The sequence below is a fragment of the Pelobates fuscus genome, chromosome 3, assembly GCF_036172605.1.
Source record: "Pelobates fuscus isolate aPelFus1 chromosome 3, aPelFus1.pri, whole genome shotgun sequence".
Taxonomy (NCBI): Eukaryota; Metazoa; Chordata; class Amphibia; order Anura; family Pelobatidae; genus Pelobates; species Pelobates fuscus.
Window position 1 is genome coordinate 73,485,717 of NC_086319.1, and position 288,358 is coordinate 73,774,074.

Below are 288,358 nucleotides of genomic sequence, written 5' to 3' on the forward strand. Positions count from 1 at the left end.
GGTAAGTCTGCGCCAGGAGTGGGAGCCAATGGAGCGTCGGCCCCCTTCGCTGCCGCGGGGGGCAACCCCGGTGAAAGTAGGCGAGATGCTGCCGTGGCTAAAACAGTACGGTAACCGTCAGGACGGCGAATTCTTATGGCAAGGCTTTACGGAGGGTTTTTCAATACCGTTTCAGAGTAGGGATGTGGGGAGGTTATGCAGTAACCTCAAGTCGGTGGGTGAACACCCGGGAGTTGTGCGGGACAAGTTGCTGAAGGAGGTGCAACTGGGTAGGATGGCTGGGCCGTTCGAGGCTCCGCCGTTGCCTGACTTGAGGGTATCCCCGTTAGGGGTAGTCCCCAAGAAGGAGGCGGGTAAGTTTAGGTTGATTCATCATTTATCATTCCCAAAAGGGGCGTCAGTAAATGATGACATCGATGAGGCCCTGTGCTCCGTATCGTATGCATCATTCGACCATGCTGTCGAGTTGGTTCGGAGGGCAGGCCGAGGGGCCTTGATGGCGAAGGTGGATGTGGAGGCAGCATTCCGGCTCCTTCCTATCCACCCAGACTGTCACCATTTGTTAGGGTGCCTTTTCGAGGGTCAGTTTTTCGTGGACCTGTGCCTACCCATGGGTTGCTCCATTTCATGTGCGTATTTCGAAAAGTTTAGCACGTTCTTGGAGTGGGTAGTGCGCAGGGAAACGGGCGGGGGAACGGTGGTCCATTACCTGGACGACTTTCTGTGTGTGGGCCCGGCTGGGTCCGACAGATGTGCCCAAATACTGCGGGTGTTTCAGAGGATAGCTCAACAGTTTGGGATTCCTCTGGCTGAGGACAAGACAGTGGGCCCGACCGAGTGCCTGAGTTTTTTAGGGCTGGAAATCGACTCGGTCGTGGGGGAATGTAGGCTGCCGGAGGAGAAGTTGAGGGTGCTCCGCCAGCAGGTGAACGCGATAAAGGGCGCTAGGAAAGTTACGCTTCGGGGACTGCAGTCCTTGCTCGGCAGCCTTAATTTCGCCTGTAAGGTGATCCCTATGGGTAGAGTTTTTTGTAGACTGCTGGCCAGGGCTACCTGTGGTGTTCGTCTGCCGAGTCATTACATCAGGGTGTCGGTAGGCATGAGAGAGGACTTGGACATATGGGACCGCTTCCTCACCAAGTTTAATGGACGGGTGTTTTTCAGGGATGCGATGAAGGCATCTGGCGACGCCGGGCTGTTTACGGACGCCTCGGGGAGCGTTGGCTTTGGGGCTTACCTTGGGGGCAAGTGGTGTGCCGAGGTTTGGCCTGCGGCTTGGTCCGAGAGCCCCTTGATTCGGAACCTCGCCTTTTTGGAGCTTTTTCCAGTTGTGGTAGCGGTATCACTATGGGGCGAGGAGCTCAGGGACAAGAAAGTTATCTTCCACTCTGATAATATGGCAGTGGTACAGGTAATTAACAGTCTATCGGCTTCGTCCCTGCCAGTGGTTAGGTTGTTGCGGCAGCTAGTGCTCTTGTGTATGTCTTGGAATATTGTCTTCCGGGCACGGCACGTGCCGGGTCTGCTGAATGTGGTCGCTGACGCTCTGTCTCGTTCACAGTGGGTGCGGTTCCGGGAAGCAGCACCGGACGCGCAAGCGACAGGGCAGGCGTGCCCGGAGGAGATGTGGCGGCTCGGGACGTTGTGCTTGGGCGATACATAAGGAGCTCGCTGGCGCCGGGGACTTGGACCGCTTATACAAAGGTTTGGAGTGAATGGGAGGAAATGTTGTCCCAGGCGGGAGCAGGCGATTCTGCAGCCGGTAGGTTGGATACGCTGTTGTGGCTTCTTTGCAGGTTGGTGGCAGGTGGGTCGTCCCCTTCTAGGGTGGAGCGCTACATGTCTGCGTTAGCTTTCCTGTTCAAGTTTAACGGGTGGGAAGACTTGACGAAACATTTCTTGGTGAAGCAAACTTTGAAGGGTTTCAAGAAGGGCAGGAGGTCCGTGGATACGAGGAGGCCAGTGTCCTTTGCCACCCTTCAAGGGTTGGTGGGGTTGTTGAACGAAGTGTGTAGTTCGTCATTTGAGGTAACTTTGTTCTCTGTGGCTTTCGTATGGGCTTTCTTTGGGGCTTTTCGTATTGGCGAATTGGTGAGCGCCAATAGGTCGGGGGCATCGGGCCTCCGGTATGAGGACGTGGTTATCGAACAGGACAAAGTTGTGATTTGGCTCCGGCGGTCGAAGACGGACGTCTTCGGGAAAGGTAAGAAAATTGTCCTGTCCTCGCTGCCAGGGTCCTCGGTGTGCCCGGTAGTGTGTGGGAACGTGTTTTTACAGATTCGCCCGAAGGTTGGTGGTTGCTTCCTGATTCACGAGGATGGGAAAGCGCTGTCGCGCTTTCAGTTCTTGCGAGTCTTCCGCATGGGGTTGACGGGATTGGGCTTGCAGCCCGGACAATTTGGTACGCACTCCTTCCGTATCGGGGCGGCGACTGAGGCGGCGCGTCTCGGACTAGGGGAGGAGCGGATAAAGCAGATTGGGAGATGGGAATCCATCAGGTTCCGGGCATATGTACGGCCGGAAAGGTTGGTGTGAATGGAATGTTGTGGATGTGGGTAAAGGGTGCTCTGCCGGTTAACTGAATTTGTTTCCTTTCAGGCTTGGTCGCTTGGCTGGTGGGTCACTCGTTTGTCTACTGGGCGGAGAAGAGGGCCGCAGTTCGGAGACAAGGCACACAACTGGGTTTTCTTCTGGACACAGTGGACCTTCGGTGGTTTGGTTTTTGGGGTTTCAGCTGGCAGAGCATAAGTGGTGAAATTTTTGGGATGTTGTCAAGGGGGTTTGCCCCGGATATACTTTTGATTCACGGTGGGGGCAATGACTTAGGTTTGGTCCCCCAGAAGGTGTTGGTCAGGAGAATGAAGAGGGACCTGGATAGGGTGAGGGCACTGGTCCCTGGAGTTACAATAGTGTGGTCTGAGATGGTGCCGCGGTTAAACTGGAGGCATGCCAGGGACACGGCGGCTGTGGCACGTTGCCGAGGTAAAGTAAACAAGGCCATGTCTGTCTTTATTAGGAGGATAGGGGGGGTCCCAGTGAGGCACTTTGAATTGGAGGGCGGGTTGCCCGGTTATTTTAGAAGGGATGGTGTGCACCTGTCTGAGGTGGGATGTGATCTCTTAAATCTAGGTTTCCAGGAAGGTATTTCTAAAGCCCTATTTATGTGTGGTGGGGGTCGCTCGAGACATTAAGGGTTCAAGCCTCTTGCTATGGCGGGATAGGGCTTGGGTAATTGGAAGGTAGGAGGAGTAGAAATTGGTTAGGCTGGATTAGACTGGAGTGTGAAATGGTTTGTGGGTTCGAGCTCATCGGTGGCTCCGAACCAGGTGGTGTAGGGGGGTCTCGGTACACCACTACAATTAAAAAAGTGATGGATATGGGGCCTCTTTGATAGGCCATGTGTTATGTGTTATTTGTTATTTATAATGTTATTTATTGTTATTGGGCGGGGTCATTGCCGGGGGTAATTTATGTACGGTGGGGGGTGGAGGTATATTTACTTTTGTGGCAATGACCCCAATTTGTTACCTTGTTTATAATAATAAATAAAGCTGTGGACTTTTATATTCCATCAGAAATACGGTGTCTGTAAGTTATTGGGGGGTTGGGGTAAACAGCGCACCTGCCGAATAATCGACTGTGCGCATGTCATGTAGCCCATGGAACAGCGCAGTCAGGGGAGTGGGCCTTGACAGAGCCAGGAGTAGGCAGGGGAGTAACCAGTTAAAGGGGCGTGGTTAGTGTAAAATGGGGGTTGGACAATAGGAGTATATTAAGTGGCCATTTTATGACTAAGGGACATTTTAACTAAACTGACACTTACCTGGTAATTGTCCCTCCCACCCTCCCTGTTGTTTTGGAGTTCCCGTTTGGTCACAGCGGCGGGATAGGGCTTGGGTAATTGGAAGGTAGGAGGAGTATAAATTGGTTAGGCTGGATTAGACTGGAGTGTGAAATGGTTTGTGGGTTCGAGCTCATCGGTGGCTCCGAACCAGGTGGTGTAGGGGGGTCTCGGTACACCCCTACAGTTAAAAAAGTTATGGATATGGGGCCTCTTTGGTAGGCCATGTGTTATGTGTTATTTGTTATTTATAATGTTATTTATTGTTATTGGGCGGGGTCATTGCCGGGGGTAATTTATGTACGGTGGGGGGTGGAGGTATATTTACTTTTGTGGCAATGACCCCAATTTGTTACCTTGTTTATAATAATAAATAAAGCTGTGGACTTTTATATTCCATCAGAAATACGGTGTCTGTAAGTTATTGGGGGGTTGGGGTAAACAGCGCACCTGCCGAATAATCGACTGTGCGCATGTCATGTGTCCCTCTTTGCCCATTTGAAATGCTGGGAGTTATGTAGTCCATGATCTTTACTCCGCTGCATGCTTATGTGAATGATGGTGGGTCTATTGAAGTCAATTTCCATGTACAGCTAATGTTAGGTAATATATTAAAATCTTATTTCCAATTTAAATGGGAAATTATTATTTTGTAAACTTGACAGAAAATCTAAATTACACAATATCACTGCATCCACAACTTTGAAACTTGCAGGGTTATTCACACCGTCTGAAATTGAAAGTCAATTTTTATATTTAAAGGGCCAATATAGTCACCCAGACCACTTCAGCTCAATGAAGTGGTCTGGGTCCCAGGTCCCCCAGGTTTTAACCCTGCAGCTGTAAACATAGCAGTTTCAGAGAAACTGCTATGTTTACATTGAAGGGTTAATCCAGCATCTAGTGGCTGTCTTCATGACAGCCGATAGAGGCGCTTCCCCGACGCTCAATGCGAAAATCGCATTGAGCACGCAGAACGTCCATAGGAAAGCATTGAGAAATGGTCGTTTTTAATGCGCATGTACATTCAGCTCCACTCGGAGCTGACTACGGAGGAGGGAGAGAGGTCACCAGCGCCGAGGGAGCCCGGCGTTGGTAAGTGACTGAAGGGGTTTTAACCCCCTCAGCCTAGCGGGTGGGGGACCCTGAGGGAGAGGGGGACCTAAGGATTATATAGTGTCAGGAAAACAAGTTTGTTTTCCTGACACTATAGTGATCCTGTAAGGCCAAAATAACTGAATTGGAAGTGTAAGTAGCTTAGAGAATTCTTCCACTTTTGGTTATTTTGGCGTTAGATTTGATATTCACTCTGAATTTTCTTTGACTTTCTAAAAACTCTCACTTTAGTACATTACCCTAAAACAGGGAATTGAGAGCTCATAATCCTACAAACCACTGTTCCTGCACCATATACAGCTGTTCTTGTTATGTCAATAGAGCTGAAATACTGAGTCTTTATCCAAATAGAATAAAACACAACTTGAAATGTTGTGGACTGTCTTCTGTCATCTCATAAAACTTAGAGAAGTTGGGGGGGGGGGGGGGGGGGAGATCACAATTGATATGAAAGAAAGGTAAAAGTAGAACCATAAAGGATTCCAATCCCATGGTACAGATACACGGTAGCCATAGTCATTGTGTCCACAATAACTAGAAAGGAAACCAATGACAATGCTTTCTTAGAACCCCTAGAAGAGCTTGCAGTCGTGGGCGTCCGCATGAGGGGGCAAGAGGGGGCACTTGTCCCCCCTGGATTTTTTAACACGCCCCCTCCACACAGGCAAAGGAGGGAGGTGCTGGGGGCTGCATTTAGGTTGCCAGGGGAATGGGCATCCGCAGGAATTTTTTTTGCAGGGCTGGACTGAGGATACAAAGCAGCCCTAGAAAAAATTGTATGCCTGCCCCATAAGTCATTGTTGCATGTAGTGTGTGTGTGTGTGTGTGTGTGTGTGTGTGTGTGTATGTATATATATATATTGTGGCAAGGTCAGAGAGGCTTTCTATGTGAGTAATAGATTGGAGCGATCTCTATTCCCAGCATGATGGGGTTAATTGGGGGGAGTCACCCCTTGAATGTTATCAACCAGGTGAATGTAATTAACCAGCCCTAGGGTTTTAAAAGGTTAGCCTCTGAAGACATCAGAGAGTCTAACAGCTGGGAGAGGAGGTAGTTAAGCCTGAGACAAAGGTACTGTGTGAAACCTGCTTAAAGTGCTGTATTTCATTTTGTTTAAAACTGGGAACTAGATTAGCTGGCCAGTTGGATAGTTAGTAATACTGTTGTTTAGTAAGTCTCTGTCAGGGTACCTGAGGCCTCTACCTCTAAGGGAGGTAGAGATTTGGTGGTTTGCCCGTCCAGGCGAGCTGTTTCCTTCGTTCCTCGCGGTTCATCCAGTCACTTAAACACCGGCCGCGAGGAATCCACGTCCTTTTCTAGCGGGACGCTCAATACGTGACGTCATGACGCTATCACGAGCGACCTGTCACTCAAGTGTCCGATATCCAATCGGTACTTGTCAGAGGCGTGATTACCATCCAGAGCCAGGGTATTTAAGCTTACTTCTCTCTTCAGCTCATTGCCCTGTCGTGGTTCTAGCTTGTCTAGTCACTCAGTGCTCTGGTATTCTAGTTTTCTCTATTTGGTTTTGACTCGGCTTGTTGTACTACCCTGCTTCTCTGTTCTCCCTTGACCCGGCTTGTCTCTCGCTTATCTGTCTTCCCGTTCCCTCGACCTCGGCTTGTCTCTGACTATTCTCTATTACTCTCGGTACGTTAGTCCGGCCATTCTAAGGCCCGGTATACGTACCTTTCCACTCTTTGTACTCTGCGTGTTGGATCCCTGTCCCGATCCTGACATTACGACAGGGCCAATGGATCCTGCAGGTACAAACAGTCAGCTTGGTTCTTCTGATCCCAGGTTTGACGCCATGGAGCATAGGATGGATCAGATGGCTCTAGCACTACAGGCACTTTTGTCTCGTGCTAGTAACCCACCTGAGGAGACACGTACTCCTTCTATTTCTCCTGCAGTCTCAGGTCTAGAGGTAGCCACTGTAGGTGCTTCTTCCCGTATTACCCCACCAGTACGTTATGGCGGGTCACCGGAGAAGTGCCGTGGTTTTCTGAACCAGATTAGCATCCATTTCGAATTACAACCCCGCTCTTATCCTACAGATAGAGCGAAGGTTGGATTTGTTATTACTTTACTCATTGAGAAAGCTCTGAGATGGGCCAATCCTTTATGGGAGAATGATAATCCACTAGTCTATAATTATAATGCCTTTGTAGCTGCGTTTAGAAGAACTTTTGACCCTCCTGGTAGAAAGGTCAATGCAGCTAGATTACTGTTGCGCCTTAGACAGGACAATCGAACACTTGTGGACTATGCACTAGAGTTCAGGTCCTTGGCGGCAGAAGTTAAGTGGAACGAACAGGCTTATATAGATGTGTTTCTGAATGGGTTATCAGATGTAATTCTTGACGAGGTCGCTACTAGAGAACTCCCTGAGAATTTGGAGGATTTAATTTCTTTTATATCTCGTATTGATGAACGCATAAGAGAGAGGCAGAACACTCGAGATAGGACCCGTAGACCCTCCTTTAAACTAGCGCCTACCTTTCAAAATTCTGAGTTCGAGGACTTACGTATTTCTGAACCTATGCAGATAGGCAGTACTCATCTCACAGAGAGAGAGAGACAGTACAGAAGAAGGGAGGGTTTATGTATGTATTGTGGAGTCAGAGGACATTTACGCCTAAATTGTCCTAATCGTTCGGGAAACGCTCGCACCTAAGTTTCTCTAGAGGACAGGCCTTGGGTGTTTCTACTTTGTCCTCTATTCACAACTACAAAGAGTTCAGGCTTCTGTTACCCGTTTCTTTGAGGTGGGAGAAGGGAGTAGTAAAGACTATGGCACTAATCGATTCTGGAGCTGCTGAGAGCTTTATAGATCAGGGTTTTGTTGCCAAGCATGCTATCCCATCCCAGTTAAAAGAGACACCACTGGCTGTTGAGGCCATCGATGGTAGACCGTTACTTGAGCCTGTTATTTTCCATGAGACCATACCGATTAACTTAACTGTTGGCATCCTACATAAAGAGGATATATCCTTAATGCTCATTTCTTCTCCGTCTATTCCCATAGTCCTGGGGTACTCCTGGTTGAGGAGACACAACCCTATTATTAATTGGGAGTCAGGGGAGATAGTTTCGTGGGGAAAGAATTGTCAAGAAAAATGCTTGCGGAAGGTCTTACCTCTCGGATTAACTAACACATCGACTACCTCTGACAATCCTACAGAGACACAAATTCCGCCTCAGTATCTAGATTTAAAGGCAGTATTTGACAAAAAGAAAGCCGATACCTTACCCCCACACAGGTCCTTTGATTGCAAAATTAACCTACTCCCTGGTACCATGCCTCCCAGAGGTCATGTATACCCATTATCTACGAAAGAGAACTCAGTTCTAGAGGAGTATATTCACGAGAATTTAGACAAGGGATTCATCAGGAGGTCCTCCTCCCCTGCCGGGGCTGGATTTTTTTTTTGTTAAAAAGAAAGATGGTTCTTTGAGACCTTGTATTGATTATCGAGGCTTGAATAAGATAACCATTAAAAATGCCTACCCGATTCCCTTGATCACCGAACTCTTCGATCGTTTGAAGGGCTCTACAATTTTCACCAAGTTAGACCTCAGAGGGGCATATAACTTGGTGAGAATCCAGCAGGGACATGAGTGGATGACGGCATTCAATACTCGCTATGGTCACTATGAATATACGGTTATGCCTTTTGGGTTATGCAATGCACCAGCGGTATTCCAAGATCTGATAAATGAGGTTCTTAGGGAATTCCAGCAAGAGTGCGTCATTGTATACCTAGATGATATACTTATACATTCTAGTGAGATTGAGACTCATCACAAGCAAGTCAGGAGGGTTTTGCACAAGCTTCTTCAGCATGGTTTGTACTGCAAGTTGGAGAAATGTAGCTTTGATCAAACCCAGGTAACCTTTCTCGGCTATGTGATCTCTGGGGAGGGATTTAAGATGGATCCGGATAAACTCCAGTCCATTCTAGAGTGGCCTTTACCCAAAGGTCTTAAAGCCGTACAGAGATTTATTGGTTTTTCCAATTATTATAGGCGCTTTATTAAGGGCTATTCTTCAATTATCGCACCTATCACTAATATGACCAAACAGGGGGCTGATACTAAGAATTGGACTACTGAAGCTCTTCTTGCGTTCAAAACTCTCAAGGAGCTTTTCGCTTCCGCTCCAATTTTAGTTCACCCCGACACTTCCCTGCCTTTTCTGCTTGAGGTAGACGCATCAGAGACTGGTTTAGGTGCTGTCCTATCTCAAAGGTTGGGTGTTGATAAACCATTACATCCATGTGGATTTTTCTCTAAAAAATTGTCCGGTACTGAGAGCAGATATGACATTGGTGACAGAGAATTACTAGCGGTTATTAAAGCTTTGAAAGAGTGGAGACATTTATTGGAAGGTACTTTACATCCTGTTACCATTCTAACAGACCACAAAAATTTGTCTTATATCGGAGAGGCCAAGCGTTTGTCCTCCAGGCAGGCTCGTTGGTCATTGTTTCTTACCCATTTCAATTACGTTCTGACTTACAGACCTGGCTCAAAGAATTCTAAAGCCGATGCGCTATCTCGCCAATTTGAGCCTTCTGCTTCAGTTGAACCACTTGTGTCCTCCATTGTACCCAAATGCAATATTATTGCTAATACCAGTCTTAAAATTCATTCTCCGCTACTTGACCAGATCTTGAAGTCACAACATCTAGCTCCCGGAAACACTCCTGAGGGAAGAAACTTTGTTCCTCCTGAACTTCAACTGGAGCTCTTACAATGTTTTCACGAAAGTAAGATAGCTGGTCATCCTGGTATTCGCAAGACATACTCTCTGATATCCAAGGATTTCTGGTGGCCTTCACTTCGAAAAGATATTGAGGAGTTCGTCGCAGCTTGTGAGACTTGTGCCAAGACTAAACTACCTCATGCTTCTCCATGTGGCCTGTTACACCCTTTGGACGTTCCTGAGAAACCTTGGTCCTGTTTGTCCATAGACTTTATCGTTGATTTACCTGCTTCCAAGAGACAAACTGTTATTCTCACGGTGGTGGATAGATTTACTAAGATGGCTCATTTCGTACCATTACCTAAACTTCCGACTTCTCCTGAATTGGCGGAGATTTTTGCGAGAGAGGTTTTTCGCCTACATGGGATTCCTTCGGAGATTGTTTCTGATAGAGGTTCTCAATTTGTCTCACGTTTCTGGAGATCCTTTTGTTCTCAAATGGGTATCAAATTGAACTTCTCCTCTGCCTATCACCCTCAGTCTAACGGAGCTGCTGAACGTACTAATCAAAAGATCGAACAGTATCTACGTTGCTTTGTTTCCGAACACCAGGACGATTGGGTCGGTCTGATTCCTTGGGCGGAGTTCGCACACAATAACCTTGTTTGTGATTCAACTCGCTCTAGCCCTTTCTTCATGAACTATGGCTTTCATCCTTCGATTTTTCCTTCGGTTTCCTCTTCTCAGGGGATACCGTCGGTTGATGATCATGTCGCCAACCTGAAGAGATTATGGGATCAGACTCGGCAAATTCTATTACATAGTTCTTCGTTGTTCAAGAAACACGCTGACAAGCATAGAAGAGCGGCTCCTGTTTTTGTTCCTGGGGATAGGGTATGGTTGAGTACTAAGAATATTCGCCTAAAAGTCCCATCTATGAAGTTTGCTCCTCGCTACATAGGTCCTTACAGGATTCTCACTCGTATCAACCCGGTTGCGTATCGCCTTGCTCTGCCACCTGCCTTACGCATTCCTAACTCTTTTCATGTCTCCTTGTTGAAACCTCTTATTTGCAACAAATTCTCCTCTAAGGTTTCCTCCCCTCGTCCTGTTCAGGTGGAGGGTCGGGAGGAGTACGAGGTCAGCTCCATCATTGATTCCAGAATTTCAAGGGGAAAATTGCAATATCTGGTCAACTGGAGGGGATATGGTCCTGAGGAGAGGAGTTGGGTACCTCAGGAGGACGTTCATGCGTCTCGCCTTCGCAGAGCATTTCACCTCCGTTTCCCATCTCGCCCCGGTTCCTTACGCCCGGTGGGCGTATCTGAGAGGGGGGGTACTGTCAGGGTACCTGAGGCCTCTACCTCTAAGGGAGGTAGAGATTTGGTGGTTTGCCCGTCCAGGCGAGCTGTTTCCTTCGTTCCTCGCGGTTCATCCAGTCACTTAAACACCGGCCGCGAGGAATCCACGTCCTTTTCTAGCGGGACGCTCAATACGTGACGTCATGACGCTATCACGAGCGACCTGTCACTCAAGTGTCCGATATCCAATCGGTACTTGTCAGAGGCGTGATTACCATCCAGAGCCAGGGTATTTAAGCTTACTTCTCTCTTCAGCTCATTGCCCTGTCGTGGTTCTAGCTTGTCTAGTCACTCAGTGCTCTGGTATTCTAGTTTTCTCTATTTGGTTTTGACTCGGCTTGTTGTACTACCCTGCTTCTCTGTTCTCCCTTGACCCGGCTTGTCTCTCGCTTATCTGTCTTCCCGTTCCCTCGACCTCGGCTTGTCTCTGACTATTCTCTATTACTCTCGGTACGTTAGTCCGGCCATTCTAAGGCCCGGTATACGTACCTTTCCACTCTTTGTACTCTGCGTGTTGGATCCCTGTCCCGATCCTGACAGTCTCCAAGTTGGAGTAGGATTTATTTTCTTTTTGTTTTATTTTGTGGGAGAGCACAACCTTGTATAAATTGTGGAAAGTGACAATAAACTGCAGTACTATTTTATCCTGACTGTTGCACTTGAAGTTTATTGTGAAGAGCCTGGCCATCCTGCCACAATATATATATATATATATATATATATATATATATATATATATATACAAAAACATTTCTTGCACTCCAACTTACTGGTGTTATTGCCCGGTTCTTGTCAGCATTCATAGACCAAAATCGTATAAAGATAGCACTCCCAGGACTCCAAAGTATTCAAGGTAAAATTAAAAATGTAAAATTTAAAGATCGACGTTTCAGTTTGGATCAGGATCCATTCATCAGGATCCTGATGAAAGTTTGGATTACAAACTGAAACGTTGCTCTTTTAATTTTTGAGCAATAAAAGCTGTTTTACCTTGAATACTTTGGAGTCCTGTGAGTGCTATTTTAATACAATGTGTGTGTGTGTGTGTGTGTGTGTGTGTGTGTGTGTGTGTATGTGTATGTATATATATATATATATATTATTGGTATACTTCTTTTTCTAATTCAAAATATTGTTTCTGTCAGTGTAAAAAAAATATTATACAGTAAGCATACTCACACGCTGACACAGAAAATCTCACTGACACAAGCACTCAAGCAGACAGACAATCTCATTGATACACAACTTATTGACATAAAAACACACGATCACTGATACACACAAATAGGCTCACTGACAGACAATATCACTGACACATACAGACAAGCTTACTGATACACACATACAAACATAGTACAAACTTTGACACTCACACAAGGTTACTACAGACAAACTCATTGGTATACAGACACAAACTTACTACAGACAAGCTTACTGTCACACACACACGTTCACTACAGACAAACTCACTGACACACACATGCTCACTACAGACAGGTTTACTGTCACACACATGCTCCCATACAGACAAGCTCACTGACACACACACATGCGCACTACAGAAAAGCTTACTGATAAACACATAGTCACTACAAACTCACTGACACACATGCTCACTACAGACATGCTTACTGACACACACATGCTTACTGCAGAAAAGCTAGCTGACACACAAATGCTCATTATAGACAAACTCACTGACATACACACAAACTCACAACAGACAAGCTCACTGACACACATACTCACTACAGACAAGCTCACTGATACACACAAATGCTCACTACAGACAAGCTCACTGACACACACAAGCTCACTGACACATATACACATGCTCACTACAAACACCCTCATTGACAAACACATGCTCACTGCAGAAAAGCTAGCTGACACACAAGCTCGCTTACACATAAGCCCACTGCCACACACAGAAACTCACAACAGACAAGCTCACTGACACACATACTCACTACAGACAAGCTCACTGATACACACAAATGCTCACTACAGACAAGCTCACTGGCACACACAAGCTCACTGACACATATACACATGCTAACTACAAACACCCTCACTGACAAACACATGCTCACTGCAGAAAAGCTAGCTGACACACAAGCTCGCTTACACATAAGCCCACTGACACACACACATGCTCACTAAAGACAAGCTCGCTGACACACACATGCTCACTACAAACTCACACACACACACACACAAGTTCACTACAGAGAAGCTCACTGACACACACACAAGCTCACTGACACACACACATGCTCACTACAGACAAACTCACTAACACATAAATGCTCACTCACTATCAGGCACACACTCACTATCAGGCACACACACACACAAGCTCACTCACTATCACACACACACGATCACTTTCATGGGCTGAAGCCTACCTGTCACAGAAGGCTATGGGAGACTGAGAACACTGTGAAGCAAAGTCTGTCCTCTTCCTTCTGGCGCGTGGGGGTGGGCGGAGCTTGCAAGGGGCGGTGCTTTAATGTAGGAGAAGGAGCCTGGATTCAGGGGAGGAGCATAAAGGCAAAAATTGCTGGGGACTCAGAAGGGAGTCTCACAGTATTCCCTCCGGCCCCCTGGCAACCTAAATGGGTCCACCAGCACCTCTCTCCTTCTTTCCCTTGGGCTGAGCTGTCACTGTCCCAGGGAAAATTGCCTGTGGGGAGGGGGCATGTTGAAAAATCCATGTGCCCCCCCCCCCCCATGCAGATGCCCATGGCCAGGGACTAGAGGGAGCACTGTGAGGCTCCCTTCAGAATCCCCAGCAATTTGGTGCTTTTATGCTCCACCCTCACATTCAGGCTCTGCCTCCCGCATGGAAGCTCCACCCCATCACAAGTTCCGTTCCCCCTCCACGCGTGGAAGGAAGATGACAGACTTCACCTCCTTGTCTCCCAAAGCCTTCTGTGACAGGTAGGCTTCAGCCCATGACAGTGATTGTGTGTGTGATAGTGAGTGAGCTTGTGTATGTGTGTGTGTGTGCCTGATAGTGAGTGAGCTTGTGTGTGTGTGTATGTGCATGATAGTGAGTGAGCTTGTGTGTGTGTGTGTGTGTGTGTGTGTCTGATAGTGAGTGAGCATGTGTGTGTGTGTGTCAGTGAGTTTGTAGTGAGCATGTGTGTGCCAGCGAGCTTGTCTATAGTGAGCATATGTGTGTGTCAGTGAGCTTGTGTGAGTTTGTAGTGAGCATGTGTGTGTCAGCGATCTTGTCTGTAGTGAGCGTGTGTGTGTGTCAGCGAGCTTGTCTATAGTGAGCATATGTGTGTGTCAGTGAGCTTGTGTGAGTTTGTAGTGAGCATGTGTGTGTGTCAGCGAGTTTGTCTGTAGTGAGCATGTGCGTGTCAGTGAGCCTGTGTGTGTCAGTGAGCTTATGTGTAAGTGAGCTTGTGTATCAGTGAGCTTTTCTGTAGTGAGCTTGTGTGTGTGTGTCAGTGATCTTGTCTGTATGGGAGCATGTGTGTGACAGTATGAGGACTGGAGGTGGTCCCAAGCCCAAGTAAGCTCAGGAGCACCATGAAAAGATTCTATGAGTCTATCCTTAATGGACAATATAAAAAACACCTTTATTATAGTGTATAAATTCCCCAGAAAAATAAAGGAAACTTATAAGTAATACTAACACTTCTAATAAAATATAAATTATAAAAGTGGGGGAGATAGTAACATGCGTTTATGCTTTTAAATTAATCACCAGCACTTAATGTGTGTTCACTAGGTGGGGGGAGATAGATGGGATTAGTAGGAGATTAATGTAAATATCATGTTGGAGCAATCTGTGTTTAACAGTTAGTACGGTTGTGATATCTCTGTTTAGCAACTCTTTAACAGTGTTAGCAGCATGAGTACCCGTGGATATTACAATTGATACTTGTTTTAAGGCTACGCTACAGAACTTTTGGAGCGATCTATCTTTGATAGACAGGACGTCCTAGATATATTTTTTATTAAGCATGCCTTTAGTGTCTATTAGGAAGCAGTAATATACTACATGCTATAAGCATTTTGGGGCAATCAGCCGTCTATAGACAGTACGTCCTAGATACTTTGTTAAAGCTAGTCCTTACTACTTATAGGAAACAGCAATACACTATATAGGACTTGGATGTTTCTGGATAATATAATTGATACTCTGTCTATGACTTCAATGTCCAATTGTATCAATTTCTAATCCTAAACCAGACTAAGTAAACAGCTCAATCTATAAGAGATACTATCTATCATCATTCCATACAGGGTTCTTAGTCTCCTTTATAATCAGAAGGTATTATCTACCTCTTATATAGACTACATGGATTCTTAAAGGAACCGTAGGTTATATGGTTACAAGGATTGAACTGTGTTCTATTTAACTGCTTACTCCTATCTCATATATATATATATATACTACTATCTCCCCCACTTTTATAATTTATATTTTATTAGAAGTGTTAGTATTACTTATAAGTTTCCTTTATTTTTCTGGGGAATTTATACCCTATAATAAAGGTGTTTTTTATTTTGTCCATTAAGGATAGACTCATAGAATCTTTTCATGGTGCTCCTGAGCTTACTTGGGCTTGGGACCACCTCCAGTCCTCATATTTGTTATATACCCAAGGGTTAACCCCTACATAAGATTCTGTGGACACACTATAGATCCCGTTTATCAGGAATCTAACTACTTTATACTTGTGTGTGACAGTAAACTTGTCTGTAGGGAGCATGTGTGTGTCAGTGAGTTTTTCTGTAGTGACCGTTTGTGTGTATGGGACAGTAAGCTTGTCTGTAGTAAGTTTTTGCTTGTATACCAATGAGTTTGTCTGTAGTAACCTTGTGTGCGTGTCAGAGTTTGTGCTACGTTTGTGTGTGTATCGGTAAGCTTGTCTATGTGTGAGTGATATTGTCTGTCAGTGAGCCTATTTGTGTGTATCAGTGAGCTCGTGTTTTTTTTTTTTTAATTCTTTATTTTTGTTGTGCACATATATATCACAGGCAGGTAAGAGGTGCCCCAACAGCAGTCCTCCAACATATCCCACGCTCAACATGCGGGGCACGAGATGAACAGGCACATTTTATAATATAATATTAACCAGTAGAGACAGTCGCTTGTGTAGGTAGCTAGGTAGTTGATTCAAGTTAAATCATTGCGGTGACCATGCTTTTGATATCTAAACGTTAGTCACATCGCTTTAGTGCTGTTAGTGAACAATTCCGTTACCCAACGTATTTTGTATGAGTAGATTAACGCATTATGAGTAGGCATTAAGCATGCATCGATTTAGCAATAGGATACAGTTAGGTATTATGCTTTAAATTACTAAACAATGTTAGTACATACGATATATCATGAAGAAGAAGGAAGAAAAAGAAAATAAACAAAAATAAAATAAAACAACGCTTATTAACTAGTATTTAAACAGGCTAGTGCCATTATTCTTGTCATGGGACTGCTACATGCAATGAGTGTAAGAGCGACACGAAAAGAAAAGTACAAGTGACCAAAGGAACATGAAACTCACATAGAGATAAGAGACGGAGCATACAATAAAATATACAGTAGGTAGTAGAAGAGATGTCTATACATTTCTGTTGGCAAGAATGAACTGTTTCAATACACATAACATAACATTGAGGAAGAGAAGAGTCAGGATAGCGTCCATTATGCATGTAAATTGGGTGAGGTGGACGGCATGTGAGTCCTTGGGGTTGTGGCCTTGTTAACCTATGCCCGCCCGTCGGTATACCAAGCCCCTTGGCCAGGATGATCGCTGTGTACTGCCTCTGGGCACTGAGGGTCGCATGGTAAGGGCTTTCGCCGGAGGGGTTCCCCTTTGTACCTCGGTTGTATGGCGTATTCCGGCGTGATCTTGCCACTGTTGCATCTGCTGGGTCCCCATTTGGGGTTGGTGAGTGGGTTGATGGGGTTGGCAGGTCGTACCTTGGTGCCGCTGTTGTGTTGTCTCAGATACGCCGGGTGGGTGATACGGCCTTACAATTTCGGGGTCTCTGGACGTGGTGTCCTTGTGCCAGATAACTGCTCCGGTGGTGTCTTTGGGGGTGTGCAGCCGCACGTGCCCCTGTGTCGTATTGATGGCGGGTGGGTGCTGGTTCGAGTTGCGCTGGCTCGTATGAGACCGGTCCAACGAGTGCCCCACTGGAGTAGCTTGTGTGTTTATCCCGGGTTTGTGTGACTTTAGGTGGAAGCTTGCGTGCGATAAACCTGGTGCTCCGTCCCTCTTTAAGGCTCGCCGGAACCTACACAGCCGAACAGCAGCTCTGGAGGCTTGAGGAATGCGCCTGTAGTGACTGCGCCTTGCCGCCGGCCGGATCCACGAGGCCACCAATGCTTCAGCCTTGTAGTAGGGTATGCCTCTGCTATGTAGAATGTCCCCAAGTCTTGTGCAGAGCCAGTCAAGGTGTTCTCGCTGAGGAGTGGATAGCTTGGGTTCGGCTACCCCCCGCTGGGGCCCGCGTTGGGCGGCCATCTTAAGAGAGCCTTGAGATTCTGGTGCCTCTGCGTACCGTGGGGCTCGCTTGTCTGCTTTCCGCTTAGACATGGTGGTCCAGCAGGGACCGGGATATCCCCCACCGGTCCATAGGGGGGGGGGGGGTAGGTTGCGGTGATGTCACTTGTGGGCTCCGTCGCTGAGGAGAGCGGCCGTCTCCCCCCGGATCCAGCCCCAGTAGGCCGCAGCTGCATCCCCGTGCTCCCGGCATCGGCAGGCCTCGGGGTAGTGTCCACCTGATCGGTGGTGCATCCCCGGCTTGGGTGGTGCACCTGTAAGGGTCGTTGTGCCATATCTTTGCCGTTTTTCTCCGCTTTTGCGGCCCGTCTAGCAGGAGCTCGTGGCAGATGCGTCCGCTCGGCTTGGCGTCCAGGCTCCGCCCCAGTGAGCTCGTGTTTTTATGTCAATAAGTTTGTGTTTCGATGAGATTGTCTGTTTGCTCTTGTGGGCTTGTGTCAGTGAGATTTTATATATATATACACACACATACTACATGCAACAATGACTTATGGGGAAGGTATACCATTTTTTCCAGGGCTGCTTTGTATCCCCAGTCCAGCCTTGCAAAAAGAGTTCAAGTATTTATGTCATTTCAATTATGCCCTCCCCCCTCCCACCCCACCCTAGAAAAATTCCCTCGGATGCCCATGCTTGTAGTCTTTGGATCAGACACTCTCCAAAGAATATGAAAGCAAATTCTGAATTGAAGGCTACTGGCAATAATATAACTTAAACCAATCTGATTATCATGACCATTAGCAATGAATAACCTTTTAAAAAAAACACCTAATATGGCCAAAAACCTTGCACCGGCCCTGACCATAATTTATGGTTATTATTATAATTTCATTGACATGTTTATAGTTCCTGGAGTCCCCTGCACAATCCCGTTGTTCAGTACCTGTTATCTCCTGCTGGAGAGTATAGCTAACGCAGTTACACTTTGCATTAACCATAATAATCTCATACCAGTGATGGCAACTCAGCTGACTGCTCATCAGAAAGTGTCAAACTGATGGAGGAGATACTATACAGTGAGGCAATGCCAGAAGACTCCAGACACCGTAATCACTTTAGTTAGCTAATGTGACTATGATGCCTAGCATGCTAGAACATCCCTTTAAGTCCATAATTGTTTTAAATAATTGCATTGCTGTATTGCTGTTATTTTGTCTTGACTTTTTTTTCTCATATGTACTTTTATATATATACATATCGTTCAGAGAGTTTATTGATGTCAGCAGCTTTTCACTTTCATAGTGCAGCTTAGATAGGATATCCTGCCATTTAGTTGGCAGGGATTCCTTGTTCGTTGCAATCATACAGTCAGGACTAGCAGAATTTCCTGTGGATGGCCAGTTTCACAGGCTTATGTTTCTACAGGAAAGAGAGGTGGAACAGAAGTATAGAAAACTATTTAAAGAGACCACAAACCCACTGCAAACACAGTGAAATTATAAGCATTTGGGGTCATTTCATGTTACCACAATCCACATGAAACCAGTTTAACACAAGATGAAGGAAAAATCACTTATTTATTGCTTTGCGGTGTCTGTGAGCCTCCTAGGAATTTGTATAGTGGAGTGTCTGGTAAGAAAACCCAAACATATTATACACAGACAAATACATGCACATATATGCACACACACATATACACACACAAACACATACATACACTCAAACACATATTTACACAAACACGTACATATATAAATATTCACACAAAATCTACATACACAAACAACATACACACACTTATATAAACACACACATACACACGCATTTATACAATTACATGGATCATGAAATATGTAAGAAACAAGAGTTTAGAGCATGTTTAACTTTTGATATCTTAAAATGTTATTTTTCTATAGTTGCTGTGTTAGAAGGGCTGGCTATATATGATAAGACTTGTAACAGTAGCAAGTGAATGTTGATAATAATAGCCTTACCTAGCAATACGTGCATTTCTAAGCTATTCACATTATAGAGTTTCGGTTTGGTATTCATCGGCAATGGTTTTGCAAAAGATACAAAATTGTGTACGATACAATGTGGTGCTTGCTTTGATCTGTAAATATCTCCGAAAATATATATATCACTGTTCGGTAAACACTGAGATACGTTGGATTGAAAAACACATTTTCTGTATTTATTATAAAATTATTGAGCTGGCACACTATTACGAAGTAGCAACATTCCAGCTGGGCAAAGTTTGGCTTAAATTTTACCAATTTAGTCTTCAAGTCACCACAATTTACTATTTGGTGCATGAAGGATAGGGTATTCTTTTCAAATTGTTTTGGAAGCTTACAGATTAAATAAATAGTCTGATCAGGATGTACAATTCAAATATGAAATACAATTTTAACCATTTATTAACAATCAACAGACAATTTTCAATTATATTCTTTTATCCTGATATTGAGGGGCTTCTTATGTATTTCTTTAACAGAATTATTCATATGTTTAAATATCTTGTGACTATTTTTGGGGGTTTGTGCAAGTAAAGATGTTAAATATATTTAAATTTCATACAGAGCTATTTAACATAATATCTAGGCCCTAATTTAAATATCCCCGGTGATGATCGAATTCATCGCTAAACTATTTATACATGGTTTAAAGTAAAATATAAAGATATTGTGATGAACTACCAAAATGCAAAATTTAGACCAAAACATTTATACTGGGGAAAAATCCAATATTCAGCTTGCTATTTTGGTGAATAATTTGGTTTTTATTTCACTGTAATTCTCCATTTAGTAACTAAATAATGTAGAGTTTCGCTTTCATTATTCACAATGGGCAGTCCTAAACATTAAAAGGGAGTCTCACATAATATACAGAGCTAGTTTTAAGGACCATTTTTTGTCGGCTACCACAGCAACCATAGTAATGTATATATGTTTGTTTCTAGATTTTACAGATAGATTTAACAAATATAAGGGATACCTACTGGGCCACTTGTAGCTGGCCATTGGTTGGATGATGTTATCCTAGACAAGGAAGTTCTTCAAGTGTCAATTCAGTTGCTTTAACTTGGGTGAGGGGTTGAGACAATTCAACCTACAGAGACATGACCATACCACTTTAACTAATCACCAAATGTGAGGTTAATTATTAAAGCATATTTGTCACAGTTTACAAAAAGCAATAGCTTATTAAAAGTTAAATATTTGTTGTGCTATTTATTTTTAGAAAAGTTTATATGCCCTGCCTGCCCTGGCATGGTATGTAAATTGACCCTGGCAGCGAACATGCGTTCGCACAACATTTTTCTGTAGCTGCCTGAATGCGGATAAGTGCGCCTGAGACTAAGTTGAACTGTGTAGAGGCAACTGTGTTTTTTTACTCACCTTCACTAGTTATTCACAAGGAATGCGGGACTGTTACTTTCAGATAAGTAACAGATTCTTTTAATGTTTCTGCATTTTAAGGTTTTTAGCATCCCTAAGTGAATTTTTAGGCTATGTGTGTGCATTTTGTTGAAGTGCAGATTGATCATATCCTACTAAAATGTTTGCTGATTAAATAGAAGCCATTATATTGCACCTTTTCTCGGACAATGTAAATGTCAGACAGATAGACTAGAGCTATTTCTTAAGAACTTTAATTTTGACAGGGTTTCATATTCGACATGGTTGCACACCGCTGTCACCGCATGAGGATTTTAAACCGAGAAGCACTGGATTGGTGGATTGCAGCAATTGTTTTGCAATATTTTTTTTGTAACTTAAAGTGTTCCTTTAATTTTCAGAAGCAGATTATTGTGAGATTGGTTTTATATCATTATTGCATTTATAGAGAGTTTTATTATTATCATTATTTTTTTAGAGTAAACTGAGGCAAAATTAAAACTTAATTACAAAATTTGGCAAAAAAAACCCACATACGTTGTGACTATAACTAACTTTTTCTTCCAAGTCAGGTATTTAGATTTTTAGGGGTTTAATAGGTGTTTACTGAATAAACTCCTCAGTGATTTATTACTGCAAGTAAATATGGTGGGATTGTGTGTGCATTTGTGTGGGATGTTTGTGGGGTTGTGTGTGGGCTGATTGCAGAATTGTGTATGTGTTTATTGGCTACCTCTGGAGTTATGTGTTTGTTAGTTGTTTGTGGTAATCGTATATGAAATTTCTATAAAATTATATTTATGTATGTAGACTGTTTTGGGTATTGTGTGTGGGCTGGTTATGCTATGAATGTGTGTAAACTGTCTGTAGTCTATGATGTTTAGGGTGTGTATGTGGGTTGATTGCACTATTTGTGTGTGTGGTGGAGGCTGTCATTGGGGTTCTGTGATTATGAGCTATTTGTAGTATAGTTTGTGTTTATGTGGGCTGCCTTTTGTGTTATGTATGTGTGTGAATGCCTGTGATGGTAAATGTTTGTATGTATTGCTTGTAGTTATGGTATGTGTGATGTGGGTTGTATATGGTATTGTGTGGGGGAATGTTTGCAAAGCTGTGTATGTGTGACTGTATGTGGGACAGGTATTTGCAGGGAAGTTGGGGTGATCTTTAATAAAAATGTATTGTCTATATATAGCTTAGTAATGTTATTATAACGTTTTAGCACCCCCCTTTCTTGCCTACCTTTTATTAGGAAGGGGACATTAAAATTAATTAACCCCTGGTGGTCCAGTGTATGGATCCAGCTGTCTGCACCTTGGGTGCAGACCCCTACTGCCTCTGTCACTGTTCTGGCGCTTTTGCAGTGAGACAGAGAGTTGCCATGGTAACCAACGGCAACGCAAAGGCATACTGCACTCCATGTATGGCACATGTGCCATGGGTTACCGACCCTTGCTCTAGCTTATTGGCTATGAATGATGTTTATTTACCTCTTCAATTCTTGATCTCAAAAACTAAACAAGGTGACTTGTAAAAAATATAAAAACTAATTATATTTTCCAACTTGACTGATATAGCCACAATTTCCAATATGGCTCCAACATAATGGTAATTTATAATTTAGGCAGGAACTCTCTAAATCTTATCTGTAGAAAATATAAAATAACTGTAATAATAAGTTATGTTCAACTGCTGTTTATTCAGTAGTAGCCATAAACAAATAGCACATGAAATTAATTAACTTTACTTTACTCATGACTAAGGCTCTAGGCCCAAATGTCATATATTTGTTTTGTGTTATTGTTCCCAGTAAATCCTTTTTGAAGTTTCCATCCCGTTGAACGTGTGGACTTTCTACTTTTAACTATTTGTTTGAAAGCAATGATCCTTCATACCACGGCGTGCTTGGTTGGACTTTGGCTTTGCTATTTCTTATGCCCGAAGGCCACACCATGTTACTACTGAAGTAGTGAAACATTTTCATTGTATTTAATCATAACACTGCAAATTAACCTTGAAAAAAGTAATAATGTCACACGTCTGTGGTCCCCAGTGTTAACCAAAGAAAACCAAGCAGCCTGATAAGGGAAAGACTTAAGAAACCATGTGGAATCCCTTAGATCCCAAATATTGACTACTGGCAGTCGTACCTTTAGCCCATGTGTGAAGAGGTAGAAGGATAGTTTACACTGAATAGGGAATTAGTAAATGGCCTCCATCCTTTCCTCCACCACCTGGCTATTTAATGCAAGCACCATGCTGCTCTCAGCTGTAGCACTGAATAGGTTAATTTTCAGTCCATGTTTGTTGGGTATCCTGAAATTAAATCATATGGCAAGTGGCACCTTATGTATCTTGACATTGTACTACTGAAAAACAGTTAACCTGTTTAGCAAATGCGTAATGACGCTAATCACAGCTGTTAATATAATCATGTGGATCATTTCTTCTCTAATCAGAAACTTTATTTGCTGCAAAATTGTATATTATAAAAAAGATTTGGACAAGTCAACAGAGCAGGAAAAAAGGTGCCTATTTATGTGCTGCAATGCAAAATGTGCTACAATGTTTCCTAAACTAATGGCTATGCCATACCAGGCATGTTTGCAATATCAACTCTGATTTGTCAAAATTAGATATGCACTATATCTGTATAAACTGATCAGACACAACATTAAAACCACCAGCCTAATATCGTGTAGGTCTCCCTCATGTTGGCAAAACAGATCTGATACATCGAAGCATGGACTCCACAAGACCTCTGTTCGTGTCCTGTGGTATTTGGACATTAGCAGCAGATCCTTTATTTCCTGCAAGGTGCGAGGTGGGGAACTCCATCGATCAGATTTGTTGTTCCAGCACATCCCACAAAGGCTCAATCGGATTGAGATCTTGGGAATTTAGAGGCCGAAGTAACACCTTGAACTCTTTATTAAGTCCCTCAAACCTTTCATGATCAAACTTTCCTACTGAAAGAGGCCACTGCCATCAGGGAACTCCATTGCAATGTGTGCATGCTGGGGTGTACATGGTCTGCAACAATCTCTAGGTAGACTGACACCTTTCTGTCATGGTCAGCATTACGTTCTTCAGCAAGTTGACCTACAGTAGCTATTCTGTGTGATGGGACCAAACGGACTAGCCTTCACTCCTCACATGCATCAATGAGTCTTGGGCCCCAATGACCCTGACACTGGTTCACTAGTTGTCCTTCCTTGCGCCACTTTTGATGGATACTAACCACTGCATTCCGGGAACAACCCAGAACACTTGTCATTTTGGAGGCGCTCTGACCCAGTCGTGTAGCCATCATTATTTGGTCTTCGTCACAGTCACTCAGATCTTTTTGCTTTCCCATTTCTGCTGCTTCCAACACATGAAATTCAAGAATTGACTGTTAACTTGCTGCCTATTTTCACTTGACAGGTGGTTTTAATGTTGTGACTGATCAGCAGTAAAAAGAAATTAGACCTCGATTTAATAAGCTTTCCAAATTATTCAATAATATGAGAAAAACTTTTAAAATTATTTTTCTGCAGAAGTCACTGTTGTTAAAGTCTAATGTTTGTAGATACATCATTTGGAATGCTTTTCTATCAGTATTGAATCATTTAGAATGTTTAGTTGAGGCCTTAGTTTTATAATAATGATTGATTGCTTTTTTGCAATCCTGTATTAATGAAAAAAGGGGGAGCAGCAGCAAGAATCGTTTTAAGGGAATTGTTAAAAAAAATAAAAATAAAGGAAAAAGTCAGTGGGCAATTGATGACCCACTTACCCCTTCCACCCAGAGAAGAACACAGCTTTCCTACACATCCAGTCTCAGCATGAGTGACCATAATTCAAATTTGGAGAAACAAAACAGTGCCCTAGCAATAGCAGAAGTCATTTAATTTGAAACAAATGTATTTTTCAAAAAATGAAGAAATGGAATGGGTGAGTGGGTCATCAGTTACCTACTCTCTTTTTCTTCTCATTATTTGAAAATTTCCCTTTTTCAAATTAAATTACACTGCTCTCACTTTTATCGAATGCCTTTCATTGGAGTGGTTGCACCCTGCGTGTCTGAGTGTGTCTTCTGGTGTATTTACTCCTGCTATCTCCCCAGACACAATTTTTAGAAGCTTATAGGGCACCATTTTATTCCACTACAAAGGACAGCCCTTCACGCTACAGCAGCAGCAGGAGCCATTTTAGTTTGAAAAAAATTGGCTTTTTCGAAAACTGAAAGAAAAAAACGAATAGACAACGATCAATGTTCTACTCACCCCTGAGATGAACAAAGCTTTCCTAAGCATCTAGTCTGTACCATGACTGAGATTTTGAAAAACAAAGGTCTGTATCAGTTTATACCAACTCTGTGGAGGTAGAAGATTTAGCCACAATGCAAGACAGGGTGAAAACATAGCAGTGAAATGCATTTTAAAACATTACAACCAACACCACCATTGTCACCACATTTTAAAGTACTTATTTATTTATTTTTTACACACACTGTATATTACTGAGGGAAGAAGCTTGCAATTTGCAAAGCACAAGCAGTGGCACAGAGGCACACTGCAAATGAAATAATCTGTATCTCACTAGAAATAAAAAAAAAAATACCATGTCAGTAAAGCCAGTAAAATAGTTCTAAATCAGAGAATATGAATCAAAGATGGTGTAAGAGGTACTTTGGCAAGAGAGAGAGTAGCAAAGCAAAAGGAATTTATTTCTTTGCTTCCTTCTTTCTCTCTCTCGTGGTAGTGACAATAGATTTTGTGGTGGTGCATAGTAAGAAGAATAGGAATAGTGGGTGAGCTACTTGTGGTCTTGGTTGCAAATGATACTACAAATGTGTCAATTAGACGAGGCAATTCAAAAGCAGATATAGATGGACATAGCCAAGGTGGAAAAGATGCAGAAGCAAAAGAGTGCACACTAGCTGAAAGAAATTCTAATATAATGCTGCCTGTCCTTTCCAGACTCTCCCCTTGTAATTCTTCTTGTTCATAGTTGAGTTCCTCCTGGGCCAAAGATAAAGAAACTATGCCTGCAGTTTCTTCACTAGATTCATTGCCACCACCAAAACTAGATAGGGGAGACATTACTCATTCCATAATATGTCCATTTGGTGCTTTGGAGTTACAAAATTCAGCTCACCCGCCGATCACCCCAAATTCATGCAAATTGCAGTTCCTTTGCAAAGCAATGCACAAGTCTAATATAAAGTAGTATGTATCTACTGATCACACACTTGGCTGGCTGGAGATTGTCCTAAAATGTGTTTCTTTGGTCCTATCATCCTTAAAATTCCACAGATATAGCTATTGTATGTTGTTAATATGAAGGCATCCCATCCCCCAACCTAGACTTTTGGAAAGATTTGTGTCCCTCCACATTACAAAATTGGAATATGCTTTGACCTTTGTACAAAGTGGTCTCTGGTCCTACCACTTATGCACCACATTAACACACATATTTTAAAGCAATATATAGATTTAAAATCTCACATATTGATTCCTTTTTGCTTTGAAAGCGGGAATCATTTTACATGGATTTTTTTTTAAATGTTTCAACTGTTTTGCTTGTTTTGATTTTCTTTTTCTTATTGTCAATTTTTACAGGCTAGTAACAAATGTGATAGAAGCATTTTTCTTTCATCACACACGGAGTGTCGCTCTTGTGCAGTAAACTCTCAAGTAGATTGTAATGAAGGTTTCCTAAAAATCAGCAACGGAAGTGGAATACGCGATTGCAGGTAATTAGACTTTCAAAAACAATCTTAAAGTTACTTTAAACATAGAGATGATTATTATATCTCTGAAATCACAGGCCATCTGTGAATTGTCACAAATTCTAAATTAATTTAACATTTTAGACCAATTTGCTATTGTAGGCTAAAGAGGTAGCATTAATTTTGAATTCCTGAATATTCATTTATAACCCTGAGAAAGTTGAGGATGAATGTAAAAGGGTATTTCTTTGCCAGGAAAAATACTATTGAATAGAAAACAAATAGGGGAGTACATTAAAGACATTATGTCCCAGCAGATGTATTTATTAATTTGTATTTTTTTTCATTGTTTTATTTGCTGGAAATTAAGAGACAGAAAGAAAAGGAAGTTAGGGTTTGTACTTGGCGACTTTTAGGGAAATAGATATATCCTGTTAGTCACGATTCTCTTCCAACAGCGTTGCGTGGTCTGTGCACCTGCCCACTATACAGCGTTTGTTTTTCAATTTCTCTTTTTTGGTGTAAAAATTTACAATTCCCTTGTCATATTGCAATGTAGAAGAAGATCACATGCCCGTTATTGAGGGTTTTGACATGGTATAAACTCTTGTTAATCTCTTATTATGCAGGCTGCATACTACCAACTACTAACATACTACCAACTGTCCATATTTGGGAGGGACAGGCCCTATATTGGGCCCAAATCCCTCTGTCCCTTTTATGTCTTAATGTCCCTCTTTCCTAGGAGCTCCATATTCTTGGTGTGTCTGAGTGTATAACAGAGCTCCACCACAGTAATACTCACAGTAATGTGTCTTTAACCCCTTAAGGACACATGACATGTGTGACATGTCATGATTCCCTTTCATTTCAGAAGTTTGCTCCTTAAGGGGTTAAACAAATGTGTTTAAAATCAGGCTGTGTAGATACACTATACCTGTTCTAAATTACATTTTGGTTACTAAATTGTTATAAGTAAGTGAAATAATATGTCTCCGAACTGCCCACCTAACCACACACACCCCTGAGTTAGCAAAATCCAAGACCCGCAATTAGGACATGGAAATATACGTTATAATGGACAATACACAAATTAAGCAGGGTTATTCACTAAAGGGAATATTGTCAGGAATTCCAAGGGAATTTAAAGTCAATTTCATATATAAGGCCAAAATAGCTCAACTGGAAGCATAACTAGCTTGAAGAATTTTTACAGTTCTGGCCTTGAATTTGAAATTCCCTTTGAATTCCCAATAAATCTCACAGTAGTAAAATACCCTGTTTGTGTTTTAGAGGAGAGGGATCCATGCCAGAATTAACTAAGGTGTCCCTGATATTTTTCTGATTTATTTTGAGTGTGGGAAGGCTCAATCACTTACTAGATTGCTCGGGTTCCAGGGCATTCAGCCACGCTGACCCTACCTTCTGGAACACTTTACTGTGCGCAATCAGAGAGGCACCGTCCTTACAGACTTTTTTTTTTAAAAAAGCTAAAGACCCACCTCTTCCATCAGGCATTCAGTCGACTCAGCTGACCTTCAGAAACTCCTAACTTTTATGTCTTTATGTTTGTATACTTGTAAAGTGCTTTGAGTCTCACAGGGAGAAAAGCACTATAAAAATAGCAAATTATTATTAAAAACTATTATAGACAAGGAGTGCATCCTGTTTTACGGTTTCTTTGAGATTTATGTATGTTTGGAGTCCATGGCAGTTATTCTACATTTTAACTTTTTTCTAGATCGCTTATACCATATAATAATGTACTCACTTTGTGATTCCGTCTAGATACACTCTGGAAATAAGGGACTATGCTATATCTCTCCCTGGTTGCCGACATACATGTATAATGAGAAAAACTCAGGCTCTGTGTTGTCCCGGGTATTGGGGACCAGACTGTATGGGTAAGTTCTACACCCCCCAAACCAGTATTGATTTTACATGAGTGTATTTAATGTCTGGATAAATAAACCTCTAATAAGATAAGTTTACTGTGTCAAGAATGAGTCAATATTGCATGGTCCAAAATATTATATGGTTGTCAAAATGATATTTAGGGATTAGCATAGGATGTTATATAGAGTTTGTTATTTCATGTTCTATGTGAACCACTGTATATTTTAAATCCTCGTGTATATATATATATATATATATAAAAAAAATTATATGTCCGATGCGGTCATGTCAACATGATCACATGGCCCGGAAGGGCCGGATTTGCCAGTGGAGGACTGCTTGGGTTGTCAGGCCTTCTCCTGTTTGGGATCACTGCAGAAGATATGTACGGCGGCTCTCCTGCAGAGTTTGATCGTTAGGGCATACTATGTTGCCCTAACGATGTTAAAGCCCTGCTTTTATAGGTTGGCATAGTAGGCCCTAACGGCTTTAAGGTGTTAAACACGTACAAAACTAAACCCTTGGTTTACAAGGGTATTCCTAATATGTCTCTATGTCTCAGTCTATGTTATCATTATTTAATTTCCTCACTCAGGCATGAGTATACTGACGGAGAATTGAGGATGCCTGAAGTACAGCCTCACATGGATAGAGTTAGGGCTTCTCTTTAGGATACATAGCCTGATTAAAACTTACAAAATCCTCGATGGGAGGCAGGTGGAATAGACTTCATAAAGAGGCTTGTCTTCTGGGCCGATATCGAATTTTATGTATTTAACTCTGATCTCTAGCATTTTGGCTTCTGCGCAAGCCACACAGTTGTATTACTCCTGCTATGCCTATCGTGTACAACAATAGAGAATTTAGATAATGTAGCTATATAAAAACAAAAAATCCTCGATGGGGGGCAAGTTGTATAGAATTTATAAAGTGGCTTTTCATATGGGCTGATGCCAATTATTGTGTTTATAAGACTGCTCTTTTGTATTTTGGCTTCTGCGCAAGCCTTCAAGTTGTATTGTTCTTGCCTTGCCTATCGTGTGCAAAAATAAGGAATTAAAAAAAAAAAAAACGTACAAAAATGGCTGAGAATATAGACACCTCAGTGTGAAATTCAATAATATTTTTATTACATTTTATTAAATTTGACATTATTTAATAAGATTCAAAAATGAAGAAAATTCTTTCCAGACTAAAATACAAAAATGTTATTGTAAAAATATGTCTCACTCTCAGCTCAGTAGTTTTCAGTAATTAATTTCACTTAATCCACACATGTCAAATCATATGTTTGTCTTTAAAATGGCTATACAAGATGACAAAATTGATACATTTCATTGGCTATACATTTTTTCAACTCAATGTTAAATGTAAACATAATCTACACACATTTGACATAATAACAATTAACAGATGGACAAGTCTGATGATCTAAACAATTTAACCACAAAACCTCCTATCCCAGTTATCAATGGACACACACTTCATCTGGCTATCCCCTCCCGGTTACATTCCAGCTACAAGCATAACTAAAAAATAAAAGTAGGACAAACCTAATCAAGTAATATAAATTATATATATATTATACCGACCATGCTAACTCTTGCACCCAGGTGGGCTTACCTTGAGTACTTTTCTTGGCAAGCATTCTCCTATTAGTTTGTCATTCATTCCGTTCACAGGAATACATTCAAACACACTGTCACAACCACAACTGTTCACAGCTGCACTCAGCCCCCCACCCCCAGGTTTCTTCTTTCTAAGCAAAAGTATAGCTGCTGCAAACATCTTCATATTCAAAAAGTCCTTCTTAGAGTTCAAAAATCCAGTGGTCATCATTGAAAAGCATGCATCTTATTTAGTGTTAGCATCTTTGTGACACAGCAATTAATTTGCTTAATGAAATGAAGAATAATTGAGACAAAAAATGGATGACAAATCAGCACAAGAAATTCTCCAGGCACTCAAGGTGTTAAAGCCGCAGGCAGTTTTTAATAGAACAAAAGGAGCAACAACGTTTCGACCTGCTAAGAGTCAAACTTGACAAAGACCTCTTAGCAGGTCAAAACGTTGCTGTCCCTTTTGTTCTACTAAAACTGCCTGCAGCTTTAACACCTTGAGTGCCTGGAGAATTTCTTGTGCTGCTTTGTCGTTGTGGGATTGCTAGTCCTACTCCGGAGCACCGGGTGGCTGCTGGGATTGAGTGCAGCTCCTATCACCATTTTTGCCAAAAAATGATGACAGGCCAACAAGCTCTGTGTGCTCTTTGCGCCAACTAAATGATCACAAACATTTAAGATTTCATAATGATTTGGCACGTAATGTAGGATACTTGTATTTGAATTAAAATTGTGTTTTTCTGTGGACCACATCACAGATGGTCATAATCAAAAGGTCTTATGATCATTGAGAAATTAGGTTTATTACCTTTTACAACTCATACATACAACACACTGGTTTAATACCAGCTAACATCAGCGTCCCATAAAGCAAGATTGGGGGTGGTTAAATGCGGTGGGCTACTGACCTTACTTGTGTAACTGGTGCTGCCTAAAAGGCTAGACCTGACTTGGAAGGGAGTGGACTCACCCAAAAAATATGTACATCAGCCTATCGTGAATGTACACTAGGCTGCCTGCCAATCACCCAGGCCAGCCCATGGAGTGCAGTGGGAGCACGTCTTCTCATGTGCTAGTGCTACGCTTTTTGGGGAACATAGTCAGATGGTGAGCCAAGACCATAAACTAGGGTCTGTCCCACAGAAATCAAGACTGTTGAGAGGAATGGTAATACAGAGTTCATAAAGTAGAACTACTGTAACCCAACATATTTTAACAATTTTTTTATTTTAATCAGTTGTGATTTTCTTTTAATTTACCATTTTAAAATGTATATGTAAGAGAAAGGACGAAGTGTTTTGCTACTTGTAACACTCTCATCATTTACACTGTCTGTCAGTGATCGCCAGCTGGGGTCATCAACCTATATAAACTCAATGCGTATTGCGTTCAAACCAGACAGTAATATTAAGCCCCCTTTATGAGGACTGTTTTGTAAAGCAAATGCTGGCCTGGGAGTTCAGCTAGACACAGGACCTGTCGATACAAAGGCATACAGCCTACAAATTAATCTATCATGTTCCAGCAATGTCAGATGTGCCTTGGTATCATTGTAGCCAACCTGTATCAGCAACATCTTCACACACCACAGGCAACACCATCCCAGCTGTTGGACATTTTGTTCATAAATTACTCTGTTTTGCTTCATACCCCAACCTTTTAGGGAAACACAGATCCCTTTTGGTGAGAAATCTCAAGTATTGTCAGGCTTACACTTACATTCTCTAGGCTCCAACACTGTCTGCCTAAGGACGAAGCAGGGCACCAGTGGGAATGTAGGGCTGATCAGAGCAGGAGGAATCAGATGTCTCACAAGGCGGTATACTTCCCTGGGAGGAGTGGGGTGTCCGACAGATTCCTGGTCATCTCACGGTGACAGGATTCGAAACTGCTCTCAGACATTGGGAAATGTCTTAAAAAGCCAGCTGGATGTGTAGCCTAAACAGGTGCTCACTTCAAATGCACAACATAACCTGAGCAAGTTGCTCAGTCATTCTGTGCTCTCAGTTAGTGTGTTTCCAGTTTAATTATACGCTGTATTCCTGTTATGACCTTTGGCTTTCGTCCCCTGACTGTGTATTTTGGAATTGATCCTGTGTTTATTTGCTTTGGACCAACTGCCTTTTTAGATCTTTGACATCTTGCCTGTTTTCCGTATTTGAACTTGTCACCTGGGCTTTAGACCTTGGAATAGATTTTGCCTTTTGCCTTCAGATCTGCCCCTTATTTCCCACTGTTCCGCATTTAGAGCCCATCTTTACCCATGTGAGAAGTATTGTAGTTGCTTGAGGAGCAGGTTGACAACTGGATCAAAGAGTTGTCCATGTCCACTTTTAGAATGGAGCCAATATAAATCACACATTCTACCCTCTCATCATTACAGCCACAATCATCAGCCATCATGCCACCAAAGCCACCATCGTCTCTGCCACCACTAGCCATTCTGACAGTCCAATGATTCCGTCTTTGCAAGTGCTTTCCATTCTCCTTTGTAGTACACGTGCACAGCAACCTGTTGATACCACTCTAACCACTGTTGAAGCTCTAAGGGATTATGTCCTCTACATCCAGAAAATTCTGCTTGACCACAGGTCTTCATTTGAGATTTGTCTTGTTACCTTCATTTATTTTGTCAATCTTTGTGATCTATATGGATACCTTTGTTATCATGATATGTATATATATTTCTGTGGAGTGTGTTGGATTTTCACAAATAATAATAATATGAGCTATGGATGTTTTGTTAGTGAACACTAATGATGCTGTGATATCTCTAGCTATCAACTAACCTAAATCTTTTTTGACAGGAGACCTCAGGTTCCTTTCAGTACCATTTTTTTTTAGTCTAGAAATACTGATAACTATATTTCAGTTATTATAAATAATATAATGTTCAGCAGCAAATAGCAACAGTGTATATAATGTATTATCCTGTAAATATGATATGCTAGATACATATCTATGTAACGTTTGATGTTTTATTCTGCTATTGGAGTTGTTCATTTAAAGGCACTTATAAAACATTTTTCTTTTTTTGTAGGTGTTTGGCCTGTTTATCTATATGTTCCTTTCTTTGATATGTTTTAATATGCTCTGATATGTGCTTTACGTTTTCAGTGATGCCATTAAGTTAACACATATAGGGTGTTTAGGGATTTAAAGGAAAACTATAGGGTCAGGAACACAAACATGTATTCCTGACCCTATAGTGTTAAAACATCATCTAGCCCCCACCACCCCTCCCCTTCCCTGCACCCTCTCCTTCCCTTGCCTCCCTAAATATATTAAAATCTTATTTGTATTCAAATATGCAGCTACTGCCTCTGCCCCTGATCTGCCTGCTTGGCTGACATCATCAGAAGTGATTCTCTGAGCCAATCACAATACTTTCACATAGGATTGGCTGAGACTGTCAAGGAGGAATATCAGTGGCAGAGCCAGCAAGTATAAAACACTGCCCTGGCCAATCAGTATCTCCTCATAGAGTTGCATTGAATCAATGCATCTCTATGAAGAAACTTCAGTGTCTGCATACAGAGGGTGAAGACACTGAATGGCAGTGTTGCTCACTGTGCAGCACTGCCCTAGGAAGCACCTCTAGCAGTCATCTGAGGAGTGGCCAGTGGAGGTATCCCTAGGCTGTAATGTAAACACTGCGATTTTTCTGAAAATACAGTGTTAGTGCAATAAGCCTGAAGGAAATGGTTCTACTCACCAGAACAAATACAATAAGCTGTAGTTGTTCTGGTGACGATAGTGTCCCTTTAACTGTCTTTCTCTCCTTTACCCCAGGCCAAAGTAGAAGCAAGAGTCACTAAGTAGAGGCTATGTAATGGAAGCCGTTAGCCTCTACATAGCAACTGGCTTTTAGTAGTGGCAGTTTGTAACGCTACTTGTTACATTTTCTAGTCCATAAACATACACTACGCGCTAACCATATCAACAGGCATTTTAGTGAATAGCAACAGGACTGAGAAAAAGTAGACAAAACTACAAAGAGCCAGTATGTGGGAGAAAGATATGTTAGTATAGTGGCCTATAAACTTGTTAAGTTTACATTTTATTACAATTATAACTTCTGCCAACTTAAATTAACCCCTTAAAGACCAAACTTCTGGAATAAAAGGGAATCATGACATGTCACACATGTCCTGTGTCCTTAAGGGGTTAAAGTCGTTCGGAACTCAAAATCATCTAAAAGTTACTGTTGCTGACTAAGTAGTTTAAGACTTCTTGTGATCATAAAGCTATGTATGTTTTGTTTTGCCATCACATCTCTCTCCTTATCTTTAGCGCAAAAGAACGGCTTTATAAACACACTAGTGGAAGTCAGTAACTTCCTGTGTTGGAACAAATTGAATGATTAGAACATGTATGGATCCTGTTTTGGTGATGACAAAGTAGGCTCAACAGTATCATCTGTGCTTCCTCAAAAAGATAGGAAACGTAGCAAGTGAATGCTTTATTGTTGGTGATCACATTTAAGGATGCTGAAATGTAGCAATGAATAGTTAAACATATGTAAATGTACCTGTTACAAAGAAATTGGGGTTTTTGCAGCCCAAATGTAGAATTTACCTACATTGAGCTCATTTGCATATGCCTACCCAGGATCCCTTGCAGTAATGAGAGCACTGTTACAGTGAGATTTCTGTGGGAAAAGCAAGTCTTATGGCTTGACTGGTTTATACATTTGTGTTTAGAAATGTATTAACTATCCACTTACTTCAGGTGGAAGGAGTTTTCATCCACACTTTTTTCCCCCACTACAACTCTATTGGTATGTGTGTGTATATATATATATATATATATATATATATATATATATATATATATATATATATATATATATATATATATATATATATATCTCCTGTCCATAAAAAAATTAATGCAATGTATACATTAAAAACAATAATAACAATAAAATAATCTGAAATATCTCAGTCTCTGTAGGTTTTCCCGCCATTTTGGGGTCATAAAAATATTTTTTCTTTTAATGGGAGATTGTTTAGCTTCTTTTCAGGATAAGCAATAAAGGAAATGTGTCCTTTTTTTGAAATTTTTTTACAACTATTCCTTTCAGATAGAATTGCATGTCCTGTCCCCAAGGGCCGAAAGAACAATGGCTTTCTCCTTTCTCCATTTCTCACATGAAAAAATTTCCATATAAGCACTTTCACGTGAATTGTCAAAACAAATGAAAGAACTGATAGCAGATGAAAAGACCAAGAGGTCAACTCTCTACATGTCAGCACCGTTATTGCTTATTCTCAATATACAAAGCACACGTGGCTATTTTCACTTCTGAGTAACTCAGTAACTTAGAAAAATGTTGCATACAAAATATTAAAACATTTCTGTTAAAAATCTCCTAAAATACTTGCTTCCTCCCAGAATAATTAAATGCATGCATGTTTTCATTTGGGGTATATCTGCTAAACTGGGATTTTTATTTATTTTTTTTGTTTGGAAAGTAGAGTGTAATTTTATGTGCATTTTAAGTGATGTTCCTTTGAGAATTATTTTGTGCAGTATGTGTCGATGTGATTAAAAACCAGCTTCTATACCATGTATGACATGGTCTTATACACATATCTTCAGAGTTCATTATATAAAAGATAAAAACTGAGAACACAAAGAGTAAAATCATAAATACAAATATAACATGCAGCATTTTATATTAACACATTTCTTAGGATTAGACATTGGGCCATTTAGATCTAGCCTATTTACTGGCATAAAAAGTCATTGAGATCAAATGGCCTGCATGACTTTAGTTCTTCTTTTAAAGACTGATTTTCACCATTGGAATATATCATTATAAATGTAGTTTTGTTGGGTCCACAAGTCATTTACTAAAACACTGAGAATATGGCTCAGTAATTTTCGGTACGAGATATGTCAGTGCTTAGTAGCCTACCACGTAAATAAATCACGTTTTTTTGATTCTATATTTGTAGAATGCCCAGGAGGAGCTTCGGCACCTTGCAACAACAGAGGTATATGTTCTGACGGGATGCAGGGCAATGGGACCTGTTCATGTAAGGTAAGAAAAAGCAAAAATCTCCATACATTCTGCCTAACTTCTGTCTAACGTAGAAACTGCAGCTGTAAACCTCCGTCCTAGTTCAGTGTGTGATGTTTGATGAAGGTCTTTTTAATGGTGAAATAATAGCATATTAAAAAATTATAAAATATTGTATTATTTGCCTATTTCTAAATTTTGAGGAGCTTGGTAAAACTAAAATCTGAAGACCTCCTTAAAGGGTTTGGTTGTAATCCAACCTTGTTAATAACATTTGTATAATAACTCGCTGAAGGGGTGAGCCTAATGGGCCAAGACTAATACATTAAATCTGTTTTTTCTTGGTTAGCTTGTATAATACCATCTCTGGTTTGCTTGACCTAGCTTGTTTACTGTGATTATCTGTTAGTGGATACTGTGTTACCTGTTAAATCTGACTATCTAAGGACAGATAGCACGCTAATATATTCTTTATCCTATCATTATACATTGGATTATATTCTGTGAATAAGGTATGCTACATATCATTATAACATGGAATGCTTATACTCGAAAAAGTCAGAAACGTGAAAGCTAACTGGGGAGGGAGAAGAGGAACACCATATATAAGTGGTTGGTGAGATACAGACTAGAACATGGGAAATACCAGGTAGGGTTGAGATATAATTTAAGAGTGCAAAGATGGGAAAAGCTGTTCTTTTTCTGCTTTGGTCTTTTCTGTCTGTAAATTTTCATAATAAAGTTCATCCTAATCTGTAGCTAAAAGTAAATACTAGCAACTTATCTCTGCCACCTCTAAAATGAATCCCATTCCCAAATGATGTAACTGGCATCCATCAATCGCAAGTATGCAGGTATGTGTTAATTGTGGAGGCCTCTGTATTACCTGGGAATAAGGTGATTACATACATACACTGGATTTATAGCACAGGAACGTCAAGAAAACAATAAAAGGATACACTTTTATTCTACGTATATTATAGTAATTTGCAGATAAATAATATTTAATTTGCTATTTTATTTTTACTAACTCTGAGTTAATTGTATATTTTTTAATCTCTTTTTTTCCTAATTTTAGGCAGGATTTGGTGGAACGGCCTGTGAGACATGTGCTGAAGATACATTGTATGGAACAGACTGCAGCTCTGGTACATCATGTATTTTTGTTTTTATTACATGTAGGGCAATGACGTTTGATGGTCTTGTTTTATGAAAAGAAAAGCTGTAGATGCTATTAAATGGGCACTATTAAATATGTACCAGCAATGGCTACACACATAAGAACAGATCTTGCAAAATGCATTGTGTACGGGAATAGTTCCCAAACATTCTGGGTGCCAAAGTTATCAAGGTATACTTGACATATACCAACATCTGTCTACAACATTTATAGCATTCATGACCTATAGGTTGTATCCATTTCATCATTATATAACATACTTAAAGGAACACTATAGTCACCAAATCAACTTTAATAAAAAAAGATTTGGTGTATAGACCATGCTCCTGCAGTCTTACTGCTCAATTCTCTGCCATTTATGAGTCAAATCAGTTTGCTTAGGCAGCCCTAGTCACACCGCCCGGCATGTGCCTTCTTAAACACTTCCTGTAAAGAGTCATATATTATTTAAACTTCCTTTATTGCAAATTCTGTTTAATCTAGAATTTTCTATCTCCTGCTCTGTTAAAAGCTCGCTAGAGCTTCCAGGAGCCTGCTGTGTGTGATTAAAGTTCAAAATACAGAGCAGGAGAAATAAATTAAGAATAGGAAAGTTAATATCTGGTTGAAAATTAACCAATTTTTCTTCATACAGGCTGTGTCAGTCACAACCAGGGGAGGTGTGGCTAGAGCTGTGTAAACAAACAACAAAAGTGGTTCAACTCCTACATTTCAGAGAATTGAGACATGATCTATACACCAAAACTGCTTCATTAAAGGACCACTCCACAACCCAAAAGCACTTCAGCTTGCTGAAGTGCTTTATGGGTGAGGAGTATCCTCATTTAACCCCAGTATATAAAAGTGCTGATTTCTATGAAAAATCTGCACTTTTATCAATTAACCAGGGAACTCCCCCCTGGCTGTCAATCAAACAGCCAGCCAGGGAGGATTCCTTCCTACTTCCGTTAGCTCCTCTGAGCGCGTGCACGTGGGGACCAAGTCAGAGTCTTCTCAATGAGAAGAGAATGAAAGGGGGGCACACAAAGGCGTCAGTCATAAGAGCTGCAGGTTTTGTTAGCTATTTGAAACTATATTCACAATGAATACAAACATGAAAATATTAATTGACAGTATATCTATTAAACTGTGTTTTTTTTGGTGGGGGGTTTGGAAGTGTGCAGTGGTCCTTTAAGCTAAAGTTGTTTTGATGACTACAATGTCCCTTTGAGAAGGCACTGATTTCTATGTAGATGTTATTCCCACTTTCCCCCAGAAACAATGCAAATTCAAATTCGAACATTAGTGAACACTCGGAGGTGCAAATCAAACAGCATATTGTAAATGTAAAAAACAAAAACCTTCTTTTTTGTATTTGATTTCTAATGTGTCACATTACAGAATGCGATTGTCTACATGGAGTCTGCAACAGTGGAATCACGGGGGATGGAATATGCTTGTGCTTGTCAGGATACGGTGGGCTCAGGTGTGATCAGCGTAAGTAAAGATAAATAAATCCACTTTTAGATAATCGTGCAGGAAAAAAGTGATTTAGATGTCAGGTGAAGAGCTGTACTGGAGATGAAAGCTGATATTTAGTGGTGGAATTAGAAACGTATTTCATGGTGGAATGGAAAGCGTTGGTGGAATGGGAAGCTGATATTTAATGGTAAGATAGAAAGCTGTTATTTAGTAGCGAAATGGAAAGCTTTGTTTAGTGGTGTGATGGGTTACTGTCTGTTAGTGAATAGGAAGCTGCTGTTTGTTCATGGGACACTCTTTTCATGGAAGAGATGTAAATGACATTAAATCTAATCCCATTGTTGAAATAAATGCCATATCATTATTGAAAATACTTGTAGCTGCATAGGGCAAGACATGAAGACTGTTATCTGACCGATATGATCTAGTCATTCTAGTGGCTCCAAGGGATTTTATTTACAGTCCTAGAATTGTCAATATTATAGCTCATCAAAGCCTTTACCAACCTTTTCCGACCAGGGAATAAAAGCTATTGAATCTATAAATGTACCCGTTCTTTCCCTTGTTTTCATCGCTTCTTGAGGTGCTGTCTCAGGATTGTTTGGGACATGTGTTACTCATTGAGGCGGTGTTTTGTGGCTGTTTCTGATACGTATGGTTCTATTCCAATTGCAAATCAATTAACCACATACACCTCTGGAATGATGTCACCATAGATAAATCCTGGGGTTTACTCAGTAAACTCCAATTTGTAGCAAATATATCACTGAATGGCAAAATAAATTAGAAAAGATATAGTGACCGCTCTGGTATATTTGAGCCTTGATTTTGCCAATTGGAATTCAGATTACTAAAAATCGAAGCTTAGCGAAGAACCCTCCAAGCTGTGTGAAACGTGACACTGAGGGGGAATACTATCAACATAAAATGGCACACGATCATTGTTTGATGAAAATCCTGAAAATAATCAGTGTACGTATCACTATACTGTCTTTAAACCATGCAAGATTTTAAAGTAACTGGGTTCCAATTACAAGGCCCTTAGTACACTTATGCACACATTTTTTCAGCTGGTACAAACACATCAAATTCCTTTTAATCTATTTAAGAAATAATCCATCCAGCAATTACCTGTGGAGTCTTATTCAATGAATATGTCTCCATAGTCTAGCAGCGCTCATAGTGCCCTGTTGAGGTGAGCGCACAGTGTTGACACCTCCCCCACTAGGTTAACTCAAGGACACCTGGCAATACCTAAAGTTTTTTATCATTGAAGTTAATTGAATTCAAAGTAGAATCTGAGTCCACTCAGCTATCACTCATGATGCTCGTGAATATTGAGCATATTAGAATGTAAGTTCTAGAATGTAAGCTAGTTTGAGCAGGGTCCTTAACATCGTCTGTCCCGGTGTGTCCAACATGCCTTGTTGCAAATACTTGTCTGTTACTCAACCTATGAATTTGTTGGCACTTTAAAATAATAATAATCATACTCAATTCATAGTATATGATGAACAAGTGTTGCTTGGGTTAAGTGGAGTGTAATCGTGGAATAGGTTTTCAGTATGATTGTGTTGTGGTTATGGTTATCATATTATAATGAGCGAGATATGGCTATAATCTTTGTTTAAGTTCATTTTTTAATGTACCCACAGCTTTACCAGAATGTAAAGCACTGAAATGCTCAGAAAATTACAGGTGTGTGTCCGACGGCTCAGGTGTGCTTGTTTGCAAGTGCCTGCCAAATTATCAGGAAATTGGAGCAAAATGCCAACGTAAGTGTCATAGTCCTGTTTGTTAATTCTTTTGGAGTTTTTAGTTTTTCCATCACCATTGTGGCAATATTCTACACCTTTATTAGTTATATTGGATAGGCACCTCGTTTCAACTAATAAATGTATCATGCACAACAATACATACATATATACAGTGTGTACATTACATATCATCCTATTACCATAGTAACACTAACCTAAATAATAATCTTATAACATTACGATCTATCTATAGCTACTATAAATAAATTAGGTTAGCACCCTAAATTTTTGGCAATTCAATCATTTATGTGAATCACAAATGCACCCCTCACCACATGTGAAATTTGACAAAAATATGAATAATATAGTTGAAAGTGACCTAAACCAGTGCAACATGTAATGGAGCATTTTATACTTTAGAAGATAACTAAACACTCACCCATCAACATATAAAAAGATGTTCTCAAAAACCTAAAAAAGAAGAAAAAGACAAAACCTAGTGTAATATAGAACCATAGTGTGATTCCATAACATTATACTCAGGTGTGCTTGTCTGCACGTTCTCAGTATTCTCTTGCGCCCTGTATTTTGCTCTCCACAAGTTTAAAGGGTAATCCAGACATGGACCCCTTGCTCACGGTGCCTAGAGAGTTATCAGCTATGCCTCACTGATGATGCCTAACAAGGCTGAAACGGTCGTCTGGGGTTGCTGTGTCTCTCGTGCAGAGGGAACTTGCTGGAATTTCGGATCTGGACTGCCCATAAGGGTGGGTCCAGTCTGATATGTTTCAGAGATGTTCTCTCTGTAATGGCACAAGATAAGCTAAAACCAGCTTGAGATCTGAGCGGGGACCCACCGAAGGGCAGGCTATATTAGCTGCTGCCCATTCTCAGTATTCTCTTGCACCCTGTTTTTTGCTCTCCATAAAATTATACTGTTTTACTGTATTACACTAGATTTACTCTTTTTTCACTTTCAACTATATTGTCTTACACTTGATTAGTGGTGTGTTGTTTTGGGAAGGAAAACCGAATTTATTAGTGTTCCTTCAAAAATATGAATTGCGGGATGACTAATATTCAATCATGCAATTCACAAATGGTTGTTTCAGACACTTAACGACAAGGGTGCCCAGGTTCCCCTACATCCCTCAATCAGTAAGTGGAAGGCGAGGGGTTAATCATCAGAGTGGGTGATCTACACATCAAATGGATTTATCTTTTAATAATACTTATATAGCACAGTAGTTTTGTTACGCAGATTAAATTCTATACTAAAACTTATATATTTACTTATTCTTCTTAAATTCTAGCGATTAATCCCTGTTTGAAAAAGGTTTGCGATGCAGCTGCTGATTGCACTTACATTGGACCAAATAAACACAAGTGTACATGCAAGGAAGGATACAAAGGTGATGGCAAAGTGTGTTTACCAGTTGACCCCTGCCAGACAAACTTTGGGAACTGTCCTACAGCGTCTTCTGTCTGCAAGTATGATGGACCTGGAAAGGTGGGTTGAAATCTTCTTAGGGCCTTTAGTAAGGATGTATATATAATGTGTCTATCAACAAATTGATTTTATGAAATAACAAACTTAATAATGAAAAAAATACAACTTAGCTTATCTTTGCCCCTCTGGAGTTTTAAATGTTGCCTTGAGTAGGAACTCAATAGGAACCAAGATATGTTGGACAATATCTCAGTATTCTCAGGATGACTTTTTCTGGACCATATTATCATACCCTGGCACCATCCATACTTAGATATGGAGTTACTCAGGGAAAACACTTTTCATATTATTTAATATTTTTGGATAAACTTTTTAAATGAGTTTGAATAATATTTCAATATTTAGATTTTTATTTTTTTTTTAGTATTGATATATTTTTTGATATATGATATATTTTTTTATATTTTAATATTTTGAAAAAACAATCTGTTTAAAAGTGTATCCAAAAATATTAAAGCATTTAAAATGCTTATTCAACATTTTGAATCAAGGCCATAGAGATAATGCTTTCTCAAGTTACACCAGTGGGTGGCACTCTAAGTCTAAAAGAAATTCACATCACTTTTTAAGCACCAGAGGTTAGCCTATTCTGTTCATATTATTATTAATATATTTAAACAAAACATTTTTTAAAAAAAAGTTAAATAGTTTTCGTAAAAAAAATAAAAAAAATAGAAAATGTAAATATACAAATTTCATAAATAAATAACCAGTCCACATACTACAGAACAGCAGAGGAAGAAAAAAACTGATGAAAATGACATATATATATATATATATATAGCCATTTTCATCAGTTTTATAAATGTGTAGCCATTATCATTCAGGGCAGTATAAATGTGTAGATATTAATGTGAAATTTGAATGTGTAATCCCTGTTAACAAAAATAAAATTTGTCTTAAACCGAATGTAAGTCCAGAGCTGCACAATTACAATCATGATAATTTATATAACATCAGCATAAATTGTAAAATTAATTATGATATTACCAGACTAGGAAGGAGAGGATTGAACAAAATTAAGTGAATACATCTCACTGTAATATGAACTGGTAACTAGAAAGTCATTACGTATATATAGATCTAGATTCCATGGCAGGAAGTCCTCCTCACCCTCCCCCCAATTATTCTAGAGGTGTAGATACAGTTAAGAAGTTGTAATATTAAAAATATCTAGAAAAATCTCTAAGAAAATAATTGTAGTGTAAACAGGTAAACTTAAATAAAAAAAGACACCAAAAAGAATAAACTATTATTTTTAAGTACTGTCTACCGTAAAGTTGCCAATTATTAGACTTTCTATTGACAGTATAGAACATTTTTGTCTTGGAAAAAAACAGAAAAAAAATCTTCAAGAAAGCAATGTTTCCAGTTTGGATACCTTGGCCTAGAATTTTAAATGCAATTTAAATTCATACAATTCACACTTTAGTGAGTAAATCTTAAAGTGTAAACCAGTAGTTATGCTGGTCAGCTTGTAGCTTAACTCCTTCACTACATGAATTGTGCATAAACTATTTTAACAATTGAAATGACAATTATTTATTGCAAACAATTTCCATTTGCAATTGCTGCCTTGACTGCAGAGCCAGTGCTACCATGACAGGTGTATAGTCGCCATTTGGGCTGTCGGAATCCAGGACAACCAAACCCATATCCTAACCCAATAACACGCAGACACTAAGGAATATGGGAAAATTTGTCCACAGCTTTATTAACCAATAATAATAATAATAATAATAATAATAATAATAATAACGATAGTAATAAATTAACAAGTAAAACATGGGTCATTGCCCCCATACTCCGCCCTCGCATCCTGTTCCTTCTGCTACCATACAAAAGGCAATGACCCCCAATATAAATAACACATATACATACACCAACATTATTCCAATCCACCAAATGTAAAAGTGCCAACCATCCATTAACCACGGCAGGGGTATACCCGGACACCCCTGCCCCACCAGGTTCTGAGCCACCGACAGGACTCGAAACCTATCAACCACCGATGACCACAACTTGTTTGTTCCACCTCACGTTCATCCTGGGGAGCCTATTTCCTCTCCTTCAGCTCCCCGTCCCGCCACAAGCTCAGACCTTGACCCCTTAAGCTGTCTGAGCTCCGCCACCCCGAAGAAACAGCGCCATCTGAATACCATCCTGCCAACCCAAGTTGAGCAGATCCAGACCCACATCCGAGAGATGAACACCATCCGCGCGGTAGTATCCTGGCAACCCTTCCTCCAACTCATGGTGCCTCACTACCACACCCCCCACCTTCCTGACAAAGCTTGCCATCAAGCTGTTCACCTTCTTCCTGCATTTGTCGACAGCCACTGGATCCCGTGCGTGCCGCCATCGGCGCCGAGGGACAATTTCCGACCAAACTAACATAACACCCGGAAGCAGATCCCTCAACTTGTTAATGTCCTGCTTCATCCACTTCACCAGCCGGCGTTGTGGCGTAAGACCCAGGTCATTACCCCCCACATGCAGGACCAGCAGGTCCGGCGTGTGCCCACCCGCCAGCATCCCAAACAGCGCCCCACAAATCTCCCCCCAGCAAATCCCCCGATACCCAAACCATCGAACCGCCAACTGGCCCCTCGGAAAACCCAGCTGCTGGCCTTGTGCTCGAGCTGCGGCCCTCCTCTCGGCCCAGAAGACAAAGGAATGGCCCACGATCCATGCAACACGCCCTGGGGAGGAGAAAACAAACGGTGAGGGAATTCCGAGAGAGACCCCCACCCCAACCCAAAACATTACAGTGTTCCTTTGTATTATTTTTTATTTTTTTTAATTATTTTCCCCAGCTTCATTAATCCAATAAACCCAACCGTACATAGGAACGGAATCTCACCGATTCCCATCTCCCTATCCGCTTCACGACCTCATCCCCCAGTCCCAACCGTGCGGCCTCCGTGGCCGCCCCAATACGAAATGAGTGCGTACCAAAACGTTCAGCCCGAAGCCCCAACTTATCCAGACCTAACCGAAAAACCTTCGTAAACTGGAACCGAGAAAGGGACGATCCGTCAGCATGTACCAGCAAGGAACCCCTTACCGCCGGCCTACGTGCTAGGTACTCCGCCGTAGCGGCCAATGGGCACAATGCCGATCCCGGCAAGGCCCATAGTGTTACGTCCTGGCCCACGCCGCGGACATCCGTTTTGGATCTGCCAAGGTGCACCACCACCTTCCTATCCAAAATACGAACCCCCGAAACTTGCAGGCCCCCCTGCACCACCTTATTAGCACTCACCAACTCTCCAATGCGGAACGCCCCAAAAAACGCCGTTTTGAACAGAGAGACCTCAAACCCATCGAAACAGACCTCGGGCAACAGACCCACCAAATCCCCCAATACCCTAACCGACACCGGGCGCCTGGTATCCGGCGACCTGCGTCCCTTGCGATAACCTTTCAAGGCTTGCCTGATAACGAAGGTCTTGGTAAAATCCTCCTTCCCTCGCCACCTAAACCAAAATGCCATCGCCGCCATGGACCTGTCAACCACGGCAGGGGACGCCCCTTTTGCCAGCAACTGACAGGTGTACCACAGGAAAGCATCCCGCAGCGCATCCCCGTTATCTACGGCCAACCCGTCCAGCGACCGTTCCCAAGAGTCCCAAACCTTACTGTATGAGGCCCAGGTGGCCGGCGCCAGAGAAGCCTTCACAAGTCCTCCAAGCAGGATGCTCCCAGCTGCCATTTCTCGTCCGGGCAAGCCTGCCCTTCCTTCGATGCCCCCGGCGCCACCAGCCAAAATCGGGACCACTGAAAATGAGACAGAGCATCAGCCACCTCGTTCAAATACCCAGGAACATGGCGCGCGCGAAAGACAACATTCCGAGACATACACAGCAATACAAAATGCCTAAGCAGCTTAACCACCGGCTTCGAAGCCGCGGACTGACGATTTACTGCGTGTACCACCGCCATGTTGTCCGAGAAAAAGACCACCTTCCGATCGCGCAACCCGTCGCCCCACAGCGCCATTGCGACGACCAACGGGAACAATTCAAGGAAGGCCAGGTTGCGCATAAGTGGGCTCGACCCCCAAGACTCCGGCCAAGACCCGCCGAAATGTGCCCCAAAGCCCACACTGCCCGATGCATCTGTGAACAGCTCCAGCTCAGCTACCGACTGTCCCGCCTGCTGGAAGAACACCGTCCCATTAAAATCCTGCAAGAAGGCATCCCAGATGCCCAAGTCCGCCCTCATGGCCGCCGACACCCGGATGAAGTGGTGCGTGGACCGAACCCCCGCGGTAGCAGCCGACAAGCTGCGACTGAAGACCCTCCCCATTGGTATGACCCGGCATGCAAAATTCAGCATCCGAATCAAAGACTGCAGTTGCCGCAGGGTAACCTTGTGCGCCCCAGCCACAGCAGCCACCGCCCATCTGAACATATCCAACTTATCCCGAGGCAGCCGGCATTCGCCCAGCACCGAGTCGACCTCCAGTCCCAGGAAACTCAGGCACGTCGCCGGGCCCTCCGTTTTATCCGCCGCCAGCGGAACCCCGAAGTGGCCCGCCACCCACTCAATCGTCCGCAGCAGGCGCAGGCATTCCAAGGAATCAGCCGGCCCCACACACAGGAAATCATCCAAGTAGTGAACGACGGAACGGTTCCCCGCCTCCTCCCGTACCACCCATTCGAGAAAAGTGCTACATTTCTCAAAATAGGAGCACGAAATGGAACAGCCCATGGGTAGGCACAAGTCCACGAAGTAGGCCCCCTCGAGAAAACAACCCAGTAGGTGATGACAGTCCGGGTGGACCGGCAGCAGCCGAAACGCCGCCTCAATGTCCACTTTAGCCATCAGAGCCCCACGCCCGGCCCGCTTGACCAACTCGACCGCCCGGTCGAATGATGCATACGAAACCGAGCATAAGTCCCTACTAATACCATCATTCACCGACTCCCCTTTCGGGTATGAGAGATGGTGAATGAGTCTGAACTTCCCCGGCTCTTTCTTGGGAACCACCCCGAGGAGGGAAACCCGTAGGCCCTCAATCGGAGGTACCGCGAATGGGCCCGCCATGCGGCCCAGCCCGACCTCCTTGCCCAGCTTTTCCCTCACCACGTCTGGGAAGTCAGCAACAGACTTCAGGTTGCGCAGCCTCCCCGACCCCCCCCCCCGCTCCTGGAACGGAATAAAAAACCCGCTCGCAAAACCCGCCCGGAGCACAGCGGCATCAGCCCTGTTACCGTAGCGGCTTAGCCACGGTTCCATCGCGCCTAGCCTCACCGGGGTTAGGCCCCAAGGAAGCGGAAGTGCCCCCTCCCCCAGTTGCGACAGCTGCTCCGGCGTTTCCAGACTTACCCTTCTTGAAGCAGCGGTTGAGCCCATGAGCACCCCCACAGCCGGAGCACTCGTGCTTGAATCGACAGGTGGCCCCCCATTTGCACTGGCCCTCATTATAGAGCCAGCATAAGCCCTTTTGTAAGGCGGCCGACGAGGCGGACTGCCCCCTTGCGCCGGTCGAGTGTTGAAAGGGCTGCGCCTTCTGCGCCATCATTAGCTTCATCCAGAGAGGCAGGTCCATCTGATCCCACCTCATACCTGGATTAGCCGACAGCCATTGCCTAAACTGCTCATCATACCGCCACCAAGCCAACCCCCCATAGGTACGGTATGCCTCCCAAATGCTGTCCAAATAGCAAAACAGAGACGAGCATAACCCCGGCGATTTTTCGCCGAGCACGCTGGCCAGCACGCAAAAGGCCCTCAACCAGTTCCCAAAGGATTTCGGAATCTTGCGATACCGCTTCCTTTTCTCTTCCTCCTCCTTCTTCTCATCCTTTTTATCCTCCTCCTTGAGGTCAATAAAATCCTCCAAGGGGAGAAGGGAAAAAATCTTGCAAAACTCACCCTTCCAGATCTTCTCCTTCACGTCCTGTTTCAGGTGAACCCCCAGCGGGCCCGCGAAAGAGACATACGCGTGCTGCCTAGCCGCGTCGGGAATACCCCCTGTCAACTCGCCCGCTCACTCCCAGCCTCCCCTACCTCCTGCGTCACCACCGTGTCCCCGCCCGAATTAGGCCCTGCAGAAATCCCGACCCGAGAACCCGTAGCCCCAGCCCCTGGGGCCCACACCTGACCAATGCCGCCCCCTATGTCACCCCCCGCCCCCAATGAGTGGAGTAGTGCTTGAAGTGTGGTAACTAAAGCGCTGGAGTGTAATGACCCACTGGACTCACCGGCCAAGCCCCCCGACACCTGAGCGGTAGGGGCTGCATCGTCGATCGGCCGACGTCCAGGAAGAGATACTTCCGCCACAGTCTCGCCAACCGGGGAGCCAACCCGGTGTCTCGCCTGCGAGGAGAGAGAACGGCTCCGAGATCTGGAAAAAGGAGAAGAAGTCCTGGGTAGGGTGTAACGAGCATCAACTCCCCTCCCGTCACGACCTTGGGAGCGCCTGCCCCTAACCAAAGCCTCCCGCTGAGCGCTGCGTACCGTGGCATAAGGGAACCCCTGGGACTACGACTCCTTCCGTCCCTACCCGGGGACCGCCCCCGCCGACCACACCTGGGGGCTGCCTCCCCATCATCTGCTGAGCTGCCGGAGGGGGAGCGATGCCATCTGGACCTACCCCTTTTTCCTTTGGGCCCTGAGGATCTGACCGGCGAGGGGCTGCCACTACTACCCCCGGAACCCGAACCCCCCCTAAGGCCGCAGCCCCCCAACCGCCCACCCCCCTCGGAAGAACCCAGCCCCCCACCTACCCCGACCCCCTGCCTAGCCGCTCCCCGAACCCCTATCTCAGCACTAACCGCCTCAGCCCCCCTATCCCTCCCTCCATGCCTATCCGACCCAGACTGCCCAGGCCTACCCTCACCACCCCTAGAGGACCCACTCACTATCCCAGCAGAACCCACTAACCCCCCACCAGCCCTAGCCCCCACTTCTCCTAAGCCACACTTTCTCTTAAGAGCCCCTTAGCCCCCCCTTTCTACTAAGTCCTGGGCGCCCCCCACTGGTATACTCCTGACCCCCCCCTAACAGAGCTCCCCCCAGTGTCCTTCCCACCAAGAGGGCCCCGGCCGGAGCCCCCTGCACTTGCCTGCTGCCTCAGGGGCCGGCCATGCGTCCTCCTGGATCCGGTCCCGTCATCCTCGAGCTCCGACGGGGTGGAGGCCCTCCCGGACCGCACCTCCGTGGTCCCCGGCCTTCCAGCGACATCCTTCCGCCGCCGAGCACTCATCCGAGGCTCCGGCCGCTCGCGGGGAGGCGGAGCCTCGACCACGCGGCTACCGGGCCTGCTGCCGCCCGCAGCGGAACCGCCACTGCCACCAGGGATGTCTTCACCGGGCCCCACGCCCGGGCTTAGCCTCCTCGGGGGCCTCCTGGCCCGGACCGGTCTGCCACCGCCGCCGTCCCGTTCCGCCGCCTCCGCCACGGCAGGGCCCAGCTGGGCACGCAGCCAGTCTGCTCCCTGATGCCTTGCCGCCGACCTGATCCCCTCCAGCAAATGCTCCACGTTGTCCATCGTACCTGCAGAGGAGACAAAAAGGAAAATCCCACCAAGCCAAATCTGTGCACACAGGGGTGAATACAAACTCAACCAGGTAGAAAGTTAGAATGACTCACCTAAAATGGCTGCCTATTTAAATAGTCAAACCTACTTACCCATAACTCCAATCCTTGCTTACTTCCTCCTAAGCCCGCCTCCTAACCCCTGTCAAGGCCTTTTTCCGCTTAGCTGCGCTCTAGCTACATGGGGCTACATTATAACGATGGCTCTGTTGAACCTCCCAGCAGCTGGACGGGCCAGTGGAGAGATCTATAGATCTATCTGTCCGGGACTGACAGCTTCTTGTCAGACCATGTAGAGGAGACAGAAGATCCTCCACTATGGCCACTCGGCCAAACTGCATGAAGGTACAAAGAGACACACAGTGGGCTTGGGGGACAAAGGGATACACAGAGGGCTTGAAGTGGGGTAAAGACACACACAGAGAGGCTGAGGGAGACACAGAGGCACACAGAGGGGCTGGGGGGGAAATAGACACACAGATGGACTGAGAGGACTGAGGGAGACAAAGAGACACACAGAGGGGCTGGGAGGATAAAGAGACACGCAGATGGACTGAAAGGACAAAGAGACATGCAGATTGCTGGGGGTGCAAAGAGACACACAAGGGGCTGGGAGGAACAAGAGACCTGCAGAAGGACTGGAATGGGGGCAAAGAAAATACAATGGAGCTGAGGAGCTGCTCGCTGAGAACACTGAGCAGCTTCCTATCAGACTGTGCAGAGGAAACAGAAGATCCTCCACTACGATCCACTCGGCCTCACTTCATGAAGATTTAAAGAGCCACACAGAGGGCTCGGGGGACACAGGGGCAAATAGACACACAAAGGGGCTGAGGGGGACAAAGAGATACACAGAGGGACTGGGAGGACAAAGAGACATACAGAAGGACTGGAGGGACAAAGAGACATACAATGGGGCAGGGGGACAAAGATACATACAGTGGGACTATGGGGGATAAATATACATAGAGGGCCTGGGGGGGGGGCAAAGAAGCACACAGAGGGGCTGGGGACAAAGAGACACACAGAGGGGCTGTGGGGGATACAGATACATATTGGGGCTGGGGCCCATAGAGATATACAGAGGGGCTGTTGAGACAAAGAGACACACATGTGGGCTGTAGGAGAGGGGGGCATAGTGGTTTCAAATCATATGCTTTTGTACAAATCTGTTTATGAAAATCAAAGTTGGAATTTTTTTGGGGTGGTGGAAGGTGTTGGAGGAGGGGTGCAAGTAGCTTGTCTTGCCAAGGGCACAAAATAGTCTAGCTTCGGCCCTGCCTCTAATGATGAGCTTTCTGCAAGATGTGCACACAAATAAATAAATACTATTTCTGTAAATGTATGTTATTTAAATTTTTTATAGAAACCCGGAGAGCAATCTATACCCGAAACTAATGTTCTGTCTAATGTCAGCTAGCTCTGCATTCCAAGACAGTAAAGAGGTTAAATGTAAATCTCTCACTGAGTAAGGTATTTGTGTGTAATGCGATCTCTTGCTTGGGAACTGCCTGCACTTTGTACCTGACCTTTTCTAAAGTCTCAATGACTGTTTGAAATTTGTAAAAAAAAAAAAAAAAATGGGAAGAGTGTAAAACTTTGCAGGTTATTGAATACAACCCTTGATGGAGAGTGACCGTGAATAAGGACAATATGAAATGGAATGCATCAACTACATTAAACAACTCTACAAAGCACGGCGTTAAAATGGATTTATACAAGGACAGGCTGTTTTGTATTATATTTGCTTTGATCTGTTTTCACTCCAAGCATGTTAAGGGAGATCTGCATTTTATCTCTTCAAAGATACACTTTGTACAAATGTCAAGTTCTGATCTTCATTTTAAGCTTTTAACCCCTTAAGGACAATGATTCCCTTTTATTCCAGAAGTTTGGTCCTTAAGGGGTTATGCAATAATACGTTTACCTTGACTTTCTTATTTTACATGTGCTAAAAATGTTCCCCTGTGTTTGCCATCACTGGTTTCAAAGTTAATCTCAACCATTTTCCAGAAGGTATCCAGGTTCCAGGCAATGTCTTACCCTTGGCAATGTATGAAATAAAAGTTTTTGCGTTATTGTGAATAATGTCCTGTGTCTACTGACGGCTTTTGTTCAAAGTGCAAAATAGGTCATCCAATGACAGCAAAATGTATGTTTTTAGCTAGGTCTCTATCTGTGTCAAGAGATGTAATAATCTATGATTTATGGAATGCCACTGCTGAGGTTCTGTGTTTATTCAAGGTAATTATTGTTAGCTTGCAAGTAGTGTGGGTAACTCTAGTGTGGCATTCCATATCCAGACCCCCAGATGTTGCTGAACTACAGTTCCCAAGATTTCTGACCTATTGCTTCCAAAGAATTCTGGGAGCTGTAGGCCATCAACGTCTGGAGAGCCAGTGTTTGAGATCCTTGGTCTAGTGACATAGATGCGTAAAGAGCAATCATTCAGAATGTTGACAATCAATGCATGACTTTCTTACTATAAGGATAAAGAGTTTAATTTTAAATTTAAATGGTGCCTATCCTCAAAAATAATTTTCTCTGTGCTGCCCACATCACTCTCATCTTCTCATGAAATTACCAGTGAGTGAGAGTGATCAGACGTATGAGTAACCTCGACGTATGAGGAAATGGACGAGTTTCCATAATGTTTTGACCAGCCAAAGTCTAATTTATTTACTTTAGTAATATTAAATGGCAAAGTGTGGACAGTACATCGAATCGCTCTATTCATCTGAGAGTTTTACAATACTCAATTTTTTTTGCATTCTTTATTGCAATTATATAATTTTAAATTATACATAAAAGGTCAAGGCAAGAGCTATCTTAGATTTGTAGTCCAGTATTTAATATTGTGTAATTACAAACATTGGAATCAATAGGAAGTATTATGGTGTAGCAGTTTCATGTAGATGAACTAATACTGATTAATTTTACTTTTTCTTTTACAGTCTCACTGTGAATGTAAGTCAGGGTACAAGAACTTTCAAGATGGCAAAGGTTGCGAACTGGTCGATGTATGTGCAACCAAGAACCCATGCAGCAAAAATGCTAATTGCACCACTGTTGCCCCAGGCAAAACAGAGTAAGCATTAGACAATAAAAGATTCTGAATAAATGATCACATGCTCTGAGATAGTCTCTCTTAATAACTTCTTCCATGGGGATTCGTACCTGTCTGCATAGGTTATAATACATCTCATCTAATGTCCTATAGCAAGACAAAGATATGTTTGGGTTCATTATGTGTGTCAAAATCATCTTCTTCTGGCTTTTAGATTAATATTCACTCAAGATGAATGTTAACAGAGTATATGGCATAGATAAAGATTACAAATATCTACTTTGGTGAGGTCTTGATACATTATTTATGTAATAAAACATGTAGATTGTGCATGCACTGCCAGGTGAAGTTAAGCAAACCCTAGGGCCAACACATTTAGGGCACTTCTCAATGAGCTTACATGCTAGACGGAGTGGTGTATAGTGAAACAAAAAGTAAGGGTAGGGTAGAAAAGTAGGTTGCTAGGCTAGTATTCACTGAGGGGTTAGTGTTTTGTTTTGATGACAGTTGTAGGAGAGGAATCAAGGTGCGGGGAGGGAAAGTTGCTAACAGTTTAATTGATATGCTTTCCTGAAGAAGTGAGTTTTCAAAGATTTTTTGAAGGAGTGGAGACTGGGTCAAGGTCTAACAAAGAGGGGAAGGGCGTTTTATAGGAACGGTGCAGCCCTAGAGAAGTCAGAAGGCGAGCATCAGAGGTGGGAGTACGAACAGAGGTTAGAAGTAGGTCTTTGGCAGAGGGGCCTAGATGGGACATATTTGTGTATTAGTGAGGATATGTAGGTTGGAGCAGCATTGTGTAGAGATTTGTAAGCAAGTATCAGGATCTTAAATTAAGCCCTATATCTTACAGGAAGCCAATGTAGGGACTGACGGAGTGGGGGCGGGGGAGACGTGGGAGGTGCGGGCAGACAGGAAGACAAGTCTCACTGATGCATTCATTATAGTCTGTAACGGGGCAAGTTGGGATCACGTAAGACCACTGAGAAGCGGATATCAGTAGTCAAGGCGAGAGAGGACAGCGGCATAGACAAGGACAGGAGTTAAATAGGGGCGGATGGAGTTAATGAAGTTAATGAAGTTATAGATCATACCCCAGCAGTCCCACTGCTCAATTCACTGCCATTTAGAGTGAGTGACTGAATTAGCAGGTTTACAGAGTAAAAATTATTATTATTGTTTTAAAAACTGAATATCAATACGCATTATTAACTGTAAGTACCCTTTTAATTCATTGCACTGACATTATTCCATGTTACTGGCTTAAATTAGACAGTATTAATGGACACTGATGGTGTTTCTATTTTGCAGGTGTACATGCAAGAAAGGTTATATTGGGGATGGGATTTCATGCTTTGGAAACATATTGGATCGGATGAAGCAGTTGAATGAAAACATAGGGCAATGGAGAGGCAAGCTCTCCACTGCAATATCCTTGTTTGGTAAGCTTTAAATCACACGGTTTCATTGTATTTGGTGATTAAATAACCTGGAATATAGCCTGCAGTTTTAATTTTGCTTTATGTTATGAACACTCCTAGCACCATGGGGGTCTGAGGGGGCTAGATGGTGTTTTTAACACCAAAGGGTCAGGAATATATGTTTGTGTCCCTGGCCCTAGAGTGTTCCTTTAAATCTCAATGTTACATTTGGGACATTTGGTACAAGTTGATATCTCCAAGCCAGATCTTACAATTAAACAGATACTATAGTGCAAAGAATACAAGTCTAGAATACAAGTATAGTTCCCTCTTCCCCCATCCCTCCCTTGTGCCTACCCCCAGCATGTAATGGGTTAGCAAACCTTTTCTATACTCACCCAATTCCAGTCCCTATCTCCCTTGGCGCTGGATCGGCGCTCCACTTCCTCCTACGTCATCTGACTGGGAGCTAATTCTCATGTGCAAACGCATTAGGCCCTCCCCATAGGAAAGCATTGACTCAGCTGGGGATTTCACTTACATTGGATGTCCTCATGTAGAGTGTGAGGACATCCAGTGTCAGTTAGTTGACCAAAAGTAGCCTGGCAAGCAGGAAGTGCCTGTAGTGGCTGTCTGATTGACAACCACTAGAGGCAGCCTTAGTCCTGCAATGTAATTATTGCAGTTTCTTAAAAACTACAATGATTTACATTGCAGTACTAAGTGGGACTGGAATATTGCATGCAGACCACTTCAATGAACTGAAGTGGTCTGAGTGCCCCTTAAAACCTTAGTTTTATATTTCACTGCATGGCATAATGCTTCTACAGAAGAATCTCATTTATTTTAAAATATATTCATTTTTTTTTTGTCTTTTGCTGAGCTTCTCTTGGTCCAAAATAATTCACAATTCTATCAGTATGCACAAATCACAAAACATATACAAAGCAACATGAATGACTTTATATTAATTATTATTATTATTTATAATTATTAATTATGCTAATTTCTACTGTTATACAAACTTTCTGGAATACGAATCATAGTTACATTTTATATATTATCCAGATTAGGGTGACATGTTTACATAAATGGATAGCAACAGTCTATAAAAGTCTATAAAAGTTAGTAACGAAAATAAAGATTTACAGGAGCTAATTTCTAAATTAACCTGTTTTCTCATTTGTTTTATGTAAAGAGGTATATTCGTGGCCACTGTCTTCAATGGGACCATTTACGGTATTGGTACCTATAAACAAAGGAATGAAAGGGAAAGATGTAAGTTTTTTGTTTTAACTTTTGGTATTTCATATAAGTAATTTAATTATATCTAGTTTTAAGTCATTGTGAAATGTACATGGAATCAAACCCACTACAACAAAGGGAATACAAAAGCAAAAAAGCTAATTTTTAAGTGGGTTTTGTAGATTACAAATGTTCTTTTTTTTTTTTAACTGTTTTCATGTGATCATGGACTGACTGTTATATTCACAGATAATGCCAGTTATGATACTTGTTTATAGGTCAGAATCTGTTTTGTTTCTTACTGTATATTATTTTCTCTTAAAACATATATTGATTTAATAAATAAATAGATTTATATATATATATAATAGATCTTGATAAAGACCCTATGGGGTCGAAACGTTGATGTGAGTTATTAACACTTGATTAAATACCATTTTGAAAATCCAAGGGATAGCTCCTGATTGACTACATTTAAATATTATTTATTTTACTGTTTTTTTTAAAAAAATTTAATCATATTTTTTTTTATTTAAAGTGAATGTGTATCATAGATAGGATATATTTATTGCATTTATTATATTAGTAATCAAATGTGAAAATGAGTGGAGAGGATTAATTATTTGGGGGAATAGACAACACAGCATGAACATACTTTAAAATTTTTAAGAGTTGTGGATACAAGGAATGAGTGTGCCCTACCAGTGGAATAGCATGTATCCAAGCTGCGTGGGGTGGTATATGGTTGATGTATTCTGTACAATAGAGGGTCATTCAGGCTCTATCTCATTTTATTACATGGATGTAGCATCAGGCAGTTGACCCAAATCCCTTTTCGAAAGGAAGTCAAACCATGCATGTCAAGTGGACATATACTATATTGCTCTATGATGTTAATAAGGAAGACCATCCATCACTTTCATCTCTTTGATTTTGACCAGCCTCTGCTGTTTGTTGATGATCTTGACTTGGTCCACTTGGATGGTGTAAGGGACTTGGCTACATTGAGAAAATATTTAACAAAATATTTATTGTACCTGACTGTGTGAGCGTTAGCATTATTGGATTATTTTTAACCCCCCCAAAAAAATATTTCAGCAACTTGACAGTCAATAATGTTTTACCTTTTGCATTCAAATGAGACATCCTACTTACACTTCTGGTTTGGTACACTTCGAAATGGAGAATATTTGTATTTTTGTTAATTATATCATTATTGTATTCTCTTGTAATTAGTATAATTTTATTTTAGGTAAAGAACATTTTAGCAAATAAGGAGAATGCCCTATACTTTATAAAACTTCACATGATTGCAGGACAAATGACTACTGATGTGCTCAATAACACCAATTTAATTTACACTTTAACCGGGAAATCTGGAGAGATAACAACTGGAAATGAGGTGAGAATATTTATATTTATAATTAAAGGTTGTGTCTAGGTAGTAAATGAAACAGTGATCCCAGTTTAGAGTTGTGTAGAACAAAATCAGTAGGCTTTCCATATAACTGTTAAGATGTACATGGTTTTCATTCATCCACTGGGACCGCGAGTGGCAAAGGGATTTCAAATTTCAGGCCAAAATACAGAAGTTGGAAAAAAATGGCCAAGTTGGACGATTTTATTTCCCAGTTTAGCAACTCCTTGACCAAATTTTGCAAACCTTTGTTGGAAAGGTTTTTTTGTTAAAACCAATTTTGCTGGAGGGTCTACCTTCTCCAAAATAAATCATATTTTGGTGGATAGTACAGGAAAATATGTTAATTCCCAGTAATTAGTGTAGGATCTTTTGGCTACCTGCTGAAATGTGTTTGCAAATAGGCCAAGTAAGCAACTGTCTAATATACCTACCTACCTATCTACCTACCGTGACAACAAATGTGACTTTTTCATTTTTAGATATATTTTTATGTATTTGATATACATTTTTTTGTTTTACTTCATTTTTTTTGTATTTATGAAGAAGGGAAGAGATAAATGTATATAAAGAGGCATCTATGAATTCTGTGTCTATAGGTACCTGAGCTATAAATCTATTCCTGTCTTGACGTGACAGATCACTGCTCCTTCATCTCAGTAAACACTAGTGATGACTAGTGTTATAGAAAATAGTTAAAACACACCCCTGCAGTATAAACTGAGAGTCATTATTACCCCATCATGTTCTGTGCAGGCATGTGTGCACTCCGGAATGCAAAGATACATATTATTCAATATCATTCCTTTCTAAAAGAACATTCTCAGCACAATAACAACTTCAGCTCTTCAAAGTTGTTATGGTGGAAGGAGTGTCGAGGCACAGTCTTACCTTCAGGGTCCAGGGAATAATTCATTTAACAATGGTTTAACCCCTGAGCTGGGGCTCAGGTTCCCAACACGGCTGTACCCCGTCATTCTTTTCTTTTTGCCTCCGCAGCAGGAAGAAGGTTTAGCCAGGCCGTAGATGATAGGCCGATAGCCTATCTCAATGACAAACATTTTGTTATCTTATAAAATGTAACTACAGTTCATTACATAGAAAAATTAACATGATGTTTTTGGAAATAGGAATTTAGGATAAGGATTCATGGAAGCAAAAAGACAGGGAAAGTAATAGAAGAAAACATTATTGCTTCAAACGGGATTTTGCATATTATTGATAAAGCCATGGATTTTGTGGAACCTACTCTGGAGAGCAACAAAAAAGTAAGACTTCTGGAAATATTCAATTGTTGCATCTAAAATTGTCATCTGTCTGTGCTATATAAAGTCAGATGTGTTTTAAAAAGAACAGGAACTCAAATTATTTATAAAAAATTTAGCTTTATTGTTTACTTTTCAGGAATCAATCATGGAGATTTTACAGGAAAATGGCAGATACAATCTCTTTCATACACTTTTAGAGGTAGGTTATTGCAAGTCAGATAGTGATCTATTGCCTCTATTGCCCTTATATGATAATATGACTTCTAAAATGTATTTATTTTTTAGAAATCAAATTTGGGATCAAGCTTAGAAAAAGACGGGTCTTACACTGTCTTCGTTCCCAATAATGCAGCACTGCAAGCAATGGGAAATGGGACGCTGGACTATCTGCTCTCTAAGGAGGTAAGAATAATACATATATTTTAATAGCTTTTTTTGTTTTAGATCTTTCAAAAAATTGATTTAAATAAACATTTATTTTGATAAAATGTGGGTGTTCATGAATGCAGGCAAATGGTTTACAACACAAGATTAAAAAAGGAAATTATTTAGTTTTGTTCCAATAAGTTGAGTTAATAGCTCTATTATTAAATTCTTTTGGGGATACAAAGTTTGTGCATAAAATTTATTTTAAACTATGTCAGTGCATAAAAGTCCAGCTGCAGAATCACGTGAGTTACATGTTTGATTTCCAGCAAAGGACAACATTTTCATTCTCAAGAGGTTGGTGAAATGAGTACCATTAGCTTGGATTGTAACATCTGGGACCCAAATTAGTGAAACATGTAAATGTACATCTCCTGGTCAAATAATGTGTTCTAATAATGATAATTAATACTGGACGCATAGCTATCACGTAAATAGCTATGCGTCCAGTAAATAACCCGGGAGGCGTGGCCGAGCTGCCGATCGTAATGGCGGCATAATCCGGAGTATCAATCCCACTGTACCCCCAGCACCTCAGAAAGCATCCGAAGCCCATCGGGGTCGCGCCAGGCTCCCATAAGTGCCTCCATGCGGCAGTATTTAGCAACGCCAGCGGACTTAGCCTCCCACCCGCCTCACAGACCGCATGGCATGGGTGGAAACTGATCATGACAATCTGGTGACAGCTCAAGAGGCCACGACTGCCACACTAGACTGCCAGACCTCACAGCTACAACAGATGGCCTTGCACCTGGAAGATCTGGATAACAGAGGCCGCCACCAAAGCTTCCACTTGCGCAGCCTGCCAGAGCAGGAAGACTCTCAAGACCACCTTCGTAAATCTGCTGTCAGTCTAGTTATACCCTGAAAGAGGAAATTTTACAAGCAGCGCGAGAGACTGGGGATATTCATCAACATACTGTCACGGTTCTCACCGTGCCTTACAGGGCTACACTTTCATGTTTGTTTAACAAGTATTTGTTTTGTTTACTGTCTTGTGGAGATAGCTACATTTAGTAAAAACTGCATGGAAAGTAATCGCTGTTTCTTTATTTAGGGCTCACGGAAACTTTTGGAACTTGTCCGATACCATATTGTCTCTCCTGCAGAGGTATGTTTAGAACCTGATTATTGAATCAGCACATATGTCGAGCTTTAATTTTTGTATTAAATTATCCTTTTATTAAGGTTGCAGTTGAAAATACAACACTTATCTATGGAGCACATGACAGAAGAAGTGTTCTTTCGATATAACAACAGCTTGTAAAGTGTACATTGAGGGTTTTAGAAGTTACAATATGCCAGTGACAAATCACTATACAGTTTGGGTAGGGTAGGAAAGTATAGACATTGAATAGGAGTTTTACTTTTTTTCCCAACTATATTAGACAAACCACCTTGAAGTGGTGTGTAAAGAGACGGTCAGGATATGGAGATTGAGTCTCAAGTGTGTGTCCAGTAGGATGCAATTGGCGTAAGTGATATGAAAACAATACATATCAAAAACGAGAAAATATGTTATAGCTTTTATATACTCTGCCCTGGCTAGTAAATAAATCAACCAAAAAAATCGGTAGAAGTAGACAGAGAAGACTATGTATATGGAACTCATTTTGAGGCAAATTTAGAAAAGTGGAGCAGTAGTTGTGGAAACTGGGGCAATATTCATGTAATTGCTGCAAAATTCTGCCCCAGAAACCTATTTTTATAAATGGATCAAGGGATGTATATGTGAGAAAACATTAGTTAGGTTCATGACAGGGGCTCGAGCTTTTGATATTTTATGAACCATGTAGGAATATTTGAAGACAAAGCAATACAAAAATCCAAGCAATTGTATTTCCATGACACTTAGGAGCAGCCTCTTACCCACATGTTTTTTTTTAATTCTTCATTTTAACTGATATCCTTTGTTTTATCGAATATTTATTAGTGTTTGTTTATTTGCTTTTTTTACATTTTGTTCATCACATTTGTGTTTGACAACTTATTTATATGTTAGATTTTATAATTAGTATATTATTTTATTAACATGTTCATGTACTGTTTGCCATTCCCCCTTTTCCATACTAGATTAAAAAAAAATAATGCAAATTATGTTACCTTTTCTTTTTGGAAAATGTATTTTAAAAATGTAAACAAGAATTAAGACATATTAATTGAATGTGTATTTTCTCAAAACTTCACCTACCTAAAATGATCTTGAAGGAAAATCTTATCATATTTTTTTGTTGAACTCATCATCAACTTAGATCATGGAATGATATGGTTTGATGTCAAATGAAACTGAACTATCTAATATGTTCGTTATGACATCACATGCTTGTTTTGTTTACCTTTAAACTAGCATGATGCATATCAGATTGTAATCACTTTACCTTTCAATTCGCTCAATCTAAGGCTTTGCTTATCAGAGCCAATTATTATAAGAGAGGTTTATATCATCTGGGTAGAGCAGTGGTAATATCACTGTTTTAGAAATAGAAAACACAAATCCCAGTCAGACCACCTTATCAGAAAGAGTTCTTGGCAAAGCACCTAACAATACCTATCTGCCTGTAAATCCTTGTAGATTGTTAGATCGTTTGAGCAGAGTCTTCTTCATCTTCAAGTGTACCCTTTCCATCACTGTAAAGCCCTACATACTATATTGATTCTAGGTAAATAATAATAACAATAACACACAACAATTCATAAACTGTTCCTGGCTAGACAAACTTCAGGGGTTCTCAACCTTGTCCTCAGGACCCCCTACCAGTCCAGGGTTTAGGGATTACCTGGGTGTGTCTAAGGTGTTTTTTTCCCCTTTTTTCTAAACACCTTAGACACACCCAGGTAATCCCCAAATCCTGGACTGGTAGGGGGTCCTGAGGACTGGGTTGAGAACCCCTGCTTTAAATGATCTGAAGACTTATGAGGTTCATAATTTTGGATACCACTGACTTGTCAGAAAAAAAAATTATGGCAGAACTATCAAATGTGATAACAAAACAAGTCAGTGGCCCATGATGGCCATTTTATATCTAGCAAAATTATGCTTTAAACTAATGGGTGGAGGATAATAGAACTTTGCAAATGAGCATATGTAGTTGTATATCAGACGGTCCTTTTTCATAATCTTCCTACTAAACTTGCATTATTTACAATAGAATTATTTCTGTTCCTCTAGCTGGATGTCGCAAACATCATCTCAGCTAATAACATCATGAGTATGGCTAACCAGCTGATCCAGTTTAATACCACCAATAAAGTAAGTGCCAATTCTACGCAGATTTTCAAAGTTATGTTTTATGATAGAAGTACCAAAAGGTATAAAACGGTATAACAGGTAGAGCAACCGTAATATATTTGAATGCAGAATGGTTTGTCTAAATAGGCAGCCAATATCAAGGAGCTACTGTGAACATGTAAATTTGGTAACAGTCTCTGGTTGTCAATGCCATTGATTTAGAAGCTAATATTTTGACTTGTTATTAATTCCTTATATTCTAAAAAGGGGCAGATCTTAGTGAATGGAGAAGAGGTTGAAGAAGCAGATGTTGCAGCAAAAAACGGACGCATTTACACTTTGGATGGAGTACTTATTCCACCATCAATATTACCTATTCTGCCACATCGATGTGATGACGTCAGATATGAATTGCAACATGTAGGTTAAAATTACCTTTTATGTAAAATATACATTTTAATATATCAGTATGTAAAAGTTAAAATGTCAGAAAACTATCAATAATTTCTATAAATAACTTTTTTTTCCTCTGACTTTAATCGGTCCCATGTTTTCAATACGTTTCCAATACAATTCGCAAGCATACCGGGAGACTAATTTAGGCATTTAGGATTTAATATTGTTAAGCTCTTCAAATGCTGTTTTTCAACATGTAAAAAAATTTTTTTAAATCATATATTTAAAAAAATCTAAATATCCAAAATATTTTTCAAAACATTAAATCATTTTAAAGGTATATCAAACATATTTAATAATTTGGACAGCTTAAATCTAGGCTATAATCAGCTCCTTTTAGAGATGTTCTTGAAATAATGTATACTCTGGTGTTTTGGAGACTATTACCTGTCAATACTGTAGATAATCCTGATAAGCCCACTACAGCCTTGATTTAATAAGCTTTCCAAATGATTCAATTAGGCTAGAAAAATGTCCAAATGCTCTTTTTTTAGAATAATCCAAATCCCCCTAAATGATAATGGTGACTTCTGTACATAAATCATTTGGAAACTTTTCTAATACTATTGAACTATTTGAAAAGCTTTTTAAATCGAGGCCTATGTACACCCCATAAATCCCAGACACCAATTACTCATACTGTTGGCAGACTTTGAATACAAATAAATATATATATAGATCTATAAATTTTCTCTCCCCTCCTGGGTGGTATATATGCTTCTCATTCACGGATCCTCTACCAGAGGCCTGGGAGTCTGACGGTTCTGAGCAGCATCTTAGCTGTTCCTCTTCTTACGTACTCCTGTTCCTAGAACTGCACTCTTCTGGAGGTAGAGGACATCCATCCCCCATCAATTGTTTTCTTTTTCCATTCCTATGCTTCTTTTCCATTCTACCTTCTCTCCTCAATTCATCTATCTTTCTCACTGTTAATACATCTGCATTATTTGGAGAAAATGGATGCTTCACTATGCTGGTATGCAAGGATTAATCTTTAATCTTCATTTTATCTTTGTCCACCTGTAAGTTATTGATGTGTAACAGCCCGATAACAATTATGTATACTAAATATGCCCTGTGTAATCCACATCTGTTTTTCTTGAATTCATTTTTTTTTTTTTTTTTACTCGACTCATATGTTTGTGCTGTTTAAGGGAACACTCTGTACACCATAACTACTTTGCTAAAATGAAGTTGCTATGGTGCCAGGAGATCCCTGGCGCTTGCTCACCTTAAGGGGTTAAACCGTTCTCTACCGGTTTAACCCCAATGTGTGTGTTCCAGCTCCGAATCTTTCTGCCTCTTAGTCCTTCCAATTTGCTCTGGAATCCTACAGCCTCTTACAGAATTCTTACAGAATCGGGCAGTGGTGCTGTCTATTGACTGAGAGTTATCAGCTGACGCTCTCACCCAATCAGTGACTCCCCATTCATACAACTGGCCTGACAAAAGCTATGTTTCCTTTTAAGGCACGTTTCTGAATAGGGAGTCACTGGTTCAAAGATAAGCATTATTGATATCTAGGGAGTCAATAATGTACACCTCAACATTATTAAACATACTGGCATAGATTTGCTACTAATGAAAATCTAATTCTGTTTTCTATTAACAGGGATCCTGTATTTCGTGTACAATGATGGTTTACAGTAGATGTCCAGAAGGATCAAAGCGTCTGGTAAAATAATATTTTCCTTAATTTTAACACTTCTTAAAGGAACATTGAAGCACCATAATCACTTCTTCTCAATGATTTTTTGGACCTTACTTGGAATTAATTTGTTTAAATTGTTTTTCTTATGATTTTAGGATATTTTTTCCAGGCGATGTTTCCAAAGAACCAGTATCATGGGTAGCGACTATCCAGTGCTCGGTTGTTCTAGGTACTGCAATGTAACAGTTAAGGTAAGCAAATCCATTACAACCTGCTGGTTGTAAGCCCAAATTGAGGTTTTTTTTTTAATCTTTCCCAAAAAATCAATACCTTTTTTGAAAACAATTTAAAAGAGAGAGAGAGAGAGGATGAGAAGAGGAAAACTCTGGAAGAAGATAAGTTTGGTATGACAGAACTGTTTTAAGCAAAGATTAATTGTGTACGCTAAACAACATAAATACTACAGCTTATTACAGTACGAGTCTATGGATTTGTCCCCTCGTTTTCAATATAAAAAAAAAAAAATTCTCCCCGGCATATATGGCTTACCTTCTCTGCAGTCACATCGATAACACAAACATTACACTTGTCAAGTGCTAGACTTGCATTGGGACTTCAGATCCCGTATACACTAAAAGACACGCTTGCTTATTGGCATGTCTGCATCAGAGGGTGAAGTTTGACCTTTTAAAAGTGGTTGTTGTTTCCCGAATTCATATATCTATAATTTTATATTTTTGAACATGCTGTGATCTCTTGATAGATCAGGGGTTGAGGACATTTCAGGAAATATTACTTTATAGAGAGGGTAGTGGATGCATGGAATAGCCTTTCAGCTGAAGTGGTAGATGTTAAAACAGTGAGGGAGTTTAAGCATGCGTGGGATAGGCATAATGCTATCCTAACTATAAGATAAGGCCAGGGACTAATGAAAGTATTTAGAAAATTGGGCAGACTAGGTGGGCCGAATGGTTCTTATCTGCCGTCAGATTTTATGGAGTAAAATAGGCAGATCCAAGCAATTCAAGGAGCAGATTCAAATACTAGGCATGAAGTCTAGTGCCAAGCCATCTTTAAACTACACCATCCCCCACTGACTATGGGTGTAACCTACCTATTGCTTTGAACACAGAGAATGAATGGGCCCTGACTTGTCACATGTGTTGCAGGTACCCAAATGTTGCAAAGGTTTCTACAGCCCAGACTGCAATCTGTGCCCAGGGGGCTATTCAAATCCTTGCTCAGGAAATGGAGAGGTAGGTTCATACTCAGAAATTAGTGTCAATTTTCATCTGTTCAATTTGAAAGCTATTGTTGTGTAGCTGTAGGGCATATTTAAAATAATAGATGTGTCTTTCTGGTTACATTTACATATTGCATAGTTTCCCATATATACCATCATTTGGTGGCTGACGTAACCCAACAATCATCAAACACTTACATTCTGAATGAGTTTTGAACTGCCGTCAGAAAAAAATAGCACATAAGTTGTCTATATTTTACTTTCTACTCTTCAAAGTAAGATAAGGTTTTACATTCTTTTCTTAGGGGGGGATGACGAAGATTGAGGCTAGTTCTGGGACGGCTAGTTCTGGGAGCCTTGTTCTGTTTAATATTTGGGTGACAAAATCATTTTAAACCAAATGTCTTAAACAATTTTGATAAACCGCTATTTTGATCCTTTAATATAAAATTAAAAATCATATATATAGTTACTAATTTCACTAAATTCCCTATGTATTATTATATATATATATATATATATATATATATATATATATATACCATATACATGTGAAATCCAAGGATAATGCAATCCATAGTAAGCATAAATCCTATACAGACTCAATACCTCCCATATAGTCTTCAAAATATCTATCTCAGCATGGAATGTGCATTCTATTCAGTATTATCTCATCAATATAAAGCCCAGCTGTCGCTAAATCACTAGGACATTCCGTAGACTGTAGTCGGCCTTTAAGTAGTTAATAAATATCTCTGCATTGTTAACATACTATATATACTTACATGTTGCAGTGTATGGATGGCATGAAGGGAAATGGCACTTGTGTATGTGATGCAGGTTATACTGGAACAGAATGTCAGCGTTGCTCAGATGACAGAAAATATGGAATTCGATGTGACAAACGTAAGTAACGAACCCAAATTGTTACCAGTTAAATTTATATTGGCAATCATTTAAAGGAACACTATAGCATTCGTAAAACAGACATTAATTCATAATGCTATAGTTTTAATCTAACTATTTAGGTGTCCTGTGAAGGATTATTTAAGGTGAGATTTACTTACCTTTACTCAGGAAAACAACCGTTAGAAATTTATTTAACCCAGCATTAGGGTTAAAACTAAAGGGACAATGCACCCAGACCATTACATTGAGATGAAGGGAATTGGGTGACTTAAAGCAGCACTGTCTCCGTCTGGGGCATTTTTCCGAATTTGCAAAGACCCCCGACTGAAATCGCCACTGGGGGTCCGGTGGCCGGGGGGGGCAGATAAAGGTGAGATTTACTTACCTGATCCTGTCCCTCATGGGCGCCACCATCTCCTCCATCTGTTCCTGCTTCCTCCACATGCGCGAGATTACAGCATTGAGGTCTATGGAGGATCCCACGAGACTGCAGGATCCTCCAAAGACAGAGCCAATTACCTGCAGCGATCACTTCTGACGTCACCAGTCCCCAATTTATCTCTGTATACCTCTTAACTAGGTTGGAATTTCACTGAAATTCCAGCACAGTCAAAATGAGTATTTTATAAAGATTCTATTTAGATTCATGTAGATTCTATCTTTATGAAATACTCACTTTTTCAGGGGTAGGTATGGGAGGGGCTGGGGGGAAAAGGGGGGTTGAAAGTGCCGCTTTAAGTGGTCCTTTAAATATAGATATACATGTTTAAAGGAGCAGTAAAAATAAAATGGCCACTGCTTCTTAATGCTTTCTGTTGTTTGGAAAAACTGTATCTATTTAATATGAAAAACACAAAACGGCAAGTTTTCAGTTGTATGGGATTAAAATGCTTCCACGTAATGAGCCCCTCTTGACACTCACAAAATAATAAACAGCAGGGCCCAACAGCAAGAACAAAATGGACAACTACGATCTTCAATATGTATTAGATATAAAGTGAACAGTGCAAAAAAAATTGAAAAAAATGCGCAGCTAACTAAACTTCAATGCATTTTGTGCTTCCTGCACTCTTTTAGCATGATATATACACACCCGTAAAAACATGTGATAGGAATAGATTGAAATGTAAAATATGTTGCAATAGTGATTTTCAAGCATAATGTACTGATATATAAAGGTTGTCATGGTGCTGTTACAAAAAAAGCATTCATATACAAGAAAACATAAATGGTATTATTTAAGTAGCAGTATAATTTGAACTTCTATTTTGCAATGATATACGAAATTTCAAACATAGAAAATAATATAAGAGTAACAATTAAAAATGTAACCTCAAGAGTTTTCTATAAATCCCCATGATCTGCAAAACCTTGGAGTGAGACTGCTCCAAAACCTAGCTCACCCAATCCTGATCACTAAATGCGAGCTGAGCATTTTCCATAATGTCCTGCCGGAAACTGAACCTAAGGGACCACTATAGGCACCCAGACCACTTCAGCTTAATGAAAAGGTCTGGGTGCCAGGTCCAGCTAGGTTTAACCCTTTTTGCTGTAAACATAGCAGTTTCAGAGAAACTGCTATGTTTACCTATGGGTTAATCCAGCCTCTACTGGCTGTCTCATTAACAGCCGCTAGAGGCGCTCACAGTGAGAAGATGCCAGCTCCCATTGGAAAGCATTGAGAATGCTTTCCTATGGACTGGCTGAATGCGCGCGCGGCTCTTGCCGTGCATGCGCATTCAGCATGGGACGTCAGAAGAGGGAGGAGAGTCACAGCACCGAGGGAGCCCGGCGCTGGAAAAAAGGTAAGGGATTAACCCCCTTCCTCCCTCTTCAGCGCCACGGGAGTGGGACCCTGGGGGTGGGGGCACCCTCAGGGCACTATAATGCCAGGAAAACGAGTATGTTTACCTGGCACTATTGTGGTCCTTTAATATTTTTGCACAATCTTTTAAAATTATATTTTAATATTTGTATAAATATATTGACATGGTTAACTATTTTTATACATGGTACTTTTTTGATATTTGAATATTTTGAAAAAATAATATTAAATGTTTACCCAAAAGTATTAAATCATTTAAAAAAAAAAGCTTATCCAAAAATGTTAAAATCGAGGCCTTAATTTGGAACTGCTCAGCGAAGCTTAGACTTTTTGATCATTATTTAATTAAGTGATTACTCTAAGCCAGGCTTCCCCAAACTCCGGCCCTCCTGAACTACAACTCCCATAATTCTCAGCCTATCTATTTCATTCATAGAATCATGGGAATTGTAGTTCAGCAACATGCTCTAAGCAGTAGTGAGCTACTCCAATTACAGTTTTTTTTTTTTTTGCCAGAATTGAAAGTTTTCTGTCTGTCTGTCTATCTATATGCATTGTGGTCTTTTATCGATATTAAGAAAGAATCTGTCCTTTGAATCTAGAGTGCCTCTGTATCCATGGGAGATGTAATAATCACATACACAGTGATGGTAGTTGTCTTCCTGGCTCCTGTTTGCCTGGATACGTCGGAAAGTTTTGTGACCAGCATACAACTCCATGTGGCCCTCAATTTACATTCTGCCATGCACATGCAGACTGTGTGTTCAATGACGGGATACCAAGGTATTCTTGTCAAATATTTGTTATTGTTTTATAAAACATGTTAAAGGGGATACCAAAGTTTTCTGTTAGAAAAAAATAGAAAGAGTCTCTATACCAGGGTTTTTGGATAAGTAACAATGAAATTGCATAATTTTATTTCAAAATAGCCAAATGAAAAAAAAAAAAAATTCCACACAATCTATAAAAATCCACACAATCTATAAAAACAATGAATGAAAACTAATAAAAAATTAAAAAGATACTTTTATTTAAGCTTGGCATTTTCTAATGAGACCATTAAGTGACTCACCTTCATGGGTTTTAGTTCCGTCCTACGCAGTATTATTTTTGTATAGCATACATAGAGGGTAATCGTAGGCCAAGTTTATTATGCATAAGTGCAAGTTAGCAGAACTGAGCTCATTATTATGTCCATGATAGAAGGAAAAAACTAGTTAACTAGTTAATAGTGATAATTAATAGGGATATTCACTATGTGAGGTTGTTTTATTAACTGTATAAGCACTTTACTCACCAATGATATGTCGAAAAGGAGTATTAAAGTCATCTCTTTGTACATTGTTTGCTTAAACTAAAAATAAAAGTGCAAAAATAAACAAAACAAACTCTGCACCCAAATAAATAAAAACATAAAACAATGTCAATTTTAGGTGAATGTGAACCCTATTAATTTGTATCTTGTTTCAGCTGTGTTTGCAAAGTTGGCTATGAGGGAGACGGCACCTACTGCAAAGAAGTAAATCCCTGCTTTGCTACAGGTGTGCAGGTGTGCAATATTAATGTAAGTGTTACATGCTATGGGAATATTACCGTCATATAGAAATATCTGTTTGCCTTGCTTGAAATGGATTTGATTGACAGATACTTATACGATTGCTTTAGTTTAGTTCTAGAAATTATGATATAGCAATGAGCAGCTGCAATAATTGTGATTTGTGGTTATTTCAAACCAAAGTTAAAAGGAAAGAAATGCTGACATTTATCTAGGATTTATATCTAGTTCCACAAATGAACTACTTAAAAGGATACTATAGTCACCAGAACAACTGCAGCTTAATGTAAGGGCATTTTTGTGCTAAAATATTTGACTTCTTTAATACACGGTCTTTTACACTAATCCTATTGTCATGGCTATAGCAATAATCACAGGTATAAAATTATCACAGGTTCAGAATCCAAATATTAAAGGGAGTGCATTATGGGTGAGGATTACTCCATTTAAAAGGCACTGTATAAAAGTGCTAATTTCTATGTGAATTTGACACTTTAATAATTAACTATTAATGCGAATCAAACAGGCGGGGCGGGGGGGGAGGGTCTTCCTGTTTTAATTGGCTATCCTGAACTCTGATCAGATTCTGCAGCTTTTGCAAGCTTTTGCAAGATCTTTTAAGATGTACCCCCAATGAATACACACATGAAAAATACATACATGTAGTCACTGCAGATATACCTACTAAAAAGTGATTTGTACTTTTACCCATTAAAGTTGGATTAAGGAATACATTATATTTAACAGTTTAGAGCTACGGTTAAAAATAATATTTCAGGTTAATTTAGAGCTAGACCTATTTAACCCCTTAAGGACATATGACATGTGTGACATGTCATGATTCCCTTTTATTCCAGAAGTTTGGTCCTTAAGGGGTTAAGTACCTAATATAAGACTTTGAGATTAAAGTTGTGTTAGATTTAGATACACCATAACCTTGCTACTATTCTTAGAACTTAAACTGTAAGTGTCATTGCTGTACTAGTCTCTAACACTACATTTAGCAATAGGACAGAACAATAAGGAAAACACATTTGAATATTTCAATTTTCGTCCACAAAAATGTTACGTACACCAATAATGAATGCACATTTATGACAGGGTTCTAGATCCCAGTGAGATGCAATCTCAGACTGGAGTTATTTTAATGTCATTGAATGGTATTAAAACTAAACTTATTACACATGTGTGCATTTATAGAAATTTACATTTTCTGTGAAAAAAATGTCACTTCAGTAAAAATGTAACGTGGGGCCTCCATTCAGAATTTACCATAAAGAAACCTAAAGAACACAGCTTACAGTTAACAGTCTCAAAGGTTAAGAGTCCCTCTGGTGTCTAATGTTTTAACTTCCACTGACTTTGTTATATTAATGCAGGCTGAATGCTTCCACCTTGGTCAAGGAAAGCACAAGTGTGTCTGCCGTCCCGGGTGGACAGGAGACGGACAAGACTGCTCAGCTATCAATAATTGTCTTCAGAGCAATGGAGGTTGTCATGCCAATGCTACCTGTGAATATATTGGTCCTGGTCAGGTAAATAACTGAATGTGTGTACTTTCCAACTCATGAGCTTTTGATAAACTTGAAGGAACGCTTAGTTGATGATGATTGCCTCTGTATCCCTTAGTCTTTCAAACCAATTCACTGGTCAATGTTTGGAATGTTAATTTGCCAGAATAGAGTGAGTCAGTGTGAGGGCTACCAGGTGGCTACGACTAGTAGAGTGCTTGATGATCTCTGACACAGAGGAGGATAGTATAAGGGCAGGTGTACGTACACAGCAATGGGGTTGGCCATGGGAATGGTGGAGGCTGGAGGCATGAAGATGGGAAGAAGGTACCAGAGGTATAATGGATGGAAGAGTAAAGCCTGACTCAAAACAATTCGCTAAAATTATCAATCTTCTATTATGGAGTTGGTGTGTTCTATTAATTTCGCTACATCCTTTAGAGCCTCTAAATTTGAACAAACCACTTAGTTTGTTTTAACTTAACCATATCAATGCTGTAAATGAAAGCCAGATACAATGGCTCTCCATCACAAATGGTACAAAACGGGCCCCACTTTCAGAAAGTTAGTAATTCTGGAACAGTAGTAATAGACAACCTTTTGTCTCACATGTAGCCTATGCTTTCTTGTGATCATTTCTTTAAAGTGTTTTCGTTAATGAACTGTTTGTGAACTGCTTGTGTTTTTACATATAGTATTGTTAATCTTTGTAAAACTGCATTGTTTGTTTTATAGAGTGACTGTGAGTGTAACACAGGTTTCAGAGGGAATGGTATTGAATGTGAGCAAGTAAATGCATGTCTAGAGGACACAAAGTGCCATCCCTTGGTAAGTATCTGTGTTATGATATTTACAGTGAATGAACTGTACAACATGAAAGTATACATTAAAAACCAAAGAAAAAAGCTACTTGCGCACTATCCCAAATCCCTATGCACATTTAAATAACCAGAGTTTTTTTAGTATCACTCCAATGGCCATTTGAGTGTAAGCTCACCTGCAACGTCAAACCTCTTAAATGAGTCCTACACTAACAATTCACATTGCTTCTTTCATTAAAAGTATACATGCCTTTTCAATGAGCACTTCCAAAATTACAAATCTGCTCAGAAGCTTATATACTCATCTTGTAATAGGAAAATTGTAGGGCTTGTATGGTGGTAACATAACCTCAATGTTAGGGTCTACATTATACGTCATGAAAGAATTATACTTTCTATATTTGTTCGTGGTGTATCTGTGTAAATATACTTTTAAATTTAAACTCTGAAATAGTTTTAACAAACATTTTATCATTATTTAAAAAAAAAAAATTGTAAAATGAGCAGAATGTTTTTTGTTTGGTTTCAATTAAACTTTTCTATTATTTTCGGCTCCAGGCAACTTGTCAAAAAATGCCCTTAGGATTCTGGGAGTGCGTTTGTAGAGATCCCTATGAAGGCGATGGTACTGTTTGCTTCGGGAATGTAGCAAATGTAAGTTTTAAACTCATAATCTGTTTCATAGCTTTTCTAATTAGCTACAGTCCCATGTATTATGTACAGTAGTATGTACAAGAAACTATTGTTAAATCTCATTTTATTTGCAAATATGTAATCTTTGTATTGGGCTGTATAGTTTTGTAATGCAAGTAAAATACTTGCCTTTCATTCTTGAAATGATAGTAAGGTGTCCAGAAAAGACTATAATGTGATAAAGTGTCACAAGTTTCACAATTCCTTTATTATATACCCTATTGAGGTTCCAGTCCTATCCTCAAGAACTTGTGGTAAAAGAATACAATCGAACTTGATATAGTTTCTTTTTTTTTTTATTTCTTCACCAGGTAATTTCATCGCTTGGAGAAGCATCTGAGTTTTGGAAATGGTTTGAAGTGAGTAAAATCAGATTAAATGGTTATATACTTTTGTAAGGAAAATAATTCTAATTATAATAAAAAAAAACGTGTTGTGTGACAGATTTTAAAATGGATAAAAACCCCTTATAAATAAAAACTCCTTATAAATTACAATGATTTTAGTAAGAACTTCATAACACATAGACTGCTAGACAGTATGGGAATAATTACAAAACATATTAAAATGAATCTTGACAATGTGCTAGATTTTGCAGAAAATACAACAGATTTAAGAGAACGCTAACATTATAGATACACTAAGGTATTGATAACCATGGTCGACACAGATTTTTAGAAAAACAGATTTGTAGAAAAATTAAAAGCATAAATCTTGAAACTACTAAATTTCATGACATAAGATTACTTCCCCCCAGCACTGACACAGAGGAAAACAGAGGGGGGCGCTGGGAAAAAGTGGTGTGAGGGAGGGTGACTTGTTACAGTGTTTTTATAATGACACTTATTTATTATTCCTGCACTGTGCATGAATCATTTTTAAAATGTGCCTTATTAAAAAAAAAAATATATATATATATATTTCTATGACATCCACACTTTGGGGTACGCAGGCGATTTAAAAACATCCTACTAATTTCCAAGTGGCAATACCCATTTAATTATTTAACAAAAGCAGACGCAGGCCTCCTCACAAGCAGACTGAGGGAGGTGAATGTGACAGGTGTAAGAATCAAAGAATGATCTCACTGGTATACATACACTGACACACTGGTGTGGGTCCTCCCTGGGGCCTAGTATGGGCTTGCTTCTGGTTCCTTCTCACTGCTCCCTCACGTGCCCTTTAGTGATTCAGGGGCCGGAGTGATGTCATATTCCGGCTCCCAGCATCACCACAGAGGGCACACGAGGGAGCCATGATTAAGTGCAGGAGCATCAGCACTCTCTCGCGGCCCAGGCTCAGTGCTCCACTAGACGCACTGTATTTCGCAGAGTAGGCATCTGCCGTTCAGGCAAGCGGGTGCCTACTTTGCCTTAGCGAACAGCCAGCCACCTCTTAAGGGGCCTTAAGCCAGCCAGATCATGGACCTCTTTGAGAGGCAGAACACAGAGGGCATGGTCGCACTTGGGCCTCAGTAACCCCTGTAGGTCCGCCACTGGCTGCGCCCTAGGCGGCTACCTTGTTTGCCTAGCTGTAGCAACAGCCCGGTTTATAACATTAGCGTTCTTGGTGCCTTTTAGATTGTTAGGCCCAACAAAGATATTAAAGCTGAAGTTAAATTCACCTCCCACCCAGCAGCTTCCCCCGCTTGCCATAAATCCTTCATCTGAGATCATCTGGACAAATTACCTCAACCTATCAAATGCTTCTCAATAGAGCATAGAAACATTGTAGGCTATACTGTGCTACAGTGGCTTTGGTGCTTAAGTGTCTTCCTTAAATGTTTCAAATACATCAAATATATTGAAAATAGATACAAATTCTGGGGAACATCAGTTACATTACACACAGTCCTTCAATGTGTTTTGTGTCTATTATTGCATGTTATTTGGAGTTTCCTGGGACACTCACACCATCTAATATTTATGTAATGTTTTCATACGAAGTGTTTTATCTCTGGTTATAAGTCTTTGCTTATCCTGTAGTGGCAGAGATATGCCTGTTAGTAAACAGCCATGACAACAGTCCTCAATAAATGGTCCACAATAGAACACTGCAGTTTCACCCTTCTAGACCAAATACCAAAAAGGAACTCATAATGTCCTCAATCCCAAAAAACATCCAAACAAGAGGAGTTAGGCTGCAAATCTGGAGCGTAGTGGCATTCAGCTGTTCTTGATTGCTGGTGTGGGCTGGAAGCGCCTGGCTTTGGTGGAATGTGAAGTTGATATTTTGAGAGCATTGTGCCAGTATTAAGAGCACATTGTCCAGCTTGTTTCCTACAGGAAGGGATGTGTGTGTTTTTATATAGATGAAGAGAGAGATCGTGCTCTCAAGAATGGATTGCACCTCCTAGAGTAAAACAAATGGGTAATGCTAATGTTCCCAAACTAATCAAAAGCCACAGTATTGTACATCGTTTGACTGTCAGCATTCTTTCCTTTACAGGATCCTTCTATATTGTCATTGATAACCCAGACTCCAAATATCACTGTGCTTGTACCTTCCCAGCAAGCTTTTAGCAATATGAACCAGCATGACAAAACCTACTGGATGAATAAAGGATCTGTGGCGGCTTTGTTGAAGTACGCAGAATAATCAGTAAAATACATATATGTTAAATATAGTAAACAGCATAAACATTGTTTCAAGTGACTGCTTCTCTTTAACATAGTGTAGTCTTTTGAAGTAATATCCTCTTCAAATGTTTACCTTAATTTTATATATTTTCTTTGCTAACATATCAGAATAGGTTTGTGAAGACCATGTCCAAATTATCCTCTACAGTGGAACCTCAGAACTCGAACGTAATCCGTTCCAGAAGGCTGTTCGAGTTCCGATTTGTTCGAGAACCGAATCAACATTTCCCATAAGAATTAATGTAAATTGAATTAATCCATTGCAGACCCCACAAAATTACAGCATTTTAACACAAATTTTACAGTTTAAAAATAGCTTACATGCATAAAATCATATAGGAAAAAGATAATGTACACAGTGTACAGTAAATTAAATGAAAATGTAACTTTACTTTAGCTGTAATTATGTTGATGTTGATGGCGTAAGTGGAAAGGAGAAGATAAATTATTGTTTGGATGGGGTAGGTAACTGTTCTTCTGGAATTTAAATGTGTCTAAAGTGTGTCTAATTGAGCATGTTTGTGGAATGATTTGTTCGGGTACCAAGGATTGTTCGCGTACCGAGACAATTTTTACTCAAAATTTGTGTTCGACTTCTGAATTGTTCGAGAAAGGGACCGTTCGAGTTCTGAAGTTTCACTGTATTTAGTAGCAGTGAAGCATTAATGTGCTCTGGCAACCATATCAAAATGGCAGACATCTGTATTGTGTTGCTTATGTCTTATAGCAAAAGGCAAAGTATTCAGAAAGCAAATACTCAAAACATTTAAAGAAATGTTACAAGCAGGGCTACTAAAGTGTCAATTATCTGGAACTCAAATTGAATCACAGTAGACCAAAATAAGCATACAAAATTAGGCCCTGTATTCAAACTCCCACAACTCCTAGCCAGCGACAATCAATAGTTACAGTATACATCAGCCCAAATACATAGAAAAAAAAAGCAGCCAGCGCACTATTCCAAAAAGTAGACTAAAATAGTCAAATTGGAAAGACTGAACAAGTTAGCTATGTTTTTAGTTTGGCTGCTTTAGCCTTGATTCTGAAATTCTGTTTGAATTCACTTCTAATTCCTGGCAATACACACATTAGTGAATAATCCTGAGAGTTTGTCACACACACAAAAACACAGTTTTACATTTTACAAGGCTATTTTTAAATCAGGAGTCTTGGCAAGCTAAATGGGGATTCAGTTACACCATAAGTTCATCACTACTCCACAGAACCCCAATATCGGTGGGTACTACACTAATATTTATTGTTTAAACTGCTTCCAAAGTCTCCCTGAAATGTATGCTTTCCTGTGGTCACCTCCAAAGATTTTTTTTGTGTAACATTGTAACTGATGTTTAATTAATAAAATTTCATGTAAAATAATAACCAAAATGTAGATTACAGATAAATGTTAACTAATAATGCCCACGATTTAACATTTTTACATAAGCTTTTAATATTGAATATTTTGAAAAAATTTGTAATATTTTTTATTTTTTTTTTATATGTTGATATATTTTTATGTATGGTGTATTTTCAGCATTTTTAATATTTTGAAAAAAAATAATTGAAAATGTATCAAAAAATTTAGATATATTGAAAAGCTTATCCCAAAAAATATTTTTTTTCAATATTTTTCCAGCAGACTACTGACAAACCATAAAAGGTCAATACAAATTAACATTTCCCTATTATCTATTCAGAGTACTATAATTTCAATATATCTTTCAGGACAGCAAGAAAAAAAAAAGATGGAAGTGTCAATAATACAGATTTAAAATTTTAACTGTTGTTAAAATTATACAAAAACATTTAAATCGAGGCCAATGTTATATATTTCAATAATAATTTTCAATCTGAGTTTTCTTTCCAAATGAATAAATGGCCCAGTAAAGGTGTACATTTTATAATTATTGCAACAATAAATAAAACAGTGAACTTAATGTTGAATGAAAAAAAAAACATTTAAAACAATATAGACAAGGTCTATATTAAAATATTAGTTTAAAAAATATATAAAATTGATTATAATTTTCTTCTAGACTGTGTTGACCTTATATTGCGGTTTTGATTGTATGCAAAAAAGTAATCTAAAAGAAACCTTATGTTATAACAGTATATTAATTATTCATCTTCAGGTATCATATATTAAACAGAATCTACAAGGTTGATGATCTAAAGAACTTGTCGTCATCGGACATGCTGGCAACCTCCCTTAGCAATAATTTTCTGAAATTATCAAAAGAAAATGGGGTAATTTATATTCTCTAACTGTATATTTTATCAGTCTTGTTTGACATGTTTTGATATATGTAAATGTATCTCAGTGGTATAATTCCCAATTGCCCTGCTGTATGCAATACGGAAGTCAGCCCATTAAAATTCTTGGTACATAAAGAATTAATTTTTGGTCAGATCTTGAAACACATTGCCTTTCAGCTATTTTTTTGACCATGGAAATATAATACCCACATCAAGCCAGGTCCAATTGAATATCTTAATGAAATTAATCCAAAAGAAACAACACAATCCTGGCTAGTAGTCCCAGAATACCATATTGCTTATTTAAGGAATCTTTATTTTTATTTTTCTAGAACGTTACTGTTGGAGGGGCTAACTTGCTTGTTGGTGATGTGGCCGCGACAAACGGAGTTGTTCATCTTATTGACAAGGTAAACGTCTCCCTTAATGTCCCACTTTAATTCACCAATTTGGAGAATGGATTTCAGCACCAAGGGCTCAACTAAAATATTATTTGTCAACGCCTTGTAAATACCTCTTGCATTTAAAGAGTTATGACAGCAGAGTTCTCTGCTATATTTTATTGTAACACTTAAAAATGTAACGAGAATATTGTATTCACTCACATTGTCATTGTTGTCAAAGCTTTATGTGCATTGCACTGTAATGCTTTGCTAGGCCGGTATGCTGGGGGGGAGGAGGGGGGTGGGGGTGATAAAGGGACCTAGGAGACTAAAAAGTATATTTATTTATAGCAGTAGAGTGTTCTTCTAACCATAAATATGTAAGTGTTTTTCTTATTTATCTGTATCAGTTTACATACATTAGTAGCCAAATCATTAATTACATTATTCACTCACCGTTACTGTTGGTGACAATTATTTCCTATGTAGTTACCTAGCAAGTAGTTTCAATGTTAGTTTGGTTGTCACCTACCTCCCGATATTGATAAATATGTATTTGGGATAGGAGGGGTGTCTTGTCAAAGGAGGGGAACCAGTCACGTAGGCAGGCATTCAGGTCTAAATACCAGGGAATACGATCAATGAATACAGGGAGATGCTTTGGTTTGGTTTTGTAAATCTGCTAGAACACAAGATTCTGAATCCTGAGTCTCTAATTTTTTTAGGGAGTAAATTTAAGACGAATTTCACTTGTCTTCTTTCTTTGTTTTTATTTTTATAATGTAATAACTGCACCTATTTCATTAAAAGTAGTTGCCTAATGCTTCATTGATGCAAGTTGTGCATCTTCAATAAACATCGACTGGCAGATCAATTTTATTGATCAGTTACAGAACTCTATAACAGACTGAAAGAACACAGGCTTAAATGTTCATTATATTAACTTGCTTTTTGACTAATACTAGGATAATTATTTAGATAATAGTGAATGATGATAGTTCAAACAAATGATCATGCAGAATTTAGACCAAATTGAAACAAACATGTAAAAAAGAAAACAAAATAATAATTTTCAGCGAGTAATGACATTTCAGCTATGGATATGCGAGTATAAACATGAAAACAAAAACACTATATCAATGATGTGTCAGACACAATAAATGTACGTACAGGGCATAAAACTAATACATTTTATTTACAATATGTAGTAAATGCTATTTATCATTTTTCAGGTATTGACACCTGACATACTTTTGGTTACATCAATGCCTGACCTTATGGCCAGATTAGACCAAATGCCTGATTATTCAATCTTCCGTGGATATATTATTGTAAGTACTTATCTTTGTGCATGTTTACATCTACCCAGATCCCCTATTCTTTCTGAAAAAATTCTAAACTATTGACCCTATGTGTGTCCCCTTTATTTGCGGTGTAAAAAAAATACGCAATAATAATTCTAAATAATTTTTCACAGCAATACAAGCTTGCAGAGCGAATCGAAGCTTACGATTCCTACACTATATTTGCACCCAGTAATGATGCTATCAACAGTTACATTCAGAAGAAACAGCCGGCAACATTGGTATGTAATTTAAATTGTAACCATTAAAAACACGTGATGTAAATCATTCAATTTATCCTTAGAGCTGGATAATTCTATGTTTATTTTGGAGTTCATTTGTTCCCATGTGATCGGCACAACATTTATGTTCACAAGATACATTATTGCCCCTGCCAAAGTATGGTCTGAGCATTGGCAATATCACAAACTCCAACATATCATTGCAGGTATGCTCAATCCTCATCTACTATAGTGTGCAATACTCAAACAGGCCATTCAATGCTTCTCATCGAGTGGCCTTGGGAGTCAAGGTGCATGCACGGCACTTGCTCAGATGGCAATGTTTCTCATCTCAGAGAAGCATTGAACCCAGTGCTTCTGTATGAGAATGCATCACTTTACCTTACATGATTGTTGTCTGGGTGATAACTGGGAAGTTTTTCTCTTGAAATATGCATTTTTATAAAGTAACATTGTAGGAGAACTTTGTTAAACTCTAAAGTATTTGAGCAAGCTATACAATTCCAGATCTACCTTCAAGCCTAAAGGATCGTTAAGATGTGTGTCTGGTATATATCGATCTTGATTTAAAACCCAATCCTGCCCCTCCAGTTCTTATTTTTTGCAAGTTGTATACCCTGAAATTTTAAGACACTAAGGTTTCATTACGGATCTCTACACAGTGTTCATATTGAATTTAAAATTATACTGTCTGAATTTAAGACAATACCCCCATGTTCCGTAAACCTTTCGAAAGTCATTATGTTGTTACTGATATTGTCATTCATATCTTATTAGTTCACAGCTTATAGGCTAGATCCCATTCCTAGAATGGCATGTGATAAAAGCTATGGCTGGCTTGTAAATGTTCTCCAGTAGCTCCATTCATGCATTTCATGAATATAACTATAGATGCAACCATAATATGTAACTTGTCACCAGCTCATTCACTGGCTACGAAGGAGCTTGTTAGTGGATCAAAGGATGCACACCAAAATATATTTCTTATGATGCTATCAGTGTATTTTTAAAGTCATGTTTTTGTAACATATCTCTTCCTCTGAAAGAATGTGGTTAGGTGGAACACCAACGCTGACTTCTTGGTTTAAGAAATATGTAAAAAATGTGTGTGTCCCAACAGTCGATGAGTATGTGTTTTCTTTTAATTATACCTTTTAGCAAATCAAAATGGTAAAGCCGTCTGTTGGCAATAGAAGTTTGGGAACAAGTATTGTAAATATGGACAGTCACAGTAAGATGAATGTTCTAAATAATGAATTGGGGCATTATTAAAATGAAATGGCTTAATCTATTACTTGTCACTTTAGGATGAAGATGCAATACTATATCATGTTATATTAGGAGAGCAACTCATGAAGAATGATCTCAAGAACGGCATGCATCGAGAAACTATGCTGGGATTCTCTTTCCAAATTGGTTTCTTCATTCACGATGGACAGGTATGGACACAAATATGTATTGTTACTGTGTTTTTCTCTAACCACGGCAAATTCAAGTATTTCTATTAAGAGACTTAATGAACTTACAGTTTCGTACAGTTGAAAATTTGTTTCTTAATGGTTAGATAGTATTCCTCCTGAGCTGGTTTGTAAATTAGACTATCACTGATATGAAATGTATCCAAGTGTACGTTTGTGTCATAGCCATCTTGTAATAATAGATCATGTTTATTATGGTGAACATGTGACTTGGAAGCCATCACTCGCATTCAGAAATCTGTGAAGTGGTTCTCAGTGCCTGACCATGTTGTAGCAATCATTCTTAGAGATTGAGACCTGGGTAAATGGTGTTTTTTAAAGGTCACGGTTGGCAGTTTTATCAGCAAATATCAAGCAGTTCAGATGCAATAACAGGCAATATACAAGTAGGAATTACACTCGGGAATAAAAAAATGTGAGGAATGGGGAGAAATCCCGATATGGAAATTTTATTTCTATTTCTTTATGCCGATTGGCAGAGGCGTTGCTCGAAGTCCTAAATGACAGGGGCCGGATTGGATGGTGACCTAAATGAGGTCCTGAAAAGCCCTGGGTCTAATATTGGCACTATTCAATTGTTAGCCCCTGTGAGTCCCCTGTAAAAATGAAAGAGAAATTACATATCCAGTTGCATAATTTTTTTTTTTTTTTAGCATTCTTTATTTAGATTGTGCAAGATAGAACAAGCAGGCTTGAGATGACACAACAGCATATACAAGCGTTTTTCAAACATACAAGTGGGGACATTGCCATATCACTTGAAAACCATGCACATTTTTACATTAATAAGAAAAACAAAAGTGAATACTGCAGAGAATACGTCCTTAATAAAGATGGTTACAAAATTAGACTAATTGGTTCAGTAAGAATAGCCACCTGTCCTGTTCGAGTGATTTAGTAACTCTAGTGAAATAAATAAAAATAGGAACATAACCAAAAAATGGTACTATAAAAATGCATGTCGCTGAATGGTGAGCTGCGAGCCCTGTCATACAGAAGTGCTAGTGAGCTGCGAGCCCTGTCGCACAGAAGTGCTAATAACAGCTAATGTACAGAGCCTTATTCCCTGCGCACCGCTCCCAAGACACATAATTCACCCAATTCCCATAATTACCGTGAGTGGCCCAGAGGCACACTGAGTCCCAGTCTTGCAGTACTGGCCACTTCAGGCCCCTGAGAAAGCCCACACACGGCCCATCGATCCAGTCTCTTCCGGTGCCGCAATTCAAGTCCCGGGTAGGGCTTGTCTCAGTTACAAATTTTGAGAGTTTCTTCAGAGGAACAAACATAAAAATTGAGTTTAAAGTTTAGCACACAGAGCTCACTCCATATGCAGCCAGCCAGCATGGCAGTTGCATAATTTGTGTCAGTGCCATTATAGGTGTATTGCTCTGGGTGCAGGGTTTTAATGCAGTGGGCAGGGGTTAATATACACTGCCTGGCCAAAAAAAATAGTTACTGCATGGGCAATTATCTTTCAGCTGGCAACAAGTTATTTAACCCCAACTGATGCAATGAGTGGCTTCTCATTTCTAAAACAACCGTGTCGAAAGACACATCCCATGGTCGTGGAAAAGATGTTAGTCTGCATCAAGCAGAGAAAACATCTAAGGAGATTGCAGAAACGACTAAAATTGGGTTAAGAACTGTCCAACGCATTATTAAAAACTGGAATGATAGTGGGGAACTTTTTGTTTGGCCAGGCAGTGTATATAGTTTGGGGTTAATACAGCAGGTGTGGCATGTTTTAATATAGGATTGTGTAATATTCTGATTTCCAAGGTTTGGTTTTACAATGTGATTTCTAGAACCCATTGAGGTTAATGATTTGACTGTTTGTTGCTACCATAAACACTGAAGAAACAATTCATTTTTAGGTCTATGTCAATGGTGCTCCAGTCAATTATACCAATGCTGCAACCAACAAGGGTGTTATTCATGGATTGGGAAAGGTTTTGGAAATTCAGAAGAACCGATGTGATACTAACGAAACCACTACTTTATTAGTAAGCTCCTTTTGATTGTCTATTTGTTTAAAACATCTTTGAAAATCTAGTGATAATTGATCTTAATATAGCATAATTGCTACTCTTATCTCCAATAATTTGTATACTGTCTGTGCTGGAGTTTTTTTTTTTTTGTCTGCTTTTTTTGAAGAACCACTTAATATAACTACTTAAATATAAAAAAGGGTTACTCCAGCCACCAGGACTATTCAGGTCATACTGAGATACTTGCACTTTGTGCTGGGTGCTCTTTAAACCCTCAGCACATGTAACTTTGCATCCCAAAACTCTTTCAAGTTCCAATTATGTGTAAAATATACATCTGTTGTCTGTAATCAGCAAGCCTCCAAGTCTGTTTTTAGCAATTACTTTTATTTCAAATAAAGAGCCATTCCACACTGCTTCCTTCCACTCCCCTCTCCAGCTTAGAGTGCTCACATGTGCACCAAGCTGGTGAAAATGTTCCAATCAAATGCTTCTCATAGAGAAGCATTTGATTGCACTGCAGATGGCGTGGTGGACTCCAGATGGGGAGTGAAAACGAGGGAGCTGGCTTCACCCAACAATGGATTTCAGGAAACTTTTCTACCTTTCTCATAGGGTTTTCTAAATTAAATAAGGTAGGACGACATATTCAGTAGTGCCCAATAATAAAGAGAAAATGTACTGATGAGAAACGTGTTGTAATAATCACTCCAGTATTATAGGGACTTTCTAAACTTCATAGCCACTACAATGCAGTTAAGCATACAAAGCTTAACCCATTTGCAGCCAACTTAGAGTTTGGTATATTTGTAAATGCACCTAATAATACACCGGTCAATTTATACTCGGACATCATCTACCAAATGTGTTAATGTTTATAAATTCATTAAGAAAATACAAAGCAGGCATAACGGCTGAATATAAGTTCCTAATTTTGTTTTTTGGGCCCGATTACCTTACAGGATTGCCCAGTTAGAATGCATATTCAAAAATAGGTCCAACGTTGTTGCATTGGTATTTCATATGCCCTTACCATAAGAAAAGTAGAGTGTATAGTACAATCTGAAAGATCAATTTATCTCGTTAAAGGTTACTACTATACCTCATGTATAGCATAAACCTGCCCTATGACTGATCATTTCCAATAACTTACCATAATATGCTTTTGTTTATTAAGGGAAAGTGCGCTGAGTGTGGATCTGAGCCAATTTGTCCTCCAAACACACAGCCTGAAGTAAGTCTAAAGTTCTTCTTAACATTTCTTTTGATCTTCCTACTTGTTTTCTTTATTTTACAATTTATTATTTGTTTAGTATTTTATTTTTTATTACCTCTTGAATGACTGAGGAATAAATAAACAGAATGGACAGGTCTAGGGAAAAAATAATGTGAATCGCTGCCCAAAGTTTAATAAACACTTAATGGAAGTGGAGTGTGAAGGATTGGTCGTTAGAGTGGAGAAGATCCACTGAAGTGAGGAACTCATTCTTGTGACAACTGACAACCGCCAACACTACAGGGATGCGTGGTTACATTGGACACGCTGGCTCTCTGAGCGGTCTGCGGCCTCTGGGGGGAGCAGGCAACGTGGGACATTGACTCCTCCTTCCTCTTACTGTCTCTACATTGCCTTCACCTAGGACCTGGGCTCTCCCCTCCCTACCCTTCCTCACATTCCCTTTACTGTCCTCCCACCCTCTCCTACCTGTTTTTTGTGGGGTTTCTTTTCCATTTCTCTTCTCTTTATTTTTATCTAAGTGGCTCTATCCAGCTGCTCACTCTGATTACGTTTCGAGCCCTGGCACTAATAGCACTATGTGGCCAACTGTAATCTATGCTCCATGAAGGTCCTTGTTCTCGGACCACATTTTCGGCTAAATCTGTTTTAGTTTATGTTAATCTTGTCTTGTTGACTAGTCAAGATGACCTCACATTTATGTACATGTATTTTGGCCAAATGATTTCAGAACTGCACAGTTTATTTCTTTGTCTATTTCTGTACCACCATGTCATTTCTATAAAGGCTAAATGATAAAAAAAAAAAAAGTAAGAAACTATATGAATAAGGATTTTACCATGATGCATCCCTGCAGTTACACCTATGTTACTTTGTTTTACAGCCTACTACAAAAAAGGCCTGCATATACACAAAATACATTTTAACGAAGAGATACATCCATGTTGGCTGCCAAATGAAATGCTCTAGCACTGTTATTGTAAGTATATCTTCAACTTACATTCAAAAACATGTTCATGTTAAGTGACGTGTTCTGCATGGTCTGCATTTTACTGTGTATAAGACCCCCACAGGAAATCGACTATAACAACTACGGGTTATTTACTAAAGACTGGAATTTGTCCAGATGGACAAAATCCGATAAAAATGACTGAATTGCAACCACAATGGAAACTCTTATACTTACTTAAGCCAAATACGGTAAAAATTAAATCTCCCCAAGCGAACCTGCAGCAATTGTCCAGATGCATTCAGTGTCTGGATTAACACTAATGCTTTTGCATCCATAACCTGTAAAAAGTATAGAATTTGGAGGGGCGGGGCCTAACCAACCTAACCAGGCCGACGCCTGTGTTTCATGAGAGCCCCTCACATAATCCGAGTAATCCAAACTTTTCAAACAAAGTGGCATCCCACAGACCTACCCACACAACTACTAACCTGACTGTTGGGGAGCCCTATGATGCAATTCTGGAGCTACACTTTCTAGCCTGTGGCCTAACATAGATACTGACGCCTACTCACCTGGCATGCACCACAGGGGGAGGCGGGGGGGGCGGGGGGGGGTGAAGAAACAGTTAATCTCCCAGCCTAGAACTACAGGAGTGAAGAAACTGTCCAGTCCCCTCCCTCCTGGACTGGTGGGGGATATACCGGTCCCCACTGGAGGGAAAAGCCATCAAGCACTCCTCGCACTACCGTGACAGCCTGCCTGGCTGCAGCAGTCCCCCGTGGCATGGGTAAAATAGCCGACGCTCAGGCAGATTCATTTGTGACACAATGGGAGTCTAAGTTCCTTGCTGCTTTCGACGAGATCTGCACAATTTTCTGACACCGGGTTGAATCCCGTACAAGACTGCCGCAATCACATACACCTCATGAAATACAGGTGCTCACAGCAAATGACCACCAGCCTGTCTCACCTTTGAACCGGAGACCAGTTTGGCGCAAAACACCCACTTACCAGCATCTCTTGCAGCACAAATGAGCTACGCTGTGGTCCAGACCGCTTGCCCTTCTTCTGGGCCGGATCCCCATCTGTTGAACTGCCGTCCACGCACCCAGGGAGACAACCGGATTCCAGAGAACCCAGGAGTTCACGATCCTGAACCTTGACGCAGGCAGCTCGGCTCTAACATGAACCGCCACCCTCCTGGACGGTCCAAATTGGGACACTCCTCTGCAAAATTCCCACACCCTCTGTGGGTCCTCAACCACTGTAAGCAGACCCAACATTTTGGAGGTTCTGAGACCAAACCCTGGACAAATTTTAGGAAGGAACTTGTGGCTCCAGCACATTGGACCGTTCAGCAGCCCAGGGTTGGGGGGTACTGAGGTACGGGACTTTGGGCTATACTGGAGTCGGGGCAGCAAACATGAATTGTAAGGCATAGGCTAATTCACCTGTCTACTCAGTAACACCTTCCATGACTCGGTTAAAGGGACTCTCCAGGGAGCCCCTGTTTACTCACCTGGTTCCAGCGCCGGGAGCCTCGTGAAGCCGCGCCCCCTATTTCGTCAAAATGACGAAATAGGCGGGCGCGAGCAGGGAGCAATCAGACGCTTCCATTTGGAAGCGTTATTGCTCCCTTGTGCGCATGCGCGGCTTAGCCACACATGCGCACAGACTTCAGAGGGCGGCATTCATGCCGCCCTCTGAAGTCCTCAGCGCACTACCGCGCATGCGCGCGGTGTGAGCGGCCACGAGCTGAGCTGACTGACAGCTCAGCTCGCGGTCTTTGCCCGCCCCCTCCTCTGCTGACAGGCTGGAGAGAGAAGGTGCGCACACAGTGCCTTCTCTCTCCAGCACACGTCAGACGTATTTTCAAACGTCTGACGTGTACAGGGCCTTTTTAGGGCCCTGCATGATAGGAAGTGCCTCTAGTGGCTGTCTGAGTGACGGCCACTGGAGGTATTCCTATCAATCAATGTAAACACTGTATTTTCTCTGAAAATACAGTGTTTACATGAGAAAGGCTGCAGGGAGCTATAGATCTCACCTGAACAAATACATTAAGCTGTAGTTGTTCAGGTGACTATAGTGTCCCTTTAAGCCTCTCTGCTGTACTATTTTAGGACAGTTTTCTCCTCTGTGATACACAATCCTGCGGCTAACACCCGGTGGTAATCAAACTTGTTCTTATCTTATGATTTTATTTAGCTTGATTCTCATTATCTAGTTATTTACTTTGACTAAGCTTATTGATTTCAATCAATATCAGTGCCTACGAAATGTAATTGCTATAAGATACCTTTTTCACTATCATCCCTGTATAGTTTTCATCATTGTTTTTCCTGTTATATACAAAAAAGTGCTGTATTGCTGACATTTTATGACAATCTTGCTCTCAACCTCATTGTATTTTTTTAACTTAAAAATGTCATTGTAAGCTTGTTAACTAACCTATGCACTGCAAAAATAAAGAATTATAAAAATGAAAAAAAAAGTATAGAATATGGAAAATTCACATTGCATCCGTTTTAATAAAATTTGGAGTTGAATGCATCCAGCAGGATGTATGTTCGCACATTATCGTTCACATGCTTTCATGCAAGCAAAAACACATTTTAAGTTCTGAGAATCATTTTAAATAGCGGCAATGCGAGGGTTAATTATATGGCGACTGTCCTGCGCTTGCTTGCAAGACTCCATATTAAAAAAAAAAAAGTTAAATAAATAAGGTTTAAATCCTCCCTATGCCCCCACCTGCCATACACTGAGTGGGGGCATATTTAAAACCCATTGATGCCCAGCTGCTAAAGATGGTTCACCCCCCTGTCCCTCCATAGGCATTGGTGGATGCTAAATGATAAAATAAAGGGGCTGGTGTCCCCCCAATTGGTGATTGATAGGGAGCCCTAATAATAATATTCAGGGGGAGCACATAATGTTATCCATCTGGCATTCACTTATTTAACTTTTGCCTGCTGGGATTTTTATTTTAAATCTGGGCCTGCGTTTGAAGCATTAAGTCAGAATTTCAGCTGTCCAGTAGAGTTTGGTGTGGCTGAAATCCAGACCAAAATTGGGCCCATTCAGGGTCCGAACTGCAAAATCTTGACATTGTTAAATGGCCCATACAGCAGCGAATGATTTTCCCCATTTGGTACGAGGCCATTCGTGCTCTAGTGAATAATCCTATTAGAATAAAGAGACGGATGAGCATTCCTATAACAATTATTCATTGTTTGTTTGATCATGGCATTAGCAATACAAAAGAAACAGAGCACAAAAATATAGGGTGTATGTATTTTTTATTACAATTATTTATATAGAGCCAGTATATTCCACAGCGCTGTACACTAGGAAACCAGGACAAAGATTTAATTCTAGCATAACCTGTATGACATACAGGAACAGTAGGTTAAAGGGCCCTGCCCAAAAGAGCTGACAATCTAAAGGAATGAATGAGAAATACAGAAAGGGAAGTGAGGGATTTAAGTGATCTGAATTAGCTAAATATGAGAGAGCTGATTGGGGGTGGGGAGCAGTAGGTGGGAGACGGTAGAGGAAGATTGTAAGAGATGAGTAATTTAGAGGAGAGCGAATAGTCTTCTATTAAATAGGTGTGTTTTTAGGGAGCTTTTGTAAAAGCAGAGACTGGGAGAGTTGTGTGTTCCATGTGAGGTCATTCAATAAAGAAGGCTTAGCCCTGGGGAAGTCCTGCAGGCAAAAGAAACAAATATATAAAAATAAGTATTATTACAATAAAAGTATAAATTAGTACCGATCTCTTGCTGTCTTCATATCAATATATAAATATTGTGTTGTTACTATAAATTATTATTCACTTTGTCTCCATATCTGCATTTAAATGTTTTTCATTGTACTTATAGACTAGAGAGTGTTGCTCAGGATTTTTTGGAGCTGAATGCTTACCTTGTCCTGCAATAGCTGGGAACGCATGTTTCGGCAATGGCATTTGTATGGATGGTATCAATGGAACTGGGAAATGCCAATGTGAAGATGGATATAATGGAACAGCTTGTGAAAACTGCATAAAGGGAAAATACGGGTCTCGCTGTGATCAAGGTACACAATATTTATCACTAGCCACTTTATGCTCGTCAACTTATGACTGGTTCTCGTAAGCATTTCATTATATGTTATATTCTCTGTTATTTCTGCTGTTGTGTGTGTGGTTTCATATTTAGTGATTATTCTTTTCTTTTCTTATTTTCAATGTATATATTCCGATGGAAAACAATAGTGAAAAAGGTTGCGCCACAAAATACAAATTTAAGTAATGGAAAAGTAGTAGTTAAAAAGTCTATTAATAAAAGATAGCAAAGTCCAAGTAAAAGCAGTCCAAATGGTTAATCCTTACGTATGATCTTGAGATCTTCAAGTGTGATAACGTATCCACTTATATGAAAAATAAAAGACAGAGACAAATAATAGTGCAGTATGTATGGCTCAAAAATGGGCATAGAAAGTAATAATGGTGGAGAACTCACATTTCCAAGAGCTTATAATCCAGCTCTGGGGTAAAGCGCGTACAGCGGTATAATCCCCGCTTGTGGGATATGTTGTGGGTATCTCTCAGTTTCTGATGTCCAATTCTCAAATAAAGAAAGAAAGCAGCCAATAGTGCTCACCGTATAACAATGTCGGTATAGGTGAAAAATAAAACGTACTTTCAAATAGAGAGCAGACCGACTGCTCTATGATGTCAGCATAGGTGGATTGATCCCCACCTAGGATTTCTTTAAATACAGGAACCTTCCAGGCAGATATTAAAACCAATAAAAAGATAAAAAAATAAAAGTAGTAATAAAAGGCCAGGATAGAATATGAGTAAAATAATATGTATATATGTGTATCTAAAAAAGGTAATTGGCACAAATAAATGACCAAAATACTTTAATATTTAAAATACACAAAAGTTTCCATAACGCGTTTCGTCAACAGACTTTATCAAATGGAATTACAAACACTACCTGGCACATGGTATTATATAAGAACATAGGTGATTTGAATTTTGGCGCCAAAATTGGTGCCAGCCAATGAAAATCAGTTAAAACTAAATTAAATAACACAAGTTTAAAACACAAATGTAATACTTTAGCTAGATTCTTTATAGTAGCCCAACCTATTTGGGCTTTGAATTTAATGAAAACGAGCGTGGGAAAGTATAAAATTTAGTGTTTAAAATATGCCACGTGACTTGCGTCACTTCCGCATTTCGGGAGTTAGACTGCACAGCATCTTGGGAAATGTAGTGAAAAATGGCCGCGAAAAGCGGCCGTTTTGATTAAAACAATAGAAATGTAATATTGTTAAAAAAACCTGATAAAACCATCTTGGGAGATAAAAAAGGGAATATATAAGAAACCATATTAAAAGTGGCAGCTATGAATTCGATATTATATATAAATAAAAACACATTGGATAATAACACAGAAGAGAAGTAATTAAAGGGGTAGCAACCTAATTTAAACAACTAAGAAACATAATAAATAATAAAAGAATCATTCTAAAGACTAAAAGAGTTTTATACAATTATAAGGCAGATTATTTATATACATATACAAGGCAGATTCATATAAAGGTATAATGTATATAATTATAAAAAATTGTGCAAATCAAAGTCTGCATTAAGACTCTATCAGCTGTTCTACTGCCATATGCAACAGGTAGTCTTCTGGAGGACAGTTTCTCTTCCACCCAGGGGCGGACTGACCACTCGGGCACATCGGTCATGGACCGAGGGCCCGAGACAGTCAGGGGCCCGGCCGCACAGCCATGCTCCAGCTGGAGAAATCAGAGATCTCTCCAACTGGAACAGCAAAAAATAAATAAATAATCATTTCCTTTAATAGGTTGCTGGGGCCCCTGATGCAGCGCAGGGCCCCAGCAACCTACCGCTCTGTAAATCCCCTCACCCTCACATGAGATCTGGCAGCTTCACCTCCTCTCTGCCAGGTCTCCTTCTCCCTGTCCCACGCGGCGCTCTGTGTGATGGGAGAGGCGGAGTCAGGAAGTTACCTCACTTCCTGTACTCTCCTCTCACACAGAGCCCGATCAGCAGGGAAAGGATCAGCAGCCTGGGAGAACAGAGGGAGCAGAGAGACAGTTAGGCAACCCCCCACTGTGTCACTACTCCACCCCCACTGTCACCCCCTCCCTCTGTCACTGTCACCCCCTCCCTCTGTCACTGTCACCCCCTCCCTCTGTCACCGTCACACCTTCCCACTGTCACCCCATCCCTCTGTCACTGTCACCCACTCCCTCTGTCACTGTCACCCCTTCCCACTGTCACCCCCTCCCTCTGTCACTGTCACCCCCTCCCTCTGTCACTGGCACCCCCCTCCCTCTGTCACTGTCACCCTTTCCCACTGTCACTGTCACCCCCTTGTCACTGTCACCCCCTTCCCACTGCCACTGTCACCCCCTCCCTCTGTCACTGTCACCCCCTTCCCACTGTCACTGTCACCCCCTTCCCACTGTCACTGTCACCCCCTTCCCATTGTCACTGTCACCCCCTCCCTCTGTCACTGTCACCCCCTCCCTTTGCCACTGTCACCCCCTGTCACTGTCACCCCTTCCCACTGTCACTGTCACCCCCTTCCCACTGTCACTGTCACCCCCTTCCCACTGTCACTGTCACCCCCTCCCTCTGTCACTGTCACCCTCTGTCACTGTCACTAGTCACCCCCTCCCTCTGTCACTGTCACCCCCTCCCTCTGTCACTAGTCACCCCCCTCCCTCTGTCACTGTCAACCCCACTGTGTCACTACTCACCCTCCCTCTGTCACTGTCACCCTCCTCCCTCTGTCACTAGTCACCCCCTCCTCTGTCACTGTCACCCCCTCCCTCTGTCACTGTCACCCCCCTCCCTCTGTCACTGTCACCCTCTCCCTCTGTCACTGTCACCCCTTCCCACTGTCACTGTCACCCCTTCCCACTGTCACTGTCACCCCCTTCCCACTGTCACTGTCACCCCCTCCCTCTGTCACTGTCACCCCCTCCTTCTGTCACTGTCACCCCTTCCCACTGTCACCCCTTCCCTCTGTCACTGTCACCCCCTCCCTCTGTCACTGTCACCCCCTCCCTCTGTCACTGTCACCCCCTCCCTCTGTCACTGTCACCCCCTCCCTCTGTCACTAGTCACCCCCTTCCCTCTGTCACCCCCTCTCTCTGTCACTGTCACCCCCCACTGTGTCACTACTCATCCTCACTCTGTCACTGTCACCCCCCTCCCTCTGTCACTGTCACCCTCTGTCACTGTCACCCCCTTCCCTCTGTCATCCCCCTCTCTCTGTCACTGTCACCCCCCACTGTGTCACTACTCATCCTCACTCTGTCACTGTCACCCCCTCCCTCTGTCACTGTCACCCCCTCCCTCTGTCACTAGTCACCCCCCTCCCTCTGTCACTAGTCACCCCCCTCCCTCTGTCACTTGTCACCCCCTCCCTCTGTCACTGTCACCCCCCACTGTGTCACTACTCACCCTCCCTCTGTCACTGTCACCCCCCTCCCTCTGTCACTAGTCACCCCCTCCCTCTGTCACTAGTCACCCCCTCTCTCTGTCACTAGTAACCCCCTCTCTCCCTCACTCTGTCCTTAGTCACCCCCTCCCTCCGTCACTAGTCACCCCATCCCTCCCTCTGTCACTAGTCACCCCATCCCTCCCTTACTCTGTCACTAGTCACCCCCTCCCACCCTTACTCTGTCACTAGTCACTCCCCTCCCTCCCTCTGTCACTAGTCACCCCTTCCTCACTCTGTCACTAGTGACACAGTGACAGAGGGATGGGGTGACTAGTGACAGAGGGAGGGAGGGGGTGACTAGGGACAGAGGGAGGGAGTGACTAGTGACAGTCACCCCCTCCCTCCCTCACTCTGTCACTAGTCACCCACTCCCTCACTCTGTCACTAGTCACCCCTCCCTCACTCTGTCACTAGTCACCCCATCCCTCCCTCTGTCACTGGTCACCCCATGCCTCCCTCTGTCACTGTGTCACCCTCTCCCTCACTCTGTCACTAGTCACCCCTTCCCTCCCTTACTCTGTCACTAGTCACCCCCTCAATCACTGTCACTAGTCACCCCTTCCCTCCCATACTCTGTCACAAGTCACCCCCTCCCTCCCTTACTCTGTCACTGGTGGTCACCCCCTCTCTCACTCTGTCACTAATCACCCCCTCACTCTAGTGACAGAGTGAGTGAGGGGATGACTGGTGACAGAGGGAGGGAGGGAGGGGGTGACTAGTGACAGAGTAAGGGAGGGAGGGGGTGACTAGGGACAGAGTAAGGGAGGAAGGGGGTGACTAGGGACAGGGGGAGGGAGGGGGTGACTAGTGACAGTTTACTATCTCTGGTTTGTTTTCATCTACACTCACCTCATATCATAAATATATCTACAGTCGTGGGTGTGAATGTGTACTTGTTTATTTATACATATGTATTTTACTTTTTATTGCCCTGCATGCTAAAGCCAGATGTTCCCAGCCCCAGTCAACATTGTTGGCTTGTTAACTTAAATGTTATTCACCTATCTGCTTATCTCTAAAGACTTTCTCTGTTATTTCTGCATCCCCTTATTTTGATACCCACCCAGATGTCGTTTGACCAATCCTTACCTCCTCTGTGCATCTCCATTCCATAGCTTTATTGCAGCCCTTTTTTACCCTATCAGCTCTGTTTTCCATAGTGTGAGTTAAAAGTTCCCTGCTGGAAACCAGAACAGTTCTCAGTTGCCCACCCACCCCACCTCACACCACCCCAAGCTCTTTATTCCATTTATAGATATAATCTCACATACAATTTTAGATAATTAGAAATGACAGCTACAAACACTACCTGCATTCAGAACACTCCTACACTTCCTTAACCCCTAACACTCAGTCCTCATTCTCCTTAATTCTGCCCACTCTGCTCAAAGTACTTACTCATCTGAGCAATGCTCTATCTTCTCCTCTTATCCATTTCTCTCCTCTCCCTCAGCATCTCCTTTCACCCACTTCCCTTAACAACACAATGACATTAATCCATCTCTGCTACATCCCCCCTTCTCCCATCTCATGCCCTGCACTAGATTCTCTAATATTTCTCTCCTACTCCCATTCACGCCTCCTGTCACTATCTCTCCTCCTACTTCTAGCAGTTGGTGACGTGTCTCCCAACCCGGGGCCCGTCACCTCGTCTGCTCACACTAAAACAACTAGAAACCACACAAACCTCATCCAAATACCCTGCAACATTCAGTGTGCACTCTGGAATGCCTGTTCCATCTGTAGCAATATTAAATCAACAGCCATACACGACCTCTTCATCTCTAATTCCCTCACACTATCCCCCCCCCCCGGTCATCCTAGGCTATTCATTGAACACCTTTCTTCCTGGCTACCCCACTTTCTGTCCTGCAGCACTCCTTCCCTCATACTTGGAGACTTTAACATCCCAATCAACAACCTCAACTGCCCTGATGCATCCCGTCTGCTCTCTGTAACTTCCTCCTTCGGCCTCACACAGTGGTTTACTTTAGAAACTCATACAGCAGGAAACACTCTTGACCTCATATTCACCAAATATCTTTACCACCTCTAATCTCTCCATTGTTCCATTTCCTTTATCTGACCACCATCTTCTGAACTTTGAAATCGACATATCCCGTACCCAGATCTCACCACCTTTAACTCTCCAGTCTCGCAGAAACTTTCACAGCTTTGATCTCCAGCATTTTCCCACCAAACTCCAAACTCTCCTTTTACCCATATCAAATCTCACTTCTCCTAACTCTGCAACCTCACTCTACAACTCCACTCTCTCCTCTCAACTAGACATCATGGCACCTCTTATATGTAAACGCAGCAAGTGTTCCCTACAATAACCCTGGCACACCACGCTGACCCGGTATCTATAAAAATGTTCTGGAACTACTGAACGCTGTTGGAGAAAGTCTCACTCTGCACCTGACTTCATCCACTATAAATTTATGCTGCGCTCCTATACTCTGGCTCTTTCCTCTGCAAAAGTAAATTACTTCAACACCCTCATAAGCACACTGTCCCGCCAACCCAAATGCCTATTTTACACTTTTAATGCTCTCCTTTGCCCTGTTGCTCCCCCTCCTCTTACCACCCTGTCCTCCTCAAACTTTGCAACTCACTTCACTGAGAAGATTTCTACAATCAGAGAAGAGAACTCTAATCTCTCTCCCTCTCCTTCCATACATAACCCAGCCCCACTCACTCCACTGTTCTATGCTCATTCGCACCTACTACAACAGAAGAGGTTTCCGCTTTGCTCCGGTCCTCCCGCCCCACCACTTGTTCCCTCGATCCTATTCCCTCATATCTCATCCGCACTCTGTCTCCCTCACTTGCTCTTCCTCTCACTGTCACCCTGTTTTCAATCTTTCCCTTTCCTCTGGTACATTTCCTTCATCCTTAAAGCATGCAACCATAAAGCCAGTTCTGAAACCTCGACCCCAAGTCCCCATCCAACTGTCTGTAAGGAAACCAAGTGTATTTAAACCTCCTTCTGTAGTTTCCTCCCAAACCGCCAGAGCCTAGTATATATGCTCTCCGTTCGGTAGTTGAAATAGACGAAATACATACGAAATACAAATAGCTTTAGATCGGTTCAGGGGTTCTCAAAAACTATGGAAGTCCTCTGTGACCGGTTCACCGTGGGTGTGCTGCCCAAAATAGTTCCACAAGTTTGGGTGGTTTTGCCAGTCACTTCAGAAAAGGGAGAAAAACAAATAAAAGTACCGAATGGATTCCCCTGGCTCCTAGCAGCGATTATTCCCCTCATTCGTATGCACAACCGTACCGAATAGCGCTCTTCTAGCTAATTGGTACATATAGATCCAGTGTTCGTGTGTTTGAGACCGGTGTTCGGGAAGTCGAGTGTCCATTTTTAGTTCCAGACACTCGACGACCAAGTCCCGCTGCCTTTGTTCGTCTGAAAAAAAGATGGCCACGGTTTTCTCAGCCACGTGGCATTCGGTAGTACGAACGCTGGCCGCACACATAGAGGATTTAATTGACGCCGGCTTTGAAGTTAAATGAGCCAGGGGGTGGTCTTTGCTCGGTAGTTCCATCTACCGAAGGGAAAAACGAAGAAATTACGAATAAAAGGGTAATTTCTTCACACTGTCCTATATCGTTACTGCTCCAAGATCCTTGAGAGAGTTGTGTATGCGAGATTGACAACACTTATTCAGGAAAGCATATAATTTAAAGCGGATTTTCATTCCCCCCTAACCCCAATACTGCCTCTCCTGCAACTGTCAAAAATAACCTACTAAGTTCCCAGTGAATACTTTTCTAGCAACCTATTTCATTACCCCTACTTATAACCTTTGTGTCACTATATCCCACTCCCTCTAGCATGTAAGCTCATTAAGCAAGGCCCTGAACCCCCGGTTCTTTTGCATCCATTTGTCTGGTTACAATTACGTGTCTGTTAGTCCACCCATTGTACAGTGCTGCAGAATTTTGCTGGCGCTATATAAATAAAAAAATAATAATAACACCGTTAGAAAGTAGAACAATATTGAGATCAGTTACAAAGAGATTAACAAACCACCACCAGTACATATAGCATCTGTGAAAAACATATTTATATTTCTAACACTATAGTGCTACATTTATTTATTTATTACTGGTATTTATAAAGCGCCAACAGATTCCGCAGCGCTGTTCAATAAGTGGAGGACATAAAATATACAAATACAAAAAGGCAGAAAGGGCCCTGCTCGTAAGCAGAGATCTAGCCATTTAAACTCTTTTATACAAAGTGCTTAGCTAGATTGCCCGTGAGCTTACAATGTAAAGGATACCATGGGGATTTGAAATGATCTCTCGCTATGCAGATTCTGAATCTGCCAAATTCGTAAAAATTGCAAACATGTGAAAAATATATTGCGCACCATTTGATACGTCAGAATTGATCCATTTATTGACCTTATTGTAACCTAGTACATTGTATCTTAATTACATTAAAACATTCTGAAACTAATAATAAACCTCAACAAAAACTTTAAAAACCTATGCTTTATATGATATATTTATGATATATTTTTTGTACTGTATATTTGTTTACTTGATAATGGATCAAGTACCAACTTGAACATACATATGACTATGTTTTTTTATGTTTTGTGGGCCAATTAATTATATTTACATTTTTACTTTATTTTAATTATTTTTAGATTTTTTTCCCCATAAAATCTATATATACAGTGCAGCCTCCATCTTTATATTGTATGTAGTCTTTCCCTAATCAATTATTTTCCCTCATCAATTATCTTTCCCTAATCAATAATTTTTTTTTTATTCCCTAATATATTATCCTTTTAGAAAATCAAGAAATGGTCTAGATAATAATTAATCTTAATTTAACAGATCTTTGTTTCATATGTATTTGTTTAATGTATTTTTTATGTGTAGAATGTTCCTGTGTCAATGGAATATGTAATGACGGGCTCGGTGGCGATGGGACTTGTCAATGCGATGTTGGTTGGAGGGGTGTTAATTGTGACATTCGTAAGTCTTTTATTCTCTTCCTTCATGAATTAAACATGTCTAACCTTCAAAAAAGTCAAGTTAAGAAGTTTGTTTTTTTCCATTTTAAATATTATAGTTCAGCGAGTGAACAAACATAGCTTTTAATAAACAACCTAAAATTCAAACATGAGCAAACTCCACTGCAATTTACTTTTTGAAGAAAATTATTCTAATCTGTAGCATAGAGCACATTTTAGTCTCATCTACAATTTAGGGGTAAAGTTTTAGAAAATGACATAGGATAAAGCTGTAATGTTCTTGTTTCTGTATTATATATTATCAAAACTATAGCAGAAAGTAAGATTATACTGGCAGTTATACTTGTTTTTTTGTTTTTGTTTTTTAATACCTTGTTTGACTTTTATATTCACAATGGCTCATTTGTGTTAACGTGTCTCTGTTTTGATGCCTATTGCTTAGTATGTGTACACTGTTTTAAGATAGACCAGCAGAGGTTATATTTGTGATAGCAACAGAACGCTGTGTTCTACCGTTTTAATATGAGGTTATGTACCCAGTGTTCAGTACATCATTCACATCAGTGATTCCATTTACTTTTATTTTACAGAAATCAAGGACGATAAATGCAGTAAAAGCTGCCATACCAGCGCTAAGTAAGTGTTATGTGACATGCCAGTATACAATATACTCTTTCATTTTTATTTATCTGGATCTGAATCACTATAGGAGAGTAATAATTGATTTTGGGCTAGAGATTGCCTCCTAGGACCTCTAATCAGAAAAGGGCCAGCAGAGGTTATCCCGTATAATATCGGCCTCAATTTACTTTTTTTAAATGATTTTTCAAATGATTAAATATTTTTGGATAAACTTTTAAAACAAAGATTTTTTTTTTTCAAATTAATAAAATATCAAAACAAAAAACATATATCTATGTATCAAAATATTAAAATATTTTTCATATTAAATCATTTTAAAAGTTTGTAAAAAAAAAAAAAAATTAAATCACTTGAAAAGCTTATCCAAACATCTTAAATCTAGGCCGTAGTTGGATGCTTTTATTCGGTTCTTGTTTTCCATCTTTGAAAAGACTATCCCTAGTAAGATGGTATCATTGGATGTGACAATATGATAAAAAAAAAAAAAAAATACAAAAATAGTAATGAAACACAATCAGTGTGCTCTCCTCATGTGGACTATATTGTAGCATTAAAGGAACATGTGTTCCTGACCCTATAGTGTTAACACCACCATCCAGCCCCCCTGGACCCCTCATGCCTCCATAAACAGGGGCGTACCTAGAGCATTTGGCACCAGGGGCGGGTCCTATTTTTGCCCCCCCCTCAACTTTAAATGTAAAAAACAACCAAAAACGTTTTTTATGTATTTAGCACTGAGCAGTGTTTGTGTGTGAATGTATGCATGTTTTTGTATGGAGTATGTGTGAGTGAATGTAGGGGTGTGTTTGTATGTAGTGTTGGTGTTTGAATGCAAGCATGCATTTGTGTGTTGTGTGGTATTTGAATTCAGTGATGTGGTTATATATAATGGTGGGGTTTGTATGTAGTGTTGACGTTGAAATGCATGAGTGTATTTGTGTGTAGTGTTGGCGAGATTTTGAGATGTCTGCACATATACACATACATGGACATACACACATGCAGATACATATACACACACGCAGAAACACTGTGCTCTGCATGCTGGCATCTTACAACACATTTGCATATAATTCACATTAGCCACCCAGATTTCTTGTTGTGGGCTGGCTGACACCACTAAACTTCGATCTTTGTTTAGCAGATAACTTCCCTATTTGCTATCCTTGTGTGAGCTTGCCATATTTAAGGACACCATATAAACAGCACCCTCATTTGGTATCTTTAAATATGGAAATCTCGCATACGGGCCCCAATTCAGGGAATTATCTACTAAACAGCTAAAGGATCAACATTAAAAAAGCCCTTTTCTTATTTTCAGTTGTTTAGTAGATAAATTCCTTATTTGTTATCCTTATATTAGATTGCAATATTTAAGGACACCAAATAAGGGAGCTATCTACTAAGAACATACACAGAGATACACACAATCACAGATATACACACACAATCACAGACCCACACACATACAATCACAGACACACAATCACATACACACACAAACACAAACATTACATACACACATGTAATAAATACGAGATCCTCCAGCCTCCCTACCTTGCTCTAGAAGGGCTGAAGTGGATCCTTAGTCCCTGGTGGTCAGTGGTTGCTGCTGGGATCTCTGTGCTCTTCCTGCACAGGCCCCTTGCACGTCCTGTAATGACGCCGAGGCCACGATGACACCAAATCCCGGGTGCCGTCTCACTGCAGGGCGAACACCGACAGTCAGATGCACACAGTCCCACACACAGTCACTCACACACAGTTACAGGCAGACAGTCAAACATGCAGTCACAGGCAGATAGTCACTCACACACGCATGCAATCACAGGCACATAGTCACACAGGCAAACAGTCACACATACACACACAGTCACAGACAGTCACACACACACAATCCCAGGCAGACATTCACACACACACACAATCCCAGGCAGACAGTCACACATACACACAGTCACAGACAGTCACACACAATTACAGGCAGACAGTCACACACACACACACAAACACCATCACAGGCAGTCAGTCTTACACACACACACACACAGGCAGACAATCACACATACACACACACACACACAATCACAGGCAGACAGTCACACACACACACACCATCACAGGCAGACGGTCACACACACACAGACACACACAGGCAGACAGTCGCACACACAGTCACAGACAGTCACCAAATAAGGGAGCTATCTACTAAACACATACACAGAGATACACACAATCACACACATAATCACAGATATGCACAAACACAATCATAGGCAGGCAGTCACACAGTCACACATACACACACACACACACACACAATCACAGACAGCCACACACACACGCACACACACGCAGAGTGACTCAGACAATCACAGGCAGACAGTCACACATACACACACACACAGTCACACACACACACACACAAAGTCACTCAGACAATCACAGGCAGACAGTCACTCACACAGTCACAGATAGTCACACACACAGTCAAAGACAGTCACAATCACAGTTACACACAGCACACTCTCTCTCACTTACAGTAAGCTTGGGCTGGAGGAGGAGTGGATTCAGTCCCTCCTGTGCTGTAGTTGGGGAAGCAGGGACTTCCATAAATATAGCAAAATCTTACTGTATTCAAGTCTGAAGCTGTAACTCTGCATGCTGTTTGCCTCAACAACAAAACAAAACAAGCAGTCTGCTGACATCATCAGAAGTGGTAGCCTGATCCAATCACAATGCTTCCCCATAGGATTGGCTGAGACTGACAAAGAGGCAGATCAGGGGCAGAGCCAGCATGATTCAAACACAGCCCTGGCCAATCAGCATCTCCTCATAGAGATGAATTGAATCAATGAATCTCTACGAGGAAAGTTCAGTGTCTGCCTGCAGAGGGAGGAGACACTGAATGTTTGGATGCATTTTAGGCAGCCATGATCCAGGAAGGATTTCTAACAGCCATCTGAGGAGTGGCCAGTGAAGTTATCACTAGGCTGTAATGTAAACACTGCATTTTCTCTGAAAAGACCGTGTTTACAGCAAAATGCCTGAAGGTAATGATTCTACTCACCAGAAAAAAATCCATAAGCTGTAGTTGTTCTGCTGACTATAGTGTCCCTTTAAGAAAAACAGACCAAGTTTATGCACCTTGTGTCTGTGCAGCAGAAATAACAAAAATAGAAAAGTCTAAATACGCATAAGGACTGCATAGAAAACAGATTACAGACCCCTATTCACAGTTAAAATACACATAAACAATGTTATTAAGGGCCACAATTCAATTATTAGTGGGTTAGCCATTAAGGTACTAATACATGTCTCCAAGAAAAAGGCAAAGATTTTCTGATTAACACTAATCATGATGATGAGAACCGCAGCACCATGTAGTGACCCCAGGAGCTGATAGCCCAAGCGAGACACTGGTGTCCACGTTTGCAGAAGACACGCTAGCCTTGCGGCTGCAGGGTCCCCTGTAGGACTATTAATATTGCAAGTTACCTTGCAGGGGCAGTGGAATCACAGAGGATAAGAAAGTTCCCAATACTGTTCCTTTTTTAAGCTTTGACATACCATGTGTTCTATCACGGTTCCGACTTCATACTTAACATCCGATTTAGGGTTTTGGCCTTTAAATGTTTGACTTATCTAGTTAATAGATTGCCTTTCTTGTAAGCCCTTATGTGATAATTCTGTGAATCTCATTTTAATTTCTTGTGATTTTTCCTATGTTCCATATGGTACAACAAAACCTTGTGGTACTAACCACAACAAAATAAAAACTGTCAAAAGATAAAATGCAGCACCTACTAAATAAATAAAACAAGAAAGAAAAAGAAAAAAAAATCAATAATAAAATGTAAAAAATAAAGAAGAAATAAATGTAGAAATAATAAAAAAAAACAAGTAACAATAAAAATGGAAATAAATAAAACTACGGTAATATATAAAATATATTAATACGGTAATTAAAAAAAAAAAAAAAAACTACTGGTGACACATTTTTCACCAACTAAAAGTCTGTAGAATAACATGAAGGAAAGATCAACCTTACATGAAAGGCACAACATCATACCGACAAATCAGGATTCCTACTTTAATATTGTTGCAGAGTGGAACAACATTATAATATCAAACCCCAATATTAGCTAAGTTTTAACTAGCTACTAAATCACCTTCATTCGAGAAGCCATATGGCAACGTCTTTACTAAATCCTGCACCTTTAATCCTCTATTGTTTATTTTTGTATTATATATTTGTATCTACAGTATTATAAATATATGTGGCTCAGACACACTATATAACATTATATAAATGTAACTTTATAGTTTTAAGCTCCAGTTTGACAGCCCTTGTTTAGGGTATCTATCTCCACCCATCTCTTTTGCTACCTAGAAAAGGAGAAAACTACAGATGCCCAGGAAGGCCATGTTTTTAAAAAATAAAAATAAAATTCTGGCTTGTTATCTTGAGATATGGCTTGTAACCAGCTCAATATATCCAATATCTGAAATGCACTCTGGTAACCTTAGGACATTACTGCAAGGACGCAATGTCTTTAATAAAAGTACACCAACATTCAATGATAATCATGCACCACCATTTTTGGAGTAAGAGCTAAATATTTTATATTTATTCTGGAGTAATGTAGCAAATAAATATATTGATTTTATTATTACATAAGGCAAAGAGTTCTCTTATAATTCGCTGGGTTACTTATTTAACTAAACAAGTTTATTTGAGATCAAATTTTTTTTCAGCGTCTTCCAAATATTCATGGATTATATAATTTAGTGATTTGTTGCACTTTAAAGCAGATCTATAATTTCGGAAGACTATACTCAGTACAACACTGAGGTCTGTGGTGGATCCTGCAAGACCCTCCATAGACAAAGTGTGAATCCCACAGCCGTCATTTTTTTATGGCTGCTGGGAATGGACAAAAGGTGACATAGGTGCTCGAACTTTGTCAACCTTAGGCTTTATCATAAAAATTTCCAACGCAGTACTTATCAGTATTTCGTAAAGATTACATTTTTTTCAAACACTGAAAAGTGACAGATCTGCTTTAATCCAGAATTAAAGAAAACAAAAAGTATATATTTTCGGGAATTATCCTAGCATTTGTACACTACAGTCGCTTTCTATTCTGTTTTCCTAGCTGTCTCGTTAAGACTGATGGAACGCCATACTGTCAATGTGCTGCTGGCTTCAAAGGAAATGGCACATTCTGCTCTGGTAAGTAACTAATCCCATGTTTATTTAATAACTAGAATGGATAAATATAAAGAAAACTTTGTAGTTTGCACATCGAGATAAAACATATCAACTAAGAACTTCTTAACGTAAAGAAATAATGTATTTTAAGAAAAAGCAGAAAACAGGTTGTCCTGTAATAAAGTAATATTTTATTAATGCAGTTTATTTTTGTTAAAATATGTTAAACACCATGTCTGCTTTATAGATATTATACTGCTGATTTTTATTAATCTGAACCAGGGGTAAAACTGTGGCACAACCAGTTGGCCATCAGGAAACAGTGAAGCCTCAATTTATCATCTGAATTCAATGTTAACATTCCCTTCTGAACATATGAAAAAATAACTCTTACATTATTTTCAGCTGTTGATGCCTGTGAGACGAGCAATGGTGGTTGCTCTGTGAATGCAGAATGTCGAAAAACCAAACCAGGGAGCAGAATATGTGTTTGTAACCAAGGCTACACCGGAGATGGAATAGTGTGTCTTGGTATGTATCCTAACTTTTCAGTTATAGAAAGTTGCATCGCCTGTTGCAAAATCAGGTCAGGCTTACTTTCAATCTAAAGATTGAAGATAAACTACATTTCACATGTACATTTTCTTCAACATAAAATAGCAAAATATAGGATTAACACTCTGCATGTGTAGATTTCCAGACAACACACAAGATCACTGATGACCTTGAACATCATCGACTGAAAAATATAGTTCACTTGACAAGGCTGGCCATTATTCTACTTGACCAATCTTGTATATGACTTGGGGTTTACATGAAAACGTAATTAGTAGTCAGTCGCTGTTTAGTAAAGTACAATGTTTGCATTGTTTATTAACCGCTTAAAGGGACACTATAGTCCTGGCCAATCAGCGTCTCCTCATGGAGATGAATTGAATCAAAGAATCTCTATGAGGAAAGTTCAGTGTCTGCATGCAGAGGGAGGAGATGCTGAATCACAGGATGCTGTGCACAGTGCTACCCTGTGCTCTGCTGACAGCAGATCTGAGTGGATGGAGTCATATTATGCCTCCATCAAGTCAGAAGTCCCTCTGGTTCACTCTGAGTGACTGCAACTGGAGGTGTTCCTAGCTTTCAATGTAAACACTGTATTTTCTCAGAAAATACAGTGTTTACATGAGAACGGCTGCAGGGAGCTATAGTTCTCACCTGAACAACCTCATTAAGCTGAAGTTGTTCAGGTGACTATAGTGTCCCTTTAAAGATGGAGCAAATTATTCACATTATGAACCAAAATACAACCTTGAATTTGAGCTATAGGTATGTTCCACTGTAATTTAAGAGTTTCTCTTCAAGTGCCCCCAGATATATTTTATATCGTAAGAAAGGACTTTCATTAATTATCCTAAATGTATATCTAACAAAACATTACGTGTGAATAAAATGTTAAAAATGGGAAATAAATTGGAAACAAAAATAATTCTGTTTCATATTTTTGCTTATAAATATTTCTATACAACCAGTTAAACTCAAAATAGATTAATATATTAGTCCTGATTGTTAAATGCTGAATATGTTTTGGATCTAAATTATTTTTTGATAATTAACATTAACCCTATACCAACCCCCACTTTAATGCTATACCAACCATATCCCTTTCCCAGTGCTTACACTAACTAACCGTATGCCTGTCATAATCTTACCATTAACTTACCTACGCTATTTCTAACCCTAAAACAGTATTAACCCATACCCAGCATTAAAACTTACCTTACCCTAACCCTGGAACCCTAAGCACAAGAAACAGCCCCTGCTGACTAACAAGAGCCCCATCGATACCTGGGACTACCTGGCGTGAGCAAAGGGGATTAACCCCGCTCACACCAAATCTGCAAAACGTGTCATTACATCTTAAGGGCATTAAAGATTATTATATTTAGGTCGTAATGACATGTTCTAACATCATTAAGGGGTTAAAGATGTGCACGGAAAGAATTTAAATTCCTTCTGAAAAATTATTCTGTTTATGAACATCCGAAATGTTTTCACATATATTCAGTTCATTATTATAATTATCAGCATTTATATAGTGCCAACTTATGCCGCAACACTTTACAGTGATATAAAGGGGGACATTTTACAATAAATGAGACAATTACAAAATGTTATAGGAACAATAGGTTGGTGAAGACCCTGCTCAAGTGACCTTACAAAACTTAATCTGAAATTCATTAGTTAATTTGTTCAACGAATTTCGTTCAACCCTTTTTCTCTATGGAAATAAATGAATCTTGTTTGGAAAATGAAAGAAAAATATTACTTTTAAAGAAGACATGCTATCCAATTGCATGCAAACACTCACAGCCAAAGAAAATAAGAAGTATTTGAATATTTGCTGCTGCGCTAATACGAATGAACAAATGGCATTGAAATAAATGAATTAAATGACCTATATGTTAATTTGGTAATTTGTTCATATGGCCATTCATCATTTGTTTTCAGACAAAATTAACAAAAAACAAAATGTTGTTAATTTTGCCATTCATTTAAAAACTAATGCACATGTGTATTGTTTATGTGCATGCCAGTAATTCGGAACACTGCTCTAAATTTGTTTATATTTTTTTCTCCAGAAATCAACCCCTGCATCACAAATAATGGTGGATGCGCCAAGTTTGCTGAATGCACAAAAACTGGGCCAAACCAGGTAAAAAAAATACTTACAAATATATAGAATTATTAGTACGCACAACATTCTAATGGATCTGGGAAAACAGTAGCATTTCTATTATTTAAACAGTAAAGATCATACGAAATAATGGAAAATATAGAAGAAATTTCCAATTTCTATAAAGATATCTGTCAGTTATTTTTTTTTTTTCATTCTTCATTTCGTCTTGGGCAGTAGGTAATGCAAAACCGATAGACAGCTAACATAAGCACAGAATACATCAACATGGTATAAAGTACTGAATCACTAAAATAAAAATTGTTGTTTACTGTAAAAAACAAAGCCTATGGTGGTGGTTGAAAATTAACAATGTTTATGTCATAAGAGCATGAGCATCGGCCTGTTGTAGGTCTAGGTGGTATAGGTTAGACTGGATCATAATCCATTGGTAGGTAGAGACTGGGTGTAACCAGAGATCCCACTGTCATAACCATCCTTTTTAAGGGGGACATCAGACTCACTGGGTTGAATAAGCATGGACCAGGTGAATTTAGTACAAAATGCATCAAAAGTGTATCTAACTTATTAAAGGCATAGTAATGTTTCTTGACACGGAAGCATTTTGTGATGTGTGCTATCTCAGATTTTGTAAAAGATAAGTCTCCCCCCATGTGTCTCATTTCCTCCAACCGAGCTCCTCCATGTGTCTCATTCTTTCCCTCCCCCCCCCCAATCACCTTCAGATGTCTCTACCCTCCCAACCTCCTACTTGTGTCCTTTTCACCCATAGGCCCCTTCATGTGTCCCATCCCCCTCAAGCGAGCCCCTCTGTGTGTCACATCCCCCCCAGCCCATCAATGTGTCTCATTTACTCCCCGAAAGCCCCCTCATGTGTCCCATTTCCCCCCAGCCCCTCCATGTGTCTCATTCCCTCCCTTCCATTCCATGTGTCTCATTCCTCCCAGCCCCTCCATGCATCCCATTCCTCCATAAGCCCTACATGTGTCTCATTCCCTCCCCCTATCCCCTCCAGGAGTCTCAATCACCCCAAGCCCCTCCTTGGGTCCCATCCCCCCCTAGCACCTTCATGTGCCCCATCCCCCAAGCCCATCCACGTTTCTCACTCCCACCAAGCAAGCACCTCTGTGTGTCCCATACCCTGTCCCTCAGCATCCTGCATGTGTCTTTACCACCCCTCCCCCTGTACCTGGTCACTGCCGCTGCGCCACCGATCAGACAGGAAGTGCTCTCTCAGTGGCGACCCCTGCAATGGTAGTTACGATACTGCATGTATATTTTGATGAAGAAAGGGGGATCATTGAAGTAGGTTGAACAACATTATGTCCAGGCAAAAGGGATGGTTACATATTATCACAAGGCTTTGCAGACAAACGTGACCAAAATAATTTGTCTTGTAATAAATGCCTGGAGTGTCTTCATCATCTATGTCTGGCATCCACATTCCTCCCTGTGAGAAAGGAAACTGTCTTTTATTATGTTTTTATACTTTTTTTTTTACAATTTTTTAAAATACTTTTTTTCCCTTTTTATGGAATAATTGTTAATTGCTTCAAATTGTATTTTTTTTTGCCTTCTATTGGATCAATAGCATTAAAAGATGTGTTTTAAAAGTTGAACTCAATTGACTCAACCTAAATTACTAGGTCTGTAGATCTGTAATAATAACTCAGCTCCTTACAGGAACATTTATATAATTAAACTGTGATTAATAATAAAAATAAAAAAGTAATTTGGGAGGTTTTAACACCAGAAAGACTAACTTATATATTATTATAATGAAAACAGTTATTAAAATGTAATTTTGTAGGCATGTGCATGGGGAAAATTTTCGGTTCGGTTCGGCATTCCGAAATTCGGGATTTTCGTAATTCAGGACTTCGGCAATTCGGCACTTCTGAACTTCGAAACTTCTGAACTTCGACACTTAGACACTTCGGAAATTCGGCAACTTCGGAACTTCGGCACTTCGGAACTTCGGCAACTTCGGAACTTCGGCAACTTCGGAACTTCGGCAACTTCGGCACTTCGACATTTCGGGACTTCGGGACTTCTATTGCAGCCGCTTAGTAGATAACTCTCTAATTCCCATGGTATTAGGGAGTTATCTACCAAAAGGCTGAAAGACCTAAATTGGTCTTTCAGACAAATTTACTAATACTAAGTAAAAATGACTTAGTATTAGTACATTTTGCCCCTACTCGCTATGCTGAGCGGTGGGTGGGGGCCCTAAATACTAATAAGGGGGGGAACCTAATTTCCTCCCCCCTGGCCCCCACCCCTGAGCGGCAGGGGGGTCCCTAAATACCAATAGGGGGGACCTATTGTCCTTCCCCCGCCCCCACCCCTGACGGCGGGTGGGGGCCCTAAACAAAATGTGTCCCCCCCAGGTGACTAGGGGTCCCCAAACCCCTAGTCACCCCCTTCCCCCCCAAAAAAAATTAACCCCCTACCTACCTCCCTTACCCTAAACATAATGAGGGGGGGGACCTTTAACTAAGAACCTTTAAAAAAAAATACTTACCATTCGATGCTTTCTTCTAAAATCTTCTTTTTTCAGCCCCTAAAAAGGCCAAATAAAAAACCATAGTAACCGACGCAAAAAAAAACAAGCGCAAAAACATAAAAACATCTTCACCCATGGAGAGCTCCGCGCAGACTGAGCTCTGCAGGGCGGGGGAAGGCTTATAAAGGGTTTAAGCCATCCAATCAGAGTGCTCTGACAGGTAAATGAAGAGACTGACAGGTAACACCAATCAGAGTGCTCTGTGTCATTTTACACAGCATGGGAAAGTTCTTTGGAATGGGGGAGGGGGTGACTAGGGGTTTGGAGACCCCTAGTCACCTGGGAGGGGGGGTTAATATTTTTTTAGGGCCCCCACCCGCCGCTCAGGGGTGGGGGCCGGGGGGAGGACAATAGGTCCCCCTATTGGTATTTAGGGCCCCCACACGCCGCTCAGGGGTGTGGGCCAATGGGGGAAGATATTAGGTTCCCCCCTTATTATTATTTAGGGCACCCACCGCTCAGGGGTGGGGGCCAGGGGGGAGGACATTAGGTCCCCCCCTTATTTTACTGTAGGGCCCCCACCCACCGCTCAGGGGTGGGGGCCAGGGGGGAGGACATTAGGTCCCCCCCTTATTAGTATTCAGGGCCTCCACCCACCAATTCATATTCGGACCGAAACGAGTTGCACATATCTATCATTTTGGAAATATTATGAACACTGCTAGGTGAATACATGTTTTGGAGTTTAGTTTATTTTCTGCTGATCCGTTGTGCGGTTAGCAAATTGGCTTTGTTTATATATTTTATGTTATTAACTCATTAATGGCATTCTAGATCTAAATATATACCGTGACCTTTTTCCTCCTCAGGCTACCTGTAACTGCTTGCCGAAATACTCTGGAGATGGTAAAAAGTGCTCTCCTATTAACCCATGTATAACCGTAAGTAATTATTTTTTTTAAAGTAAAAGATTACGAGAGTGATAGTTTATCCATTGACAACAGTTGAACTTTAAAGTAAAGCAACCCCTGCTGTGCGGAAGTTTATCAGATATATTCAGCACCGCTATGTCCATGAATCCTACTTATTTTGTATGTTCTTTATGTTTTGTTATTTTTACTTTCTCTCAAATATTTTAATGTACAATCTACAACATTCATTAAATGGATTTTTTTAAGTTTTATTTTATTTATTTTTTATGATATACTGTACATATATATGTATATACTTAAGAAATAGTTATTATTGTTTTTATATGTTTTAGCATAGTTTACATAACAACTGCATTTATTCTGATTTGCCAGAAAAATGGTGGCTGCAGTGAATTTGCGAAATGTTCCGCTACTGGGCCAGGAGAAAGAAATTGTACTTGCAAAACCAATTACATGGGGGACGGTGTGACCTGCAGAGGAAATATATATGAGGTAAAAAGAGTAATTTTCTCTTTGAACATTTGTATTTTGTTTTATAACTTACCATGACAGTGATGTAAAAATACTGTAATGTTTTTATTGGCGATTTCAAGGCTTGGTCTTTAAAGTGACTTAAAGAGCAGATTCATTTGCCTTAATTTAACCTCTAAGGCATGAGATTCTGCTGTCATCTCATCTTCTCCAGAAAAGGACACAGTTTTCCTCAAAATAATAGGGAACATTTGAAATAGACCCCCTAAATGGTTGTTTTAGTGAAACGGAGCCTTGTGTTGTATACAAGCAGTAGTAGTGACACCTCACATTGACCGTAAAACCGGGCAAAAGTAGTTGATGTGTTTAAAAAAAAAAGAAGAAAAAAAGTACACGTCGTAAAAATAAACTTTGTTACATTTTTTTAATTTTTTTTAGATTTAAGAGTTCTAGCCGTAGCGGACACAGTTACACCTATCTTTAACATTTAATAAAGAAGCTATATCTAAAAAAAAAACTCACTATTTTGCCAAATCACTGACTTTATTAGAATCTCTGGAGCTGAACTCAGCAGATTCCATTGAACTTTACAATGGAATGTTCAAACAGGACCCAATCAAAATCCCCACTGGTTAGATCTGAATCCACATTAATAAAGGGGAATTGGAATAGGACCACCACAGTCCACAGGACTGAGAAAGGACTATCGCAAAAAGATGGAAGGCGCACAGTTTAAATAATAACCCATGAAGTATTAACTAATAAGCCAAGAAGTATTAAATAATAAGCCATAAAAAATTAAATAATTAATAACCCATGAAGTATTACATAACAAGAATGTTGCCTATCTTTCTTTAATGAAGATCAATTACTTTTTTAGTCTAATAAGTAAAATTCAACTGTGTGGTGTATACACCCACTCCAGTCAAATGGTGGAGCACTGTAAACTAGCAGTTTCCAATATATCTTGTTTTTTTTTTTGTTTTTTTTTAAAGACGCTTAAATATGTGCCTTTTCACGATTTCTTTTGGTTTATCGATAGAAACTTATTCTACCTAAGTTTCTATCCATAAACCAAAATAAATCATAAAAAGGCATGCATCAGTGGAAACTTTGATTCAGTGGTGTAACAACACAATTTTGTAAGCAGGAGAATGTCTACTGCCACTTAAGAAACACAGATCTAACGAAACTGCCAAGAGAAAGGCACATATTTTGAATATACCTCTGGCATGCTTTTGGGGCACTTGCTGAGACAATATGTTGACTAAAAATCACCATGTAATTTATAATAATAAGAAGCACTATATTTATATTTATTAATTATCATTAATTATACTTAAGATGTTTTCTTCCATTTATTCTTTTCTTTCATTTTCAGGAGCTCAAAAAGTACCCACAAATGTCTGAATTTTACTCCATGCTACAGGTAAATTAGATCATTCTAAAAATTGTTATACCTAGAATTATTGTATATTTTATATTATATTGTTTTCCGGGAAACTCATACTGCATAAATACTGATTCTACACATTCATAAATAATATCTACAAATTAAAGCTATAAAAACTTGATTAAAGCTAAATATTTTAGTAGAAACGGCCTGGACTAATCATTATAGGATCAAAAATTATAATTAGTAATTATAAAAAAAAAAACAGAGTGAGGAAGACAGAATGATCTATAAGATTAGGCAGAAAGAGGCTAAGCAAGTTATAAGATCTTCCAAATCACACACAGAAGAGAAAATAGCACAGTCCGTAAAAAAGGGGGACAAAACTCTTTTTAGATACATAAATGAGAAAAGAAAAGTAAAACAAGGATTAGTTAGATTAAAAACAAAAGAAGGAAGGTATGTAGATGAGGATAAAGGTCTAGCTGACTGCCTCAATGAATATTTTTGTTCGGTATTTACAGATGAAAATGAAGGAAAGGGACCTCAGTTAAGAAAAAGGATAAATGAGTCATTTATTACACGTGAGTTTACAGAGGAAGAGGTTCTATTTCAACTGTCAAAAGTAAAGACAAATAAGTCAATGGGACCTGATGGAATACACCCAAAGCTATTAAAAGAGCTTAGTGGTGTACTAGCAAAACCATTAACAGATTTATTTAACCAATCATTGTTAACAGGAGTAGTCCCAGAAGATTGGAAGTTAGCGAATGTTGTGCCCATTCACAAGAAAGGTAATAGGGAGTAGTGATGTCGCGAACATAAAATTTTCGGTTTGCAAACGCGAACTTCCTCAAACGTTCGCGAACCGGGCGAACCGCCATTGACTTCAATGGGCAGGCGAATTTTAAAACCCACAGGGACTCTTTCTGGCCACAATAGTGATGGAAAAGTTGTTTCGAGGGGACTAACACCTGGACTGTGGCATGCCGGAGGGGGATCCATGGCAAAACTCCCATGGAAAATTACACAGTTTATGCAGAGTCTGGTTTTAATCCATAAAGGACATAAATCACCTAACATTCCTAAATCACAATGGATATGGATTGACACCTGACATATGACATATTGACAGAGCAGAATAGGGACTGTTCCCCCTACATAGGGTCACTTGGCAGATATGGATTGACACCTGTCCTCAGAGACCCTGATACACACTGACACAGAGCAGAATAGGGACTGTTCCCCTTACATAGGGTCACTTGGCAGATATGGGTCGACACCTGTCCTCAGGGACCCTGATACACACTGACACAGAGCAGAATAGGGAATGTTCCCCCTACATAGGGTCACTTGGCAGATATGGATTGACACCTGTCCTCAGGGACCCTGATACACACTGACACAGAGCAGAATAGGGACTGTTCCCCCTACATAGGGTCACTTGGCAGATATGTATTGACACCTGTCCTCAGGGACCCTGATACACACTGACACAGAGCAGAATAGGGACTGTTCCCCCTACATGGGGTAACTTGGCAGATATGGATTGACACCTGTCCTCAGGGACCCTGATACACACTGACACAGAGCAGAATAGGGACTGTTCCACCTACATAGGGTCACTTGTCAGATATGGATTGACACCTATCCTAAGGATCCCTGATACACACTGACACAGAGCAGAATAGGGACTGTTCCCCCTACATAGGGTCACTTGGCAGATATGGCTTGACACCTGTCCTCAGGGACCCTGATACACACTGACACAGAGCAGAATAGGGACTGTTCCCCCTACATAGGGTCACTTGGCAGATATGGAATGACACCTGTCCTCAGGGACCCTGATACACACTGACACAGAGCAGAATAGGGACTGTTCCCTCTACATAGGGTCACTTGGCAGATATGGATTGACACCTGTCCTCAGGGACCCTGATACACACTGACACAGAGCAGAATAGGGACTGTTCCTCCTACATATGGTCACTTGGCAGATATGGATTGACACCTGTCCTCAGAGACACTGATACACACTGACACAGAGCAGAATATGGACTGTTCCCCCTACATAGGGTCACTTGGCAGATATGGATTGACACCAGTCCTCAGGGACCCTGATACACACTGACACAGAGCAGAATATGGACTGTTCCCCCTACATAGGGTCACTTGGCAGATATGTATTGACACCTGTCCTCAGGGACCCTGATACACACTGACACAGAGCAGAATAGGGACTGTTCCACCTACATAGGGTCACTTGTCAGATATGGATTGACACCTATCCTAAGGATCCCTGATACACACTGACACAGAGCAGAATAGGGACTGTTCCCCCTACATAGGGTCACTTGGCAGATATGGCTTGACACCTGTCCTCAGGGACCCTGATACACACTGACACAGAGCAGAATAGGGACTGTTCCCCCTACATAGGGTCACTTGGCAGATATGGAATGACACCTGTCCTCAGGGACCCTGATACACACTGACACAGAGCAGAATAGGGACTGTTCCCCCTACATAGGGTCACTTGGCAGATATGGATTGACACCTGTCCTCAGGGACCCTGATACACACTGACACAGAGCAGAATAGGGACTGTTCCTCCTACATATGGTCACTTGGCAGATATGGATTGACACCTGTCCTCAGAGACACTGATACACACTGACACAGAGCAGAATATGGACTGTTCCCCCTACATAGGGTCACTTGGCAGATATGGATTGACACCAGTCCTCAGGGACCCTGATACACACTGACACAGAGCAGAATAGGGACTGTTCCTCCTACATAGGGTCACTTGGCAGATATGGATTGACACCTGTCCTCAGAGACCCTGATACACACTGACACAGAGCAGAATAGGGACTGTTCCCCCTACATAGGGTCACTTGGCAGATATGGATTGACACCTGTCCTCAGGGACCCTGATACACACAGACACAGAGCAGAATAGGGACTGTTCCTCCTACATAGGGTCACCATTTTTAGCCCAAGGCAGCTCATCTCATCAGGCCTTTTTTAGTCGAATGTATCGCCCACTGTCAGTCCCTTCGGGATCCATCCCTCATTCATCTTAATAAAGGTGAGGTAATCTAGACTTTTTTGACCTAGGCGACTTCTCTTCTCAGTGACAATACCTCCTGCTGCACTGAAGGTCCTTTCTGACAGAACACTTGAAGCGTTGCAGGCCGGAAGTTCTATCGCAAATTGGGATAGCTCAGGCCACAGGTCAAGCCTGCACACCCAGTAGTGAAGGGTCTATATCTGCAGCTAAGGCGAGGTAGTCTGCTACCTGTCGGTCGAGTCGTTCTCTGAGGGTGGATCCCGAAGGGCTGTGGCGATGCGTAGGACTTAAAAAGCTCCGCATGTCCTCCATCAACAACACGTCTTTAAAGCGTCCTGTCCTTTCCGGCGTGGTCGTGGGAGGAGGATGATTACTTCCGGTCATACAAATATTCATTAACGGCTTCTTCTTGTTGGAGCAGGCGGTCGAACATTAGGAGTGTTGAATTCCAACGTGTCGGGCTGTCGCAAATCAAGCGCCTCACTGGCATGTTGTTTCGCCGCTGGATATCTGCAAAGTGCGCCATGGCCGTGTAGGAACGCCTGAAATGGTCCACACCTTCCTGGCCTGCTTCAGGACGACCTGTAAGCCTGTGTACTTATGCACAAAGCGTTGTACGATCAGATTACACACATGTGCCATGTACGGCACATGTGTCAACTTGCCCAACTTCAATGCCGCCAACATATTTGTTCCGTTGTCACAAACCACTTTGCCGATATCCAGTTGCTGCGGAGTCAGCCACTTTTCCACCTGTGCGTTCAGGGTGGACAGGAGTGCTTTTCTGGTGTGACTCTCTGCTTTCAAGCAAGTCAAACCCAAGACGGCATGACACTGCCGTATCCGGGATGTGGAATAGTACCTGGGGGGGGGGTGCCGTTGATGTGGAGCAAGACGCAGCAGCAGAAGAGGACTCAGCCGAGGAGGTTATGGAAGAGGAGGGAGTAGGAGGAGTAGAGGAGGTGGCAGCAGGCCTGCCTGCAAGTCGTGGCGGTGTCACCAACTCCTCTGCAGAGCCACGCATTCCATGCTTGTCAGCCGTCAGCAGGTTTACCCAATGCGCAGTGTAGGTGATATACCTGCCCTGACCATGCTTTGCAGACCAGGTATCAGTGGTCAGATGGACCCTTGCCCCAATACTGTGTGCCAGACATGCCATTACTTCCTTTTGCACAATCGAGTACAGGTTGGGGATTGCCTTTTGTGCAAAGAAATTTCGTCCGGGTACCTTCCACTGCGGTATCCCAATAGCCACAAATTTTTTGAACGCCTCAGACTCCTCCAGCTTGTATGGTAAAAGCTGGCGGGCTAATAGTTCAGACAAGCCAGCTGTCAGACGCTGGGCAAGGGGGTGACTTTCTGACATTGGCTTCTTACGCTCAAACATGTCCTTGACAGACACCTGACTGTGGGCAAATGAGCGGGAACTGCTCAAGGCGAGAGACAGAGTGGCGGATGGTTGAGAGGGGGCAAGGAGGACAGCAGTGGTTAACGTGGCTGAAGATGCTGGACCAGGAGGAGGATGGCGGCTTTGAGTTTGTGTGCTGCTTGTACTCATATGTTGATCCCATAGGCGTTTGTGATGTGCGATCATGTGCCTACGCAAAGCAGTTGTACCTAGGTGGGTGTTGGACTTCCCACGACTCAGTTTCTTTTGGCACAGGTTGCAAATGGCATCGCTGTTGTCAGAGGCAGACACACAAAAAAAATGCCAAACTGCTGAGCTCTGCAATGACGGCATTCTGGTGGTGGACACAGCATGCGTTGATTGGCGTGCTGTCGGGCTGACCCCGGGTGCCGATGCATGCTGTCTGACTGTGCTACTAGCTCCTTGCGACGACCTCCCACTGCTTCCAACTCGTCTCCTCCTCCTCCTCTCTGTCTCCCCATCTGAACTTTCGCCCTGTTCTTCTTCTTGCCGAGCAGGCACCCACGTGACATCCATGGACGCATCGTCATCATCAACCGCTTCACTTGTATCTGACAACTCAGCAAAGGAAGCAGCAGCGGGTACAACATCATCATCATCACACCGTACGTCCATGTGTGTAATGCTGCCTGCCTGAGACATATCCCTGTTATCTAAATCCTCTGGCAATAATGGTTGCGCATCACTCATTTCTTCAAACGGATGTGTAAATAACACCTCTGACATACCAAGTGAAGCGGCTGTGGTGCTAGTGTTGGTGGTGGCGGCAGGCGGGTGAGTGGTATCTTGAGAGGTGCCCGAAGCTAAGCTGGAGGAGGATGGTGCGTCAAGGTTCCGAGCGGAAGCTGTAGAAGATTGGGTGTCCTGTGTTAGCCAGTCAACTATGTCCTCAGAACTTTTCAAGTTCAGGGTACGTGGCCTCTGAAAACTGGGCATTATTCTAGGGCAAAAGGGAATCACAGCACCACGACCACGATGGCCCCTGCGGGGTGGCCTGCTTCTGACTGTCATTTTTTTGGGGATTAGTGGTACTATGCGTGCAAGCTACTGTGAGACTAGATATGAGTGGCACTGTGCAGTGGCAGAGGTTGGCAGAGTACACGCTGTTGGCCTGACACACAGACGCTTGCAGACAACTAACTGCTATTTAATCTATAACAGTGAAAAAAGGTTTTGGGTTTTAAATGCACGCTATTGTGACACCAGATATTAGTGGCAATGTGCACTGGCAGAGGTTGGCAGAGTACACGCTGTAAGCCTGACACACCGCTTGAAGACAAGTAACTGCTATTCAATCTATAACAGTGAAAAAAGTTTTTTGTTTTTAAATGCACGCTATTGTGACACCAGCAGGCCCGGACTGGCCATCGGGCAAACCGGGCAAATGCCCGGTGGGCCGCGATGGCCACGGGCCGGGGAGATCCAGCCGGTCTATGCAGGGCCGGCGCTATCCGAGCGCCGGCCCCGCTGTGTTGCATTAAGGGCCGGTGGGGAGATCAAAGATCTCCCTCACCGGCCCACATGCAAACAAACGCGGCCGCCGGCGGGGGAGAGAGGGAGGGAGCCAGCCTGCCTGGAGGAGGACCCGGCGGAGCTCTAACTTGCAGCTCCGCCGGGTTTCTCTCGCGAGATCCGGTCCGTTGCCATGGCAACCGGCCCGGTCTCGCGAGAGTGAACTCTAGCCCCAAAGGGCTAGAGTTCACTTACCACGAGGACCACCAGGGATGGATGTCAGCAGCCCCCCCTCCCCTCCAGGCTATAGGTAAGAAATTAAGAGGGGGGGAGGGGAGGGGGGGTATAATGTCTATTTAAAAAAAAAAAATGTATTATTAAAAAAAAACAAAAATATTGGCATTTACCTGCCTCCCCTTACTACTGGAGGGGTTAAAATATATGTTTATTATTATCATTGTATGAGGGTGATGTGTGTTAGGGTATTATTTAGGGTACACCACCCTCATACATCACCCTAACACACATCACCATCATACATCACCATCATACATCACCCTAACACACACCACCCTCATACAGCATCCTAACACACACCACCCTCATACAGCATCCTAACACACATCACCCTCATACATCACCCTAACACACATCACCCTCATACATCACCCTAACACACACCACCCTCATACAGCATCCTAGCACACATCACCCTAACACACATCACGCTCATACAGCATCCTAACACACATCACCATCATACATCACCATCATACATCACCCTAACACACACCACCCTCATACAGCATCCTAACACACACCACCCTCATACAGCATCCTAACACACATCACCCTCATACATCACCCTAACACACACCACCCTCATACAGCATCCTAACACACATCACCCTCATACAGCATCCTAACACACATCACTCTCATACATCACCCTAACACACATCACCCTCATACAGCATCCTAACACACATCACATCACCCTAACACACTTCACCCTCATACAGCACCCTAACACACATCACCCTCATACAGCACCCTAACACACATCACCCTCATACAGCACCCTAACACACACACAGCGCCCTCACAAATCACGCTAACACACACAGCGCCCTAACACACACAGCGCCCTAACACACACAGCGCCCTAACACACTCAGCGCCCTAACACACTCAGCGCCCTAACACACTCAGCGCCCTAACACACTCAGCGCCCTAACACACTCAGCGCCCTAACACACTCAGCGCCCTAACACACTCAGCGCCCTAACACACTCAGCACCCTAACACACTCAGCACCCTAACACACTCAGCACCCTAACACACACACACCACCCTAACACAGCGCTCCAACACACAGCACCCTCACTCACACACACAGAACCTTCACACAGCACCCTAAAACAGACACACACACATCACCCTCGCACAGCACCCTAACACACACACACACATCACCCTCACACAGCATCCTAGCACACACACACACACACTGCACACCTCACACACACAGCAGCCCCCAAACACGCTGCACCACTCACACACACACACAATACTACACACCAAACATATATGTATATATACTACAGAACCCCTCACACACATACTGCACCCCTAAACACATTAAATTCCAGCCAAACAATAGATTCCTACCCAACTCTGGATATCTACAGATATACACACACTAAATCTCTATATACACTCTGAATCCTCTATACACGCACACACACACTCACTAGATCTCCTATACACACTCCTGAGTCCTTCAAACACACACTAGATCCCCTACACACAGACGCTGCACCACCTACACACACACTCTGGATCCCCTATGCACACACTAGATTCCATGTAAGCAAACACATAGCGTCTCCATAAATGGGATACAGTGAGTATCCCAATTATGGAAACCCCTGAGACAAGTTTCAAGCAAACAATGCAAGCATGTTATTAAATTTGCTTGCACTGTGCAGAACAAATACAGGGCCTTTTTCTCATGCCCTGGAAGAGCATTGAACCAACATGCTCACTTTGAGATGGGGCGTGCTTGTCATTGGGGATGACAAAACACACCCTATCTGGCCCCGCCCCCTTTTCAGTGGGCCGCTGTGAACAAAAAATGCCCGGGCTGAATTTTTTTCCCAGTCCGGCCCTGGACACCAGATATGAGTGGTGGCACTGGGCAAGTGGGCACAGTATCCACTGTGAGCCTAACACACAGACGCTTGCAGACAACTAACTGCTATTCCATCTATTACAGGGAAAAATAAGTTTGTGTTTTTTTTTTTTTAATTCTTTATTTTTCATCTTGACAGAGTCAGCAATAACAACAGTGGCTGCTTGACTTGTGCAAAAGTCAGAAGTAGTGCAATATAATACAACACATTAAGAAGGAGAGTGTATAGTGCCTTTAAACATATACTCAGTTTACAGAAGTAGGAATCACTTAGCTGATCGTCAAGGGTTTTTAAAAAAAGAAAAAATTACATTGTTACGCCATCAGATGTGTGTTGCAGTTTGCATTTATATATTCACAGAATCTTCAATCAGCCCCCACCAGAGGGGTGGGTTATCCGTTGTTGCGAAGAGGCACCAGCAGATACCTCATATATCCTTTACCAGCGTCTTACTGTGTCAGACATCTTACCATATCAGCCAGTCCTGTCAACTGGACTGGGCTAGTAAAAACAAATAAAAAGAAAAAAGAAGACAAGATAGAGAAGAGTACAGAAGAAGAGAGGAGGAAGGGTTGGGTAGTTCGGTAGTTATCAAGAGAGGGCGTCAAGCACCAGATAGTGCCAAGAAGGGGGGGGGGGAGGGAACCACAAGGCGGGGTAAACCACTTCAGCCCTACCCCATGTCGCTGCTGTCCCATGGTTCCCATATTTTTGGGAATTTTTTAAGTGAACCTTTTACTTTGGCCATCAATTTGTCCATTAAATGGATTTCTCTAATTCTCGCTATTACCTCAGGTACCCTTGGGATGTCTTGTTGCAGCCACACGGCCGCCACTGCCTTCCTAGCTGCTAAGGTGACTTTGTGAATGAGTTTTTGTTCTGCCCGTGTCCAGCCCTCAACCGTGCGATTGAGCAGATAGACCCAGGGATCTATTTCTAAGGTCCTGGAGAGTATTTTCCCTATCAGTTGTTTAATTGCTGTCCAGAAGCGGACCATTTTTGGGCACTCCCACCACATATGTAGATAGGTGCCTCTCTCACCGCATCCCCTCCAACATGTGTCATTAGTGGTTTTGTGCATTCTGAATAATTTCACTGGTGTCGTGTACCATCGGAACATCGTCTTAATGGATTGCTCCTGTAAGGTTACGCAAACTGATGTGGTGTTACTCGCCTCCCAGATCTCCTGCCATTCAATGCCCTCTAGTACCTCACCTAAGTCCTGTTCCCATTGGTCAGCATACCCTAGTCGTCCCCAATCCCCATTTTCAGAGCAAAGGTGGGCGTATAGTGCCGTTATCATCCCCTTAGGCACGGCCTCCGCTAGGCATTGCCGTTCAAAGAACGTTTTTTTGCCGCAGTGCCGCTCTTTGTATATGAGGCTGTTTTGCAAAATCCTTCAGTTGGATAAAGCGAAAGAAATCCGCTGGTGTTAAGTGCCTCCCCTGTGCAAGGTCTTCAAAGCTAATGAATTCAGCGCCCTGGTATAAATGGCATATTCTTTGAATACCTGTCTGTTCTATATTTCTAAAATTCCTGGGGGCCATTCCTGGGGGAAAGGGAAGTTTGGGGTTTTTTAAATGCACGCTATTGTGCCACCAGATATGAGTGGCACTGTGCACACTGGCAGAGTACACGCTGTTGGCCTGACACACAGACGCTTGCAGACAACTAACTGCTAATTAATCTATTACAGTGAAAAAAAAATGTTTTTGTTTTTAAATGCAAGCTATTGTGACACCAGATATGAGTGGTGGCACTGGGCAAGTGGGCACAGTATCCACTGTGAGCCTGACACACAGACGCTTGCAGACAACTAACTGCTATTCAATCTATTACAGTAAAAAAAAAATGTGTGGGTTTTTAAATGCACGCTATTGTGCCACCAGATATGAGTGGCACTGTGCACACTGGCAGAGTACACGCTGTTGGCCTGACACACAGACGCTTGCAGACAACTAACTGCTAATTAATCTATTACAGTGAAAAAAATGTTTTTGTTTTTAAATGCAAGCTATTGTGACACCAGATATGAGTGGTGGCACTGGGCAAGTGGGCACAGTATCCACTGTGAGCCTGACACACAGACGCTTGCAGACAACTAACTGCTAATTAATCTATTACAGTGAAAAAAATGTTTTTGTTTTTAAATGCAAGCCATTGTGACACCAGATATGAGTGGTGGCACTGGGCAAGTGGGCACAGTATCCACTGTGAGCCTGACACAGAAGCTGGCAGGCAGGCAGGCAACTGCAATTAGATTACACACAAAAAAAAGCAGACTGATGTTCTAGCCCTAAAAAGGGCTTTTTGGGGTGCTGTCCTTACAGCAGAGATCAGATGAGTCCTTCAGGACTGTAGTGGACACTGAATACACTAGCCTAGCTATACATTTCCCTATCAAATGAGCAGCAGCTACACTTTCCCTCCTCTATCTAAGAATGCAGCTTCAGAATGAATCTAAAATGGATGCTGTACAGGAGGTGGGAGGGTCTGCTGCTGATTGGCTTGAATGTGTCTGCTGACTGTGAGGCACAGGGTCAAAGTTTAGTCAATGATGATGAATAGGGGGCGGATCGAACCGCGCATGTGTTCGCCCGCCGTGGCGAACGCGAACACGCTATGTTCGCCAGGAACTATTCGCCAGGGAACAGTTCGGTGCATCACTAATAGGAAGGAGTCTGGCAACTATAGGCCAGTAAGCCTTACTTCAGTAGTGGGGAAAGTGATGGAAACCATGTTAAAGGATAGGATTGTTGAACATCTAAAAACGCATGGATTTCAAGATCAGAGACAACATGGGTTTACTTCAGGTAGATCATGCCAAACTAATCTTATTGATTTTTTTGATTGGGTAACTAAAATTATAGATCAGAGTGGTGCAGTAGACATTGCTTACCTAGATTTCAGTAAGACTTTTGACACTGTTGCACATAGAAGGCTTATCAATAAACTGCAATCTTTTAGTTTGGATTCCAATATTGTTGAATGGGTAAGGCAGTGGCTGAGTGACAGGCAACAGAGGCTTGTAGTCAATGGAGTATATTCAAAGCTTAGGCTTGTCACCAGTGGGGTACCTCAGGGATCTGTACTTGGACCCATTCTCTTTAATATTTTTATCAGTGATATTGCAGAAGGTCTTGATGGTAAGGTATGTCTTTTTGCTGATGATACTAAGATATGTAACAGGGTTGATGTTCAAGGAGGGATAAGCCAAATGATTTAGGTAAACTAGAAAAAATGGTCAGAGTTGTGGCAACTGACATTTAAAGTGGATAAGTGCAAGATGGACGTAAAAACCCAAGGGCAGAGTACAGAATATTTGATAGAGTCCTAACCTCAACATCTGAGGAAAGGGATTTAGGGGTGATTATTTCTGATGACTTAAAGGTAGGCAGACAATGTAATAGAGCTGCAGGAAATGCTAGCAGAATGCTTGGTTGTATAGGGAGAGGTATTCGCAGTAGAAAGAGGGAAGTGCTCATGCCATTTTACAGAACACTGGTGAGACCTCACTTGGAGTTCTGTACACAGTACTGGAGACCATATCTTCAGAAGGATATTGATACCTTAGAGAGAGAGTTCAGAGAAGGGCTACTAAACTGGTTCATGGATTGCAGGATAAAACTTACCAGGAAAGGTTAAAGGATCTTAACATGTATAGCTTGGAGGGAAGACGAGACAGGGGGGATATGATAGAAACATTTAAATACATAAAGGGAATCAACACAGTAAAGGAGGAGACTATATTTAAAAGAAGAAAAACTACCACAACAAGAGGACATAGTCTTAAATTAGAGGGACAAAGGTTTAAAAATAATATCAGGAAGTATTACTTTACTGAGAGGGTAGTGGATGCATGGAATAGCCTTCCAGCTGAAGTGGTAGATGTTAACACAGTAAAGGAGTTTAAGCATGCGTGGGATAGGCATAAGGCTATCTTAACTATAAGATAAGGCCAGGGACTAATGAAAGTATTTAGAAAATTGGGCAGACTAGATGGGCCAAATGGATCTTATCTGCCGTCACTTTTATGTTTCTATGTTTCTATGTTAAAAAGCATAACAGAGGGAAAAAAATGATATGACCTTGAACATCACATTTAGTCAAAGATCTAAATTTTCCTTTGGACTCTGTGGAACCACAACCTCAGAGAAAAGTATATGAACCGAAAAAAACAATACATTTAGCCCGATGGCTTCCGATGCTCTGCTACACTGCCGGGCGCCACGTGGGAAGTGATCGAGGCATCGCTGCAATACCCGTAGAGCAGCTGGAAGCGATCACTTCCAGCACTCATATTTGCGCCTTAAGGACCTTTTTTTGTCAGACGTACCTAGTACGTTCGTGGTCCTTAAGGGGTTAAAATATCAAAAAAATATATCAGAAAATAGTAACATATTAAAATATTTTTCAAAAATTAAATGATTTCAAAAGTTTACGCAGAAATATTACATTGTTTGAAAAGCATATTTAAAAATATTGAATCAAGTCTATCCAGATAAACAAAAATAAAAACACTCTTAGTTTAGGAATACGTACCCTACCTTTTAAATAGAACAGACATTTAAAAAAACAAAAAAACTTTATATTTCGTTTTCATTTGCAGTCAAGCAGTCTCAATGAACTCTCGGGATCTGGCCCATTCACCGTCTTTGCTCCTACCAGTGATGCTTTTAAAAGAGAGCCACGGGTAAGCTGTCAATTAATACCTGTATTAATAATTGTTTTATTTCTCTGTGGTGAGCGCTGTCGTGGCATGCTTTTTCATAGCCATTTAGTATTTAGTCTGATTCAAACTATGCAGGGGACATTATGAAATGCAGGGAAATTCTAACATACAGTCACACAACTTCATCTCTTACAAGGTCCCTCAATAAATAACTCCTCATGCTGTGCCCCTACCAGTTCATTGTCCTCTCAAGCCACACATTATTTAAATGATCTTCTTTTACAGACCAAAGAATGGATTGATAATGGAATTATGGACCAAGTACTCTTATATCACATTGTGCATTGCGCCCAGGTCCCTCGAGAGGATCTAACATCATTGTCAAAAGTAACATCCCTCCAGGGAGAAAGTTTAAAAATTGCTTCAACAAAGGTAATAACAGAATGAATGCATTGTGTGATCCGCAAAGTGCCTCCTAAATTGTATATTGTGATTCTTGGTTAGATTTTTATAAACATGATGTTCTTGCAGAAGATTAGGCATGTCAAAAATATTTGTGTGATACAAATGGAAAAAGAACACACAGTTTATCTGCTGTCACCACAACGTCAGCCATAGTGTCCTGAATACACAGAGACGGCTGCACATGTCAAAAACATGTTGACACTATTTACCCTGTAAGAGTTAACTATGAAATGGAAGGTGGTAACTTGTGTTTCAAAACCTCTAATTCAATTCAGTAGGATCAGGAATATTGTTCTACTCACATTAATTATCTTCCATTGAAATAGAAACATAGAATATGACGGCAGATAAGAACAATTCGGCCCATCTAGTCTGCCCAGTTTTCTAAATACTTTCAGCAGTCCCTGGCCTTATCTTATAGTTAGGATAGCCTTATGCCTATCCCATGCATGCTTAAACTCCTTTACTGTGTTAACCTCTACCATTTCAGCTGGAAGGCTATTCCATGCATCCACTACCCTCTCAGTAAAGTAATACTTCCTGATATTATTTTTAAACCTTTGCCCCTCTAATTTAAGACTATGTCCTCTTGTTGTGGTAGTTTTTCTTCTTTCAAATATAGTTGTAGTTTGACAAGATCTGGTCACACAGTTTGCTGTCAGTTGGTAAGTCCATACACAAATTCTCTTTTCTTTCTTTGCATCATATACCAATTTACTTCTTTCCTGCAAACAGATGAAAACCTATAGTATATCTCTCGTTTCAAGCAACACAATATCTAAATGTTTCTTTAGTGAGTAGTCTGCACATGAACTTATTATAGATGTTTTTCCCATTTGCAGGATTCTTTGACATTGAACGGGGAGGCAAACGTAGCTTCAAATGAGCAGTTGCTGACGAATGGTATTTTGTACACTATAGATAAAGTACTTGTTCCTCAAAACATGCAAACATTCAAGAAAGATACATTTGGAAGAAAAATGGTAAGTGTTTACCACCTAAAAAAAATAAGCAAAAAAAATTATACATAAACAATATATTCACTTTTTGTTGGAACATACTTCTGTCCTTGGTAATCTCCAGAATTACCTGGCATGGTCTTAGAGTTCCACACCTTTTCACGTACTAGGAGACACTCCATTGAAAGACATACGAGGGAGTCAGTTCAGGAAAATGTATATTGTTTATTAAACAGAACAGGGTGTTATAATAACACACAATATGGGAGTCTAGTCGTAATTTTCATTAATTACGCATCAAATGTTGACAACTATTTAGTAACATCATGAACCAGCTCATGCATATAACACTGGGGAAAACATAAAAAAATCATTCATTTAAAACCTATCTAGGGGACATTACCTGGTGGGATCTTCTTAGAATAGAAGGGTATTCTAAGAAGATCCCACCAGGTAATACTCCCTAGATAGTGGTGAGATAGCTCACTGGGCTAATGCTTCGTCAGGATGCATTTGGAATCCAGAAAGCTATCTGATTATCTCTTTCCTGGTTAAACTTAGAATACTTGGTTGTAAAGGGAGAGGTATTTGCAGGAGAAAGAGTGAAGTGCTCATGCCATTGCATTGGTGAGACCACACTTGGAGTGTTGTACGCAGTACTGGAGACCGTATCTCCAGAAGGATATTTTAGATACTTTAGAGAGAGTTCAGAGTAGAGCTACTAAACTGGTTCATGTATTGCAGGATAAAACTTACCAGGAAAGGTTAAAGGATCTTAACATGTATAGCTTGGAGGAAAAACGAGATATGATAGAAACATTTAAATACATATAGGGAATCAACACAGTAAAGGAGGAGACTATATTTAAAAGCAGAAAATCTAACACATCAAGAGGACATAGTCTTAAATTAGAGGGGCAAAGGTTTAAAAATAATATCAGGAAGTATTACTTTACTGAGAGGGTAGTGGATGCATGGAATAGCCTTCCAGCTGAAGTGGTAGAGGTTAAGCAGTGAATGAGTCTAAGCAGCCGTGGGATAGGCATAAGGCTATTCTAACTATAAGATAAGGCCAGGGACAAATGAAAGTATTTGGAAAATTGGGCAGACTAGATGGGTCACATTCTATGTATAGGGGAATAGCTTCGTGGAATAGGAGAGAACAAAGATGGCCGTGTACCAAAACTACATAAGTGACATCCTTGCAATATACATGGTTGTTAGTCTTATGATTCAGCTGAACAGAAGAACTTTTTCAGGGATGGAGTGTTAGTCAGTCTTAAATTAACTCTTATACTTTTTTATCAGTAATACAATAATCAAGTTGGCAGTAAAAACTACAAGTATGAGATCTAAGGACAGGTCCCACAATGTACAGTCACAAATTCTAAGATGTTATTTGTGATGTCAGCTTACACATCCAGCCGCCTTGCTAAAGAGGCAATTTTGGGGTAAGAATATCTTTAAAGGACAACTCCAGCATGCTGTAGTGGTTATGGTGCAAGGAGTGTTCCTGTAGTCTAACCATTAACTGATGGATACACTTCTTGCAAAACATATGTGAAGTATGGATTGAATGTATATCTACCCTAAAACACCCTTGTCATCAAAACATCTTGTGTTTAAACCCAGATATTGAAACAATTGTGCAATATGATTGTCGCTTAAGTGTGAACATAGAACAAAGTGCAGCTGGTTAACACCGTGAAATCATTCACAAAATTTGCCCCTTGAAAAACATATTTAAAAAAGTAACATTTTTAACACAAAAATGTTTTGTGTTACCGAGTTCCATTACCAACTAACAACCTTATAGAGTGCTGTAATTATAATATCAGATAGAACAGACTGGCTAGACTACAATCTATTCAAATATAGTTTCCTCGCCACTTGTACTTGTTTTTTTTCCTTCTTTTATTCAAATCTTGCCTGTAAAGATTTATACAGTAGATCACATGAACAGATACTATTAATGGACCGACTCAATGAAATTGTATTTACCATAGCAAGGATGATATAAAGTATCAAATGAGAGCAACTAAACATAACTATGCTAGGTTAAAAGCTTGTTCGTATAAATGATCATTTCTGTAATTAAATAGATGCCCTATTAAATAATTAATAATGCAATTAATACAAATTAATTTTTATATGTCTTTTGACCAAACTTCTACTTTGCTCTAGGATAATTTGACAGCAGTCGCAGATGCTTATGGCTACACTACAATGGTCCAATTATTACAGGTAATCAAAAATATGTTTGATCAAGCAATGAAGACGTAGACTGGCATATTATGAGACCCTTCAAAGTCAATGATACATAATCTGGTCAAATGTTATTTATATTTGGAATAATGTATTTGTCTGGTTAAAACTGTTCTTGGGTTCTCAGATATCCTATAGGTTGCCTAAAATTTATTTATTGTCTTAAAAATATATGTCTGTTTTTTTTTACCTCATGGGGGTCCCAAGTGAGGACAGGAGCTCTGAATGCAGAGAGTGACCAAAAATAACCTAGATAAAGAGAAATAACTCAATGTGAAGGATGAATCTAACAGTGGGCAGTATACATGTAGGAGCCTGTGGATAGAGAAGGTGCTGGAGAACCAAGTTCACATTAATATTTAAATCGTAATTGTCATTATCAATATGAGGTCATCCAGGCAGATAGCTAGATAGGACAACGTAGGGGCTAGACAAGCAGGAACTTTAAAGAACTTCAGGTTGGTATCAGGGATTACATAAAGGGATAAGTGCAATTAGCAATATAATTAAAAATTACACTGACAGGCAACATTAGCTTCAAAGCCATAGGAAACACAAACTAGGTGTGGTCTGGAGCAAGAAAAAGAGACACATGGCATCGTCCTTGATACCCCACTATGCTGGCTTTCATTAACAAACATAACAATAAGGATAAACCTTTTTATGGAAATATATACAGAACAAATCCCGAAAAGGGCTATCAGCACTTGTACCCTCTAGTGCAATTGTGTTCAAAGATGTTTTTTTTTAATTATACAGACTGTCAAAACATTATGGGAGTTTTACTTCTGCAACATCTGGTGATCAAACTTTTAGTTGCCCCTACTGTAGTGGTTACACAGCTGACTACAGACAAGAGACAAAATATCAAACGCAAAAAATGACAAATCCCCAAAATGTCCCTTTCACTAATTATTGCATGTCTGTGTTTAGATACTTGTTCTGAAGCTTTAGAATATTTTGTATTATGTTTAAATCGTTTTCTATTATTTGCAGAATGCAGATCTTATGGCACTCATTAACGATCCCATCCACAAGCCGGTTACTATATTTTTGCCTTCGGACAACACCCTGAAAAATCTACCTAAGGACCAACACGATTTTCTTTTCAACAATGACAACAAGGACAAACTTTCACAGTATTTAAAGTATCACATCTTCAGAGACGGACAAGTGAGATTTTAAACTTGTGTCTTGTGCAGTTAACATTAAATCAGCTGCAAACCCTGTTTTATCATTTCTACTATAATTAATTTAGTTCTGAGCAAGAAATGTCTTTCGAAGTGCACATTTTCAACACTCTAACTATATGCAACCTATATGCAACCTTTATTGTATGCTGTTCCAGTTTGACTGCTAGGAGTGTAAAACCTATTTGAATGGTTTCCTATTCAACTGTCTACAGCATTCATATGCTTGAGAGGATTTATATGCTTCTTCGGTTCGGTGATTGTGGTGTCTGCCAGAGTGCTTGGAGTCCTCAGGAAACGCTAGGAGCATCCTTTAACGGAGGTACCCAGTCGGGGTGCCAGGCGATCCATTACACAACCCTTTCCTGTTTTAAATATTTTGTTTCCTGCAGTCTTAAATGATGGTTCACAATGGACTGTTTTACCAATATTTGGTTATTATGCAACTGTTTTGAATCAGTATAAATAATAAGATGAATAAGTACTTTGACCTATTGATCTTAGCATGAGCATAACATGATATTCTGGTAAATGATGTATAACGTTGAAGAAACAAAGTATTTAAATCAGCTATTTAAAAAGAAAAATCCTCTTGGCAGGGACAAGTTTAAACCAATATGGGTGCTCAGGCGATATGGCATTAATGGGCACTCTTATAACACACTGCACATACACACATAATGGTATGAATTCACAACCTAGTTACAGGAAGCCTGTGTTCTTATGCCGAGCTAGTCAGCCCATCCCTACATTTGGAGTAATAATTGAATATCAGCCATGAAACCAATATTTTAAAAAATTGTCTATTTGCAGTGCGACAGGCCCCAATATTTGCTTTGATTGTAACCAAGGATATGGAACAAACGCTCAATGTATTTAGGAACTTTGGTTAAGGAAATAAAGTCACAAATAATGTCTGTTAATTCCTGTAATTTCATGTCCTTTCAGGTCAACTCAGTTAATCTTCCCGACACCAGAAAAACTCTGCAAGGCTCGGAACTTACTGTAAAATGTGGTGACAAAGACTCTGTGGCAAGTATTTTACATTATATGCATGAAAAAACATGTTTTATTTAATATTGTTTAATAAGCTTTCCAAATAATTTAATATCTTAAATCATTTCATTTTTTTAAATATTTTTTTTCAAAATATTAAAATATATCACATATAAAAACAATTATCAAAAGTTATCAAAGTTAAATGTTTTTCATACTAATAAATCATGTTAAAAGTTTATCCAAGAATATAAAATCATTTGCAAAGCTTGTCCAACAATATTAAATCGAGGCCATTCTTTGCAAAATATAACATAGCATAAGTGTGATTTACTTAAATCATAGATAAATGTATTATACGATATATATTGAAACATCTATAAGAACATGGAAAACAAACACAACAAGCAGGGCTTACTTAGCGCAGACAGAGGGCGTAGTAATAGAGGCGTAATTAAGAGTAATAGAGTTTGGGAGAAGCACACGACATCTCCTTTTAAGTAGACATAGTGGTTACATTGCTTACAATGGGTGGACTCAAGGCCACTCTGGACACCATAACCACTGCAGTGAATAATAGATGATTTTTTTTTCATGATAATCGGTTATCTCAAATCGTTTTCAATACATTCTGCATCTTGATAGTTATTATTTCAGCAGTGCCAAATGCGGTCCTCAATTCATATTATAATTATTTTTGGTATATATATAGCGCCAACTAATTCTGCAATGCTTTACAATTTTCTAAAAGGGGGAAATGTAACAACAAATGAGACAAATACAAAATGTTACAGGAACAATAGGTTGATGAAGGCCCTGCTCAAACGAGCTTAAAGTCTAATGACGGCATCACTATTAAATCTGAAAAATCGAATACGTACGTGCTCATCAAGGACTGCTGTTATGTATATTTTTGGTTACCATTCCATTTCATACATTGATGACTAATTTAAGAATTATGCCCATTCTTATTTAGTGAAATACATTTATTACATACAAGCAGCATGGTAAATTTGTGTTTATCGGTTTCTATCCTTAGGGCGACTTGTTTCTGGATAACCGGCAGTGTAAGATTATACAGCGCCAGCTTCTATTTGATGGAGGGGTTGCTTATGGTATTGACTGTCTGCTGACACCTTCTAGCGTTGGTGGACGATGTGACAACTTAGTTACTTTCCAACTTACGGTGAGTGATGACTAACATTCTTTATTATAAACACTTCGGCCTTTGGACCGAACAGATTATAAATCCGCACTGTCATTATATGTGATTATATGTCTTACGTGTTAAGTGTTTCCTGTATCATTGTATCACTGTTGCACGTATGCATGTATGTATTCTGGAATTTAATCAACAATTTTCCAAATAAAAAAAACAAAAAAACACACATAGTAATTGGTAATCAAAAGTACGGTATATGTGGATTGGATACTTTAAAGGCTATACGTGACTGTAGCACATGTCTAAAGATTTATATATCCGCATTCATTTTACTATCAGGGACCAAGAAATAATTGTAGGTTTTTGGGTGTCTTTTTTCTCTCCTGCCGAATTACTTTTCTCTTAGAATAAAACATTATATTAAATGAAAAGATTTTTTCGGATATAATACATAATTACTCACTATCATTAACAGGGTAATTGTGGATTCTGCTTTAATACACCGAATTGTCCGTCAGGAAGCAAACCCCAGGTAAGCAACATTTTAACACTGAGAATTTTGATACAGTATTTATTTTGGAAATCCAACTTTGCATGCCAAAATGATGGATCAGTCTTGATGTTGTATGCAATTCGTATATTTTTCTATATACAGCATTTCTCTCAAAGTCGACATATTCGGTACATTTGGGCAATAGAGAGTAAAATAGGGAATTAATCATCTCTTCGCCAGGCCTGAGGCTGGCGTTACTGTTTTTGGGTTTAGTTATAGCCTGTATTGATTAGTGATCAGAAACCAGCAGCTGGTCACTAAAAGTAGCAATAGGGTTGTAATGAAGCCCTAATTGGGAGAGTGAGTATACCATTTAGTGTACTGAAAACTAGAAGACTGTTCATTTTTCTTTTTGGGGGGAAAGCATTAGAATAAATAGCTCCCACTTTTTTAAAAATCTGAATGTCATCTGAAATTTCTTTATGTGATTGGATGAGGTTTCATTTCACACCATTAAAGGTAAAAAAAGCATCACGTTGTATTCTTCAGACAAGTGTGTAATTATCCAACCAGGATAAATACCAGTAAATATAGGTTATATTACAATCCGTACCAGATATTGAGATACAAGTGGAAATTCAGGTGGAGGGGAAGGAGACTGGAAAAGATTAATATTTGACACATTACTTAATATATCATGCGTATAACAACAAATAACGCACTTAGAAGGTGTTCTGTATTTTTAATTTGTATTTGAAAACATTTGGCGACGCTTATTATGTGAACCTAATTCAGAGCACTGGTATGCATGTTACAAATGTTGATTTATAATTAGTGATCCATCCGAGAATGTAAAATTTTAAATCATTATCTGTAAACTTAAAATACGCAGGGTGCAAAGACAAAATGTCCTTACACACTAACATCTAAAAGAGTTATAGATGGCTGTCGTTATGACTGCGCAATGGTTCTCTGGATGACAAAGTGCTGCTCTGGTTATTATGGGCGAGATTGCCAAGGTGAGTGAATTAATGATTATTTATTATCTGACATATTTTTTTAAACATGTTTTGAAATATATACGGCGTTTCATTCTCCGCTGCTTCTTCCCAAAATCCTCATATTCATTTGCTAGAATTAGGACATGTCTTGCAAATGTCTGGCTCCCATACAGCACTACCTCAAACCGGAGCCTGAGTGTGTTAACTTGCTTTAGATTTTTTTTCTCCTGCTCTAAATTGTACTTTACTTTCACACACACGAGGCATAAGTAATTCTAAATTAAACAGACTGAGCAATAAAGTAACTTTAAGCATGAGATCTCTCTTAACAGGAAGTGTTTGGCAAGGCTATGTGAGCAACAAGCAGGGAGGTGTGCCTAGGGCTGCATAACCAAAATGTTTAACTCCTAAATGGCAGAGAATTGAGCAGTGAGACCAAGGGGCATGATCTATACACCAAAACCACTCCATTAAGTTAAAGTGATGCCTATAGTGTCCCTTTAATATTTCTCCAGTAAAATATTTTGTTAAAACAAGCTAGATTATGTCACATCAGGTTATTTTCTTTTAGAATTCTACAAAAGAAGGAATGTCTCAGTTTGTACAATATACTCAATGGGTTTTTCTATGATAATACAAAACTTATTTTGTTGTACTCGAACATATTTTCAAATGCATATTCATAAATATCTGATTTCTTTCAGCCTGTCCTGGTGGGCCAGAAAAGCCATGCAATAATCACGGGACATGCACAGATGGATACGCTGGAACCGGAGAATGTAGATGCTTGGATGGATTCAATGGGACTGCCTGTGATACTTGTTTGCCAGGAAGATATGGATCTGATTGCAAATGTAAGAGTAATGGAGATCCAGACAAATTTAATCTTGGTGGAAGGAACAAAAGATACTTTTCAAGAATAGGCAAAGACAAAAGCAAGGGATATGTCTAGAGATAGTTTAATATTAATCAGATAACTGGCTTTCACACTAAATCAACTGGCTATACACAGCCACAAGAGTTTTTTTTTTACTTCACAATGGAAGGGCTCGTAGAATTACTTGGGCTCTTTTGTTTTTTTCTTGCCCCTTGTCTGTGAGAGGTCAAAAGAATATAACAGTAACAATCGCCATTTTGGGACTGTAGGTTCCATTAAGTCCACCCCCTTTGCGTTTAAACCTGCAAAGTAAAATAAAGGCTGCTCACCTTTTATCTGTCACTGGGACTCCGCTGCTGCAGCTGCCCGATCTGCCTTCAAAGATGTCAGCATGCTCAGTGATGTCTTCACGATCTCCTCTAATCCATTGCTCCTCACAGAGAATCAATGTATTCGAGATACACATGCATGGCCAAACGCCACTTTCTCTTTGAGTCCCAGGATGAGCTTTACTCAGTTCTGGAGGAGGAAGCGTCTCTAGTGGCTTCCTCTAGTGACTTCCTCTAGTGGCTTCCTCTAGTGGCTCTAGTGGTGGATTTAAACCTGCAATGTAAACATTGTAGGGTTATTATAACAGGATCACTGCACCCAAACTACTTCATTGAGATAAAGTGTTTTGGGTGATTGCAATGTTCCTTTAAAAGTATGATTTGTTTTCAAACCAAATGTTTCCATATGCACCAATATCCCTTAATGAATTACATAATAGTCCAGTAAAAAGAGAAAAATAGCAATGTGGATCATTCCTTAAATCAACACTCAATGCACCATAACCACTATGGCTCAATGTATTGGTTATGGTGCAGGAGTGACTTGACACCCACCCTCCCCAATGTAAAGAGTCAAACCATTTTTAAATGTGTCTCATGTCCTTGGAATCAGTAAAACGTCAATAGAGACCAGTTTAATATGTTGATTGAGTACTTAGACAGCCCAGTTACTCAACTGGCAGGGTGCTTGCCATGGGAAACCATCAGCCAACATTAAAAGAAAAATCAGCCAACATTAAAAGAAAAATTGGAAAAATGCGGAATAATTACATTGCAACTGTTTACTGTTTAATATTTTAATCATATTCTATTAGTTGACATCGTCATGTACTCACTAAAACGAGAATACATTCTACAGTTTATATTTAGAATAGTAGGATATAGTATTTGGTGTTTATTTTTAATGCAAGATGCTACCAAGGAGCTTGTTCATGCTCTAGTAATCTCTTGCATGGATTACTGTAATTCTCTCTAAATTGGACTCCACAGAAGCTGTACGGCCCTCCTACAATGTGTGATGAATGCTGCTGCAAGGCTGATCTTTCTCTCCTGTCGCTCCTCTCACACCTCACCCCTCTGTCAATCCTTACACTGGCTTCCTGTACCCTACTGGTGTCAATTTAAAATACTAACACTTACCTATAAAGCTCTAACCAACTCTAGCCCCTCTTACATGTCTTCACTGATTTATAGGTATGCCCCCTCTCGATCTCTCCGCTCTACTGGTGACCTTCTCCTGTCTGCTGCCTGCACCCTCACTGCAAATTTAGGCCTGCAAGACTTCTCACGGGCGGCTCCTTTCCTTTGGAACAGCCTGCCTACCCCTGTCGGACACTACCCTAGTCTTCGATCCTTAAAGAAGTCCCTCAAAACCCATCTTTTCAGGATTGCTTATGGCCTCCAAGAGTAACTTCTATCTCTCAAACCTTCCTCTTGCTGTCTCCTAAAGGGCCACTCTCACCTCCAGCTCTGCTACTTTCCCACCATGTCTGTTTGCTGTCTCCCTCAATACCCTTGAGGGTTTTTTTTTTCATTATACTCAATAGATTTAAAGGACCAATAGCAACTAATTTATTACTAAAGTTAAATTACCAAGTGGAAATTTACCAAGTGGAACATTTTACAATTTCTTGGTGACTGTATTCAAATCACATTATTTCTTACTCTTGTTCAAAGAACTATACGTACATGTTAATTTAATATGATGATACATGTAATTAACGGCTATTGATATGTATATCTTGCAGTTTGTGATTGCACAAGTCATGGGCAATGTGACGAGGGCTACAGCGGAACGGGAACATGTGCTTGTCAAAATGGATGGACTGGGAAACGTTGTGAAACTAAAATAAGTACGTTCTTTTATTGTTGTATAGGAAGAAACAGAATGTGGTATTCTGGAGAAGTAGATGGTAATATGAGTCACATACAGGTAATGGCCTGATGTGACATGACAGTGGACGTAGGATACAGAGTAGATGTTTCTAAAGATAATAATATGAGAAAGGAAGTGATTATGACTCAATCAACAGGGAAATTCCATTGGTTCTATTTGGACATTTTCAAGTTATATGGCTTCCCTGGTAAATAAATTGTCAAACTCATCCACCGCCTTTATACTCCCACCACAAATATTTTTAAAGATAGTAAATATATATAGTTTATATAGAACTTTGTCTATATTAGGCATATCAAAAGAGCAACATCTCTTAGCGTCTCACACAAAGTAATTATGAGATTATCTACAAGACACTAAGTGCTATAGTTATACTTATTATTCATTATTATAATTTTATTATTTATATAGTGGCAGCAAATTCCATGGTGCTGTACAACTGTAACCAGACAAATGGACGCATAGGAACAGAGGGGTTGAGGGCCCTGCTCAATGAGCTTACATGCTAGAGGGAGTGGGGTATAGTGACACAAAGGGTATAATTAGGGGTAATGAAATAAGTTGCTAGAAAAGTATTCACTGAGAACTTAATAGGTTATTTTTGACAGTTAGGGGAGGGTGCCCAATTTTCCCAATGGCCTCATGTCCAGGGGCATCACAGGGGAGTGATGCCTAGAGTGTGGTCCTGAAATGCCCCAGATCTAATGTTCCCTGTAATACTAAGAGTGAAATACCAACTCCAATTCTATAATTTATGACAGTACCACTTTAATTATTTGGAATACCTATACAGCACAGTGTGGGGGTATTGCTGTAAGAGCAGACTGTAATGTGGTGATGTTAACAGTTAAAGAAAGGATTATTACCGCAGGTGTGGCTTTTAAAATTAGATGTTCATGCAATACTCTTTTTTTTTTAAGATTTAGTGTCACAATGTGATTTGCACAATATGAGTATGTAATGAGCTGTGCTTGCACTGTGCAAAACTGCACTAAGGCAATTCAGTCGATGAGCAGATTGTTTTAAAGATGCTCTGCACATGTTCTGCCCTCACTGAGGCTGGTCAGCACAACCGGCATTCAGCCCGGTGTGAGTGATGTCAGACTGATATGCCATATTTTGAAACCATCTTGATTCCATGACTCCCAGTGTTAAAAGGTATAGTCATATAAAGGTATATGACTGAAATGCAGCTCTGCCTTTTCTAATGTCAGCTGAGCATGTATGTGTCACTGTGCAACTATGTAACCAAAAACATGTCCAGGTGATAAAAAAAAAAAAATCAATGCCATCTCTCCCATATTCCTTACAGATGTACCTCCAGTCTGCACTCCACCTTGTTCCAGTAATGCTGTGTGTAAGAAAAACATGTGTGAATGTAACGCATTATATGAAGGCGATGGAATAACATGCACTGGTAAATTCATTCATTTATTTACTTATAAAATATTTTACCAGGAAGGATACATTGAGATTTATCCTATTTTGAAGTATAATACCGTATTAAACATACAACGTAATATTTAAATACACATATACATTTAACACATAACAGGTAAGAATATAATCAACCATGATTACAGGTGCATTCTGTACTGAGATATGACAGAGATCTCTTAAAGGATTTTAGTGTGGAGGAAGGTTGTTCCATACTTGTAGGAAAATGATGATCGAGCTACTTACCCTTTACTCAGAATTGCCTTGCAATACCTTTAAAAGCATTTGATAAAAATTGGTTAAAAATAACAATAATAAATTAAAATAGTCACAAGTGATAATTAGCTATCCAATAATATCCTGACACAGGTGAGAGTAGTTTATCCAGCTTATAAAAATGATGAGTGGAGGTGCTTGCCTGCCAGTAAAAAAAAATAAAAAAAATAATTAATGTATTTATTTAAATACATAAAGTATCATAATATATTTAGTGCTAATGGTCACATAAATCACCCAGTATATGACTCATCTAGATTACATTTCTGTTTTGTAGTGGTGGATCTTTGCAAGCAGAAAAACGGTGGCTGTGACACTAATGCCAAATGTTCCCAAAATGGGGTAAAAGTCACCTGTGGCTGCCTGAAGGGGTACACAGGAGACGGTAAAACGTGTGCCCCTATTGATCGATGTGCTGATGGGTTAAACGGTGGTTGTGACGAACATGCTACTTGTACAATGACGGGACCGGTATGTTTATTTATTTTGTTATTAAAGCTTTCCGTGCTAAGTGTACTTGTTCTCGACTCAGGCCTTGATCACAATCTAGTGTTAGTACTCGATTGGCAACGTTTTCTTAATTTGGATTGCTATTACATTTTCAATGCAATCACAATTATGGACATTGTCTCCGCAAAAAATGTCAATCTGTATTATGTATTGATTCAAAACCAAGCTAAACCTTTGTCATTAATCACACCATCTCAAAATACATAGGTTGGGATCAAAACGTTAACATAAAACAAAAAGGTCTTGAAATGTTTGAGATTGCATCACAAGTTATAGAATACTAAAAGACCCTCAGATAAACTCGTTTTAAGTCCATCTTGGGAGCTGCAGATGATACAATAATCTGTGTTGTGTATGTACACTGTGCTGTAATTTATTTATGAGTTCCACATAGAAGAGCCATTCACATTTTCTATTTTGTTTTGATCTTGAACCTGGCCAGATCCTCTCATAGACCAACCAGTTTTGGGGTATAATAGTTGAAAAGTATTTTCTGTAACTTAATCAGGTCCTTTTGGCTGTTGAAGTTTCTAAGGGTCCAATGGTTCATGTGTCAATAAATCTTTAGAATGATTGTGATTGCTTAATCTGGACTGATTAATGGGAAATGTGTTGCTGTAAAGTATGGAAATGGTGAGTTTGTGATTATGTTAACATCAATAACGGCTCATCAGAAGCTGGTATGATGTTGAAAATAAACTAAAGATAGATTGTGATTGAGGACTCTGTGGTTTTAACATCTTCCAAGTTCCCGTTTGTTCTTCTGCAAAATCTTGCAACTTCATAATATTTTAAATGTAACTATTTATTGAACCAACACAATCAGGCAGTCAACGTTTCTACCTTTCTAGACCTAGATCTTTATCAAACCACCTGTCTAACCTGTATTTGCACAGAATGTTTTGATGCATTTTATGACATAGACGGCGAAAAAGCAGAAAAGAATACTTGATATCCATGTGAACTTTCTCCTAGAATGTTTCAAATGTAATTGTCTCCCAGTTTTGACTCCACAATCTTTCAGACAAACTATAACCTATACCCTCTGTCCTATCTAGCAAAGGATAGTAAATAACAATACACTCAAAGGTCTATAATCACCTTAAATTCACTGTCAATAATATTTACTAAAGGGAATTCAAAGAGAAGTCAAAGTGAATTTCAAATTCAGGGCCATAATGGCCAAACTGTAAACAGAGTCGAGTGAAGAGGTTTTTCTAATTTGTCTATTTTGCCTACATTTTGCCTAAATTTTGAAATTATATTTGAATTCACTTTGAATTCTCAGCAATCCACGGTTTAGTGAATAACCACGTGGGTTTTATTGAACCTGTAATGATCTAATACCACACAGGAATAGCATTTAGGTCAGTGCTTACTTCCTTTCATCTGGGAAATAAAATACTTAATACAAATGAATGACTTACTCCCTCTATTTCTTAGGACAAGAGGCAGTGTGAATGTAAAGATCAATACATTGGGAATGGAGAGAGCTGTGAACTAAAGCAACTACCGATTGATCGTTGCTTGCAGGATAATGGACAGTGTCATATTAATGCAAACTGTGATGATTTACACTTTCAAGGTTGGTGGATATTTTATTGGATCATTTTTATAGATCTCTCTTCTCTTACTGCCAATTCCCAAGTGTGCAGGAGGATTACACCAATTAATAAACAAGGACTATAGCAACTAAAAAAATATATATATTAGCCTTCCAAACTACAGTCGTTCTTCTTATAAGGCATTCATTATTTTCATCCTTTTCTGCTCGTCCCAAGAATGTGTATTCGGTTCTCAAACTACAGGACAGAATAAAGTATAAAAAAACATGGGGGCCATTTAAAAAAGATAAGTAATGGCTATGATATCCTGATATTTAAGTAAGATCTCACACGTGGATAGTGGCGGTCCCACATGAGTACAGTTCAGCCTTTGAGTTATTATTGTGCTTTATCATTTTTGTTTGCATCTCATTTGTCTAGACTCAGTGTTTGATACATGTATCATGAGCCCTTTACAGATTATTCAAGTTGTTGGCTATTTTATGATGCATTTAAGTTTTCTTTTAGAGGTTGTGTACATCCCATAATATGCTCTAATACAGTGTTACCGATTAGTTATTTTGTCAAACTTTTGGGCTGTGATAGTTTATCATGTATTTATCATATCTAGATTTTTAGATTTAACATAATTTTTGTATAAATATATATATATATATATATTCTAAGCTGTATTTTGGCACTTTATTGAGATAGCTAGGTCTCGTATTGTACTAAATGTAACTTGACTTGTTTGATTTAAACGCCAGCATTCTCTTCTTTGCTGTATATCTAGTCTATGTAATAGTTTGTTTTTATAGAGCTTTGTACCACATTTTCATTTTAACCTATTGATTGACATCATGTGTTTATTTAGCTTAGTGCTATAAATATACACGATTGCCTTTGTATTTATGCATGATTAAGGCTGTGAGGAGCCGAAACGTCGCACTGCGCTGCTGAGGTGACTTACCCCTTAATAAATAGTACTACCACTTACATCCTGGAGTCCAGCCCATCTCTTGCTTACCTTTAAGATATGTCCATTGCTAAATAAAAGTTGATAGTAGATCGCCCTACAACATTTCTTGGTTGAAATAAAATTATCAGTCAAAAGTGAAATATGTAGCAGAGAATGGGCACATGTAGTGTGATATTGATTAAACATTTATTGAGATAACATTTTTTTTTCTAGATATGAAAAAGTATATATGATATAAGTACAAGTATATATACGTTATATTCTTTAGCATTGCTTCATGTTACTTTTTAATAGTGTTTTTTAGATATATTTCAGTAAATGTTTAAACAACGTCACAATATATATACCCTTTCTCTGTCATATATAGCAAAAATATAATCTACATTAATAAAATATTATGAGATCCTACTTGGCTTCAAGCTGGATCTGCTAACACATTTCTTGTAGGGATTGATACTTCAAGGTTTGGGATCTTGTTAAAGGGACACTATAGTCACCTAAACAACTTTAGCTTAATGAAGTAGTTTTGCTGTACAGATCATGCCCCTGCAGACTCACCGCTGAATTCTACGCCATTTAGGAGTTAAATCACTTTGTTTACGCAGCTCTAGCCACACCTCCTTGCATGTGACTTATACAGCCTTCCTAAACACTTCCTGTAAAGAGGCATCTAATGTTTACACTTCCTTTAGTACAAATTCTGTTCAATTTAGAATGTTTTATCTCCAGCACTGTTGATAGCTCGCTAAACCCTACAGGCGCTTGCTGTATGTAATTAAAGTTCAATTTACAGAGCACAACAACTTTTAAAGTCGGTTACATCTGATTGAAAATTAATCCATCTTGGTTTTATGTAGATTGTGTGAGTCAGTCAATTGGAGGTGTGGCTAGGGCTGCATAAACATAAACAAATGTGATTTAACACCTAAATGGCAGAGAATTGATACAGCAGGAGCATGATCTATACACAAAACATTAAGCAAAGCTGTTTTGGTGACTATAGTGTAATTTAATTAAACTATTTTTGATTTATATATGCCCTTACTTTTTTGTCATTTTTTTCTGTGAATATTAATTGTTGAAGACAAACAAAAGGGAGCTGCAGTATTGGGAAGCATATATTTTTATATAAATAATTTGAGGTGTAGGTTAATTTTTCAAGTGTCAGTATTTCTTAAGATGTACGCAAATAAAACACAAAAATATAGACATAAACAAGATTTTTTTTTTTTTTTTCATTTTGGTACCAATAGCGATTTGTTTGCAAATATCAGAAGTATGCAAATAAATCCATCAACTGGAAAAAAAAATTTTTTAGCACATTAGTTTAATATGTTTTTTTAATCTTTGTGATACCTTCTTTGCTTATTTTTATGCACTGTAGCTAACTCTTTGTATTGAGAGTAAGTAATAGGGATACAAAAGTTAAAATGATTGCAGAAGTTCTGTTAGTGCAGTTGTAGTAAAACTATGAACTTTCTTATTACCTTCTTTGTTTTCTAACACAGACACACTTGTTGGCGTGTTTCATTTGCGCTCTACGAAAGGAACCTATAAGTTTACATTTGATGAAGCTGCACAAGGCTGCACTTACGAGGGTGGAACTCTTGCTACATACAATCAGCTTTTATATGCACAACAGGTATCAACAGAGCTTATTTGCTTAACTGATAAATTAATATGCATGTCCCTTGTAATATTAATGTTTACCTGTACGGGGCAGAACAAGGCATTGTGTACGGGGCAGAAACCATCGGTAGGTAATGATTACAGGTCAATACTATACTGTCATCTTGAGTTTTTTTGTTTCTTTTTATATACATCATTACACCATACAGAGCAGACATAACCCACTCTGGTGCCTTTTCAACAAACTTGGATTTCTGGTGACACTATAGCCACCAGAACAACGTTAGTTTAATGAAGCAGTTTTGGTGTATAGAACATGCCCCTGCAGCCTCACTGCTCAATTCTCTGCCATTTAGGAGTTAAATCACCTTGTTTATGAATCCCAATCACACCTCCCTGCATGTGACTTGCACAGCCTTCCTAAACACTTCCTGTAAAGAGTCATCTAAAGTGTTATTGCAAGTTCTGTTTAATTTAGATTTTCTTATCCCCTGTTATGTTCATAGCTTGCTAGACCCTGCAAGAGCCTCCTGTATGTGATTAAAGTTCAATTTACAGAGAAAGAGATACAATTGTTTAAGGTAAATTACATCTGATTGAAATTGAAACCAGTTTTTTTCATGCAGGCTGTGCCAATCATAGTCAATGGAGGTGTGACAAGGGCTGCATAAACAGAAACAAAGTGATTTAACTCCTAAATGGCAGTGAATTGAGCAGTAAAAACCTGAGAAGCAGGATCTATACACTAAAACTGCTTCATTAGTTGTTTAGGTGACTATAGTGCCCCTTTAATATCATTGTTCTGGTGAGTATAGTCAGTTCCAGCAGGAACAATTTTCATGTAAACACTGCTTTTTCAGAGAAAACATTGTTGCCTAGGCACTCCTTCAGTGGCAGTCACAGACGGCCACGAGAGGTGCTTCCTGGGTCAGTGCTGTTCAACATGCAGCACTGACATTCAGCGTCTCTATGCTCTGCATTGAGGAGCAGAACTTTCCTAATAGAGATGCACTGATTCAATGTTGATTGGCCATTGCAGTGTTTTGGCTACACCTCCACCCTGCCTCCTTGGCTGAGATAATCAGAATTGACAATCTCAGCCAATCCAATGCTTTTCCATAAGCAGTGCTGAAATAAAGGTGAGTTTTTAACGTATTTAAGGATATAGGGGGGGGGGGGGGGGGGGGAGGCAGGGACTTAAATAAAAATTTGAAACTCGCTTTTAACTCACTACACATTCTCAACTATTCTCACTTTAGTGAATAGCCCTCTGTATATTAAGGGAACACTCCACTAAAAATGTCTTTTATATTTCTTTTACATTCTAGTAGCTATATCGCCAGAGATAACAGGCATGTATTTTCTGGCATGTTTCTTTGGGAGTATACAATAAATAGCTTGCAAAATCTGCAGTCTGTTTTGGGTAATACTCCCTACCTATTCAGGTAAATTTTGTTGTGCATTCTATTGGGCATCACCCTGATTATGCAAATAAGTACAACCAACTAGACTAGTAGAAGTGTCTTCTGTTTTGTTTTTTTTAAATGTTATTATTTAGGCTGGATACAGTATGTGTTCAGCTGGATGGATGGAAAAAGCACAAGTCGGATATCCAATGGCATTCTCCAACCCTAACTGCGGATCAGGACATGTTGGAATTATAGACTACAAGATCCGTGTCAATCTTAGCGAGACCTGGGATGCCTTCTGCTACAGAGTTAAAGGTAATAACTTGCATCTGACATTTATGTAGACAATCAAACACGGGTGACTATACATTAAATGTACTGCTTTTCTTAACCCATTCAAATAATAATAATGCATCATTGCTTTTAAAGAAAAATACATGTACAGTAGTAAATAGAGACCCTCCAGTTAGTATTTTAGGTTTGATAATGTACTTATTTGCTTTGTAATTGTAATACTGTATATATGCATTTATAATCGTGTATGAGAGTTCTGTTTACTAAACTGCAAGTCATTAGTTAAAGGAACACCAAGGATGTGCACTGTTTAGTAGATATACCCGCAAATGCATGTATTTTACTGCATGTTTTCTATTGGGGTATGTCAGATAAACAGCGCCAAAGCTACATATCTGCTGAAAGCCCTATAATTTGTACTTTCAGTACCAGGGAATTGACCAGTCGGAGGATTCTCATTGAGTGTGTCTACCTCTCCTGTTAGTTCTGTGGAGCTAATGGAAGATAAAGAAAACCTTCACAGATGTCTGACAGTCTTAGAGTTGTTTCAGTGTCCAGTTATAAACAGGCCTATTTCTATTGAAAGTGTCACTTTTATAAACTGAGAAAAAGACAGACATGAAGACTTTCAATATCAGAAAGTCTTTACAAGGAGGTGTCCCTAGTGGCTGTCTGATTTTCTGATTGACAGCCTCTAGAGAAACTGTGTTTCTCGCAAACAGCAATGTTTACATTTGTCAGATTGCAAGAACAGGCTGTATGCTCCATATATATATATATATGACGATTGTATTTTTTATGCAATTACTAAATGTTTGATCACTTAAACAATTATTCAACAGATGTAGAATGCACCTGCAAGTATGGCTATATTGGTGATGGGTACAACTGCAACGGAAACATACTCCAAGTCTTGATGTCTTTTCCTATATTTTCGAATTTTGTGTTGGTAAGAACCATAGATATTCACAGTCCGTCTTTTCTATCCCTTTTACATACACTATCCGGACACTTACGTCTGGTTTAATATCCATGGTGTGTATTCAGAACAACAGGATGGGTGTGAAAGTGTCTGTGAGAGGATATGTAGTTCTAGATATTGGGATCTCCCGTATTTGCCCAATTTAACTGTACCCCACGCTCTGATGTCTGTTCATCACGTTTTGTTGACATGAACATGGACTTTAAGTTCACATAGCAAATTTAGATAAAATTCAGATATTAAAGGATCACTATAGTGTCAGGAAAACAAAGCGGTTTTCCTGACACTATAGTGCCCTGAGGGTGCCCCCACCCTCAGGGTCCCCCTACCATGGCGCTGAAAGGGTTAAAACCCCTTCAGCAGCTTACCTTATTCCAGTGCCTCTCCTCCCCCACCGATGTCCGCTCCCCCGTCCGACGTCAGCAGAGCCGAATGCGCATGCGCGGCAAGTGCCGCACGCGCATTCAAAGTGTCCATAGGAAAGAATTTCTCAATGCTTTCCTATGGACGCTCTGCACGATGGATGCGAAATGTGCCTCCAGTGTCGCAGATGCGCCTCTAGTGGCTGTCCGGAAGACAGCCACTAGAGGCTGGATTAACCCCAAATGCAAACATAGCAGTTTCTCTGAAACTGCTATGTTTGCATCTGAAGGGTTAAAACCTGAGGGACCTGGCACCCAGACCACTTCATTGAGCTGAAGTGGTCTGGGTGACTATAGTGTCCCTTGAATTGATATTCAGATATTAACTGATATTAATCAAACTTCACTATTTTGGCCAATACAATGAATGAATTTACAGCTGACTAAAAGTGGTATCACATCAGGTATCACACTTTCTAACATACCTTCTGAGTGTTACTTTTGTTACTTTCTGTTAATTATTTTATTTCATTTTTGTAGGGAATCATGGCCTATTCTAATACTTCACAAAATGGCAAAGACTTCGTAAACTACCTCACTAATTTATCAATCCAAGCAACACTTTTCGCCCCAAGCAATGATGGACTCTTTGAGAACCATGTAAGTGCCACGTCTGAAAATGCATGGCAAAACTTACCCTCTCTTCTACTTGAAATCTATTATGTGAAACACTCCTCTTCATATGGTATTATACATCAACTGTCTCTTTAGAGGGAGGCCATGTTGTATATTTGGAGCTAAAAGTAATGTCTTATTGGTAGTAAGGTATCTGACTATCTCAGTAGGGACAAGGTTAAGCCAGACAACCGATTATAGGAATGATTATAAAGAAGTGTAATTGCAACGTTACTGAGTGTCAATTATGTTTACATTTTGACTATTTTAGCCTACAATGTTACATTCACATTTAATTCACTTTGAATTACCAACAATTCGCAGTTCACAAGACTAGTCGCTAAAGTGAGAATTCATATTGAATTTCGGGTTTGAGGCCTAAGTAATGGAACTGGAAGCATAGTTGACTTAGTAGATAAAGAAAAATTGATGAAGCAATAAATAGGATTGCGGGACAGAAATAGTAGGGGTTAACCCATCGAACTGAATAGCAAACAAAAAGAAACAATGCTGTCCAGTGACCAAGATATGTATAAAAATTAACGTTTAATTAGATTTAGGATTTAAAAAGAGCTGGAAAAATACCTAGCTCTGGACAAATACGTATATTAAGTACTACATAAACCCAATCAGAGAGGGAGAAAAAAGAAATAGATAAAAATAAAGATACAGAAAATATTGTCACTGTTATACTGATAAATAGAAACAGAGAGAGTAGTGTCTGATTCCAAATGTACAGAGATACTCTACACTGTTAAACTAAAAATGAAACAAAGTCACCGTTTACTAAGACATAAGTTATCTAAACAGAGTATCTAATTTATCAAAAGGAAAAGAGAAAGGATATCTGTTCTAAAATAACAATTTGGTAATGTATCAGACTGAGACAATAGTAATACCCAGGTAAATGCTAAGTCTAACTCAAATCTGTGCAGAAGTGGCCCCAAATGTCTAAACAGTGACTTGGGGTTGCAGCAGAATTAGTTTACAGACCTAAACCCATAACCTGGAGAAAATAAAATAGTAGCCCAGGATAGTGCAAATACTAAAGTGAAGGCAGTAAAGAAATAACCCTGTGAGAGAGGTTTACGAATCTCTCCTGGACTAGCTGATAATGTGTAGCTGTATTTCATATACGTTAAGGCTAGGTTAGTGGAAGTTATGTTCGCTGTTTCCCTAACCGTGGCTAAGCTAAAGATCACTGCCAGAGCCTAAAGTAAATTTCGTTGCAAGTTGCTTAGCTGCAAAGACCGAAAATATTGGTCACAGAGATACTAAGCTCTCTAACCTAACACGTCCAACCTATAGAGAGAGCTAATCTATCACTAGATTGCCGAATGGCAGAGACTCTAGACTTCCTAAAGCTGGAAGAATGATAGCAGATTCCTGTGAAATAGTCTGATGCTAAAAACGATAATTAAATCTAAATAATCGGAAACAACTTGTAGATAAAGCTACACTACGGAGGCCCATAGTTGACTTAGATAATTTTTCCATTTCAGCTATGTTGGCCTTATGTTGGAAATTAACTCTGTGAGTGAATAACCATGCACATGTTAGAGAGTCATATTATAATGAACTATTATTATCGATCCCTATCTTCCAGACTCTCTCTGGCCGTGACATAGAATATCACCTAGCGAATGTCAGCACATTCTTTTTTGATGATCTCAGCAACGGAACAGCCCTCCAAACCAGGATAGGCAACAAGCTGACAATCTCCATGGACAATGACCTAGATCGCAAAAAGGCCCAAACTGCAAAAGTAAGAGGACCCTCAACATTTCGAACTATTTTAGAAAAGTCGTTTTTTTTCTGTGTGAACTCCAACACAATAACAGTACTACTGAGTTATATGGACACACTCACAATTAGAAATGCTCTATTTTAGCTTGCGAAGTATAAGGTATGCGTTATACTTACTTCTTGATGTTTAAATTACGTTTTTAGACCTGGTTGAGCTCACACATCCTATATGTTCACTTTAAAATTCATACAGTTCACAATAACCATGTCAGAATTCCAGCCTTTCAATTCTGTACATCATAAAGCAGGCCACCCAACTGCCCAATTTCAGCAGGAAAGTCCCTATTTTAGGGTTATGTCCCACCATCCCGACATGGTTCCCAATTTTGGCATGACAGTCCCTATTTTAGGGTCGTGTTCCACCATCCTGACTTTGTTCCCTGGTATCCCGCTTTTAGGGACAAAAGGGAACTTTCCCCAAAACACGGAGCACTATCGAATGCATCATTAGAAACACTTGCACTATGCTCAGGGAAATAATACCATACAGAGAGAGCCTTAACACTACTCCACGCATGGTGTGCCTTCAGTGGGCTGGCCTCGGACATTGGCAGGCTGCAGGCATCCTGCCTGGCCCTTCAGGAACGTTGAGGCTACGTGGAAGGTTATAATACATTGCTCTCCTTTCCTATTGTGCCCTAGTAGTTTGAGTTTTGTATTCCAAACTGTTTGTTATTCTGTATATTTGATGCATACCTGGCATACTTTTTTTACAGCTCATGGTAACAATACCACCATTTATTAATCTCTGCTTCTAATTTGTGTAATCTTTCCATTTTGCTATAGAACCGAACCAAATATGTGGACGGAAAGGTCATACGACAATGGGACTTTTATGCTTCAAATGGTATCATTCACATGATTTCTGAACCCCTTAAAGCTCCCCCTGAACCAATAGTAAGTGGAAAGCTGTTACATCTTGTATATTGTAGGCAACAATTCATCTAAAAGTGAAGGATTAACGGCATCATCGTATACAGCCGAAGGGATTGAATGGTGTGAAAAAGCTAAATGTATTTTTCAAGGAAATAAATAAATAAATGAAAATAGGAAGAGTAGGCTTTCTTTTTTTTACACTTTTAATTTTTATCGAGTTTTCCAGTATAAACAGAAAATACATACAGCCAAGTTGGGTATTGTTAAAGTGTACCTTGTGAGTGGCTACACAGTAAATATAGGTTTTACGTGCAAAAATACTATACAGCATTAGTTAGGGAAATCTGGTTGGATTTGGGGGGATATAAACAATATCGTGAGGGGGAACCAGAGGTGGGAGGATGGGATGCTTGAGTCTGTGTGACATTTCTTTAAAATTTCTTGTGCAGTGAAGTGAGGCTATTGATTGGCGGAATATCTAGCGATTTCCAGCTTTTTGCCAAAATTGTTCCTTTTTTTTTTTTAATTCTTTATTTTAGTGTGCAATAAAAGAATAACAGACAGGCTTGCATAGCACAACAGTGTCCGCAAGCTTATAATGGACAAACATTTGAATACATACAGTGCCATGACATATGAAACAGTTGCACTTTTTTTAGTTTAAAGAAACAGGCTGAATCATAGATTGTATTGTAAGACTTAGAACATTACAGGCTAGAGACCCTACGTTAGTAAAAGGTAGATTATACAAGCTTAATGTACAGGCTTGTGTGAGAAAATGTCGGGTGCAGATTTCTCCACACTGCTTAAGATTGACCACCAGGGGGCAGCGAGTCACTGAGCTCGCCAGATTTAGCTTTCATGTAGGCTTAGGCATTTTTAGATATCTATGCAGGTTAGCAGTAATACTGTCAACTGTATTAAAATCAAGGATCAAGTATAATAATATAAGGAGTATGCTAGACTAAATTATATTCAGTGCTCTGCTAGGGTTTTAGTTACACACATATTTATATGTATATTCAGCTGCTTAGTTACTCCTGCAGTTGCGCTGGGTCGGCTGGCATCCTGGCCATCATCAAGTCCCTTATATTTCCCGCTGGTTGCTTGAGTGCTTCGGTACTTGCTAGCCAGGGGTGTGTTCGCTTTTGTGATTCTGCCAGCATCAGCCTTGGGTGCAAAATAAAGCCTGCTTGCTGTGTCCGCTGCTCTTCTTTGTGTGGGCAGAGTGAGAGTCCAGATAAAGTCCCCTTGGGTCCGCTGGTAGCGCTGGGAGTTGTAGCTTTCGATTGTGTAGATGGGAGCTCGTTCTCCGTCTGGTATTGGGTGCGGCGGCCATCTTGGCTTTTGCCATGCGGTCCGAGTTTTAGCATGTCTCCGCTCAGGTGGTGAACGCGGTCACTGCCTCTCCGGTGGGGTCCGGGATAACCCCCCCGGCCCACAGGGGGGGAAACGGGGCCCTCAGTGAGCGTGCGAGAGGTCCTGCCGGACCAAGCGCGGGAGATCGGCCGTTTCTCCCGCCAGGGCCTCGCGGCAGGCCTCAATCCCAGCTGCCCAGCAGTCAGCCTTGCCAGCGGTACAAGGGCCGATATTGACAACCCCAGTGGGTGCTCGAGTTCCCTTTGCCTGCATATCGCTGTTGAGTGTTAGATTCAAGGGAAAAGGTTAGTTTTTGCCTGGATTTGAGAGTTTCATTGTGGAGCCGAGGTGCCCCACGTCCATCCGGCATGGCGGTCAGGCCCCGCCCGTTTCTGGCTGCTGTTAGTATATTATAATTGAACTTTTCTCTGCCGGGTTGAGTGTATGTGATAGCCCCTACTTTTCTATTAGATATGCTAAGTAAAGAAAAGCCCATTGAGCTCTAGGCAAGTGTTTCAGGGATGTCAATGTTCTTCTATTCACCCTGTGACACCATCCCACATCTATCCCAGACCACCGGGAGATATTACTTGAGGTTCAACCAACAGCCCTGCTGGTCGCGACTTTTGGGGTCTAAGGGATTCCTTCTGATGTAAACACCGTGGTGGTAGTCAGGCAATCTGGCTCAATGCACTTCATCCCGCATTATTCAGAACGTCCCTTAGCCCCCAGGAGTCGCCTCAAAACTTGCGACATCTGTGACATTGTGCTGTGTGATAAAACTGCACATTTTAGAGTGGCCTTTTATTGTGACCAGCCTAAGCCACACCTGTGCAATAATCATGCTGTCTAATCAGCATCTTGATTTGCCACACCTGTGAGGTGGATGGATTATCTCTGCAAAGGAGAAGTGCTCACTAACACAGATTTAGACAGATTTGTGAACAATATTTGAGAGAAATAGGCCTTTTGTGTACACACAAAATGTCTTAGATCTTTGAGTTTGGCTCATGAAAAAAAGGGGCAAAAACAAAAGTGTTGCGTTTATAATTCTGCCCATTGTATGTCGTTACCATGAATGTGTGTTTATTAATTATAAGAAAAGGGGTAAAATTTACATTTTAAAATGTCACACTGAAATATTTTAATATAGCACACACATTCCTCAATCTGATGAAAACAATATTAATTTACTTGGATTATCCAGCTATAGTAGGTTTAGCAGGAATTGCCCCGTCATATCTGCCAATTTCATCGTTGAGGTGGCCATGTTGGTATTGAATCACAGAGTTCAAACCCATAGTAGCAGTAAACGATAATGCTGAGAGCACATTCTTCGATTTGCAGAGTTGCTCCCAGCATTCCTCTGTGCACAGAACAGGACATTGTTCTTAGAACTCTTGAATGATGCACAGTTTGATGCAAACATTCTATCAGTTTAATTCTTTTAAAAAGCTACTAAACAGATTGTATAGTGATCAACAGAAATTATATATAGTTTCTAAGATACTTTACGATGGTGCATTAACAATTTCTAATGACATAGCCGTTTTGATGAAATAAAGCTGCCGGCAATGTTAATGTGATTATGTGTTTTTCTTTGCGTAAGGTATGTGTTGATAAAGTGTTAATATTTTGTTTTATCCAGGCTCTACATGCAGGACACGGAGCCGGGATATTCTTTTCCATTGTTCTGGTTATTGGATTGGTGGCTTTAGCGATCTATGCGTACAAGAAGTTCAACAGACGGGATTTCCAGTTCCAGCAATTTAATGATGTAAACGAACAAGCTTGCCTCTTATCAAGATCAATATCTTACCCATGTTTCCTTTCTATAGATTCTGAGCACATATCTTAAGTAGTAAAACTAAATCACTGAATAGGGGTCCTTCTAAAACCTGTAATATGTACACAGGCAGAGCCACTGTCAATATCCCCACATGAAAAATTGATTGCACAAAAAGTCACAAAAGATTTGAGGAAATGTGCCAATGAGTGCATCAAGTATAGCACTTTTTTTCAAGCCGTTATTATGAATAGGGAGGTATTGATTGGTTTCTACCGTCAGCTGACACTTTCACCCAATCAGTGGCACCCCTGTCCGCAGTAGTTTGAGGCTACCTGTTTTGATGACTCTCAGAGAAGCAGGATAGGGCAGAGCTAAACAGGTTTAAATAAATTTTTAAGAAATTGTTGTGCTGTATTCATGGAGGCTCTCTTTACATTAAAAACAAAGACAAAGTATAGTTAGTGCTGCACTAAAAAGTTAAAATGAGTCCCTTATTACAAACATCAGTAAGAGACGTGAAGGTCAGCTGACCTACAGACAGTCTCCAAAACACAAGTCAATGTAGAGTCACTTCTATTTGGGTTTAGGGAACTCCTATGACGGCACTTGGAATCATCATTAGGTATTTAAAGCCCATACTCTGTCGAGGGGACCAGCTTGGGGCCATTAACCACTATATTGTCCACTAGAAATATTGCACGTATGCTGGCCAAGAGTAAAGTATGTGGTTTGCACGATGAGTAGAGTGAAATTTAACTTTTTAGTATCATGTGTAAGTTTCTCCTGTTTGATGCAATTTAAAAGAACAACAAGAGTTTGATGAATGTAAATGCCTTTTAGAGTTAAATAGTGATAGGAAGTAATATGAGAGGCCAGCCTAACACAGTGGTGTATGTTATGTAAAGGGGTTCTTAACAGTTTTCCAAATACAAACACTTTTAACTCAAGATACAACTACGGCGCTTGTTTATGCATGCGTCATTTCCCGACTTGATTACTGCAACTATTGCAACATATCGGCCTTCTTCAGTCTGTAATGAATGCTGCCACCAGGCTTATCTTCCTGATTAACAGCTACTCCCACACCTCACCCCTTTGTCAATCATTACAATGACTTTTTGAACCCTTTAGAATCCAATTCAAACTGCTAACGCTAATCATTAAAGCCCTCACTAACTCCAGTCTTGTGTCTGTTAATTTTTGTATGTTAACTACTTGTCACATATCCCCGTTTTATAATTGTATAGCTCTGCGGAACATGTTGGCACTATATAAATGATAATAATAACAACGTTTCTTGTTTTATACAGTATGATGATAAACAAATAGCGGCAGAGCTTGATGGAGCACCAGTCGCAAACCTTTCCAATCCCATGTATGAAAGTAGCACAAAACCTATCTCTTCATCTGAACCCACCATCGAACCGCCATTTGACCCATTTTCTGTAAGTAGCTTTTATATTTTTTTTTATAATTTCATATTTAATTGTATTCCTGAAAAAGTGTTCTTCACAAAGTCTCTGCTGATGATGACGTTAATGTGAAAACTATTACAGGTAATACATACTGAAACTAGGATATGCAGATGGTATTAGTGGATCTGTCATCACAACCCTCTATCGGGTTGAATTAACCCCTTAAGGACCAAACTTCTGTAATAAAAGGGAATCATGACATGTCACACATGTCATGTGTCCTTAAGGGGTTAAAGAGACATTCTAAGCACCATAACAACTAGAGAATACAGTAGTTGTTATAATGCAAGTTGTTTATGGGTACCATCAATTCCTCTTCTGCCTGTATAAATTAAACCTCCACCTTATCTCCACATCTGTTAAACTACTCCCAGTACTTGTCTTGATGTCCAAGGTTGGACAGATTTGTATGGATAATGCAAAGGTAAGACTGCATTATCATGTTGGAAACTAAGTGCAAAGCCTTCTATTGTGAGATAACTAAAGAGGCTCCTGCACCATGACCCCTACTGAAATGCTGAAGTGGTTATTAGTGAGTCTCTTTAAATGAACACTTCAGACCCCTAGAGCAGCTCAGCTTGCTGGAGAGGGAGCAATTAATTGCCCAGGCCAACTGCCTTGCAAAGACCTCTCATTGAGCTGCATTGGGAAGTCTGTGATTGGACAGCCACAAAAAGTATGGGAGGAGTTAGAAGGGGAGGGCTTGCAAAGGCAGCAGACAGGGAATCTTCAGCTTTTGCAAGCTATATTTAGATATACCCCAATGAAATATGCATAATGAAATGCATAACGAATTGCATGCACATTTTCATATTTACTAAATAGTGCTGTTTTATTTTTATTTGGGTAGTGGAGTGTCCTTTTAAACATTGTTTTACTACATCTTTTCTGTAAATCTCAGGTTATGAATCAATACACCATACTTTATTAAAAGCTGCCCTGTTCTTGTATTTTTCAGGATGATGAACAACAGCTTGTGACCATTGCTGGACTCAAAAAATAACTATAAGCTGACCAAGCCCATATTGAGTGGACTGCATTAAAGAATGTTCTTCAAAGGAAAGATATAGGAATTGTATTAATTCCTGGTGGTGCAGGTTCAGTAGCTCGTTGCAGTCCATTCAAATAAAGTGAATGTGTCTTGCGGCACAGTGTTACTGAATTAATAGAAACAACAAGAATTAATAGTCTTTCTTTTCGTTACGTGTAAATGTCACCATCTCCAAAGCAAAATTGAGCCATGCTCTGGTGCAGATATCCAACGATCTGATAGGCTCTTTGACTGTGAAAATGTAAATACTTTCTCGTGTGTGTGAACTGTACGATTTATCAATGCATGAAAATAGTGTCTTGTGATTGGTTGTAATTTGTTGATTTTGTTTTATGTAGGTAGCTCAAGGTGTCAACAGTTTAGATTCATTGTAATGTGTCAATTACAGTACTACAACCGTTATAACAAATGTCTGGCTTTTGTTTTATATTTAGTTTGTTTTGTAAGTCAATTCATTGAATAAAGAGGAATCAAGGATGATGCAATAAAGATTATTATTTTATTATTTATATAGCGCCATCAAATTCCGTTGCGCTGTACAATGGGTGGACCAACAGACACGTAATTGTAACCAGACAAGTGGACATACAGGAAGAGAGGGGTTGAGGACCCCACTCAATGGCTTACATGCTAGAGGGACTGGGGTAAAGTGACATAAAGGGTAAAAGTAGGGGTGTGAAGTAGGTTGTTAGAAAAGTATACACTGAGGGCTTAGTAAGTAATTTTGACAGTTGCAGGAGAGGAGTCATTGGGGACAGGGGATGTAAACCTGCTAACAGTTTAATTGATATGCTTTCTTGAAGAAGTGAGTTTTCAATTATTTTATGAAGGAACGGAGACTGGGTGAAAGTCTAACGGAGAAGGGAAGGGAGTTCCACAGGAACAGTGCAGCCCTGGAGAAGTCTTGAAGTCGAGCATCAAAGGTGGGAGTACGGACAGAGGATATACGTAGGTCTTCGGCAGAGCACAGGGGCCTGGTTGGGACGTACTTGTGTATTAGGGAGGATAGGAAGGTTGGAGCAGCATTATGTAGAGACTTGTAGGCAAGCACCAGAATCTTAAATTGAGCCCTATATCTCATATTAAATTGAGCCCTATATCTCATATTAAATTGAGCTCTATATTTCTACATCTTCAGGAATTAACGAGTTAGTTAGAATTGTAAAAAACATTTATTTACTCAGTGAATTATAGTGAATTGCCAACTTCACCTAATCACTAAATTTAGTCCAAATGAAAAAAGTCTCCAAATATCGTAACTTGGCTATTTTAGACTGAATTATGCAACTTATTTTTCGTTCACAATAATTCACTAGGTGACTAAAGTATCACATTACATAATTCACTAAGCGCTCCACCATAACAACTTGCACATTTTGGACTACAATTCACTGTTTAGTAAACAAACCATATAGTATCCAAAATGGGAGCAATTACTGAAGCTGACAACCTTTTTAATGCATTATGGCATTACTGCAAAATAAAAATCTAAACAAAATAAACTGTGGAGGTAACATCGGTATTTCTCAATATTTTTTCCTTGTTTCTCAGTTTCTGCAGAGGCCAAGAGGTGGGTGGAATTTCCTTTTTAATTCTGTACAAATGTGGCACATTAAGCAGAATAACAAGTATAGCTAATTACAGTGGTTATGGTACAATGAGCCTTTGGATGCTGTCCTCTATGTTATCTATAAAGATAATTATAGGCTGCAAGAACTGGCTTACCCTCTCTAAACACTCACAGCCTATGTATATTGATGAAATCTAGGATTAAAGGAACACTCCAAATCTGGCGTCTTTCCACAGTAAGTAGTAAAACTTTTTTAAAACAGTCAACAATTTACCTGGGGTCCAATAGGCTTTTAGAAGAGCAGGGCTCAGTGAAGCTAACAGAAGGTACTTGCAGGAACTTCCAGTTGCAAAGAGGCAGAAGAAGGTGCATGGTGGATCACAGGTTAGTTGTCAAACCAATCATAAACAACTGCACTCCTGACACCATGTCAACTATGGAGGGCTGTAGGGGTTATGGTGCATGGAATGGCCCTTTAACCACTTAAGGACCAAACTTCTGGAATGCAAGGGAATCATGACATGTCACACATGTCATGTGTCCTTAAGGGGTTAAACATTCAAATGAAATGTCTGCATTATCCAAACAGCAGAGGTGCAAGGTTTTAGGTTACAGGAAAGCCCCCGTCTTGTCAATGATAGGCTTTCCAAGCCTATATCTGGTAAATATTGGAGTTTGTAAAGGAAGGGATAGACAACAAATAGGAAGGTGGAAAGTTGGTTGCAAGCCAAAGCTCATCCATTCTACCATCAAATTAATGTTTGGTAAGATTGCAGCTGATATTATATGCCACTAGAGGGAGCACAAAGTGTGATTTAAGTTTACAAGTTTGTCATGTCAAGATGGAAAAACTGCCAACAAAGAAAATTACCAGAAGCTTCAGTATCCCACCCTGCAATGATGAAAGAGTTTTTGGCAAATACTAGTTGGGTCTTAGAGTGCAAAATACATATTGAAAATGTTCTAGTGTGGAATCAAATGTTGCTAAATGCATCTAAATGTCCTCTACTGTCCCAATCCCACTAAAAGATTCCAAGTTCACATGCAGATTCTAACTGAATGTGGACCATTTAACTCTTTAATGACAAATAACAGAATAATGCCATCATTGCTCTGGGGTTTTTGAAGATCCAGTTTCCACATGGAATGTTTAACTACTTCAGTAAAAGGGATCTATAAAACTGCCGCTCGTGCTAATCTGAAGGGACCGCATAAAATACCATTGCTGTTTAAGGAGTTTTACTACCCAATGGCAGACACACAGTAGGATCACCATGAATATGCATCCACGCTGTCACCTACCACACTGTATATTGAAAGAATATGGTTTTCTCCACCCAGAAACCTCATATCCAGTTATGGCTGGTACCATCCTACCTTAAACAGGAGGTGGGTCGACCTCCATCTTTAAAACATCTGTATTAGCATGCACCCATCTGCCACCAAGCATCCATTAATTATCCTCTCATTCTGATTGGCTTGTAGGGATGTGCATGGGGAAAATATTCAGCATTCCGAAATTCGGGACTTCGGTTCGGCAGTTCGTAGCTTCTGCACTTTGGCACTTCGGATGGTCTCTTGCGGGCACTTAGTAGATAGCTCCCTAATACCGTGAGAATTAGGGAGTTATCTACTAAAAGGCTGAAAGACCTGGTAAAGATGACTTAGTATTAGTAAATTCTGCCCCTACTCGCTATACCGTGAGAGGGGCATGTTTATTAAACAGTGAGCAGCCTTTGGCTGCGCACTGTTAAAAAAATAAACCATGTGCCCCTCCCTTGCCGCGCGAGTATGGGCTTTTAAACTAAACGGCAGGTGGGGGCCCGAAATTAGAATAAGGGGGGGCGACCTAATGTCCTGAGCGGCGGATGGGGGCCCTAAATACCAGTATGGGGGAGACCTATTGTCTTTGTCCCCAGCCCCCACCCCTGAGCTGCGGAACGAAACGAAACAAATTGCACATGTCTATTGGCTTGTATTGGTAGAAATGGCAACAAGTAGTACACCTTTACTATTATATTCAGCCGGCTGCTCATCTTCCACTCTGGCGCTTGGTGCTAGGAGAGTGCACACAGACTTAAGCTATGGACCAGAGTCCCTTTTTGACATGTGTGATGCAGGGTGACACAAATTTAGCTTCCCTCTGGTCAGCATATAAAGTGCTATGAAGAGATTAAGGGTGACAGAAATTGTAGCATTACGGAATGCTGCCATCCCTGGAATGACCATGCTGTTGGCTAGTATCCATTTTGCAGATTATTCCTGCCACCCAGGGCATTGGCACAGCCCAAATTCTCCACATTCCTGATTGGAGTGCTCACACCACTGATAGAGGGGGGGGCTATAATAACAAATTAAATAAACAAACTCTGGAATGGGCTATTCAAAACTGCATGTACTTGCCAACTCTCTTGCCCTATTGTATGCAACGGTGTGCCAGGGAAGGATTAAGAACTCACGTAGCCATAGGCAGGATAACATTTAACATTTTCTTGAGGCCAGGAAAATACATGTTGCAGCCATCATTTTATGGTTAATCCTATTGTACTATGGGCAATTTATCCTGAAACTTGTAAAATAGTAGGTACCTGTTAACCTCAAATATGTAACTGTTTTACTGCCAGCTGGTGTTTTCTACCAAATTTTAATGTGAAAAAAACGGCCAGCTTCTTCACCTTTGTTTGCGTGCCACAATTTGTCAAGATATGTGGCTTTTAGCATTGATTCTGCTGGGTAAAAGATACAGATTACCATAAAAAAAAGTATTTTGCCATTACTGTAATCCTGCAGCCTGGTGTCACAGAGTTATGTACATTCTCAATTACTGGAACCCACTGCTTGATAAACCCACATTACAAGACTCACTTTAATAACAAGGACTGGTACTGAATATGCATCTGATCGCCTGAAAATCATATCCAGGTGATTGGACCACATTAGTTGGCCCATATTATGTTGTATTCTACACTGGAGATATGACATTTGAGGGACACTTACCAATTGAGGCACAATGCTACAGTACAGGCTAATGAGTATTCCATGCGTAACTGTACTGTACAGGAGATAACAGGAGATAGGGATCCAAATGCATCCTGAGACCTTTTGGGCAGTCCAGTGCTCCAGTATCCGACTACAATATGATTGCCACTATGTCAAATAACTACATGGCACTTAATAAAGCACTAGCATGTACCAAAATTATAAAAAAAAATGCAAACACACAGCAAAACAATATGCAGAAGATGGAACTGTCTTAACGGCCTACACTAAACCTCACTGCTGTATCGGGATTGTTTTAAAAAATCTATGGGCATTGAAGTAAATTTATTGATTTACCAATATTAGAAAAATAATATGAACTGTCCCCTAAAAATGCGTGAAAATAGAGAATTCCAGAATATTGGACTGAACCCTGCTACTTTTGTATATAGATAAGATTCAAAGAATATTCTCAGACTTTTTCCTCTAAAACCACACTTTAGTAAATGTTGCGGTTACTTCCACTAGAAGATATGTTGCTAAATGTTCAATGTTTTAACTACATAGTGATGGAAAATGCCCACAACTGCTTTATTCCCTTTTAATGTTGTAATAATTAAAAAGAACCTAAGAAGTGAATAATCCAACTTACATAGGCCTCTATTTAAAGGGACACTATAGTCACCAAAACAACTTCAGCTTAATGAAGCCGCTTTTTGTGTATAGCTCATGCTCCTGCCGTTTCACTGCTTAATTCTCTACCATTTAGGAGTTAAACAATGTTTGTTTCTGTTTATGCAGCCCTAGCCACACCTCTCCTGGCTGTGACTCACATAGCATGCATGAAAACAAAATGGTTTAATTTTCAGTCAGATGCAACTTGGTTTAAAAGTTTTTGCATTTTTGCAATACAGGAAATGTAAACATTAGTATATTTTTACAGGAAGTGTTTATGAAGTCTGTGTAAGTCACATGTAGGGATGTGAGACTAATGCACGATAATCAAACTGATTTAACTCTTAAATGGCAGAGAATTGAGCAGTGAGACTGTAAGGGCAGTATCTATACACAAAAACTGTTTCATTAAGCCGAAGTTGTTTTGTTGACTATAGTGTTCCTTTAAGCCCTTAGAGACCAGACCATTTTTAAATTTTCTTACCGGGGCTGTTTTTTACATTTCTGCGGTGTTTATGTTTAGCTGTAATTTTCCTCTTACCCATTTACTGTAACCACACATGTTATAAAGTTTTTCTCGCCATTAAATGGCATTTCTAAAGATACCATTATTTTCATTATATTATATAATTTACTAAAAAAAAAATATAAAATATGATGAAAACATTAAAAAAAAAAAACATACCTTTTCTAACTTTGACCCCAAAATCTGTTACGCATCTACAACCACCAAAAAACACCTGTGCTAAATAGTTTCTAAATTTTGTCCTGAGTTTAGAAATACCCAATGTTAACATGTTCTTAGCTTTTTTTTGCAAGTTATAGGGCAATAAGTTCAAGTAGCACTTTGCTATTTCCAAACCATTTTTTTTTCAATATTAATGAAGGCTACATTGTAACATTAATATCTGTCAGGAATCCCTGAATAACCCTTCACATGTATATGTTTTTTAAAAGAAGACAACCTAAGGTATTAAACTTGGGGTATTTTGACTATTTTCATGCAACCATTTTACCACCAATCTATGCCAAATGTAAAAAAAGTAATAATAATAATTGGTGATTTTTTTGACACACATAGCAATTTAAGAATACATGTACTAAGAACTTTAAGGGTTACTGTCAAAGAACACCCCAATATGTGTTCAGCAACATCTCCTGAGTACAGTGATACCACCCATGTATAGGTGTGTCGGGTTCTCTAGGGGCTAAAAGACCTTATTTGGAGGGTTTGCATTCCAGTTTTCCACATTTTCACAGCTGGTCATCATGCACCCATGTCTTATTTGGGACATTTTTGAAACCGGCCAATGTAATTTACCTCCATCAAACCATATATTTTTTATTTTTTTTTAAAGTAGACACCCTAGGGTATTACAAATGGTGGCATTTAAACACTTTCCATGCACTAATTCTACCACCAGTCTTTGTCAAACATTTGGGTAGTAATTACTTAGTGTTATTTTTCTCTCACATTGTATTTTAGGCATGGATTCTCAGTTCCTGTTATGTGTTACTGACAAAGAACACCCCAATATGTGTTCAGCAACATCTCCTGAGTACAACAGTACCACCAATGTACAGGTTTTGGGTGTTTTTGCAAACTAACAGGGGTCAAATATAGGGCTTTCCCCTTTTCCATTTTCGCACATTGAAATTTGCCAGATTGGTTTGCTGGGCCTATGTTAGTCACTTAGTCACAAACCCTGTCCAAAATTAGCATTTGTATTAGTTTTTTTGCATTTTTCACACATAAACTGCCATTTCACCGATGATATTATCAGTATAATACATTTTACTGCTCTAAAACAGTCATATTTGTGTAGAGTAATGTCTCACGAGTACAACAGTACCTCTCAAGTACAGGTTTTATGGGGATTTGGAAAGTTACAGGGTCAAACATAAGATTTGCCAATTTCTGTTTTTGTAAATTGCTATTTGCCAGATAGGCTATGTTGCCTATGAGACGGTATGGCAGCCCATAAATGACAATTAACCCCACCATGACATACCATTTGAAAAAGTAGACAACCCAGGATATTCAAAATGGGGTATGTCCAGTCTTTTGTACTAGCCACCTAGCCACAAACTCTTGCCAAAGTTAGTGTTCATATTTGTTTTTTGCATTTTTTTTATGCAAAAACTGCACTTTTACTGGTGATTTCATCATCGTGATACGTTTTACTTTTTTAAAACACTAATATTTGTTCAGCGCAGTCTCCCGACTCCCGAGTTTAACAATATCCCCCATGTACAGGCTTTATAGTGTTTTTAAAAGTTACAGGGTCAAATATAAGGCTTGATTTTCCATTTTTTCTCATTGAAATTTGCCCGATTGGTTATGTTGGTTTTGAGAGCGTATGGTAGCCCGGGAATGAGATTACCGCCATGATGGCATACCATTTGCAAAAGAAGACAACCCAAGGTATTGCAAATGGGGTATATTCAGTCTTTTTTAGTAGCCACTTATTCACAAACACTGGCCAAAGTTAGCGTTTTTTACACACGAACAAATATAAATGCTAACTTTGGCCAGTGTTTGTAACTAAGTGGCTACTAAAAAAGACTGGACATACCCCATATTGAATACCCTGGGTTGTCTACTTAAACAAAATATGTACATGTGAGGTATGATTTAGAGATTTATGACAGACAACAGTAAATTTTAAAATATATATATTTTGAAACAGCAATATCCTACTTGTACTTATAGCCCTATAACTTGCAAAAAAAAAGCTAAGCTAAGTTTAGAAATACATTGGGTATTTCTAAACTCATCCAAAATTTAGAAACTATTTAGCACGGGTGATTTTTGGCGTAACAGATCCTGGGGGTCAAAGTTACAAAAAGTGTGTTTTTAAAAATAGATGTCATCATGTTTTATAATTTTTTTACAGTAAATTATTTGATATGATGAAAATAATGGTATCTTTAGAAAGAACATTTAATGGTGAGAAAAATTGTATATAATACGTGTGGGTACAGTAAATGAGAGAGGAAAATTACAGCTAAACACAAACACCGCAGAAATATAAAAACAGCCCTGGTCCTCAACGGTAAGAAAATGGAAAAACGGTCTGTTCACTAATGGGGTTAATAGTGACTTCAGTAGATAAATTATTTAAACGTTCTAACAATACTGAATCATTTGGAAAGCTTATTAAATCAAGGTCATAATGACAAACCAAGTGTGGCATAACATACACAATAACAATAATCTGTCTACAATGCAATGCTTGACAAGCATGAAAGACCAATTTTCCAGTCACACATTCACAAATGTCATTCTACTTGTAATTCTATAAACTTTTCAGTAAAGATTTTTGACATTACATTGGTACAGTATCTGACAAAGAGTAAATACTAGGAAGGTTATAAATCAGCTCAGTCTACGATGCCAAGAGATTCTATTTAAAGACTGGCTTATTTCATTTCTACAAGTGTACCATCATCGCACAAACTCTTGCCAACTGGTCACAATGTTTGAGAGGTCCTATTGCACGATGTGCACCGTGTTGAATCATTCATTCCTTTAAAAATCACAGCTGAATTATGAAATGTTTTCAAACCATAAGAAGTAAAGCAAACATGGATTAACCTATCCAGTTTTGTTTCTGATAGTCCGACTGCATCACTAATCTTAAACTCTTTTCTCACTAAGGTTTCTTTCCATTATAAAGATTTCACAAGGTGAATTGATCTTAAAATGAATTTCTCGGCAAGGTGGCGGTGACGTTCTTGTGATGGACAAAATGCTGGGTAAGGAGATCGGAAACTCTCAGAATATCACAAACAAACAAACAAACAAACAAACAAATCTTAAACTACCTTTATGGAACCCAGTCCATGATTTTAATCAACCAGTGCAAGTCCAATAATGTACACGAATATGCATCTTAAAACATTATAGCATAAGGCTGGGAATTAGATTAAATATATAAATATATATAAATGTGGCATTTAATGGCACTGTAAATCATTGATCAGCAGCTGTGTCATGGAGACTGTGAAACAACTATTACAAAACAAAATGGGAGGGGAAAGCGCTTACCAGAGATGATAGCAAAAAGCAGGCAGAAGACAACCTATTAGTTGGAAATCCATCAATCCCAATAAAATAAATAGTAACAATCGAAAAATAAGTTGCACCTAAAAAAGTAAATAATAATCAGCTCTGTGATAAATAAAGAGACAAAACAGTATGTGGTAAAAGATAAACGTTTGTGGTGAAGGACTTAAAATTCGGTTTCCATCTCCATGTGCATGAGTTCCCAAAGGGGAACTTAAGAACCAAATCATGCAGGTCAATGGATGGTGGAATGCTCCTCACAATTCTAACGATCCTCAGGATACAGTTGAAAGTAATGTCTCAAAATACAAAACCAGAAACACAATCTTATAGTGTAGTATGCAAGGTCTATGTGTGACTTGGACTTAAGACAAATGTCAAATCACATAGAAGAAATTTGTTGTAAGCTCTTAATTATAAGCCTTGAGAATCCTGGTGTCTTCAACAGTGCTCTCTGTAATATCACAATATGTAACAGTACAAGTAGAGACAAATGGCCAGTCACATTAAAAAAAGCTCCCCAAAAGCTCAAATGTACAGTCTCCAAATTTTCTTTAGCACATAGTAAAGCTACAATGCCGATAATTGTTCATTAGAACATTACTGCTCTGGAAAATGTCAATAGGTATCCTTTTTATTACCAGTATTGTGGCGTTACAGAGATCGATATATGCCTTCTCATTTTTTATATTTTATAAATCTCAATGTATCCTTCCTGGTAAAATATTTTATAAATAAACATTGTTATATACCAGGATCCAATATGACAAATACGTACAACTGCAGCTACCTCTGATAGGTGTGGCAACACGAGCAACAAGAAAACCAAAGGTTATATGCATATCAGGGTGCACAAATATAAATAAGAGATACATATAAAAGCAACTTTATTAATCATAAACGTAGTATATTAAAATATATATTTTAGGAGGTAGCGCCTGACCGAGCCAACTAGACTAATGTTGCAGAGGCTCCCACATCTCTTGACGATTTTTGGGGATTACCCCCAACCACCAAGTGGATTCAAGCACCACAGTGCACTACCCAAGTCAGGAGTGCTCTGAGGAACCAAAAGAGCCTGGGTGCATCATGGCAGCCTGTGGGTGTTGAGGCAGCCGCTCTCCTCGCTTTCTTGCCTGCTGGGTGTTACAACTGGGCTGTCGCATGCAACTACTGCAGACAATATTGCATATTGCTGGCGTCTAAAAATGGTGGTTATATCTTACTCTGATGCACAGGGCCTACATCTGTCTCATGAGCTTCCTCGCAGTCCCCGGGAATATACCATGAGGAAACTAGACAAGCTGTTTCAGGACTTCTGGCTGAAGCTCCAGGACAGAATACAAGCTACCAAGCAGGAGCAGCTGGAGGAATCAGGAGGCGGTGTGCTGCTGGGACCAGACAGGACCCCTCTGGACAATAGAGCCACACAAGTATTTACACACCATGTTGTCCGCCCTCATAGACAGAGAGCCCCTCGGCCACGCCGGTGGAGGATCACCTGCTGCAACAAGCGCAGGATCGCCCGCCACAACCGGTGCAAGAACTTATCATCTCAACCCTCTGATCACCCCGGACAAGGAATGGACTTGACCCCAATAGGCACCAAAGTACGTGGTCAAATGATGCCAGCCCTCACACAGACCCTGGGCCAGAGGAAAGCCCTGCTCAGCCGTGCCTCTACGGATGCCCCCTTTGAACTTCCTACCATCATGCCACTTCTGCTTTATGCAGAATATGACCAGATGCCTCCCAGCACTAGGATTTGGGTGATGGTGTCTTATACTGTGGGCCCTTGCTTAAGAAGCCATGATTTTTGTTTTTAGTGGCCTTAATTCAGCTATGCAATTGTATTTTACTCACTTTTCCTTAATTTCTGCATATGTCTTTTCACACACATGCACTATTCTGGTTATGATACTGGTAGGCACAGTTCCAGTGGTAAATGTTTACTGTTAAGCATGCTGGCATTTAATCCCCATTTACATCAGATTATGAGGGGCATGTCACTCCTGGGAGCTTAGTGATAGGGAATCATTGTGTTACTGTTTTTTTTTGTCCAGATGATTAACTTTACATTTATTTTTGTATTTAATAAAACAGTAACATTGTGTTACGGTTTCATTAAATACAAAAATAAATATAAAGTTAATCAACTGGACAAAAAAAAAACCCATTTATGAAATAGAAGATTAACTACAACTTGGTTAAATTATACATCAGGCATATCTAAGGTGTGTGCTAACTCGATCAGTAAATACCAAAAAAATAGAAAACACCTTAACATCCAATTCTTCATTAAGACATTAGGGGATATAGGGTGTGAGTTGGATGAAGTGCCTGTCTGCCAAAGATAGATGTGGTGGGATACTCTGTATACCAGTAACTGTTAGGTGTGTAGAACTGGCATTAGGGTGAAGTCTTTAACTATGCAACGAGTGTTCCCTGGGTGCAAGGCCTGACCTGCAAACTGAACAGAAGCATGTTCAAAGGGCTCTTGCTGCATTTGCCAATTACTACTAAATACTCCCAAACATCAAGCTTGTACCCACACCTCTGGGCACTAACCCGAGTTGGGAATCCCTTGCTGAACATTCTGACTCCTTACGCGAGAGTTTTGGAACTCAATGCGGCTGGAACTGGGGAGAGGCGGCCGCTCTCCTTGTCCTTGCGTTGGCAGTGTACCCGCTAAACTCCTGCCCCTCCTTATTGTAATCACTGGTTTATAGTTGCACGCCCTGATATACATATAACCTTTTATTTTACACATCTACATCACTCGGAAGAATATTTACAGACTGTACATCCTGGAACGGGTATTATACTGCTCAAAGTCTTGAACGTGAGCTTTGGGAAAGCTTGTTTTATATGACTGGCCATTTGTCTTGATCTGTCATCTTTCAAAGAGCACTATAGGTTTTTTGGGGTTTTTTTTCTATCGCATACACTATTATTGCTGTTTAAGACACCAGGATAAGCAAGATTTCTAATTTAGTACTTATATGTCAGTTGCCATTTGTCTTACTTTTAAGGCATGTATAGTCCTTGGATACTAATGAGATTGTGTTTGTTTTTGTCTTTTGGGACAATGGTTTTTAACTGTATCCGGAGGATCATTAGAATTGCGAAGAGCTGGTATCAGTGGCTGGTAATAAGAGATCAATATGCATCATTGCTAAATATTGTCAAATAGACCTTACCTTATCTTTTGTTGTACCTTATTTTTTTGCTGTTCCTTTCTTCTCTTGTTTTTTTTTTTTTTTGGGAGTGCATTACATTTAGTAGTATGGAAAAAGGAGATAGGAGAAGGGTATAAGAATATAGTAAGAGGTTGATATTACTATTGTAGATGGGCGGTATTAAATGTAAAGCATGTTTCCCATTCCCCCCTGTTTTTTCTTTCTGTATCCCAGTTTGATGCTTCAGGGTCATATGATATGACCGTTGTTATCAACATAAAAATAAAAAAATAAAAATAAAAATGAGACATTAAAAAAAAAAAGAATTGCGAAGAGCATTCCACCATTCATTGTCCTGCATGATTTGTTTTTTAAGTTCCCCTTCAGAAATTCGTGTACATGAAGGTGAAAACCGAATATTAAGCCCTTCACAACAAACGTTTTTTTCTCTTTTCTTGTCACAAGGTTTATTGTTTACTTTTTAGGTTTAACCCCTTAAGGACAGAGCTTCAGAAGCTTGTCTTTCACTTAATGACAACGGCATTTTTTGCTGTTTGCGTTCAACTGCAATTTGCATTTTACTAATTTATTGCATGAAGCATATTATATACAGAAACGGCTTTAATTTGATGTAACATATATATATATAAATGCTTATTTATTATAAAAAATACAGAAAAATTCAAAAAAAAGATACATTTTGAGTTTTTTTTTTACAGTTTTTGCAATAATAATGTGTGCACAATTAGTGCAGGTTAAGGAATGTAATTAAAAATAAATTAATTTCGTTGTTCTGATTTACAGAATATATAATGTATCTGGGATTTTAAGGTTTTTTTGGTCATTACAGGTCACAAAGCACAAGGAGTAAAATAAACTTTTAATGTGGAGCGATTTTAGAATTTGGTATGTTTGTCTTGTAAGCTTAATAGCCATAAAAAAAAAAACAAATTTGCCACACAAAAGTATATATTTATATAAAGCAGACACCACAGGCTATTTACCTAAGGCATAGCCTAAAAGTGGATCCAGGACTGAGCTGTGAGCAAGGCCCTTTGCCGCACGCTGACACGACCTGCCTACATGGCAGTGCTGGTGCCTATCAATCTATATACCGCTTTATTTTATTTCTGTTATTTAGCCATGCTCCTTAGTTAAGCCTTGTTTAGCACTCTTATGATAGCCTCCCAATAACTGTATAAGACCTCAACACAAGCATCAGTTAAACACTCAAAACGCCTGTAGCCTGCTAAGTTAAAGTAGCCTGCCAGTTTAACACACTGGCCCCCAATGGTCTAAATGAGGGGTTTACGTTTACTCCCTTCATTGAAAAATTAGTTACTCTGAGAGTATTATTATGTTTCACCATCAGTAATGCATCTCTCCTTAGATGGCACTATTATTACTATTTTTGTAAATACCCACATTGTATATATTTCTAAGAATTTTTGTAAATACTTTTGTCATAACTTGATTAACAAGGATTACATATGTCTGTCCCTTTAAGATATGTGAGCTTTGGATGCTGTCACCTTTAAGACATATCAATATTATTATTAGATCTACCTTAATATGTTGCTCTACTTTGGATAATAATTATTATTATTATTTTCTCATCAGTATGGTTCCAGATTTACTTGACCTTGCTGCTCTGTGTTAAGCATGTGCCATACTGTATTCATATGAGTAATTAGGATTTGTATATCCTTACTCTTTTATTATTATTTACTTTTTATCCGCAAGTATTAAGGGTTCTTAAATGTTATTTTCAATTGAGTGTTTAGGTGATGGGACTCCGGAGACACATTAGCATACCCTGTCAATCATCCAGTGACGTATTCAGAAGGGCGGTATGGACTTGAACGCCGTTTTTTGCCGCGAACGGGTCCGCAACTCCCTCTGCATGTTGCCGGCTCGGATCATATAAAAGAGCAGGCAGGGGGACAGCACAACGCTTTACCTCTGACGAAGGCGCATTTAGAAGCGATGAAACGCGCGTTAGGTAGTTTAGTCTGGAGTGGTTACAGCCTTTGAGATCTTAGTCAGGTTAGATAACAAGCTTTAGATCCTGGGTTTTTGGAGGTGTACTAGGAGGGAATTCTGTATGTAGTCGAACTATTTGGCGTTTTATTTTAGCCTAGTTTAGATACACTCACTCTGCTGAATGTGGGTGGTCTCCAGCATTTATCCTGTATGGGAATCTCTATAGACATACGATTTTTTGTTACAGGACTGATACTACTTTATATATTTACGCAACTTTGTTGCTTGTTAGCACCAGTTCTTCCAGATTTTCTAGCCTTCCCATATAGGAGCTTTTGGAAGGCTTTTTCAGTATTACTCTGGTTCCCCCCTTTTCCTCCTTTAGCTGTGACTAGTCCTGACATTAGATCTCGCCTCATAGGTGGTTTTTCAGGACGACCATTTGATTTTTCTAACATTGCTATTGTCCTTTACCACATTTATTAGGGCTCCACTCCTTATTTTTTGTTTTCACCGTTATTATTTTTTCTACTAGTATTCACATTGTTTTATTATATCCGAATTAAAGGTTAAGTTTTAGCATTACAGTTAGGAAGGGGTTTCCTACCTTGGGCAGTCTGGGGTTGAGTTTAGGTGTTCCCTATCTCTCTCTAGATCGTCCTCCTTTGTATATTCTTTTCGACAAGCCCGTCTGCCTGGTATTATCTATGTTCAGTTAAGTAACTTAGCGCATGGGTTAATCGCATTTACTAATCGACTGACGTAATCAATGTTGTTCTCTCATTATTTTTATTTAACATTTTTTTCCTTCTCTTGAACTCGAAGACCAGCATGTTTAAATCATACTTATCAACGTGACTGAGGCAGGCAGGACTAGGCACTGTCTAAACATAAGGTGTAATCTTACTCACTCTCTAAACATTATGGCAGAATGTATAACTTGACATAATCACTTACCTGCCTTTAGCACGAATTCTAAGCTAGAGTATAGCCCTAAATAGCTTAATCCTGCAAAACTTGGCTAATAAGCCTATATCTGTTAAAGCTGTAACTCATCTTCATAAAATTAGCCTGTATTCATAAACCAAAAAATGCACTATTGTCAATGCCACTGTTTAGCCTGTTTAATATGCATATATACACTGTTGTGGCGTGTGTCGCTGTTAATGTACTCAACTGTGCAACAAAAATAAAGAATTTAGAAAAGAAAAATTATGCTCAGCTAAGTCTTCTGAGTAAAAATACACCCCCAATGAATGTCTTTGGCACTATTTCGTGAAGCTACAGTGCCATATAGGAGACCAAGCCATATCAGTTTTTACCGAACTTTGAATTTTGACGCTGGGCCTATGTGCAATTTCCAAGCATCTTCGCAGGTTTTAAATTCAAACTACCCCACAAAGGCCTACCATTTCTTAAAGCAGACACCCCAGGGTATTTCAAAAGTCATATTTTGAACCTTAGCGTGGACCAAGTGTAGAGGTAATAAGCGTTTTTTTTCTGCCTTTTTGACACACAAAGTGAGTTTGCACAGTATATTTTGCAAACCTTATGCGTACTACCACTGTATAATACTTCATATGTTGCTCAGCTATGTTTGCTGAGTATATGTGGACATCGGAGGGGCACATTTGAGACACAGCCATTCCATTATTTTTCAAACTTTACATTTTTACGCTGTGCCCATGTCCCATTTTAGAGTATTTTACCAGGCTATATAATCCAAATACCCCATAAAACCATACCATTTCTTAAAGCAGACATCCCAGGGTATTTCAAAAGGCATAATTTTTTTTTTTTTTTAATTCTTTATTTTTGGTATGCGGGGATGTACAACAGTGCCTGTGTCGCCACAACAGCTTTAACAGGCTCAAGTTATATAAACATATGGTAGCAGTATTGTGGAACGATAAGTATGCATACATTTTTAGTTGTAGGTTAAACCAGGGGTAGGCAACCGTTTAGCAGCACTGTGCCGATATAGGATTGTGATGTCCCTTAGCGTGCCGATCCTATTTTTTTTAAATTGAGGTGTGTATGCTGCCGTATACTGCTTGTGTTATTTTTACTGTAATTGCTTTGTATCGTTGTATTTGTGCGTATATGAGCTATTATATTGTATATGTTCAGGAGTACTTTATGGTATTGTGTATGATACCTATGAATTTGGGCTGTGTATGAGGGCTGCTTGTGGAATTGTGTGTGGATGGATATGTCACATTGTGTGTTTGGTAGTGTGTGTATGTGTGGGGGCTGTTTGGGGTATTGTGTGTGTGTGTGTGTGGATGGATATGTCACATTGTGTGTTTGGTAGTGTGTGTATGTGTGGGGGCTGTTTGGGGTATTGTGTGTGTGTGGATGGATGTCACATTGTGTGTTTGGTAGTGTGTGTATGTGTGGGGGCTGTTTGGGGTATTGTGTGTGTGTGTGTGGATGGATATGTCACATTGTGTGTTTGGTAGTGGGTGTATGTGAGGGGCTGTTTGGGGTATTGTGTGTGTGTGGATGGATATGTCACATTGTGTGTTTGGTAGTGTGTGTATGTGTAGGGCTGTTTGGGGTATTGTGTGTGTGTGTGTATGGATATGTCACATTGTGTGTTTGGTAGTGGGTGGGGGCTGTTTGAGGTATTGCATGTCAGAGGCTGCATGTGGGGTTGTGTGCATGTATGTAGATAGTTGGAGGTGTTGCGTTTGTGGGGATTGTGTGTATGTTTGTGTGTGGGCTGTTCGTATTTTTTGTATGAGGGGAGGGTTATTGTGCATTTCTGTCTAAATCTAGCAGTGTGGGTGGCTTCCTTGGGTTCCAGGCCGGCCAGGTATAGCTCAAGTATAGGAGCTGCAACAGCAGCAGCTGCGTGCTGCTCTATTACAGTGTGGATTCCCATTCACAAGTGCTGGGAGGAAGTGATCCGAGATCACTTCCTCTATGTGCCGCAATGCATAAATTGAGGATTGTCCTTTACCACCTCTTCGTATTAGCAGATATCTGAAGTTTCACTGGGACTCCTGATAGCCAGAGCCTGTTTGGCTCTAGCAGCCCTGAGTGCCGTGCAAAGTCCCCTTGAGTGCCGTAGGTTGCCTACCCCTGGGTTAAACCATTATGATATACTAAGTCATGGTAAAGTAAACAGCACGTTTGAGTTTTTAGGTATATCAAGTTAAGTACACGTTAATAAAACTCTAACATTTTATAACTGAGCTATACATGCTATTTGAATGAGTATGATACAGTTTTTAAGTTTCAGGCTTATTTGACAGAGTCAAAGTGCAGATTTCTCCACACAGCTTAATATTGACCACCAGGGGGCAGCAAGTCACCGAGCTAGCCTGGTTAAGCTTTCATATAGGCTTAGGCAATTTTTGCTGCTATCTATACATGTTAGATAGTAGAACAAAATGGCACGCAATTAAACAGCACATTTTGATTATTATATCATGCTTCATTATCATGCTATACATGAAAAGTGTATTTATGCAAGAACTACGCTGCTAGACAGTAGATGTCAGATTGAACCAGTATAAGTTTTGCTTATGAATTTTGAGCTGAAACAAAATGGTTCATATCTGACTGTAGTTTTTCCAAAATTAATCATAAAGCAACTATAACAATTGTGAGGTAACGTAAGCATGTGAGTGAATTATGCAAACTGTAGCATAAAACTGCTTTGTCCTTTGAATGAAAATATAGCAAGAGTGACACAAAAGAAAGACAATTATGCGAGAAACATTAAGGGTGGTCGACAGGTATGCTTGTGCTGGTGTCCGTTTGGGGTCGGCAGTTAGGCAGGGTCAGGGTCTCAACCAATGCCTCTGGTAGGCCACCCTGAGCAGTCGTTTACTAGTCCCGCTTTAAGGCTTACATGATGGGAGGAATCTCCGTGAGCTCCATATCCCTTCATCGCTCTCCTTCTCCAACCCAGGTCGGCTTTTCGTGCAGCATGAAGGCTCGTACCTGGTGGTGTCAGGGGGCTCTGTTTGGTGTTGTGGCCTGGGTTATACGTCTCCTTGTGGGGCTTTTGAAAGGGGGCCTCTCTGCGGGGGAGCTCTGTGAGCCGATTTACCCCTTGTAGTCGACCCGTGCTGCAGCCCCTGTATTGGGCGTTTATGGAGGGAGGACTTGCCTGCTCTCTGCCTGTGTGGGCTAGTTACTTGCGGCTGGGGTGTTTGGCGGCTGCTAATACTGGCTGGAGCCCTGCGTACCTCCACTTTGTTGCGCTTCTGTTTCCCAGGGTGTGGGCTATGGGTTTGTGCTTGAAACTTTGCAGGAGGGGGGCCCCGATGTAGTGGAGCTCTGTCTAAGGGTAGCTCCATAGGTGCGGGCGTCTCATGTGGCTTTCGCCGTTCCTCCCAGCCTCTCCAGTACCGCCGGCACATATTGTCAAAGTTTTGCATGAAGCTTGCTGCCCAGTTGCTGTGGTGCATGTTAGAATGTGCAGGTTTGTCGGCGGCCATTTTAGGTAAGGCCACGTGTGTGGCGTTTTCCCTGTTGTCGTCCGGTTGCTTTGCCAAGGTGATTAGTCGTCTGGTGGAGGCCGGGATCTCCCCCACAGGCCCAGAGGACTGACCGCTGGGCTGAGTGTCCAGGTCGCCCCCGGCGTAGAGAGCGGCCGCATCTCCCGCCGGGTCGGCACCAGGCCACAAAAAGGTATATGTCGCAGCTGTTCACTTGCACGGGTGGGGGGGCATGTAATCCTCCTCTAGGTTGTTCCCGCAGTGCAGGTTGAGGTTGGTCATGCTTGCTAAGCGAGGTTTTGGGGTGTTTTACCCCCTTTGGAAGTCTTTTTTCATAGATTTAGGCAGGAGCCCACTCTGCCTGCGACCGTCCAGGATGGCGTCCAAGCCCCCCCCCCCCCCCCCCCCCCCCCAAAAGGCATATTTTGAAGGGTGGGATCATTTTTCCGCTAGCTTGTACCAGGTGTAGTGGTAATAAGCGTTTTTTTCCTGCCTTTTTGACACACAAAGTGAGTTTGCACAGTATATTTTGCAAACCTTATGTGTGCTACGACTGTATAATACTTCATATGTTGCTCAGCTTTGTGGTCTGAGTACAGCAATACCCCCGTATGTACCTTTGCCAGGTATACGTGGATGTTGAAGGGGCACATTTGAGACGCAGCCAGTTTTTTTTTTTTTTCTAACTTTGAAGTTTTATGCTGTGTCCATGTTCCAATTTGGAGTAGTTTAGATGGTTGGTTATTGAAACTTCCACACAAACACATACTATTTATTAAAGAATACACCCTGGGGTAATTCAAAAGGCATATTTTAAACCTTGGCGTGGGATCATTTTTTCTTTAGTTTGTTCCAGGTGTAGTGGTAATGAGCGTTTTTAAATGTATTTAACTTTTTAAAACTATTTTTTAAACGTTTGTTTTGCTTATTAGTTTTTTTAGTTTCCTAAACTTTTGTAAAACTTTTTTTTTTTTTTTTTACAGATTTAACATTTTTCTAAGCTTTTCTTTTACCGTTAACCCCTAACTAGCAGTAAGCAGCACTAACAGTAAATTCCCCATTTCCCCAAAACTCCCACCCACCCCAGCTAGCAAAATATTTAATTATACAATATTTAAATTAGTTAATTAAATAAATTGAACCCCTGAGGGTTAAAAAAAATAAATACAAAAGTTAATCGTCAGGGGTTAAAAAAAATTAGATCACAGTATAATACTGTGATCTGTATTTTGATCACTGTAGGCAGTGATCGACTGGCAGGGAAGGGGTTAATTTTTATTTGGACTGGGTAAAGGGTTTATTTTTACTTTTTACTTAAACATTATTAAAACTTTTTTAACTTTTTAAAGCTTATTTTAAAACTTTTTTTAATGTTAACCCCTAGTTAGCCTAACACTAAATCCCCCAATTCCCCACTAACTTCCACCCTCCCCAGCTAGCTAAATTTATAATTTTAAAATATTTAAATTAATTAATAAAATTAATTTAACCCCTGATGGTTATTATAATAAAAAAAATAAAAAATTAACCCTCAGACGTTAAAAAAAAAAAAAATCATAGTAAAATGTAATCCCTGCCAATTGATCACTGTAGTCAGTTATCAATTGGCAGGGAAGGGGTTAATATTTTATTAAACTGGGTAAAGGGGGGTGGGATTTTAATTTAACTTTATTTTTTTTAACAGGGGGCAGGATCACTGATGATCCGTCTCCCTGCACTTCACAGTGAACCCGGAAGTGCAGGGAAGCGGAAGGTAAGTATACACAGCACATGTGCTCGCTCTGACATGCTGTCAGAGCGGGCACATGTGCTGGGACAGCGCAAGTCGGTGCTCCCGGTCTACCTCTAATACAGAGGCAGACCGGAGCACCATTAACCCCGCGATCGCGGCGATCTGGGGTTAATTTTAACGGGTGACGGACAAGGTCCGTCAGTCGTCGTTATGGCAGTCGTTAAGGGGTTAACTTTCTATTACAGTGTGTGATACAACTAATCTTTTATTCAAATAAATTTAAAAAAAAAAAAAGCGTATGAGTGTTTGCAGATTCCTTCAAAGTCAGGCTTTACTGGATGTCAGGTCTCGTGCAGCGGCTCGTTGCAGCCACATCAATTGTGCCCTCGCCGTGGGCAACAGCTTCCAATGCCCACAGGAGGCTCGAGGCTGCTCCACACTTCCGCTTACCGTGAGCGGTGACTTCCGGTACCCGGGGGCGGCACCTCCGCACTTCCGCTTACCGCGAGCGGCAGAAGTTAGCCAATCAGTTGCTCTAAGCATACATAAACCTGCCTTTCCATGTCTCCTTACCCTGTTGTGGTCTTTGATAGCCCAATAGCGTGTTATACTTTGTCTAATATTCTGGTTACCGAACTTTGGCTTGTCTCACGTTTACTCTGTCTTCTTTGATCCTTGACCTCAGCTAGTCCTTTTGTGTTCCATCTCTGTTGTCCTTGGCTTGTATTCGGACTACTCTTTTTTGCATAGCCCAGCCACTCTAAGGACCGGTAATGCAATTATGTGTGTGTGTTATCTATCTGCGTTGTTAGGTTCCCCATACAATTTGTGACACTGGATATAATAGATCACTTCCAGAGGAATGCGTAACACATTTCTTCAGCTTTGGGGGTAAAATATATCACGCTGTCCATAGTGTGGCTTATAAAATGTGCTATTACAGGCAAGAGGTGCAATTTAATTTTCAGTTTCAGTGATGTATTGATCCCATAAACCCCTTGTGTCAGTAGCTTATTTTGTATTTCATTAACAAAGCTCCTAGAAACTAGAAGTGCAGCTGCTGTACAGAACTTTCATACACGTTAAAATTAGTTGAACTCTGCGGGGCGGGGCCGGACCGCCATGCTGACTGGTCGCATGCTGGAGAGGCTCCTGAGGGAATCAGCCCCACAACCTGACGAAAATGCGGCTACTAAGCCTAAATTAATCTAAAATAACAGCAAAAACACTGCTTGGCTGTCGGTGATGCAGCAGACCCCGAGATCGGGAGTTTTTGGAGCCCGGGAGGGCGAAAACAGACTTTGGTGTCTGCGGCCTAATCGAGGAAGAGGCGGGGTGGACGGCCGCCATCCTGCCTTCTCCCTCGGCTATCACATACCGGCTCTCTGATGTGGTCCTGGTCCCGTTCCCCCCCCCTTTGGACCGGTGGGGGTTATCCCGGTCCCCACTGGAGGGCCCGCGGCAGCGGGGAAGGGAACGCAACAATTTAATCTCCCGCACTCTGAAGCTAAAATGGCCGCCATCTATGCCATCACGAAAAAGCCAGTTTTGAGCAGCCTGCATGAGGAACCCCTAATGAGGCTATGGAAGAACCTCTGCCCTCACTCACGGGCTCCAAGGAGCATAAAGACCAACCGTTGCAGACATACTATCGGCAGCACCCACTCGCACCCCAGCACAGACTCTCCAACGACCACTCACCTAAACCGAGAGCCTCAAGGAGGGAAAAACCTCATATCGCTGCCAGACTTCTGGGTGAACACACACCTGCGGACTCTGATGCCGACTCCATATAGAGCTCGATCGGAAGAAGCCAGAAACTAACTTGTGCTGCGACCTGAGACAGACAGAGCCGAACTAGCTGGGCTTACCACTATACTGGGACACCTCTCCTATCACACTTAGCCAAGTTGATGGAGGGAGGGGGCAGAGGGGTAACCCAGATCAGCTACCATGTAGATGTGCCGTTAGCATTAACCTTTATCTCCCTGTGCAGTGGGTCCCCAGAGGCATACTCACTACTTACCTGTCTAACCTAGTTGCTACTCATACATTACTCTATCAATTAAAACAGGCTTAGGCTCTTACACATGTTTGAGTTTATAGTATGCTAGATTGAACCTACAAGGCATTACAAACAAGCATAAAGTATGCAAAATATACAAATTAGCATGTTACACAACACGACTATAACTACTTCTTTATCTTGTAATTTTTCTTGTTTAATTCTTGTTCCTACTCGACAAAAAAAAAAAAAGTGCAGCACCTCTTGACTATATATACCAATTGTTTGCAATACTATTGTATACTAAACATGTCACCGATTAAGCTTGTAATCATCTCTGCACTCAAAAATAAAGAATTTAAAAAAAAAAAAAAAAAAAAAAATTAGTTGAACTCTGAATATCTGGAATGCTGATCCTGCACTGAAGGAAAGGACTACAACATTTAATGAGTGATGCTACTCAGTCACTGCAATCACATTCTGAAGAAAAATATAAAAAATACCATATTCAAGATAGTCCGTACACAAGAATTATTTATTATTTTTTTCATATCAAGATTTCCATGAAATAGTGTTATACACAGAAGCTCTATAATATTTGTCAGCATTGTCTACACCAGTGGTTTTCAACCAGAGTGCCGTGGGGCACTTGTGGGCCTCAATCCAGTTCAAAGTTTGCAACGAGCAAACTGACTCCAGGGTTGTAATAGATTGAATGAAGTCCTAAAAAGTAGGCATGCCATGACATTTCTCTCAAATTAAAGTGCGTCTTGTTCCAGAGAAGGTTGGGAACCACTAGTGTAGATCGTGTTGATTACATGGAGCATCTAATTAAGACGAGTCAAGCGTTGCGTTCAGATGTGTGCAATTATTTAGGGATACAACCAAAGTGCCTTAGCTGCCCACTTAATAGCTTAACACCGGCTTATAAAAAAAAAAAAATCTTTAACTGTGACATAGAAACCTAGTACAAAATGTGCAACAATGCAGCATTTACTTATTTTTTTAACAATCATTTGACTATGCCAAACAATATTAATATACTCTGTATTTACAGTAAAATGTACTACATAGTTACAGTATACACCAGATACAGGAAGATATAGAACATTGGTTCCTCAAAAGTATTGAAGCAGTCAAGAATATTTATAATATCTGCAAAATCTCGTTAGTGTAAGAGCCTGTAGATTTTTTTTGTTTAAGATTTAAAATACGGGAAACAAATTAAAGTACACTTGTCGTGCAAAAAGTTAAGTGGACCTGTCAACCACATATTAGGAGTGAAAGTTCAGAGTTTTATAAATATTTTCAAAGGATAGGGATAGTTCTTTTATGTAGCGGTCAATATATCCTTCACTGAAATGTATTGTCATGAAATTAGAATAGTTGCTGATGTGCTTAGTGTTTAACAACCTAAAGACTAATGATGGGACAGATTACAAGAAAATAGATAATTCAACTGTTTCCTAAACAGTAACTGTATCGAACAATAAACAATACCGTATTACTATTACTAGAAAAAGCATATGTTAAACATGAAAACATATACAATAAGATATTATTTATTTGTAACCTGTTATTTTCTGACATTGGTAAGGGAAACAGGTCATCTGTAAATGAGAGTAAGACAAGACTGCTTCAAGTCTTTTAAAACATTCAATTTGTACATTCCATTAGCTCAAATATCTAGTCCATAAATTGTACTATTAAAATTGGCAGCAAATACTTCACTAAATAAGACCCCTCAAGCAACAATACTTTAGTTGCTCATTGCTCAGGTTATGGTGTTAATACATGTATACATACACATAGGTAGTTAAAAAAAAGTAGTGGTTTTCAAAGATGTCAAAAGGATGACTATTTGTAGGTCAGACACAAGCGGCATGAGCTCCATTCACAACCTTTAAATTGGTTCTCTGAAAGAGCACCAGACATAGCTGTGTGCGCCTATATGGGTTGTTATTGGGGTGAATGCAGCAGACAGTCCAGTTTATAAATTTGAATGGGACAGTCAAAAGGCTTATGGCATATGAAGCAAGCCTGACTCTCCGTTATCCAAGAGTTTAATTTACCAGACCCAATGAATGGGACCGCTATGTGGGGCTGATCTACATATTCAGTACATTTCTGCTGGACTGGAGTTTATTCTATTGGACCAGACCCCATAGACCAAAATGAGAGAATGAGTAGTGTCATTTTCTTTATAGTCTGAGAATGGCTCACTGCTGAAGGTCTTTTCTTTTTTTAATTTCTTGCGGAATTTAATTTCTTTATCTGCACTAAAATTAAAACACAATATTTAAAGGTTATTCTATGCTTTAAGTGATCTAACTACAAACATTTGCTTACAGGCAAACGTGGCTACACACATAGCAGCCTGAGCTGTGAGCATTACAGAGATGACTATAATTGCAGTGTGCCTTTATGCCACTGCACAAAGGTGTAATCTTCAACATTAGAAATATTACTAATACATTTGCAAGCATCACTGCAAAACAAATTCAATTTGATTCAGTCTAGAGAGACGTCATGTGCACTTTAAGGAGGGAGTTCTACATTCTTGATCAATCTAAACCTGCATGACTGGTGTAAAAGTGCAAATGCAAATTTGTTTAATGGACAAGGAAAAAAAAAAAAAAAAAGTGTAAAAACATAAATTACAGCATTTTTTTCCATTACATAAACTCATGTAAGATCCCACCTACTTAGCAAAAAAACAAATCCCAAAACAACTATTTAGTAGGAATCTAAAACTCAATTAGCCAGGAGCTATAACTTCAGTTTTATGGTTAAAAAGAACAAACATCGCATCTTATCCACAATGGAATCAAAGACTTAATGTGATCTATGGCCAATATATCGCTTGTCTATTCCCCTATAGACAATGACAGAACATGAGATTGGAGATTAGAAAAGGGGGAGGGAAATGAAATGACGTCACTGGTTTTTATTAATCCAGCCCCAAAGATTGTAAACAATACTGTCCAAAAACATCTCAAATATACAGAAAAATGCTAAAGGATTTATAGCAGGAAACCAATCCTGTCTCTATTCGGTTAAGAGATTATAGCAAACCAAGAATATGTGAAAGATTTACATAAAAAAAAATTATCATGAACGGTTACTTTTCAATGAGTTGTGTAAATTATGGGGAGTGAGTGCATGTTTTTTACATTAAGAATGGTTAATGCAAGAACATCAAACACTCCAATACAGGCTTTCTAAGTCTTGCAATTGAAAAACATTTTTGAAGGGAATTCCACCTGCCAATTCAAACACTCACCATAGAAACCAATATGACATATGCCATTATGAATAAAATCATGTACTCAATAAGTAATACAAAATAAAAAACCCTCCATATTCTTTCACTTGCCTGGATGAGATAAAGCAAACTATCGGATTCTGAAAATAAAACCAGCACAACTCATTCAATGGGATGGGATAAAACAAATACTGTACCCAGTATTGAAAATAAAAACCACAATACATCCATTCTAGTCGACAAACTGGAATCACTTCAGTTGAGCAATTTCTTGTAGGAACGGGATTCCAAATATGCCTGGGTATTGCTGTTCAGACCATATTGGTACTTCATGCTGTAGTGGTGTCCTTTTAGGGTAAAACGTGTGATGCAGATTATAGTTCAGGAGGCAGCTTAAGGATTCCATGTAAAGATCTGCAAAACGGGACAGGCGCCTCAAGAAATAGGTTGCATTATGATCAGTCCTGAATATACTCCCAAACTGCTTGTTAAAGATTTTCCTTGCCAAGTCCCTGTGGTTGGAAGAAGGACATTTCATTAATTACCGAATGCTTTAGACCAAGGGTAGGCAACCTTCAGAAAGCCAGATGTTCTAAACTACATCTCCCCTGATGCTTTGCCAGCATTGTGACTAAGAGCATTATGAGCGATGTAGAACAACATCTGGAGTGCCGAAGGTTGCCTACTTCGACTGCATCTCTAAAAATTAGTCGAGGACTATGCCCCACTCATAGCAACACTGGACTCTCATCTAGCTCTCTAATGAAATTACATTGGTGCAGAGATATGAATATAAGCATCCAGAGGGGAAAAAAAGAATGGATAACTTTAGAATTGCCATTTGACATCGCTAATTTTAGAACTTCACAGTCCCTGAAATGATTTCACACACAAATATCTGCAAATCTATACATTTGTATGTGGAGCAGTCAATACAGTAGCCAGCAGAATGTTCATTTTGATTGCTTTAGAAGTTTCCCATATTTCCTTTCTATTTACAATTCTCAATTTGTAAAAACAGAGGTTTTAACCCCTTAACACCGCAGCCAAATGTACAAGTTGTGAACAGAAAAAAATGTAAACAAACCACAGGATTTTACTATATGTCTGTTCAACAATAATTTACCTCTTTCATACTAAGTGCACCCACACTTATTATATATCATTTTGTTCAGGAGAAACAGAGCTTTCATTTCATATCAAACATTCACATATGGAACTCCATTTTATATGAATAAAATCTAAAAAACTTGAAAAATTAAAGAAATCTTGTTATTTTTCAATTTCAGCATGGCAATTTAACTGTTAATGTCAGAATACTGTTCGGTTTTCCTGCAATAAAACATAATATTTGTATTCAGAAATGTCTCACGATTAAAACAGTACCCCCCATGTATAGGTTTTTTTGGGGTTTTGGAACGTTATAGGGTCAAATATACGGCTTGTCCATTATTTTATTTTCTACATAGAAATTTGACAGATTGGTTTGAGTGGCCTAGGTTGCCTTTGAGACCGTATGGCAGCCCAGAAATGAAAATTACCCCCATCATGGCATACCATTTGAAAAAGTAGACATCCCAGGGTATTCAAAATGGGGTATGCCCAGTCTTTTGTAGTAGCCACTTGGGCACAAACCCTAGCCAAAGTTAGCGTTTGTTTGTTTTTTTTGCATTTTTTTACATAAAATCTGTACTTTCACTGATAATATTATTGTTAGTATATAGTTTACTGCCCTGAAACACCCCTAGTTCTGTTCAGTGATGTCTCACGAGCGCCATGGTACCCCCCATGTATAGGTTTTATGGGGTTTTTGAAAGTTACAGGGTCATATATGAGGCTTATCCATATATGCTTTTTCACATTCAAATTTGTCAGATTAGTCTGCTGTGACAAGGCCGCCTTTGAGACCGTATGGCGGCCACAAAATGAAATTTACCCCCATCATGGCATACCATTTGAAAAAGTAGACATCCCAGGGTATTCAAAATGGGGTATGCCCAGTCTTTTGTAGTAGCCACTTGGGCACAAACCCTAGCCAAAGTTAGCGTTTGTTTTTTTTTTTTGCATTTTTTTACATAAAATCTGTACTTTCACTGATAATATTATTGTTAGTATATAGTTTACTGCCCTGAAACACCCCTAGTTCTGTTCAGTGATGTCTCATGAGCGCCATGGTACCCCCCATGTATAGGTTTTATGGGGTTTTTGAAAGTTACAGGGTCATATATGAGGCTTATCCATATATGCTTTTTCACATTCAAATTTGTCAGATTAGTCTGCTGTGACAAGGCCGCCTTTGAGACCGTATGGCGGCCACAAAATGAAATTTACCCCCATCATGGCATACCATTTGAAAAAGTAGACATCCCATGGTATTCAAAATGGGGTATGCCCAGTCTTTTGTAGTAGCCACTTGGGCACAAACCCTAGCCAAAGTTAGCGTTTGTTTGTTTTTTTTGCATTTTTTACATAAAATCTGTACTTTCACTGATAATATTATTGTTAGTATATAGTTTACTGCCCTGAAACACTCCTAGTTCTGTTCAGTGATGTCTCACGAGCGCCATGGTACCCCCCATGTATAGGTTTTATGGGGTTTTGGAAAGTTACACGGTCAAATATCCGCCTGTCCATTTTTGGTTTTCAACATTGAAAATTGTCAAAGCGATTTTCTGGGCCTATCTTGCCTTTGAGAGAGCATGGCAGCCTGGGTAATAACATTTCCACTATTATGGCATACCATTTTCAAAAGTAGGCAACCCAGAGTATTTCAAATGGTGCATTTTAAGATGTTTGGTCTAACCACTTTATCAGAAATGAAGGGCCCACCTAGCGGTAATAGATTTATTTGTGCTTTTTTCCACACATGAACTCACTTTTCACAGGACATTTCCTATTCCTGGTATGAGTTCTTGGAACAAAGCATCACTATTTTTTTTAACATTGTCTCCTGAATATAACAGTACCCCCATGTACCAGATTTTCTGTTTTTTGGGGGGTAGTCACGGGGACAAAATATTAGATTTCAAAGTTGGAAATTTGTCAAAGTGATATTCTGGGCCTATGTGGCTATTCAGAGAGCATGGCAGCCTGGGTAATAACATTTCCACCGTTATGGCATACCATTTTCAAAAGTAGGCAACCCAGAGTACCACAAAATGCAGACCTTGAGATGTTTGGTCTAGCCATTTTAAGAGAAATGCTGGGCCCATGTAGCGATATCTACTTTTAGTTTTATCTTTTTAATCACATAAATTGGATTTTCACTAGAAATGTCATAATCCTGGTATTAGTGCACTAAAACCTCAGTATTTTGATTGAACACTGTCTTCTGAATATAACGGTACCCCCACGTATCATTATTTCAGATTTTTCCAATAAGTACAAGGCAAAATATATTAGATGCCCTTTTAGCTTGTAAGTTTGGCAAAGTGATTTTCTGGGCCTATGTGGCTATTCAGAGAGCATGGCAGCCTGGGTAATAACATTTCCACCGTTATGGCATACCATTTTCAAAAGTAGGCAACCCAGAGTACCACAAAATGCAGACCTTGAGATGTTTGGTCTAGCCATTTTAACAGAAATGCTGGGCCCATGTAGCGAAATCTACTTTTAAGTTTTATCTTTTTAATCACATAAATTGGATTTTCACTAGAAATGTCATAATCCTGGTATTAGTTAGTGCACTAAACCCTCAGTATTTTGATTGAACACGGTCTTCTGAATAGAACACATGTAAAATGTTTCAAGGTTTTTATTATACCACAGGAATAGAACAGTACCCCCACATACACTTTGATCTGAAGGCAGAGAGAGGCAGATAAATCTTTGACTCTGTAGCATTAACCCTGTGATTAGTTTTTTGCTTTTTTTTTGTGAAGGCACATTTCAAATACTACAATTGTAGTAATTTGAGTTGTTTGGTGTAGCCACTTTAGAATGGCTAGCGTAAACAGGGACAGGCCAAGGTCAGGGGAATCCAGAAGTAAGAGTAGTCGGTAAAGCAAGCCAATGGGTCGGTACAGGCAGCTAACAAAGCGTAGTCAGGACAAGCCGAGGTCAGTAATCCAGGGAAATCAAGCAAACAAACTGCCAAAGTCCCATACAGAGTGATTTAGAAGTTCAGCTCTGTATGGTAGACTTTGAAACAGTCTGCTATGCAGAGGCCGGGTTGAGATGGGCAGGTTGGGCAATAATAACTAGAGTCCTTTCGGACTCCTTTCGTGTAGCAAACACGGCACCTTTTTTGGGTATTTATTTTACGGGCGGTGGCAGGAATTCGGGAAGGGAAGTGTCTGCCACAAAGTCTTTGGAGATCTACTGATCCCAAAGTGGGATTGGGGGGCTGGGTAAATAATAAATGAGACAAAAGGCTAAGAGTGAAGTCTAGGAAAGGGCAGGGCTTACCTATGACCTCTTTTTTATAGAGCACATAGGCATTGAAAATTGCAATCTGGGTCACGTAGATTGCAATTTTCTTGTACCAGGTCCTACTTTTCCGGTTCACTAGATAGGGCTGTATGCATTGGTCAGCCAAGTCTACTCCCCCCATAAACTTGCTGTAGTCTACAATGCACTTCGGCTTTTCCAAACGCTCAGTGCTACCTCTCACAGACACTGGCACTGTACTTTCGTCATGCATTGTAGACAGCATGTATACATCCTTCCTATCTGTGAAACGAAGGGCAAGCAACTCATCCTGGCGGAGGGCTGAAGAGGAACCTCTACTACTTCTGCCTCTTGCCAGGGTTTGGGGGAAACCCCTGCGATTCTTCCTCACTGTGCCACAGGCTAGGGTTTCAAAGTAATATAAATTTTTAAATAACGGTACACTGGTATAATAATTGTCAACCCATAGCCTATATCCCTTATTCAACAAGGGAAGGATTAGATCCCAAACAATCTTGCCACTTGTACCCACAGAATCAGGGCATCCTGGTGGGTCAAGATGGCTATCCTTCCCCTGGTAAATGCGAAACGCCCATGTGTAACCAGTACAGGATTCGCATAATTTATAAAATTTAACGCCATATCGGGACCGCTTCGATGGAATATATTGCTTAAATAGCAGTCGACCTTTGAATTTCATAAGGGACTCGTCAATTGAAATATCTTTCTCGGGGATATAATTTTCAGAAAATCTGTCTGACAGGAGTTGGATAAAGGGCCGCATTTTATAGAGCCTGTCAAACAGTGGGTCATTTCTAGGGGGACACAGTGAGTTGTCATTAAAATGAAGGAATCGCAGCAGTCGCAGATAGCGATCCCTCTGCATAACCTCAGGGAAAAGAGGTGTAGCCAGGATGCGTTGCTTGCTCCAGTAGGACCTGATACTGGGCTTTTTAACAATACCCATCATTAGGGTTAAAGCCCAAAACCGCTTCATCTCTGCGACATCCGTGGGTCTCCACATATTCCTGCGATTATGATGGGACCCCGGATGTGCAGAGAGATACTGCATAGCAAACAAATTTGTTTGCTGAGCCATGAGCTCAAATACATCAGACATAAAGAGCTCAAAAAAACGAATTGGCTCGCAGTCGTCCACTGTTACAGTGATGCCAGGTGTAACAGTGAACGGCGGTATTTCTGGTGCCATCATGTTTGAAGGCACCCAGTCTCCCTCTGGCATTGGGCATTCTGAGCGTCCTCTTGTGAGTGGTGGTGGGGCACCATCACTTGAGGTCTCACTCAGAGGCTCAATGTCAGAGGCAGTGATAGTGTCACTGTCTTGCAGAGTGTCACTATCACTGCCTGCCAGAATGGCATACGCCTCCTCGGCTGAGTAGCGACGTGCCATTCTAGGGGGAAAAATTAATTAAGTGAAAGGGGCTAACTAAGGGGCTAATTAATTAACTACCTGCCTAACACGCACTACCCACCCTCAAAAATAAAATAAATGTACTGATCACAGTATAGGCAGCTGCGATCAGTACTGAAAGGGTTATTTTTAAGTTTTGAAAAAAATAACCCTAAAAAAAAAAAAGTCAGTCTGATCAGAGAGCCCTCTGATCACAGTGATCACTGATATAGTACCATACAGCAGATATACTGTACAGTACAGTGATCACGGCAGCGGGGGAAAGGGTAATGGAGATTTGGGTTGCTGCAACTGACACAAAGGGTCAAAAAAAATTAGAAATAATTTTTTTGACCCAAAAAAGTTTTTAAAACTGAAAGGGTTATTTTTTGATCTGTAAAAATAACCCTAAAAAAGGTCAGTCTGATCAGAGAGCCCTCTGATCACAGTGATCACTGATACAGTACTGTACAGCAGATATACTGTACAGTATAGTGATCACGGCAGCGGGGAAAGGGTAATGGAGATTTGGGTTGCTGCGACTGACACAAAGGGTCAAAAAAAATGAGAAATTATTTTTTTTGACCCCAAAAAATGTAATAAATATAGTAACAAGGGTACTAGATGCCCTAATCAGGTTGATCACAGTAATATGCTGTGATCAGCACTGAAAGGGTTAAATAAAATAAAAAAATTCAAACTTTTAGAAAGTAAAACTTTTTCTTCTTTTTACAGGAGCTGTAAAACAACGATGTCTCTGCCTCTCTCTCTCAGATCGAAGTGAGGTGAGGAGAGGGGCAGAGACAATGTGTCAGCCAGTGACCTGAGGTCATTGGCTGACACATGCCAACAGTGATCACAGTGACTGGCTGTCACTGTGATCACCTCCTACAGATTGGGTAATTGACCACAGGGGGGGAGTGCCTGGGTGGTACAAGCACTCCCCCCTACCAATCTGCAGGGGGATCATGGCGCCTGTTACATGTATCAGCCATTAGGCTGACACATGTAACACTGATCGCAGTGAGAGGCTGTCACTGCGATCAGAGTGCTTTGAGATCGCAGTGACAGCCTGTCACTGCGATCAGACTTAGCAGATCGCGGTCACTGACCCCAGGGGGACTGCCTGGGGGGCCAGGTAAGTCCCCCGACCGCGATCTGCACAAGGGGAGAGCTGCCGCCACGTGTGTCAGCCGATTTGAAATCGGCTGACACACGCTGAATACTGATCGCAGTGACAGCCTGTCACTGCGATCAGAGACTGCAGATCGCGGTCACCGGCCACAGGGGGGGTTGCCCGGGGGGCCAGGCATCCCCCCCGACCGCGATCTGCAGCGGGAGAATACCGCCGGCCACGTGGGCGGCAATAAAAGCGAGGACGTACTATTACGCCCGCCGGCGTTTAGAGCCGGTTTCTGCGTGGCGTAATAGTACGTCCTCCGGACTTAAAGGGTTAAAGAAACAGAAGTAAAGAACACGAATAAACTGAGATTATATACCTGCTTTAAATAAAATAAACATAGACAGATGGTTGGGCTGCATTGAAGGTAAGGAACTAAACTATTATTCCATTGCCAATTAAAAACAAAGCGGGAAGAGTTGCATAATTTATTAATAGCAATATTATGCTAGGGATGGCAAACTCTTGTATAGAATAGACTCATTCTGACCTCATATGTTTCCTTTCATTGATCCAGTCTTGAAGGACCATCTGTGACTCTGCATCCCTGTAAACCTAATAGAAGACAGATTATACAAATAGTTAACACAAGGAAAAATGTGTGTACAAACTTTGTAGACCACGCATGAGAAATCTAATCTACACAATAAGAGTCCAAAAATAGTTTCATGAGTAAAACAATTCCTACCATCAGCTTTTAAAATAAACCGGATGACAAACAGAATTGGCACTGGCATCAAAAGCAGTATTTGAAACAAAACATACCTGCTAGCTTGGCATCAATATGAGTGTCAGTATGCACAACCCAACTATTAAAGTATTGTAAATGTACACCGTGTTTACTTACCTGAGTCTCCAAATAAAACTGGGATTATAGATTCTGACACAAAACACCCCAGGCTGGAAGTGACATTTTACATTGCAGAAAAAAAGCTCAAGTTCAAAGAAATGAAGATCCAAAGATACTTGATTTAAAGTTCTTTGCTGGGTTCAGTTTTTGCACAGTGCCGTTTCCACATTTGGAAGTAGCTTAAGGGATTCTATAGTGCAAGGATTACAAATCTGTATTCTTTACCGTATAGTTCCTTCTCTCTCTTCCCCCCCCCGTGAGGACGTCCAGCGGACGTGGTCTGGTTGACTATAGTGTCCCTTTAGCCATTCTGCTCAGTTAAGCAAGAGTATTTTATTATTCCCTGCCCAATATGTAGTTACACACGTGCAAGCGATGGCAGGCAACACGTGAGATTAATTCTTCTGCCCATGACATAAGGCACAGAATGGTCAATTAAGGCATTTTGTTTTTAAATCACTGCAGTTATAATGTGCTGTGTGCAAGGAGACAAACAATGGATCTCCATAACCTATATAGTGATCATAACCTGTAATGTGGTCTATTATATTAATAATTCCATTAGGTAGTACTACTACAGCTACACATCACCTGCACAGATTTAGCCCCTTAGGCATATTAATAGCAATTATTTGTCCTGCTTCTTCCTGAGCTGTATTTTAACTTCTCACCAATCCAGAGCTTCTTAAAGTGGACATGGGATGGGGACTTGAGAGATTATATATAATATATATATATATATATATATATATATTCCAACGTATTGTCCATCAACACCATGTTTGAAGGATCATAGGTGTTGCATTCTGTAAAACAACCCAACATCCGGTTTTACCTTTTACTCTTCTGCCTAGACCTCTAGTTGATGGACAGCTGGTGGAAGAACCATATTTTGAAATAGCTTTAAATGCAAATCTTTGCATTTGCAAGCACAATGTACAGATGAAATAGTCTGCTCTTTAATCTAAAGTTAACAGGCATGTAAACAGACAGGTAGACTTTAAAGTGACAGTGTGTCCACACAGCTTCATAGTATTACTTTAATACATGTAATCATTGCACTCAATTGCATAAGCACACAGGACAGCAACACAATATGATGTCATGCATGGTTTCCCTCTATTTTGCTGGTGCGGATTGGGGTCCACTGATATAAAATACTGGTTTGTCAACATGACTATTTTGTATCAGATAGCAAGGTATGACCCTCCACTTGATGGGTGCAAAAAAAATAAAAAATAAATATAATTATATATACACATACATACACACACATTTTTTTAAATGCTGCATGAGGAGTACTGGTTATGGTATTAGAAGGATATGAGGACTATCCTCTGGTTGTTCGGCAAACTGTTTGAGCAAAACCCTATTTGCTGGAAATGATAATGCAAAATGTCCACTGCCCTATTAGCAATATCAATTTGGATGGCATTGATTTGCTCAGCATGCCAGGTGAATTCACAGCAACTCAGCCTTTAGTGAATAAACCGGGCAATGGCCATTATTTCCAAAATCATCATTTTAAACCAGAAAATGAAAAAAAAAAAAAAAAACATATGTGGTGAGTCCCATTGCAAGAAATTAGGTTTATTTCCCACGGATTCATATGGATATACAAGTAATATAATATTGGTAATGTTACTATTAGGTTTTCTACTTATTTGTGGCATCCTTCAAAATGTGATAAATGTGGACTGAAAGGGAGAGAGGAAGAAAGTGATGGTAACAGAGCTTGTATGACATACCTGCATGCGTTCAAGTAATCCCGTTAAACCTTGAAGCCAAGCCATAGTTTCAATGTACTCCGCTGTGTTCATGATTTTAATCTCCGTTTTCAGTTCAGGAATGATCGCTCCTGTCCGCCACCCATGCTTTAAAGTAAGATCCTGGTAATTAATAAATAAAATAGATTTACAATTATCCGTGTGCCAGTGACCAAAGAAAAACATCTATCTGGATTTGTAAACAAGTAAACTAAATTTACTTTTTAATTTTCAAAACATTATGATTTATAAATCTCTTTAAAGTAGTTTGATTGTTATTTGTAGAAGGATCTGCTAATTACAGTTTTGGCAGGCAGGACCTGCAAGCATGGATGTGCAACCATTTACAATTCAACATTTCCTAGCTGCATGCATAAAACCGATCAAATGTACACAATGCACAATAAAAATAAAACTGCAGTACTAATGCTTAATCAGACCATCTGAATAACAACATGTTGGTATCACTCGGGACTTAAAAGAGCATTTGTAAGATAAATAGAATTAATGCACAAAGACCTGCACTTCTACTTTGCACGAGTAATTTTCATTATTTATTTTTAATAAATGGGAAGCCAACAAAGGTTTGTTTTCACTCATCCAAGTTCTTCTCATTCAAGTTTTCAGTCTCATGAGAGGGTGTGTGATTTTTCATTCTCCCACAGGAAACCAATAGGACAGCTGTATACTTCCAGTTCCTGCTGCGTAGTGACTTATTGGAAACAAACATACAACAATACTTGTCGTGCCTGCTTCTTTCCCGATTGCATACAGACAAAAGATGCAAGATGCAAGAGGGAAGAGGTTTGCTTTTCAACTATTCTAGCTCCAACGGCATGTTTCTAAAGGATGGTGGCAGAACTGGTTACATCTTCTCTATAATGTAACCAGAGCTAGAGATATTAAACTCTACACAGACAGTACCTACTGTCAATGTACTCAATATGGGCAATATTACCAGTATAGTTACTAAAAATCAGACTATTCCATCACAGAGAATCTTTAACCTCTTAAGGACCAAACTTCTGGAATAAAAGGGAATCATGACATGTCACACATGTCATGTGTCCTTAAGGGGTTAAAGGATCACTAGTGTCAGGAAAACAAAGCGGTTTTCCTGACACTATAGTGCCCTGAGGGTGCCCCCACTCTCGGGGTCCCCCTACCGTGGCGCTGAAGGGGTTAAAACCCCTTCAGCAGCTTACCTTAATCCAGCGCCGGGCTCCCTCTGCGCTGGTGACCTCTCCTCCCCCGCCGATGTCAGCTCCCCCGTCCGACATCACAGGAGCCGAATTCGCATGCACGGCAAGTGCCACATCTGCATTCAAAGTGTCCATAGGAAAGCATTTTTCAATGCCTTCCTATGGATGCTCTGCACGATGGAGGAGACATTTGCATCCAGCGTCGCAGATGCGACTCTAATGGCTGTCCGGAAGACAGCCACTAGAGGCTGGATTAACCCCAAATGTAAACATCGCAGTTTCTCTGAAACTGCTATGTTTGCATCTGAAGGGTTAAAACCTGAGGCACCTGGCACCCAGACCACTTCATTGAGCTGAAGTGGTCTGGGTGCCTATAGTGTCCCTTGAATTAACTGCATTATTGTTTTTTGGTTTTTTTCCCACCAACACTCCCATCTCCCACAATGCAATAAGTGCTGTAAAAAATATAAAGAATCAATATTTTTCACAACCTTTATTTTTCCATTGCTGTTCTGGTTTTATTCACCGACATGGAAGTGAATAAAAAAAAATATATATATAAATGTATGCAAGAGTATCCCTATATCACAGTTTGCTATTTTACTACAATTGTGTTTAGAGAAGAAGCCAAATCGGCTTTTGGGATTTTATACAGATTTTTACACAATAATTCATAATAAAAAAAGTTAAAACAAAATCATACAATCCAGCAATATTAAGTATAGGAAGTATGCTCAGTAGTAAACAAGAGATTGTGACATGTATGATGAGGACACCCATTAAATACCAGGATAGGTCACTAGGCTTGGGTTACTTCCGGGTAACATGTGGCAACCGTCACAGGAGCCATCTGCCCTTCTGATTTGTTGTGACATTTTACTTGAAATATTTTAAAGCAGAAAAAAGACCCAAGTGGGTGCGCTTTCCTGAATGCTCTGCAGCATTATGCCTGCTTTAAAGGTTGCATTGTCTATATTAAAGCAGCTTTGCCACCAAAAGATTATATTTGAGTATTTAATAAAGACAATCTGTATGAACTGCTCATTAGAACTGCACTGGAACTGAAAGTTCACAGTAGTCAAAAATCATAAGACAGAGTAGGGACTTTTTGCTTTATGGTAAAAATCTTAATTTGGATCTACTGCAGCCAAGTTTTGTCAGTTTCCACAGCCATCTCTAAAGTTTCCTCCTAAAAACTGGCTTAAAAAAAAAAAAAGTACAAAAAGTGGGGCGATCACCATGAAAGCCAGTGGAACTGGCAGGCACTTTGCATTGGTGACAAATCTCCCCCTAGGTACCAGCTCTCTCTGACATACACTACTATAGAGTCTTAGGTTTGTTAAAGCTAAAGCATTATGGCTGATGCCTTGCCTACAGCAGATAGGATAAATCTTACATTTTTCAGTGACTACAGACCACACTTTTACTGTTCTGTTCTCCAGTTTCCAGATGCAATATCTCCACATGTTGGCATCAGGTGATCAATACTCTCTGAAACTACACAGGACTGTAAATTCAGGTACCTGGAGCTTTGATGGACTTAGAATTCCTGGAAATTCTCACTTTAGAGAATAACCTTGATTGATTCATTGCACATTTGCCTTAATTTTCCTAGAGCTGGCACAGGGACACTTCACTACACACACCCTCCTTTTATTATAATCCTTATTTTCCCTTCAAAAACACTCTGCAATGATTTGTTTTGCTATATATAGTCCAAGTATCCCTTTATCAACCTCACCAATCCTGCCAAATACAATACTCACGCATTATAAATATAGTCCAATCTTGGTGACTTGGCAGAAAGAAAAGTGCTAACACTCCCAGTACCCTCAGCCGATCACGATCATCCAGACTGGACGAAATTGCCATTCATAATGCGGCAGCATACATTTTGCTTTGTTGACGCAGTTAGCAAGGGGCAGTTACTTTTGTCAAATCACTTTCAAACAATGCATAGACAATCTTTGCAACATACTCCCTGCACAGAGCTATAGTGTTTATGTTAGAGGTGATCAGTTGCTGAATTATATTCATTCATTTCTGCAATAGTATTGATACATTTCTGCCAGGTATATTTGTTTTGCCGAATCATAGAATCATAAGTACAGCCCAGCTTCTATTTTGAACGGCAACAAAAAATATATATTTGTTTTGCAAGATTGGTCACAAGGCAGAGTATGAACCTGCATACTGGCACCTGTCCTGTAGGAGGCGCCGACTCTGCCTGTTAAAACCTTCCTCCCTACCGCCTTCCTGGTGTCTGCTGTATTCAATCTTATGAGTCTGGACTTTGACAGTCTGAAGTGACAGGTACCCACACTGTTCAGACAGCTTGGCTCCCCACACTGTACAGACATCTCCGTTACCCACACAAAACACAGAATGCTACTCATACTGCTCCCCACACTGTATGCAAACAGACATTCTTTTATTATTTGGACATGAAGTAGGGGTGGTTGGTGTACATGAGAAGTCTGTGCTTACGGGCTCTTGTAATGCAAGTCTGGCCCTGCTCCCAGGTATTATAGAACTACAGCTCCCATGATGCTTTGGCTGGCAAAGCATTACATAAAGAATTGTGATTTTATGACAGCTGGGGAGAAGAGGGATATCTTTTATGTTACACATATAAAACTGCATACATTTCCCATTCTGTTATGTCATGGCCGAATCCCATATTTTTTTTTTAACCCTCCTCCCGCCTCCACTACATCCAATTGACCCCCCTAGTCACCCCCAAATGCCCCTTAGCCCCCCATATTACCTCTTTTTTAATCTTTATTTTCTGCCCCGATCTATATTCAGGGCGCTGCCATCTTTGTGTGGGTAGAGGAAGTCCCTGTGGGACATGTCATCTGCCCACACTAGATAGCGCTGTGAGATTCCCACACATGCCCAGTGAAACACCTGGACATGCGAACGGGAATTTCATCGATTCATTCATTCATTCATCCGAAAATCAGTGTTCGTTTGTTCGTTCAGTTTATTACAAGGAGGGAGCTACCTGCACGCAGCTCCCTCCTTGTAATATGTACAGATAGAAGCGGCAGGGAGCTGTGCTCCCCACCACTTCCTAAGCCCCCTCATGTCCGCCCCCTCACTCTATGGGGGTCAATATGACCCCCATAATAGCATAAGGGAGATTATAATCTCCCCAATGCCCCTACTCGCTATACCGCCTGTGGCTGCTCACTGCAAAGTAAAAAAAAAAATAAAAAATACCCGGCCCCCACCGCTGCACGGCGGGTCGGGCCATAAAGATAATGAGGGGGAGGACCTACTGTCCAGCCCCCACCCACCCCACCCATAAATTACAATGGGGGGGGGCCACCTGTCCCCCCCGCCCCCACCCTTGAGCGGTGGGTGGGGGCCCTAAAGATGAGAGGGGAGGACCTACTGTCCTCCCCCCCCCGCCCCCAACCCTGCGCGGTGGGTAGGGGCCATAAATCACAATGGACCTACTGTCCTCCCCCCCACCCGTGAGCATTGGGTGAAGGCCATAAAAATAATGGGGGGGAGAGGAGACCTACTGTCTCCCCTCCCCCTCCCCTGCACGGTGGGTGGGGGCCATAAAAATAATGAAGGGGGACCGACTGTCCTCCCCCCCACCCCCGCACGGTGGGTGAGGGCCATAAATCACAATGGGGTAGGGACCTACTGTCCTCCCCCCCACCCCCACCCCCGAGCGTTGGGTGGGGGCCATAAAAATAATATGGGGGGGGAAACCTACTGTTCTCCCCTCCAAACCCCACCCTGGGCGGCGGCCCTAAAACAAACCCCCCCCCCCCCCCCCCCCCAATCAAAGGTGACTAGAGGTCCCCAAGCCCCTAGTCACCCACCCCAAAAAAAAAAAAGGTTACCCCTACCTACCCACCTCCCCCTAAAAAATAGTGAGGGGGGAATAAAATAACTAACCTGTAAAGAAAAATTCAACTTACCATTTGATTTTTTGAAAAGGCCAAATAAAAAACCATCATACCCGTCGAACTTAAAATAAAATAAAAAAACCAGAGCGCAAAAAAAAAAAATTCCGGACGAAAAAGAAAAAACCCGACGCAAAAAAAAAAATTAATCCATCTTCACCCATGGAGGGCTCCGCCCCGCCCTGCAATTAGGCTAAGAACACTATGATTGGCTGGTTTAAGCCAATCAGAGTGCTCTTTGTCATTTTACACACGTAAAATTACACAGAGCACTGTGATTGGATGGATTTCCCCCCCCCCCCCCCCCCTTGTTTTTTAGGGTCCCCACCCACCGCTCAGGTGTGGGGGCCAGGGGGAGGACAGTAGGTCCCCCCCCCCTTATTTAGGGCCCCCACCTGGGTGGACAATAGTTCCCCTCATTGTGAACTATGGTCCCCACCCGTCACACAGGGGTGGGGCCAATAGGTTTTGGTTTTTTTTACACAGTGAGCAGCCACAGGCTGCTCACTGCTTACTAGACATGCCCCTACTCTCGGTATAGCGAGTAGGGGCATATTTACTAATACTAAGTAATTTTTAGTTAGTATTAGTAAATTTGGCTGAAAGACCAATTTAGGTCTTTCAGCCTTTTAGTAGATAGCTCCCTAATACCGTGGGAATTAGGGAGTTATCTACTAAGCGGCTGCAAGATGCAGCCACAGCAATGAATAGGATCGGAGTTTTCATTCAAATGAAATTCCGATCCGAACAAAGTCCCGAATTGTGTTCCAACACGAATGGAGAAACTGTTAGACAAAACGCCGGCAAAACTGCAGAATTACGTTCTAAGTGACAGGAAGCATCGTGGGAACAGGGAGGAAAGCCAAGGATCATGGGAAAATTGCTGTGACCACCGGAAACGAAGCACACTTTGCTCCTCCGCTGGTCACTGCGTAGGAAACCTCCAGAAGAGAAATAGTCCCTACTTTTTCTTAAGTTTTAAAGAAAACTATAGCAGATAGGAAGAAAAGAAGAACAGATCCTGAGAGATGGAGAGAAGAGGGGATCGATTGGGGAAAGATACGTTCGGCATGACAGTGCCGCTTTAAGTACTGGACCATGACAGTTCAAAATCTTGAGTCCCGTCTATTGACCACCCCTGGATAAGGTCAAAGTGCTTGGAAACTCCATAAGGCCATACGCATCATGTAAACATATTTACAGCATACATTCCTCTGTGACAGTGTAAACAAATGCTGACTGACACACGATAAGTGCCTGTACCGGCAGCCAAGTGCTGATGTCAGTAACATGAAAATGAATCCTAACTGAACCATGAATGTCACATGGAGCAGGATTTATAGAGTGATTTAGTAAAACACACCCCACATTCTCATAAGTCTCCAGGCACAGTGTAGTCTGTTTATCCAACTTACACAAGGATGTAATAGATAGTCACATCACAGTTGGCCCTGCGCAATAATATGCCCAAATGAGGGTGGACTTATAGAAGCACCAGTTTAGTGCAAAATGCATAATTCACAGGACTTTAAAGTAAATATTGCACAGAGTACATATGTGTTACATCTGCTTGGGAATAGATCATCCTGTATGCCAGTCACAATCCAGAAAGTGTAAGTTTTCAACAAAATAAACTTTGGAAGCATAAGATTCATTTGGGAACTATCATTTTAACACTGGATTTTGTGAGCTGAAACACTGCAGTTTATACTTTGTGAGTGTGGTACCAGTGGAACAATTTGAACTGGAGGTATGTCCACTAAGCGCTGTGGACATATTCTTTTTATGCTTTTTTGGATCAAACTATCATTAGGGCAGTGTTCTTAATATAGAGCTGCTGATTGAATATTTTTACATGTTTTAAATTCTTTAATTCACGTTTCTTATATTATATTGCATTTTACAAACAAGACTGATCAAACAAAAAAATTTAAATAAAACTAGCCATTTTTAAGACTCTCGATCTTTAGCCCTAACTATATCAATTTTACACCCGGTTACTTCTTATATCAAAAGACATGGTTGTCATACAGGAACACTTGCAACTCCAATTCATCAGTGGGCTCTTTATTCCGACAAACACATGGTGAGGTCACCTGGCATTTGTCTACACAGCTTACAATGCATTTTTCAAGACATCAAATGTGATACTAAGCAACACCTAGCAACAGACCTTAACTGTCACATTACAGAATTCCATCAAAGTGTAAAACATCTGGCAACATGAGCCAATGTAACTGAATCTAATATGGATGAACTGATCAAGGAGGTAAATGCGCAGGATTCTACCCTCTCCATTCTAAAAGACTGGCGTTACAGAACTGAGGAACTTTAGTAACTGCACATAAGGTAATAACATTCATGGAAAATAATTTTCCATCATCTCTATATATGCATCCCTTTTTCCTCAACGCCGCAGAGTCAGACCCAGCCGTGCAATTTGCAAATTGACTATTTTCGCCTTTGTTCCGAGTCAGCTGGTTCTCTGTGATGTAGTTGTGCATTTCTACATGATAAATGAGAAATGATCCTCATAAGCAGCTCATTCTTCAGAGCTCATTTCTATTCCACTTTCAATCCTCACGTCTATAGCTGTAAAACTATATTGTACATCTGACCTTAATTACGCACCATTATTTCATTGAGCCAAGGAGGAACTAGTCTTTGCATAATCTTAGTGTCTCATAGAGGTGGTGGGTGGCCTCAATTAAAATTACTTTCCATTACAGATTTTTGTATTTATTTCAAACCTTTACTACTCTGAATTTTAGCTCCTTCCAAACTAAATTGGACTTTATTTGGCAGGATGACACCCACCATGTCCATTCTATTTCTCTAAAATCAGGGGGTCTGTAATTGTCTTACATCTTCCTCTATCACCACGCAGTGCAGTTAGTCCAAATCCAACCATTACACTCCCTCTGTAGGTAAACTGATGGGGGGGAGGGGGGATTTCAAGCACTTGATCTATGGAAACAAGTTTCCTTATTTTATTTGTGGGCTCAGACTGATACCACAAACCCATCCTGCATTTACTTCTGTTATTATATTAATTAGCTGCAATTTCCATCTTTTCCATCACCCCTTTCAACACTAGTTCTGGAATGAAGCTTTCGCCTCAGGCATGATTCTCAGATTAGTCAGAGGACAGGAGTATCTTAGTCACCTTTTTCCAATTCTCAACTATTAAAATGTGCAGATATTCCACATGTCAAGGAATTAACTTCCTTAGATCATTTTCAGTTTTCACAAAAGGTGGTGAGATGTGGGGTTTCAGCCACACAAGGCTTTTATTAAAGGATCACTATAGGGTCAGGAACACAAACATGTATTCCTGACCCTATAGTGCAAAAACCACAATGTAGCCCCCCCTGGGTCCCTCATACCTCCATAAATATAGCAAAATCTTACTGTATTCAAGCCTGAAGCTGTAGATCTGCATGCTGTTTGACTCAGAAAAACAAGCAGTCCGCTGACATCAGAGGTGGTAGTCTGATCCATTCACAATGCTTCCCATAGGATTGGCAGAGACTGACAAGGAGGCAGATCAAGGGCAGAGACAGCATGATTCAAACACAGCCCTGGCCAATCAGCATCTCCTCATAGAGATGAATTGAATCAATGAATCTCTAGGAGGAAAGTTCAGTGTCTGCATGCAGAGTGAGGAGATACTGAATGTGTGGGATGCATTTTAGGCAGCCATGTCCCAGGAAGGATCTCTAACAGCAATCTAAGGAGTGGCCAGTGAAGTGATCACTAGGCTGTAATGTAAACACTGCATTTTCTCTGAAAAGACCGTGCTTACAGCAAAAAGCCTGAAGGTAATGATTCTACTCACCAGAACAAATTCAATAAGCTGTAGTTGTTCTGGTGACTATAGAGTCCCTTTAAAATTATCAAAAGGGTTTCATTAAACCCTTCATAACTAGATCTCAATTCCAACTCACTCACAATCATTCCATATGATTCAAGCTCTCTGCAACATTAGCATATTGGTCCATTTGGATAAAGGTCACAACTAAATCCACTAATCTCTACTAATTATTTCAACCCCTCTGCTGCTTTTGATAGAGCTGAACACGCTGTCAAATTATTCACAATGCTGACCTTCAACATTTTCCTTTGCTTCTTATTTTACCTCAACACTCCTTCAGCGCCTTTAGAGAAGGCACCAACTACTAACAATGATTCCTCAGTCTCAGTTAGCTCTTCTGTTTTCTCTTTATATGTTCCTTGTTGAAAACTATACTAGTTCTTCTAGATTTCAGAAACACTTCCATGCTTATGACCCTTTGATATAAATTTCCCCTCTCCTAATCTCTCATGTCCTCTTGAACGGTGTCACGAATTGCCTCTTGTCTGACTAGGTGACTGCCAGTTTCCTTGAAATTCAATCTTCTTATGTTTCCGCAATCAAACCTACCATCCATTGTTGCTTGCTGCGATTTTTGAAGTTAGCCTAATTTGTGTAATTCTGTCCACCTTTAACATATTGCTTGAATTTGTCTCTCTCCAACACAAGATGCAAGGCAATGGGCACCAATTCATTTTACACCTTGATTACGGCAACTCTACATACTTTACATCTTTCATCTACATGTCTTTTGGCCTAAGTTTATTCCTGCAGAATTCTCCTCCCCTCTGACATGGCAAACTTAATCTCCTAAATATTAAACTTGTCCGAGCTGGGCCCTCTTCACCTCTCAATGCTGTTCACGTTAGATTGCAGTTTAACAGCTCACTTGTGAAATTATAGATTATTGTGGAATATGTTGCCACTACATAAATGATAGCATTCTAAGGCAATTATGGGGTCTATTCATTAAATTGTAGGTAGCACAAAACAGCAGAGGAAAACAAAATGTAAATATTGTTACGTATTGTATTCAACTGCAGCAATAAGCTTCTCAAAACAGAAATTAATAAATAATCTGCGGAATATAAAATGTTCCAATGCACAAAAGAAGCCATGAAGAAAATTGACCTTGCCTGGTCATAGTTTCCAATCAATTGCAAGGTTTATTTTAATCTCTCAGACAATTCTGAGCTGACATTGTGTATATGGATGCCTACACCCCTACAAATGTATGCGTTTAAGTTACCCCTAATTCCTCTTTGCAAATACAATCCAATCATTTTCCATTTGTGTATAAATTTAGTACCGTGGCATTAGACAAGTTTAAGCTTAGAGTAACCTTTTAACATTGTGATATTGGTGTATCAAATATGACAGAGTGATAATAGTGATGAAATCACACGTTGGGTCTGATTTAAAGCGGATAACTTTTTCTTATTTAATTAGTGTGATTGGTAGACAAATGGTTTTTGAACCTAAGATCATAATCACTTGGATACCAGTTGCACAATCACTGGACGGAATATAGAATTTTTTTTTAACACTAAATAGTTTTGATGGAAATATATGATCATTCGTTTTTAACGGGTTAATAAAAACTAGAATGTATATTTTTAAACACATGTGATGTTTTTAAACAAGTTATTTGCTCTTCAATTATTGGAAAGGAAGCTGCCTAAAGAGAGGGAAGTTCAAAGGGAGATTTGTTTTGTGAGGTTCTTTGACAGATGTAGTACAGATTATGTACAATTTGCATAAAGGCCAATACTAGAGGTTAGGTTTCCTCCACAAACAGCAAACAGAAGGCAAGAATCACTTGGAGACTTCCTGGCTGCATCCACCCATAGTAGCAACAGCTGAGCAAGCAAGGCTCTAGCTGTTGGGCAGGTTTCCCACGATAACCACCAAGCATATGAAGCAGCTTATCCAATGATTTATTAAGTGAAGAAGGCCAATACTAACATAAGATCCTGATGTGCTCATACCTGGTCAGATAAGATATTGGCACGCCATTAATTTCTTCTTAATGTCAAACGAATCAATGGTGGGCCAGAAGGATGAGCAACAAAACATTTCATTTTACCGTGGATATACTTAGATCAATAGAGGCAGAAAAAAAAAAAGGAAATGGGTCAAAAACAAAATATAAAAGGCTAAATCGTCTACCTGTGTATTTAAAATTCAGACAATCACACTTCATTCCACTGGCAGCCATGTTGGATTTAAATATAATCCAATACATATGAAGTGAAAATGTAAATTATACAACATTATATAGCCATGGTAAACGCTCATGACAATGCAGTAATGTTTACCCCTTTTACACAAGAGTTTTAGGGCCGTGGATATTCTTTTTGGTTACAAGTCTATACTCTGTTCTTAAAAAAAAAAAAAAAAAAAATGTTTTAGATGAGGTAAATTAGCAGATATATAATCAACTCTTCTTTTCTAGTGTATAATATCACTTAGAGGTATATGCCATTTTGCTTTAAAGAATGAAAATGTTCTCCTTACCGCTAAATCACTGTAAATATGATCCCCAAAGTACAAAACTTTTGTCCCACGCCAGCCAGTTAGCTTCAGAAATTCAAATAAATTACCCTGTGTGAAAACAAATAAAAGACAAAAAAACATTAATTAAACCACATTAGCTATACCATCCTATCATTTATGGCACAATCTCTGTTCTAAGCTAAACGCATAAGCCTGTGGGTTTGTGTCCTATAGCTTCTAGCCCTGGCTATTCCTAACACCTGTGCGCAGGTTTAAAGTGTAATCCAAATTTCTTAGAAGGCAGTGAAGGTCCTAGAGATTATTTTAGCTAAGGAGGTGTCCAGTCCCAGGATATGGGACAATATATTTTGGTCCTCTCCTATCTTCCTTCACATTATGGGCAAGATTAGTACCCTATGACTCCCATTCTTCACCACAAACTCACTAATCTACTCTACCATTCGCATGTCCAAAGTATTCGAGATACTTCGAGGGTTATTCACTAAACAAAAGATTTTGTCTAGATGGACAAAATATGGTGAAAATGGCTGAATTCCAACCGCAGAGGCAAGTATATTTACTAAAGTTGATTATGGCCAGAATTTGGGTAACTATCGGATCTCCACCAATAGGTCAAATGCCGTTTGGGGTCTGGTTTAAAACCAGTTCTTTTTGCTTCTGAACCCTATACAATGAATCAGATTTAAATTATATATCTATCTCACTGGTTTAAAATAAACATAGGGACCATTGCTGCTCAGATGCTAGAAAGACCCCATCTGTGCGGGCTGAAGAGTCAAAAAAGGTGGTGGACATTTCACGGTCCAATGACCTGTGACCAGTGGGTGGAAGCTACTACCTTTAAATAAGTGTGGGTGGCAATGAAACACTAGGGTCCCACTGCCAGAGAGTGTGGAATCTATTATTAAAATAAACAGGGGGAGGGTTGTGACATGACCACCAAAGAAAGTACAAAAAAAAAAAAAAAAGGGAATTTCTAATTTTAGGCCAGAGTAACTGAATGGAAAGCATAGCGGACTCAGATTTGTTCCATGAAATCCACTTTCAATTTGCCTTGAATTCTCACTTTAATAAATTAATTACTCTGAAGTGGCAAAAATAACCCAACTAACCTGCTTGTACGTCTGGCCTTTTTCCAGCTTGTGAATTTTGTCCCATAGTAAAACTCCTCGTTCAGTGACCTGGCGGAATGGCCTGCAGGTGGGAAAACAAAAGAGGTAGATTAAAAATGAACCTGTGAAGTACAAGTATATGTAAGCACTATGACCAGTTAGTTGTATGTAGCTGCCAGACTGTAATACAGTGAAAGGGACACTATAGTGTTAGTAATACAGATATGTATTCCTAATCCTATGGTATTAATGTCATAAGTTTTAGGGCTTCCTGAGTGAACACTTTAAAAGTAAAAATAAATCAATTTAATCACGTACTCTCCAGTGCCGAGCCTCCCTCCGCTCTGCTGCGGGCTCCCCCAGGATGAAGGTCCAATCCAATTCTGCTCAGATTCCGCCATACAGAATCAATGCATGCAATGATTCTCTATGGCAAACTGATGGCATTGAGCATGTGTGTATGACATCACGGTATATATGGTATGAGAGCCGGGTTATAAAAGTCCCGGCTCTCCTACTAGAGGGTTTGGAGGCGTGGTTTCAAGGCACGCTTCCATACCTTCAAACTATTAAAATATATTTTGGAGGGTAGGAGTGAAGGCACTATAACAGCTTCAATAGGATGAAGTTGTTATAGTGTCTACAGTGTTCTTTTAAGCCATATCAACTAATGACTGAATTTTCCGATACCACAGTGCTCATTGCCTTTCACTGCTCAGTGTGAGAATAAAATAAGTATTCTGTATGAATGATGAGCATGCAAGCATGCTACCGTCCTAAATATTTTGTACAGATTTAAAGTAAGTGGACTTCTTAATTATGACATTCCCAGATAACGATAGGAGTATAAGATTTCAGGGATTCCCCTGATGTGAAAAGGTTTTGACAAAAAGCAGAGGAGCTGTACCCAGAGCCTATTTCACCATAACCATTATAAATACGATACACTGCAGTGGTTATAGTGCACATATTTGAAACATCCAATTTGAGTAAAAAAAAAAATTCTTCTATTTAATGATCCTCTGTATCTGCTCACATTAAGACATGAATGAGGTTTGGCACCTATAAATAAATGTACCCAGAATGCCAGCATAAAATCAAACCGCAGTCAAACACACCAGGCACGTATGGCACAGTGTGAATGCAATTACCTCAGTGCCAAGACTTCGATTTATTCACTGAAATCAACATGCAGTGTAATTCGTAGAGATACACTGTCAACAGTAGCACACTCCAACTGATCAAATCTTTACCAACAGTACTACTATAGATAGAGATATACTACACAGCTAGAGAAAGTAAGCAAACATTATACAAATGTAGGCAATAAACACAGCCATTTGTCGAGCAGATTAAAATAAGTGTGGCACACAAATCCCAGCTTACATCGTAAACAGACTATAAAATCTCATTTGATTGAAAAACCACTTACTTTTTAGCCACAAAACACACGGAAAATAATCTGAAGAATGCTTATTTCTGCTGATAAATGTACCTGACAGGCATCAACACAAAATATCACCTATAAAGATTAAATGTCTATGTTCCAAGAAACAAAACCGGTTTCATTGTGAAGGGATTCTAAATCCGTGAAATGCAACAGAATTTAAGTTTAAGAAATAAACTGGCCGTGCTCAAAAAAAGCACATGACAATAAAATGTAAAAAAAAAAAAAAAGTCAAGACAGTTTTCCAATTCAAGTGATTAGAAATGGCATGGAACATTTATAAAGGATCAGAGGACCAGAGGACCACAACGTAGAGGTTACTCACTACTAGTTGAATTGTATACACAGGACAGAAGACACCATTTCATTATGATCAAACTTTAGATTACAGAAACAGATATTCAACAAGATTCATTGAGAAAAAGAAAAAAAAAAAATCAGAAAGAGAAGACTTAAAAAGTTACATGGACTATCTGGAAAAAATCATCAGTTTGGCCGACCATCCAGACGGTAGACTCACCAAACCTGTCTTGCGGCAACCCACTGCACAGACCGATGTCCTTCTTTCAAGCCCCAAAGGCGAAAAAACTGAAGCGGAAGTCTGCGGCCCATTTTTTTTGACAACCCTATCCGGGTTGAACTCCCTCCTAAACAGAGCGACGGTACTCAACCTCTGCAAAATGACGGAAGTGGCCCAATCTACATGGCCAGACAGCGCACAGACTATGGGATGGCAATCACAGAGGTAACCAGCCAGCTCCAAGATCGAGTCCAGGGATATTGGGATTCTTCTACAATGCCCACCGCAGCCCAAAATGGCAACCATGGACAGCCCTGAAGGCTCCAGCACGAGCAGCCCCGTGGAGCTATCAGACCCACCTCAACAGCCAACGGAGGCACTACCTCCCGACTGCACACTCCCAGAGGGAGAGGAATTAGCTACCAAGCAAGACATCCAAAGATTCCTCCTGCACATTAAGTCAATGCTCGGAGCGGATAAAGCGGTAGTTAAGTAAGATGTTAAAGCGATCACAGACTAGGTTCACGCCTCCGAAGAGGACATCAAGGAACTCAGGGGTATCTGTCCAATATACTGGACTCCCTCAGGCGTGTTGAATCCTCCCAACTGGACCTCACAGCCCAAGTGTCAGTAATGGAAGAGCGCTACTGTCGGCATCACATCAGGGGAATCCCTGATGATGTCCCCCTTGAGGAATTGACACCTCCTGAGGCGCCTTATGGCCACATTATTACCTCCAAACTTGGCCAGGAAAATGACAGTCGATGGGACATACCGATTACCAAAATCCCCAACTGCCCCTCCTAACGTGACACCATCATCCACTGCGCTTCCCTCCAAGACAAGGGTCATATAATGGCTTCTGCACGAGACAAAGCACCACCCTTATTCGAAAACGCTCAACTCACATTCTACAATGACCTCACCAGAGCGACACTTCAATGAAGAAGATCCCTGTATTCAGTGACCGGTCGACTGAAAGATATCGAACAGACCTACCGATGGGGGTCCCCAATGTCCCTGCATGTTATTCAAGGTGGATCTATGCATAAGCTTACATCTCTTGCTGAGGCACTGATTTCTACAAGACCTGGGCATACCCACGCAGGCTGCGGAGGAGAACACAGTTTAAGTGCCTGGGACCCCACTTGGGTGGTCTCTTGTTCCGAGGGGGAACAGAACCAGCCCAACTGGGAACTGGACTGTTATGGCTCTGCTACCATAGTTTCTTTACCATGATCTGGATCCCCATTCCGCAGGCACACACTTTCTCCCCGTAATCAAGGCAGTCACACTCAACTTTGATGAGCTAACTCAGCTCTGCTCTAAATCCATGTTACACCACCCCCCACCACACCTGCCGCTAGCCCCTTAGGTTAGGTGTTAATCCAGCATGTACATAATCCTGTAGTACAGACAGACACTTTTGACGGCCTGTAACGGAGCTCCCGCCCCGACACAATTATCGCCACCCAAGCATTTTATTTTTACACCCACCGAGTGTGCTACACATTATTGGTGAATTGCCGGCCAGTTTGCCCTAAGCCTAATTAGCCACACTACAATATGATGTTAGCGCGCTGTGGGCACACGTCATATGTTAATTTTAACTTACATTCTTGTTTTATTAGTTTTTCTTTAGCCTTATAACACTTAATCAGCCCAGCGCCTATGTTTTCATTTTATCAAAATTTTTATGTATATCTAAACTAAGCCTGCGATTCCTGTTGCATCAATGTATTCTCTGATATTGTTTATTTTTCCCCTTTACTCTTTAAAAAAAATAAAAATAAAAAAAAAATATCTTGACATGCTAACTCAATTTGCCTCACCAATGTTCCTGGATATTTTATAAGTCACTAAAATGCTGTGTTATTTCCACTGCAAAAAGAAAAGCAAGAATAGAATATATATATATAAAAAAAAAAAAAAAAAAAGTTACATCATTTCCCTCTTAACGCTAGAAAGTAGCATCCACCCCACCTCCTCCCCGGCATCAGTCCTCATAACCTACCTTCGCTTATCATTGAAGAAATTTGGTTTGTCAGCTTGAACAATAACCACATCAAAAAGGTCACGCCAGTCTTTTCCTACAATGAAGTTCATTCCTTTGTTTCTGTAAATGAAGTGGTTATTAGTTTCCTTGTGCCCCTATTCAATTAAATGTCTATTTAGTAGTTTTCAGCAAAAGAAATCCAGGTTTTAATGACATTCACATTTGCATGCTCAAAAATACAAAATGGAGATCCATGAACGATCCAAAAAATAAACAAAAAAACACATACGATCTCTTCCATACATCTACCTTACATCACGTGCAATTACTGATGGGAATAGGAAAAGTTCTTTGCTCCAAAAGAGTTTCAGTAGGAATGGGCAGGAAGATTACATAGATTTATAAAATTTGTCTTTCCCATGGAGCTGGGTACTAGGTTGCAAAAGAGACGAGTTTTTCATCCATTTAACTCTTCTGGCAAGAAATTATTGCCAAAAGAAAAAAAATGTCCATTTGAAGTATTTTTGGAGACACAAATGGACATATTTTGTTTAAACTAGATTAGATTTTTCATATGGATTAGAAGCGATGTCCAAGTAACAAAGGTGTAACTAGAATTCACAGTGTGAAGAGAATTGCAGAATGCAGAATTTATATATTCGATGTATAAAATTATTTTTAGGTGGCAAAAGTCTGTTTACTTACACAAAGCTGCTGGGGCTATTTGTAATGAGAAACATCTTTTTTCCAGAATTTGCTAATTTTGCCAACACTGCCCGTGTTTTTTCTCCATAACAGATGTATCTTTCTGAAAAATAAATAAATACATTTAGAAAACGGGTAAAAATCAGAGTTGATTGTCCATGTTAAAATACATAAGAACACACATCACATTTAGGAACCTATTAGCCCACAATCCATCACTCTCTGGCCCAGAAAGACACGTAGGTAAAGTTGCTTAGAGACTAGGGAAGAGTCAGTCAGCCACTGCTTCCTTGACTCTCAGCAATAACAAGAACAAAAAAAAATCATAAAAACAGGTTTTTCATCATTTTGATATGGAGTACAATTAAGAATTGCAGTAAAAAAGAAAAAAAAATACACAACTAAGCTCTATTTTAGTTAGCTATTCATTGTGCAAAATATCAAAGGTGACAAACCTTTCACAACATGCTCTACTGAAAGAGCGCCTGACACATGACTTGCATAACGTATCAGGACTAGCAAGGTGACGGCAGGCAAGTCCTATGGCATCTGTTGTCAGCTAAAAAACATTCCCAACATATTAGCTGGTGACAGAACAACTATAATGAAAACATCTAGTGACAGTGCAACATGAAATCAAGTATGTAACAGACTGTAGTAATGAACACATGGAAACAAATACAAGGATCCCGCAGATGCATGCAAAGAAAACATTGGCTACAGACTGACTACACTAAACTGTCCACGAATGGTGGTAAATTTACCAAGATAATTTCCGCTTTTCTTTATATCACATCATAATAGGATTTGTACTATAGACTACCTAATCATTTAAAATCATTGACTAGCATTTACAAATTCATGCTTTAGTCCCAAATTCCTTCCGTGTCCTAATATTGTGACACTAATTGCACATACAGTGGGTTGCAGTCACTTGAGCTCACCGTTTTAGAAAAAAATAATAATAGTGGCTGAAACTCAAGGCAGCTTTGTAGCTAAAAATCGGTCTTGTTTTAATATCACTGTGTGCAACGACCCTGCTGAGTTGGTCATTTCCATTTGGCAATGTTCAACAATGAAGATGTGGAAAGTAGGTAAATGCCCCAGGGTAGGGGCCTAGACGGGACATATTTGTGTATTAGGGAGGATAAGTAGGTCGGAGCAGCATTGTGTAGAGACGTGTAAGCAAGTACCAGGATATTAAATTGAGCCCTAACTTTTGGGAAGCCAATGTAGGAATGGACAGATGAGGAGGCGTGGACAGACAGGAAGATGCGCATTCATTATAGACTGTAACGGGGGAAGTTGGGAACACAAGACCACGGAGAAGCAGATTACAGTAGTTAAGGCAAGAGAGGACAGCAGCATGGACAAACATCATAGCCGTATCAGGCTATATATCGGGGGAACACAAAAAGGGAAAGAATTCAGTACTAATTAAAACAATTAGTAGAGGTAGGCAGCAACCCAAATGAAGGAGAACCCCTCAGGTCCTTCAATAGATAAACACAGATAAAGAAAAAGATATATAGGGCTGCGCCAAGTGGAGAAAGATAGTCCAGTAAAATTATCACTAGGATACTAGTGGATAGTCAGGAATACTTGATAGCGTTCCTTGGTAGAGGTAGGTGCGTCTGGTGTTGACCGTTCAGTATATGAAAATAAAAGAGGTAGAGGCGACCAATAGTGCAGTAGATAACAGAAGTAGAGAACTCACATTCGGAAGAGCTATGGCCAGCTCTGGTGTGAATCGCGTACAGCGGTATAATCCCCGCTTATGTGATATGTAGCGGAAGTACGTCCGTCACCACCATCTGGTAATCCAAAGCTCCAAGAGAGAAAGGTAAAAAAAGCAACAATAGTGCTCTCAATTGTGATGGGAATAAGAGTAAAATAGAAGATAAAATAATACTCACAAAGATAGCAGAGGTACATCTCAATGAATAGGCGTTGGTGGTATGATCCCTACCTGGGATTTCTTGGAGTACTGGAACAGTAAAATTGCCAGTGGAAGTAAAAGTAACCAGGAATGTTAAAATGGCAGGAATAAGTAAAAGTTTAAAGTGCATAGAGAGTGCAATAAAAAGAAGATTGGTACGGTAAATTAGCCAAAAAAGCTTCTATTGTTCTAAAATACAAGAGTAAATAAACATAAACGCGTTTCACCATAAGTGGCTTCTTCAGAATGGAATTCTATTTTATGGTTATTTACTCTTGTATTTAACAACAATAAAAGTTTTTTGGCTACTTTACCGTACCAATCCTCTTTTTATTGCACTCTCTATGCACTTGAAACTTTACTTATTTCTGGCATTTTAACATTCCTGGTTACTTTTACTTCCACTGGCAATTTTACTGTTCCAGTACTCCAAGAAATCCCAGGTGTGGATCATACCACCAACGCCTATGCATTGAGCAGCACCTCTGCTCTATCTTCTATTTTACTCTTATTCCCATCACAATTGAGAGCACTATTGTTGCTTTTTTTTTTACCTTTCTCTCTTGGAGCTTTGGAATACCAGACGTGTTGACGGACGTACTTCTGCTACATATCCCATAAGCGGGGATTATACCGCTGTACGCTATCCACACCAGAGCTGGCCATAGCTCCCTCAAATGTGAGTTCTCTACCCATTGCACATTGAACCCCATCACAATTGAGAGCACTATTGTTGCTTTCTCTCTTTTCCGAGTTTTGGACTACCAGACGGTGTTGACGGAGACCCCTTCCCTACATATCCCATAAGCGGGGATTATACCGCTGTACGCGATTCACACCAGAGCTGGTCATAGCTCTCCCGAATGTGAGTTCTCTACTGCACCTTGAATTTTAGACATACTGCACCATTGGTCGCCTCTACCTCTCTTTTATTTTCATATACTGAATGGTCAATACCAGACGCACCTACCTCTACCAAGGAACCCTATCAAGTATTCATGACTATCCACTAGTATCCTAGTTATAAAAAGGGAGGCCAATATATTGCAGTAAAGAGAGAACTGCAAAATACTGGCCTTGTCATTATTAAAATCAAGATTATTGTACACTAAAGCTAGCATAACCTACATTTATGTCAAATTAATATTCACTGTTTCATGCATAGATGTCAAAGGATAAAGCAAGGACTTATACAGCAGTGAATGCTAAATTTGTTGGACATTACATATTGCCATATAGCAGGGATGAACAACCTTTGACACTCCATATGTTGTGGACTACATCTCACCTGATGCTTTGCCAGTTTTACAGCTGTAAGAGCATTATGGGAGACGCAGTCCACAACATCTGGTGTTTTGAAGGTTGCCCACCCCTGACAGATTTTTGCAAGAACACAATATAAAGCACACACTAAAAAGGAGGAATACTACCTGCAGGGTGTTCCAGAAATATAATGACAATCTCTGGAGACATCAAATGGAAGAAAAGATAAATATCCAGGTACATCTGAGGTTTCTTCTAAATAGCAGTCTTTTATTAGGAACCAAAAAGTGGAGACAATGTTTCGTCTCCTGTCTGAGCCGTTATCAAGATCTCAGGTGTGCCTGGATATTTAGCTTTTTTACCCCTGCCATAGAATCTGCATAGACAAGAATATCAATGTGTCTAAGCAAAGGACAAATCTAACCCATGTGGCATTAAAAGGCATACTATACCTTACCAATATCTGCTTCAACTGCTCTGTACATCAGCCCTTTAACATGGACATCTCTGATTGAATCCTAGCAACAACAAAAAAAAATATTACCAGAACAATCTCATTTAACAAAATGCTTTACTATTACTAGACAGGCTTATAAAAAAACCCATACTGGAAAATAAATAAATGTTTCTCCTTTAAGCCTTAAATGCTTACCTTTTATTAGCTTTAGAATGGTCTTCTGCAGTTAATGAAGATCCACCCTCTTTTTGCACAGCACTTACTTCCTTGTTAGTACCAAGCATTATTTAATCAAATGATTCTCACAGAGAGGCTCGGAGAACACATCTCCACTCCAAAGCTTCTCACAGCTATGGGTTAATTTATTGAGATTTAGAAATGCATGGAATTTGACCCCAGACTCTTTGGTAACCCAATCTACCGGACGTTTGAAATATCAAAATATCCGGAAAGGAAACCTATCAAAATACAAGATACAGTCACATCAAGTTTCTGTATCACATAAGGCTGCTATTGTATCTTTGTACAGCATTCAGTCTGCTCAGAGCCTCCCCTTCCACCTTCATAAATGGCCAGTTCCCTGCAGGCATGAAAACGGACCTAAAAAAAGTTGTAGAAGGAGTGAATTGGTAAGAAATGCCTTCTATGGTGTAAATAAAGGGACCCTGGAAGATAAATCTGTTTCAGCAGGATGAGTACCACTGTAGGACCAAAGGGGAAGTGAAATGTTTTAAGGCATTACATTTCAATCTGCATTTTTTTTGCAATGCATTAAGTTTAGCCTGCATAGGCCAAGGGAGGACAGATGGGTTAAAAATAATCATTTAAAAAAAAAAAAAAAAAAAAAAAAGCGAGGAAACGTTTATGTGGTACACTGTATGTCTAATTACCTTAACATCTTTATAGAGGTGAACAGGTTCATAATCAATGTTGTTTTTCAGAAAATACTCATTGACACAGGACAGCAGGGTCATTTCTGGGAGAGAGAAGATGTCCATGAATTGCTTCAGTGTGTTTCCCTCTGAGCTCTGTAAGGAGAAAAAGTGATATTACACAAATGGTTAGGGTGCGTTTGTCGCATGTTTCGCCAAAGATAGTCGTGATGTTAACATCATATGCCACAAACGTAAGAGTGCAACTGACCCAGATTGCCACAATCACAAGATGTAATAAGTCCTCTGTGGTGAATAACAGCAAATTCCAGAACTCAGTGGAAATTGTATCCCAACAAAATTGCCAATCCCTCCTTAACAGAAGTATTAATTATTCCCAGTCAAAAGATGGTAAAATAAAAATATTTTATTTACACTTTAGTTCAGGGTTGTCAAACATATGGCCCATGGAGCCACCAGATTTGGCAGGCAGCTCTTCGAGTGCTAGCTGTGCTGGGAGGAAGTGATTAACCTTCACTTTCAGGTTCCCAGACAGCAATGCAGGGGGAACAAGCTAAGAGTCAGAAACAGAACACTGGCAATAGGGATCTACAGGTAAAAGGGAAAGAGGGTCGTTGGACTGCTCTGTGTTGGTCTGAAAAAAGTAGCTGGGGGAATTCAGATCGATAGGGAACAGAGAGACATCTGCTCCTCAAATCACCCAGCGTACTGCACCAGGAGCAGCCAGCCACATAAATTGTGAGTGTGTGTATGTTGGTAGTGTAACAGAGTGTGTACATTGAAAACTATGCGTGTGGGCAAGTTATTAAGGGCAGTGCAGCCCCATTGAGTCATCGTGGAACTCAGAACGACTTAGTTCAGGGGCCTGAACTCTTTAATAGCACACCAGACAGGGTCCGTCACAGAGTTAGTCCTCCCCTGCAGCCTTGGAAGAAGGGAATTCACACTTCTATGTGTGTATCTGCATGTGTCAGTTTGTGGACTCACCTCAGTGCATATCACCAAGATACTGGGGAGATGGAAATCCTCAGTCTATAACACAGGGCTTGACAAATTTGTTTGGAATCTAGGAGCCAGCCAAAAAAAAATTACGAACCAGTCATATTCAACGAGAAAATGCAATTTGTAAGGGACACTATAGTCACTAGAACCACTACAGCTTGATATAGTTATTCTGGGTCTATAACCAGTCCCTGCAGGCTTGTCAGTGTAAACACTGCCTTTTCTGTTTACATTGCTGCTTAGTAACACCTCTCGTGACAGTCACTCAGACGGCCACTAGAGAGGCCTGGGTCACTGCTGCACCAGGTGCAGCACCCACGTTCAGTGTCTCCAAGCTCTGCATGGAGTTGCTGAATGTTCCTCAGATTCATTAATTCAGAATTGCTGCCTCAGGGCATCCGCCTCCAATATTTCCAGTGACTGCCGCCATCAAAGCTACCTCGGCAGCCACACTAGAGAGCTGGCAAATCCCAGGCGCCAGGGCAAAATTTCTAGTCAACGTGGCGACCCGACGCCTGGGATATGTCGAGCCCTGCTATAACAGACAAAACCTAGCCTGAGAAAAAACAAAACAAAAAAAAAAAAAAAACTCAGGAAAGCCAAAGGCCTGTATTTGTGGCAGGATTTTGGCCTATAAAAACCATCTCTCCCCCCTCCTACCTGGGCCGTTCCATTTCAGGTCATCCAACCCGCCTCACCACTTATTTAATTCATTTATTCCAGTCTTTTCCTTGGTGGGCCCTTTATTTACAGGCCTACCCATACGTTGGTTTTGGCACACCACCAATTGATACATATTACTATTAAGATTCTGCAAAGTCCAACAAAACAATAAATATACTAAGAACTGCACTCCAGAGGGCTTCATAATAGGTTTCAGAATTTGTTTTATTGTGTCCAATCACAAACGTCAACATTTCAGTCCTCACACCAGGAGTTTTATATATATAGTTAGTTAAATTGCCACTCATGGCTGTCTACCAGAGCGTCACTAGAGGTGCTTCCAGCACATTCACAGAGTTTTACTCCATGAAACGCTTTGCATGAGGACGCCCAGCATCTTGAAAAATCCCACAGGAAAGCATTAGGTTCACGGATCACACTTACGTCGGAGAAAGTATCGGGTAATTGAATAAAAGGATTTCTAACCCTTTCATGGCCAGGAAAGGGGGACACTGTGGCGAGGGTTTCGTTTACATGCCATTGTGACGACGGTTTCATTTATTCTTATCTCAAGATATTCAAAACAAACTTTCATATCTTCTCTACAAGAAAATAACATGATAACAGTCTCCCACAAAGAAAGGAGGAACCAATAGCCTGAATGGCCTCTATCCAAATTTCACATCATGGTTGTGCATAAGAGGGGGAGCAATTGCGGATGCAGAGTGTCAGTAAAGGCATGAAATGTATCAGCATTGGTCTTATGCTTCCCCCTTGTTTGCCTGTGAAATCTGAATAAAAGATATGTTTCTATTATCCATGAATGAGGCATTGTTCTCCTTTCTTTGGAGGAGATATATCCTGCTATTCACTTTTTTTAGCAGTGACCAAACCTGCATACACCTCCACTGGTTTAAATGTACACGTATAACTATGAATTAAATCAGAACTTTTGTTGCCTGTGTTTGTTGCCTTCAACGCATATACCCACCTTACATTTGCTTTGTAATACTTGATAATTCAACTTTATTACTTCCATTACAGAGTCATGGTTTAATTTTCCACACCCTGATAATTACCAAACAATTACCTAGGTCGTATGTGTTAAGGTTCAGAAAATGATGACAGGTTTTACTTATCTAAAAGTCAGAATGTATGAAAACAACATTTGACAGCATCTGAAAAACCACTTTTCTATTTAGACCCATTCCCTATTTCTTTGGTATTACCCTAAAATCTTCCCAGCTTTTGTTCTTGCCTTATGGCTGGGATAGTCCTATCCATGTTCAATATACCTTTCTAAATTAAAAATTTTCAATACTTTCCCACAAGAAAAATAAGCAGAGTAGGGTCACATTTTCAATCTAAGAATAACCATCTCTCTGCAGTCCCACTAATAACCCTACACCCATAGTTAATGGACTGTCAACAGCTCATCTATAGCTGCTCCATTTTCCAGGGCCAGCTTAACATACCAGTAACACTTGGCTTGAGCAGTAGCCCCAGGTTCAGCAGCTGTTTAACTTCATTATGTGTGAGGCTGTTAGGGACCCTTTAACTTATTCCTAGATTTTACACTTAAACACTAATTCTATATATTGTTAAAGGGGAATGGTAGAAGGAGAGGTAGAAATGTAGTACACCATCCACAGGTTGATTAACTTGCAATGCCATTACACTGAAAACATAACATGTAATTATTAATTATAGCAATCTCTAAGTTAGTAAAGTTACCTTCCCATAAAAGTCACTCATCTGCTCCAACGGCACATGGTGACCTTTGTACATTTCAATGACTTCGGAGTCTGGTACAACACTGAGACCTCTGGAGGAAAAGAAAAGTGAGTAAAATTTTAGAGAAAACAAAATTCCAAACACCTTTTACAATATGCCTAGCATAATCTGTAATTACCTACTCATTATTGCTAGCGGATGTAGAGGATATCTTTGAAGTTAAAAAAAAGGGGGAAATTTTACAATGAAAAATTGTACTCCTGTCTTTTTTGCCTCCTAGAATTTAGAACAAATCTGCAGCAATGTGGTCTTTTTTAATCCACTTACTTAAATAACCATGAATACAGAAGACTATATAGTCCCTACTTTGTCTTGTGTTTTAAACAAAACTAGATCAGATAGACAGAAATGAAGAACAGATTCTGGGAGAGGAAGAGAAGATGAATAAATAGGAGAAAGGTACGTTCAGCATGACAGTGCCACTTTAAATCAAGGTATCTAATGTTGGAAGTCCCCTGACAACATCCTTCCATTCAGAGTTAAACTATTTCTGTCTAACTCTGAATGGAAGGATGTTGTCAGGGGAAAAGGAAAGTCCCCAGCAGCCTGTCCCTTCTGTGCTGTTAGAGCCAATGAAGTAGCATTAGCCTAAGCAGCTATAGGTATCAGTGATCACCTATCCCTTTGCCCTGATAGTGGAAACAAATAAGACACAAGTTCTAAATACATAGTAAAAGAGAGAGACCAGATTGTCTAGCCAGGGGATGAGTGGTAATATATTCTGAGTAGGAGTCAGCAAGAAATTCTATCCTCTGGTTTGCTATGGGGTGACGAGTAACGGATATACAAGCTATTGCATCCCCAAGCCCCTTGGTGAAATCCAGAGTCTCCCAGGGCTAGTAAATGTTCAGGGACAATTACATGAGCCCCTATGTAGACTTGATGCTTTGTATCTTTATTGAAAGAGAAGTTATTCTTTACAAAAAAAAAATGCTGTTTTATGCACAATATAATTTGTCATTTTAGATGTTGAATTTCAAAAAATTGGATGTATTTTGGTCTTTATATTCTACACATATCTAAGAAAAATTGTAAAATCCATTTGGACTCTAGTAATTATTCCAAACACTGAACAAGACACATGTTTTATTCTGCAGTCTGTGTCAGATTTGGTGTTTAATGCAAAATGTTGGGTTAATACTAGATTCTCAAATTAAGGCCTCGTTTTCATACACTTTCCAAATGACTCTGTACTGTTGGAAAAACTTTGCACAAATTATCTACAAAACTCCTTATTAAAAAAAAATCGATTGGAATTTTTGCATTTAAATCATTTAGAAAGTTTTCATAACAGTATTATGTATGTATAATGTAACAGGTCTATGGACAGTTTTATGATTATACACCTGTCAAATAGAACCCACATATTTTGATTATATACTGAACAACAAGCACATTTGTTTTTATAGAATAAATTGTGCTTTTTGTAATTAGATTACATTGTGTTTTCAGAGGAGGCAAAACAGAACTAAGTCACAACATTGGGTACAAACGTAATAGATTTAGGCTCCAAATGGTGCCCTGTCTCAAAGTTAGTATTGGTACTACAGCCAAATATTCAAAATTAACTTTTTTCCAAAACACCATCCTACACTGCAACAAAATTTAGAAACCTTTTTTTAGTTCCCATGCGTTTTGCATTTAGTATCTTTTTTTCTCTCATATTCCGTGCCTATTCAATATATATCCCATACTTGCCTTTCGTTTCATTCTGTTTTTCTTTTTCTGTTCAGTTAGTCTTTGAGCTGTTCGGTTTCATCTTCTTCGTGTGCATTCTCTCCATGCACTACCTTCTTGGCTTCCTTTGAATTTTACGAGTAGTTATTGCTCTTTTCCTACGCTTAACCTTCCAGCAAAGTATGAGCTGGAGTAGCTCAATTTCCTGTGGTCAAAGACATTTTCCCACAATACTCACCTCTCCTGTGTGCTCGCGTAGTTTCATTTGCAAGTCCTGTCATAGACAATGCGCCGGCGAAATCACCAAATTTCATCCTAACAGAATTAGTAGTTTGTCTATTCGTGTTATGACGAAATTTGTGCATTTTGTTTGGTTTGAAATCTCATTTGAATTAATGAAATTCCCATATGGTCAGTTCTGCGGCTGCATCTTGCAGTTTCGTGTTTTTTTTGTGTTTCGGACAACTTTACTAATGCTAATTAATTTTACTTCGTATTAGTAAATAAGGAAGATTGAAATCTCCTTCTCGCACTTGCCCGCTATGATGCAGGTAGGAGCATGTCTACTAAACAGTAAGAGCAGCCACCTCCTAATCCAATAAAGGTGCCCGCTGGTGGGGCATCTATTAAAATAATTAACCGGGGAAAGGGGGTGGACATAGTTTCCCCCTGCCCCCCATCTAGGTGCTTTTAAATTACATGGGGGAACTAGGGATCCCCATCAGCCACCACACAATAACGGCAGCGCCCAGGTCCTAGGTCTGGACATTGAATAAAAAAATTAAAATAGGGGACAATAACGTATAGTGGAATAGGGAGGGGGGGTTAAAAAAAAAATAAAACGGATGCAGCGAGTTTTCCTACTATATAGAGTAGAAAACAGGCAATACAATCACATAGACTTGGAGGAAATGTATGCAGTCCATGATATGGTTTTAATTTTGCATGATTTACTTTTATGACAAGATATCTTTGAGCGGTTAATAATATAGCAGCAACGTTAATGCTAAAGTCTTGTCTCTTTCAACACATTGATCCCCTTAGTACTATTTCAACGAGGGTTTTAAAAAAAAACAAAAAAAAAAAAAAAACTTAATAGTACACTGGCTCGGTCTTGTTAAGCGAGTATAAAAATTCCAGAGCAGAACGTGGTGCTCAGCACAAATGGCATCTAAAAGTACACTCTTTTAGCAGCAGGCACGACTTAAAGAGAACATAAAATTTGAAGCTCCACTGATCAGTCTGTGCTACAATTGAAGCAAGTAGGCAGCAACTCCTCATAGACACCGTTAAAAATCATTTATATTATCCAATGAATAACTCGTATCTCGTCAGATTAAAGATTGTCAACATCTGGACACATAATATATAAACACCATAACCTGTGCATTCCCCTTTTCAAAACTGCCCTACCCTCGGATGTCACATATTCTCCACTACTTTTATTATTTTACCAAGAGACCAGACAACAACAAAAAGGAAGATGAAAATCAAACCCAAGGGCAAACATTGTTTAACTTTGCAGGAATATATTACGGCTTAGTTATAAATTATATGACACATTGTTGAAATATGTACAAAATATTAACAGAAACAATGTTTAACTCACCTGTACACTGTTCCAAGTTGAATGTAATGAAATGCATCAATCTTCATTAACAATGCCTAAAATAAAAAAAATAAATGCAGAGAGAGATTTAGGTACAGGCGCAAATGGATTGCTTTTTTGCATTGGATTTTTTACTTTTTTTCTTCCCCAGGTTGTGTTGCAGGACGATGTTTTTTTACTTGGATTTTCCTGGGGCTGAAGATAAGAATATTTACAATTAAGACGACTTCAGGTGGTAAGTGTAATTTATTTTTTCTACAGATAATGAATCACCACAAACTATTATTATGGTGAGGGTGTGTGGGTGTGGCTAATTTAATTTAAAGGTTGGAAAATACTAGCCACCTGGGCTTTGTCTAGGATTTGGATGCAAAAGTACATATATTTTATTTGAGACCCTAAATGCATCAGGTGATTGGGGCACATCCAGTCTGTCGGACTGAAAATTGTTCATCCAAGCAAAATCCAGTGTTTAGTACATAACCCTTAAAGGGACAGTATAGTCACCAGAACAATTATAGATTAATGTAGTTGTTCTGGTAAGTATCATTGCCTTCAGGTATTTTCATGCAAACACTGCCTTTAGAGGAAAGGTAGTGTTTACATTGCCCCTAGGGACACCTCCAAGTGGCCACTCCTCAGATGGGCACTGGAGGGGCTTCCTGGCTCAGTGCTGCACAGTAGATAGCTCTGCATGGAGACGCTGGAATTTCCTCAGAGATGCATCTCTATGAGGAGGTGCTGACTGGCCAAAACTGTGTTTGGCCCGCCCCCTTGCCAAGTTTTTCCAATCCAATGCTTTCCCCATGGAAAAGCATTGGATTGACTAAAAATCGGCAATTCCAATGTCACCAAGAGGGTGAGGCTAGCTCCGGCAGACACATGCGGTGCTGGAAATAAGGGGAGTTTTAATTGCTTTTAAGGGGGTAAGTCACCTAAATGGTGGTTTTAGCACCATAGGGTCAGAAATACAGGTTTGTGTTCCTGACCCTATAGTGATCCTTTAAGGTCTCGTATGATTTCACTCACATGAGTATTCATTAAAGTGAGAAACCAAAGTTAAAAGAACACTGTAGGCACTTTAACAACTCCAACTTACTGAACTTGTTAAAGTACCTACAGTGTTCCTTTAACTTTGATTTTTCACTTTAATGAATACTCACGTGAGTGAAATAATAATAACGTTGTTATAGTGCCTGCAGCCCTGTCCCCCGTCCTAATCTCCAAAACTCTTTTCATGTGACGCCTCCAAGCTCTCTGGGTATGAAAGCAGGGATTATTACTTCCCGCTTCTCATACCGTAACATACCATGAAGTCACGTGTGCATGCGCAGTGCCGTCACAGTCAGCCACAGAGATTACCTGAATATAGAGGAATCCTCTATTAAGAGCCTTGGATTGTTCCATCATCCTACCTCCAGGATGAAGCAACCCAAGGAGGAGGTTGTGGCAGTGCCGAGGGAGACTTTACGCTGGAGAAAATGTAAGGAATTCTATTTTTCCATTTACTACAGCTTTTTATACAGGCAGTACCGAATTGATGAGAGGCATCAGGGCTATTGCATTAGCAATACTACTAACGCTATAGTGCTCCTTTAATTTGAAATGTAAGGTTAAAATAACTAGAGACATTCTCTAAGTCAGGTATTTTGACCTTAAATTTTAAAGTCACACTAAATCAGCTAACCCTGTGTGTCATTTGCTACGGTTTAAGGGATTTATTGCAGTTTCTGGAACCACAATACAATTTTAGGAATAGAAAATAGAGTCGCTCTGGTCACAACCTTCTACTTCTGGGCAGCACAGTGATAAACTGCACTTCTTTTGTAAAATTGCTGCAACACCAATTAGTAAAGTAATTACTATAATATGTTACATATAGAGGATAAGTGTACAGAATACTAAACATTCCAGAAGTGACAAGTTCTTTTCAATCTCATTTATATACCCAAAACTAATGGAAAAAAAAAAAAAAAAAAAAAAGAGGCAGGCCACAAGCAATAACTTAAGGGAAATCCCTCATGACCATTGCAGCATTAAAGCTCAAAGGACTCCCAGGAAAGGTGCAGGGGGCTCTTTTTACTAACAAGGGAAAGTTATGAATTTGGATTTTAAGCACACAATGGTGTTAAGTGCGAGTGATTTAAAAACAAACCTTAACATACCCGTCCGGTTATGGTGTCGATCTTAAACTTACTCTATGAACATCATAATGAAGTCCTCTGATTGCAAAGGCTGGGTCATATTCATACTCCCGTAACTGCTCTGGATACTAAAATAAAGAAATAACTAAATAAAAATAAAGGCAACAGTTCTATATGAATAGACCACTATTACCCTAGGCCAGGCTTCCCCAAATTCAGGCAATCTAGATGTTGCTGAACTACAACTTCCACCATTCTATGTATGAAATAGATAGGCTGAGAATCATGGGAGTTTTAGTTCAGCAACATCTGGAGGGCCGTAGTTTGGGGAAGCCTGCCCTAGACTAACTCCAAAAGGCTAATGAACAGATGACAAATTTTGAGACCCCTTTTGCCATTCAAAACAGAATTAAAACGTTTTCTTCTACAAGTTTCACACAGCAAACAACATCCACAGTAATAAATATGCAACTATAGTTTATTACTAAATTACTACGATCGAACATTTAAGTCATATATCAATTATATAGACATGGATGTCAAAAGTAATGCACAAGCACAAAACACACTATGTTGAAAAAAAAAAATCTAAATAATGGTGTAGACAAATGGCAATTAGTATCCTGGTAGAATATTGAATAGGTAATTGTTGACAAAGGAAGTGTGTGACATTTTTCATACAAAAATCGTCTAGGAGGAAAAGTGTACCAATAATGCTAGGGTTACAGTAAAATAAATGCATATGCTAATAATGAAAGATGAACAAATTCAAATTCGGGTGTTAAAACGTTCATCTGTCATATTCACATTGGTTTGTAATTATGCATAGATATTCACATCACACACACGCAAAATCTTGGAAACTTTAAACACAAGCCTTATAGAGTGGTTACAAAAACAGTAGTGATTAATTTTTGGATTGCACAATTACTTTTTGATCAAATCTTAACGGATATTGGATGCAATAGATTCTGCACACCCTTATTGTTGCAGTATACTCAATAGAACAAATAACTTAAAGGGACACTTGAAGCACCAAAACCACTACATCTTAAAAGGTATGTAAAGGGACAACCCAAGCACCAAAAACAATTTTAGCTTAATGGAATGGTTCAAGTGTATAGATCATGCCCCTGCAGCTTCGTCCAACGGCTCAATTCTTAAAAAACACTGTTTATGTAGCCATAGTAACACCTCCCCTAACTGACTCACAGTCTCCCCATGCAATTCCCCCCCGCAAAAAAGAGTTCTCCTGCTCTGTCAAGTGAGTGCCAGAGCAACAACCTGTGTGTGATTACATTTCAAATAACACATGGCTGTAAAACTGAAACCTATTTTCTTGGACACCGAGAATCACTCCCTGGAGAGATAGGAGTTTGGCTTCATAAACATGTGATGTAACTGCTAAACAGTAGAGAACTGCACAGTGAAACTGCATGATTTACACAATGAAACTGCTTCATTAAGTTAAAGTTGTTTTGGTGCTTAGAGTATCCCTTTTAACACGCAGATTATTCTTGTGTACCTACATTTGTCTAGTCTAATGTTAAAGTTTAAAAAAAAAAATTAAATAAAAAAACATTTTGCTGTGCTGATGTTTCTAAGAAATCAGTGTGGTTTATCACATGGCAGAGGGAACTATAGTGTAAGACAGATATGCCCAAAAGGTAGATCCCAAGAGCTTTGTTTTTTTCAATTTGACAATTTTTATTTCGTTTTACTTTGATGGGTAAGGGTACAGAAAAGGAGGGAAAAAGTTCAATACATAAAAACACTGCATTCCCGAAACATTGGTTCTTACAGAGCATGGCGTGATGCGGGTACCATGCTTTTTCTGTTGGGGTGAGGTATCTCAGGTCTCAATTCCCTTGTTGCACCATGATGGTGTATTGTTCTGAAGTTGCTATGGACCCTCATGTAGTTATTTTTTGTGTTTCGTCTTTCAACCCCCCCCTCGGCCATCCCCCTATTCCGTAGTTTGTATGTGTCGATGCCTAGTCTCAGCTCTAGGGGCCTCAACTGGGGGGGGGGGGGGTAAAGCCTGGGGGTTGGTTGGTCAGGCGGGAGGTCCACCAGTGTTCTGAGTTTTTGGACGTTATCTCAAAAGCCACCTAGAAAAGAGACCTCTAGTGAGGGTTGTGTGCCATTCATTCGGGGTCTCCCTGTACTCACTCACTTTTTGGGAGTTTGCTGTCTCTTAGTAGATTACCTTCCCCTCTATGTCGGTGTTCCGCATGGGGGGGAGGGAGGGTCAACATATAGGTAGGATGGGGGGGAGGGCTTAACATATTTACATGTGGGTGTTGTTGCTTCGCGGTACCTTCTACCTCAGGGGTTCTCTCTATGTGCGGTCTTTATCTATTTGAAGGGTGTGTTGTGTGGTGGGGTTTCTTTTTTAACTTGGTGTGTTCTGGGTTCTAGGGCCCAGGTTGTGACCGGTGGGCGGCCCGTCTGTACTCTGTTTGGGCTCACTCGTCCCTCTCTATCTGGTTTCTCATCATTAGCCAGTAGTCTGCCCACATTTGTCCAGCCTCTGCTGTTGCCTCTTGTTTCCTGATCTGTTGGTCTGCCATTAGTTCGTATTCCCAATTAGTTTGGATTTGCCGTATCAGCATATTTTTTGTGGGGGCTTCTTGTGTCTTCCATGCTTTGGCTATGAGGGTACATGCTGCTATTGTGTGAAATACTAGTTTGGTGTGGACTTTCGTCAGGTTCTCAGGCCATATCTACAAGAGGCATAGCTCGGGTGTCAACTCTATAGGCATAGGTAGTAAGTGGGTAAGAATCTCGCCCACTGTGTTCCAGTAGGGTCGGATGATCCTACATGTCCACCATACATGGTATATTGAGCCTCTGCCCGTCCCACATCTCCAGCACTTAGATGAGGTGCCGGGGAATATATGTGCTAGTCTCGTTGGGACCAGGTACCACCTGTAGTGTAGTTTCCGTATTTGCTCAAAGTGTGTGATACATGCTGTGTTGCCCTTATGAATTGTGAAAGCTTTGGACCATTGGTCTGCAGTAAAAGTGCGGCCTAAGTCATCATGCCAAGCTTGTATAAATTTGTCCGTTTCGGTTTGTGTGTGTTCCTGCAGTGTTGCATACACCATCGAGAAGAGTTTTTGTGCGGTATGACGGTGAGACACCAGGTGTCAAATCTGGAGATCGTGGGCATTTTCAGGTCATTTGTGGTTGTCTGCAGCATGGATTTAGCTGTAGGTATGAGAAGAGTGCCCTGTTTGGGTGGTCAAACTCTGACTGCAAGTCTGGGAATTGTTTGATGGTGGTTCCGCTGTATAGGTAGTGTATGTGTGTGCATCCCGCTTTAGTCCAAGTGGCATAGTCAAATGTCAGATTCCGCAAATGTATGCTGTAAAGTGGCGTGGCTAACGATATCTGTGATTGGCCACTTAGGTGTACCCCGGTGCGTGTCTCACGTATCCAGGAGCAATTTTGTCGGCGCTAGCATGTGTGGTGTGTCTGGCCTCTGTTGTGTCGGTACCCAAAATAGGTGGTGTAGCCCAGCTTTACACGACCAGTGGGATTCAATGTCTACCCATTGTGGGGCTGTAGTCGTCCTATGTGTGATTGCTACCGTGGAAAGGAGCATGGCCTTGTAGTACAGTTTTATGTCTGGAAAGTTCATCCCTCCCCTAGCTACGGGTTTAAGCGTGTGCATTGCTACGCGGTCTTTTATTTGCCCATACAAACCTTGTAATGGTTTTTTGTAAGGCTACCATAAACCGTTTGGGGATGCAGTTCTGTAGTGTGCGGTACATGTATTGCAGTTTTGGCAGCAACTTCATCTTAAAGGCCGCTATACGCCCGTGCCAGGAGTGGAAATTTTTGTCCCACGCCTGGAGAGTTTGTGTTATCTCTTGTGATAGCTTCTCGTAGTTGTATTTGAGTAGTAGGGGTGTTGTCTTAGCTATCTTGATCCCTAAGAAGGTAATCATCCCTCCATTCAAAGTTGAAGGATGCGGTCAGTGTCCGTTTGAGGTGTCCCGGGAGGTCAAGCCCCATCGCTTGTGTTTTCGTCAGATTTAGTTTGTAGTAGGATACTTTGTTATAGTCTTGTATGCACTGTAATAGATTGGGTAATGAGATTTGTGGCTGCGTCAAAGTCAGGAGTATGTCGTCTGCAAAAAGGTTGAGAGTGTATGTTTTGTTACCCACTTGTTCTCCAGATCCCAAGAGGTTTTAAAAACTACAGCTTCCATAATGCTTGGTCATTCTAAAAAGGCATGCAAAGTATCATCGGAGTTGTTGTTCTAAAACATCTGGGAATCTACTTTTTGGGCACCACCAGTGTAAGGAATACAACTTGGTATTCCTAACAATATAGAAGCCCTTAAGCTCAAAGGTGAAGGTTAATAGCAAGATAATTGTAACATCTTTATGGTTATTTAATCTGCATTAACTTACAGAATACAATATCTATGCTTTTATTTTCCTTACAGGGTCAATGTACCAAAACCACTTAAAATAGTTGATCTGGAGCAAAGACCATATCCATGCAGTCTTAAAGTGTAAACAATGCGGATTCTTAGAAATGGATCCAGCCAGCCACAAGAGGCACTTCCCTCTTGAGATATTCAAAAACTAAAGGAGTTTGCATTAGTGTCACCACACCCAGCATGATGCTACATGCTGATAATTCTGATTGAAAAGCATTGGGAAAAGAATGAGATTGATGGAGCGCAGAGGAACTTTGGCAAATCTGATATTGGGTGGGTGAGTGTGTGATGGTGATAGGGCATATCCATGACGCAATCAGCATCACAGACAATACCTACACCCACAAAGGCAGCACATCATCCCAATGCATTCGTACCAGTATGACAGACAATCAGGGTTTCTCATAAAGCAAGCACTGCTCTAAAATTTCCAAAGGAGGGACCCTGAATCTCAACGTTAAAAGAATAGATGTATTCAAACAAATCCTTGTCACCTTGAAATTCTGAGTTTCAGGGTGTAAAAAAAATGCTAATGTATGCCATGCATTTGTTGTTCAGTGATATGGGTGAACTCGTCTGTTGCATACTTTGCAAGGCACTGAAAATAAAAATACCAAGGATAATCAATTTAATTAAGCTAGCTATTAAGGTTTAACTCCACTCCTGCTGCTGCAGATATCAGCTATGAGACTTTAAAAAATAAGCTGCTGCTTTCAAAACGCATTGAGGACTTTTAAACATATGGATAGCTTCTCAGTAGTAGATTTTGTACCTGTATTACCAATTCTTCCAGAAGAATTGCCCAATACACCTAATTCACTCTTACATACTCCTTGCTTATTTAGCCATTTTTCGAGTTTAGTCCTAGACTACTAGCAACAGACAGATATCATGTTATACTTAAATCTTTATTCATACAGCTTGCCCTATGGCCAGCTTCATATGGCTCAACACACAGGAGTCGGCAACCTAGAGCCCGGCCTTCACCGCAACCCCTGCAATACACCAGCCCGTCACACGCTGTATAAGTGTGTGTATAGCTGTATCTGTATGTATGACTGTATGTCTCTGCGCACGTGTGTATGTCTGTCAGGCTGGCCGGCCATGTGTTCGCTGTTTGACTGTTTTGCTCTGTGGGGGATATTTAAGAGTTTTGATATGTAACAGTATGATCTGCGGGTCATGGGGAGATTGTTAATTTTGCTCTTTTAGAGAGCACCTTAATTTGGTATCCGTATACATGGCAATCGCACATAAGGAAACCAAATTAGAGTACCATCTACTAAACTGCTGGAAGATCCGAATTAAGCTTCTTTCCTGTGTTTGTTGTTACCACAGTGATCATTAGATTACCTTTTTTAGCTATATGGATGAATCTAGCCCTCCAATCCATACACAGACATGTATCTAGCCCTAATTTGCTCAAATTCATGCTACAGGCACTGTTTTCAATTGCACACATTCCCAAAAAAATTAAATATATATGTTAGTCATCATCTGTATGTATCAGAATTGCACTTAGTAGTAATCAGACCCATTCAATCCACTAGTAGGGAAAACAATTGTACCCCAAGAGATTGTCACCTAGCCCATAGAAAATGCTATGGAACTAGAAGAAAAACAAAATGTATTTATTTCCGCAGCATCTGGGGAAAGAGTTGGCTTCTGTCAAATATCCCGCAGGGAAAAGTGGTGGAAAAACAGACTACCAGGAAATATCCAGAGATGATAGTCCTCAAGGGACACAGTGGAGAGGACTGGAGGCTGACAGAAACCAGCATAGTGCTATGATAACAGTGTCATTATAAAGAAGCTAATTAAAATGTTACTCCAACCACCATGACCACTGCAGTGATTTGAAGTGGTTATGTTAGTAAGAGTCAGTAAGTGCAGTGTTTCAGCTTGAAAAAATGCACATTAGGGATGCACCAAAATTAAAATTCTGGGCTGAAACCCAAAACTGAAAATGACTTTTCCCCAAATGATTTGTGTAGGTTATGTAGTGTGTATGGAATATAGTAAGGTGTGGGAAAGGGATGTAGAGTGTATCTGTGTAGGTTATGTAGTGTGTAAGGCACATAGTGTGGGGTGGGCTAGGAATTTAGTATGTGTAGGGCACATAGTGTGGGGTGGGCTAGGGATGTAGTGTGTGTAGGGCACATAGTGTGGGGTGGGCTAGGGATGTAGTGTGTGTAGGGCACATAGTGTGGGGTGGGCTAGGGATGTAGTGTGTGTAGGGCACATAGTGTGGGTGGGCTAGGGATGTAGTGTGTGTAGGGCACATAGTGTGGGTGGGCTAGGGATGTAGTGTGTGTAGGGCACATAGTGTGGGTGGGCTAGGGATGTAGTGTGTGTAGGGCACATAGTGTGGGGTGATAGAGATGCAGTATGGGTAGGATACATAGTGTGGGGTGGGATAGGGATGGAGGGGGTGACAGAGCGTGGGAGGGACAGGTGGCAGAGTGAGGGAAGGAGGGGTTGACAGACAGAGTAACAGGTGGCAGAGTGAGGGAGGGTGTGACAGGGAGGGGGTTACTGGTGGCAGAGTGAGGGGGTGCCTAGTGGCAGAGTGAGGGAGTGAGGGGATGACTGGTGACAATGACTGAGGGAGGGATGACAGTGACAGAGAGGGTGTTAGAAATACTTTTTTTATCCTTTCCCTGGCGTTCGTGTCCCTCCAGTCTGCAGTTTCGCCCAGTGGGAGCTGCAGACTGTTGTATCTTGCGATGTCCTGAAGTCAGAGCATTGCCGTGGTAACCAGCGGCAACGTTCTGATTGGCAAGAGATTGCGAGATACAGCACAGTCTGTAGCTCACACCGGGTGGTGCTGCAGACTGTACTGGCTCTCTCCCCGGCAGGAGTGGAGGGGCCTCGTAATGTCGGACCTGACAAGTCACTCTGCCCCATTTTCGGCAGATTTAAACCTGTTTTAAGACGAAATTAGCCCAGTTTCGGCAGAAAATTTTGGTCAATCCCTACTGCACATACAGAGATATTTGTAATTGTGTGAAAGATGCACCCCCAGCACACGTGACAATGGCTAGTCACCCACCCATCTGAGTTAAAAGCTAGCCGTTCACAAGAATAATATGTTAAAGTTGTTTGTTAACACATCGCATTAGAACCTACATACGTTTGCAGAGGGATTCAGAAATAAACGCAAAAAGCATGGCTAAAGTAAGAGGCGCTTAACATATTTGCAATCAAAATGGTATTTAGTTTTAGTCTGCTTTTCATACAATGCAATATCGGTGAAAAATGGGACATTTCCTACTTGCCATTTCTTTAACAAAAAAAAAAAACAAACTAAAAAAAAACCAGTAGATTTAAAAATTATAGATGCCCTCCACTGATTTTTCAAAGTACCAAAGAGTAAGAAAACCTGATGGAAATCCAACAAAAAAAAAAAAAAAAGGTCCTACAGCAAAATGTTGATAACTGTATGCCAGAAAACCCATTTCTTAAACTACTGGAGTCAGTCCAAAAGATTGCTATACAATGTTGTCGCGCAATGATTAAAATCCATGCAATCTCCATGCAAAAGACAAACTTCAAGGATTTCTCATGTCAAATGCCAGTATAGTTAACCATATCTTTTATCTAAAGTTTTTGAGCATAACTTTGTTTTTTCCACTTCTTTATTTCTCTTGTTTGTTCAGATATTGTGTTTATCCTTGCATGCCTGCTTAAATAAGGAGACTGATCAAAATGATAAATAGTTTTGTACAATTCACTTACCCGGTGCTCATTAATGAGAAGATCTCTGGCGGTATTGAAGATTAAAGTGTGGAGATCTTTCGAATAGAAAGCCAGTGTATAATCATAGTCAAATCCGTAGATTTCAATATCAGCAAGACTCATCTCGTTGTTGGCAAAAATGGCATTTGGATTCAGTAAACTGCTTGAAATCGATGGGATGAGTTCTTGAAAAAGAAAAAATGAAATATTAGTCAGTGACTGATCGTTTAATACTGTAAAATATGCGTGTTCTGCATTAAACAAGGACAAACATGATCGCTTCGCATTCAAAGTCTGAGGTGATTAAGCTTCTCTGGAGCTTGATTCCCTTACCAGGGAAAATGTAATTCTGATAACTGAATTACAAACGAGTGTATGGAAAAAATAAATCTAAATCTATAACTTCTCTAGCAATGGAACATGGTACGTTGTGTAGGGAATGTGGTCCATTGACATAGTATCCATAATTAATATTTTTAGTTTGTATTGTATGGCTGGCAAGATATTAAAACACCCCCACCCTCTTTTGGCTTTCATTTCCCAATTCCCTTGGTATACTATCCCCATTGTCAATAGCCCTGAATTAGATTTATTTTCGTTGTATCTCAGTACCTGGGTGCAGCCATTTTGTGCTCTTGCTGATCTTCCTTCTGTGGGATTGATTTTATGAAGACACGGAGGCTTCTATTATGCTGCACTCTTTATATCTCTCCGCAGCAAAGAAAAAAAATATAACAAATCGTATGGTAACAATAAATAGTCTGAGAGGTATATATTCCAAGCGACAGGAACAGCCAAATCGGATTCCACTTTACAGCATAATAGGCGGTGTTCAATAAACGGTTTCCTCTTTCTTTGCTGCTCCCTCAGTTAAGTAACACCAGGTCCCACGGTTTCTTAACTGTGGGATCTTCTACGTAATATCCTTAATTATGATTACATATTTTTACAGCATTATATTGTTGAGTTTGATATTTGTAATATTTTATTTGGTTATTACAAATAAACAGCTTATTCGTATTATGCCGCAAATGCTCTATTAGCTCCTGGTTCTCCTACTTTAATTTGTGTGTTTTGCCATTCGCGGCAGCCATTTTCTTGTTATTTTTTTCCACCTCCCCCCCGCATCCTGACCCTAGTATTGCCCCAAATGGCCGGAACTCAGACTTGAGGTTTAGCTTTAGTGACGGTTGGACGGCTCTGGTTTTCCTGCTTATAATTACTACTGCTTTCAATTCCTGTGAGTAAAAAGTTTTTCCTTTCCAGTAGATCCTCTGTTTCTGGGCTACGTAACCCTTCACCCAGGTTATATTTTGTATTATTGCACTGGTCAGCTCTAGACATAATGCCATCTGGCAAAGATGCTTCAGCACCCTCTTGGTCGACTGCACCCAGTCAGGTTGTTTTTGATGCGCCTTCAGGTGCGTCTGGAGATGGAGCGGTTTTCTACGCTGAGTTCGATGATTCTTCTGAAATGCAGACCCTGATTGACAATTCTGTGTCAAAAGCCATGACTAAAGCCCTAATGTCGGTTATTGGAGTAAGGTCTGACTCCCTGTCAGACATTTGCACAAGCCTTGATTCAGGCACAGATCCGCTCAGCCGACTACTACCCAGAATTTTTCTTTAACGACTCCTGTGCACCCTCATTCTGGCCGCAAAGCCCTTGCTAAAGTTAAGCACTCCTCAATATCAAAGATGGACAGCATTACACCCATCACAGATGGCATGATTAATCTGCCACCGTGCAAAATCCCAATTAGATTTGGAGTTGAGGAGGAGTCCTATATGGACGATTCGGAGGTTCTATTGGATCCGGATTCTCACATGGAGTCGAGGAATCTGACCCTTCCCAAGACACAAGTACAGTTAAACCCGGTAACATTGATATAGAACATGGGGCCTCAGGGGACACAGTCAAGGTTTTGGATTCCCATGGTAAATGCCTATTTGACCCCGATGATCTGCGCCACCCACGGTCAGCAGAATGGTTTCCCTCAGACCACATAGGCAGATATATAGCATCACGAGTACGCAAGCCTTTAGATAAGGTGACCCGAAATAAATTGCGGGCAGAATGCCCACGCCCTACGGTCCCAGATGACGCCTGCTGTTGACCCAATAATTATTCAATGCCTGGGGAAGACAGGCTGGAAGCCTAAATTTTTCCTTGAGCAACTGCCAGGATAAAGTCTTGGATATCTCGGGTCCGGCAACCAAGATATTTGAAGTGGTCGAAGACGACCGAGGGCTAGATCGTTCCATCATATGTGGTTGGATCCAAAAGAGTGATTTGCTTAATTGGCAATGCCAACACTGTGATGGCCACAGAACTTCGCAAATCTATGTTATTGAAAATGTTACCAAAAATGGTAAACATGGCTCTGAAAGAGCCGGGCGCTCAAGCCAAAGGTCTCATTTTCAGGGACAATTTTGTCAAAGAGCTTGATTCTTTTGTACATGCGTTCACTGCTCTGGATACAGTGCAAACAAATATGCACAAAGTGTTTAACCCTAGAGTTTTTGGTGGGGCCGGAACAGCCAGGATCCGTCTGTCCGGCCGTGTTAACAGAAGTTTGTTTAGGCAGAACAGAGGCTCCTATACAGGGCGGGCCAGTTTCCTGGAACACCGCATGCTTCTTCCCACAGCATGGGTGACCCTGGGTTGCTTGTGGATCACGAGGCGCTCACTCAGGACGACGACCTTATGGTAAGTCCTCTCAATTTTCATTCTTCCCATTGGCAGTGGGGGGGCAGACTCCTTCCTTCCCCCCCCCCCCCCCGTCTCTGCCAGTACAATATTCCCTGGTCACCAAGGAAATATTGGATCTGAGGCACAAACAAGCAATCATAGAAATCCCTATATTTGCACCGGGCTATGTGAGCAACCTATTCCTGGTTGCCAAAAAAGGCGGAAGTGTCCGCCCAGTGATATATTTGAAGCAACTCAACGCTTATATAACCTACAACCATTTCAAGATGGAAGGGATACATTTATGAGATATTCTCCAACCATTGGATGACGAAGTTAGATCTACAAGATGCCTATCTCACAGTGTCGATTGCACTACAACACCAAGACTTCCTGCAGTTCATATGGCAAGGAAGGAAATGGAGGTTCACATGCCTCCCATTCGGGCAGTCTTCAGCCCCGTGGTGCTTCACCAAACTCAAGAAACCCGTGAACGCTCTACTAGGGAGTCGATGAGTACGTCTTATACTTGACCAGCCCCTCAACTTACGCTCAAACAATTCTCGAGAATGATTGGTCTCCTGGCGGCTTCCAAGCCATTTTTCGGGGCCCTATTCACTATCAAGCCCTACAACGCTTACGGACTTCCCATCTGAAAGATGGTGCATTCTACACAGATATAGTCACTCTGGACTCAGGTGTAAAGACTAACTGAAATGGTGGCTTCTTCACATGGAAGCTTGGAACAGTCACTCTATTTTTGGCGCCGCACCAGATTGAATAGTAGGATCCTCTGATCTCCATTCTCCACTTCCTAACCTCAATATTTGATGATGGTCAAGCCTACCGAACAGTGAACCTCTACCGTTCTTCCATATCTGCTGGACACCAAGGGGTGGATGGAGCCCCGGTCAGATGCCATCCTATGGCGTGTAGACTCCTACGTGGCATCAGATTTGCACGTCCTCCATTGCCACGTTATTCAGTATTATGGGATGTTTCTACCATCCTCAACGTTGTCGAATCCTGGCCAACTAATACATCTTTATCCCTGAAGCAACTGTCGGCAAAACTATTCATGCTCCTGTTTAATATCCTGAAAGAGTGTTTCTGATGTCAGAGCTCTGGATGTTACCGCTCGTTCCTATAGTCCAGAAGGTGTACTTTAATATATCTTGGAGAACTAAGACTTCTTCAAAAAAAAGTGTTATATCCATCTTTCACAGACAGACCACTCTTATGTCTGGTCGCATGCCTACAAACATATGAACTTCACACCTCTTCATTACGAGACCCATCGAAACACAAGCTCTTCGTTTCCTTTCAGAAACCTTATCGCCCAGTGTCTACTCCTACCCTGGCTCGTTGGGTCAAATGGATTATATCTCTAGCTGGTATTGATACCTCACTATTTTCACCTCATCCAGTTCAAGAGTGATGGCCTGTAAGGCCTCCTTGATTGGTTGCCCCATTGAGGACATTTTGAAAGCGGCTGACTGGTCCTCGGAGTCTACCTTTCGTGGTTTTTATTTTAGACCTATACAACACTTCACAGGGACTGTAGTTTCCCAGCTTTAAACCAGCATAATAGGAGCCTCTGTGTCTTAATAAAATTCACAGATTTTACTATTAACATGACGTAAAGTCATGATTTTATTAACACGGAGGCGAGTATTATCCCTCCCATCCCGAGAATTGATTGAATATGGGTAAGTTGACTTCATGGTAAGTCTTTGAGTATGGGATTATCCTGTTTAGGATTGTCTGAATTCAGTCTAAATTATGTCGATCCACTTTTGTCTGGTTATGTTTGATGACATGCAATATGACTTATGTGTACATCCAGTTTTATACTAGGATATTACCATATTTCTCCTCTCCATAACAGCTTAATTTTGACATAGTATCCTTATTTGTTGGTGTTCCCTTTTCTGTTAGACGGTTGTCCTTGTTCGGGATCGCAAGAAAGAGGAAACAGTTTATTGGACATCTATTATGCTGGAGAGTGGAATCCGATTGGCTGTTCCTGTTGCTAGGAAAACATACCTCATACTATTTATGGTTACCATACGATTTATGTTATATTTTTTTCTTTGCTGCTGAGGGAAATAAAGAAATAGTGCAGCATAATACTTGCCTCCGTGTTGTTAATAAAATTATGACTTTACGTCATATTAATAGTAAAATCTGTGAATTATACTGATGGAATGTGGGTACATTTGATTGGCAACTGAAATAGAATGTTGCTTTCAACCTTGCTCAATTTTGGTCACCCTGACTGCTATACATAAGGAAAAGTAATTCTAACCTTTCCTCATGTATTTTATGAAAACAATAGCACTCAAAAAAAAAATTTCAGACGCAGGAAAATATATAGAAGCAGAATAGATAATGTTTAAATTGATGACAAAGGCACTTTAAGGGAGGCCAAAAACAGTTGGAGGGTACATAATGGCAAGCCCAGGCTCCAGGGTAGATGTAGCCATGAAGTTTCATCCCCAATTACTATTTGAGCACCATAATAAAAGGTTATCTACAGGCTTTGCAGTGACAAGTGATAGCCATTACTGGGATCCATCTAGCATACTAGCTTGTATACAGAAAGTTATATAAAGCGTAATATTCTGGGAGATATTTCCAATGAGAAACCCCTGCAGAATTGGTGTTAGTCACTTTTGTGTTTAGTGACACAAATTCATTAAAAATGATAGGTTTTAAAATGTACAAATAAATAATCAAATCATGGAGAAGAAGTTTTTAATAAACCAACATGGTTTTGGATTTTAAAATGTACTAAGGGAGTAGATCAGAATTAAATTCTTTGCAATTTGCAAGCCAACAACAAACGGAACATGTATGCAAAGTGCCAACATTCAATATTTATTTTCATCTTGCAATAATCTGCAAAAGGGGTTGAGAACTGAATTCAACCAAGAGTATGAATTGCAGATATATATCCATTAATGATGGTACAATCAACCTCTGTGTGCAAGTGGCCTGGGGACGGGGACAATTTCCCCGCTTGACAGCTTTTTGCAGTTTTTGTTTTACAGAAGGTATTTAACCTGGCGTTAGGTGCAGGGACCCAAAGAAGCACTGTATTAGGACATTGATTACTTATCTCACCTACCTACACACACTAGGGCTGAAAAATGGCCTTGGAGCTTGACTTCAATGCTTGGTATGAGTAGCAGGTGACATGACTGAATGTTAATTTTTACCAAGCATGGTACATGTCTGTTCCCACTATAGGCATACAACTTGGTTAGGGAGTTAGTTTCAACTTTCATTACATAATATTTAAATACTGAAATTTACTTGAAACTTTAGGTTTGTCATTTTACACTCACATCTCCCATTAATTTATAATGAAAAATAAAAGAAAAATAAATATATAAATAAAACACACAATAAGCTATGTGATTGTTAAGCTAAACCGTTGCCCATTTTTAAAAATGCACGGTGGTTAATCTAAAATTTACAGCTGAACGATTCTAGAACATGATATGTGAATGCTAGGTAAGCACATGTGTGCCCTCTTACTTCACCCCAAGCAGCACCAATTTGATTGAGCAGTTGACAGCTCATTTACAAGAAACTCCTCAAACACTTGCTGTCTCCATAAAGCACCACATACAAACAGCTCCTCAATCCGATAGGATTGAATTAAACTGACTTCATGATGGGCTTTATGGATTGGTGAGATCTCACTGTGAGGCTGCAGAGAGCAGGGACTTGCAGACATCAAATGTAGGCTATTTTGTTAGTTCTGCATATAATTTATCTAGATAGGGAATTACAAAATGAAAATGTTAAAGGGTTTAGAGCAACACAGTCTTTTTTATATTTCTTTCACTCCATGATATTTAATATCTTAAAGGACCACTCTAGTGCCAGGAAAGCACTCGTTTTCCTGGCACTAGAGTTCCCTGAGGGTGCCCCCACCCTCAGGGACCCCCTCCCGCCCGGCTCTGGAAAGAGGAAAGGGGTAAAAACTTACCTTTTTCCAGCGCTGGACGGAGAGATCTCCTCCTGCTTTCCTCCTCCGATCCTCCTCTTCTCCGCCCCGTCGGCTGAATGCGCACGCGCGGCAAGAGCTGCGCGTGCATTCAGCCGGTCACATAGGAAAGCATTCACAATGCTTTCCTATGGACGCTGGCGTGCTCTCACTGTGAAAATCACAGTGAGAATCACGCAAGCGCCTCTAGCGGCTGTCAATGAGACAGCCACTAGAGGACATAGGGGGAAGGCTTAACCCATTCATAAACATAGCAGTTTCTCTGAAACTGCTATGTTTATGAAAAAATGGGTTAACCCTAGAAGGACCTGGCACCCAGACCACTTCATTAAGCTGAAGTGGTCTGGGTGCCTAGAGTGGTCCTTTAAGCTTATTTAGATCATCTTTTGTTCCTTGTGCCAGATCTCAAAATCAAAGCACTATTTGAGGTAAATTAACTTGATACCTGACACAGAACTTGCTTAAAGAAACAATCCACACACCTAAAACACTTTAGCCTGCTTGTGAAGAGTGTGCCCTCTTTTTTCTCTCAATTTTACAAAAAGTGCAGATGGCAATAGAAATTGGCAGTTTTGTAAATGAACCTTGCTACAAACCCTTGCTGTTCCTTAGAAGGGGATTAATCAAATTAATTCAAATTAATCTAAATAGAATAGCAAAAATGGGGCGGGGCCTGACCGCCGGCGGGATCAGACGTGCTCTGTCTGGGCCTGAAGAATCGGAGCCAACGGCAACCACAGGTCCATACTGGTGCCCACCGGGACCCCCAACTGATGGGGCACACGGGGATACCTTTCATGACCCTGACTGGTGCCCGAAGTAACCCGACGAGGCACGAAGCTCGCTGGAGCTTGAGCCGGGCAGAGACAGCCGCTCTCCCGGGTCTCCGGCCGGCGTCTTGCCTCCCCCTCCCCCCCCCTTTGGACCGGGGGGTTATCCCAGTCTCCATGGGCCGCTACGGCTATACTGACGGGGCCTAAACAACCACCCCACCGAAAGAGAGCTTGCAGAGCAGGGGTCCTCAAGATGGCCGCCGCACGCCAACCATGTGCGCGACCAGCGAGCGCGAACAAGCGGTACACAGGAAAGATCACCTTACTTTGACCGACCATCATGACAACCTGCCCCGGAGCATAACCGCCTGTCAATAACATGCGGACACTTTTTAAACAATAATGCCGACTTACTGGAGAACGACACAGAGAGCAACCCCGGATGTGTGTCCCTCGGGCGATACCGCCGAGGTGTAGACACGGACGGACGGCACAACCCGAGCAACAACCTTGATGGCACAGTCCTTAAGCCGGCTCTCCCTCACCAGCGACACTCACGTGCACCAGGGATTTGGGCTGCCTCTCGATTCCAGACATCAAGATGGCTTTCAGCGACTGCATCAACAAGAAAGTGACTGCTTGATTCAGGCCTGCCCGGCGCGGTCTGGGAGAGGTGTCAATGAGGGGAAGGAGTGGATGGTGAAATGCGTGCTTTACATGTACTATGCTTTAACAACAAGCCCCAGGGCGACTACACTTGCTTTGGATAACCTGCTTTAACTATGATTTCCTTTTTGTTATTCACTGCTTTTTCTTTTTGTTCTGTTTTTTTATCGAGCTCACTGACTCAGCTGATGTAACTTAACAAAATGATCTTGCTATGTATATGCCTCCACATTTAACTAGCAAGCACTAAACATGTGACCGTGTACCTCTTAACTCACATTTTGCAGACTAGCACACTAGCGTTCAGAAAACACTACACGCTTATCACACAACCAGCGAACATAGCAACTGCTAGCAGCTACTGCTACACACATCACGCAAGCGAATTGTTAATCTTCACAATGTTGGTATCTTATTAGTATTGTAATATTTCATTCTCTGCCTCTCATCACACATTGTGCTATACATTTCTACCATAAACAAGGAGTAGAACAGATAGCAAGGATGATAGCTAACATATACCACTAAGAGCAATCTGCCTTGCAAGTTTACCCACTAATTAATCTGTTATAACCACATACTCCACAGTGACATGCCATATTGATTCATCCTGATTACTTACTTAAAAATGTGCAATGTTTTAAATGCCATAATGATGTTCTCTTATGTATACAGTCCAGTTTGCTCCAGCTATTGTGGCACGGCAAACATGCTTGTTAATCATATGCACAAACAAAATAAAGAATTAAAAAAAAATATATAGCAAAAATGATTAACCCCTTAAGGACACATGACATGTGTGACATGTCATGATTCCTTTTTATTAAAGGGACCAGGCACCCAGACCACTTCTGCTCATTGGAGTGGTCTGGGTGCCAACTACTCCCACTACTCATAACCCGGCAAGTGTAATTATTAAACGGATTGTTTTCCTGGCACTGGAGTTTCCCTTTAATTTAATAAAAATAAACCAGCACAGAGCTTGATCTGTTTTTTTTTTTTTTTAAATAAAAATAGATTTTTCAAGTACAATCTTCTTCTGATCATAAAAAATGAGCAGATGGAACACAGGAAGGAAATATGCCTATTTATTTTAAAATATTGCTTCTTGAAACTCATATCCTTAAGAAAAACCCTCTTCAAAAGGGAAAACAGATTTAATACTTAGGCTCATCCTGTGCAAATTTTAATAGTATAGTCCAGGATACAGTATAGAAGACAGTTTGGGGTGTTGGGAGGGAATTTGCATCTGGTTTCACTCAAACATATTGAAAAGTACACAAACTTTGATAGTTATATTGCTTAAAATAGATGCTTTCACCAGTCGAAAAAGCACCTTCACCCTCTGACATCAAAGGAGGAGGTTTTACTTCTTTCTGTTCAGTTTGCTTGTAGGACACATCTTGCAGTTAAGTGTGCAGTCTGTGCACCCCCCACTAAACTCCATCAACGCCTATTTGACCATGCAGATGACAGCTCAGGTGAAGATTGCACACCCAGATTCACAGTGAACCATGCAGTTAATAAACAGATTGCAAGCAACTGCACTATGCTTGCTAGGCTTATTCTGCCGTCCTACTCATATTTGATGAATGGAACTGCATATCGCAGACATTTCTACAGGACAGAGTTTTCGGGATTAAGATCAGACTTCACAGATCTGAATTAGAAACTCCTCTTTGGTGGAGCCATTTCCTGGTTTGGGAGGGGACTTGGCAAACTTAAGAGTGGGTATCTTTTGTCTTTAGTTTTTTTAATACATTAACTAGAAAACACTTCAAACAAATATCTATTACTTCAAGCATTGAGTGTAACTTCAAATGATCTAATCAAATATTGATGCTCCAAAAGCCATCTATAGGTGCACCATACATATAGGTTAGCTTTCTCATGCTCTTAAAGAAGAACTGTCACGCATCACAGTACGTTGAGAATTGCAATTATCGTAACATTTTCATCCAGCTCTTGCTTCATTTTCTTTTAATTATATATCAAAACCAACCTCGGTTTCTAGTTAAGTCCTGGCATAGCCAAGGCACACAATGTTTAGGGGGGGGGGGGGGGGGGGGGAGGAAAGAGAGGTGGAGTACAAACATTAATCTCTGCATTTGCTCATCCAGATAATATGTTTCATGATATAAAAGAGCAGAGCTTTTGCCAACTGACTGGGTGTCATTGTGCATGCATATTTCTTAAAGGGACACTATATAGTCACCCAGACTACTTCAGCTCAATGAAGTGGTCTGGGTACCAGGTCCCCCAGGCTTTAACCCTTCAGGTTTTTTCAGAGACACTGCTATGTTTACATTGCAGGGTTAATCCAGCCTCTAGTGGCTGTCTTCTTGCGACGCTGAACGCGAAAATCATATTCAGCGTGCAGAACGTCCATAGGAAAGCATTGAGAAATGCTTTCCTATGGAGTGTTTGAATGAGGGGGCATTCCGCTCCACTTGGGGGCTGACTTCGGCAGGGGAGGAGAGGTCATCAGCGGCGAGGGAGCCCAGCGCTGGATAAAGGTAAGTGGCCCAGCTTCTGGCTTTAAAACAGTAAGATTTTGCTATATTTATGGAGGCATGAGGGGCCCAGGGGGGGCTAGATGGTGGTTTTAACACTATAGTGTCAGGAATACAGGTTTGTGTTCCTGACCCTATAGTGATCCTTTAAAAATGAATGTAAGAATCAATAAAAATTGATATATGGGAAAAATGAATGTATGAAAATATATGTTCATTGTAATAAAAATTAAGAAGCACATGACTTTTGGACTTGGAAAATAAAACAGCTTTATTTACTCATACAGCTAGAGCTAACTAAAATTGTACACCCCTAGCTATACTAGGACTACATGGTAGTTTCAGTCCAACTGTGGTTAAAACGCACTGTATCTCCTTCATCTAGTTGAAGTGGTCATACTGATGCCATCCTTCCATTCAGTGTTAAACCATTTTCACAAGTTTAATGCAACCAGCAACCCATCTCCTTTGAGCTGCTTGGGCAGAGGAAGCATTAACCTGAGAAGCAATGGGCGGCTGTGATTGGCTAAAAGTGTCAGCTGACCACTTTCAGACACAGTTTCCAATTATGGAATGAGTTGGTTTGGCTTTTGGCAGACAGACTAAAGGAGGAATTTATCTTTAATTATATGGGAGATCGCTAACCGAGATGTCAAAGCCACTTGGAAGTTCATGCAAGACTGGCAGACCGACCTTCAAACCACCATCTCTCAGTCCGAATGGGAAAAGATCTTCACCTCCCATGTAGGGTTAACGTCGAGTGCCGCACACCTCGAAGCGTCTAGGAAAATCCTATACAGGTGGTACATGGTCCCAACCCGTCTTCGCACCATATTCCCAACCTCAATAGATATGTGCTGGCGCTGCCATGCTACTAGGGGAACCATGCTACATATGTGGTGGACCGCCTATGGAACTACACAGCTACACTAATCAAAAGTGTCACGAACCTCCAACTACCTCATGACACCAAAACAATCCTACTCCGCTCAATACCGAACAACACCCCGAAACCGATCCAGAAAATCATATACCTCATACTAAGCACAGTATCCATACTAATAGCCATGATGTAGAATTATTAAAAAAAATCTTTATTGAACCTGTATTGAATTATTGTACTAACTCCATTTTAATCTCACACTATGACAGACTCCATTTTGTCCACATTACCTGACAGATCCTCCATTTTAAGCTACATTACATGACAGAATTTCCCAGCAATATTTAGTATAATGAACAGAGACTGTATTTTCTATAAAGACATGACTAACCCCGGAATTGCTGAATCTCCAGTAATTTGCAACATAGTATAATCTGAAGGCCATGAGAACACTGTACTAATGAAATGTTCTATTCATAAAAGAACCTTGCACCTGATCACGAGACTGACATCACTAACTACGTAAAATGACGCCCAAGCCCCCCTTTCCACCGAGTAAACCTCATGCTGGGAAAGATGGCGCTTGAGCCATCTGTCCACACCCGTGTCCAGAACAATACCACCTCTCGGTGGGAGGACACCTAGCTAACCACTTAGTTTTTGAGCCAATTAAATCATATTGATGGGTGGACACTGACACAGACACTTAACAATTAATCCAATTAATGATGTTTATTTACCGATATCTCGATAATCAATGATGATGCAAAATTCCCCTTAAAAGGGCCTGCGAGCCCGCTCTTTCCTCAGATGCCAATAAATTTCCTCGAAGTTATTTTAACCTGAACTCCGTGTGTCAGTCTGAATTACTTCTGCGTATACGCAATATAATTCTCAAATTTGGACAGGAACAGATAGACATTTAAACATCTTTGTTTATTTCTAAATTACACTATAACAGCCAGAAACTGGAAAACAACTGAACTGCCCTCACTCCAAGAAATAGAAAACGTAATGACCTCAACGGTAGAATACGAACTAATAATGTGGAACCAAGCGAAAATTGGGAAACTCAGCCCCCAAGTAGCCACACTGTGGAGGGACTACCTCCAACGAACCAACACAGGACAGACCTGAGCCCCAACGCCCAAAAGGTGACAAATTCTCCCGAACCAGGCACACTCTGCCCGAGAACACATCCACTCCACACCCACATCCCAACCATTAAGTAGGAAGCCACATGACAACTCAGAACCGCCGCTAACACCATAAGAACCCCCCGCCTGGTAGTAATACCGTTATCCTCCACCCCGACCCCCAACACCCATCCTAGTCGGACATATCTGCGTAACTAACACACAACTCCAAATACCATCGAAGCACTCTAAAAATCCAGAGTCCGAGCCACAAATTAACACGGAAAATACACGCAACTCCACGGCATACACTTAACTCTTAGGACATCCCGCGACAAACCACAGGGGTAACTTCGTAACAGACATAAGATAACATCGTAGGAGCTGTAAAAATGGCGACAACCCCTCAGCTGCCCATACAACACTCCTACTTTATCATGTTAACGTGTCAGTACTGCAATGTTCGAAATATGAATGTGTCACCCCTATGTTGTTAATGCGACCCCTCTTCTCTTCTGTACCCCATACCTTTGTTTCAAAGAAAATAAAAATTATATGGGAAGAACATACTGACCACAATAGGCTTCTTTAACGTTTTACTGTGGTGGCTGACAAAGGGGTTACTTGGTATATAAAGCAATCATGGACTAAAATTCACAACAGGCTCAGCCAACCACTGGAATAGGTTGGTTGTAGTTATACACTGATCAGCCACAACATCACTCTCCAATAAAGTGACAACATTGATTAATTAAATTGTTACAATGGTACCTGTCAAGGGGTGGAATATATTAGGTAGTATGTGATCAGTCACTTCTCGAATTTCATGTGTTAGCAGAAAAAAATGGGTAAGCGAAAAATCTGAGTGACTTCGACAAGGGCCAAGGGTCAGGGCATCTCCAGAACTTCTTTTTTTCTGTGAGGTTCCCAATATGCAGTGGTTAGTACCTACCAAAAGGGGTACAAGGAAGGGCAACCGGGGAACCAGCGTTTGGGTCATGGGAGCCCAAGGCTCATTGATGCACGTGGGGAGCGAAGACTAGTCCGTTTGGTCCCATCACACAAAAGAGTTACCGTACCACTAGTTGCTGAAATACGTAATGCTGGTTGTAACACCAGGACGCATAATCCATTGTCGCACTATAGAATATTGCATTGAAAATGGGTATATCAAAACATGACAATGACCCAAAACACACAGCCAAGGCAACAGAGGAGTGGCTCAAGAAGAAGCATATTAAGGTCCTGGAGTGGCCTAGCCAGTCTCCAGACATTAATACCATAGAAAATCTCTGCAAAGAGGAATGGAACAAAATCCTGAAATGTGTGCAAACCTGGTGGCCAACTACAAGAAACGTCTGACCTCTGATTGCCAACAAGGGTTTGCCACCAAGTACGAAGTCGAAGGGGTCAAATACTTATTTCACACATTGACATGCAAATCAAGTTATAACTTTTTTGACATGCGTTTTTTTCTGGATTTTTTGTTTTTGTTTGTTATTCTGGCTCGCACTGTTAGAATACACCTACCATTAAAATAATATACTTATTTCTTTGTCAGTGGGACAACGTCAAAATCAGCAGGGGATCAAATAATTTTTTCCTCACTGTATGTAAAACAATAATAAGTTTGTCAATGGTACCGAACCACCATGTGGTGATAAGTTCTCAAACAAGTATGATCGATAAAACCAAGAACCCTGGCGACCATGGGGTTAGAAAAGAACACTATCATTTATGCTCAACGGAGCATACAAGGCCTAGGCCCAGTATAACGGCTTGGAAGCTGCAAATCCACTTTAGCGTGGGCCATCGGAAACAGAGAAGAATAACAAGTCATAAGCAAAGCATAACATTTATAGAAAAAAAAGACAAGAAGGCAGTTGCCAGTCACTGAGAGCCAGTGTTTTTTTTTTTTTTTTAGCTCAATCACAAAATTAGACCTAAATTGCCTGACAGCAGGAACCTCTTCAAGGCAACTGGGGGTTAGCATGCCACGTGTGTTGACCACAGATATAAACGTTGTATAAAATTGGTATTGACTAGGAAGAGAGTGGTTAGCTGGCTGATTGACAGTGCAGAGAGTACAACACACTGGGAAATAAAAGTAAGTATCTCCAAAATTAAACTCTTTAATAATGAATTGCTGCACAGACAAGGTATTTGTACCATAAACATAACAGTAAAATTAAGTTCTTATGGTACCCTTAGTGACCCTTTAACCACCAAAAGTTTTTGACCATGGATGCTAGTGTTCCATATATGTTTTTGCTGGATGCTAGTGTTGCAAACTGCCTTTAACAGTTATGTAGTTTCAGAGGCAGTAATCCAATCTGACTAAACCCATCACTGTTCTCACTCCCCTGCTGCGGTCACTATCACTATGTTTTCTCACTCACTTGTTGAGTATCACCGTCATGACTGTTTTCACCCACCTGCTGTTACTGCCAGTGAGATTTTCATTGACCGGTTTGTTACTCCATCACTGCTGCCATTTTTACTCACATACAGTGACCCACTTCCTATTCTGTTCACACTTATTTCCTGTATGTTACACCATCAGTACTGTTCACATTTAACTAAGTGCCACCATCATTCTCATTCATCCCTTGTGTGCTACCATATTCCTCATTCACCTGCTGCGTACCACCATAATCTACATTCACCAGCTGCGTGCCACCATAATCTACATTCACCAGCTGCGTGCCACCATCATCCTCATTCATTAACTGTGTGCCACCATAATCCGCATTCACCTGCTGCATGCCATCATCAACCTCATTTACCTGCAATGTGCCACCATTATCCTCATTCACCTGCTGCGTGTCACCATTATTAATCAGTGGCATGCCACCATCATCCTCAGTCACCTTCTGTGTGCCGCTGTCAGTTCTGTTCTTGCTCACCAGCTGTGTCATTGCTATTGTCACTCACGCACCATGTGTCACTGCTGTGTGTCCAAGTGCGACTTAAGCTAAAATTACAAAGTAGCACAGCAGAAGGGGGAATGTGGATGAATAACACTGCACTAGTGAGTGAGCACAGTAATGACACTCAGCAGGTGAGTGAGAGAATTATTGGCAGGCTGAGTGTCAGCACTGCCAGTGAGTGTCACTGTTAGTACAGCACTGTCCACACTCACCAAATGTGTCAAATCAGGATCACTTGCTGTGTGTCAATCTGTCAGTACAGAGCTCCCCATACAGCTCTCACAGAGCTCCGCAGCACAGCATGCTGCCAGTCTCACAGAGCTCCCCAGCACAGCATGCTGCCAGTCTCACAGAGCTCCCCAGCACAGCATGCTGCCAGTCTCACAGAGCTCCCCAGCACAGCATGCTGCCAGTCTCACAGAGCTCCCCAGCACAGCATGCTGCCAGTCTCACAGAGCTCCCCAGCACAGCATGCTGCCAGTCTCACAGAGCTCCCCAGCACAGCATGCTGCCAGTCTCACAGAGCTCCCCTGCCCAGCATGCTGCCAGTCTCACAGAGCTCCCCTGCCCAGCATGCTGCCAGTCTCACAGAGCTCCCCATACAGCTCTCACAGAGCTCCCCTGCACAGCATGCTGCCAGTCTCACAGAGCTCCCCATACAGCTCTCACAGAGCTCCCCAGCACAGCATGCTGCCAGTCTCACATAGCTCCCCATACAGCTCTCACAGAGCTCCCCTGCACAGCATGCTGCCAGTCTCACAGAGCTCCCCAGCACAGCATGCTGCCAGTCTCACATAGCTCCCCATACAGCTCTCACAGAGCTCCCCTGCACAGCATGCTGCCAGTCTCACAGAGCTCCCCAGCATAGCATGCTGCCAGTCTCACATAGCTCCCCATACAGCTCTCACAGAGCTCCCCTGCACAGCATGCTGCCAGTCTCACATAGCTCCCCATACAGCTCTCACAGAGCTCCCCTGCACAGCATGCTGCCAGTCTCACAGAGCTCCCCAGCATAGCATGCTGCCAGTCAGTATGGGTGTGAGTGAACCCAGTGACACAGACTGCACTCAGTCCATCACCTCAGGCTCACACTCACTGAGGAGACATGACTCACTCACTGTAGGCAGCTATTCCCCGCGTGGCGCAGTTATAAGAAGAGTGAGGGCTGAGTGGGAGTGCGCTCTCTGCCCAGGCTGGCTCACCGTTTATGCTCCTCTTCGCCTCCGCGTAGTGCGCACTCAGATAGCGCTTCATGTCGCCGTCCGCCGGTCCGGAGTAAGGGGCCGAGGGCTGAGCCCAGCGCACGCAGGGAGCCATGCCGAGAGCCGTCCCCGGGCTGCCAGTCAGCCTCCTGCCCACAGCCAGGGCCACACGGCAGCCGCTTCCAATGACAGGCACGGCCGGAGACATGGCGAGCACTGAGCGAGTGTGCGGACAGCGGCGGCTTTATATAGAAGGCCGGCCCCTCGAGACACTTCCTCGTGACATCACTGCACGCGGGGAGGGCGGGGGAGGTGGAGGCTGGCGGGGCTCGGGGGGGGCAGCATTGGCATGATTACCAGGGAGACTAAAAACCCAGCCCTGCCGGGAGAGTATAGGGAGCCTGTAGTAAGTGGCTCTCTCACAGGGTGCTGTGCTGTGCCCCAGGGAGCCCTGTGACTGGGTGTCATGCCCAGTGTAGGGATATTGGTTTTAACAAGTTTAAACAGGTATTCTGGGGCCAAGATTTCTGCTGAAATGACCTGAAACCAAGGCAAGGTTAAGGACATCAGAGGCTGCAGGGTCTGTCTTCTTATTTTCCTTAACCCCTTCAGGACGGAGCCAATAGTGCACGTTCTGATCAAAACAAAACGTAAACAAAAACTGGAATTTGCGCTATATGTCTGTTCACCTGTAATTCACCGCTGTCACATTAAGTGCACCCACACTTATTATACATCATTTTGTTCAGAAGAAAAAGGGCTTTAATTTATCATTAACTATTCATATATGGAACATAATTTATTATGAATAAAAGTAAAAAAAAAATATGAGAAAATAAGATTTTTTTTTTATTATTTGTATTTCCATTCTGTGAATGTCAGAATACTGATGCACATATTTGTAATCAGCGATGTCTCACGAGTACAACAGTACCCCCCATTAACAGGTTTTATGTTGTTTTGGAAAGTTACAGGGTCAAATATAGAACGTTCCATTTTCAAATAGAAATTTGCCAGATTAGTAATGTTACCTTTGAGACGGTGTGGGTAGCCCAGGAATGAGAATTACCCCCATAATGGCATACCATTTAAAAAGTAGACAACCCAAGGTATTGAAAGTGGGGTATGTTTAATCTTTTTTAGTAGCCACTTAGTCACAAACACTGGCCAAAGTTAGCGTTCATATTTGTTTTTGTGTGAAAAAAGCAAAAAACTAATATTTGGCCAGTGTTTGTGACTAAGTGGCTACTAATAAAGACTGGACATACCCCACTTGCAATACCTTGGGTTGTCTACTTTTGCAAATGGTATGCCATCATGGGGGTAATTCTCATTCCTGGGCTACCATACGCTCTCAAAGGCAACATAACCAATCTGGCAAATTTCAAAGTCAAAAAAATGAAATGCAAGTCTTATATGTGACTCTCTAACTTTCCAAAACACCATAAAACCTGTACATGGGGGGTACTGTTATTCTCGGGAAACTTCACTAAACACAAATATTAGTGTTTCAAAACAGTAAAATATATTACACCAATAATATAGTCCATAAAAGTGCAGTTTGTTTGTAAAAAATGCAAAAAACTTCACTTTTACTTAAAATATCTTCGTTGTGGGGAGGCGGGGCCGGACCGCCGAGCTGGACGGTCGCAAGTCCCTTCAGCTCCTGCACCTTATACCGATCTAAGCCTTAAAAACAAGATTTATGAGGAGATGACCGACCCTCCGTGTGCTGGGTTTACTGGGCCCAGGGAGAGGCTGACTCTCCGAGTTCCAGTCCCCTGGGGAAGAAATTACCGCTCCAGATGGGGCCTTCTTCGGCGGTGAGCGGGCCAGACGGCCGCTGCCCCACTATCCTGCCTGACAGTGCCCGGCCGGAGGACCGAGCCGGCAAGGTTCTGGCCCTGTCCCCCCCCCTATGGGCCGGCGGGGGTGATCCCGGCCCCCACCCTGTGACTGCGAAGGCAGAAAGGCAGCCTGAGCCCAGCAGCTTCTACAACCTGATCCGAGGTCTGAGCACCCTACCTAAAATGGCGGATGCCACGTGCATCAACACCAACATGAGAAGATGCGGCACCCGGACGCCCACAATCCCTGGCAAAGCAACTGGGCACAGGCAGACCCCACAGCTTCCACCGACTACCACCCGACAGGGAAGCCCTGCGCAGTGCTCACCGCAAGGCCGAGACAAGTGAGCTCACGCACAGCAGAGGAGCCTGCCACACACCAAGGCAAGTCAGCGAGAAACCTTGACACATCGGAGGACCGACCTCCCATACTTACTTATTGCTGCACCCTGCACTTATCTGGCGAAACACCGCACTATGACCGGCAATGACAAAGCCGAACAACATGCAGACAGCCGATCAGCGACAGAGCTCCTATCAGCCCGCAAAACGCTCCAGCACAACGGAGAAACAGGGGCTCACGCGACACAGCTATTTTGGCGACTTCTTTCCTGATATCACCCATGCAGCGTCAGACCCAACCCAGCCTCGAAATGGAGTGGGATAGCAGCCGGCACGGACCGCGAAGAGGTGGGATGCCACAGGCTAACATCACAACCCTGCTTGCCGTGATAAATTGATGGGATCTAATATCGGGACTAAGACACTGCTGATTCCTAGATGTGGCCCTGGCGGTGCAGAGTGGTCAGACGCACATATGTTATGTTTTGTTTTTCTTGCATTTTCTGTTTAAGTTTTAACATGACCATTTACTATAAAAAGCACAGATTAAGCATGTAAACTTGCAGTAGCATTAACATGAAAGCGTGGAGTCATTAAGCCCCTCAGACTTTAGTCTCATGATGTGATTTACTGTACAGCTTACTAACCATAACTAGTTTGCCGCAGAGCTAATCTTAAATGTATAAATGTGCAGTTAACCGTATATTGCTCTTCACCAATGGAACGGAACACAACTTGCATACAACCAGAATAGTTTGACAAACATAGATACGCATAAGAACCGCCCGCGATGGGTGCTATTAGAAATTTCACGTTCTAGTTATTAATATATGCAGACAACCCCGCGTTATTCACTGATTGGTCCAAACGATGTTTAAACATACTCACAGATTGAATTTACTTTTATTACTTGAATACGCTTGCAACTAACTCTATATAAAAATGTGCCTGATAATAAAATGTCCCGCGTGTTTAGCGGAGTAAATGCTTGAGGACTGCTTTCGGGGCACCTCACGCCTGCCTGTACCTTTTATGCGCACTACAAAAATAAAGAATTAAAAATAAATAAATAAATAAATATCTTCGTTGTAATACAATTTACCAGTTTGAAACACTATTTGATAATATTTAAGTTCAGCGAAGTCTCCTGAGTAAAACAGTACCCCCTATGTACAGGTTTTATGGTGTCTTGGAGAGTTACAGGGTCAAATATAGTGCTTGCGAATTAAATTCTCTGCACTTTCTCCCTGTGTTGTCAGGCATGTCAATCAAATTTTAATTAATCAAATCATATAACTATGTTAAAAGATGACTTAAATATACATGTAGAATCTTTATATATATATATATATATATATATATACAAAATCCAGCGAACCCCTGCACTCCAACTTCAATAAAAGAAAATTTTTTACCTGGTGCTCTGGTGGCAAAACAATACAGGATACAAAATTACCGGCACTCAAGGATTGAAAGTTGCTTAAATCTTCATTTATTTCGAAGGGAACAAAATCGACGTTTCAGCTCCTCACAGGAGCTTTCATCAGGACACAGAAATATTTAAACACTAAAAAACACTCTTATATAGGACCAACAATTATTACTAATGGGTACTCACCATCAGGTGCACTGCATTTGTGTTCGCCGCCGGAACGTGTATACTAATGCAATCTTTTATGTAATTATATGTATTTATCTATATATATATATATATATATTTGCGGTTATTTGTATTTTATATATAGATAGATAGATATAGAATGTCATTCTAAGTAGCAACGGACGACGACAGTCGCATAGCCGCAGAGCTCCCGACCTCAAACCTGATCAATTGCAGCAAACGACGCCCGATTACATTCCAACCACCCCCCAGAGTACCCCACGACTTACCCGACCCTCATGGGCAGAAAATCCAAAAAACAAAAACCGGACAAGCCCCGTCTGGGCATGAACATTGGGGATATGTGGAAGCAGGCCCATGAGATGGCCGGAGCAACAATGGCGTCCTTGCACGGGGGATGCTCCGACTTTTCGGAGGGCACATCAGATGACAGGGAAGAGAGCTTCATGCCGACCAAAGCTCCTCCGCCGCCTGTCAGGCCACATGTACCCGCACCAGCTCCCACACTGGTGTCTATGGAGGCTATTACAGAGCTTATGGCTGCCCATCACGGTAAAATATCTGCAGAAGTGGCCACGATACGTGAGGACCTGAAAGGCCTCTCAACTTGACTTGGACAAGTGGAATACACCGCTAGCGATCATACGCGCCAGATAGGAGAGCTACAAGCAGCAATCCGGGATCTGCAGCAACTAACATCCCTCCATGACCAACAAATAGCTGCACAAGAAGACAAGCGACGGCAACTCAACATAAAGCTAAGAGGGGCCCCGGACTCTATACCAGAGGCCGAGCTTCCGCACTATACCAGGCGCTACTCACCGCGCTCCTCACACCGAAAGTGGCCAAATCCGTCCTGCTGGACGGCATCTTCCGTATACCATGGCCACCTACGGCACCACCAACAGCCTCAGGGGACATTGTCCTCTGATTCCAAAACATGAGGGACAAGAGGACCGTCCTAGAGGCCACCAAGGGCCTACCGGCCTACACTTTTGAGGACTCGACCTTGTCATTTTACGCAGACCTCTCAAATGGAACGCTGAACTGGAGAAGATCTCTCAAACAGCTCACGTCCTTCCTGCAGCAGAAAAAGATCAGATACCGCTGGGGCCCAGGCCGTGTCCTACATATATAGGGCGCGAACGGCCCGTTGGTGGTGCAGAATGTACAAGAAGCCACAAAGACACTGGAGGACTTTAGACTACCACGGATGGCATCGGACGCCACGGAACCACCGGCTGGAACCACAAGCAGCCTGGGGAAGAGTGCGGTCAGCTCACCCTCCCGCAGGACCGCACACAGCTGCCGCAACATGAGGTGGGACTCAAACCACTGGGACGCTCTCCCGCTTTCTCCGTTTACCGGACACAAGCCAAGCCCGCTACCCAACAAATGCAAAAACCTTAACACAACAAGAGCAATCAACACTGTCCGACAACAAAATCTTGCATGTTTCTTTTTTATTTTATGTTCCCTACCCGATGTTTAGTCTTAGTTGTTTAATGATGCCGACTCGTGTTAACTGACACACCACGAATGCACAGGCACCCACGACCACAACAGGTATTTAAATACAAGGCCTGTACCTACCCTGTTATACTGGGCTCATACCAACCCCATACGCAACATCTGCATGATATTACACAATGCAACTCATAATAAATACCCAGCTCGTGCCTATCACGACCCCAGTATTCCTCTCACTATACCGCAGCCTGCACTTGTTAGGCCCCTAGCATATGAACAGGTGGCGTGTACCCACTTGATATGGCTGACAAGCACTCCAGGGGGGCCCACACTTACCACTACTCAGGAAAGTAAGTTTCGTTTTATACAAACACAGTACAACTCACCAGGCAAAGTGTTGAAAAAATGCATTGTATATTGTATGTTTTAACTCAAATATGAGTAGAGTACCAGCTATACCACTGTTAGTTTTGTCTTGTTTTATTATTCTTAATCGCTACTCAGGTGCAAAGCCTTAGACAGGACGTAGTCTACAACCGTTAACTGAATTATATGTTGTCTTGGCTGCGCCAAAGCTCGTCCACTATATTGTCTACGATTGTGTGATCTTCGATACGACATAGCCTATATAGCCTAGCTTATTTAATCAAATATAATTGATATGTTAAGCCTGTCTCCACCGAAAATAATAATAATGTGCATATACTCCTGCCACGGTTTACCTTGCTTACATCTATGTACGCTGTTGTGGTCGTATTGCTTCTGCTTTGTACTCACCTGCATACCAAAAATAAAGAATTCAAAAAAAAAAAAAAGAATGTAATTCTAAGTGTATTTTGTTACCAATATATATATATATATATTAATAACAAAATACAGTTAGAATAAAATTACATATAAATATATAATTTATATTACATTTTGTTTCAATATTGTATTTATTTATTTTATTATTTTATTATTTTATTTTAATTATACGTATATATATATAATATATATATGTATATCTATTATATATATATATATAAAATAGATATACATATCATATATATGTAACGTCATTCTAAGTGTATTTAATACTAATATATGTACTTATATTAATATTAAAATACGTTACATATATATAATATGTATATACATTATATATATAATATATATACATATATTATATATATATATATATATATATATATATAAATACATTTATTTTATTTTTTAACATGCTTAATTATTTTTTTTAATACTACCCACCAGCAGTCCCCCTGCTGGCAGATTCTATGCCGCCGCAACGGCTTTAAAACCCTTTTAATGCGGGACGGCATAGAAAGCCATAACGGCATTAAGGGGTTAAAATGATTCATGCTCCCCATATTGCATTAATATGAGATAGCAAAGGGAAAATATTACAATCATTATAAAACTTACTTTCCTGGTCATACCATGGCAGCACAACAATGGGTTAGCTCCTCCCTATCCCTAATTAGACAGGAACAGAATTAAAATGGAGGTATAAATACCCCCTCCCACCATTACTCCCTCAGTCTTTTTGTTCCTGTCCTATCCCTATAGGACTCTAGTCATTACAGACTGTGAACATTTTTATTTTTTTTTGGCTTACCTGAGGGTTTTTTTTACCTTCGGCCCCAAGGGAGTTTAGCCTCTCTTCCTTGGGAAGTCTCCAGTATGTGGCCCTGCGCAAAGGAAAACCCCCTGGAGATGCTCCATTAGTGACCGGGAGCCACTTGCAGTGACCCTAGGGGTAGCAAGAGAAAATTGCCAATAAGAACAATTTCCTGCAGTGACCAAGCGGTAGCAGGAAGTGGCAGAAGAACCTCATCCTCAGAATATTCTTCTTATCATTTCCTGGCATGCACAGTAAGCAAAATACATATTTACAAGTATATGTATAACTTTATGGCTGTCAGGTGCCCCCTCCCACCTCTCAGTAAAAGTTTTATGTGCCATCTCTTCTACTTTTTGTTTTATTTTTTCTCCCCCTCTCTCCCTCCCCTTTAGGTTTAATCTTACCAGATCCTGGACGGCCGCCATTTTGGTCGGCGTCCCAGGATAACTCTGCGCGTGCGCGGGCCTACAGGCGCGTCATTCCCAGTCCCTGCGCATGCGCGGACCGGCGGCCGCGTCATTAGGTCTTCCGCGCATGCGCAGACCGGCGGCCGCGTCCTGGGGACTTCCGCGCATGCGCGGACCCGCGGGCACGTTGTGCGGACTTCCGTGCATGCGCGGAGTACATGCACATGCGCATTACGTTCTCATAGCCGGTGACGTCATCATTGACGTCACACGCCTCCCTTTAAAAGGCGCCAAAATCAAACTAATGTACTTTTTTCAGGTTATACTGGCATCTGGGAATCCTTTCAGTAGTCTTGGTTCCAGTTTTGACTGTTAATTTCAGGCTTCTTTTTGCTGAACCTCAGGTAGGTTTGTTTTTTTTCTTCTTAAAGGCACATTCCTTTCTCTTTCATAATTTAATTTTTATACTGTTTAGTATAAATATCTCAATTCCTTCCTATATTACAGCAGGGAAAATGGAAAAGGATATTTCATTCTTATCAGACTCTGAGGCATCTATACATAAACAAAGGTCACAATCCAAAGGTTATAGGTAAGCCAACATTTTCTATTTTTTTTTTCCCTCTCTTTTATAATCACAAACAAAAGAGTGCCTGGATTAATTATATTCCCTATCATGATAGCTCTACGGGAATTCAAGCATCCAGAACTTCCAAAGGCAAGTCGCCGATGAAGAAGAGATGCGAGGCATGCAACAATAAACCGCTAGATGGGAAGCGTCTATGTGCAGAATGCCTGTCTACAGCCGCTGGAGCTTCTACTACTGCTCCTACTCCAGATATAATGGGATTTATTAAGCAAGCTGTGTCTCAGGGCATCAGAGAAAAGAAAATCTCACAAAAGGCCCAGGTTTGCTGAACCCTTTGATTTCTCTCAGGAGGAATCCTCGGATGAATCCATGGACTCCTATAGAGAAGGGCTGTCCTCTTCAGAAGAAGAATCTTTAGCTCCAGAATTTATGGAACCTGCTCAAGTAGATCACTTAATAGCCAGAGTCCGTAAATCCTTGAGCCTCAAGGTAGTATCCTCTGAACAGCCTTCTACTTCCAGCAGATATTTCGCAGATCTAAAAAGAAAAGAGCTGCGTTTCAAGTTCATGAGACAATCAAAGAACTGATTGAAGACGAATGGTCTAATACACGCAGAAAATTGACATCTCAAGGCAGAATTTCTCGTCTTTATCCATTCGATAGAAAATACTCCTCCTGTTGGGATTCGGCTCCTAAGGTAGATGCAGCCGTAGTAAGACTGGCCAAACACACTACCCTACCAGTTGACGACGCAGGCTCATTCAGAAATGAAAATGTATCCATACTTACTGTAATTTTCCTTTCCTGGTCATAGGCCTTGGCAGCACAAAGATCCCGCCCTGGGATATTGCTGTTAACAAGACTGAGGGAGTAATGGTGGGAGGGGGTATTTATACCTCCATTTTAATTCTGTTCCTGTCTAATTAGGGATAGGGGGTAGCTAACCCATTGTTGTGTTGCCATGGCCTATGACCAGGAAAGGAAAATTACGGTAAGTATGGATACATTTTCATCTATTTTTTAATCCAGATATATAATCTAATTTAGACAATTTACTTTTGTTTAATCCAGATATACAATCATCTAATTTAAACAATTTACTTTTGTTTAATCCAGATATACAATCATCTAATTTAGACAATTTACTATTGTTTAATCCACATATATAATCCTCTAATTTTTTTTTTTTTTTATTCTTTATTTTTGTTGCGCAGGAAGGTACATAAGCATTGAAAGACGCCACAACAGCGTACAAGTAGATTTTTAAACAGGCTAAACTGTGGCATAGAGAGTAGTGCATTTTTAGTTTGTAGATACAGGCTAGTTTGCAGATAAGCATACAACATTAACAAGTTCAGGCTTAGACAGTAGGTATTGTAGGTTTGATCTTTTATATAGTGAAGTAACGTAAGACAAGTTTAGCTATGCTCAAATTTATGTGTATGTGACACTGCGTTCCCAACTATGGTAAACATTTATACTTCAGTAAGTAGGATAAACCATGTATTAGGGTGTTACTTATGTGATGGAGCTAAGTGTCCCAAACAGGCAAGGTGAGTACACTCGTTGTCTTGGGCGCGGGGAAACAGGCTTAAGTGAGACCACTGGGGCAGAGCTGTCTTGCTGTTATGTGTCCATGCGGGCCCCGGCGGGGAGAAGTTGGTGGGGGCCAGGTACGACTGCATGCATCGTCCATGAGTGTCTATTCCCAGATGACAGGAGGTGAGTAGTCAGCTCCCATATTACCCGGTCTGCATCAGGCTGTGGGGAGCTCCGTGCATGTGTCGCTTGGACAGGCGATGATCCATGAGTCCCCTCACCGCCATCTTGGGCTGTGGGCCTTGCGTGTTCGGCGCCCTTTATTCCGCTTGTAGGTCGGCTTGAGTGCACCCCAGTGTGGACCGGGATAACCCCCCCGGCCCAGAGGGGGGGGAACAGGGGCCGGCAGGCATACAACATTCCAGCGTTAGGCAGAATAGTGGGGAGACAGGGCAGCGGCCGTCCACCCTGCCACCCCTAGATAAGGCCGCGGCCTCCGAAGTCCCGGGCTTCCCGTGGGGGGGTCCGAAACTCCCGATCTCGGGGTCCGCTACACTTCCCACAGCTGTGTGAGTGGTGTCTCGCTGTTTGCGAATGTGGATGGCTGCTTATTATGGCCTAAAGGCCCGATTTCTCAGGAGCCCCTCCGCCATGCGACCGATCAGCATGGCGGTCCGGCCCCGCCCCTAATCCTCTAATTTACACAACCTAGAATTGGCATTGCAAAAATGCCTGGTATTCTGTAGCCATTAAGCCAGGCAATTTTGTAGCCATATTTGCATGTCAGCACAGTATTAGGCACCTATTCCCTGCCTTGTTGACTGCCTGAATTTATTTTCCGAATTTTGTTTCAAACAAAATTTTGCCAAGCCAAACTATGGCATGGACTAAATTCTGCTGTCCCCAATTTTTTTTTTTAGACTAAGTGGCTAAGTTAGGGGGCGGGGCCTGGCCCCTGACTGAGCAGGACGCAGGTTGAAGCAGCTCCTCAGCCTAAATATTTATTTTTTACATTCTTTCTGACATGGGCATACCTCGACAGTGGGGTGTTTGCGCAATCTCTTGGGGTGAAAACTCCTGGGTTTTTCATTTTATTTTTTACAAGTTCGACAGGTATTATGATTTTTATTTGGCCTTTTTTGCGGCTAAAAAATGAAGATTTTAGAAAAACAGGGACTTAGTTCTTTTAGTCCCCCCTCACTCTTTTTAGGGTGAGGAGGGGTAGGTAGGGGTTTATTCATTTTTTTATTTGGTTGGAGGGTGACTAGGGGCTTGGGGACCCCTAGTCACCTTGGGGGGGATGGGACATTTTCGTTTAGGGCCCCCACCCGCCGCTCAGGGGTGGACAATAGGTCCCCCCCTTATTGTTATTTATGGCCCTCAGCAGCCGCTCAGGGGTGGGGGGCCAGAGGGAGGACATTAGGCCCCCCCTGTTGTTATTTATGGCCCCCACATGCCGTTCAGGGGTGGGGACCGGGGGGAGGACAATAGGTCCCCCCATTGTTATTTATGTTTTTTTAACAGTGAGCAGCTACAAGGGTTTAGAACAAGGCTTGAAGGCCACTCAGGATAAAATGATGGATATTGCGGGCTCGCTTATCCAGGTATTCATTATTGCAGATAAGGCTTTGTCAGGTGGCACTTTGGATGCACATATGGTGTGAGAATGGAAACACAGGGCACTATAACAAACAGAGAGAACACTGTCCTAAAGAATGAAAACACAATAGTGAATATTGGTATCACAAGGGACGTTCCCAACGTCAAGTGTCACAATTATTCAAAATAATGTGCTCTAGAATATAAAACGTTTAAAAATCAATATTTTAATGAGTAACAGAAAAACGTTCCTAAGGTAAACTGTCCCCAGTGTATTTAATCCAGTGTATCGTGGCTAACTAGTAGCTGGTAGCCAGAGTAATGGATATAACACATATGGAGGCGTGTACCTAGGGGGTGAGGTGGGAAACAGGAAAACGAATGGGGGAGGGTTGGGAGGACAAAAAGACACAAAGTGTAGCAGAAGATGTGTTGCCACGATAAGTGTGATCCACTACACCAATACTCCCATAATAGTTAAATCTCGGGGCGTGGTTCCGGCTCCGTCCAAGATGGCCGCTTGAAGACAGAGCTCCGCTCCACCGTTCCCCGATTACAGCTATTAAGAGCGGCTAAGCATACTTAATGGGGCGCACTAAACGCCCGGAGCATCCCCAGACCCCGGGGAATCCCCAGCAGGGTCCCCTGGACAATTATCTGCAGCAACAGCCCAGCGCGAGCGGCGACCCGGCTACTCCCAAGATGGCGCCTACGCCGGAGCAGGGCCCAGCGCTCACCGCTCTGGAGCGAATTGAAAACTCCCTCAGGGACCTGACTGCTGCCATGGCCACTAAAACTGATCTACAGGTCATGGAGGCGAATATTCAGGAAGCTATGAGGAATGAAGTGGCAGGACTTCGCGCCGAGATCACAGCGCATACAGGCCGCATCACTACGCTTGAAGAAACAGGCGCGGCCCTGTCTACCCGCATGGCGTCCACGGACACCGCAGTTTCGAGACAGGGTGAACTGATCCTGGCTATGCGCCGTCATCTGGAGGATGTGGATAATAGGGGTAGACGATGCAACATACGTGTACGCGGGGTCCCAGAAACTGAGGGCCCCGAGGTGGCGACGGACACCCTCTTGGAGCTCTTCCATCTTATTATGCAATCATCCCCGCCTCCACAGATCCACTTTGAAAGGGCACATAGAGCTCTACGGCCCAGGAATACGGATGACGGTCCGAGAGATCTTGTTTGCTGCCTCAGCTCATTCCCGGTGAAGAATGCCATCATGACGAAAGCCCGGGAGAGGCCATCCTGGCCCTTCAGAGGAGCCCAAGTTACACTCTTTAATGATTTGTCCCCCATCACTCTGGAGGCCAGACGAGCTCTCCGCCCTGTCACGACTGCGCTACGGGATCATAATGTGGTCTACAAATGGGGTTTTCCCTTTGCCCTGATGGCGAGACATCAGAATCGCTGGATCACCATGCGATGGCCGGAGGAAGTCCCACGTTTCATGGGAGAGCTGGGTCTTCCATCGCAGCCTATTACTAATTGGATTCTAGGCCCGCTGGGCCCACCGCCGAGAGCTCAGAGGGAACCCAGGCAACGACAATCCAGAGCTCCCTCTGCCCCCCGTACGGGAAGATACCGGGATCCGACCTCACCAGAGGAATAACCACCCCATCTCTCATAATTGATGCTGCACTCCCGCAGGATCTGGGCCTCGGAACTCAGCTTCAGATGGCGGACTCACCCCGACCACTGTGTGAGACGCACGTACTACGCTGCATACTCTAAGGTACTGTGGGGCATGTTTTTGGCACTTGGGAGGGGGATATTGGGCCCAGTTGGGTTTCCTTGGGGACTCCTACGCTTATGTTCACCATACCTGCTTTATGTACTACTATAATTTCCTCGATGACTCAGCTAAGAACAGGCTACATATGCACGTTTTTGGGGTTTGGGTGGGGGGGTTGGGGGGGGGGGCGGATGTCTACGCTTGAATTGGGTTGTCCTCTGGCAACGGAACTCTCCATGTTCTGGGACATTTGCTTGAGCATTGGACCCTCTGTTGGGGCTTTGGGTGGGGGGTTCGGGATTGGGGTGGGGGGGGGGTTTTGGGGAAGTACACCTACACATTGTTATTGCTATTTACGGATGTTAGTGCCCGGTATACTGTATATTATTGTGTGTTTCATTGCCACCCTTTGAGGGCCTTGCTCGGTTACTTGCACGTGTGGCACGTTGCGCCGTGTAAACCTCCCTACTGTACTATGCAATCACTTCTTGACAAGCGATTATATGCCGGGTTACGACCAATCTAACCCTTTTCGTTGCGACCCGCCGCCCAGTTTGCTGTGTTCACATATTTCAATTAAAGGTGGGGTCCTCGTGGGTGGCAATCATCTGTGCATTTCTAGATAGAGAACATATGCTTCTATGTAGACAATCTAAACGAGCTCACTCTTAATATAGGTACTGCTCTACATGAGGTCCGCTCTTCTTCCCCCCCCCCCCCCCCATCGTGCCGCCTCCTCTCCTCTCCCCTTCCCCTCCCTCATCCGTGCTTGCCCATCCCGGGAGGAGTGTGCCTCCTAACTATGATGCAAGTCTAACTGCAGAATTCGATGGTAGAAAATGTTTGTGCCGTTTATTAGTGTTTACCTATCTGTTTGAATATATGTGGAGATACAGGTATTGATACATGTAACCCTTTAGGGGAGATGGGTCTAAGGGGTCCCCACGGGCCTTCCGGTACTGGGGGGCTGGATAAGTACACGTCACCCGCTGTCACGCCACGAGATAGGATGCTGCCCGTATGAGATTCTAAGGGAGGGGCGGGTATGGGATTCTGATAGAGTGCCCTGCTATGGGGTAATACCCGGGGTGTGCCGGTTGTCTCTGGCAGTTACGTAATGGCCCGACTTATCTGTATTTACTTTCCCTCTTGTTTTGATATTACAATCCATAAGCCTTGACCCCGCTGTCATTCTCCGGGGAATGTACATAGCCCTTTTACAATAGCCAGGGGGAACGGTTGGGAGTGGTTGCCAATTGTCTTTCGGAGAGGTAGTTTCCAGGCGGAGCTCGAGCTGTACCTCCACTTTCTTACACTCGTGCTGTAGTCGTGGCCACATAGAGAGTGCTTGGGTTTCCTGGGCTGGTACCGGAACGAAGCACCTCTAGCGTTGGTCGCTGCACGGGAATACCCCCCTCCATTCGGGCGGGGGGCGTAGATTTGGGCTACCCCCAAATTCTGTGAGGGTATCGACGACAAGGATACATACCTCCTTTTAACTTCTTAACAGACACCTGACCCTGGTCCCCGGTCTCCTGTGGCTGACCCACCTTACGCCCACTACTCTTATCTCTAACTTCACTCTCATCTCCCCCCCCCCCCCTCCCCCCCACTCGCTATCCCCCCCTCCCCTTTTCTTCACCTAGCATTGGACTGACTGTCGCGCTCCCTGAGAGTTCTACACGGCACCAAGGCAGCCCTTGTTTGTAGTGATACTACGCATCATGGCTTACCGCAAAGCACCCCTAAAGGTTATCTCGCAGAACTGCAGAGGACTCAACATTCCTGAACGTAGATCGCACTTATTAAGGGAATTGAAAAGAAAACAAGTTGCGATCGCACTGCTACAGGAAACTCATTTTAGGGGAGAGTCTCACCCCAAACTACGCAATCGACACTTCCCTACTAACTACTTCTGCAACCACCCTTCCGCTCACAAAACTGGTGTGGCGATCCTACTGTCAGCTCACTTGGGATTTGAAGAACTAGATAGAGCGCAGGACTCATTGGGGAGATACCTCTTCCTTAAAGGAGTCATTGCTGATAAGATCTACACGATAGCCTCTATTTATGTTCCTAATAAGAGACAGGCACCGTTTCTCCGCAATGCACTTCAACAATTGGAGGACTTCTCGGATGGGACCCTGATTGTCGGTGGCGACTTTAATACCCCGCTGGATCCTATGCTGGACTCTTCCACAGGTCATAGCTGTATCCCACAACGTCACATCAGGTCCATTCGACAATCGCTGGACTCTCTGAGATTGGTGGACAGCTGGCGGGTGCTGAATCCTACGGTGAAAGATTACACCTATTTTTCTGCACTTCACAACCGATATTCGCGGATAGATTACCTTTTTGTCACCCAAGAAGGACTCTCTCGCCTGTTGGGAGCCAACATTCTTCCGGCCACCTGGTCGGACCACGGATCAGTTGAGATGGAATTGGCCTCCCCTCTCTACAAGCCGACTGGATGGACCTGGAGACTTAATGAAGCCTTACTACTGGATCGGGAAGTCCAAGATCAGCTGCTCCGGGAGTTAGAGCAATACTTCCGGGAAAATGATACCCCGGACATATCCCCGATTTCTTTGTGGGAAGCGCATAAAAGCGTGATCCGCGGCATCTTTATCCGCATCGCCTCGCAAAAACGAAAAAAGTTCATGGCAGAAATGACCGAACTACATCGCACTATCTCCACACTTGAGCGCAGTCATAAACGCTCTCAGTTAAACGCTGTCTATGGAGAACTGATGGAGCATCGGAGACGACTTAAAGCACTCCTCCTGAAAAGACACCTCAGGGCGGTGCAGCGAACCAAGGGCTTCTATTATGCCCACGCCAATAAAGGCGGTAAATACCTTGCCCGGCTACTAAAAGGCCCCATGCCTCACAGACAAATTCGCCAGCTAAAACTGACTTCAGGGGAAGTGTCTCCCTTCCCGGAGCTGATAGCAGAAGAATTCCGACTCTACTATGAGAAACTTTATAATCTACAAGCACCAATCGGGGAGAGCGAAGCTATGAGACACCGCGAGAAAATCCGCACCTATTTGTCAGACATGGACGTGGATAAGTTGGACCGAGACTCCACGGGGCTCCTAAATACCCCAATTAGCGTGGATGAAATAGCCATGGCCTTAAAATCATCCAAGACTGGGAAGGCCCCAGGCCCGGATGGCTTCTCTGTGGGATATTATAAAAAGTTTTCGGGGTTGCTTATGCCTCGGCTCACCAACGCCATTAACGCGATCGGAGAAAGGGGTCCTTTGGGCCGGGAGTCAGTTGCTGCTACCATCACTGTACTCCTGAAGCCCGGGAAAGACCCGCTACATTGCGGCAGTTACCGCCCGATATCTCTGATTAATGTGGATTCCAAGCTATTTACAAAGGTGCTGGCGAATCGCCTCAAACACCTTCTACCCGGACTGGTTCATGCTGATCAGACGGGATTCATCCCGGGTAGGGAAGCCAGGGATAGCACCCTAAGACTATTTGCTGTCCAACACCATGCTCGGAGACAGGGGACCCGGCTGATGCTTCTTTCCACGGATGCGGAGAAGGCATTTGACCGGGTCAACTGGTCATACCTGCTGGAAATGCTACAATGGCAGGGGTGCGGAGAGAGGTTCCTCGCGTGGATCTCTGCCTTGTACGCTGACCCTCGAGCAACGGTACGGGTCAATGGGGCCACGACCGCCGACTTCGCTATTCGAAACGGTACCAGACAGGGATGCCCGCTCTCTCCTTTGTTATTCGCACTCCACCTGGAGCCACTTCTCCGAGCGATCAGACGGAATCCAGACATCCAGGGTTATGAATGGCATGGCACTCACCACAAAGTAGCGGCCTATGCTGACGACCTTCTCTTTTTTGTCCGCAATCCCAGGATTACACTACCTTGCCTCCTTTCGGAACTTGACAAATTCGGACAATTGTCCGGATTTAAACTTAACATCTCCAAATGTGAGGCGCTAAACATCACGCTCCCCTCGGAGGAATACCGATCTCTGGAACCACAGTTTGCGTTCAATTGGCTATCTAGTAAAATGAAATACTTAGGGGTATGGGTGACCACGAACCCGGAAGAAGTTTACGACTGCAATTTTTCACCTCTCCTTAAAAATATCCTAACGGACCTTTCCAAATGGTCCTATCCACATGTTACGTGGCACGGTAGAGTAGCAGTGCTTAAGATGAACATCCTTCCGAGGGTTCTCTACCTCCTACAGACTATACCCCTGGCCATTCCGGTGAGCTTCTTTGCGGCCCTAAAATCAGGAGTGCTCAAATATATTTGGCATGGGGGCCGCCCTCGGCTTCGCCATGACCTCTTGTGCCGGCCGAGGACACAAGGCGGCCTAGCGCTCCCTGATTTCAAAAGGTATTATCAAGCCGCTATCCTACAGCGCGTTCTGGACTGGCACTCAACGTCGACACCTAAACAATGGGTGGCCCTCGATAGAGGTCTCATAGGCCCAACGCTGGAGGCGAGGGTCTGGGGATCCCCCAGGAGACGGCCCACCCTGACGCCTAGCGAGGGGTTAGTCTCGCAGACCCTGCTTGGATGGCAATCCCTGAGGGAACAAGAACATGTGTCGCCGACGCCTAGCCCACTGCTACCGATTACTCACAATGAAGAAGTTGGAGGGGGGCTCCCGACTGAGGCATGGCCTATCGAGAGTGCACGTACATTTGTACCCATATACATGGTTCTTAGTGGTGGACGATTGCGGGATCTCTCATCGCTCCTAGGGGATAGACCTCCTACCTTTCTCTCACACTTACGCCACCTACAACTGAAACATTTTCTGGCCTCCATACCACACAATGCACGACTCCACAGGGAACTTACGTGGTATGAGCAGCTTTGCGATCAAGGTACCACCCTAGACCACGCAATCTCATCTCTATATTTGCACCTGCTCACCGGAGGCACCTCCACACGGATGGCATTCAAACGGCAATGGGAAGGACAACTAGGGAAGGATCTCACCGCCCAACAATGGGAATCCGCGCTACTTTGGCAATATAAGAGCTCCATGAGCTCTTATTATCAGGAGCTAAATTATAAGCTGATCTCCCTATGGTATAGGACACCGGTGTTGCTCCACCGCATCTTCCCTTCTACTCCTCCGACGTGCTGGAGATGTCAGGAGGAGCTCGGTACAGTGATACATATCTGGTGGGAGTGCAGGCTTATCATTCCCTACTGGGATATGATTAGAGAGGCGGTTCGGCTCATTCTAAGAGATCTACCAACGTGGGGTGCAGAACTGGCTTTATTACACATCTCCGCTCTACCCATACCAGTGTACAAGAAATCGATACTACGACACCTGCTTAACGCCGCAAAAGCTAACATTCCGGCACACTGGAAAACGGACATGGTACCGACCAGAAGTGAGTGGATCAAAAGAGTGGAAGATATTCAGGGGGCAGAAGAAGCCCATGCTACCATCATGGGCCGGGTAGCCAGACACACTGAAATGTGGGCGCCATGGTTCTTCTATATTGCCAGCTGCCGACAGAACGGGGACAATCAGGGGCACGCAGCGCAGTTTCCAATGCCCCCCCCTCTCTAACCTCTTTTCCTACCCTCTTCTCTCTGAACTCTGGGCCACGGGGGATCTGGGCTCGGGACTGGCTAGACCATACACAGGACGGATAATTGACATCTCACGGTACATGACTGACCTGACTACTGACTGACAACTTTTCTGTGGTCAGACTTGAGGGCGGACGGTAAACCATGATCTCTGGGGATGCCCTCGGAGACCCTGGAGACCTAGGTCACACTGGACACTTATCAAATTTGGACAACCACCGCTCTAGTTCACCCCCTCAATGCCCCGGGGTGGCGCCCATACAAACTTATGCATTGAGAATTCGTGACCTTTGACATGGGCGATCAATTGACCCCTCTTTAAATGGTTTAGTGGTCTGTTGGGTGTACTAGCCGGTGGATATGTCTCGAGCTCCGCTGTGGAACACTGTCTGGAGGGATAATCCCCCACCACCGCAGAGTCTTAAATCCTGAATATTGGCTTTATCTGGGGATACACTAGGTAAAGGGGTTATGTATGGGAAGTGATGAGAAAGTACTCTATATCGTCTTCACAGACCCAGAATTCTAACCTCTACGTTGCTAACGGTTGACCCAATTTTCCTAACTCTGCTCTCATGGGATAGATCATGCCAACTGTTTCTGCCCAACCTAAAGCAACGTCACACCTAGAATAGTCAGTGGTGCACCCATGCAAATACCTTGGGAATGTTCTGAGGTACTGCTCATTTACATATCTGAACCTGACAGTTGGGGAACTGCTACTGACCCACAAGATGAAGCTCGGATCTCCTGATCTGATATTGGTTAATAGTATTGCTCCTGTCTATATTACAACTTACTAGATACTAAAACTTTGTATACATGTCTTGCTCATGTCTTGAAAATATTGCTCGTTTATCTGGCCTGCGAGCCAACTTTGTACTATTTACTATGCCTTAATAAACAGATTTACAAAAAAAAAACAATAGTTAAATCTCTCACAAAAATGGTAAGCTTGTAGTGACAACCATTCAAATAATTTGTCGGTTCCAGTACAGGTAGTCTGGATGGACCGGGATGAGGATATACCTCTGAGAATCCCTGTGGTCCAGACCTTATAGCCAAACTATTAGTCAGTGTCAAAGCCTCAGTAGGAAATCACTTAGTGAATCTCTAGCACTACAGGAAGTGTCCAAGCCTCAGTAGGAAATCACTTAGTGAATCTCTAGCGCTACAGGAAGTTAACCAAGTTATCCTGAGGTGGTCACTGTAATAATGTATCGTTATAGATACTGTGTTACAATGGGGATGATCCGTACAAGTGAGTCTAGCGGTCTCAGCAATTTCAAAGGTGCTACGGTAAGCAGTGTAGCCCTTGGCACCACACCAAGATACTTTGGGGGGTCCGTATAGAGGGATAACTATTGCACGGATCATAGAAATCCTATTGATCCTGATAGTTCTCAATGCTACAGAAGTTTTGTTGGCTAGATACGGAGTGTGGTAATATCTAGTCCAGCATAGGGTGATAGCTGAGAGAGCGCCATAGAGATACAAATCAAAGCCTTAGGATTGCTACAAAGTAGGAAAAAATTCCTTCATGGGCATTTAGTCATAGGAAAGAGAGGTTTAGAAAGGGTTTGAAAGAACTTGCTGGTATAAAAAGTAAGTACTGGCAGAAAGTGGCTATAGTACCAGATGGTTGGCACCACAAACGGTATGGAGCTCAATACTGCTCGTCACTTACTACCATCAGGTAAGTATGCTGACGAAAGTGCAGAGAGCTTAGTAAAAGTGTGTATGTATATACAACCCCGGTCGGAATAGCACTCAATACTACTCGTCACTGCACTACCTTCCCGCTACCACGGTCAGTAATGCGAACAAATTGGTTTGCTCAAAAACCCAGGAGGCAGTCATAGATGAGTATCTTGACGAAAGTACTAAGAGCTTTGTCGGAATGTCTAGAGACCCGACGCGCGTTTCGCCCTGTTTAGGGGCTCGTCAGGGGAAAGAAATGAATCCCCCTGATACTCATCTATGACTGCCTCCTGGGTTTTTGAGCAAACCAATTTGTTCGCATTACTGACCGTGGTACCGGGAAGGTAGTACAGTGACGAGTAGTATTGAGTGCTATTCCGACCGGGGTTGTATATACATACACACTTTTACTAAGCTCTCTGCACTTTCGTCAGCATACTTACCTGATGGTAGTAAGTGACGAGCAGTATTGAGCTCCATACCGTTTGTGGTGCCAACCATCTGGTACTATAGCCACTTTCTGCACTTTTTATACCAGCAAGTTCTTTCAAACCCTTTCTAAACCTCTCTTTCCTATGACTAAATGCCCATGAAGGCATTTTTTCCTACTTTGTAGCAATCCTAAGGCTTTGATTTGTATCTCTATGGCGCTCTCTCAGCTATCACCTTATGCTGGACTAGATATTACCACACTCCGTATCTAGCCAACAAAACTTCTGTAGCATTGAGAACTATCAGGATCAATAGGATTTCTATGATCCGTGCAATAGTTATCCCTCTATACGGACCCCCCAAAGTATCTTGGTGTGGTGCCAAGGGCTACACTGCTTACCGTAGCAACTGTGAAATTGCTGAGACCGCTAGACTCACTTGTACGGATCATCCCCATTGTAACACAGTATCTATAACGATACATTATTACAGTGACCACCTCAGGATAACTTGGTTAACTTCCTGTAGCGCTAGAGATTCACTAAGTGATTTCCTACTGAGGCTTGGACACTTCCTGTAGCGCTAGAGATTCACTAAGTGATTTCCTACTGAGGCTTTGACACTGACTAATAGTTTGGCTATAAGGTCTGGACCACAGGGATTCTCAGAGGTATATCCTCATCCCGGTCCATCCAGACTACCTGTACTGGAACCGACAAATTATTTGAATGGTTGTCACTACAAGCTTACCATTTTAGTGAGAGATTTAACTATTATGGGAGTATTGGTGTAGTGGATCACACTTATCGTGGCAACACATCTTCTGCTACACTTTGTGTCTTTTTGTCCTCCCAACCCTCCCCCATTCGTTTTCCTGTTTCCCACCTCACCCCCTAGGTACACGCCTCCATAGGTGTTATATCCATTACTCTGGCTACCAGCTACTAGTTAGCCACGATACACTGGATTAAATACACTGGGGACAGTTTACCTTAGGAACGTTTTTCTGTTACTCATTAAAATATTGATTTTTAAACGTTTTATATTCTAGAGCACATTATTTTGAATAATTGTGACACTTGACGTTGGGAACGTCCCTTGTGATACCAATATTCACTATTGTGTTTTCATTCTTTAGGACAGTGTTCTCTCTCTTTGTTCTTATTCAAACTTTTGAGGGTTACCCCCTCTCTGTCCAGTTACATCATAATTATCGTATGGGCCAACCCATTTTCCTATCACAGGGCACTATGTCTACTAGGCAACACCAATGTCGCCATATCAACTGAAAGACGGAAAGCCATCTTATACAAAATTGATTCTAAACTTGCTGAATTAGACACTTAAGAGCTTGGGCCTAAGGCACAAGGTATGCTATTTGGAGACAAATTTATTAAAGAACTGAGTAAACAATTATCTGTGTTTACAACGCTTACTAAAGCACAATCTTCTCTGCGCAAGGTATTTAGGACCCAGCGTTTTTCTGGGAGAGCCAGCCAATACAGAGGCCGAAGGGCTGGCAGAGCTGTCTTCACGTGCTACAAGCCTCGACCATCGGTTTACTGGAACTTGGGCAATACCTGTTTCCACCACAAATACTTAATTACCTCTTGTGGATCTATTAGAAGACGTGGATCTGCTTCCCTCCCCGGTCGCACTGCTACAGGTAATGGACTCTCATTTTTCTCATGTACCTATCACAGGCCGAGTAATCCATTTTTAACAACAGTGGTCTTGACTCACACAGGATCCGTGGATCCTTCAGACTGTGTCCAGTTTCCACCTAGAATTTACAGAGGACCCAGTTCAAATTTCCGCACCTACTCTGCTCACAAATGGACGACACAACTACAGGTCGAACTCAATGAACTAGTCACCAAAGGTGTGTTTGAACGATCCCTCACCCCACGAGGTTTCGTGAGCAATATGTTTTTAGTCAGGCAGGAAAAAGTCGTCTGAATTCCGACTAGTCATCAATTTAAGAGAATTGAACAAATTCATCAAATACAGACATTTCAAGATGGAGGACATCCATCTATTACGAGACCGTCTCTGCGAGGGAGATTGGCGCTCTCGTTTCGACCTCAAGGATGCATACCTCACGGTATCAGTAACACTGAAGCATTGCGCCTTCTTTAAATTCAGTTGGCGTTAAGAACTTTGTCAGTTCACCTGTCTCCCCTTCGGACAATGTTCTGCACCTTGGTGCTTCACCAAACTAATGAAACCGGTGATGGCACTACTACGTTCACAAGGGGTTCGATCCATCATATACCTGAACGATATCCTCCTTATGCCTCACGACGAAGAGACTCTACGTCTTTATACAAACATGACTTTGGCTTTTCTCCAGAATATGGGTTTCATAATAAACCTACAAAATTAACCCCGTCTCAGACGGTACAGTTTCTAGGATTTAAGATAGATTCTGTTCAGGCAGTTCTGCAACTCCCTGCTACAAAATCAAAAAGAACATCCTGAGATTTTTAGTCTCCGGATTTTTTTTTTTTTTAATTTGTATTTTATTGGTTTTGTACACATGGTATACATTTCTCGTTATATGTGGTATAGTAAGAACAAGTAATAATGCATTATGGTTACAAGCACAGTCATATGCGATATTACAATCATGAGCCTTACACTCCTCAGTTATAGTAACAGTGTCATGGAAGCATATAATGGGCAACATCAAGTACATTTATGTGCTGATTATCGCTTAATGGGGCTGCCTGGCTTTGGAATCTCGCAGCCCTGAGCTATGTGTATACGGGCGGTTATGTGAGTACGGCGCTGGTTGCAGTGCCGCTTGCCCTGAGGTCGTGAGTTGCTGACAGCATTGTACTCTCTAAGACATTGAGCCTAGATAAAACATTTAAAACAATTAAAACAGTTGAACATGTGAGACATCAGTGGGTGAAAGCCGTCTAGTGTTGACTGCTCGAGGGGTCAAAAGAGTGGGCAATATCCAGCCTCTGTGGACAGTGAGTTCCCTTAGGTGTTGCGTTCCGCACTGCTCTTGCCGTGTTTGGAGGCAGTCGTACCAAGGCCTTTGAGGAGAGTCTCTGGGTCATCATTGGGGGTCAGAGTGAATGCCTCGGTGCCCTGATGTACTACTAGTGAACCCGCTGTGTCCCATCTGTAGCGGACCGAGTGTTCTCTTAGTTTCTTAGCGACCGGCGCTAATTGTCTCCCTGCAGCAAGTACAGAGAATGGGAGGTCACTGTATAAGGCCACCTCACAGCCCTCTATTTTGACTGTCCCCAGCGTTCTGGAGCTGGCCATAATGGCGGCTCTCGCTGTAATGTCTCTGGTTGTGGCTATGGTGTCTCTGGGGGCTCCTGCTGGTGCCGCTGGTGATTTGCGCACTCGGAAGGCAGTCACGATTATTGGGGTGTCTGTGTTGCACCTTGGGCCCATTGAGGAGACAAGCCTCCGGGCGAAGGGTAGCAGGTCTTCTTCGCTCACCGTTTCAGGAATGCCCCTCATACGTATATTGCGGCGCCGGTGTCTGGACTCCAGAGAGACCACCGTGTTGTGTAGGCGTTGAACCTGGTCGGTGAGCTTGTCCAGCCGTTCCGTGTTGTCTTGGAGGCGGTTGTCCCTGCGTTTCTCTCTGGTCTCCACCTCCTGTACCCTCTGCTGGAGGATCCCAATGTCAGCCTGGGTCTCCTTTAGGTCAGCCTTCCAGACTTGTCTGAGGTCTGTTAGCAGCCTTTTGATGTCCCCCTTTGTGGATGGGGAATCATCATCATCCGAGTCGGACATGTGAGGGGTGTCCTCGGGTTGGAGTGATGTCTGCGAGTCCCTCTCATCCTGGGACTCCTCGGAGGTCTCCTGCGCCATGTGCGGTTCCGGCGCCATCTTAGCAGGCCGCGCTTGAGGAGGCCTCTGGAAGGCGATCCGAATGTCGGGTGCCGCGTGTCGCTCCACACGGATTATCTTTTTATGTTTGCGCCCCATATTGTCGGCTGTCGGGTGGCGGGTAAGTTGGAAGAATCTTTCGCTGAATTTTCTGTGTTGTTAGCCTCTTTATCCGTGGGGCCGAGACGGAGCTCCACAGATTTGCGACCGTTCAGCTCCGTTGTCGGCCACGCCTTAGTCTCCGGATTTAGCTCGCTTAATCGGATTACTCTCCGCCTCAATCCAGGCAATATTCCCAGCCCCACTATATTATCGAGCAATGCAACGTTTGAAGACACATTACTTACATCGGTCAACATCTTACGACTAACAGATTTTTCTCACAGACTAAGTCCGACTGGAACTCAACTGGTGGCTTCAATATATGGAAGCCTGGAACAGAAGGGCTATCTTCGGTTTACAACCCAATTTCATTCTGGAATCGGATGCCAGACTCCTCGGATGGGGTGCCACCTGCTCAGAACAGTCTACCGGAGGCCTCTGGTCCCCATCAGAACAAGCACATCAATTGCCTCAAACTAATTGCTGGTTCCTTTGCGATCCGCAGCTTTGCCAAGGACACCTACAATTGCCTTTTGCTGAGAATGGACAATGTGTCAGCAGTACAGTACGTGAACCGCCTAGGTGGCTCCCGATCAAAGATGCTATCGGACCTGATGAAAGAACTGTACCAGTTCTGCCTGGACAGGAACATCTCCCTTCGTGCAGAATATCTACCAGGATCTGACAACCTCGTCGCAGATTGGTTTTCCCATCATTGGAGGGACTCCAGCTTTTGGCAACTGGATCCACAAATATTTTACAGTCTCCAGCTCCTGAGAGGGCCATTCACCCTGGACCTGTTTGCGTCTCGCCTGAACCATCAGACAGACGCATTTTTCAGCTGGCTTCCAGACCCAGCGTGCCTGGCAGTGGTTGCTTTCCTCCAATCATGGCCAATGTCAGGAGCATGTGCTCATTTCTCCATGATCCCACACACGATACAATATCTCAAAACACAGGGCATCACGATAACACTGGTGACCCCGCTGTATTGAATCCAACCATGGTTCCCCTATCTCCTGAAAATGTCGGTGGACTATCCCCTTCTTCTACCCACCTCCTACGATCTCTTCAAGGATCCGTCAGGCAACTTCCATCCACTAGCAATGCGTGGACACCTCCGATTGGTGGCCTGGGCCATTTCAGGGGATCCTGGAACATCTCTGTCCTTTCGGATACTGCTCGAAGACTCCTGTGGGATTCATGAGCCCCAGGAACAAGACGGTCTTACCTCTCAGCATGGCGACGCTGGAGTGGCTGGTGTTTGGAGAGGGACATCGATCCCTTTTCAGCTTCTTTATTTAACATCATGAACTTTCTGTCGTCCATTTTCGATCAGGTTAAATCCTATCGGTCGATTAATGTGTTTTGTTCTGCTATTTCTGCGGCCCATAACCCTGTTGACAACTCCTCAGTTGGCAAACATCCTTCCATATGTAGAATTTTGCGGGGCATATGCTTTGCAAGACCTCCGGCTCCCAAATATAGTCAGTTTTGGGATGTTGCTATTGTGATATCCTTTTAAGAGGCTTGGCCTTCTAATGAAGCACTCTCTCTCTGACAACTGTCAGCCAAATTGGAACTGCTTCTCTGTTTAGTATCCTTTTAGAAAATTTCGGACATCAGAGCATTTGACATTCACGCCATTGACTTTACCCCCGAAGGAGTAAACTTCTCCATTACCCGACGCACTAAAACCAATTTGTTTACAGTGAGCTATTCTTATTTCCAGAATAAACCCCCACTATGTGTAGCTTGTTGCGTCTTGCATCTTTCACACTACTTCCCTTAGAACACAAATGGGCCCTCTACTGGTGTGTTATGTGCGTCCTCACAAGCCAGTGTCATGTCCCACGATTGCTCGTTGGACCATCTAGCCGGCATTGACTCATCTTTTGGTGCTCATTCTGTTAGAGGCGCGGCCTCCTCTTCTACATTTACAGCTGGGTTTTTTCTGGCGGAAATTTTAGCCTCCGCGGATTGTTTCAGGGAATCTACCTTCCACACCTTTTATTTTCGAAAGTCACCACATGTGTCTCTTTCCATATTCTCCTCGCTTTAAAACAGCGAATATGAAGCCTCCTGTCTTGCTATAAAATTCGGGATTATTCTAACCTTAGTGACCAAATAATCTACATTTTATTAAAGACAGGAGGCGAATATTTTCCCACCTGTGGAATACTCTCCCCACCCCGCTAAGTAAGTGTAACGGAACGCAGTATATTAGTCCACGATATCCGTTGGTATCCTCAGGAAATCCACAGTCAAGACAGAAAGTACGGCAATATTCCCCATCCTCCCAATAACCGGACGAAACACAGTTTGGGAGTCAACTAACTCGCTTTATTCACAGACTTCCGTATTTATGCAGTTCCCCGTGCAAGGGGTTTCCTTACAGTTATTACAGGGGATTTCTCCCATCAGGCATTGCAATTATCCCAACAGGCATTGCTGCACGAGGGGGATACTCCCACTAAAATGGACGATTAAGTGGATTATCCCCTCGTGGAGCAAAACCGACAATTTATACAGAAATCTGTAGTTTATCCATTACAGCTCGCTTTTAGATGAATGACCGTTCGGTAGATAGCTGGGGTCGGTGGGCACATTTAGTGAGAATACCGCTCCGATCCCAGCTAAACTAACCGAACGCCGCACAGAATACATCCAAACAGGGAATTCGGTCTAAAAGTACCGAATATATATGGGGCACATAATGTACTAAACGCGGTACTCCACACCGCTCTGGAAGTCCAGCGGTGTTCGAATCATTGAGTAGCCGTTTTCGGTTCCAGGCTCTCGACGACCGAACACCGCTGCAGAGACAAAGGATCCAAGATGGCCGACCGCCGCATGGTCGGTAGCCGATCGGCGGCCACCAAGGAGAGCCTTTAAATACCGATTGCACCCGGAGTGTAATCGGTTACTTGGTGCCACACGACTGGTGAAGGTGTGGTCTATTTGGGGAGCCCATATTCGTACGGCGAACGGCTGTACATAGCATTATCACAGGTAACAACTTGCAGTATACATTCAGCCTATGGACAACATACGATACATATAAGTCAGAAGTGGCTGGGTTTGCCACAATGCTCCCCCAGAACCAAGCCGGCATACACAGTCTGATCCCAACGGATCGGCTTGGGGATGTCCGGGGGAGTACTCACAGATCATTTTTCTAATTCTGTTTGTCTGGATAACCCGTCGGCGTTACCGTTTTGTTTTCCTGGTCGGTAGTGGATGGTAAAGTCAAAGGGCTGCAGCGCCAAACTCCAGCGCAGCAGCCTGGCATTGTCTCCAGATACACGGTTTAGCCATACCAACGGGTTATGATCTGTGAGTAAGGAAAAAGGTTGTCCATACAAATACGGCTGTAACTTTTTAAGGGCCCACACCACGGCCAGGCATTCTTTCTCAATGGCGGCGTAGCTTACTTCGCGGGGTAATAACTTGCGGCTTAAGTAGGCTACGGGATGTTCTCCGCCATCGGCTCCCACTTGGCTCAGCACTGCCCCCAATCCAAACATTGAAGCGTCTGTGTGGACAAGAAATCTTTTAGTTGGATCAGGAGCCATTAACACAGGAGCATTAGTTAGTGCGGTCTTGAGCTGTTGGAATGCCTGCTCACACTCTGGGGCCCAGACAACCAGTCGGGGAAGGTTCTTTTTGGTCAGGTCCGTCAGGGGTTTGGCCAGGGTACTGTAGTCGGGTACAAATTTCCTATAATACCCTGCAGTCCCTAGAAACGCTAGCACCTGGGTTTTGGTCCTGGGGGTAGGCCATTTGGCCACGGCCTCAATTTTGGCTGGCTCGGGTCTCTGCTGCCCACACCCTACTCGGTGTCCTAGGTACTGCACCTCGGCCATCCCTATGTGGCACTTACTCGGTTTCAGCGTTAACCCCGCTCCCCCAATACGATCTAGGATCGCCCCTATATGTTGGAGGTGATCTTCCCAAGTCTGGCTGAAGATGGCTATGTCGTCCAGGTAGGCACAGGCATAGTCCTGGAAGCCGTCCAGTAGTCGATCTACCATCCGCTGAAAAGTAGCCGGCGCGTTTTTCATCCCGAAGGGCATGACCTTGAACTGGTACAGGCCAAACGGGGTGACAAACGCCGACTTGGGGATGGCATCATCGGCTAAAGGAATCTGCCAGTATCCCTTACATAAGTCAATTGTAGTGAGATACTGGCCCCGTGCCATTTTATCTAGCAGTTCGTCTATACGGGGCATCGGGTAGGCGTCAGACACGGTCTTGTCATTCAGCCTCCGGTAGTCAACGCAGAATCGGGTCGTGCCGTCCTTTTTAGGTACCAGGACTACCGGCGATGCCCAGGGGCTATCGGAGGGCTCGATAACCCCTAACTGCAGCATCTCATCCAGCTCGGCCTTCATATGAGTCCGGACCGATTCCGGGACCCTATATGGGGCCTGCCGCATAGGTAGCTGTCCCGGGGTTTCAACCCGGTGGGTGGCCAGCGGAGTGTACCCAGGTACATTAGAGAACGTAGCCCCTTTAGCTACGATCAGCGCCTGTATCTGGGCACGCTCACGAGGGCTTAGCCGCTCCCCCAGTTGAACCCCCCGGGAGGGCTCTACCGGCTCTTCCTGTTCTAGCAGATCAGGTAAGGGTAAGTTCTCCTGATCTTCCATGGCTGAGGCACAGATTGCCGTCACATCCTCTATCCGCTCGTGGTAGGGTTTGAGCAGGTTGACGTGAAGCATGCGTCTCTTCCCTACCCCGGAGCAGGGGCCAATCACATAGGTAGTGTCGCATCGCTGCTCCACTACCTGGTATGGGCCTTGCCAGATGGCCTGCAGCTTATCGGCGCGGACAGGTTTTAAAATTAAAACCTTCTGCCCCACTTGAAAGCTGCGGTCTCTGGCTCCCCTATCGTACCATCGCCGCTGACGTTGTTGGGCCGCCTGGAGGTTGGTGTGTACGGCCTGGGTTAGCGCCTCCAGTCGGTCTCGGAACTCCAGTACGTACGATACTATAGGGGTTTCGCTAGCGATACTCTCCCCCTCCCAGTGCTCCCTAATTAAGTTTAAAGGTCCCCGTACTCTCCTCCCGAACAGTAGTTCGAATGGGGAGAACCCGGTCGATTCTTGGGGAACCTCTCTATACGCAAAGAGCAGGTGAGGTAGGAACCTCTCCCAGTCTTTGTGGGTCTCCCCGAACGTCCGAAGCATCTGCTTCAGCGTCCCATTGAAGCGTTCACATAGTCCATTGGACTGGGGGTGGTAGGCTGAATTGACTATGGGCTTAATGCCACACACTTTCCACATCTGTTGGGTAACCTCAGCAGTAAATTGGGTGCCCCGGTCAGATATTATCTCCTGGGGGAACCCTACTCGGGAAAATACTTTTATGAGAGCTTCCGCCACGGTTTCAGCGTGAATGTTAGAGAGGGCTACCGCTTCGGGATATCGGGTGGCGTAGTCCACCACAGTTAAAATATATTTCTTCCCCGAAGGACTGGGTTTTGGCAGGGGCCCTATTATATCGACTGCGACCCTGCTGAAGGGTTCGGCGATAATGGGAAGGGGACATAACTTGGCCTTGTGGCGATCCCCTCGTTTTCCTACTCTCTGGCAGACGTCGCAGGACGTGCAATATTGTCGCACATCCTGTGAGATTCCGGGCCAGAAAAACGCGTGCGTTAGGCGGTACCGGGTACGGGTCATCCCTAGGTGCCCTGATAAGGGGATGTCATGAGCAATGCTGAGCAGCTCCTGCCTATACTTCCGAGGTACCACTAGTTGTTTGTTCGTTAAGGTGACGGACCCCCCCACGTCTTTGGCCGTGACACGGTACAGTAACTCTTTTTCCCACGTGAAATGCTCCCCCTCTAGCCCGGCCTGGACAGCTTGTGCCCGGTCCCTATAGACTTGTAGAGTGGGATCGGTCTGTACTTCGGTGATAAAGGTAGTCGGGGTATCCCAGGATATGTAAGTCGGGTGAGGGTCGTGGTCTCTTACCTGAGCCTCAGAGTGTATCGGGGTAGCCGTGGTGCGTGCCTGTTGCCGTGTGGTTACCGGATGGGCTTCCTGGTAGGGTGCCTGAGGAACAAAGGCAGAGGTCATCTGACCCAAATCATTCCCTAACACAACATCTGCTGGTAAGTTCTGCATTAGTCCCACTTCTATTGTCCCCTCTCCCGCACCCCAGTTCAAATGTACCTTCGCCGTGGGTAGCCGGTATACAGCTCCCCCGGCTACCCGAACGGCCACTGATCCGCCGGTATGCGTGCCCTCCGGAACCAAATGGGGGGCTACCAGGGTTAAGGTAGCTCCCGAATCTCGCAGACCCTGCACTTCGGTTCCCTCCAGAGTTACTAGTTGTCGGTGATGTTGCCGGTTATCAGTGGCTCGGACCGACATGACCTCGTGCAATATGCCCAGAGGTTCCTCCGCCTGCACACTCCATACATCCTGAGTGGCGGGGTCCCTCTGGTAATGGTGAGCAGCCGCCCTGGGTGCGGGGTTTGGACGGCCCTGATTCCAGGCGGGCCGGCTGCGATTCTGGTTGCACTCTCGGGCCATATGCCCCCATTGTTTGCAGGAATGGCATTGGATGTTTGCCCGCCCGTTGTATCTGGACGGTGGCGGTATCTGTCCTTGGGAGGAACGGAACGGGGCAGCGGTGGGTGCTAGGGGTGTTGTAGCGCTAGGTAGTCCTGGGGGTCGGGAGTAGCTTTTGGCTACGGGTCCCTGGGGCCTCCGGGCATCGAAATGTTGATCGGCCAATCTAGCCGCTTCCGTTAGGGTAAGGGGTTTCCTATCCCGTACCCATTCTTGCGTCTCCGGGGATAGTCCATTAAAAAATTGTTCCAGCAACATCAGCTGGCGCAATTCCTCCATGGTGGTGGCGTTGCTGGCCTGGATCCACCCTTGGGAGGCTTGATCTAATTTGTGTGCCCATTCGGCGTGCGAATCTCGCTCTGGTTTGCGTAAGTGTCGGAACTTGCGCCGGTATGCCTCCGGGGTAATGGCATACCTCTCCAAGATTGCACGCTTTACTTTGGCATAATCTTTGCTGTCCTCACTGGGTACAGCACGGTACGCTTCGGCTGCCCGACCTGCTAGTTTGCTTGCTAGCAGTTGCACCCATACGGACCGTTCTAGCTCATGCAGATCACACAGTCTTTCAAAGTCCTGCAAGTACCCGTCTATCTCGTCCTTTTCCTCGCAAAAAGCCCTGAAGGCCTGGTACGGGATCTTGGGCTTTACTGGGTTGTAGAGTGACCCTGGGTTTGACTCGGTTCGAGCCAGGGTGTGTTGCGGGCTGTGTGCCATAACGTATTCCTGCACATTTGCCATTACCATATTTAACATGGCATCTGATACCGGTTGCGGCAAAAACGCTAGCCTGGTCCTCATCTCTCTTTCATAGAGTGTTTCCTCCATAACTACCGGGGGGGTAACGCTGCGGGCTTGGTCTCCCTCCATCAGCTCGGCAATGATCGTCGCCTTGTTTTTGCTGCTGGCTACTTTCCCTCCGGCTTCCAGTAGTTCCTTTAACGTCTGTCGCTTTAGTATGGTGTAGTCAATCTCCATACGAATTGCCTTTGCTTTTCTCGTTCGGTAGTTCCAGTTACACGAACTCTGTTTTTCGGCTGTAAGGTTCGGATCCCGTCGCTTGCCACCAATTGTAACGGAACGCAGTATATTAGTCCACGATATCCGTTGGTATCCTCAGGAAATCCACAGTCAAGACAGAAAGTACGGCAATATTCCCCATCCTCCCAATAACCGGACGAAACACAGTTTGGGAGTCAACTAACTCGCTTTATTCACAGACTTCCGTATTTATGCAGTTCCCCGTGCAAGGGGTTTCCTTACAGTTATTACAGGGGATTTCTCCCATCAGGCATTGCAATTATCCCAACAGGCATTGCTGCACGAGGGGGATACTCCCACTAAAATGGACGATTAAGTGGATTATCCCCTCGTGGAGCAAAACCGACAATTTATACAGAAATCTGTAGTTTATCCATTACAGCTCGCTTTTAGATGAATGACCGTTCGGTAGATAGCTGGGGTCGGTGGGCACATTTAGTGAGAATACCGCTCCGATCCCAGCTAAACTAACCGAACGCCGCACAGAATACATCCAAACAGGGAATTCGGTCTAAAAGTACCGAATATATATGGGGCACATAATGTACTAAACGCGGTACTCCACACCGCTCTGGAAGTCCAGCGGTGTTCGAATCATTGAGTAGCCGTTTTCGGTTCCAGGCTCTCGACGACCGAACACCGCTGCAGAGACAAAGGATCCAAGATGGCCGACCGCCGCATGGTCGGTAGCCGATCGGCGGCCACCAAGGAGAGCCTTTAAATACCGATTGCACCCGGAGTGTAATCGGTTACTTGGTGCCACACGACTGGTGAAGGTGTGGTCTATTTGGGGAGCCCATATTCGTACGGCGAACGGCTGTACATAGCATTATCACAGGTAACAACTTGCAGTATACATTCAGCCTATGGACAACATACGATACATATAAGTCAGAAGTGGCTGGGTTTGCCACAGTAAGTATTTCACAACACCTCAATATTTCGTTACCAATTAATTTCGCAATCTTGGGTTTTCTGTTAATACATTACAGAATGCATTTATAGTTGTACTCATCTTTAATTCATAGCCTTAAGATTTGTCAGAGTACTTGATACCCACTGCTTTTGAATTCATGGCTTCAATGTTAATTAAGAGGTTTTGATTCTCTTACCCAAGAGACTATACTTTTACAATTTCTTTCTCTTTTTCCTAATGTGAAGACTCTTCGTTACCTTCGCAAGGAATTATCTTCACTTATTAACACCGGTTTACATGGTTGACTACGTTAGGATCTACTCATCGATCTACTGTTTTTCGTTTACATGGTTGACTCTACTACTGTCGGCTACATCAAGAAATAGGAGTTGGGAGGAGCCTGATGAGTATACATACTGTGTTATACATTCTGATTGGTTAAACTTTTTACTTAATGTTAACTGTTTCTTTGCTGCTTTGGGAGTTTCAGTAAAGAAAGATAAGCAAATATTCGCCTCCTGTCTTTAATAAAATTTAGATTATTTGATTCGGTCACTTAAGGTTAGAATAATCCAGAATTACATGTTACTTCTAAATGTCAAACTAAGGTTAGAACGCTCATTGAAATGTGTTAATGAATTCACAGCTGCCCATTTAATATATATGTGAAATCAGTGATGGCAGATATGTAACTATTTTATGGGAAAAAATATCATTGAGCGATTCTGAAGGCATAGTAATAAACCATGAGTTCAAGGGTCAAAGTGTTCTGAAGATCTCCAGCTGATCATCTCAGCATTGTGTATCCTTTATAATACATTAATTTATTGGGGTCCCATAGATTAGTCAGAGTTACACTCTCAGGCAACAGCTACTGTGACTAATTTAACTTATGTTTCTTTACTGATATGTCAGGAGAGTGGCTGGGGGGATGGAGACAGTGTTTTGTTTTTTCTCTCTCCCTAACTTCTCTTCTAGCATATTAAAGGGAAAGTGGCTGAATTAAAGGGGTACTGTAGGCCTCTAGACTATTTCTTTTTGTAATTCTTTATTTTTGCGTGCAGTGTTAGGTTACAAGCTTTCTTATTGACTTTATGACTTATGACAAAAGTTGTAATGACAGTGGTAAACAAATAAGGTCAAGATGTGCTGCACTTTTTTTGTGTAATAGAACAAGCTTAGTCATAGTAAGGCATTACATTAGCTTAGAGGTCATAAAAACATGTAAATTGCCAGTAGATTAAACTAGAAGCAGGTATAGTAATCAATCATGCTTAGTGAACGAGACTATTAAAGAGTTTTAAACTTAGGAGGGTTGACAACTAAACAGGCATGTAACCACTGGAGCTGAGTGGGTTCCTGCGATTGTAGACGTTATTGTTGGGCATCACTGTGTTAGGCACTACAATATGGCTACGGTTTATATCAGAGTATTAAGTGGCAAATGGATCACGAGGGGCTGGTGCCCCCTGTTGAGTCTATGGGGTAGTGAGAGTCTCTGTGCTGGCATATCTCAGTATATGATTAATCCAACAGGAGAAACATAAACATTCAGGTTGTTTGCTTAGATTACACAGGCTAAGGGACTAAGGATGCGGAACATTACTTAAAAAGAGGAAACCACCAGGTCTTTTAAGAACTGGGTACCAAATAGTAGTAGGATCAGGTGGATATTACAGTAGTATAAGCATAAAACAATATATCAGAACACATTCTGCTATTATATATCAGAGCTGTGTGTGTAAAAGGGAACAGCAGATCATTGCCCTGACATATCTAGTGTCCCCTTGTGCTTGTTCTACTCAGCCTATGCCCATGGCTGTCAGACACAGTCCAGACCTATTTGCAGGGTAGTTGGATTCCCTCAGTGGATGTTTGGTCCTGGCTCGGTATATCTGGCATGCCTCCTGTGCCGCCACGTGGTGGTTGTCTCCAGCCCTGGGTCGCCGCATGGTGGCTCGTTGGTCCAGAGTGCCTTGCTTTGACATGTTGTAGGGGCTTTGGGGCTGCTTGGCATTTCCTTACTACGCTGATGGAGGTATATGTATGTGCCCGGGTCGGCGAGCTCCACTTCTCGCCATCATGTGTGTTGGGGCTTACGTGGTCGGACGGCTGCCCCAAAGGCCCGTAGTGGGGTTCCATAGTGGCATCGGCAGGTCACCGGGCGAATCCACAAGGCCACCGTCCGAGCGGCATGAAGGTAGGGCATACCCCTGTCACGCAGTATCATACAGAGGGTTGAGCAGAGCCGGTCCAGGGCCTCCAGGGGGTGCGGGTTGGACTGGGCGCTCGCGTTCTGTTTCCGTAGCTTTCGTTGGACAGCCATCTTGAATACGCTCCGACTGTCTTGTGCTACTGCCAGTTGTCCTGGCTCTCTCTCCCTCTAGACTATTTCATGTAATTGAGGTGGTCTGGGTGTAGTGCCACTGTCACCTTAATCCTGCAGCTGAAAACTTTGCAGTTTTAGAGAAACAGCAATGTTCATACTGCAGGGTTAAGATTGCCTCTAGTGGCTGGACTTTCTTACATCGTCTATATCCCCATAGAAAAGCTTTGACGCACTTTTTTCCTACAGGGAAGGCCTTATACATACACAGCGTTCACGATGATTTCGGAGGAGACAAAGGCAGAGCCGAGGGATGTCAGCGCTGGAATAAGGTGAACGTTTAAAGGGTTTTTTAAATTTTATTTTCAAGGTAAAAGGGGGAGGGAGGGCAGAGGGACACTAGATGAGGTCTGTCTGGAAAGTATCCAACCATGTAATATGAAAAATAGAAACATTCAAGATACAAGATACAAGAAACATTGTACATAGGACAATAATGCCTAATTCCCCAGCAAAGTAGGCATGTTGGGACCTCACACAGATCTTCCAGCATCTCTTCCACTGTTCAAAACACTCAGCAAAATTCTTTGTTGGAATTGCCATCAGCAGCCTCGTTGTATTTACTTGAATCCCGTCAACGGTCTGAAATCTCTTCACTTTGAAAGGTGGTTTTAGTTTTGGGAAAAAACAGAAGTCGCAGAGCGCCAAATCTGGACTGTAGAGGTGCTGAGTCACCTGGGGGATTTTATTTGCCCTGCACTCATTACATCGTCACCGAAAGCCTTCTGAATCGCCCGAATAGTTTCCCTGAGAGAAATGTTTAAACTTAACGCAAAATTTGATGCAGATTCATTTCTTTGCTCGCCCAGTCATTTTGAATGCGACGGCCACACATTACAAATGCTCACTCAACGGTGTCTAGCTCCCTCACTGATTAGTACAGTGAAGTAGTCATTGTTTATGCATGCGCACTCCAGTCCATTCTCCTTTGCTGCCAGGTTAAATCGATGTCGAGCAAACCGTTCTCGTTATATTAACAATGGCTGTATACTTTCCGGACAGACCTTGTGTTGTTAAGAATACAACTTTAAATTCCTAACACTATAATATTCCTTTAACCCCTTAAGGACCAAACTTCTGGAATAAAATGGAATAATGACGTGTCACACACGTCATGTGTCCTTAAGGGGTTAAAGGCAGCAGCTGCCAAGATGTGAACACCCCACCCTTGCCCCACCCGATGTTGCACAATTGCACTGGAAAAGGAGAATAAAGAAAACAGGAATTTATGGGATATGATCAACTCTGGAACCAATATTTGGCCTGGATTGGATGAAGAAATGAAGGGTGTCACAAACTCCCTAATCTCCTAATCAGTGCAGTGCAACAAGTTTGGAAATTCAAATCTATCCTGTTTTTTTTAATTTTTTATAATTTCTCTTCTTTTTTTCTCTAACCTATCTCTCTCCCTTCCAGCACTATATAGATATGAATATTGCTAAGCAATGCAAATTTCAATTCCTCCAAATATTCTCATTTGATCCAGCACTAGTTCTCATGTTGCAGAGAAACCAGTCTCTTGGCCAGGGCCCTTTTTAAAACGGAAAGTGCTCAGAAGTGAAAGATTTAAATTGCACCAAGGTTATTTCCTAAAGTTTCCATTCCATGCTCCTCTTTGTTTGAATGTGCTTACAAACATCCTGGAATTTAGCACTGAAATATATATCAAAATATTTTCAGATGGCACGAAATTTAACTTGGATGGGCTGGCCAGACATGTGGCAGATAAGATTAAATGCAGACAAATACGAAGTAATGCACTTTGTAAACTAAAATGACCTTGCAACTTTGAGTTATATTACAAGAACCCAAAAAGTGTATTACCCTCCACCCCTACTTTTCGGCACTCCAACCGATTGCAAGTCACTAATGTGTTTTTAAACAAGATCATGCTCTAAAATTCTCTGCATTCCCAAAGGACTTGGCTTTCAACTTTTTCAAGTCGTCTGATATTCCAAAGGGAGCATCCTCATCATCAACCTTGCAAACATCCAACATTTCTAACAATACTATATAGTAGTAGTATATAGTAGTAACACCTCTTTTTGCAATACCTTTACAGGAGCTATTAGTTATCCTGTAGAAGAAACTCTCCAGAGCATGATATGAAGCCCATGGAATAAGCAAAGCTAGGTGGAATGGGCCTTGACAGAGCTAGGAGGCAGGCCTATGGAGGAGTGTTCTTGATTGGTCAATTGTAATAAGGGGAGTGGCTTAGCCATATAAATATTCGCCATTTTAAAATTGGGTTCCATTTTAATTCGAAATCTTTACCTGTTGTTAGCTGTTGCTGGCTTCTGGTTGGGATTTCTTCTCTTTTGTCTTTCAGATGGATTCCGTGGCTGAGAGTGATATGGCAGCGATCCTCGAGGGCGTGAAGGCGGCGATCCGGCAGCATGGCACGGCTTGGATGGAGCAGCAGCTGGGGGCAGCACTGAGCATGGCGGTTCCGTCGGCGGCGCCGGCGCGGAGGACTTCGCGCCGGACCAGGCCTCCACAGCGATTGAGCCCTGAGGCCGGTGCTGGCGCGGTTAGGAGTCGCAGCCCGTCAGCAGGCGGGACAAGGACCGGCAATAGGAGAGGTGGTGGCCGGGCTAGGATCCGCGGAGGTAGCGGCCCGGAGGCGACCGCGCAGCAAGGTCGGCAAGCAGCATCTGAGGTGTGCGGTCAGGACAAGATGGCGCCTAGGACCTCGGAGGCAGCGGGCTCGTTATCGGCAGCGGGTCCCGTTGGGAGCAGGGAGCAGCCTGCAGGACGGAGTAGACGCGGTGAGTCGCCCCCTGGGTCAGTTAGGGCAAGAAGGGGGAAGAAGCAGGGGTTGTCAAATGAGGCCCTCTTAACCCGTTCAGGTTCAGCGAATGATGGGGCAGCCAGTAAGGGCTTGGACAGCGGGGGACAGTCAGCACCTGCCGCACATTCCCGGGCGGGTGGGGCGGCACCCGGAGCACGCAGCGGGTTGCAGCAAGCGAGGGCTAGGCCGCAAGCGCCCCTTCCATCCGCGCAGCGGCCGCAGGTGACAGGTGATAGGACTGCTCATAGGGCACTAGTGACGGGTGGCGGGGTCGCAACAGGCAGTGGCATGGCCCCCTCCAGAACTGGCACTGATATGGGGCGCTGTAGGCCGGCGGATCAGCGGGCGGGCAGGGAAGGCCGCGCTCAGGATAGGTTGGACAGCCCCGTTAGTTGGCGCAGGGACCGGGGGGGTGATAGGGGATCCCGTCATCGCTCCAGGAGTAACCGGCGGAGCAGACAGCGCAGCAGCAGCGGGGAGTCGTCGGTTGGGCAGTACCGCGGCTCTCCCGTTCGGGGTCCAGTCTCGCGGGGGAGTGCATCTAGGTCGGCGAGCAGGAGCGCGTAGGGTTGAGGTTAGGGAGGATTTGGATTCTGAAGACGGCCTCCCCAGTTGTGCTTCTTTCGTCCACAGGTCACGGGATGTCGGGTCAGCGGGCTGTAGGAGGCCTAAGGACGGCGGAGAATTCGCAGCAGCATCGCCAGGCCCATCGCATGGCGGAGTTCGGGATGCAGCCCCAGGATCAGCAACACCTCGGGGTTTGGTCGGTGAGTTGCACAGTACACCACACTCTGGAGATTTATTAGAGGGTTTAAAATCTTTCCTTACATCTTGGAGTTCAGGGCTGGATAAGGGGGCTTCTTTTAGCAGGGCTTGGTTGCCAGGATCGTCGGGTTTGGGGTCGGGGGCGCTTCCGGTCCCCGAGCGGGCAGGGAGCGGGGCAGGTGAGTTGGCAGCAGCGTTAGGGGGGTCAGTAGCCTCAGAAGTGGCTGTGGAGAGGGACACGCTAGTGGGGGAGATTCCGGATGCAGCACGGCAGAACGTACACGTGTCGTTTGCGGGTCCGCTAGGGTGTCACCTTAAGATGGAGGTTAAAGAAAGGTTGTGGAAGGGTGAATTTGTGGAGATCTTCTCCCTTCTCCCTTTAGATGAGTACCTGGATTTAAAGGAGGAGGATAAAAAGGACGCTAAAAAAGAGGAGGAGGAGAAGCGGCGTCGGTATAGGAAAATCCCGAAAACTTTCGGGAATTGGTTGCGAGCATTTTGCATACTGGCGAGTGTGCTGGGGGAAAAGGCCCCTGAAAAGTGTTGCCAGCTGTTTTGTTACTTAGACGGGGTGTGGGAATCTTACCGCACGTATGGGGGGCTGGCCTGGTGGCGGTACGATGAACAATTTCGCCAGAGGCTATCAGCGAATCCAGGGATGAGATGGGACCAGATGGACCTACCATTATGGATGAAGCTGATGATGTCCCAAAAGGTGGCCCCCTTTCAAGGGGGGGCTGGCGCCGGTGCCTCTTCCACCGCGTCGGCTGGGCAAAAGAAGGGGTTTTGCTGGCTCTATAACGAGGGCCAATGTAAGTGGGGTGCCTCATGCCGCTTTAAGCATGAATGCTCCGGTTGTGGAGGGGGGCACAGTTACAACAAGTGTTTCAAGCGGGGTAAGTCTGCAGCACCTAGCTCGGCTGGAGGGGCTTCGGCACCATCCGCTGCCGCTGGGTCGGTCTCCAGTGAAGGTAGACGCGATGCTCCCGTGGCTAAACAGCTACAGTAAACGAGATGATGCCAGTTTGTTGTTTGAGGGATTTACGAAGGGTTTTATCATTCCCTTCCGGGAGCGGGTGGTGGCACCTCGTTTCCGTAATCTGCGCTCCGTTGGCGAACATCATGATGTAGTGTGTGAGAAATTGCTTCATGAGGTTCGCCTGGGCCGGATGGCGGGGCCGTATAAAGTGCCTCCGCTGCCTGATCTCAGGGTTTCCCCTCTAGGCCTAGTGCCAAAGAAGGAGGCGGGAAAATTTCGCCTCATCCACCACTTGTCATACCCGAAAGGGTCATCGGTCAATGATGACATTGACGGGGCGCTCTGTTCTGTTTCCTACGCATCATTCGACCAGGCGGTCGAGCTGGTACGGGAGGCAGGACGCGGAGCGTTGTTGGCTAAGGCGGACATAGAAGCGGCTTTTCGCCTTTTGCCCATCCACCCAATGTGTCACCACTTATTGGGTTGTTTTATCGATGACAGCTATTTTGTGGATCTGTGTCTACCCATGGGTTGCTCCATTTCATGTGCGTACTTTGAGAAATTTAGTACGTTCGTGGAATGGGTAGTGAGGAAGGAGGCGGGCACCAAGTTTGTGGTCCATTATTTGGATGACTTCCTGTGTGTGGGGCCGGCCGGCTCCGACGCTTGCCGTTTCCGGTTGCGGTGTTTGGAATGGGTTAGCCAGGTTTTTGGGATACCTCTGGCTCGCGACAAGACTGTGGGGCCTGTTACTTGCCTTAGTTTCCTAGGACTTGAGATTGACACGGTCGCCGGTGAATGTAGGTTGCCAGCGGATAAGTTGGAGTCCCTGCGCGACGCTATTTCAGAGTTGCGGGGGGCAAGAAAGGCGACCCTGCGGGATATTCAATCGCTGTTGGGACGGTTGAATTTCGCTTGTCGCATTATTCCGGTGGGTAGGGTGTTTAACCGGTTCCTAGCCAAAGCCACGGCGGGAGTGCGGTCCCCCCATCATTTTATTAGAGTCACCGCTCCGATCAAGGAGGACTTGGGGGTTTGGGAGACCTTCCTGAAGGATTTTAATGGGAAGGTCTTTTTCAGGGAAAAGAGTATTGACTCGCCCGAGTTGGAATTCTTTACCGATGCATCTGGGAGTGTAGGCTTCGGGGCCTACTTTGCGGGTCAGTGGTGTGCGGAAAGATGGCCTAAAAAATGGGCAGTCAGCCCGCTGATTCGGAACTTGGCTTTCCTCGAGCTGTTCCCATTGGTGGTGGCACTCTCGTTGTGGGGCCAGGTTTTACGCAATAGGAGAGTGGTTTTCTTTACTGACAACATGGCTGTTGTGGAGGCGGTGAACAACCTGTCAGCGTCCTCGGTCCCAGTGGTCCGCTTGCTTCGTCGGTTTGTGTTGTACTGTATGCAGTTGAACATTGTATTTCGTGCACGTCATGTCCCAGGTTTCTTAAACGTAATTGCGGATGCTCTTTCTCGCTTTCAGTGGGAAAAGTTTCGGGCGGAGGCCCCGACCGCACAGGAGGAGGGTCTGCCATGTCCGGATCAGATGTGGCGGCTCGGGACATCTTGCTTGGAAGACTGATCAGGGATTCGTTGGCCCCGGGCACGTGGGCAGCGTACAGTAAAGTATGGGAAAGGTGGGACGAAGCAGTAGGCTGTACAGGGGGCATGGTATCGGCAAAGGTACGTTTAGAGACTTTATTATGGTTACTTTGCCGGCTGTTCGCAGGGGGTGCTTCCCCGGCAGTGGTTGGTCGAAACTTGGCAGCCCTAGCGTTTCTTTTCAAGCTCCGCGGGTGGGAGGATTTGACGAAGTCGTTTATTGTACGGCAGGCAGTTAAAGGTTATCGCAAGGGGAGGTCTGTCCCTGACAGTAGACGGCCGGTGTCTTTCACGGTGCTTCTGCAGCTTCTGGGGGCCTTGCCAAGTTTGTGTTTTTCGCTGTTTGAGGTCTTGCTATTTAAGGTGGTTTTTGTATGGGCCTTTTTCGGGGCTTTTCGGGTGAGCGAGATTGTGAGTGGGAGTAAGCTTAAGCAAGGGGGTCTTCAGTTCGAGGACGTGGAATTGAGGGTAGCAGAAGTAGTTATTCGGCTACGGCGCTCGAAGACTGATGTCTTTGGGAGAGGTCGGACGATTAAGCTGTCTGCTATACCTCAAGTGGAGGCTTGCCCGGTGGGCTGTGCTCAGCGATATGTGGAAGTCCGCCCTGAAGGGAGGGGTTCCTTTTTTCGCCATGCTGACGGCTCGGCGTTGTCAAGGTTCCAATTTACCAGGGTGTTTAAGTTGGGTTTGGAGCGCTTGGGCATGGATCCCTCGCAATTTGGCACCCACTCATTCAGGATCGGGGCTGCCACGGAGGCGGCGAGATTAGGCTTGGGGGACGAGCTGGTTAAGAAAATTGGGAGATGGGAATCGGTTAGATTCCGTTCATATGTACGACCTGACCTGTTATTATAAATCATGTGGATGTTTTGGCGGTACAATTCAGGTTGGCCGTGGTTATAAGTTATTTCCTTTCTTTTCAGGTGGAGTCGCATGGATAGTAGGCCATTCATATGTCTACTGGGCTGAACGGAGGGCTGCAGTTCGGAGACAAGGCACGCAGCTCGGCTTTCCGTTGGAGGTGTTACGTGTGTTGTGGTTTGGCTTTCGGGGTTATGGTTGGAGAGATACGTGTTTGGATTTATTTCGGAGGATAGGGCAGGGGGAAGTCCCCGATTTGATATTGTTCCACACGGGGGGGAATGATTTTGGGTTGGTCCCGCAAAGGGAATTAGTTCGTGGAATTAAAAGGGATTTGGATAAGTTGAGGTCTTTGATCCCCGGGGTGGTTATTGTTTGGTCGGAAACGGTGCCGCATTTCCATTGGCGTCATGCGAGGGATTTCGCAGCGATGGCAAGATATAGACGTAAGTTCAATAAGTTGTTGGCGATTTTTATTAAAAGATCTGGGGGGGTAGTTGTGCGGCACAGGGAGCTGGAGGATATGTTACCGGGATACTTCC

At 41.7% G+C, this 288,358-nt stretch overlaps 2 protein-coding genes across 2 annotated transcripts; one reads left to right on the plus strand and one right to left on the minus strand.

The window, feature by feature from the left end:
* The first annotated feature begins 18,993 nt into the window (after positions 1 to 18,993).
* STAB2 (stabilin 2) lies at positions 18,994 to 154,286 on the plus strand. The gene is made up of 69 exons (XM_063447208.1): positions 18,994 to 19,132; positions 26,508 to 26,641; positions 28,406 to 28,521; positions 36,096 to 36,181; positions 37,239 to 37,308; positions 38,721 to 38,816; positions 40,457 to 40,576; positions 41,872 to 42,068; positions 52,571 to 52,704; positions 53,992 to 54,122; positions 55,300 to 55,379; positions 56,599 to 56,748; positions 57,894 to 58,031; positions 58,168 to 58,230; positions 58,317 to 58,433; positions 59,515 to 59,568; positions 61,627 to 61,707; positions 61,954 to 62,106; positions 63,755 to 63,817; positions 63,949 to 64,044; positions 64,963 to 65,049; positions 65,831 to 65,942; positions 68,373 to 68,553; positions 69,241 to 69,334; positions 70,705 to 70,860; positions 71,572 to 71,664; positions 72,216 to 72,311; positions 72,662 to 72,709; positions 74,799 to 74,935; positions 77,122 to 77,236; positions 77,578 to 77,655; positions 78,861 to 78,959; positions 79,106 to 79,213; positions 80,521 to 80,652; positions 82,569 to 82,697; positions 83,860 to 83,916; positions 84,803 to 84,898; positions 88,756 to 88,951; positions 97,321 to 97,416; positions 98,006 to 98,051; positions 103,217 to 103,293; positions 103,678 to 103,803; positions 105,906 to 105,979; positions 109,337 to 109,408; positions 109,772 to 109,891; positions 111,252 to 111,299; positions 124,025 to 124,108; positions 124,373 to 124,519; positions 125,395 to 125,535; positions 127,696 to 127,755; positions 128,773 to 128,949; positions 129,915 to 129,998; positions 131,002 to 131,148; positions 131,600 to 131,656; positions 132,510 to 132,636; positions 133,323 to 133,472; positions 135,573 to 135,677; positions 137,034 to 137,138; positions 137,712 to 137,905; positions 139,388 to 139,529; positions 141,976 to 142,109; positions 143,655 to 143,820; positions 144,642 to 144,748; positions 145,684 to 145,803; positions 147,425 to 147,583; positions 148,411 to 148,521; positions 151,508 to 151,636; positions 152,959 to 153,093; positions 154,082 to 154,286. The coding sequence occupies exons 1-69, from the start codon at positions 19,058 to 19,060 to the stop codon at positions 154,124 to 154,126; spliced, it is 7,653 nt and encodes a 2,550-aa protein (XP_063303278.1). The 5' UTR covers positions 18,994 to 19,057; the 3' UTR covers positions 154,127 to 154,286.
* A 25,470-nt stretch (positions 154,287 to 179,756) lies between these two features.
* NT5DC3 (5'-nucleotidase domain containing 3) lies at positions 179,757 to 245,633 on the minus strand. Its single transcript, XM_063447219.1, has 14 exons — positions 245,409 to 245,633; positions 228,596 to 228,780; positions 220,454 to 220,528; positions 218,257 to 218,312; positions 214,911 to 215,001; positions 211,509 to 211,646; positions 210,619 to 210,679; positions 206,960 to 207,062; positions 206,273 to 206,374; positions 202,292 to 202,373; positions 201,180 to 201,266; positions 189,664 to 189,804; positions 187,556 to 187,620; positions 179,757 to 180,597 (listed from the first exon to the last, which is right to left on the minus strand). Exons 1-14 carry the CDS (start codon positions 245,614 to 245,616, stop codon positions 180,336 to 180,338), a joined length of 1,656 nt encoding a protein of 551 aa, XP_063303289.1. The 5' UTR covers positions 245,617 to 245,633; the 3' UTR covers positions 179,757 to 180,335.
* Between the last annotated feature and the right edge of the window lie 42,725 nt (positions 245,634 to 288,358).

What these genes read in the sequence shown, in the direction of transcription:
- STAB2 (XM_063447208.1), top strand. Translation starts at nt 19,058, where the DNA reads ATGAAGGAAAAATCACTTATTTATTGCTTTGCGGTGTCTGTGAGCCTC. An exon ending in TCTGTGGCGGCTTTGTTGAA is followed by an intron (nt 74,936 to 77,121) that starts GTACGCAGAATA and finishes ATTCATCTTCAG; the next exon opens with GTATCATATATTAAACAGAA. An exon ending in CTTTTAAAAGAGAGCCACGG is followed by an intron (nt 124,109 to 124,372) that starts GTAAGCTGTCAA and finishes CTTCTTTTACAG; the next exon opens with ACCAAAGAATGGATTGATAA.
- NT5DC3 (XM_063447219.1), bottom strand. Translation starts at nt 245,616, where the DNA reads ATGTCTCCGGCCGTGCCTGTCATTGGAAGCGGCTGCCGTGTGGCCCTG. An exon ending in ACCTCTATAAAGATGTTAAG is followed by an intron (nt 210,680 to 211,508) that starts GTAATTAGACAT and finishes TGTTGTTGCTAG; the next exon opens with GATTCAATCAGAGATGTCCA. An exon ending in AGCAGTTGAAGCAGATATTG is followed by an intron (nt 207,063 to 210,618) that starts GTAAGGTATAGT and finishes TTTATTTTTCAG; the next exon opens with AAAGATACATCTGTTATGGA.